General features: G+C 41.4%; 1 protein-coding gene across 1 annotated transcript; it reads right to left on the reverse strand.

Annotated features, from left to right (window-relative positions):
- Positions 1 to 129,045: 129,045 nt before the first annotated feature.
- LOC148028191 (protein translation factor SUI1 homolog 2-like) lies at positions 129,046 to 133,490 on the reverse strand. The gene is made up of 3 exons (XM_087689969.1): positions 133,247 to 133,490; positions 132,560 to 132,843; positions 129,046 to 132,418 (listed from the first exon to the last, which is right to left on the reverse strand). The coding sequence occupies exons 1-3, from the start codon at positions 133,281 to 133,283 to the stop codon at positions 132,374 to 132,376; spliced, it is 366 nt and encodes a 121-aa protein (XP_087546095.1). The 5' UTR covers positions 133,284 to 133,490; the 3' UTR covers positions 129,046 to 132,373.
- Between the last annotated feature and the right edge of the window lie 154,868 nt (positions 133,491 to 288,358).

The raw sequence follows: 288,358 nt of genomic DNA on the forward strand, positions 1-288,358 counted from the left end.
GGTGTAATATAAAGGGGTTATTTATATATTGTAGGAATTGATCCAAACTAAATATTAGGTTTGAAATCGAATATAAAGTTTGATCTAGACCATCTCCACTATAGATTGAATTGAAAAGTGATATGTTTTATTTAGAAAATTTTCACAAATAAGGATATTTATAAATAGGCCTTGAACACATGTGATACAGAGGATATACATGTAGTAGCTTTCCTAAGTGAAAATTTCACATTGGATAGTGTGTAGTGCATATCAAGGAAAAACCGATCATGGTAGAGGGGAGAATGATAGCAATCTAATGATCCAATTGCTATCTTGGTGGTATATGATTATAATAGCATATGAATCTCAACTCTCGCAAAAGAGAGCAAATGAAAGTGCTGATGAATCGACTGCAGACATGATGGAATCATGTCTTATCACTAAAAGAGTGCATTATGAAGCCTGAAGTGCTAAAAAAAACCATGCCATGTGGCTAGAAACAAGGCTTCAAAAAGGCAGTAAATGGATTCAAAGAGAGCTAAGATAGTAAGATGAACCATGTGTTTAGTGTGAATGCAATTCATAGTTTAAGAGAGAAAGAGAGAGTGCTCATCTATGAGAATGAGTCTTAAAGTTTAGGGTTATATAAAAAAAGGTTTTACTTTCTATTTTATTCATTGAGTTCTCATATCTCTTTGCAAGAAAGATGGCTAGGCCTAAGATATTTGCAAATAAGCTTTCGATCAGAGCCCCATATTGTATTCAATCCCTTGGAGCATCTACTAGCTCAAATGCACCCCCTTCCCAACCTAACCTAGCTTCCTCAAGCTACCATCACAAGGGTCCTCCTTAGGATCCCCACAAGAAACACAAGTGGAAGCCAGGTATAGTGGCCCTGAGAGAAATTAGGAGGTATCAACGCTCTTTTGATCTCATCATTCTGAAGGTGATTTTCTCGAGACTTGTTCACTAGATTGTGCAAGACCTCTACCCACAAAAAGCAGGAGGTAGTCTTTCGCACAAGGTCAGGATAGACCTGATCGCTTCATAAAAGAATGTCTTCAGGCTCTATAGTGTATTGCATAGGCCTTTTTAGTTGACTTGATGATTGATGTTCAACGTTGTGCAATACATGCGAAGCGCATCACTATAACTCCCGAGGACTTCCAACTTGTAAGCAATCTTCAAGTAGTGAAGGATGCATTCATTCCAATGGAATGATCACAGTTTGTAATGTTATCTTTTTTGGCATAGTGTTCTTATTGTGCATTGGGCATATGACTATGTCCCAGTGCAAAACTGTTATGAATTAAATTTTTACTCTTGTCCTTCGCTCTCACCTTTGACTGTGTATATTCAATGTATTTTCAACTCTTACTTACAATTTTTGCTAGGACTTTCAATTTCAATAGAAAAAACATGCAAGTTTTTATCATTTCTTATTGCAAAGTTTACTCCTAATGCCTCTGTATAGTCTATGTAATGCAAAGTTTCTAAGGGCAAGTACCATTCAATCCTGTTTGGATGAAGAAAAGAGGAACCACAAAAAAACCAGCAACAGTCAGGCAACTTCAAATTCTTGTAAACAAGTATTGGTTCATACAGTTCTCACTAAATGTTCTTTCTGTAAGAAAAAAGGACATCTTGTAAACAACTGCTGGAAGAAGTATCCCAAGAAGATGAAATATAACAAATGCAAGAAGATAGGGCATATAACAAGTAAATGCCCCAACACTCCTGAAATACCCAAAGAATTGGTGGCCAACTATGTCTCCAATTCATCTGAAGATCGACTGTTTTGACTATTTAAATCATCTACCCAAAACAACCTTGTAAGCCTGATTTATAAAGGCATCCCAAAAAGGGGGGATCTTTTACATGTCTTGTAATCCAATTCCACCTTGGCATTGAGGGGGGGTGTTAGAAGATGGGCATAGAAACCCACTATAAGCAAGGGAGTATAAGGGCAGATGGGTGTGAATAGCCCTAGGGGCAGGGGAAACCCTAACCCTAGCTGGCAAAGGGCTATATAAATAGCCTATGGGTCACTATCATTTGTGAGAGAGTGTACCCAAGTTGTACTCTAAGCAACTTAGTAGGCAATATTTCATTCTTGTACTTTGAGCTCTTCTCTCCCTCTTGTGCACACATTCTACTGCTGCAAACTATGATTCTCAACAATTCTTTCCACTGGACAAGGTATTATCTCAAGGTTCTGGATCTCAAATGCCTCTCCCTAACATCTAAGATCTTGTCAGGTCGTAGCTCAAGGACTTCTTGCCTAGGCATTACAACTTGTTGATCATCAAGCACATGACTAGGGTTAGGTAGATACTTCTTCAGTAGGCTAATATGGAATACATTATGAACTTTTAGGTTCTCATGGAGTTGAAGTCTGTGAGCATTAGGCCTTAGGCACTTGAGAATCTTATAGGGTCCACAATACCTTGGACTTAGCTTTTTGCATTCACCTAAGGATAGGGAACTCTTCTTTAGACGTACACGAATGAAGACCATGTCACCTTCAATGAAGGATCTATCTTGACGTTTCAAATCCGCGTAAGCCATCTGTTTATCCTTGGTAGCTTGGATGTCCTATCTTATTGTCTTGATTTGGTCATCCATATCTTCTAGCATCTGCTTTGAGGCTTCAACTCTCAAGGTTGGATCATGGCATGCCTCTTCTCTAGCTAGCTCAAGAATTGGGTTGTTTGGCATGGATACCTTTGTGGCTAAAGATCTAGCTATTGATGGATTTTTCAAGATTAGAGAATTCAGGAATGCCTTTCGATTGAGTGCATTGGCAACTACATTCTCCTTTCCAGGCTGGTATTTGATTTCAAAATCATATTCCTCCAGCACTTCAATCCATCGGCATTGCCTCATGTTGAGCTCATTTTGGGTAAGGATCCATTTAAGACTTTTATGATCTATCACTAAGGTAAACTTGTTACCCAGCAAGTAGTGTCTCCAAAGCTTGAGAGCATGGATGACAACTAACAGCTCCAAATCATGGGTAGCATAATTCCTCTCATGGCTCTTCAATTTCCTTGAAGAGTATGCTACAGGATGACCTTCTTGCATAAGCACACATCCTAAGGAAAGTGTGCTAGCATCAGTTATCACTTCAAACTCCTCACTAAGGTCCAGAAGTTTCAGGATAAGTAATGATACCAAGCTTTGCTTTAGTTTGATAAAGATGGATTGTTCAGCAGCAGTTGACCATACAATTAATGTTTGCTTCTTCAGTAGATTTGTCAGAGGCGCTGTAATTAAAGCATAGTTTTTTATAAAGACCCTGTACCATCCTGTCAATCCAAGAAAACTACGTATTTCTTTTACAGTTGTTGCTATTGGCCACTCCAGAACGTCTCTGACCTTGGCCGGATCCACTAAGATTCCTTCCGCTGATACAATGAATCCCAGATATTAAATCTGTCACTTGAAGAATGCACACTTCTTCTTTTTGGCATAAATCTTGTGTGCCTCATTGTTTGCTTCCATAGATGGGCCTTCTTCATCACACAGCTCCTTGTTGGCAACACTAGAGGTTCTTCCTCTAGTCATGACGACGGCTCCTTGGCCAGGACGGTTCCTTGGAGCGGTCCTTGACATCGTCCTCCATTAAGCTTGGGACACTGCCTTTTGAAATGACCAAGCTTGTTGCAATGGAAGCAACAGAGATTACGGCCATTACCTTGGGTAGGAACAAAATTATTGACATTGTTGGTCCTAGCTTTCTTCCTTTGTCCCTCATTTTTTCCTTGCACTCTCTTTGCCTGGAACCTATACACTCCTTTGTTCTGATCCTTGTAAGACCAAGTCTTGTTATTTCTTGGCTTGGTCTGCACCTCCTGTATTATGGGTGTAGCTCGAATAAGTGCATCATGAAGGTCTGTTGGGCACATTGATTCGAGGCGGGTGTTTACAGGTGGCTTTAATCCAGCACAAAAATTTGACACCTGTTGTGTCATATCCATTTGTGGCGCATACTTCAAAAGAGAGACAAGCTTTGAATAGTATGCATCAAGAGATAGACCAAGCTGCTTGAGTTCATAGAACTCATTCATCTTCTGCGTGCGGTAGGCAAGTGGTAGATATCTTCCTCGCACAACTCTTTTTAGCTTCTCCCAAGTAGCTGACCCTTCCGAGATCCCTTGGTCTCTGCACCATTGCTTCCACCAAAGTCTTGTTTTGCCGGTAAGCTTCAACTTGGCACGAGCATTGCTTGGTTGGCGGGTGCAGTACTACTACTTCGAAGTAATCCTCTATGGATTCGATCCAGATCTCGACATTAGATTGGACAGTCCTTCCCTTGCCATCAAATTCTAATGGCTTGATTTTCTTGAGAAGAAACTTCTTCTCCTGAATCACGGCCGTACTTGGTGTAGGGGTCGGACTTGGAATCTACACTTGAGGTTATGCCTAGGCATTGAAATTCTTTACATTAAAACTTGCTAAGCATTTTACATATTACATTAACATGCCCAGTTCAGCTTTTAGCCAAGTGACCAAATCGCTTAACTTCTTTATCAATACTCACAGTCAAGGCAATAATTGATAAAAAAGTCTATTCATTCATATGGGTTAGCCTTTTCGAGTACAATTATTCTAGAGCAAGCTGATACATTAATTCGGGGAGAATAAGATTGTATTACATTGAGCTACAGGAACTGAGTAATAGTATGGATTGGGGTCATGGATTTTCAGGAATCGATAAGTCATTGGAAGATTAGGGTATCTGTTCCTTTGATACCCATTCTTCTCATAACGTCCCAACACCTTGATTCTGTCGGCAGGGATTACTCGAGTCACTTTCTCGTACACATACTTGTTCTGTGTTAAACCTTTCGACCGCCGACATGTAGGGTTGCGTTTGCGTGAGCCTCAACAAAGATGAACAGCTTCACGATCTTTAAGTCCTACAACCACTTGATTCTCTTTAAGTTGGTTCAAAGGTACGCAAATCGGTGGGCGGCTATGTAATAAATTCTTGAATCACCTGTCCATCTTTGTTCCACATATAGGGGTGAAGGATTGTAGATGCGGTCTAGGATATTCATCATATCGATCCTCCATCGATAATCCGAAGCACGCATCGCAGTCATAAACATAACCTGGAACACCAAGAACTTGTTCCATGCTTCACGACTGTGAAAATTAGCATCGATAAGTAAGTAAGGAAATGTTCTTAACAGCAACATTTGCTCTACTTCTCCTCATTAACTTTTCTTGTAAATATTAGCTCCTCGTTGGTTCACTCTGATACCAACTATAACGTGTCCACCTGTTTACTTGTAGGACACGTCTTAGCAGCCCATTGGGAAGAGAGTCCAGAAAGCGCCGCCTGGCACTCCCACAGAATGTTAAGGGGTTTGCGATCTAGGTCCTCTCGATTCTGCCATGAAACGGAAGCATTCCAGTCATTCCCACTTAGGATCGACCTGAATCAGGGTTTCCCTAGTTGTCAAATTCCTAGAACAGTAGCTAGCGTTGAACCCCAGGAGAACTACTTTACGCAGAAATGCCAGGGTTGAAGCGGACTCATGCTGCACTTGGTTCAAGGATAATGGAAAACAAGAGGGATGCAAAGCTCGACCTCTCTGCCCATAAGGCATAGTCCCATTCCGTTCCCCTAAAATAGCACAAATCGGGACTCTAGCTTCCTAGATTCTAAGTCATCGTTACCTTGTTGTCAACTTCTTTGAGAAAAGTTTCCGGCCAATCGGGACCACCCTTCCGTAGGACGGACCCATGGTCACATCAACTGCACTTTCCTCGAGGTTGCTTTAGTTGTCTAATTACCTACAACATTTAGTTTGACATGCAAAAAAAGCTTCCTTAGTTAACCAATTAATCATCGGTTCCTTTGTGTAACTTAAGCACTGACATAGAAAAACAATGTCAAACAAGTTCCTTTTCAACAATTGATCTTATTTATCAGTCTTTGCAATACATCATAATAATCCAGCCCAAAGGCTAATCCATAATCTGCCCGAAAGAAATCCATAATCCACCCGAAGGCTAATCCAACAATCCTCAGGGATTACTAATCCAAGTTTCCATCCATAGACTAGTATACGGGCCTCGAGATCCAATCCCGAGTCACGCCGGCCTCTTGTGCAGGACTCGGAGGCAAGGGATTTATGGCCAAAGCCCCCCTGGCACCCAAGCATCCTCCTTCTCCAAGTACCACCCATGAGGAGACCTCTCGCGACGACGGGTTTGGTCCACATACTCAGTGCCGCTAACAACCCCCTTGGTTAGGGTCAGATAGCCAGTCGGGGGTAACTGATGCTGCCTCTCCCTCCAGGCCTTCAACCTAAAGCATCAATTTTTTTTCCATACTTAGTTCATTGAGCAAAGAAGTACAAAAAGTGCTCCTAATTGTACAAACACAATCAATCCAGTGGTCGTTTGTTTGGCCAACTGCTAGGGTGTGAATCCTCTTCTTCGAATGGATCCAGCATTCGATCTAGGATCAATTGCGACTTGGCAAGATCCCCAAGGGTTTCGTTGCTTGTTTACCCTTTTATCCTTGGGTTAGGGTTTATACCTTGTTAACCCAATCAACAAATACCTTAGGTTCTTTAACCAAGATAGTAGATCTTGGCGACTTTGTCGCTCTAACTTGATTTGTCAATTGCTTGCTAGGCAATTCATAGTTACCCTAACTTGGCAAATGTGTCTCACAGAAGGTGATGTAGCAGGATGACTATTCATCCTCTTACAAATTATCTTGTACTTAGAACCTACCAACCCTTGTTTTAAAGAGTGGGAAATCTATCTTGTGACTTAAACACAAAGCCATACGACATTGCAACTTGTTGTACGAGACAAGCGTTGCACCTAACTTGTGGGATCATTTCTCCCATCAAATGAGATTCCTTGGTCAAGAAATACGTTTGGTGAGGATGTAGGGTTTGGGATGTCTTCTTGACCCAACCCAACCCTAACCATACTAGGTTGACAACGTTTGGCCTTAGGGTTTCTAATTTCAAATGGAAGTCTAGTATTTGGCCATTGATTCCTTGGGTAAAAACCCTAGATCGTTCTTGCATAGGCATTCAGCTAACCCTAGCATTCTATGAATGTGGGTAGGATCTTTGGGATTGGAAATCTTGACTTGGCATCGCAAGTGTGATACTAGGCAGAATTTTTAACGTACTGAACCTTACCTAGCACTTTGAAGTGTTCATGCATGACGAATGTCATAAGACTAATGTTGACTTAATCCGTTCTACGTTACTTAATCTAACTTAAAATGCAAGCATCCTTGCATGCAACAGGCAAGTTCATGGTTTCCTTTTCATGCAATGCAATTCTTTGGACAACATTCAATGGCGTCTAAGATTAACTTTTATGCAAATCACATCCATGGATTTAAATCATAAATGCAACATGCGACAAGCTCTATCCTTCTTAGCACGATCCCTCTCTAATTTAAGCATCATACATTCAAGGGGATTGCAACTACCCTTGTTGATAGGAGTGCAAGCAATTTCAATTAATCAGCAAGCACTAAACATTGTAAATTGAATGGATGAGTGCATTTAAATTTTTCTAAAAACCATCGTGCTTAAACACATTCCTTTTATGCAAGAAATACAATTGGAACCTGGGTATGAGGACTCTCAGTGATGTCCATGTGTAAACTTGGGTTGGAGGCTCCCGCGTGTGCACCTTGCGTCTTTTGTTTGGGGGCCATCAATGACGTAGACTCTTGACTCCGCAAACATGTCCTTGCCTTTTTGCGATCTCCAATCTTCCTCTAGCCTTTGGAAAATCAGTCTCAAAACCTGCCTACTACCCCTCCCTTGCGCATAAATTATCTTTACAAGGTGTGGTTATAAAAATCCAGGGAAGGCCGCATGTACAAGGCTTATGAAAGCCTTGTTAGAAGCTTCTAAAGAAGCTTCCAAGAAGCTTTTGTTTCTTAACAGAATGACATGGAGGGGGGGATGGAAATGATTGGGGAGGAGGGGCGAAGGCGAAGATTGAGGGAGATGAAGATGATGATTATGGTGCTAACGGTAATGGCAGGTAGAGGTGAGGCGGGCTGGCGCAGCAGCATGCGATGATGGCGGATCCTGGCGGCAGCAGCCGTGACGTGGCGGCAACAAAATGGTGTCTTCTCATGGCAGTAAGGGCACACGATTCCTTCCTTCCCTCATGCTTGAGAAGGGGGGGGGGGAAGCCTCCCACGTGGTTGGCTTGCATGCTTCCTCTCTTCCCCATGCTCTCTAGATAACACAAGGTTTCCTCCATACCCCCTCTCCCTGCCATGCATCGACTGGGGGGAGGGGGTTAATAATAATAAAATTTCCAAAAAATTGACCATTATCCATTTACATTTTCCCCGAGAAGGGTGTTCTTGTCCGGCCTTGTGGTCTTCAAGCCGCGGCCTCTTATGCACCATACGGGCAGAATTTATTAACGCACGAGGGTGGAGCATTTAGCCCAAGGTTCTTCTAGTCGCGGGGAGATTATTTTAAGATGCTCTTGCATGGGGCCTGTAGTGGTCAAAATTCATTAATATTTCGTGCCAAAATATTACAATTAACATAATCTAATTGAATTATATCAATGTGGAGTATTGCACTTGTAATTGTGCATAGGCCATAATGTGACTCGTATCCGTACGTATTACTACTTTTGATGTGTGCATGCGTTTAAAAAAAAATAAGAGTCGTGTGTTTCAAGAAACAAAACAAAAACAACTTTACTCAATTATTTGAATTCAGCACACTCATTAGGTGGCCAAGAGCCCTTTTTTTTTGGAAAAAAAATGCCTATAGACCCTTAGCCCGAAGTTTGACATCTAGAGCAACCGATATATCTGGAATGTTGGTGAGAGTGGTTACAAGAGTAGGAAACACCTATTTTACAGCTTTTAGGAGAATAGCAATAGCATCTTCTTCAAGTATTGGAGCTTGTACAAAAGAAAGCTGTGCCATAAGTCCCTTCATATGAGAAATGAATTTTCCCAAATCTTCTCCTGAATGATATTCCAAGCTAAAGAATTCAATTTTAAGGAAGATTTTAGTATTCTTGCCAGTGGCTCCATAGAGCTTTTCAAGCTCATCCCATTTTTCTTTAGCAATGTTTAGTTGATCAACATGATGAATCAGGGATTCATCTAAGTGTAGCATTATGATTGCTTGAGCACGTTGGTCATCCTCTATATCAATCATATTTGCAGAGTTTACAACTCTACTACCTTGAATAAGAGGCCAATACCCTCTCTCCATCATTTTGTATTTTATAAGTACCTGCCATGGGTGGAAATCCTTACCATCAAACTTTCAAATTTGAGGACGGACATCAACATATGTTGTGGTCATTGGGAAGGTCTTACCACTTGTTAGGACAAGGGCAGTGTCTAGTCCCTTACAAACCTTTCACTAAATGCGGAAGCAAATTAGACAAAATGAAGTCAAATTTGCAATGAAGAGAAGGGCTGAAAATCATATAAGTGTAATATTTCAAAGTATGACTTTGGTGGTCCTTTCTTATGTGCAAGCTTCTTCTGTGGTTTAATAGTCTTTTAGGTTTTAATGAAGTAAACCTAGACTGGACTTCAGGCTCCTCCTTGTGATACGACTTAGTGGATGAAACTTGTGTTGGAAACGGTTTGTCTATGATCTCAATGCTTGTTGATTTGCTGATGATTCCGAGGAGAGTATGATGACACTCATGCTATTGATTTCACTAACCAATGTACTTGAGACAATGTTACTTACGGTATGCAATACACTTCTTGTGCATAATGGTCTATGTGTTCATTTTACACATAACCTTACAACATTATATGAAGAGGAATAAAAAACTCACTGGGTTTTAGTGAATGCCCAGCAAGCTATTCAACTGATGATTTATGATTAGTGTTAAGAAAACACTATTGTCAAGCTTAGTGAAGTGCTTGATTGGAACCCGATTGGAAGTCGGCTTCCCGATGCTTGGTGATGTCCGTTGAGTATGCCCAAGAGCTTTAGACTCTGGAATAGGATTCAAAGACTCTGCTTCAGTGATTAGAATCGCTGTTAATGAAGCTCAGAGTGTAAAAATGCCAAAATGTTAAGCTTGGAGCTTGTTGGCTATGGCTGCCAAAAAAGACACAGTTAGGGTTTGGCTTGTAGCAGCCAATAGAAGAAGAATTTCTCAAAGCCCTCTTAGCTGAGGATAGCCCACTTGGGGGGCTATCAAACCCCTATGGTAGTGGCTGAGACTGCACTGCTTGCTATCCACGCCAGGTCAGGAAAAGCCACGTTGTCAGAAACTGTGCCGTTTTTGGGATCTTGACAATGTTGGCCTCACACATTGACAATGTCAGTGTTTGAACTGACGAGGAGCTGCGTCTTGATGTGAGGAAAAGATTTCCAGAAGAAAGCTCAGGCTAATCTGGCCTCCTTTGTCCTCCTCAAGTCCTCCAATGGAGGTAGGTTGCAGGCAGCTATGGAGGAAAGAAGGATAGGATGAGGAAAATGACAGCTCATGTGCACTTAGTGATGATAGATGCTGAGGGAAGCTGAGGAGATCAGAGATAGCTCTGATACCATGTTGAGAATCAAAGTTTGCAGTAGTAGAATGTGTGCATAAGAGGGAGAGAAGAGCTCAAAGGACAAGAATGAAATCTTGCTTACTAAGTTGCTTAGAGTACAACTTGGGTACACTCTCTCACAAATGATAGTGACCCATAGGCTGTTTATATAGCCCTTTGCCAGCTAGGGTTAGGGTTTCCCCTGCCCCTAGGGCTATTCACACCCATCTGCCCTTATACTCCCTTGCTTATAGGGGGTTTCTATGCCCATCTTCTAACAAGAATATCCCGAAGAGGATGCCACTTGGATGGATGAAAGTACTCTCAACCAACAATACCCCTAGTTCTTCTCGAGATGAGGACACCCTGATTCCTCTAATAGGGAGATAATGTAATATTTCCACACAAAATATTAATGAATTTTGATCACTACACGCCCCATTCAAGAGCAGCTTAAAATAATCTCCCTGCGACTAGAAGAACCGTGGGCTAAATGCTCCACCCTCGCGTGTTAATAAACTCCGCCCATATGGTGCATAAGAGGCCGTGGCTTGAAGACCACAAGGCCGCACGAAAACACCCTTGTCGGGGAAAATGTGTCAATTTTGTGCACTTTTTATTATTATTAACCCCCTCCCGCCAACCGATGCATGGCAACGAGAGGGAGTATGGAGGAAACCTTGTGTTATGTGGAGAGCATGGGGGAGAGAGGAAGCATGCAAGCCAACCACGTGGGAGGATATCTCCCTCCCTTATCCTATAAGACCCCCCCCCCCCTCTCAAGCATGAGGGAAGGAAGGAATCATGTGCCCCTGCTGCCATGAGAAGACTTTGTTTTGTTGCCACTACGTCACGAGTGCTGCCGCCAGGATTTGCCATCATCGCCTGCTGCGCCAGGCTGCCTCACCTCTATGTGCCATTACCATCAGCACCATAATCATCATCTTCATCTCCCTCAATCGTCGCCTTCACCCCTCCTCCCCCCAATCATTTCCACCCCCCCTCCACATCGTTCTATTAAGAAACAGAAGCTTCTTGGAAGCTTCTTTAGAAGCTTCTAACAAGGCTTTCATAAACCTTGTACACGCAGCCTTCCCCGGGTTTTTTCAACCACGCCTTGTAAAGATAATTTTTGCAGAAGGGAGGGGTAATATGCGGGTTTTGAGACTGATTTGCCAAAGGCTAGATGAAGTTCGGAGATCGCAAAAAGGCAAGGACAAGTTTGCGTAGTCAAGAGTCTATAACATCAATGGCCCCCAAACAAAAGACGCAAGGTGCACATGCGGGAGCCTCCAACCCAAGTTTACACATTGACATCGCTGCAAGTCCTCATGCCTAGGTCCCAATTGTATTTCTTGCATGAAAGGAATGCATTTAAGCACGATGGTTTTTAGAAAAATTTAAATGCACACATCCATTCGATTTATAATGTTTAGTGCATGCCGATTAATTGAAATTGCTTGCACTCACGTCAACAAGGGTAGTTGCAATCCCCTTGAATGTATGATGCTTAAATTAGAGAGGGATCATGCTAAGAAGGATAGAGCTTATCGATGTTGCATTTATGATTTAAATCCATGGACATGATTTGCATAAAAGTTAATCTTAGATGCCATTGAATGTTGTCAAAAGAATTGCATTGCATGAAAAGGAAACCATGAACTTGCCTGTTGCATGCAAGGATGCTTGCATTTTAAGTCGGATTAAGTGCCGTAGAATAGATTAAGTCAACATTAGTCTTATGACATTCCTCATGTATGAAATTTTTTAATGGTTTAGGAAAGGATGCATTTCATGTTAAAGCCTGACATCAATTGCATTAAATGAAAGGTTTATAGGCATAGTTTCTTAATGTAAATCTATGTAGGTTTTATGTGAGTTATCCCCCAAGTTGTCAATCATTATGATTTTAGCAAGGAAAAGAAATGGTCATTGCAAACCCTATAGTTGCATAGAAGGAAAAGTCTATGATTCACATATTTACATGGAATGTTGTATCTTGAATTTATTTGTTTGTATCTCTTAGGAAAAATATTTGCATGTCTTCTAAGCAAACATCATTCTCGTCGCAAGACAATTAGATCTTTTAGGTAAATTTCTTGTAATGGCATAACCCTCAAGGAATTCGTAAAAGCATAACTAGTTGGTACAATGAACACTTCAAAGTGCTAGGTAGGGTTTAGTACGTTAAAAATTCTACCTAGTATCGCACTTGGGATGCCAAGTCAAGATTTCCAATCCCAAAGATCCTACCCACATTCATAGAATGCTAGGGTTAGTTGAACACCTATGCAAGAACGATCTAGGGTTTTTACCCTACGAATCAATGGCCAAATACTAGACTTCCATTTGAAATTAGAAACCTTAGGGCCAAATGTTGTCGGCCTAGTATGCCTAGTATGGTTAGGTCAAGAAGACATCCCAAACCCTACATCCTCACCAAACCTATTTCTTGACCAAGGAACGTCGTTTGATGGGAGAAATGATCCCACAAGTTAGGTGCGACACTTGTCTCCTACAACAAGTTGCAACATCACATGGCTTTGTGTTTAAGTCACAAGATAGATTTGCCACTCTTTAAAACAAGGGTTGGTAGGTTTTAAGTACAATATAATTTACAAGAGGATGAGTAGTCATCCTACTACATCACCTTCTGTGAGACTGAGTTGCCAAGTTAGGGTAACTATGAATTGTCTAGCAGCAGGCAATTGACAAATCAAGTTGGAGCGACAAAGTCACCAGGATCTACTATCTTAGTTAAAGAACCTAAGGTATTTGTTGATTAGGTTAACAAGGTATAAAACCTAACCCAAGGATAAAAGGGTAAACAAGCAATGAAACCCTTGGGGATCTTACCAAGTCGCAATTGATCCTAGATCGAATGCTGGATGCACTCGAAGAAGAGGATTCACACCTTAGCAGTTGGCCAAACAAACGACCACTGGATTGATTGTGTTTGTATAGTCAGGAGCACTATTTGTACTTCTTTTCTCAATGAACTAAAGATGGAAAAAATATAATGCTTCATGTTGAAGGCGTGGAGGGAGAGGTAGCATCAGTTACCCCCAACTGTCTGCCTAACCCTAACCAAGGGGGTTGTTAGCCACGCTAGGTACATGGACTGAACCCGCCATGAAAGGTTTCTCCGTGGGTGCTACTTGGAGTAGGAGGACGCTTGGGTGCCAAGGGGGGCTCTGGCCATAAATCCCTTTCCTCCGGGTCCTGCACAAGAGGCTGACCTGACTCGGGATTGGATCTCGAGGCCCGCATACTAGTCTATGGGCGAAAACTTGGATTAGTAATCCTTGAGGATTGCTGGATTAGCCTTCGGGCAGATTATGGATTGCCTTCGGGTAGATTATGGATTAGCCTTCGGGCTGGATTATTATGATGTATTCCAAAGACTGATAATTAAGACCAATTGTTGAAAAGGAACTTGTTTTACATTGTTTGTATATGTCAGTCTTAAGTTACGCAAAGGAACCACATTGGTTAATTAAGGAAGCTGTTTTTGCATGTTAGACAACTAAAGAAACCCCGAGGAAAGTGCAGTGGATGTGACCATGGGTCCGTCCTATGAAAGGTTGGTCCTGATTGGCCAGGATCTTTTCTCAAAGAAGTTGACGACAAGGTAATGATAACTTAGAATCTAGGAAGCTAGAGTCCCGATTTGTGCTGTTTTAGGGGAACAGAATGGGACTATGCCTTATGGGCAGAGAGGTGGAGCTTTGTATCCCTCTCGTTCCCCATTCTCCTTGAACCAAGTGCAGCATAAATCCGCTTCGACCTTGATGTTTCTGCATAAAGTAGTTTGCCTAGGGTTCGATGCTAGCTACCATTCTAGGAATTTGACCACTAGGAAAACCCTGATTCAGGTCGGTCCTAAGTGGGAACCTCCGGAATGCTTCCGCTTCGTGGCAGACTCGGGAGGACCTAGATTGCAAACCCCATGACATTCTGTGGGAGGGGCTGGCGACGCTTTCCAAACTCTCTTCCTGATGGGCTGCTAAGACATGTCCTATAAGTAAACATGTGGACACGTTACATTAACGTATGCAAATGCATCATTCACATACCACACATTTATTCAATAAATACTTATTTATAGGGACAAAGTAAAATACCTTATATTCATCAAGAAAATTACATGTAATGGTTGATAGTGATGGAAGATACAAAAATCCAATGGCCAACAAGAACTCTCATTCGTTCCTTGGCTTTTTCATCGGTGGAGAGGAGAGGTCAACTTCTGATGAAAATATAAGTTCTTTCTTCACTTCAAAAATGAAATGCTCCCCCTTCAGCTCTTTCTCCAGGGGAAGTGGATCTGACACTTTAGCAAGGTCACCTAATGTTGCAAGCACACACATTGCTCCACCAGGTGTTTGGTCAAACAAGTAAAGAAGCTTTGACCGCTTGATTAGCACCACCTTCTCCAAGCTAGATGTCATAGGTATCGCTTGAAAAGGTTCAAACTTGGTCAAAGCTTGAATTATCATGATTGTTTTGTTGCCCTCATGGTGAGTACTTCCTATGGAAGACCACTAAGTCTACAACAAGATTACCAATGTGCTCCTTTAGAGCTGAATCCTTTCATTGATAAGCTCTTGCTTGCCTTGATGCAAACTCATCTATATAGAGTATGTTCTGAATAACAAAGTCAAATCAAAAAATATATTTAGCAACTAGCCTGGAGTTATCAAAAAGCAACAAAACTTGATGGTAGGGCACATCGGGTCCCTTAGAGTCCACCAGTGAGATCTTGGCAAAAAATTATGCCTACAACTGCCTTGTTGGAAGGCTAGCATCTCAGGCTACTTTTTGAGTCTAGTGGTGAGATCTTGGCCAAAAATGATGCATGTAGCTACCATGTTCAAAGTTTGGTGTCTTGGGGCTAGGGTTGGACTCCAGGAGACACAATGTACCCTACCGTTAAGTTTTGTTACATAAAAGTATATGGTAGTTAGAAATCTCACCTTCTCCAAATCATCTTGTATCTTCACTTCCTTGTGTGTCAGCAAGGCACCTCTTTAGGCAGAGAGATCTACAAACTCCTTGGTAGGAAGCTAGGGCCTTGATCCAAATAGATCATACTGTAGTGCTTTAAATCCAACATCTAGCACAAGATAATATTCTTCAGTCGAGGTAATATACTCATGTGCTGCTATGATAACACTCATTGTATCTAAGCTTGTGCCATCATATCTTCTAATCCCTGCTATTGTTGGATGCACATCCATGTAATCATAATCGATCACGTCTTCCATCGAATCCTTGACTAGGATGGAAAACAACTCTTCTTTCTTCATTTCCAAGTAGTGCAGCACATCTAATAGAAGCAAATATTGTCCATTATCTACTTCAATGGGTGTCAAGGAGGTAAAGTTGGGTTTGTTGACTTGTGATTGTTCCAAAGAAGATGGCACCATGAGAGCCAACCCTTGCGTTTCCACCACACCCAATGTTTCTCTTCAACATTTATGAGCTCTTCAATCACCTCTTCTCCAGTGTATGTGATAACAACAACGTTGGAGTTGTATCTTCATCGATCTAGTCCTCTAGGGGTGTTTACAATGCAAGGAGGTAAATTGCCAATGTGCAATCACACTCCACAAGATCCAAAGGTGATGTACCTGGTGCACTACCCATGGAAACAATGCATACTTTGTGCAAAGGATCCACGTGGGCCAGACACCTACCTATTCACCACTTTTTGGTGATTCTTCCCTCCTTGAAATACCATGAGCTATTCGAGAGGAATGCAAGTCATGTCAGATCCAACGACGTAAGGCTCACAAAGTCTTCCAAAACCTAAAGGGGGGATCTGGCAATGAGAGCACGCTTTCAAGGTTGAAGTTCTTAGAGAAAACCTGAAATATCTCATCACCCTAGCTCACAAAGATAGTCTCGTGGATCCACTCGTCAAAGTGTGTGCGAGCATCCATCATAGTGTCAAGATTGTGGGAGAGAAGGAAGGAGTCTCGCTTGAAGCTTTCTTGCTTGCACAATGGGGGAAGACACACAAGGGTGGAGGCTGAAAACAGTTTTCCTCTTCTTAGTTGTGTAAGCCAAAAGAACTCAAGTACAAAGAAAAATAGAAGAACCCTCTATATGGGTCTCAAACCAAACTCAACTAACTAAGGTGGCATACTAACTGAGCCACGAACTAGAGTAGATAAGGATAGCTGTCGTCTAGCTATTATTCATGGGCGGTGTACCAACCGCATCTACAACTGACAAGTCGGTGACATAAAAACACAACGGTCACCCTGGCGTATCACGAGTGGAGCTCGATATCTCAACACTCCCCCTCGAGCTCAATCCCAATTCCTGCACACCAAGTAGGTCTCTGAACTTGCGCAGCTTCTCTCCGCCCAATGCCTTCGTAAATATGTCAGCTACCTGATCCTCTGTGCTGACATAAACTAGATCAATAAGACCTAGTAAAACTTTCTCTCGCACATAGTGATAATGCACCTCAATGTGCTTTGTTCTAGCATGATAGACTGGGTTATTTGCCAAGTGTATACTACTCATGTTGTCACAATAAATGACAACTGGTCCATCTGTAGACTGATGCATATCATAAAGTAGCTTATGCAACCAAGCTACCTCACATGCAGCCATTGCTGCACCCTTGTACTCAGCCTCTGTGCTCGACAAGGCAACTGTAGGCTGTTTCTTACTACTCCAAGTGACTGCAGCACTCCCAAAAGAGAACACATATCCACTGGTAGATCGTCTATCAGAAATACTACCAGCCCAATCAGCATCAGTATATCCATGCAACTGTATCTGAACCCCAGTCTCATAAAATAGTCCATACTGCAATGTGGACTTTACATACCTGAGTATGCGTCTAGCCGCATCCAAATGTGGTTTCCTTGGAGCCTGCATAAACTGACTTACCAATCCAACAGCATAGCTCAAATCTGGCCTGGTAATAGTCATATAAATCAAACTTCCTACTATGCGTCTGTACATAGTAGGGTCTTCTAGAAGCTCACCTGCATCTGTGCTCAGCTTCACATTTTGCTCCAAAGGAACTGAAATAGGCTTACAGCCTGTCATCCCATATTTGGACAGCATGTCCAATCCATACTGCCTCTGCAAGAGCTGTATCCCACTTGGTGATCTAATCACCTCAATGCCCAAGAAATAACGCAGCTCTCCAAAAACCTTCATCTCAAACTTCTGCTTCAATAGCATTTTCACATGAAGGATATCTTCAACACTGTCACCTGTCATAATCAAATCATCAACATAAATGACAAGTAGCATAATACCTTTCTCTGTTTTTCTCACATAAAGTGAGAAATCTGCCTTGGAAATCTGAAAGCCAATAGTGACAAGATACTGTCCTATCTTGTCAGACCATGCTCTAGGTGCTTGCTTCAAGCCATACAAGGCTTTCTTCAACCTGCAAACAAACTCAGGATGAACAGCATGCACATAACCTGGTGGCTGCTCCATATAGACCTCTTCTTGCAAATCACCATGCAAGAAGGCATTCTTTACATCCATCTGATGTAAAGACCATCCCTTTGATGCAGCCATAGCAATGACTACTCTTACAGTTGCCATCCTTGCAACTGGACTGAATGTTTCTTCATAGTCAATGCCATATGTTTGTGCATACCCCTTGACTACTAATCTTGCCTTGTATCTGTTCACAGAACCATCTGCATTGTGCTTCACCTTATAAACCCACTTACAGCCAATTGCATTCTTACCTTTAGGCAAAGGTACTAACTCCCATGTAGCATTTTCTTCCAAGGCATCCATTTCTTCATCCATGGCTTTCTCCCATTTTTCTTTTCCCATGGCTTGCTCAAAAGATGTGGGTTCTGGTTCCTGTATCACTTTGACCATATATGCATAGTGAATGGCTGTAAATCCATCATATTTCAGCCTATCCACAGGATACCTAGCTCTCGTAGACCTGCGCAAAGTAGGTTCACTCCCAGGTGCTCTCAAAACATCCCTGGTCTTCCTTACTCTAGGTGTAACAATAGAAGGAATACCCAAGTCATCATCAATGCTCTGTTCTGAGCCACTGGATTCACCATCCACATAAGAGTGACCTGCATTCACATCAAACATGGGCTGGTCAACCTTCTCTTTTCCTTTTCGTGATACCTGCATACCACTATCTGCATTGCTTTGAGAAGATTCTCCTGATCTCAATCTGCCTGTCCACGGCGAAGAATGTGAACCACTGCTAGAGGACGCTCCAGGTCCACTAATATTTTGTGACTGCTGCTGTGAAATCTGTGCAGCATTACCATTTTGTGCATCTACATCATCAATCACATTTAGTGGTTTATACCAGCTACTCATCTCATCAAAAACAACATCTCTGCTCATTGTAAACTTACGAGTAGAAGGGTTATAGCATCTATACCCTTTTTGCTGCAGAGAGTAACCAATAAAGATGCACTTCTCAGATTTTGGATCCAACTTGGATCTCAACTCATCTGGCACATGTACATAGGCAATGCAACCAAAAATTTTCAAATGAGAAATATCTGGTTTCCTACCAGTATACCTCTCCTCTGGAGTCATTCCATGTATTGCTGCATTGGGAGTCCTATTCATTATGTAAACTGCTGTAGCAACTGCTTCAGCCCAATAAAAATCTGGCAAGTCTTTTTCATTAAGCATGGCACGAGATACCTCTCCAATATGCCTGTTTTTCCTTTCTGCAATTCCATTTTGTTGTGGGGTATAACTGCATGAATATTGCTGCTTTATGCCATGCTCTTGTAGGAACTTTGCAAACTCATTTGAGAGGTACTCGCCCCCTCCATCTGATCTTAGGCATTTTATTTGCAGACCTGTTTCTTTTTCAGCCATAGCTTTAAGGGTTTTGAAATGCCCAAAAACTTCACTTTTCTTTTTCATAAAATACACCCAAACTTTTCTGCTATAGTCATCAATAAAAGTGACAAAATAATGACAGCCTCCAAGAGATGCAGCTTTAGTAGTCCACACATCAGAGTGGATTAATTCCAATGGCTTCTCACTCTCTTGAACATGTCTAGGAAATGGTTTCCTTTCCTGTTTTCCAAACTGACAGGCTTCACATACATTATGCATTTCTGCAACCTTGAATTTTGGCAATCCTGCAACAATATTTTGGGCCTGCATTGATTTAAGTCGCTGTACATTAACATGACCAATGCGTTTATGCCAGATATCAATATCTGCAACTACACCGGTCCCATATGCAAACATTGCTGCACTCAATTCAGACATGTCTGCATCCAATGTAAACATTCTGCCCTTCTTCTTTCCTTTTGCTATCAAGCGACCTTTATTTTTCATATCCTCAACAAAGCATCTATGAGGATTAAATCTGACCTGCAAGCCCTGTTCAACCATTTGACCAACAGAAACCAGATTCTTGGTGATATTCGGGACATGAAATACATCAGATAGGTATTTCTTTTTCCCATCCTGCATAGACAAGGGAATTTTTCCAATATGCACAATAGGATGTGCAGTATCATCACCAGTCTCCACAAATCCTGGTTTTTCCATTTTCCTTGCATCCTCCATCCATTCTGCATGACCTGTCATGTGGTTTGATGCACCTGAGTCAACATACCATACATCATTGCTTTCTTCTGCACTTGTCACAGAATTGTTCATGTGCTGCACCATGAACAAATGCTCATTTCTGTCATCACCCTGTCTACTAGAAGATGCATAATTTCCTTGTTGCAGTTTTCCATTCATGATGTCATTCTGCTTTTTATAGCAGTCTTTAGCCATATGATCCATTTTACCACAGTAGTAGCATTCAACATTACTGTTTGCATTTTGACCTCTTTGCCATCCACCACGACCTCTTTGGCTCCCCCTGCCTCTAGAGTTACCACGTCCTCCTCCATAGGACTGGTTTTCTTGAGTTTGCTGCATATTCTGATTTCTGCCACGGCCTCCAAATCGGCCTCCTCTACCTCTGCCTCTACCTCTTCCAGCATTTGAGTAGAAGACAGCTTCTTTTGAAGTTCCTCCTGAAGAAGATGCACCACCATTTCTCTGTTCCTCAGAAATTAGAAGAGCAATCAACTCCTCAAAATCAGGAAATCTTTCACGAACTGAAATGGATGTCCGAAACTGTGCATAATCCTTTCCTAGACCATTCAAGGTCACGGAAACTAAATCATCATCTTCCACTGGCGACCCAATGGAAGCAAGTGCATCTGCAATCTTCTTCACCTTCATGTGGTAGTCGTTGATGCTCATACTTTCTCTTTGCACATTATGCAACTCTTGCTTGAGCTGCATTTTCCTGGCTTGCGTATTTGTGTTGTACATTTTTCACAAAGTATCCCATGCCTCCTTTGGCGTACTTGCATCCTGAATATGCACAATCATAGAGTCTGAAATACTGATAGACAGCCAATATATAACTTTCCTGGCTCTCTCATGCCATGTTTTGAATGCCTGCATTTGCTGTTGATTGGGAACATCAAGAAGAACTGGTTCTTCTTCATTTCTTGCAACAAATTCCCAATATCCTTTTCCCATAAGGAAATTTGTCATTCTAAACTTCCATGCTTGGAAGTTGTTCTTGTCAAGCTTTTCAGTGACAATCTGTGAAAGAGAATCAGATGCCATTACAGAAGACTGAAAAAAATTCTGTCACTGCAAAAACCACAGCTTCACCCTCACACGGGAAAATCTGCAAAACTGGCGAAAGTGGTATTTGACCACACAGTCACTTCCTAGTGACAATTTTGCATCAACAGGCAACATGGATGATTCTGTAATTCCCAATGTCTCTGCGCACAAGCATACAATGCAATTTTTACAGTAACTTTTCACCGACCTGTAGAACAGTGGCTGCCCTGCATAAAATTGGGCCTTTTCCTGAGTGCGTGCAGAAAACTTCCGCCTCCAAAACAGGCCCCGAAATGGCCTCAAAGCATATACTACCCTCTTGCTTCACCGCGAAGGGCGTCTCAACCTGAGACAATGCACTCCTGCACTTTCCGGCTGTGCTACCTGCAGAGATCTGCTCCCAAACAGAAAATGAAAGCAACACTGCTCCTCTTACCAGAACACCGCGAGCTTGGCTTGCTTTCTTGAGCTCCTTACCACGAACAAGGCTCTGATACCATGTCAAGATTGTGGGAGAGAAGGAAGGAGTCTCGCTTGAAGCTTTCTTGCTTGCACAATGGGGGAAGACACACAAGGGTGGAGGCTGAAAACAGTTTTCCTCTTCTTAGTTGTGTAAGCCAAAAGAACTCAAGTACAAAGAAAAATAGAAGAACCCTCTATATGGGTCTCAAACCAAACTCAACTAACTAAGGTGGCATACTAACTGAGCCACGAACTAGAGTAGATAAGGATAGCTGTCGTCTAGCTATTATTCATGGGCGGTGTACCAACCGCATCTACAACTGACAAGTCGGTGACATAAATACACAACGGTCACCCTGGCGTATCACGAGTGGAGCTCGATATCTCAACACATAGTAGGTAGGAGGGATGTGGTGGATATAAAGAGATGAAGAGAGAAAGTGTGAAATGAAACAATGAAACAAAAAATAAAATTAGTTCTACCTTGAAAAGCTTTGTTTTAAACCATTAAGAGTTGTTCACATATGATATTTAGTTATGGCTTTACTTACGTCTTTGTAAAGCTTACATGTATATGTAAATGTGTTGATGCGGAAAGTTTATAGCAAATAAATAATTTTACATAAATATCATAATTCTTAAATATTGCAAGTTTGCAAGTGATAATATTCTATTGGCCAAAAAGATCCAAAAATTTACAAGTGTTGGATATTACAACTTATGGTGTTGGGATTTTTAGGGAGACTCTACAATTTCTAAAATATGTGGAGCCACAGACATTCCACTACGTAACAATAACCTCAGCTCGGCATTAGAATAGAAGCTAATAGGTAGATTCTACATTAACATTGTAATTTCTTGGCGCATTATACTCAAGGGAAAATCATCTTCCATTTGAAACACTTGGGGCCTCACAAATGATACTAACATCCACAGCTGCACTTTCATGCATGTCTTGATCAAGGCACAACCATTTACCCTTGAACATCCTTCATCTATGATACTTGAACACTAGGTATAAAGTTTGTCATGTGACTAAGTACCTGTAATTGGAAATGAAAGTTAGCCAATCCATCCCAAAGTAAGATGATAGTCAACTAAGAGAGAAAAATTTTACTTGAAAGCCATGTCCCTTGTTGTGACTCGACACTCCACTGTGTCAAGACTGTGAGTCATTTCTTATGTCCAAGTTTTGTGTAATATTTTTGCAACGAAATATTAACGACTCTAGACCTTGTGCAAAAGCAATTCAAAGTAGCCTCCCGCAACAGAAAAACCTTGGGCTAAGTGCTCCTTCTTCATGCACTAATAAACTCCAGCCCGCATTGTGCATAAGAGACCGTGGCTAGAAACCGTAGCCCACGTGGGAACACCCTTCAAGAGACAAAAAAAAGATAATGGATTATTTGCAAAAAATTTTAAAAACTCCCTCCCCTTCAGCCGTCACATGGAGGGGAGAGGGAGTATGATTAGGTGTCAAGAGGGGCATGGGGAGGGGAAGCATGCTACCTGCCACTTGCGTGGCTACCCGCCCCCCCCCCCCTACACACCATATAAACCCCCCTCTCCGTGATGCTACCGTACACACCATATAAACCCCCCTCTCCGTGCTGTCACTATACACATCGCCCTACACACCATATAAACCCCCCCTACACACCATATAAACCCCCCTCCCAAGCTTGGAGGGGGATGGTCAATGTTGCCACCGTGAAGTAATGTTGCACACCACTAGAGAGCTGCTGCCATCATCACAGGCTACTGCGCCCCGTCGCCATCATCATCATCATCGTCGTCATCGTCATCGTTGTCATCTCCCTCATCATTATCTTCTCCATCATCATCTCCAATCATCACTCCCTCACACGTCATGTCCCTGTTTCTAGAAGCTTGGAAGCTTCTATTGAAGCTTCCCTAGGCCTAGTTCACATCGTGCCTCCTGGGTTTTTAATTCGTGTTCCCCAATCCCTAATTCTTGTGCCATGAGGGAGATCCCGAACTGAAGGAAATTTCAGAAATCGAAAAGGGGGACCAAGGGAGAGTTTGTTGAGCCAATATTTAATTCGTCAATGGCTTCCAAGAAAAACACAAGAGGAGCACACGTGGGAGCTTCCACCCAAAGTACGAGAGTGGACAATGCCCCGATATAATGAATTCCCAGGTTCCGAATAATATTCTCACATGGAAAGGATGCATTAAGCATGTTTTAACTCTCGTAGGGAAGTTTAAATGCATTGGGAAATTTATATACTTATTCAATCTACAAATTTTAGTTGCATGTCGAGTATTTGCAATTTCTTGCACTTCCGTGGTCAAGGGTAGTTGCAATTTTGAACGTATGATGCATAAGTAAAAAGATGGAATTGTGCAAAGGCATCCTTGTTGCATCGCGCAAAGGACATGGCATATAACACATAATGCACTTATGTAATAATTTCCTAGTTGTGACTCGTGTATAAGGTAATCGTAGATGCCCATTAAATGATTTTCGAGTAGTTGCAATGAATGGAAAAGATTTATGAACCTTGCAAATTGCCTGCGATGATAGTTACACTCTAGGCTGGGTTAAGTGCTAAAGGAAGGATTAAATCTATGATGGATTCATGGCATCTGATCATGAAAGAATGATACACCCATGCATGGAGTTCTTTTATCAAAGTTTGAAATTGGGAAAGGATGCATCTTCATTAAAATACTAAAGCTTGAATTCGATGCATAAAACGTAGGGTTTATAAGAGTTAGCTCTGAATGTCAATCATTATAGTGTAGGGAAAGGGGAAGAAAGATCACTGTAGATCCTTTAGTCAATCATTATAGTGTAGGGCAAGGGGAAGAAAGATCACTGTAGATCCTTTAGTCGCATAAAGGAAAAATGGTCTTTGGTCTTGAAATTACATGGAATGATACATCTCACTCATCTTGTAGTTATTTACACCTTTTAGAAAGTATTTGCATATATAAAGAGAAGTTCATCTTTAATCGTATGTTGGTTAGATCAACTAAGTAATTCACGTGTAATTGGGTAGCTTACATGAAATTCATAAAGGTATTATCAGTTAGCATATGATGGTCACCTCAATGTGCTAGATAGGGTTAAGCTATGTTAAAATTGTGCCTAGTATTTCACTTAGGATGCCGATCTAATATTTCTGATCCTAAAGGTCCTACCCACATTCTTGAAATTTTGGGATTGTCTAATTGCCTGTGCAAGAATGATCTAGGGTTCTCACCCTAAGGATCAGTTGACCAAATGCTAGACTCCCGCAATGAATTTAGGAACCCGAGGGCCAAAAGATTTATCAAGCCTAGTAAGGTTAGGGCTTTGGAATGAGTTAGTAGGACTCCCAAGCTTGACCAAAGGCATTCATGATCAAGGAATACTATGTGATTAGAAAAATATTCCCACAAGTCAGATACTGACACCTTTCTCGTGCTACAAGCTACAATGTCATACGATCTTGTGTCTAAATCACAAAATAGTATTGCTACACCTTAGACCGTCTGGAAAGTCCTAATTACAAGTCTAATTTTCTAGAAATTGAGTATTCATCCTGCTTCAATACTCTTCCTTGAAGACTGATTTGCCAAGCTAGGGAAACTACAAATCGCCAAGAAAGCAATTGAACAACCAAGTTAGGGCGACGAGGTTGCCCATGATTTATTGACCTTGATATAAGGAAACCTAAGGTATTGACAATTTGGGTCAACAGGGTATAAACCCTAACCCAAGGAAAGAGGGTAAATAAGCAACTAAGCATACGAAACCCTTGGGATCTTGCCAACTTGCGATTGATCCAAGATTGAATGCTGGAAGCGTTTGGGGAGAAGGAATCACACCTTAGCAATTGGTCATACAAATGACCACTGGAATATTCGTGATTGTACACTTAGGTGCACTGTTTGTACTTATTTTCTCAAGGAACTAGTTCAAGAAAAACAACTAATGCTTTAGGCTAAGAGCCTAGAGGGAGAGGCAATTTCAGTTACCTCTGATTGTTTGCTTGACCCTATCCAAGGGGGTTGTTAGCCATGCCGAGTATGCGAACCGAACCCACCACGAGAGGTCTCTCCGTGGGTGCTATTTGGAGGAGGAGGACGATTGGGAACCAGGGGAGGCTCTGGCCATAAATCCCTTGTCTTCGGATCGTGCACAAGAGGCCGACATGAGTCGAGATGGGATCTTAAGGCCCACATAATAGTCAATGGGTGAAACTTGGAATAGCTATCCATGAGGATTGCTAAAATAGCCTTCGGGCAGGTTATTTGATGTGTTCCAAAGACTGATAAAAAAAGATCAAATGTTGAAAAAGGAACTTTCTTTACATTTTTTTAATGTGTCAGCGCTTAAGTTACGTGAAGGAACCAGTAATTAATTTCGTTAATTAAGGAAGTTGTTTTTGCTTGTCAAACTAAATGTGGTAGGTAATTAGATAACTAAAGCAACCCGAGGAAAGTGCGGTGGACGTGACTTTGGGTCCATCCTACGGAAGGGTGGTCTCGGTTGGATGGGAACTTTTCTCAAAGGAAATTGACTTTGAGGTAACAATGACCTAGAAACTATAGAGCTAGAGTCCTGATTGATGTTGTTTTAGGGGAACGGAATGGGACTATGCCTTACCGGCAGAGAGGTCTAGCTTCACATCCCTCTCGTTTCCCATTCTCCTTGAACCAAGTGCAGTATAAATCCACTTCGACACTGATGTTTCTGCGCCAAGTAGTTCATATGGGGCTCGACACTAGCTACCTCCTAGGAACTTGACCATTAGGAAAACCCTGATTCAGGTCGATCCTAAGTGGAAACGATTACAATGCTTCCGCTTCGTGGCAGAATCAGGAAGACCTAGATTGCAAACCCCGTGACATTCCTTATGAGTGTGGGGTGATGCTTTCTAGACTCTCTTCCCGATGGGCTGCTAAGACATGTCCTTCAAGTGGATAGGGGGACACGTTACAGTTGGTATCAAAGCAAACCAACCAAATCTAATATTTATAAGGAAACTTAATGAGGGGAAGTAGAGCAATGTTGCCGATAAGAAAATTTCCTTACTTACCTATGGATTCTGGCCTGCAGAGTCACGAAGCATGGAACAAATTCTTGGTGTTCCAGATTATGTTTATGATTGCAATGCGTGCTTCGGATTATCAACAGAGGCTAGGCATAATGAATATTCTAGACCGTATCTACAATCCTTCACCCCTGTACGTGGAAGGGAGATGGACAGGCGAATCAAGAATATATTACATAACGGCCCACCGACTTGCGTACCTTCAGACCAACTTGAAGAGAGTCAAGTGGATGGAGGATTTAAATATCATGAAGTTGTTCACCTTTGTTGAAGCTCACGCAAACGCAACCCTACATGTCAGTGGTCTAAAGGTCAAGTAGAACAAGTACGTGTATGAGGAAGTGTCTCGAATAATCCCTGTCGACAGAAATCAAGGTGCTGGGATGTTATGATAGAAAGAGGTATCAAAGGAAGGGATACCCCAAGCTTCCTATGACCTATCGATTCCTGAAAATCCATGACCCCACTCCATATTATTACTCAGTCCCCGTAGATGAATGTAACACAATCTTATTTTCCCCAGACTGATGTATCAGCTTATTCTACCTTCCCAAAATAAATGTACTCAAAAGGGCTATGCCCACATGAATGAATAAGATTTTTATCACTTTCTCTCATGGTTGTAAGTGTTGGTAAGGGAGTTAAGTGATTAGATCACTTGGTTAAAAGCTAAACTAGGCATATTAATATAATGTGAGAAATATTTAGTAAGTTTTTAACGTAAAGAATCTTATTGCCCAGGCGCAACCTCAAGTGCAGATTCCTAATCCGACCCCTGCACTAAGTACAGCTGTAATTCAAGATAAGAAGTTCCTCTCAAACAAATCAAGCCACTTGAATTTGATGGTAAGGGAAGGACCATCCAAACTAATGCCGAGTTCTGGATCGAATCCATGGAATATTATTTCGAGGCAGCAGGAACTGCATCTACTAACCAAGCTATGCTCGTCAAACTGAAGCTTACCGGTGAAGCAATAATTTGGTGGAAACAATGGTGTAGAGACCAAGGGATCTCGAAAGGGTCAGTTACCTGAGAGAAGCTTTAAAAAAGCTGTGCGAGGGAGATATCTACCACCTACCTACCGCACACAAAAGATGAACGAGTTCTATGAATTAAAGAAGCTTAGACTATCCCTGGATGCATACTATTCAAAGTTCATCTCTCTCTTAAAATACGTGCCACAAATGGATATGACACAACATGTGTCAAAGTTTTGTGCTGGGTTAGATCCACCCAGTAACACCTACTTGGAATCAATGCACCCAACAGACCTTCAAGATGCACTCATTCGAACTGCACCAATAATACAGGAGGTGCAGACCAAGCCAAGGAATAACAGGACTTGGGCTTACAAGGATCAGAATAAGGGAACGTATAAGTCTCAGGCTAAGAGAGTGCAGGGCCAAAATCACGCACAAAGGAAGAAAGCTAGGGCCAACACTGTCAATAACTTCAATCATACACAAGGTAATGGCCACAATCTCCATTGCTTCCATTGCAACAAGCCTGGTCACTTTAAAAGGCAGTGTCCCAAGCTTAGCAAAGGACAACGTCAAGGACCATCCCAAGGAGTCATCCATGGCCAAGGAGCCACTGTCATGGCCAGAGGGAGAACCTCCAGTGTTGCCAACAAGAAGCTAGATGATGAAGAAGATCCGTCCATGGAAGTTGACATTGGGAGGGCAACGGTTCATGCCGCTCTTCACAAGAAAGGCCCAAATCACCAATTCTCGCTGATTCAAACTCCATCGGACTATCAAGGTAAAAGCTTCAAAACCTTGATTGATTGTGGCAGTACACATTCATTTATTTCACCAGTCTGTGCAAGAAGATTAGGAATAGCCACAAAAGATGCACCTACCTTACTTGTGGAATTAGCAAATGGTCTTGAGGTCTCTTGTACTAGGCAAACTGCTAAGGTGAAATTCCTACTAGGCGGAAAGCCGACTTCGGTCAGATTCAGGGTAATGAACCTAGGTGGCCATGAATGTTTGCTCAGTATGGATTGTTGTCTAATACCTAATGACGCCCACATCCACTGTGGAAAGGACCAAGTCTCCTTTTGAAATTCTGAAGAGGAACTAGTTACAACTCAAGGAGAGGTTGGTAAGCCAAAAATTTTAGGTGGCAAAGGCAACACGGATCATAAAAGGAGTTAGAAAGGGGCTACTTGTCTATTTTATTAAACCAAATAAGCTAGATCAGAATCAAGAATCTAGGGAAGAACCTTCGTGGTTAAAGGAATACGTAGATGTATTTCCTGGAGAGCTAACAGAACTTCCTCCTCAAAGGAAAGTTGATCATGAGATCAAGCTAGCGCCAGGAGCTGCACCAATCGCAAAGAGATCATATAGGATGTCCATCCTAGAAGCGATTGAGCTGAAGAAGCAACTCAAGCAACTGTTAGACCAAGGCTACATCCATCCTAGCAGTTCGCTATGGGGAGCTCCATTCCTGTTCCAGAAAAAGAAAGATGGAACGCTTCGGCTATGCATTGATTACAGAGGGTTGAATCAATCAACCATTAAAAACAAATATCCCATTCCAAGAATAGATTAACTTCTTGACCATCTTCAAGGTGTGAAGATCTTCTCTAAGATAGATCTCATGTCTGGATATTATCAGATAAGGATCAAGGAAAAAGATATCCCGAAGACTACATGCAGCACAAGGTATGGACACTTTGAATTCCTGGTCATGTCATTCGGGCTGACAAATGCTCCTGCTACCTTCAACAGGTTAATGCAAGATATCTTTAGGCCCTTTCTTGATGACTTTGTACTCATCTTCTTTGATGATACCCTAGTTTACTCTAAGCACAAAAAAGTTCATGAACCCTAGCTTCCCATTTTCCTTGAAACAATGAGGGCACACAAGCCTTATGCTAAGAAGAAGAAGTGTGCATTTTTCAAGCGACAGATTGAATATCAGGGATTCATTGTATCAGCGGAAGGAATTTCAGTGGATCCAGCCAAGGTCAGAGACATTCTCGAATGGCCAATATCTACTTTTGTCAAGAAATACGTAGTTTTATTGGATTGATAGGATGGTACAGGGTCTTTATAAAAAACTATGCTTTCATTGCAACACCTCTGACTGATCTACTAAGAAGCAAGTATCAATTGTATGGTCACCTGCTAAACAGACCAGCTTTGACAAACTAAAGCAAAGCTTGGTATCACCATCCATCCTAAAACTTCCTGATCTTAGTAAGAAGTTTGAAGTGATAACCGGTGCTAGCGCACTTGTCTTAGGATGTGTGCTCATGCAAGAAGGTCATCCCGTAGTATACTCTTCAAGGAAACTGAAGAGCCATGAAAGGAATTATGCTACCCACAATCTGGAACTATTGGCTATCATCCATGTGCTCAAACTTTGGAGACACTACTTGTTGGGTAACAAATTTACCTTAGTGACGGACCACAAGAGTCTTAAATGGATTTTTACCCAAAATGAGCTCAACATGAGGCAACGCCGATGGATTGAAGTGCTGGAAGAATATGATTTTGAAATCAAATACCGGCTTAGAAAGGAGAATGTAGTTGCCGATGCACTTAGTCGCAAGGCATTTCTAAATTCTTTGATTTTGCAAGATCCATCAATAGCAAGATCTCTAGCCACAAAGGTATCCATGCCAAACAACCCAATTCTTGAGCTAGCTAGAGAAGAGGCATGCCATGACCCAACCTATCGGAAATTGCTAAGGGAGATCCCCATCAAAGATCAAGACCAGAAGCTACAAACTAAGTATCAAGAATTCTCTATCAATAGTGGACTTGTCTACTATAGGATGAGATTATGTATCCCAGCAAGCCAGTCACTCAAGCAGAAGATGGGAAGCCCATGACTCCCCTTTCTCAGGACATCTTAGCTATGCGAAGACCCTTAGTGCGCTCAGGAAGAGCTATTATTGGGATAGGCTCAACGGTGAGGTTCTCAAATATGTCACGGAATGTTTATCTTGTCAACGCATTAAGGCCGAACATGTCAAAATGCCAGGAAAATTCCAACCACTTGACATTCCCCAAATGAAATGGGAATTCATTAGTATGGACTTTGTTGTTGGCCTGCCCCAAGTTCAGGGAGGATACAACTCATTTATGGTTGTGGTAGATATGTTCACCAAGGTTGCACATCTTATCCCTGTTAAGACAAACTATACAGCCTCAGACATCGCAAGGTTATTCATCAAGGAGATTTTCAAACTACATGGGTTACCCAGAAGAATCATTAGTGATCATGACTCTCTCTTCACCTCACACTTCCGGAGGGCTATCTTCGAGGCCATTGGGACTCAACTCTGTTTGAGTACAGCTTATCATCCCCAAACTAATGGTCAAACAGAACGAGTCAACCAAGTCATTGAAGATATGCCTAGGGCACACTGCTGTTGCGAACCCAAAATGTGGATTTAATATTCACCACTGGTTGAGTTTGCATACAATGCTTCTTATCAACAAAGCATTCAGATGACCCCTTTTAAAGCATTGTATGGGCATGATTGTCAAAGTCCTTTGAGTTTTCCGGATCCAATCTTGAGGGTTGAAGCTTCAAAGTAGACGCTGGAAGACATGGATGACCAAATCAAATCAATAAGATAGGACATCCAAGCTACAAAGGAGAGACAGAAGGCCTGCGTAGACTTGAAACGTCAAGATAGATCCTTCGTTGAAGGTGATATGGTCTTCTTTCGCATACGTCCAAAGAAGAGTTCCCTATCCTTGGGTGAATGCAAAAAGATAAGTCCAAGGTATTGTGGACACTACAAGACTATCAAGTGCCTAGGGCCTAGTGCTTACAGACTTCAACTCCCTGAAAACCTAAAAGTTCATAATGTATTCCATATCAGCCTATTAAAAAAGTATGTACCTAACCCTAGTCATGTGCTTGATGATCAACAAGTTGTAATGCCGAGCCAAGGAGTCCTTGAGCTACAGCCTGACAGGATCTTAGATGTTAGGCAGAAGCACTTGAGATCGAGGACCTTGAGAGAATACCTCATCCAATGGAAATATTACCCAGAAGAGGATGCCACTTGGATGGATGAAAGTACTCTCAACTAACAATACCCCCAAATTTTCTCGAGATGAGGACATCTCGATTCCTCTAAGGGGGAGAGAATGTAATATTTTTGCAACCAAATATTAAAAACTCTAGACCTCGTACAAAAACAGTTCAAAGTAGTCTCCCGCAACGAAAAAACCTTGGGCTAAGTGCTCCTTCTTCGTGCACTAATAAACTCCAGCCTGCGTTGTGCATAAGAGACCGTGGCTAAAAACCATAGCCCACACGGGAATACCCTTCAAGGGACAAAAAAAGATAATGGATTATTTGTAAATTTTTTAAAAAACTCCCTTCCCTTCAGCCATTGCATGGCGGGGAGAGGGAGTATGAGTAGGTGTTAAGAAGGGCATGGGGAAGGGAAGCATGCTACCTCTCACTTGTGTGGCTACCCCCCCTACACACCATATAAACCCCCTCCCAAGCTTGGAGGGGGATGGTCTGTGCTGCCGCCGTGAAGTGCTACTGCATGCCGCCAGAGAGTTGCCACCATCATCACAGGCTGCTGCGCCCCATCACCATCATCATCATCATCGTCGTCGTCGTCGTCTTCGTCGTCGTCGTCATCGTCATCGTCGTCGTTATCTCCCTCATCGTTATCTTCTCCATCATCATCTCCAATCATCACTCCCTCACTCGTCATCTCCCTGTTTCTAGAAGCTTGGAAGCTTCTATTGAAGCTTCCCTAGGCCTTGTTCACACGTGCCTCCCGGGTTTTTAATCTGTGTTTCCAAAGGCCTAATTCTCATGCCACGAGGGAGATCTTGAACTGAAGGCAATTTCAGAATTCGAAAAGCGGGACCAAGGGAGAGTTTTCTGAGCCGACATTTAATTCATCAGTGGCTTCCAATCAAATGAAGAGAGGAGCGCACATCGGAGCTTCCACCCAAAGTACGAGTGTGGACAACGCCTCGATAATGAATTCCCAGGTTTCGAATAATATTCCTGCATGGAAAGGATGCATTAAGAATGTTTTAACTCTCGTAGGGAATTTTAAATGTATTGGGAAATTTATATACTCATTCGATCTACAAAGTTTAGTTGCATGTCATGTATTTGCAATTGCTTGCACTTCTGTGGTCAAGGATAGTTGCAATTCTAAACGTATGATGCATAAGTAAAAAGATGAAATTATGCAAAGGCATCCTTGTTGCATCGCGCAAAGGACATGGCATATAACACATAATGCACTTATGTAATAATTTCCTAGTTGTGACACGTGTATAAGGTAACCGTAGATGCTAATTAAATCATTTTTTGAGTAGTTGCAATGCATGGAAAATATTTATGAACCTTGCAAATTGCCTGTGATGATAGTTACACTCTAGGCTGGGTTAAGTGCTAAAGGAAGGATTAAATCTATGATGGATTCATGGCATCTGATCATGAAAGAATAATACACCTGTGCATGGAGTTCTTTTATCAAAGTTTGAATTTGCAAAAGGATGCATCTTCATTAAAATACTAAAGCTTGAATGTATAATTGGTTTAAGGGTTATTGCATATGTGTGTAATGTTTTTTGATAGATTGAAGTAGATTTGGTTTTATTTACAAGGTTTTGTTGTTTTCCATTTAGGTTTTGATATCTTTTGTGAGCTTCTGTATGTCTCTGTAAATGGTTTGTATGCTTCCACATGTGTTTGGTTGAATGGATTCTTAGATGAAAGTTTTCTCTTACCTTGAAGAGAGTACAATAAAAGCTCAAGTTAGCTAGTTTAATTGAAGAAGTAGTAGTTGAAGACTAAAATTGAAGACTAGGAGTAACAACGTCCTGCCTGTACTATGAAGAGTCATCATAGTGGCTCTAGCGACCTTTCGAATCAACCATACCTATTGGAGGCATATACATGACATTATATATGTGAGAGAGAGATTCATTCTATTGTATTCTATTATATGTGTGAGAGAAATAACCACTTCTATACCAGAAACATTATATGTGGGAGTGAGATTGTGAGATATTGAGATGAAGATCATGGATTGTTATGAAAGAGATGAAATAATTATATGTGATGACATTCATTTGCCACTAAGTTGGATTTATAGTCTATCAAAATTTCTCCTCCAAATACACTTAGAGTGGGATTTTGATATGCCTTTGTGATCATGCTATATACCATTTGGGTCATGCAAAAGGGATTTTGTTCTGATTTTGGATAGGGTTCCACAATTATTGCTGATTTGCCTTTGAAAAAACTATCTAAGGTCATTTCTAATGTGGTTGACCATCATTGGAGGTATTGTCTACCACCATTGTTGGGTTGGAATACCATATTGGGGCATTGTAGACACCTATAGGTAAAGGTAGGGTACAATCATTCGGACTAGATTAGTAGGCTAGTATACTATTCTTGGCATTGAGAAAGGTGGAACTCCTCTTCCTTGATTCATGGACAATGGCGTCTACTTCATCACATAGTCTAGCACCTTCGATTGCAATCTACAAATTCACTTGTGTTCTTAATTCTATGAATTTTGGAGCTTCCCCTTGTAGTACTCTAAGAAAGACTCCCTTTTAAATTCCATCATCAAAAATATGGTCAAGCTATGTGTTCAATATAGACTCCATCCTTGAGACATAAGCTTCAATTCCTTCTCTAAGGAACTAAGTTAAATTCATGAATTCTTCTCTCATTCTCTCTTTTATGCTGTTATGTTTGAACTTGGTGAGGAAAGCTTGCTTCAGCTCATCCCATGTGCCAAAAGTGCATATCACTTATCTTTTATACCATTGAGATGCTGCACCCTTGAAAGCAATGGAGACTATAAGCTTTGCTACACATGTCACTATAAGCTTTGCTACATGAAGATCAGGGTCTTCATTGTATTCTCCCTTAGAAATTCGCAATGGAACATTGAATGGCCTACCATCAACATTTCTAGCACCTATCTGGCTAGGAAGGGCACCTTTATTTGGTTGTGCCATTAGGACTTCTATAACCAGTGGTGCAAGGATGTCAAAGGATTCTTCTCTTACTTGTTCTTTCTCTATGCTAGCCTTCACTTTCTACCTTCTTACCTACCTTTGGAAACACACAAATACTTGTTTCTTTATTGACTCATTCATTAGAGTGTTGGCTCCACCTCGCTTTTTAGTGCTCTAGAAGAGGGAACATAGGGTTTTCTTCTTACTTTAGTCAAGTTTGGATGACTCTCTTGCTTACATTTATTTCACCTATTCTTTTTTGTACTCTTTGAATTTAGTCTTCATACCACAACAAAGGGGGAGGAATTTGTCTTTGAAGGTCTCAAAGTTTATTTGTTTTCTGAGGATAGCCATCATGCCATTATTCTAATAATACTAGATTCTCAAGGTTTCACTTGTATATGCCATGAAGAAGACATGATCCATGAACTTCCAATGGGTTGCTAATTGAGCATACAAAATGTTATCAATGCACTAAGCATCCTATGTATCTTGTTGTTGTACATCCATGAATAGATTCCAAATTTTCTTCTTCTTGTTATGATGGACTTCCATCGACCATTTGATTTTTTGTCTACTAAGTCTTCAATGAAGGCCAAGTCCCTCATTCCCAACCATTCTTCTTGTTTGTGTTTTTTTAGTTCTGCTCAAAACAATTGGATATAATGATGCATGTTTTTATAGCTTTCAAATATAATGAAAATAGACTATTAATAAGGCTTTCATCACAATGGCATTGTGTTTTCTCTGTTGAGACATGAATTACTTGTAGAAAGTGGCTTTAGAAATAAACTTATTCAATTGTTTTGGGGTCTTTTTTTTTTTACAATCCTCTATTGACTTCTTCGCTTTCCAATTGTGCAGTCTCTTTGAGAGCGGATTTTTGATGCCGAGAACTACTCAAAAATAGCCAAAAATTACGAATATCAAGGGAAAAATATTCAACGTCGAAGGCGGCAGATCTAGCTGGGACGATTTTAAGCGTCAAGTGCTTTAAAGGCGCCCAAGCGACACTTGTTGATTTTTTATAATTTTTTAGATTGCTGTGCGGGTTCTCAGGAGTTGCCAGGCAATGTGGGATGTCAAGTTGGACGCCCAAGATTTTTCAGAGCTCGAATCGGAGCCAGGACGGGGAAATGGCCACAAAATGGTCAAGATATGAAAAGGTGGACACTTGGGAGGCCAAAATTGGGCACGCCTTTTGAGTTTGGACCCCCCCTCTAAAATTTTATGCACCTTATGAAGCAAAAAACATGGAGAGAGAATCGAGGAAGAAGGCGCCATCATCTTCACGCCGAAATTTGCACCCTCTCTCATGATGGGAGAGTTGGTAGGTTACAAACAACCCATCCAACTGATCATAGCCCCGATCTTCTCCTTTCTTGCCGGTCTTATCGCCTGTCTTCGCCCATCCAATGGTGGCCTGAATGAGAAGAACCAGATCTAGTCTTTCTCTCTCCTCCCTCTCTCTCCCCTAAGGGACTCTTCTTGTGTGCAAGAGGAAAATGAAGAATGGTGAAGGAAAGCTTGTCCGGATGAGACCAGATTGCTTTCGAATCAATGAAGACATGAAGATTGCTGATTTTGAAGATGCTGGACATTGAATGAGGGCTGGCCCACAGTCCCGCACCAAAACCGAGATCCCGAGACACAAAGCCTAAGCGGTAATTCAAATTTTATGAAGAAAAAATGAGTTGTTATGCTATTTGGATGATGAAATATTGTTCCCATGGGTTGATTATGCATTATGTTGTTTTTTGCTATGAGTTTGATCAGTTTATGCTCTGAAAATCAGAGAATCATAAGTGATATAGCTGGAATTAGTGTTATAAAATCCGTAAAACATGCATTTAAGGGGTAAAATGGGATATTTTTGCAAAATAAAGGGGAAATATGAGACATAATGCCAATAAAACCTGAAATTTTGCTGTCAAGAAACCTAAGGGCCACAGCCCACAATGAATTCTAGTTTCTAGTCATTTTTTATTGAATAAAATAGAGGAAGAATACCCAAAAATGTAAAAAATGGGTTTTAAATGGGAGAAAATTAGGAAATGATAAAAGGAAAATTCCAAAAAATTACATAAGTGTTTGTGCAATGTATAATGAAGGTAGAGCATGAGGTTGGCCTCGATTTACCCTCGTTTCTATGTTTATGTCCATGTTTATCGCTTTCTCTATAAAGAAATACACATAAAATGACTCTTACACCTATCAACGATTGCAAAACATTAAACGGTAGGGTGAAAGGGGATTTTGAACGTCAAAGTACAATCTTAAATCTGATTTATGTGTTGCATCATGCCTATAGGCCGTTGTTTTAAAATAAAGGAAAAGGTAGCATGAGCGTAAGGCTCGGTGTCTCTCCTCGTTTCAATACATAAATGTTAGCATGGAAATTATGAAAAGATTGGTTTCTCACGGTACGCAATGCTGATTTTCTTTTTGTTTGTGCACTAAACCATTCACATTATGCACTAAGCATGGTTCATGGTATCAAAGGAAAATCTCCTGGACTGCATAGCAATTGTTTTCTTAGGACTTTGACCCACGATTGAGAGTGTGAGGTTATCCCTTATCGTAGGATAGAGGGTGGGTTTCCTAAGGGACGATTAAGTGAGGAAACATGGTATATCTCCTGGAAATACGAGAAATATGAAAGAGAGGAGTTTGTGTTCATTTGTGTTATATGTTTAGCAGCGCATCAAGGGGCCAATCCCTGTGATGTAGGAGAGTTGCAGTGGGGCCGTGATGTTTCTGCCGAGAGGTTGCCTCCATATGTGTGTGATCGTGGCATTGCCAACATGTATGGGTTCCCCCTCTGAGGAGTTTGAGAAACATTGGACTATAAACTTTAAATATATAAATTAAGATTTAGGAAAGTTTGTCCTTTAGCATTAGATTGACGCTCTTGGTCTGCGAGACCGTGAGGGTGTTTGTGTGTCATGAGCATGAGGTCCGGCTAGTGCCATAGCTAGTGCCTGCCCATTTCATATCCCATCAGTGGTGCGTCTACCGGGAGTTGCCTATAAGTGGCGGTTTTCGAATCTAGGGTTTCAAGGGACCCTAAATTATCCATAAAATGGGGTTTGTTCAAGGATGGAAAAACTTGACTTTCCCCATACAAAGCTTACTGATGGACTTGGTTAGTTATGTAGAGCATGAGTCCTCTACAGAAGATAATTTATGTGATGAAAAGAGTAGCCCATTAGTGGTTACCCCATCCTTTAAAACGATGGCATGGGCCGAGGTTTGCCTTGGTGTGGTCTCGACCCAAGAGAAATCATGTTTAACCATCCATCAACCTAGAGAGCATGAAACAAGCATGTTGGAAACTATGGTAGTTGTGGCATCAACAAGTCATCATGCTAAAGCCATAATGCCATGGGAAAGTGCGGATATACGATGGAATATGCTTGTGGTTGAAACATCCCGTGTAATGAGCCACCATGACGACATAGTAGGCATCACAAGGATGTTAGAAGCCCTAGCTGTCAAGGGAAAACCGTTGCTTAAAAGGCATGGTTCCCAAGTCTTAAGAAGTAGTAATGATGAATCTGCTTTAGATAAGGACCAAAAGCTCTTATATAAACCCGTTATGGACTTTCCTTTTAAAGGGAAAGGTATGAAAGACCCTCTAAGAGGGGATCAAAATGACATGCTGAAACTTATAGGACTCCCTAGACTACTCAGTGAGTTGGCAGAAAGGGATGTCAATGAGGGTATTAACCCCCCTACACCGGAAAGGGTGGGGATGGAAGAGGTTAAAGATCTTAAGAGGCTGGACGCATATCATGATGAATATGAAGATTTTAATGACCCAGTGTTGATCCCAAAGGAGAGGACTAAATGCCCTCCTCTTTATAGGGATCTCCAAGTGTTTTATGGGTTGCCAAATGAGGATCCGATGATTCATTTAAGAGAATATGACCTAACTTGTATTGCAAGTGGATTCGACGATATACATCGGATGCTTGTATTCCCAAGTACCCTAAAGGGAGAGGCAAGGAAATGGTACTGGAGCCTCCCAAGAGGGTCGATCAAAGCATTTGAGGAGTCTTCTGATAGATTTCTAGATGAGTATGAAAAGCAGCTCCCTATGATTCAGGTCTTAGGGCAGCTTATGCAGTTTAGGCAGGAGTCTTATCTTTCTGTTAAAGAGTATGCTAGAGCCTTTGATAGTACTCTTAGGCTTTGGCCAAGAAGAGCCAGTGCACTACCAGATGATGTGCTATGTGAGCTCTTTCTGAATGGCTTAGTGATTAATACGCAAATCCAAGTGGAACTGCGGAATCCTAAGTCGTTAAGGGAAGCAAAAATGCATGCCATTGATTATGAAGGTCATATTCAGAGATGTTGGGAAAACTTTTGGAGTTTTCCCTGCTCAGTACAAGTGCATCCTAGCTTCCAACCATTTCTGCAAGAAGACAGCTCACTTGGTGATACCAAGGCAGCCTATGAGGGGAACCTTGGTGGCCAAAATCTCAAAGCAGAAAATGGCCATCCTATGCGTAGTAATGACATGCCTATCAGTAAAAGGTTCCAAGCCATGTAAGTCCCATTAAGGCTTGCAACACTTCCACAAGAGGTAGTTGTGATGGCAACATGGATAAAACCAATGGGCCTATGAGTGTTGATAAGCATTATGTGTGTGGTTCTAGTTCTGTTGCTAGAAAGGCTCTTGAGAGACCTTTGGTGTCAGAATCATGCTTCCGAGTGGATGTTGTTCCCTTCAGTGAAAGCATGGTTCTTATGGGAAAAATTTTGCAGTATGGACGTAAAAACGTAAAGGCATCTTTTGTAAAGAGGATGCAAAATGCTAAAAGTCCACCTGTGCTTCACAAAGGTCATAAGGATGTGAGGCCAATTGGCCATAGGGATAAGTTTGCATTAAGTTCGTTAGACCAATGTAGCAAATTGAGGGAATGCAAGAATATTAAGGGAAATGTGAGATGGGTTTGGAGACCCAAAATCTCCAAAAGTGTGGTAGGAGTGTCGGATGCAAGGCCAAGGATCCCATCCGTATATATTTTGTCGAACCCCCAAGAGGATAAGACTAGATATACATTTGACAATATACACTGCCTTGGGATACACCCATGTGATGTGCCTAGGCTTGAAGCTCTACCTAGTTTGGGTCGTAGCACGAATTTATGTGAAAACCCAAATAGGGGAGGTTCGAATGAGTATAAAGCTATGATTCTTTCTCCCAAAGGAGCCACTCAGTTGCTTGAACGACCAGTTTATTCAGATGACAATAAATGTGGGACATGCAAGCCCACTGAGGCCCTTCATTCAACTCATAGTGCCCAAGAAGGGATTGGCCTTATTGATGAGTTGTTTGTGGAAAGGCTTGGACTTGTAGCTCTACAAAAAAAACCTAAGATCAAAAAATACAAGATCAAGCTTTTAGCCAACTTGCATGAGTAGCATGGGGCTAGTCGACCTATGATATGCTATCCTCGGCACCCTGGGTAGTCTGATAGGGTGTGATGTATATGCCAAGGACATCAGCATTACATGGACTAAAATGACCTATCTAGTTTTAAGCTAGGAAGGCTAGCTGCTTTGGATATTACGTCTAGATTTCGTTAGCCCAAGAGGGCCGATTAGTTTTTTGTAGTGAAGTGTTTTATTTCATTAGGCCAAGAGGGCCAGTTGTCTGTTTAGTATAGGTGCGGTTAATAGTTTCTTGTTTTAGTTCTGTGCTAGACAGGTTTGAAGAAGAGCTTGGAAGGAGCCTTTTGTTGCGCGGAAGCTTCTTGTGGCCCTATCCAGGTGCCATTTCTCCTTTATGAGTACTATTATTTTCTGCTATATGTGTATGTGTACTTGTTCAGGGATTTTTCTTTTCTTATTGGGGACCGGAGTCCAAGGCATGAAGTCCCGAGGTTTAGGTTAAGTATGTTTGAGGGAGGACTGAGTAGTCGTTGCCTCCTGTAAAGACATTGCCAAGCATTGAGACACCTGTTTTAGAAGGGCATCTGAGTGACCCTGCTCTGCTAGCCCAGCCGTTCTAGGAGTTCTTGTTAGTTGTGAGGCAGTTAGAGAAGCTGCTAGAGGGAAAATAATGATGATAGAGGAAAAGGAACCCTGAATATCCTAAAAGAAAATAACTATCTACAAAGGTGTGTAAAAAGGGGTTCTAACCCTTATAAAAATAGAAAAGAAAAGAAACAAAAATTTATGAGCAGTTGATCATCGCCTTGCGAAGGCCTGGTAGGTTCCTGGGGACGAGTCAGACTCGAGGCCGATGCCTTGTCTTCCTAGGGGTGGCATCTTGCTGGAAAAGAATAAAGTAAGGAAGGTTGGAGCGAAAATAAAAGTGAGTAGCAAAAAAGGATTAAGTGTCGCCTTGTGAGGGCTTGGTAGGTTCTTGGGTATCGAGATAGGTCCTGAGGCCGATGCCCTGTTCTCCTTGGGTCACTACGCTCAGCTCCCTCCTTATTACATGCCCGAGTATGACAAATAAAAACCTAAAAGAAGAAATGTGCTATAAGAAAGTGCTTCTTGATCAGGCTATAGGAGTCCTCACCTAGTAGGAGCTCCTGGTTGTGTTGTCCTTAGTTAGGTAGGTAGTTCAGACCACCACCTAGAGCAACCTCTTTGATAGTTCTTTTTAGTTTGGCCGTGTTGCAGCAGTTGCTTAGTGACTAGCTTCGAACCTTCTATCAGATTATGCTAGGCCTACTCCTTGTGGATGTCATGCCTTGGTTTTGTCAGGGGGTAGGGTGAGCATTGTGCTGTGTTTTAGTATGTATCTATTTTGTATCAGTTTGATACTTCCTTTGGTTCTTTTGTGCAGATCTGTTGTGGGATTCGACAAGCTGAGTTGCCCTATCCCGTGGTTGCCAATGAGAGCGGAGTTTTGATGTCGAGAAGTGCTCAAAAATAGCCAAAAATTATGAATATCAAGGGAAAAATATTCAATGTCGAAGGCGGCAGCTCTAGCTGGGACGATTTTAAGCGTCAAGTGCTTTAAAGGCGCCCGAGCGACACTTGTTGATTTTTGATAATTTTTTAGACTGTTGTGCGTATTTTCAGGAGTTGCCAGGTAGTGTGGGATGTCAAGCTGGACGCCCAGGAGTTTTCAAAGCTCGAATCGAAGCCAGGACGGGGAAATGGCCATAAAATGGTCAAGATATGAAAATGTGGACACTTGGGAGGCCAAAATTGGGCATGCCTTTCGAGTTTGGACCCCCCCTCTAAAATTTTATGCACCTTATGAAGCAAAAAACGTGGAGAGAGAATGGAGGAAGAAGGCGCCATCATCTTCACGCCGAAATTTGTGCCCTCTCTCGTGATGGGGGAGTTGGCAGGTTACAAACAACCCATCCAACTGATCTTCTCCTTTCTTGCCAGTCTTATCACCTGTCTTCGCCCATCCAATGGTGACCTGAATGAGAAGAACCAAATCTAGTCTTTCTCTGTCCTCCCTCTCTCTCCCCTAAGGGACTCTTCTTGTGTGCAAGAGGAAAATGAAGAATGGTGAAGGAAAGCTTGTCTGGATGAGACCGGATTGCTTTCGGATCAATGAAGACATGAAGATTGCTGATTTTGAAGATGCTGGACATTGAATGAGGGCTGACCCGTAGTCCCGCACCAAACCGAGATCCCGAGACACAAAGCCTAAGCGGTAATTCAAATTTTATGAAGAAAAAATGAGTTTTTATGCTATTTGGACAATGAAATATTGTTCCCATGGGTTGATTATGTATTATGTTGTTTTTTGTTATGATTTTGATCAGTTTATGCTCTAAAAATCACAGAATCATAAGTGATATGGCTGGAATTAGTGTTATAAAACCTGTAAAACACACATTTAAGGGGTAAAATGGGATATTTTTGCAAAATAAAGGGAAAATATGAGACATAATGCCAATAAAACCTAAAATTTTGTTGTGAAGAAACCTAAGGGCCACAACCCACAATGAATTCTAGTTTCTAGTCATTTTTTATTGAATAAAATAGAGGAAAAATACCAAAAATGGTGAAAATAGATTTTAAATGGGAGAAAATTAGGAAACGATAAAAGGAAAATTCCAAAAAATTACATAAGTGTTTGTGCAATGTATAATGAAGGTAGAGCATGAGGTTGGCCTCGGTTTACCCTCGTTTCTATGTTTAGATCCGTGTTTATCGCTTTCTCTATAAAGAAATACACATAAAATGACTCTTACACCTATCAACGATTGCAAAACATTAAACAGTAGGGTGAAAGGGGAGTTTGAACGTCAAAGTACAATCTTAAATCTGATTTATGTGTTGCATCATGCCTATAGGCCGTTGTTTTAATATAAAGGAAAAGGCAGCATGAGTGTAAGGCTCAGTGTCTCTCCTCATTTCAATACATAAAAGTTCGCATGGAAATCATGAAAAGATTGGTTTCGCACGGTACACAATGCTGATTTTCTTTTTGTTTGTTCACTAAACCATTCACATTATGCACTATGCATGGTTCATGGTATCAAAGGAAAATCTCCTGGACTGCATAGCAATTGTTTTCTTAGGACTTTGATCCACAATTGAGAGTGTGAGGTTATCCTTTACCGTAGGATAGAGGGTGGGTTTCCTAAGGGACTGTTAAGTGAGGAAATATGGTATATCTCCTGGAAATATGAGAAATATGAAAGAGAGGAGTTTGTGTTCGTTTGTGTTATATGTTTAGCAGCGCATCAAGGGGCCAATCCCAGTGATGTAGGAGAGCTGCAGTAGGGCCGCAGTGTTTCTACCGAGAGGTTGCCTCCATATGTGTGTGATCGTGGCATTGCCAACGTGTATGGGTTATCTCTTTGAGAAGTTTAAGGGAAACGTTGGACTATAAACTATAAACATATGAATTAAGCTTTAGGGAAGTTTGTCCTTTAGCATTAGATTGACACTCCTGGTCCGCAAGGCCGTGAAGGTGTTTGTGTGTCATGAGCATGAGGTCCGGCTAGTGCCATAGCTAGTGCCGGCCCATTTCAAGTCCCATCACTCTTCTATTTTTTAGTCTCTTTGGGCGCTTTATTGATGGTAGTTTTTCCTAGTTACATACCAAAACATTGAGTTCCAAAGAGAAAACCAAAAATATGGGTAAATAATTGATGCCACGAGGCATATTCCATGGTGGATTCTGTAAGACTATGGTGGATTTCGTGAGATTTTGCAGTGGATTTCATAAAACTATATTTATTTGCCGGGGTTGATGGTACACAAGGTGGATTCCTTGTTCGAGAAGTTGACGAGGACGCTTGTCATTTTTGGGCATCATGTTAATTTAAAGTGCACGTGGGTGACTCACAGTAGGTGATTCCACAAAATACATATTTAAATTAATAGATGTTTATGAGTTTAGAGTGCATTCGTATTAAATTAAGGTTAGGACAAAGTTCCAACCTATTTATTTATTCTGTAGCTGAAGATTGCTAGGTATTAACTTTTTTAGGTTTAATTTAATTACTTTCTAACAATTGTGAATGCTTCAGTTGATGTGTAGAGCAGGTGGCAGTGGCATTGGGGAAGCACTGGGTGATAGCGTGTATTCAAATTATCTAGAAGGAATTATCATTTTTTATGGGCGCGCGTCTTATCTCTAAAGGCGTGGCACTAATATTTATTTAGGTGCACTTATTTATTGAAGTGCTTGATAAATATTTATTATTTTGTATGTACATGGGCGCACGGTTTGAATACTTTATTATTGGACATTGTATTTGGGCATAGCCCTAACTCTTGGGTTGCCCAACCGTTTTATTCTTTATTTGGACAAAAGCAACACAAAAGCTAAAGCATGCTTATTTGTAAAATTGGGCTATTTTTTAGCTTTGAGATAAATAAATTTATAAATACATGCCTTGTGAAGTGCTCACACAAGCCATAGGGGGAGACTGTACCCAATTGGTCTTTTTGCCTCATGTCGTGCAAGTCTATCCTCTTGTTTTTTTAAAAGCTTAAAGTAGAGTTCTTAGTTCTTGGGGACCTTCCGGTGCTCACTACGTACACATTCAGCATCTGATTTGCGCACCAATAATTACAAGAAAGTCTATCTTATCTCACCAAGAAGCATGATATTCATAACTTTATGGAACTAGAAAAAGAAAACAACAAGAACAACAACAAGATCTTTACATAGCATCATATATAGTATCTCCCACAGATTTATCCTCACTTCAACACATCATATCTTTATAGGATGATGATGGACTGCTTCTTTGCTATCTTCATGCATTTGTTATCAGACAGTATCATTGTTCTGGGTGGTTGTCTCTAACATTAGGGGAGATTTGAACTCAAGTTTGGAGCTTGTAAGAAATTCCATCTTAGCACCACAGAGAGAGGTCATCCTAAAATCATTAAAAATAGCATAAATTTTAATTTAATTAAAATTTTCTATTTTAATCAAAATACATGACTTAAGACGAAGCTTTTAAGCTATCAATTACCATTCGTTAAGATTCTAAAGGTTAGTACCTGGAAAATAGATTAGCTAATGCTCTAAACTTGATGCCTCGTATCTAGATTTGTTTGAAATAATGGCACACTTCCTTTTTATCAAGACTTGAGCCAAAATATGATGCCAAGGCTTGAGCTATCTTTTGACATGTTACATTTGAGACATTTATGTCAAGAATTGCGTGGTGGGGAGACTTGCTCAAGATGCTGCGCCGAACACACAGAGAATGCACAAGGAGAATTGCTCAAGATGCTGCACCGAACACACAGAGAATGCACAAGGAGAAGCTCACTCAAGAGACAAGAAGAGAGATGGAGGCAAAAACGTTTTCTTGCTGGTTTCTTCTTCTTCTTCCACACTCTTTACAATGTACACAAAGTATAGATAAGGTACAACATAAAGGAAAGTGGCCTACTAAGTCAAACAATGCATAACTGACTACATTAGTCGACTGGCGCTATAACTATGCCAGCTGTAAATAGGTGTAACAACCTGAATATAATAAGTAATGAGTCAGTGGCCATATGTGAGTCATAATGACCACCGACGTGCTAAGTGTGGACGTGTGGACCCATCTAACCAGGTGGTCCATCATCAATGTCCGCATGTGTTGAGTTTGTCATCTCAACACTCCCCCTCAAGCTCAATTGCATCTCTGCAACTCCAAGTAAGCTTCGAAACTTTTGAAGCTTCTATGTACCCAATGCCTTCATGAAGATGTCAGCTATCTGATCCTGTGTGCTGACATACACTAAGTCAATCTCACCTGCTAGTACCTTCTCTCTCACAAAGTGGTAGTGTACCTCAATATGTTTTGTCCTGGCATGGAACATAGGGTTCCTAGCCAACTGTATACTGCTCACATTGTCACAATAGATGACAATTGGACCTTCCACCTACACGTCCAAATCAGCCATTAACTTTTGTAGCCATACTACCTCACATGCTGCAACAATAGCACCTCTATACTCAACTTCTGTACTCGACAAAGCAACTGTAGATTGCTTTTTGCTGCTCCAAGCAATTGCTGCACTACCAAGAGAGAACATGTATCCGCCGCTGGTAGATCTTCTATCAGACATACTACCAGCCCAATCTGCATCTATGTATCCAAACACCTGTACATCTGTACTTGCCTCATAGAAAAGTCCATAATGTAATGTGGACTTCACATATCTCAATATGCGTCTGACTGCATCCAAATGTGGCTTTCTAGGTACTTGCATAAACTGACTCACAAGACCAACAGTGTAGCTCAAGTCTTGCCTTGTAATGGTCATGTAGATCAAACTCCCCACTATCCTCTTGAACATAGTAGGGTATTCTATCTCATCCCCAACATGAGCACTCAACTTTACATTCTGCTCCAACAATACTGAAAGTGGTTTGCATGCTGTCATACCATACTTGGACAACATATCCAAGCCATACTGTCTTTGGGACAGCCATATACCATCATCACATCTCATCACCTCAATGGCGAGGAAGTACCTTAGCTCACCTAAATCCTTCATCTCAAACTTCTTCTTCAAAAAATCCTTGACTTCAACAATCCCACTATCACTATTACCTGTAATAATCAAGTCATCCACATAGATGACTATGATGACCAAACCTGCATCTCCCTTTCTCACATAAAGTGAGTGATCAACATCAGAAACATAAAAGCCAATATTGACAAGATACTCTCTGATCTTGTCAGACCATGCTCTAGGTGCTTGCTTGAGCCCATAGAGCACCTTCTTCAACCTGCACACATACGTGGGATGCTATAAATATTCATAACCTGCTGACTGATCCATATACACTTCTTCCTGCAAATCACCATGCAAGAAGACATTCTTCACATCCATTTGTCGCAACCTCCAACCTTTGGCTGCTACCAAAGCAATCACAAATCTGACAGTTGCCATTCTAGCAATTGGATTGAAGGTTTCATCATAATCTATGCCATATGTCTGGGCATAGCCTTTTGCAACCAGCCTAGCTTTGTACCTACTAATAGAACCATTTTCATTGTGCTTAATCTTATAAACCCACTTACATCCAATAGCTTTCTTGCCCTTGGGCAATGATACTAGATCCCAAGTCTTATTGGTCTCTAATGCAGCCATCTCCTCATCCATTCCTGCATCCCAATGAGCATGACCAACAGCCTCCTCAAAACATGTGGGCTCAACATCCTCAACTAGTTTCACCATATAAGCATAATGGTGAGATGCATAACCTTCAAAGCCAAATCTTTTAACAAGGTATTTGACCCTGCTAGATCTGCGTACCATCGGATCACTCAATGGAACCTTTACATTATTATGAGCTCTCTATACACCTGGTGTCTTGACAGAAGGAATACCAAGCTCATAATCTAAGCTCTCTGAGCCACTGGAGTCTCCATCAAGAACTGCATCAATGCCATCAGGCACTTTATTCTTTCCTTTGTCTTTACCTGTAGTGCTACTAGATGCACCTGAAGATGTAGAGGACTACCAGATGATGTCTCTGGTCCACTAAGAGTCTGTGATTCTTGCTTTTCAGCCTGCACATGAGTGTCATGATCATCATCATCCAATGCATCACCACTAGATGCATACCAACTGCTCATTTCATCAAAGATGACATCCCTACTCACTTTGAACTTACATGTGACAGGGTTATAACAGCGATACCCTTTCTGCTCTAAAGAGTATCCAATAAAGACATACTTTTTAGCCTTTGGATCTAGTTTCTTCCACAACTCATCTGGCACATGAACATACGCAATGCAGCCAAAAACTTTCAAGTGTGATACATCAGGCTTCTTGCCAGTAAAACATTCTTCAGGAGTCATACCATGAATTGCAGTTGTGGGAGTTCTGTTCATAATATAAACAGTAGTATAAACAACCTCAAACCAGAAATACTTAGGCATATTCTTTTCAGCCATCAAGGTGCGTGCAACTTCTGCAATATGCCTATTTCTCATTTCTGCAACCCCATTTTGCTGTGGGGTATACCTGCATGTGAACTATCTCTTTATCCCATGAGACCTCAGAAAATCACTGAACTCATTCGAGAGGTACTCTCCCCCTCCATCTGACCTCAAAAACTTTACTTTCAAGCTTGTTTCTCTTTCAACTGCAGCCTTGAAAGTTCTAAAGTGCTCAAACACTTCACTCTTTTCCTTCATAAAATATACCCACAGCTTTCTAGAATAATCATCAATGAATGTGACAAAGTATGAATTGTCTCCAAGAGATACATTTTGTGAAGGCCCCCAAATGTCGGTATGCACAACATCAAGGATATTTCTGCTTACATCTCTGTCATGTGAAAAGGGTTGTCTTGCCTGCTTACCAAACTGACATGCTTCGCATACCTTATGAAATTCTGGAACTCTAAATGTAGGTAAACCTGTAACCAACCCTTTGGATTGCATTAATTTTAGCCTTTGTACATTTGCATGTCCAATGCGTTTGTGCCAAATTTCAATATCTGCAACAACATCTTTTCCTTTAGCATGCATAGCAGCATTCATAGTAGGAATTCTAGCATCCAGAGACCAACTCTACTTCCCTTTGCTACCAACCTGCATTTGTCATTGAAGTCTTCTACAAAGCAGCCCTTTGCATTAAATCTGACTTACAGCCCTTGCTCTACCATTTGACCGACTGACACCAAGTTCTTTGTAATAGATGGCACATGTAATACATCTGAAAGACTCTTTGTCTTACCATCATGCAAGGACAAGGGAACTTTTCCAATGTGTGAAATTGAGTGGCATGAATCATCACCTGTCTCCACATAACCTGCATTTTGCAAATCCTGCATCTCTCCAAACCATTCGACATGGCTGGTCATATGATTGGATGCACTTGAATCAACATACCAAACATCATCATGTGTTCCCTTTCCTATAATAGCATTCAGCATACGTTGCATAACAAACAGACGTTCATTTTTGTCTCCATTCTATCGTGAAGACGATGCATAGTTTCCTTGCTGCAACTTACCATTGCGAATATCATCTTTCTTAGCATAACATTGGGCTCCAATATGACCTGTTTTGCCACAATAGTGACATACAATACCAGAGTTGTTAGAACCTCTATTCTGCCATCCTCCTCTTCCTCTAAAGCTCCCCCTGCCTCTAAAGTTACCACGACCTCCTGAAACCTGCATATCGCCAAATTGCTGATTCAATTTGTTTTGCTGGTTGTCACTAGCACGTCCTATACCACGGCCTCTTGAAGAGAACCTACCACGTCCCCTTCCTAAACTGGAGTAGAAATCTTGGACATGTTCACTACTTCTTTCAGATGTCTCACTCTGCATGTTGATCTCTTTAGTGATCATAAGGGAGACCAACTCATCGAAATCTGGAAATGGCTTTCTGACATATACGGAAGTTATAAAAGACTTCCAAGCCTTTTCATTGTTAAGTCCACCCAAGGTAGACGACACCAAATCATCATCATCGGGCATTGCATCAATCACTGCCAATGCATCTGCAATGCTCCTTACCTTCAGTGCATACTCATTGATAGAAATCTTCCCTTTCTTCAATGTATTCAACTCTTGCTTGAGTTGAATCTTTCGTGCCTTTGTATTTACGGAAAACATACTTTCAAGTATGGTCCAAGCTACATATGAATTCTCTGCATTTTTAATATGTCCCAGTATATTATTATCAATTGCTGCAGATAGCCAATACATGACATTCTTGTCTTTTGCATGTAAAATATTACACGGCGCAGCGAACAGAATCTGAGAAAGAGATAGAGAGTACACAACAGATAAGAGGAGAATCAGTAAATTCTTTAACTCCAAACAACTGATACAAAGATGGCTCTGTCCACCCGTGCGCTTCCACTGAGTGAAGCTTAGATGGCGATCTAGACAGAAGATAGGTGAAGAGCTTAAGGCTAGCTGGAACAACAACTCTGACTGGGTGAAAGATGAGTGTAAGATGGCTGCGAAGGGGTTTAGCTTTTATAGCCCGCGAAGGTCGTTAGGTCGGCCTGCTGACCGACCTACCATATGAGCCTCCACTAGTCGGCCAGGGAATATTCCAGGGAATATTCCCTTTACCATCGGGCCGGGGGCGCTGCCCCCGGACCCCCGCCAGGGGGGCCGCTGGCCCCCCTGGGACCCCCCAGCCAGGGGCCGCTTCCGCGGCCCCCGGACCCCACAATAGGGGCCCCTTTTAACTCCCTTACTACGCAACTCAATGCAATGTGCCTCGAGTTGCTACCAGCTTAACCACTCTGTCTAACCCAAAGATTAGACCCACAATGGTCACCTTTTTGCCATCCGGTCACATACACCTCATCTGATATACAAGTCAGGACTCCACCAATGTCCGGGCTCACACTTGGCTTCTCCTCATAATGGGGGCCTTACAACTTTGAGCACCATGGATCATTGGTAGTACCTAATGAGGGTGGGGCATTGATCATATCTAACACCCCCCCTCAATGTCCACCCATAGGTGAACTATCTCCTCGGCCCAATGCCGAGTCTCTGAAGATGAACTTGAAGCAGATCCTTCGTAAGTGCTTTGGTGAAGATATCTGCTCCATTCTCCTCTGTTGGACAGTAGATCAATTCCACTATCCCATCCTCCATCAAATCACGCACATAGTGATACTGGATCTCTATATGTTTGGTGCGTGCATGAAACACTGGATTTTTGGCAATGGCGATGCAACTCTGATTGTCACATCTCAGCACAGTTGGTTCTTCATCCTGCACTCCCATATGCCATAGAATCCTTCTCAACCATACGGCCTCACATGCAGCAAAACAAGCTGCCTTGTACTCTGCTTCGGTAGAAGACAATGCCACTGTTGGTTGCTTCTTACTAATCCAAGAGAAAATTCCTGAACCCAAAGAGAAACAATAACCAGAAACTGACTTCCTGGAATCAATGTCTCCTGCCCAATCTGAGTCACAGTTCCCCACAAGAGAAGTTCCGAAACTGTATGTGATACCATAGTCAAGAGTTTTCTTCAAGTATCTGAGCACCCGCATCCCAGCCTTCCAATGACTCTCATGAGGTTTGTTTGAGAACCTGCTCAAAACACCAACAGCAAAACTGATATCTGGTCTGGTGTTACACAAGTAGATTAGACTGCCGACCAACCTCCTATACCTCCCAATGTCTGCTAGTGCTGATGTATCCTCAACGGATAACTTTACATTCACCTCCATAGGTGTAGCTATCTCCTTGCACTCGGTCATGCCAAATGCCTTCAAGATCTCCCATGCATACTTCTTCTGAGAGATGAAGATCTTTCCTGGCTCTTGCCAGACTTCAATCCCCAAACAATAGTGCAGCAAGCCCAAGTCTGTCATCTCAAACTCAAAACTCAAAGCCTTTCGAGTTTGGTTGATCATATCTTCATAGTCACCTGTAATAAGAAGGTCGTCCACATATAGGACAATCACTACAGACTTTTTACCATCCCTGTAAACATACAAGTTAGCATCTGAGGCACATCTTTTGAAGTTTAGGTTTAAAAAGAACCTATCTATCCGCTGGTACCATGCTCTGGGGGCTTGTTTCAGCCCATACAATGCCTTCTTCAGTTTACACACTTTGTTCTCAGAATGGGGGGCCTCAAACCCTGGTGGCTGAGCCACGTACACCTCCTCCTTGAGGTCACCATTTAAGAACGCTGACTTAACATCCATTTGGTACACTGGCCACTTCTTGTGGGCAGCCACTGCAAGTACCGTGCGAATAGTGGTCATTCTGGCAGTTGGGGCAAATGACTCTTGAAAATCAAACCCTTCAACTTGTGAAAATCCTTGGGCAACCAGTCTAGCTTTGTACTTTTCTAAGGTACCATCAGCCTTGTACTTTACCTTCCAGATCCACTTGGTGCCAATAATCTTCCGCTTTGCTGGCCGATCCACTAGCACCCAAGTGTCATTCTTCATTATGCTGTCATACTCCGCCTGCATAGCAGCCTTCCATGATGGATCTGCAAGTGCTTCTTCTAAGTCAGTTGGCTCCTTTACTTCTCTCATAATCTCAACCATCAAGGCCATGTTGACTATGTGAGCAGAAGCCCTCCTTTGCTCCTCTATTCTCTGAGACCTCCTTGGTCCGTCTGCCTTCTCCTCAACAGATGCAGGCATAGGATTATTGTGGTCATAGAGCTGCTTCACCCAGCGCGGCAATGGCTTTTCCGGTGGGGTGATGTCAGGTTGGTGAACTTTTTCCTCATCATCTGAAGATGATGCTTCCTCCTCCTTAAGGATAGGGATAGCTCTCGGGACAGGTTCATAGTGGACTACTTCTTCGCTTGATGATAAAGTGGAAGACCTTGCCTTCTCCTCCTCCACTGTATGCGGCTCCTCCTTGAACACCACATCACGGCTCGCGATGATCTTCTTTGCCTCTTGGTCATATAACTTGTAAGCCTTCTGCTCATCACTATAACCCAAGAAGATACATTTTCTGCTTTTTGGTTGTAACTTGTTTCTCTTCTCATCTGGAACATGTGCATAACATTCACATCCAAAAATTCTGAAATGTGAAACAGATGGTTTCTTACCAGTGTAAGCCTCATGAGGTGTTTTTCCCTTGAGAGCCTTTGTGTAGCTCCGATTTAGAATGTAGACTGCAGTATTAACAGCTTCAGCCCAAAAATGGTTAGGCAATCCCTTGCCCTTTAGCATGCATCTTGCCATCTCCACAATGGTACGATTCCTGCGTTCCACAACACCATTCTGCTGAGGTGTGTGAGGCGTCGTCAATTGACGCTTGATCCCTTTGCTCTTGCAAAAGCCTTCAAACTCCTTTGAGTTGAACTCACCACCACCATCTGTTCTAAATTTCTTCACACTTTTCCCTGTTTCATTCTCAACAAGTATTAGCCATTCTTTAAACTTACCAAAAGCTTGAGCCTTATCACGAAGGAAGTACACCCACATCTTCCTACTGTAGTCGTCGACAATCAACATAAAATAAGAAGATCCCCCCAAGGCCTGTGTAGGCATCTTACCACACAAGTCAGCATGCACCAACTCTAGAGGAGCATGTGCTCTATTCTTGCTTTCTTGTGGAAATGCCTTTCTCTGTTGCTTGCCCATCATACAAGCTTCACATGGTTCCTTCAATTCAGTTATTGTAGGTAGGTGAGCAACCATACCTTGCTTTTGCATCTCCTTCAATACTGCAAATCCGATGTGTCCAAACCTTTCATGCCAAAGCTTACTTGTGCCCACTCCAGCGGTGGCTGTAAGAGCACTTAGCTCATACAGGTTGTTCCTCCTTTCTCCTTTGCCAACAATTGTGCCAGCACTATCAATAATTTCTGCACCTGTCTTCTTGAACCTCACTTCATGACCAAGATCAGTTATGGCAGCAACTGATAAGAGATTTCTTCTGATTTCGGGAACATACAACACATTTGAAAGCTTTTTGACTTCACCATTTGCAGCAACAAAAGAAATAGTACCTGTGCCCGCAGCAGGGCATTTAGCATCATTTCCAACCGTCACAGTGATGGATTCTTGTAGAGGCTGCATAGAACTGTATAGACCTTTCTTGTTGGTCATGTGACGGGAGGCCCCACTATCCAACACCCAAGAGTCAGTGGTAGATTCTTCTTGCGCCGAGGAGCACACTTCCTCAATGGTCGCCATGAATAATTCCAACTCTGCTTCAGCCGTATTGGCTGTCTCTTTCCCTTTAGTTTTAAGGGTACCATTCTTTTCATCTGCCTTCTTGACACGACAATCTGCAATTGCATGTCCTTTCTTCTTACAGTAGAAGCACTCTCCTTGAAACCTCTTCTTGCCGCCCTTTTTCTTTTTGTCACCATCATTTTTGGTGGAGGAAACACCTTTGCCTTTTGCATTGGCAGAGAATGCAGCATCTCCATTGTTGCTTCCTTCTCGGGCCTTCAGCCTCAACTCCTCCTCCATTAATAATGCACAAAACTCCTCAAAAGTCAAAGCTTGAGGTCTCACCTGAGTATTAAGGGCAGTTACTAGTCCATCAAACTTTTGTGGACAAATCCGAAGACACCTCCGAGCTAGCTCTTCGCTAGTCTTTTGTATCCCAGCGCCAGCCATCTGGTCGCGCAGATTCTTAATCCGAGTGATGAATGCTTCAACCGTCTCTCCTTCAGCAAACTTCTCCGCTGCTAGTTGATTCTCCAAGTTTTGAATCCTTGTTTGGTTTCGTGTTTCATACTGACTCCTTAGTACATTCCAAGCCTCTGACGCTTTGGTTGTATGCTGAATCAGAGTCAAAACACTGTCAGAACAGCTTGTAACTAAGGCACACAATGCATCTGCATTCCTTCGTTTCCAAGCTCGTAGAAGATCTGCATTCGGAGGAATCATCACACTAGGATTTGATGGGTCGGGGGTAGGCTGTGGTTCTGCGTCAGTCCCCAGCACAGTCTCCAGAAGCTCATAAGAATCAAGGATAGTTGTAATTTTGAACTTCCACAAGGTGTAGTTTGTACCATCTAACTTGCCTTCGCTGAAGGTTGGTGGACGAATCCTCAGTGTTTGAATAGCCGGTACAGCAGCACCACCTCCTGCACCGCTTCCTGATGCGCCAGAATTGCTTCCCGGAGTCGACATCGTTTCTCTTTGCTGTTGAAGCCTTTGCCTCTTGCACGCTCTCCGATCTCTAGAGCCCCCTGGGCTCTGATACCATGTAAAATATTACACGGCGCAGCGAACAGAATCTGAGAAAGAGATAGAGAGTACACAACAGATAAGAGGAGAATCAGTAAATTCTTTAACTCCAAACAACTGATACAAAGATGGCTCTGTCCACCCGTGCGCTTCCACTGAGTGAAGCTTAGATGGCGATCTAGACAGAAGATAGGTGAAGAGCTTAAGGCTAGCTGGAACAACAACTCTGACTGGGTGAAAGATGAGTGTAAGATGGCTGCGAAGGGGTTTAGCTTTTATAGCCCGCGAAGGTCGTTAGGTCGGCCTGCTGACCGACCTACCATATGAGCCTCCACTAGTCGGCCAGGGAATATTCCAGGGAATATTCCCTTTACCATCGGGCCGGGGGCGCTGCCCCCGGACCCCCGCCAGGGGGGCCGCTGGCCCCCCTGGGACCCCCCAGCCAGGGGCCGCTTCCGCGGCCCCCGGACCCCACAATAGGGGCCCCTTTTAACTCCCTTACTACGCAACTCAATGCAATGTGCCTCGAGTTGCTACCAGCTTAACCACTCTGTCTAACCCAAAGATTAGACCCACAATGGTCACCTTTTTGCCATCCGGTCACATACACCTCATCTGATATACAAGTCAGGACTCCACCAATGTCCGGGCTCACACTTGGCTTCTCCTCATAATGGGGGCCTTACAACTTTGAGCACCATGGATCATTGGTAGTACCTAATGAGGGTGGGGCATTGATCATATCTAACATTGCATTCCATTCCTTCCGTGCCTTTGTCTCTTCTATAGTTGGAGGATCACTCACCTTCGACTCCTTTTCTTCACGTGAAACAAACTCGTAGAGGCCTTTTCCAATAAGGAAGTTCGTGACACGGAACTTCCATGAAGGGTAGTTGTTCTTGTCGAGCTTCTCAATGATGGGGCTTCCATTGTTCTCTGCCATTATCACAAAACTAATACCAAATAGCAAGCAAGTCTTCTACAACCCTCGACCTATAGTGCACAGCAATACACCAAACAGTCTTTTTCACTATCTGCTCAACAATGCATGCAATCTGCAACCTGTTTGCAGATAAACCTTATATTTCTTCCTGCAAACACCTTAATAATTACAGATTCGCAATCTATAACTTGCGCACCCACTTTCGGTCAAAACAGTCGAAATCACAATGTATCCTGAAATTGCTATCTGCAACCTTGCGGCTCTAAAACGGGGCCTGAAACAGCCTCAAATGCCTAAAATAACTGCGGGCTTTATCCGCAAAATACACAGCACTCTTCGGGCATATCAATTTCTCACTGCAATCTGAGATTTTTGCTCTGCCCTGCTTCCGGTGCATCCACAGGCACTATCCAAGAGAAAGAGTGGAAGGATGGGAGAGCTTCTTACCCATGGCTTGCTTGCTCGAACCTTGCTTCTTCTCCTTTACTTCAGCCTTCAAAATAAGCCTCTCTCAGTGGCGCGGCTATGATACCATGTCAAGAATCGCGTGGTGGGGAGACTTGTTCAAGATGCTGCGCCGAACACACAGAGAATGCACAAGGAGAAGCTCACTCAAGAGACAAGAAGAGAGATGGAGGCAAAAACGTTTTCTTGCTGGTTTCTTCTTCTTCTTCCACACTCTTTACAATGTACACAAAGTATAGATAAGGTACAACATAAAGAAAAGTGGCTGACTAAGTCAAACAATGCATAATCGACTACATTAGTCGATTGGCGCTATAACTATGCCAGCTGTAAATAGGTGTAACAACCTAAATATAATAAGTAATGAGTCAGTGGCCATGTGTGAGTCATAATGACCACCGACGTGCTAAGTGTGGACGTGTGGACCCATCTAACCAAGCGGTCCATCATCAATGTCCGCATGTGTTGACCTTGTCATCTCAACAACTTACATTTATAGTATTTTCATTTCTTTAAAAGACAGATAATATTGATAAGCTAGTGAGGATGGCTCCAACTAAGTCAATAAAATAAAGAGAGATGGATGGGGGCTAATCATCATCAAAGAGGTATAAGAGAGATATGTATCACCTCCATGAAAAGCTTAATATATACAAATGTTTGAGGAGATAATTAGATCTATATTAGAGAAGCATAGGTGAAATGTACCTTATCTCCATAATGATCTTGATCATGAGTATGAATCCTTAAGTAAGAAAAATAAATTATGAATCTATAATGTAACAAAAAACTTTGAGATATGTAGGATAGGAAGGTGAAATAGGGTGGTATAAAGAAGAGGACACATGTAACGAAGTAAGATATTTTCCAAATATCTTTTGATGCATGTTATTTCTATATCTCAAATCATTTTCATCAAGCTATCTTTTGACATGTTACCTTTGAGACATTCTCATTTGCAACATTTTTGTTTCTTTGAAGCAATTGCTTGTGAGGATGGCTCTGACTGAGTCAACTACATAGAGAGAGATGGATGGGGCCTAATCATCAATCATCAAAGAGGTACAAGAGAGATGTGTATCACCTCCACAGAAATCTTAATATATACAAATGTTTGAGGAGATGATCGGATCTATATTAGAGAGGCATAGGTGAGATGCACATTATCTTCATAATGATCTTGAACATAAGTATGAATCCTTAAGCAAGAAAAATAAATCTTACATTTTGTCTTTTTCTTATAAAGAAATGTTAGGATTCTATAATGTAACAAAAATCTTTGAGACATACATGATATGAAGCTAGAATCTCGGGGGGTCCACCTCTATAAGAAATCATCTTTATAATGTGTGTTCAAATGATATTAAGAAGAAAGACCCTTTCTTTACATACTATAAGGCCTTAAAATGACCCATTTTACTTTACTAAACTTACAGATTTCTTTCAAATTATAATTTGAAAATCCATTTTATAAATATAATCCTATAAGTTTTACTAAATATAATATCCTTTTTTTTGAACTCACGTGGTTTCTTACATGTTCTATAAGGTGGACTCCCCGGGGCTGGAATAGGGTGGTATAAAGAAGAGGATACATGTAATGAAGAATATCTTTTGATGCTCATTAATTCTATATCCCAAATTTTTTTCATTTGGTTGACTAAAATTCACCATGGAGTTTTGAGAACATGTCTATTTATTCAATCAAAAAACATCCAACACATGTATTAGAATGATATTGACTCTATCAAACTAACAAATCCTTTGAGGCATAAATATTATTTGTTTGAGTTTTTCTTGTACAAAAGGTTTAGTGGTATGTATTGAATTCTTTGATAGCACAACAAATACAATTATATCCCTTGGTTTGCAAATGAACATAATAGTATATCAATCCTGGGGAGTCCATCTTATAGAACATGTAAGATACCACGTGAGTTCAAAAGAAAGGGTATACTTATTATGTTGACTTACAGTTTTCTAAAAACAGAAGGGTGCTATAAATGTTCTAAATGTATATTCACATTATGGGTATTTTTATTTGAAAATTCTCAAAGGCGCAGTGAGGGGGCAATTGGGGGGGGGAGGGAGGGATGTGCTTGAGATGTGTCTATTTGAGGGTCTCGAATAAAAGCCATGTCTCCTTTACCACCACTTTCTCTCTTGGTATACAAAGTGTTGATTTATTTTCAAATCACTAGTGTGTTTGCTTGGGATCTCCGTACTTCATAAGGAGCCTATGCCTCTTTCAACATCCACTATTAGCTATTAGTTTATATCTTTCTCATTCAAATGAAAAGCATATGGTCTATAAGAAAAAAAATAATGCTTTCTCTTTCTAAACTCCTCAATGTCAACCTCAAATAGCATTGCACCTTCCCTCCACAAAAAGACAAAAGATAATGCTATGCCTAAGAAATCCTAATATATCATTTTGTTGATATATACCTCATTTTTACCAATGGGTGGGTGCTTTCTCCTCTGATCACCTATTATCCACTACATGCTAAGACCACTTGCTTCAACCTATGAGGACACATCCTCCTCCGTGATCTCTCTTCAAGGATCAAATTGAAGATCAAGACCCAATATCTTCTTCATAGCTAGACTTGGGAGCCTAAGTACAATTGCATCTCAACTTCCCCCTCAAGTCTTTGGGTCCTTGCTTTATCTTTTGATATTATGCAGACGTGGAATATCAAAAGTATGCTTTAGATATGAACTTTATGCTCAACCAGAATTTTTAGAAGAATACAATATTTGAAAAGAAAAGTATTCATCAAACACTCTTATGTTAGGCCACCAAATATGGATTCAATGAAAAAAATTGGCTAGCTTGATGGTGCACGTCATGAGTCCCATGAATGGTACAAAAGACATGGGGTTCATTGACGGATTTTATCTTAAAGCACTCCTCTCGCCCCTAATAATGAAAAAAGGGAATAATCTTCACTCTATCATGTGTTCCAAACTCTTTGAATGGATTAGATTAGAAGCCCACTTTAATTTTGTAGAGGTTAATTCATTTGCAATGGGAAGAGAGGGAGAGTGTATATGTATGTAATTTTGTGAAAATGTATTATTTTGTGAAAGTAGAGTTAGAGATATATATATATATATATATATATATATATATATATAGAGAGAGAGAGAGAGAGAGAGAGAGAGAGAGAGAGAGAATGAATATATGGCAAGCATGGCATAGAGAGAGGGTCTGCACATTCATAGTAGGTCTATCTTCCCTCAAGCCAATGTGGTAGAAAGGATATGAGTTATCATCATCATCATCATCCATCGGATCATCATTCTTACTAGCAACATTTCTTCAAGTATTAGTAGAGAGTTGGCATTGCAATCCATAGCTCCCCTTTGAATTCAATCAAATCTCAAGAAGGAAAAGGTGGAGTCATTATGGATGCAATACTTCAAAGATCCGATGTAGTGGTGGGGATTGAGACAATTGCAACAACAAGGTAGCTTGCTCCAATATATCTAATTACAACACATTCAACCTTTGCATTTGATTATGACGTATTCAACCTCTACAAAACATGAAATCTTATGAGCTCTCATAGAAACATGGCTTTTTCTTTCACCGCACTACAACCCTAAGCCAATGCAAGGTCTCCATATTTCAAGCACGAAGGGATAGGAAAGGCCTTGTGGTTGGATTGTTGATACAATCCAACCTAAGATTTTGAAGAGCTCAAAAAAACTGCATCAATGCTAACAGTTGAATTGAGCAAAGCAAAGCCTCAAGAGGAGAAAGGATCTCCTTTCTAGAGGAAAGTGCTCATGTTGTGGGAATTTTGAAGGCTTGTGCAAAGAAAAATGATATATTCAAGGGCAAAAGTCTACATGAGCACATTCGCAAACGAGGGTTTCTTGAAAGAAGCCCCTATATTGTAAGCACTTTAATAACTATGTATGCTAAATGTGGGGCTCTTACAAAAGCACAACAAGTGCTTGATGAGGGTACTATTCATGACATATTCTCTTGGACTACACTGATTGCAAGACATGCACAAAATGGCCACGACAATAAAGCTCTAAAATGCTTTGATGAGATGAGGCACAAATGCCATTTTCTTGATTCAATCACCCTTTACATGTGCATTGAAAACCTATAATAGCATAACAACACTCGATAATGGAAAATGAATTCATGATGATATTTTTAGATTAATGCTATTGGAGAAATATGTTGTAGTTGACAATTCTTTGGTGAACATGTGCTAGTGTGCCACATTGGGAAAGCACAAGGAGTGTTGGATGAGCTCCCCACCCAAGATGTAGTCACTTGGAACACACTAATTGCAAGATATGCACAACATGGGCAAGGCAAAGAAGCAATGAAATGTTTTGATAAGATGTGATACGAGCGACACTCCCCCATTGCAGATAGCCTCCTTATTTGTGCCTTGAACATAGGAGCACTTGGCAAGGGAGAACAAATTTGTGATGAGATCACTAGGGTAAGGGGGGCCGATAAAATGATGGTCCCCCAATTTAGTGAACAATCTATTGTTGCACAACAATGCCAATTCAAGGACATTATCACTTGTTTTTTCCCTGAAACTAATGATGTGTTATTCATAGATTGGAATAATGGACTTGTCAAACTGTCGCTACAATGGTGTTGATTCGTTTTTTTTGCAAGCTCACTATAGCCACAATTCTCTAGGTATTTTTTGATACATGGAAATGCAAAGAGATGCAATCTCTACGTGAGCTACTCATTAGCTTCATTCAAAATGATAATGGAGAGAAACTTTTGACCTTACAAAGCCATGGAAACAAGCAAAACTCATAAGGCCGATGGATTCGAAGAGATCAAAAGGGGGGCTGGTAGTTGTCATTAAATGGCCCCTTTACCCTAGACTCGGGTGGTTGGGGAGAAATGCTATGCATGAGAATGCTTTGTTGGTGGTCCCAACTCTCTCTCCACAATAACTCACCCACTCTTCCTCTCTCTCTCTCTCTCTCTCTCTCTCTCTCTCTCAAATCATTAAATTACAAATAGTAATCTACTCTCCCTCTTTACCCCCCACGTTTGCTCTCTCTCTCTCCCCCATCCTTGTCTCATGCAATAGGTTTTGTGTCTCATGCACCAAGTTTTGTGATGGTATCATGGTGGCATTTGCTAAGTAGAAATGACCCAAGAGTCTCTTGTCTCATGCATTTGGTGTCATGGCGGCATAGCGACATCTGCATCTCATTAAAAGACGGGGCATCCTTAAATAAAACAGAATATCCCCTGGTTAATGGCACATCCCCTGGTTAAAATGGCATGTCCCCCAACTTAATGACACATCCCCTGGTAAAAATGGCACGTCCCCTGACTAATGATGCATCTCTGATTTAGTGCATGTGTTGGTCCCATGCTAGTGAACTGCGCATCTCCTGTAGGAATCATGGCGCATCTCCTAACTAATGGGTCATCTACTAATGCATTTTCACTACTCCTACTACTCATGGATGATTTCTGTTATTCGTGGATGATGGCTCCTTGCTCTTGTTGTTGGTGGATGACTGTTCATGGATGATGGATCCCTCCTCCAACTATTTCTGGACTCCCTGCTCCTGATATTTGTGGATGATGGCTCCCTGCTCCCCAAGTTTCTCATGGACCTACTAACGAACTCTTGGGAACCTTTGTGTGGACTAAGGTTTGTCTCTCACTCTCTCTTGCTCGTTTTGTACACGTAGGTGTGTGTGTGTGTGTGTATGTATGTGCATATGTGTCTGTGTTTGTATGTTTAATACCTATGTAGACCTCAAATGGATGTTGAATCCATGTCAGCATTACATGTTTAGTTCTTAACCATTTCATACTTTTACTTTAAAGACCATATTTCACTGACCAAGATGATTGCAATACTCTTACATGCAAAAGCCTATTTTTTAAAGACATGCTTTGAAATTGAAGCGCAGCTTGTAATTGAGAATGAGTGAAAAGGCATAGACGTAGATAGATTTAGATATAAATGTACTATTTTGTCTTCTTATTCACCTCCTTTTTCGTTCCATGTTCATGGCTAGTTCTCCCTTTTTCACTTATGTAGTACTTCTACTTCGACACAATGTACAGATCATAGCTCTTGTTCACATGGGATTCTTCCTAGTAGGTGGTCAATTTTTGGAAAGTTATCCTATCACATATGTTAATTTTGAAAGGTGAGAAGGATCGAAGCTTGCACGCGAGCTATGGCAGGAGAGCAAGAGCAAGAAAGAGAGAGACAAGAAATGGGAACTCCAACAGTCACAATGTGTGACCGGGCCTTCCTTTATTCAAATAGTCACTAAAAGAATAAAGAATAAAGTGACGTGACGGGCGCCCGCCACCTGCAGTGTGCAGTGGCGGGTACTGTCAGTGTAGTAATACACAGGGTGGCACGGCGGAGGCGCCTTTACCCCCAACAACCTCCCACTTAAAGGCGAATCTGCCCTAGTGAGAGAGAAAAGAAAAAGAAAAGATAGTACAAATGTACATAGGTACAAGGGATGAGGAAAGGCGACATCTCATCCAACGCCCATCAACCTCCTGAGGAAGGCAAAGCGCTCAGTAGTGAGGCTCTTCGTGAGCAGATCTGCAGGATTCTTGTCAGTGGAGATCTTGACAAGGTCAACAGACCTGTCCTCCACGACACCACGTATGTAGTGATACCTCACCTCAATGTGTTTTGTCTTCGCATGGAAGACCGGATTCTTAGCCAACTGAATGGCACTCATAGAATCCGAATGCAGTGTAGGTGTAGCATCAATCCCAAGGTCAACAACTAGACGGCCTAACCATATGGCCTCCTTGCAAGCCTCAATGGCTGCAACATACTCGGCCTCAGTGGTAGACAAAGCCGTACACTTCTGAACCCTGGACATCCAAGAGACAGCCCCTCCAGCATAGGTGAATACATAGCCACAAGTGGACTTCCTACTATCTACATGTCCTGCATAATTCGAGTCAGTGTACCCCACGACCCCTGTATCCTGGCTGCCATAGCAAATACACATATCTGCTGTGCCCTTCAGATACCTCATGATACCCTTCACGGCATCCCAATGTCTGCTGCCAGGTGTAGCCATATAGCGTGCCACAACACCAACTGCATGCGCAATATCTGGACGAGTGGCTATCATGGCATACATCAAACTGCCCACGGCTGAAGCATAAGGGATCTTGGCCATCTTAGCCCTCTGCTCATCTGTCTGCGGACAATCGACCTGTGATACCTTCACATAAGAAGGTAATGGACAGCCAATAGGCTTTACGTCGTGCATGCGGAAGCGCTCAAGGACTTTATGAATGTACTCCCGCTGTGAGAGATACAAAAGTCCCTGATGCCTATCGCGCTTAATGCGCATCCCAAGTATATGTGAGGCCTGTCCCAAATCCTTCATCTCAAAGCTCTTCTTCAGCTGAGATTTAAGAGCATCTAGCTCATCATGAGCTTTCCCTACTATCAGCATATCATCAACATAGAGTACCAAGATAAGCAAACTGCCATCACGGGCTTTCTTCGTGTAAAGACACGGATCCATAGCACTCCTGCTGTAGCCCTGTGACTGCATAAAGGCATCAAACTTATGATACCATTCTCTAGGTGCCTGCTTCAAGCCATACAAGCTCTTCTTCAACTTGCACACTAGGTGCTCCCTGCCAGGTTCTGCAAAGCCCTTAGGCTGATCCATATAGATCTCATCATGCAAGTCCCCATGTAGAAAAGCCGTCTTGACATCCATCTGATATAGATCTAAGTCAAGCTGTGCAACCAAAGCCAAGACTAAGCGTAGGGTGGTCATCTTAACCACAGGAGAGAAGACCTCATCAAAGTCCACACCATGTTCCTGCTTAAAACCCTTTGCTACCAATCTAGCCTTGTATGCCGGCTTGGGGTGTCCAGGGGTACTTTTCAGCTTGAACACCCACTTGCATGGCAAAGCCTTCTTGCCCTTAGGAAAGGCAACCAAATCCCAAGTCTCATTCTTATGCAGGGAGTCTATCTCAGACTGCATAGCCCTCTCCCAGGAGTGACTGTCACCCCTGCGCATAGCCTCATCATAAGTGAAAGGCTCTCCTGCATCTGTAACCAAAACATAATGCATAGAGGGCTGAAATCTGTCAGGTGGACGTCTGTCTCTAGTAGACCGTCTCACCGCAGGCTCTGCTACCTGTCTAACTGCCTGTCCAACACCCTGGCCCTGTGGAGGAACTGCTGCAGGCGGTACTACTGGCTGTGCTGGAGCTCTAGGCTCCTCCTGAAAGATCACTCTGCAGATCTCAACCACCTTCTCAGGCTGCCTGTGCATCTTGTCTTCATGGAAGACGACATCATGGCTGCGTACTATTTTCCGCGCCTGCGGATCCCATAGGCGATAGCCCATCTCTCCTGACTCACCATAGCCAAGGAATATGCATTTAATGCTCTTTGGATCCAATTTACTCCTCTTGTCCTTGGGCACATGGCAGAATGCCTCACATCCAAAGACACGGAGATGCGCATAAGAGGGTGGCTTACCAGCCCAAACTTCCTCTCCAACCTGGAAATCCAATCCACTGGAAGGCGATCGGTTTATGACATGCACTGCCGTACTAACTGCCTCAGCCCAAAAGCTCTGTGGTAGGCCTGCATGGCTAAGCATAGAGCGGACACGCTCCTGAATAGTCCTGTTCATGCGCTCAGCCAAACCATTCTGGGCGGGGGTGTAAGGGGCGGTCAACTGACGCTTAATACTCTTGTCATCACAAAACTGCTCAAAAGCACGTGAGACATATTCTCCCCCATTGTCAGTCCTAAGGCATTTTAGCCTATACTCAGTCTGGTTCTCAACAAGAGCAAGCCAACGTTGAAAGACTGCCAAGACATCGGACTTTTGCTTTATGGGATAAGCCCACACTTTCCTAGAAAAATCATCAATGAAGGTAACAAAGTACTTCGCGCCACCCATAGACATACACGGCATGGGCCCACAAACATCTGAATGCACCAAAGCCAAGGGCTCACTCATGCATGGCCTACCCGATTTCTTATGCGTAGACCTATTCTACTTACCATAAAGACAATGATCACACAAGTCAAAACGTGCATAGTCCAAAGGCGGAAGATACTGCAAACCAAATAACATTTTCATTCCCTTCAAAGACATATGCCCCAAACGGGCATGCCAAAGTGATACATGTGGGATAGAGCCCACTGCCAAAACATGGTCTACAGAAGACCCAGATACAACAAGAGGATAGAGGCTACCAGCCTTGGCGCCTCTAGCAAGCACAAGTCTGCCTTTGGTAATCTTCCAAGCAGAATCCCCAAAATAGACATGAAACCCTGCATCATCCAACTGTCCTGCAGACATAAGACTGCGCGTAAGCGCAGGTACATGACGTACATCCCTGAGCAAAAAAGAACTGCCGGTGGAAAACTGCAACTGAATATCTCCACAGCCCACAATATCAAGAGACCTGTCATCTCCAAGTCTGACTGATCCAGATACAGTACGGTAAGAGTGAAACCACTCACGGTAAGGCGTCACATGGAAGGACGCACCTGAATCCAATAACCAGCACTGTGCATACATACTAGGTGTCTCAGTCAAGTGTGAAGCATCAGAAGAACTAGCTGCAAGTATAAACTCATCACCACCATCGGACTCCTCAGTCTGCGTGACATTAATTTCCTCAATCTTGACGCTGGACTTCGCAGGTACTATGCTGCGATCAGAGGACTTCTCCTGCACTTTATCTTTCCCCTTATCCTTGCACTTCTCATTGCGCAACTCATGACACTGTGGTCTAATATGGCCCTTTTTCCCACAATGATGACAAGTGACATTTGCATTGCGCCCACGCGACTTACTACGCGACTTGCCACCACGAGATTTAGACCGACCCTTCTGCGAGTCACGGCCTCGGCCATTACCACGGTCATACCTGTCATTCCTTCCTCTAACTGTCAAAGCATGACTACCACGAGAGGCATCCAAGTTTTTGCGATTCACCTCTTCCTGAAGAAGAGCACTCTCAATATCTGCCAATTTTAGAGTAGCACTAGAGGCACAAAGAGCAGTACGGAAAACATCCCATGACTCATTCAGAGTCCCAAGCAAGAAAAGAGGAGTTACTTCCTCTCCAAAGGTGATATCCTGCGAAGTCAAGTTCTTCAGTATAGCATGGAACTGGCTTAAGTGAGCAGACATAGTCGCATTATCCTTCATGCGCAGATCCATAAGCTGCTTCAACCAGTACATCTGACTTGCCGGACTTTTCTTATCATAAAGATTCTTGATCTTATTCCATAGATCCCATGCACTCTGTGCTTCCTCAAATACATTATAATGTACCTGTTCAGTGAGAGACATTACAATCGTGGACTTGCATAGCTCATCAAGTTCAAGCCAGTCGTCAATGTCCATAGTTTCAGGCTACTCCCCACTCAACCGAAGTGGCTTAATCTGAGATTTCTGCACCAAGACCTGCCAAATTTGACTCTTCCAGTAAGAGTAGTTGGTAGCATCCAACTTTGTAATGTTAAAGATGGCACTATCATGCGAAGATGACGCCATTATGCAGGCTGGAAATGCCCAAACAGTCCAAAACTGCTTGTTGTTTTACTGCAGAAACTGCCCAAAAATGACCAAAACGGGGTCCAAAGGGTGAGCAAAGTGTGCCAAAAGTTGCTGCCCACTTAGTACTAGGTGCGGTACACCAAATCAGGATATTTCAACATGAAAAGTACACCTCAGTCCACCAATAATTGCTTGCTGTAATAAATTGCAGGTATGCAGTCTAGAGAGCAAACTGTCCCAAAATAGGATCCAATGTCAAGCAAACAATGCTAGGTCCAAAGACGGCATGAAACAGACATAAGCAAGGCCAATGACAGTGAAAAGAACATGAGCTCAACACCGAAGCATGTCAAAATAACATCTGCCAATGAAAGGCACACCCCCAGACACTCTAGGCAAAGTGTTCCTGTAACTGCCAAAACCCGACACAAATAGGTGTCTGCTCAAAGAGAAAGATCCAAATATGAGACTCGGCTCATAAGCATCCTGTGAACCAAGAGTACATCAATGCATATCCATAAAGATCGGAGTATGATCCCAAAGTCTCAATGCGTATGTAGCTGCTCAAGACATAAACTGCTCCAAATACATGTAAGTGCTCCAATAGCATGCAACTGTCAAAGGTCAAGCAAGCATGTAAAGTGCTCCCACTGGCACAAAAGGCGTACAAAGCAAGCTCAGAAGCTCAAACAACCCAAGAGAAAGCACCAATGATAAGTGACCATGTCAATGCATCAAGCGCATCCAAGAGAGCATGACATACATGAAGCACCGGTCGTATTAACCATGAAGCAATACATAAGCCCAAATAAGCTCTCGGTCGACTCAATGACATCCAAATAGCAACCAAGATCAGTGATCAAGTAAGCCAGGAATGCTCAAATACATCCAAATCCAAGCTCCAAATGTCGGTATGGCATACACGAACCAAATAGCATATGTCACGAACCAAAGCATGTAATGCAAAAGCCTAACTGTCAAGCAGAGACATGAGGCATAGGCGGTCCACGAGCATGCCAAGTCGGTCCAAATGCGAGTGAAGACGGAGCTAATGCGAAGCTCAAAAGCATCCCATAATCTCATACATATGCTCCAAGCCGTCCCCAAATGTCAGAGACATCATGCCAAAGCTCAAAGCATACACCCGATATCGGTAGGTAAGTGCCAAAGCCTGTAAAGTACCTTCAGCCCACTGTTATTCCAGCATGTATTTACTATTCTAAACAGTAGATTTCAGCCCCGAATTCAAGCCAAAATCATGGTCAAACCAAATGCATACATCCCCAATACATCCGGGTAGGAAGTAGACCGCATACGGGCATCAAACAAGGTAACCGGAGTAGAGTATAAGCATCAAATGCCAATGCCAAGTGTGGCTGCCCTGTTTCCAGCACTGTATAACAGTAAATAACAGTCCCAAATCAGCCAATATTTCAAGCCAAAATCATGGCATAATCATGTGCATACATTCCCAAGGCACTAGGCATCATGTAGACCGCATATGGGCATCAAATAGCACAACCGGAATGGAGTATAAGCAACAAATGCTAATGCCAATGGTGCTGGCCTGTTTTCAGCCTGTTATGACAGTTTATGACAGTCCCAAATCTGAAGAGATCAGCCCCGAATGATCAAGACCAATGCCCAAAGCTTGAATGACATCAAACATGAAGTCTATAGCCCTCTTGATCAAGGTAGAGAGCAAGAAGCAATGGCCAAGTGTGGAGCTGAAGTAGATGAGTGCTCACAGCCTGAAAAAAAATGATGCAATCTTCCCTGTTGGTGCTGAACTTGCTGCTGCTCCACATGGGCTGAAAAGGGGGTAATGGGGGGCTCAATGATGGCCCAAGGTAGGCACATACCAAGCCATGAACGCCCAATGCAAAGGGGAGGGAAGATATGAGCTATGGAGCTCAAGAAAAGTGGCTGCCCTTTGTTCCTACCCTATTTCAATCTGAGAATACACTCAAATGCCTGCAAATGCTGAAGCAATACCTCAAGGGCAAGGCCCTGATGAAGCTCAAGAAGGCCAGGATGGAGCTCGGGAAGTCGGGGAGAGTCGGGAGCTCAAGAGGTCAGCTATGGCTGCCGGGATGGAGACCCAATGCGTGAAGTGAGTCGATGCGAAGGTCAGGAAGCACCGAGTCGAGCTCGAGCAAGAGAATGCCAAGCTCTGATACGAGTTGAAAGGTGAGAAGGATCGAAGCTTGCACGCGAGCTATGGCGGGAGAGCAAGAGCAAGAAAGAGAGAGACAAGAAATGGGAACTCCAACAGTCACAATGTGTGACCGAGCCTTCCTTTATTCAAACTGTCACTAAAAGAATAAAGAATAAAGTGACGTGACGGGCGCCCGCCACCTGCAGTGTGCAGTGGCGGGTACTGTGAGTGTAGTAATACACAGGGCGGCACGGCGGAGGCGCCTTTACCCCCAACAAATTTGTGAGACAACTGCAATCTATGTGTCCCCTATATCCTAAGAAGTGTATTTATATCATAGGGAGTACCCAAATTGAAGGAGGATTAAACAATGTACATAGGGAGACCCTTCTACATTGATGCTTGTTGAAATTACTTCAAGTATGCATCTAGTTTCTTTACGAGAGCTTGAATATACATGATAAGGCTAGTTTCTTAGTGATTGGCTGGTCCAAAACATTGTTGGACTACTTGTTTACACTCTCTATGTATGCAAGTAGGACAATAAATAAATTTTCATTGTTGCTCTAAATGTTTTCTATTTTGGGGGGTTGTAGGATAGGTGTCACGAGGATGGGTTTGTTGCAATTGAACTTGAGGCAAGAATGTAGGTAATCAAAATCACTTGCACTATGCACCTACACTTTAGATTTCATGTGATCACACCACATACTCCCTTGCACTAGCTAGCTAAAATGATTTTGACCATGCCATGCCATGCAATTGTGGGTTAGTTCCTTGAAGGGTTGGTTAGTACATGGTGAGTTGGCATCGGGAAAATGTGATCTCTATGTATTTTGAGTTGGCAATGTAAGTGGGTAACAAACACCATCAATGCTTGTGTGTTTTGTAGTAGAATGTGATGTGTTTGTAGCAGCACTAAGTGGGCCATGTGTTTATTCTAAAGCAATGTAAAATGGACCTCTTTTTACTTTGTAGTGTTGGTTTCTTGATAGAGAATGATTGTCACTAGCAGTGCAAAGTGAGTAGCAAGATTATATGTGATTGTGGGTTATTGCCTTGTAGGGTTGGTTAGCACCTTTTGAGATAATAACAAGAAATGTGATGGCTATGTGTTTAGGATGGCCAATGTAAGTGGATAATAAACAATGTAAATGATTGTGTGTTTGTAATGGGTTATGTGTTTGTAGTAGCATTGTGTGCCATGTATTCATTCCAAAGCAATGTACATTGTATTTCTTTTTAGCTTGTAAATTTGGTGGCTTGGTAGAAAATGATTGTTAGTGGCAACATTGGCAGAAAATGATTGGTAGAAAAGGATTGTGAGTTGGTAACACATGACATTGCATGTTAAGCACTCTTGGTTTGGGAAAAATAATTGAAGACCATGTGAGACAAAACAAGAGCATTAAAATATTACATAATGCATTGAAGCCCATGTGAAACAAAGCAATAACATTTTAAAATCATTACATTAGCAAGCATTTTAGCAATAAGCATTACATTGGTGAGCTCAATCTAGCAATTGAATAAAAATGCAAATGTGTGTGTTTTTCTCTTACATGTGACCTAGACAATCTGAGGCTTGCACTTTTCGCTTTGTGTCACTATCCTACCTGGCACAAAAAGGCACACGGCTTTCCCTATGCATGCATTGTGCATGGTGCTTGGGTCCCATGCCCTCCTAGCTTGGCACCAAAGAGGCACCATGATTAGTGTAGTCATTCACCAACCTAAACAATTTGAGGCTTGGGCTTTTTGCTTTGTGTGAGTGTCAGGCTAGGCCTTGCTTGGCACACAAACATACAAGGTTTTCCTTATTCCTAGGCACTGCGCATGGTGTCCGGGTCCCACGTCCTCCTGGCTTGGCACCAACGATGCACCATGATTAGTGTAGTCTTGCACCTAACCTAAACAATTTGAGGCTTGTAATTTTTGCTTTGTGTCAGTGTCCCAGGCCTCGCTTGGCACACAAAGATACAAGGCTTTCCTTATGCATGCACTATGCATGGTGTTTGGGTCCCACGTCCTCGTGGCATGGCACCAACGGGGCACCACGATTAGTGTAGTCATTAACCTGACCTAAACAATTCGAGACTTGCACTTTTTGCTTTGTTTCCGTGTCCCATGCCTCACTTAGCACACAAAGACACAAGGCTTTCCTTATGTGTGCACTGTGCATGGTGTTTGGGTTCCACGTCCTTGGGGCTTGGCACCAATAGGGCACCATGATTAGTGCAGTCATTAACTTGAACTAAACAATTTGAGGCTTGCACTTTTTTCTTTGTATCGGTGTCCCAGGCTTCGCTTGGCACATAAAGACACAAGGCTTTCCTTATGCCTGCACTGTGCATGGTTTTTGGGTCCCACATCCTCGTGGCTTAGCACAAATGAGGCACCATGATTAGTGCAATCATTAGCCTAAACTAAAAAATTTGAGGCTTGTACTTTTTTCTTTGTATCAGTGTCCTAGGCTTCACTTGGCACATAAAGACACAAGGCTTTCCTTATGCCTGCACTGTGCATGGTGTTTGGGTCCCACGTCCTCGTGGCTTGGCAACAACGGGGCACCATGGTTAGTGCAATCACTAACCTGACCTAAACAATTTGAGTCTTCCACTTTTTGCCTTGTATCGGTGTCCCAGGCCTCACTTGGCACACAATGACACAAGGCTTTCCTTATGCCTACACTATGCATGGTGTTTGGGATAGGTTTACTTGTGGCTTGGCACAAAAGGGAACCATGATTAGTGCAGTCCTGCACCTAACATAAGCGGATTGGAAACCTTATGGAAACTTGAAACAATAGTAAATCTAGTTTTAGGGGAGTGTAATGGTGAGAAATTACACAAATGAGATTACTTTTATGCTTAAATACGAGTTGCCGAAAGCAAATGTGATAGAAGTGTTAATTGGGCAATTTCTTGTGGCAGAAAAAGATGCGCTTGCGTACGTGCAAAGTCTCGCATCCACTCCAAAGATAGGATTTGAAGCACAAGATCTCCATATTCTTTGTGCTCATATGCCCAATGTATACAATGACATATCTAAGTGAAAATGAGATAGCCCAAGGAGAAGAATTGGGAAGAGGTACATATGGTACAATATTCAAAGTGAAAATTATAGGTGTAGTTGGGTTTGATCCTAGTAGAATCTATGCTAGAAAGTGTTATATAAAGGGAAGAATTATAGAAGGCAAGCAAAGCATCACAGGGAGATCATAATGCAGATTAGACACCAAGTAATGGTGTGTGTCATTGTAGCCACTGTTGCTGAAGAGCCCTTGTGGACAATTACACCGTACTTCAATGGAGGTAGCCTTGGGGGCTTCATGACCCAAGTCCCTTCATCGCATGGACGATTCATAAGATTTTTTCTTCCGTGCAGAGGAAAGAGAATGCATGATGAAGATAGTCAATTAGCAAGTGATCAAATATGACGAATCACTATATTTTTCAAATGTGTTTATCTGTTATGCATGCTTTAATTTTGGGAATGTGTCGGCTACACAAAGGGAGGTGGATGTACATAGATTTACATCTAAGAAATATTCTTTTGGATTTTTTGTCGTGTGGGAATAATAGATTGGGGCAAGGCTTTGGACTTCTCAGAGCAACAAAGGGAATTTTCAAAGCCACCTAGAGAGTGTCATGATGATGATGAAACATATGCAAGAAAATTGAATCACTGCAAAGTGGATCATGCAAGAAGGGAATGGCTAGTCCGTGAGTTAGAAGATATAGCATTGAAAGGATGTTATACACCCATGTCAGATGTTTATGCATTGTGATGGGTGCTAAGGGAGATTTGTCAATTCTATAATGATGCCTTAGACTACTTTGACTTAACAAAAGCTATCACTCCCTCCTTTCAAAAGATAAGACACTTGTCTCAATTTTTTGAAGAAAAAGTGATGAATACAGATCTAACAAGCATGGTTTCCTTTGAAGAGATGAAAGAGCTTGTTTGCAAGCATCTTGGCATGAATAGGGAGTTGGCCACGCAACCCTTTGAGGAGATGGAGCCAACTTCCACATGAGTAATTTGTGGCACTATGTAAATGATTATACAGTACTGGTTTTATTGGCCTCACTTCACACTATCTTAGGGCATCTCTTTTCTATTGTTCTTTTTTTGTTGAGCAATGGAATCTCTTTCATAGAGGCATGTATCATTTTGACATGGCTTTAATATGGTGAATTATATCTTGTTTCTAGATAACCTATGAATTTATCATTGGATGTCTATTGTAAATGTGAAATAAAAAATTAAAGTACATTTGTTATAGTGAGAAAGAAGTAGTGCTTGTACCAAGTAGTGGAACCACAAATAATATTTATGTTACATGGTACAATTACTTGTTATGCATGTACTCTTATATAATACAGTCATTTGTGAGTTTTTTCCTTGGTATGAGTGCATGTTTCCTACCCCTAAGAAGCTATTGATTAATAACATCTATTTTTCTATCATGTACCTAGATACAAGGCGGTCAACAACTCATGGCTTCAAAGACTTGCATGAAGGTTTTTGAGCATAAATCTAGTGAGAAAGTGCTTTTGGGGTATGTTCAAGTTGTAATTGATTCCACATACGATGCAATATGACAAGAGATAATACGGGATGGGCTTATTTGTGGTTTGTTTATATTTATCATTGAAAATGAAGATGAAAATAGTGGATGTTACACAATAAACCCAATACAAGAAGAACATTGGCATGTAGAAAATGTCAAATTTATCACTATATGGAGGGATTCAATCATAGTAGACGAGACTGGAGGTGAGGTTCGGCCCAAAAGCAGATATGCAAGGACTTGAGTGATACTGTAGAAGTTACAGGCTTCAAAGCTAGCAATAAAGCTATGCACAATCTAGTTGATAACCCAAAGCAAGCTATAAATAAGCTTAAGTCTAGCACATTGCTTTTAAAGTCTACACTTAAAAGTTGGCTAGCCCAATGTGAGAGTACCCAAAAGAAGTTGAGGGAGCTCAATCCACCAAGAGATGATAAGTTTGAGCTTACCATGGAAGATCTCAATAGTGGATCCTTAGTTCGAGTATGGTGTAATATTCCCGCCCGAAATATTACCAAACTTGACTTCCCGCACGTCGCGAAAACCCTGTGCAAGGTTATCTTCCGCATTGTAATTGTCGGCAATTTAATCCGTAACCCGCACGCATAAAAACGAGACCTCCGCATTGGCAAATTGAGCCCGGGGGTTCAAATCCGCATAACTGCAAGAAAACACCGTCTTGGGAGGGGCAAAATGGATAATATTAATACAAAAATTTTTAATGTTTATCCCTTTCCCCCAGCCGATGCATGGTTGGGGGAGAGGGAGTGTGGGGAGGGATGGGCTAGGTGGAGTTGTGGGTTGCATGAGGAGGGGGCAAAGCCATGCAGAGGCCACGTAGGGAGCTTCTCTCCCCACCCCTTAAGCCCTATATAAACCCCCCCTTAGCCTTGGGGGGGGGGAAAAGAGGGAGTCGTCGTCGTGAGGGAGAGGAGAAAGAGATTGGAGGCTGCCATGGCCATCCCATGCCAGCAGGCTGCCGTGCTGTTGAGAGGAGGAGGAGCATCGTTGCTGCCATTAATCTGCCACCATTGGGATGAAGCCGCCATCGTAGTCATTGTAGGCCGTGGCCCCATGTTGCCACAACAAAGTCAACCATCTCCCTCTAATCGACGTCATCCTTTTTCTTTCTATTACCCCTCAATCATTTCCCTTGACTCACATGCTTCCTAAGGGGGAAGTAGAAGCTTCCCAGAGCTTCTTGGAATTATCCAAAAGGGGGCTTCCTTAAGGCCTGTCTCCGCGTGGCCACCCCGGGTGTTTAAAAGCCCCCATTCCCAAGAACCTTTCTCGTAGGAGCCCCATTTCCACAAACCAAGCTCCAACCCCACAAGGCCTCCCATAAGCCCAAATCCCGCAAGCCCGGTATTCTCAAGGATCCACACTTCAGAAGGGATCTCCTACGTATGAGGGAGAAGGGAAAGATTTTAAAGCTGCTTACCAAGGTGGAGGAAATTCACCGATCACGTAAGGGTAAAGGCAAACCGGAAGTACGTAATCACGCCTACGATGGCCCCTAAGAAGTCGCAAGGCGCGCCTACGGGAGGTTCTTCTCCTAACATTCACGTGGACATCTCCCCGAGCCCACAAGTCCAGGTTTTTTTTCGAGTTTACTCTCACATAAAGAAATGATTTAGGCATGCTTAATTTCATAAGAAAGAGTTCATTTTGCGCTTATCGTTAATGCATGTGGCAGCGATAATTATACTCTTGATAATTTATCTCTTTAAATGTTAGACAAGGTTGGTGGATGTCATGAAATTGGAATGTTGCATTTCTAGAATTGTCCATCTTAGGAGATTAGCTGCATGTTGCTAATTTTGGTGCATTTCCAAAAAAATGAGTCTAAACGCCTATTACTTAGGCAAAGGAATGAAATTGTTAAGTGCATTGGCCGTGAAGGAAAGGAGTATCTTGCATTTAGTCACAGATTCCCTTCGTTATGATTCGCACGAGGAAATTATTAACTTCCATTTCACAGCATGAAAATGAACTCTGATCTTGTAAGTTGCATGGAAAAAGCATGCTTGGAAATGGATTAAATCAATACTAGCCTTAGTGTCGCATGAACTTTATTTTTTTAAAAATATCTAGGGTCGCATGTTACAAATTTGCAAACTTCATTTCATCAAGTTGCATTTGGAAGAGATTGCATGGTTTATTAAAGCATGAAATTCTAAAAGCTTAGAAAAAGAATTGTGGGCATGATTCTTGAATGTAAGTCCTAGTAGGTTCAATGAAAGTTATTCTGCAAATTATCATGTGTTTTGATTTTAACAAGAAAGGTTAGGATTATTGTGAATCTAGTAATACAAAGTAGCAATGAATCACATGGTTATGTGAATTGTGACATGTTGCAACTAGTTTTCTCCTTTAGAACAAGTTAACATCTCTAGGAATGGTTCATCCTTGTCGCAAGACAAGTAGATCAAATGATCTAAATCACCTAACCCGCAAGGGATTCGTACAGCCATGGTTCAGTCGATACGATAAATATCCCAAGTGCTAACTAGGGTTAGCACATTAAGGATTCAGCCTAGTTTCGCACTTGTTGCCAAGTCGAAACCCTCAAACCATAGGTCCTACCCACATTCATAGAATGTTGGGTCAATTGGATGCTCATGCAAATAACGATCTAGGGTTTCGACCCTAAGGATAACTCATTCAAATGCTAAAACTTGGATTGAGTTGGAATCCCTAGGATCGTGTCGGCCTAGTGCAATTAGGATTGGGTTGGGTAAGAAGACACCCTAAACCTTGCTTCTTGTCTAATCATAATTCCTTGAATGGAAAATGCCGTTCAATGGGTGAAATGATTCCTTGGAATAGATGCGACATTTGTGCAACAAGTAGCAACGTCGCATGGTCTTGTGGTTTGAACACAAGAGAGTTCTACCATTCCTTGGAATGAGGTTGGCATGTTCTTGCGCAATTTTAACTTGCACGAGGATGAGTAGTCATCGTGTTACATTGCCTTTCTTGGGGAAAATTTGCCAAGTTAAGGAAAATTAGGTATTTTCTTGGAAGCAAATGAACAGTCAACAATTTGGAGTGACATGGTCGCCAGGATTTATTGTAATGTATGAAACCTAAGGTTTTGGTTAAGTTGGGTTAACATGGTATGGCCCCAACCCAAAGACGAAAGGGTGAACAAACAAACCCTTGAGGGATCTTACCAAGTTGCAATCGATCCCGGATCGAATGTTGGATGCATTCGGAGAGAAGGATTCGCTCCTTAGCAGTTGGCCAAAAATAGTCGACCACTGGAATTGATTGTGCTTGTATCACTTTAGGAGCATTGTTTGCATTGTTTGCTCAAGGAACTAAAGGATGGAAAGATATTTAATGCTTCAGGTTGAAGGTCTGAAGGGAGAGGTAGCCTCACTTACCCCCGACTGTCTGCTTGACCCTAACCAAGGGGGTTGTAGCCACACCGGGAATGTGGACCGAACCTGTTGTGTGAGGTCTCTACATTGAGTGCTTCTTGGAGTAGGAGGATGCTTGGGTGCCGGGGGGCTCTGGCCGTAAATCCCTTGCCTTCCGGGCCCTGCACAAGAGGCCAAAGTGACTCGGGATTGGATCTCGAGGCCCGCATACTAGTCTACCGGCGGAATCTTGGATTAGTAATCCCTGTGGATTGCTGGATAGCCTTCCGGTGGATTATGGATAGCCTTCGAGCAGATTATGGATTAGTCTGTGGGATGGACTTTATGGATGTATTCCAAAGATAAATAAGATAACCTGTTGAAAAGGAACTTGTTTGAGATTGTTTTTCTATGTCAAGTGCCAAGATTACGCGAAGGAACCAGTGTCTAACTAGCTAATTAATGAAGTTGATTGATGCATGTCCAACTAAATGTGGTAGGTAGTTAGACAACTAAAGCAACCTTGAGGAAAGTGCGGTGGATGTGGCCATGGGTCCATCCTACGGATGGGTGGTCTCGGTTGGCCGAGAACTTTTCTTAATCGAAATGGACAGCAATGAGCTCTTCTCGAAGGAAATGAACAACAAGGGGGCTAACCTAGGGTTTAGATTACTAGAATCCCAATTTATTCTGTTTTAGGGGAACGGAATGGCACTATGCCTTATGGGAAGAGAGGTTGAGCCTTGCATCCCTCTCGTTTCCCAATCTCCTTGAACCAAGTGCACTAGGAATCCGCTTCGTCCCTGGCATTTTTGCGTAAAGTAGTTCGCTTGGGGATTCGTCGCTAGCTATCGTTTAGGAAAGTGACCATTAGGGGAAACCCTGATTCAGGTCGGTCCTAAGTGGGAATGGCTTCCGCTACGTGGCAGATGCGGGAAGTCCTAGATCGCAAACCCCGTAACATTCTATGGGAGTGTCGGGTGGAGCTTTCTAGACTTTCTTTCGGATGGACTGCTAAGACATGTCCTGGAAGGGAACAGGTGGACCCGTTATAGTTGGTATCAGAGCGAACCAACGAAGGATCTATCTTTATAAGAAAACTTAATAAGAAGAAGTAAAGCAAATGTTGCTATTAAGAACATTTCCTTACTTACAATGCTGTCTTGTAGAATTATGAAGTATGGAACAGATTCTTAGTGTTCCAAGTCATGTTTATGACCGCGATGCATGCCTCAGATTATCAATGAAGGATCGATATGATGAACATCCTAGACTGTATTTATAATCCATCGCCTTTGTACGTGGAATGGAGATGGACGGGTGACTCAGGAATCTACTACATAGCTACCCATCGGTTTGCATACCTTCGAACCAACCTAAAGAGAATCAAGTGGTTGGAGGACCTGAAGATTGTGAAGTTGTTAATTTTTGTTGAGGCTCACGTAAACACAATTTTACATGTTGAAGGTTGGAGGGTCGAGCTGAACTCATGTGTGTATGAGGAGGTGACCCGCATAATCCCCGCCGACGGGATCAAGGTGTTGGGACGCTATGAGAAGAATGGGTACCAAAGGAAAGGATACCCTAATCTTCTGATGACTTATCAATTCTTGAAGATCCATGACCCAAATCCATATTATTATCTAGTTTCTGTAGCTAAATGTAACACAACATTATTCTCCCTGAACTAATGTACCAGTTTGCTCTACCATCCTAAGAAATATTGTACTCCGAAAGGGCTATGCCCATATGAATGAAATAAGACTTCTTTTTATCAATGATTGTCTTTCTATGAGTATTGATAAAAAGTTAAGTGGCTAGGTTTCTCGACTAAAAGCTGAATTGGGTATGAAATATAATGGTAACAATTAGTGAGTTGTTAACATTAAGAATCCTCTACCTAGGCACAACCCCAGGTATAGATTCCCAGTTCGACCCCTATATCAAGTATGGCTGTGATTCAGGAGAAGAAGTTTCTTCTGAAGCAAATCAAGCCACCAGAATTTGATGGGAAAGAAAGGATTGTCCAAGCTGATAATGAGATTTGGATAGAGTCCATGGAAGATTACTTTGAAGCGGCCGGTACTGCACCCATCAACCAGGCAATGCTCGTCAAGCTCAAGCTCATTGGCGAAGCCAAGCTTTGGTGAAAGCAATGGTGCAGGGATCAAGGGATCTCGAAAGGATCCATTACTTGGGAAAAGCTGAAAAAAGCTGTGCAAGGAAGATACTTACCACCTGCTTACCGCATGCAAAAAATGAATGAGTTCTATGAGCTAAAATAGCTGGGTCTGTCTCTTGACACATACTACTCAAAATTAATCTCACTTCTAAAGTATGCGCCACAAATGGATATGAAACAACAGGTGTCAAAATTTTGTGCCGGTTTAAACCCACCAGTGAATACCCGCCTTGAATCTATGCGCCCAACAGATCTATAGGATGCACTCATTCGAGTTGTGCTCATAATTCAGGAGGTGTAGGCTGGGCCAAGAAGTAACAAAAATTGGTCTTATAATGATTAGAACAGAGGAGCATATAGGCCCCAAGCCAAGAGAGTTCAAGGTCAAAACTGGGGACGAAGAAAGAAAGCAAGGACTAATAATGTCAATAACTTTGTCCCTACCCAAGGTAATGGCTGCAATCTCTGTTGTTTCCACTGCAACAAGCCCGGTCATTTCAAAAGCCAATGTCCCAAACTTGGCGGAGGACAACGTCAAGGACCTTTCCAAGGAGCTGCCCGTGGCCAAGGAGCCGCCACCCAAGGCAGGGGAAGAACCGCCTACGTTTCAAACAGGGAAATGTGGGAAGAAGAAGACCCGACCATAGAAGCGGACTTTGAAAGGGCAACAGTCCATGCTGCTCTTCACAAGAAAGGCCCGAATTGCTAGTTTTTGGTGATTCAGACACCATTGGACTATCAAGGTAAAGGATTCAAAACCTTGATTATGCCATAATTTAACATGTGTTTTGGTCTTAACAAGAAGAGTTAGGGATTGTGAATCTAGTAATATGTAGAGGCAATGAATCGCGTGGTTACGTGAATTGTAATGTAATGCAACTAGTTTTTCCCCTCTTTGATCAAGACAACATATTTAGGAATGGTTTGTCCTTGTCGTAAGACAAGTAAACTAGATTACCCAAAATACCTAAACCACAAAGGATTCTCTTAGGATGGTTAAATCGATACAATATACTCCAAGTGCTAACTAGGGTTTAGCACGTTAAGGACTTGACCTAGTCGCACTTATTGCCAAGTCAAAACTCTCATACCCTAAATTCCTACCCACATTCACGGAATGTAGGGACAATTGGACGTACTTGCAAGAAATGATCTAGGGTTTCTACCCTAAGGATCACTCGTTCAAAAGAAGAAACTCGAAATAAGTTGGAACCCCTAGGCCTAGTGTAATTGGGAATGGGTTGGATATGAAGACACCCTAAACCGTGCTTCTTATCTAATCATGATTTAGTGACCAGAAGACATCATTCGAGGGGTGAAATGATCCCATGGAAGAGATGCGGCACTTGTGCAACAAGTTGCAACGTCACATGATCTTGTGGGTCAATTAAAAGAGAATGACCAATTCCTCGGAATAAGATTGGCAGATTTTTGTGCAAGTTTAACTTGCAAGAGGATGAGTAGTCATCTTGTTATATCACCTTTCTTGGGAAAAGTTACCAAGATTAGGGAATTAGGTGTTTGCTTTGAATCAAAGGACCAATCAATAATTTGGAGCAACATATTCACCATGATTTACTATTTAATAAAATCAAATGTATTGGTTAAGTTAGGTTAATAGGGTACGGCCCTAATCTAAGGACATAAGGGTTAACAAACAAACCCTTGGGGATCTTGCCAAGTCGAAATTGATCCCGGATCGAATGTTGGATGCATTTGGAGAGAAGGATTCACTCCTTAGCAATTGGCCAAATAACGACCACTGGAAATGATTGTCTTTGTAACAGTTTAGAGAGCACTGTTTGCTTTGTTTACTCAAGGACCTAAAGGATGAAAATATATCTAATACTTCAAGTTGAAGGTCTGAAGGGAGAGGCAATCTCAGTTACCCCCAACTGTTTGCCCAACCCTAACCAAGGGGGTTGTTAGCTGCGCGGGCAACGTGGACCGAACCCGCCGTGTGAGGTCTCTCCATTGGGCCCTACTTGGAACGTGGACCGAACCCGGCATGTGAGGTCTCTCCATTGGGCCCTACTTGGAGTAGGAGGACGCTTGGGTGCCAGGGGAGGCTCTGGCCATAAATCCCTTGGCTTTCGGGCCCTACACAAGAGGCCAACGTGACTCGGGGTTGGATCTCAAGGCCCGCATACTAGTCTATGGGAGGAATCTTAGATGAATAGTCCCTGTGCGTTATGGATAGCCTTCAGGTGAATTATGGATAAGTGTGCGGGCTTGACTTTATGAATGTATTCCAAAGATAAATATGATAACCTGTTGAAAAGGAACTTGTTCGACACTGTTTTTCTATGTCAAGTGCTAAGATTATGTGAAGGAACCAGTATCTAATGGGATAATTAAGGAAGCTGATGCCTGTCCAACTAAATGTGGTAGGTAATTAGACAACTAAAACAACCTGAGGAAAGTGCGGTGGATGTGGTCATGGGTCCATCCTACGGATGGGTGGTCCCAGTTGGCCAAGAACTTTTCTCAATCATAATGGATAGTAAGGAGATATTCTGAAAGGAAATGAATAGCAAGGGCATTGACCTAGAGTCTAGGATATAATAACCCCGGTTTATGTTGTTTTAGGGAAACGAAACGGGACTATGCCTTATGGCAGAGAGGTCGAGCCTTGCATCCCTCTCGTTTCCCATTCTCCTTGAACCAAGTGCAGCGTGAATCCGCTTTGGCCCTGGCATTTCTGCGTAAAGTAGGTCAATTGGGGTTTGATGCTCGTTGCCGTTTAGAAAATGACCATTAGAGGAAACACTAATTCAGGTCGGTCCTAAGTGGAAACAGCCAGAATACTTCTACTACGTAGCAGACATGGGAAGTCCTAGATCGCAAACCCCGTAACATTCCATGGGAGTGCCGGGCGGAGCTTTCTAGACCTCCTTTTGGATGGATTGCTAATACTTGTCCTGAAGGAAACAGGTGGACAGGTTACATCCTTGTTGTCCATTTTGATTGAGAAAAGTTCCCGGCCAACCGGGACCACCCATCCGTAGAATGGACCCATGGCCACATCCACTGCACTTTCCTCAAGTTTGCTTTAGTTCTCTAATTACCTACCACATTTAGTTGGACATCTGGCAATGTTAGCCACACATGCTACCATAAACTTTGCTACATGAAGATCATGATCTTCATTGTACTCTCCCTTAAAAATGGGCAATGGGGCTACATTTGCTAGCTTGTCATCAATATTTCCAAGACATATTTGACTAGGAAGGGGACCTTGAGTCGCCATACTGGGGCTTGCATTCACGATTTATGCCACTAATGCTTTTAAGGTTTTATGTTAAAATGAACCATGCAGCCTTTCCCTAACTAAATCTCTGAATGAAATTATTTGTACGATGAGTGAGCATTATGCAACCTTTCTTAACTACTACGTAGTTAAATGAGATTTATGTCAATTGAAACTAGAGTTAGCCTACTTCATGCATTCCTTAGAATCTTTTCCATGCCTTGCAATTTCCTATGGTTGATAACGACTTTTTTTTGAATCATTACGAATAAGATTTGTCTAAAATTGCGACATGCTATTTAATATTTCCATGCATAATCAAAGGTGTACTACAATAACTTTAACCTTGTAATGGTAGTCATTAGTTGTTCTAGACTCGTTACTTTGCAATGCACAAAGGCAACTTGCTAAAAAAATGCATAGACACCTTATGTTCTTTTCGTTCATTCCATTGAAAGCACAAATGACCAATCTTCAATCGTGAGTTACTTCTAGTAAATTTAAAATAGCCAATGTATTTCAGTCGCATCTAACTGGGTGGATTTTACAAGCATAACTGCATCCTAGTTCCAAGAATTAACCATGCATAATTGCAATGCTTCTACGTAAATCACAAATAGAAAGAAAACCTGGACTTGTGGACTCAGTGAAATATCCACATGAATATTAGGAGATGATCCTCCTACAGGTGCACCTTGTGACTTTTTAGGGGCCATCGCGAATTCGGCTTCTGGTTTGCCTTCATGGATTTCGAACTTCTTGCCTTGGCTCGCAGTCTTATGATCTTGGGCCGTCTCCCTCGTACACGGAAATTCCCTTTGAAGTATGGCTCCTTGATAGAAGTACCGACTTGCGGAATTTGGCTTTGGAAGGCCTTAGGGTTCAGAGTTTGGACCTTCTTTCTTTGGTGAAAGGGTTGTTCAAAGAGTAGAGAAAGAGAAAGGAAAAAACTCCATATCCATGAGCCTTTAGGCTCCCAAGCTCATTTCTTCATATTCCATACACTCTACTGAAAAGCACACACGCTACAAGATAAAGTGACCTAGTGTAAATGTAGACTAGATTGACTAACTCTAGTCAAGTCACTAACTGACTACTAACCCGACTTATTTAATGTAGTCACATGTAGACAGCTGTACACACTAGCTGTCATAGATGTCGGTCTTAGATGAAGACACACTAATGGTGAGCTTGATTTCTAACACTCACCCTCAAGCTCAAAAAAAAAACTCAAATCATTTGCATCACTCCAAGTAGCTGTCTGAAGCGAATGAACTTATCTTTACCAAGTGATTTGGTAAAGATGTCTGCTACCTGGTCTTCAGTCTTCGCATGCTCCAAGTCAATCTGATCTGCTTAAACCATTTCCCTAATGAAATGATAGTGAACCTCAATGTGTTTTGATCTTGCATGATAAACATGATTGCTTGCTAACATAACACTGCTCAAATTGTCACAATACAGCTTGACTTTGCTGTCCAAGTGTACTCCCAAGTCATTCAACAACTTTTGTAACCACTTAGCTTCACACACTGCTAAGGCTGCACCACGATACTCTGCTTTCGTACTAGACAATGCAATTGTAGGCTGTTTCTTACTCTGCCAACTGATCATGCTACTACCCAATCCAAATGCATAGCCACTGGTTGACCTCCTGTCATATGTGCAACCAACCCAGTCAACATCAGTGTACCCCATCAAGTCAAGGGGTTTCCCATATGCATAAAATAGCCCATGATCTGTGGTACTCTTTATATATCTCAGAATTCTTCTGACTGCATCCAAGTGTGGTTTCCGAGGCTTCTGCATGAACTGACTGATCAGCCCCACAGCATAACTCAAGTCAGGACTAGTGATCGTGAGATAGATCAAGCTGCCTACCATCTGTCAGTACATAGTAACATTCTCAATCTTTGTCCCAACATCAATTTGCAGCTTGACATTCTGCTCCAAAGGCGTATCCATAGGCTTGCAATCAACCATACCATATTTATGTAACATGTCACGAGCATACTGCTTCTGTAGCAGCCATATGCCTTGAGGTGTAGAAACAACCTCAATCCCCAAAAAGTATTTCAACTCTCCAAGGTCCTTGACCTTAAACTCAACCTGTAAACATGTCTTTATTTCTGAAATTCCATTTTCATAATCTCCTGTAATGATTAAGTCATCAACATAGACAACTAGAAAAACATAGCCACTATCTATCTTCTTCGCAAATAGACTATGATTAGCATCTCCCAATCGGAAACCATGTTGCTGTAAATAACTGCTGATGCGAGCATTCCATGATCCGGGTGCTTGTTTCAACCCATATAATGCCTTTTTCAGCCGACATACATGTGCTGGAAATTCTGGATGTACGTAGCCTTCAGGCTGTTCCATGTAAACCTCTTCCTGTAATTCTTCATTGAGAAATGCATTCTTTACATCCATCTGCCATAGTTTCCAGCCTCTAGCTGCTGCCAAAGCAATCACAGTTCTAACTGTAGCCATCTTTGCTACAGGGCTGAAAGTCTCCTCATAATCAAGATCATACTGTTGCGCATACCCTTTTGCAACCAGCCTGGCCTTATATCTTTCCAATGATTCATCTGATTTACATTTTACCTTATACACCCACTTGCATCCAATAGGTGTTTTGCCCTCAGGCAACTGTACCAAATCCCATGTACAATTTTCAGCCAAAGCTGAATATTCCTCATCCATAGCAGCACACCTATTTTGAGTTCTTTTATAGTTTCAGATGTGAACTTGTGACCAGTGTTGGAAGGATCACGAAGACTTGGCTGATTGTTGCCCTATTAGCGAGCCCTTCACTTTCAGGAGGCAGTGGGACTGCCACATGTTTTACTTTCTTATCCATCATCTTGTATTTTGTCTCCACTTACACTTCAGCCTTGTTGAGTAAACCTAATCGACAAATTCTTGAATTGTTTGATAAAAATCCAATGTTCATACTTCTATGGACTGATTTTCAGTTTGATTTTTAGCATTAGTAGCCACATATATTTCAATCAATGTGTTAGTAGTGATCAATCCAAAAAAAAATGCTCGAAATATCTTTATTTTCAGTCATCATGTCATAAGTTTTCAACTCCCTTTTTACATGACATAAATATTTTCTTTCAGCTTTAGTCATAGCCGGAAGAGACTTATAACAACCCATATTATTGGTTGTACATACATACAAATTTACTAGAGACACAGTTTTTGTAACATAAGGAGGTTCAATATTTTTACATAATACACTACCGTAGCCTCCTTTTATAGTAGTGCGCAGCCCGAAAAACCTTGAATTCTCGGGCATTAGAAGGCACAAGATAATCACCCAATCGATCTATGTTTCGATGATGGTTAACACACAGTAAGAAATTGGATAGCTCGTTCATTATCCTTGCTTCGGATCTGAGCATAGGAAGAACCATCATCGAGAGCTTTTGTTTCCAAGTGGGCTTCAGAAATGTAAGGTTGCTTAAGAATGATAGGGTAACTACAAGAGTCTTGAACAAAAAAGTGAAAATTGTCTTTTATGTCTTCAATAGTTACATGCACATTAGGACATGCACCATATAACTCTCCAGAAGAGTTGTTTGCAGCTCTCATTTGCCATTCTAGATCAACATCTATGGGCCATCCACCACTTTCATAGAGACTCCTTGCCATGACATTTATCTCCATGCGCCATGGTCTAAGAGTGAAATACATGGTGTTTCTTCTTCTCCAATTTTAACGACTATCTCCTTTGTTGCTATTTCCTAATGCATACGAGAGTAGTGACAGCTTGGAATGAATTGAGCCTCTTCGTCCTCATGCATGTGCTGTAGACAACCTTCTTTTTGAGAGGTGGGTTGCCCAACTGGTTTGGACTAGCCGACCATTACATTTTCAGCTTTCACTTCTTTAATTTTTGCATTCATGCTTTCTTTATCTTCAGTTTCAATTGCTGCAATTTCTTTCAATGCTTCAAGATGAATTCCTTGTGAAGTCAGCTTCTCTTCATCCTGCACAAAAAATCGAAGAACTTGCAAAAAAACATGCACAGTTTCTTCAGCTTCATTCCCAACATATTGTCTTTTCCTTTTGATTACATTAATAATTACATCATGGAATTCAGGTTTGGCAATTCCAAGAATTTCATCTAAGGTGAATTCAATTTTGCTTCCTAGAATTTGTTCTTCTAGGACTTGTTTGAGATCGGTTGCAGATTCTAATGTCAGACTGCAATTTGTAGCCTGGCTGGTTGCCTTTCTTCTTTCCTTTGGTCTTCTTTGTTTGTGGTGCATCTTTCATCTCTTGATTTGGGATTATATTTTCAGCAAGATTTGTTTGTTGAGGTGTTATTCTAGTTACCCGTTTCGAAGGGCCAAAAGAGGAAGGCACTAGTTCATCTTCTTTTTTCTTCAATCAAGACCTCTTTATTATTGATGTCAGCCAAATGTGCAAAGGCCAAAAAAGAATCTATCGGTTCTTTCCAACCACTTATTCCTCGAATGCACTTACTGGCGTTAGCCAAATCTTCTTTGGCTACTTTACCACGTTCCAATTGATCTAGTGCATGCATCCATACTTTAGATTGCACATTAGCTTTACACGCTTTCAAACTTGATTTAGTTGGCTCAATTTGTAGCCCATAGGTAGCTGTATCAATTGCTACATAGGCATTCTTTATAGCTAAATCTTCTAATCTTTTCTTCATTCCACCATTGCCAAATTTTGGCTCCAATGGAAGATGAGTTTCAGCTGCATGAATTTTTCCGTCTTTCCAAAAGACGAGCTTTTGTGCTTCAGCCTCACGGAAGGCAGAACACTCCCTCTTGTCATGTTGTTGGCTGTTGCACTAAATACAATGCCTCTTAAAGCCTTCTCTCATGGGTCTTTGAATTAATGAACGCCCTTGGAAGACCATTCTTGGCTAGTCTGGCAAAATAATGGCTCCATGCATGTTGTGGTACACCAAAGAAGAGCATTTTTTCAACATATAAGGGAATAAAAACAGAGACATTTTGACCATTAAATTGTTTTAATTCTCACCCAACTTTCTCTAGGGCCTTGATAGCTATGGAATCAATCTTCTCTTCATCTTGCCTTTGTTGTTGTTGTTGTAACATTTGGATTTGTTGTTGCTGAGTCTACTCCACTATGTGCACCAATTGTTGTAGAGTATCTACTGAAGAATCCCCCATCTTGGAGTTCTCTTACACCGACCTTCACGTTAGGTTCACAAATGTCAGAAGGCATAGGGTTAAAGGTCACCACAGGGGTTTGGCACGAGAGGAATGTATGGGGTCTCAAGAGCTTAGACTTCGGAGATGGTAGAGATAGGAGAAGGGTTGAAGGTTTCAAGCCAAGTTCTTGAAGATAAAAGACAGCATGGTGAAGGTAGATTTAGGGAGAGGAGTAGACGGAAGAGAAGGGGCTCGAAGAAATTGAAGATGTAGAAGAATACTCCCAAAAACAATTAGAAAATATAGAAGAATACTAACAGAGATGAAGCCTGTCAGTTTCTTTCAGCATTATGAGAAAATATAAATCTAATAGACAAAAATGTATACAAAATAATACCTTCCTCTATGCTGCTCAGATCGCCAATATGATGCTTTCATTAGCTCCAAAAGGGGGGTTAAATAACAACACACTTGGCCAAAATTAAGCCAAATCACTCCTTCATCTCCCATTTTGGAGTGCTATTCACTGCTTGAAAATAGGGATCGCACGTCACCCGATTCCGTCAATCTCTCTTTTTACGTAAAATCCTCTCAAATTGGCTGAAAGCTACATGCTTTCTTTTACAGGTCTTCCTAATCTAGAAGCTATCTATAATTTTTATGGTTTTTTACAAGAGATAATATCTAGAATATCAAAATTTGACTAAAAAACTTGTCCAAAAAAATCTAATATTTTTAACCATGGATACTAACACTAATGCCTAAAGTGGCATTGGCTCTCTCAATCTAAAAGGAAGCCACACTCTAGATTTTTTTACACGATGTGCACGTAGCCGCATGACAGCGTGGTCTGATAAAATTTCTCACAACTGACCAGGTCCTATCTCATGATCAATAGCAACATCTGGACTAGGACCACAGCTAAAGAAGAGGTCCTCTTCATAAGCAAAATTTGCTAAGAAATCTGCAAACTAATTCCAAGATGGTGGAAGCAGCTGAAGAGATACTCTGTCAAATTCATCAAGTAGGGTCATAGCAGTTCGATAATACATGTGAAGGATAGGATTCCAGACTATATATGTCCCATTTAGTTAATTCACAATCACTTGGAAATCCCCTTTTACTAAAAACTACTGAATACCACATTTCTTGGCAATATTTAGTCCCATAATCAAGGCTTTATACTCTACGATGTTGTTAGTGAATCCTACACCAAGATTAACATCAAATTTCATTGTAACTCTGCGTCAAGGATATCACATAACTACTCCAATACTCCCTTTTTTATTAGGGCCTCAAGACGCTCCATCAAAGTATAACATGTACATCTACAATGGGTTTACACAGCCAACCATCAAGAACTCCCCTATTCATAGTTATGATAGTCAAAATTCAACATTTTTAGAGGATGAATTGATGGCTCCATCCCACCTTCTTCATTAAACTCAATAGGGATGCTTATCAAAATTTCTAAACGATGATGGCAGAAAACATTGATCTCCCACACAAAGGTACCATCTTCGTGCTCAATCACTTTGTATCCTTTCCTCCACCAGATAAGCTTCCCCTGATGATACCTTTGTTGTAGATATGGGTGCTCTAAATAAGGGATTAACGGTCCCATCAACCAATTTAAGCTCTCCTGCAAGTCTTAAATCAACCCAAGCATGGACCTGCAATGCATTTAGCGCATTAGCATATTTACAAATAATAAGTTTTAATATTATTAATATTAAACTTATTTTTAAATTCCACTCCCAGTAGATCAGCTAATAAAGTTGTAGACTTATTTTTACCTATCCTAACTATCTTGTAAGGGCCATCCCATGTAGGTTCAAACTTCCCTAGAAATAGCTCCCTATGCACATCATAATATAAAACTAACTATCATTTTTTAAAGGTATACTTATTTGCTTTTGGATCATGCAACTGCTACATCCAACATTTAGCTACCTCTTGGTGCAACAAACTCTGCACTTTAAACTCATCCAAGTGGACTATAGTTGTAAACCGCTGACGTGTTGCTAGGACCACACCGTGTAAAAAAATCTAGAGTGTGGCTTCCTTTTAGATTTAGAGACCCAAGCCCACTTTAGACGTTAGTGTTAGTATCCATGGTTAAAAATATTAGGATTTTTTGGACAAAGTTTTAGTCAATTTTTGATATTCTAGATATTATCTCTTGTAAAAACCCATAAAACTATAGATAACTTCTAGATTAGGATGACATGTTAAAGAAATCATGTAGCTTTCAGCCAATTTGAGAGGATTTTATGTAAAAAGAGAGATTGACGAAATCGTACGACGTGTGATCGTTGTTTTTAGGCAGTGAATACCACTCTGAAGTGGGAGATGAAGAAGGAGTGATCTAGCTGAATTTTGGCCAGGTGTCCTGGAATTTAACCCCCCTTTCAAAGCTAATGGAGGCATCAAATTGGCGATCTGAGTAGCATAGAGGAATGTATTATTTTGTACACGTTTTTGTCAATTAGAGTTATATTTTCTCATAACGTTGAAAGATACTGACAGGCTTCATCTCTATTAGTATTCTTCTATATTTTCTTAATGTTTTTTGGAGTATTCTTCTATATCTTCATTCTCTTTGATCCCCTTCCCTTTTGTCTACTCCTCTTCCTAAGTCTACCTTCACCCTGCTATCTCTGATCTTCAAGAACTTGACTTGAAACCTTCAATCCTTCTCTTATCTCTACCATCTCCAAAGTAAAAGCTCTTGAACCCCCATACATTCTTCTGTTGTCAAACCCTTGTTGTGACCTTCAACCCAACACGTTGTGGCATTAGTGAACCCGATATGAAGGTCGGTGTAAGAGAACTCCAAGATGGGGGGATTCTTCAAGAGATACTCTACAACAATTTGTGCGCATACTGTAGTAGACTTAGCAACAACAAATCCAAATGTTACAACAACAACAAAAAAGGAAAGGCAAAGGAAAGATTGATTCGACAACTATCAAGGCCCTAGAGGAAGTTGGGCGAGAATTAAAACAATTTAATGGTCAAAATGTCTCTGTTTTTATTCTCTTGTATGCTAAAAAAATGCTCTTCTTTGGTGTACCACAACATGCATGGAGTCTATATTTTTCCAGACTAGCCAAGCATGGTCTTCAATAGAGAATCCATGGTCTTCAAGAGAGAATCCATGGTATTTTTCAGCAAGATGCGAATTGGGTTGCATTCAAAAAATCCCTACGTAGAGAATTCTTCTTGAAAGACTCTGGTCTTATGACAAAGAAAAGTTTCACTAAATGGGTTGAAAAACCCAACAAAGGTTTATACAACAGCTCTATACCATGAGTTTGAAAGTAAATTTGGACAGTTTGATACTGAAGACCAACAAAGTATAGAAGGTCAGAAGATTGAATTATTCCTTAAGGCTGCAAATCCCATTCTATAAGAAAAGCTTACTGATTGGCTAGAAGATGCTACCTCTGAATCAGGAGTCAAGACTGCATGGACAGATGTTACTGATGCAATTAAGATGATTGCTCAAAGAGAGCGGATGTGACTAAGATTGGGCTCTACTTCAACTTTCAAAACTCCATTGATGGAGCTTGTTCCACCTTCAAAATCCCCTATTCCTTTGACTAATCAATGAACTCTTTCTTCTTTTGCTCCTTCTAAAACTGATGTAATGGATGAACTCTTTAAAAGCATGTGTGACCTTCCTCTGAATCTTACAAAAACTACTTCCAAGGTGGAGAAGCTGGATGTCAAAGTTGAAGAACGAGGACGATCATCAACTCAAAGACCCATGAGAGAAGGCTTTAAGAGGTTCTGTATTTGGTGTGACAACCAACAACATAACAAGAGGGAGTGTTTTGCCTTTCGTGAGGCTGAAGCACAGAAGTTCGTATTTTGAAAGACAAAAAAATTCATGCAGCTGAAACTGGTCTTCCATTGGAGCCAAATTTTGGCAATGGTGGAATGAAGAAAAGATTAGAAGATTTAGCTGTAATGAATGCCTATGCAGTAATATATGTAGGTACCTATGGGCTGCAAATTGAGCCAACTAAATCAAGTTTGAAAGCATGTTAAGCTAATGTACAAACTAAAGTATGGATGTAGACACTAGATCAAATGGAACGTGGTAAAGTAGCCAAAGAAGATTTGGCTAATGCCAGTTAGTGCATTCGAGGAATAACTAGTTGGAAAGAACTCGTAGATTATTTTTCCACCTTTGCACATTTGGCTGATGTCAATCATAAAGAAGTCTTGATTGAAGAAAAGAGAAGAAGAGAAGATGAATTGGTGCCTTCCTCTTCTGGCCCTCCAAAATGGGTAACTAGAAGAACATCTTAATAGCCAAAGCTTGCCAAAAATATAACCCCCGATCAAGAGATGGAAGATGCGCCATAAACAAAGAAGACAAAAGGAAAGAAAAAAGGCAAGTAGCTAGGCTACAAATTGCAATCTGACATAGAATCTGCAACCAATCTCAAATGAGTCCTAGAAGAACGAATTCTAGAAAGCAAAATTGAATTCATCTTAGGCAAAATTCTTGGAATTGCCAAAATTGAATTCCGTGATGTAATTATTAATGTAATCAAAAGGAAAAGACAATATGTTGGTGATGAAGTTGAAGAAACAGTGCATGTTTTTTTGCAAGTTCTTTGAGTTTTTGTGCAGGATGAAGAGAAGCTGACTTCACAAGGAATGCATCTTGAACCAGTTAAAGAATTAATTGCAGCAATTGAAGATGAAGATAAAGAAAGCATGAATGCAAAAATTAGAGAAGTGAAAGCTGAAAATGTAATGGTTGGCTAGTCCAAACCAGTTGGGCAGGCCACCTCTCAAAAAGAAAGCCATCTACAACACATGCATGAGGAGGAAGGGGCTCGATTCATCCCAAGCAGTCACTACTCTTGTACGCATTGGGCAAGAGCAACAACGGAGATAGTCATCGTCAAAATTGGTGAAAAAGAACACCATGTATTGCACTCTTAGACCATGGCTCGGAGATAAACATCATGGAAAGGAGTCTCTTTGAAAGTGGCAGATGGCCTATAGATCTTGATCCAGGATAGAAAATTAGAGCTGCAAACAACTCTTCTGGAGAGTTCTATGTTGCATGTCCTAATGTGCAAGTAACTATTGGACACATAAAAGACAATTTTTACTTTTTTGTTCAAGACTCCTGTAGTTACCCTATCATTCTTGGGCAACCTTACATTTCTGAAGCCCGCTTGGAAACAAAAGCTCTCGATGATGATTCTCCTATGCTCGAATCCAAGCAAGGATAATGAACGAGCTATCCAATTTCTTACTATATGTGTTAACCATCATCGAAACAGAGATTGATTGCATGATTATCATGTGCCTTCTAGTGCCTGAGAATTCAAGGGTTTTCGGGCTGCACTGCTATAAAAGGAGGCTATGGTAGTGTGTCATGTAAAAAGATTGAACCTCCTTATGCTATAGAGACTGTGTCTCTAGCAAATTTGCATGTATGTACAGCCAGTAGTATGGGTTGTTATAAGTCTCTTCTTCTATCCATGACTAAAGCTGAAAGAAAATACTTATGTCATGTAAAAATGGAGCGTAGGCTTTTTTTTTGACTAATTACTACTGACACATTGGCTGAAATATATGCAACTGCTCATACAAAAAATCAGGTTGAAAATCAATCCATAGAAGTATGTACATTGGATTTTTATCAAATAATTCAAGAATTTGTTGAGCAGGAAGACATTTTTTTACTCAACAAGGTTGAAGCGCAAGTGGAGAAAAAATACAAGACGGTAGATAAGAAATTCAAGCTTGTCACACTGCCTCTTGAAAGTGAAGGGTTGCCTGATAGGGTAGCAAATCAGTCAACTCTTCGTGATTCTTCTAACATTGGTCACAAGTTCACATCTGAAAGTATAAAAAACTCAAAATAGGTGAAAATTCTTTCCTTTCGCTAGTTGAAAAACACTCTTTTATGCAAATGCTAATGATACATGGAAAAGCTTTTGCATTTCAGCCAAGTGAAATAGACTGTGTGGATCCAAATATTGTAGCTCCTATGGTCATTTTTACAGTTCTACGTGTACCTTGGAACCTCAAACATATTCTTGTTCCAAGGGCACATTTTCCCAAATTACTAGAACTTCTAAATGAAAAGATCAAAATGAAGATTTTGGAACCTTCTTCAGCACCTTACTCAAACTGATGGTTTACTATGCCTAAGAAAAATGGATCTTTACGATTCATTCAAGATCTAGAGCTTGTAAATTGTGTCACAATCCGAAATGTTTATTCGGGTCCAATTGTTGATGAGTTTTCTGAAGCTTTTGCAGGTAGAGCAATTTATTCTATGGGTGACCTATATTCAAGATATGACCAATTTCAGCTTTCATTAGAAAGCTGAGACCTCTTGGATTGGTCCGCATGTGCACTCTACCACAAGGTGCAACAAACTCTGTAGCCCATATGATGAATGCCATGCACAATGTCTTAACGGACTTTATTCCATAACTTCCTCTTCCATTTCTTGATGATTTAGAGTGCAATATTTGAGCACAATGAAGATCGGCCAATATTTGAGCACAATGAAGAAGAAGGAGACTTGGACTGATGAGGAGTTCAAGCATATCAAGAGGAAAGATTATGGTTTTTTTCTTAAGGAAGGACATCTATGGAAGCATGCAAAGAAGAAGAAAGGAGCACCTGACTAACAAAAGGTTGCAACAACATATAATGAAGGGATTTCATGAAAGCTTGTGGGCAGGACATAGAGACATATGGGAAACCTTTATTAAAGTCAAAGAAAAATATTGGTGGCAAAACATATATCGGGACATAGCACATTTTGTTGAAACATGTTATGTGTGTCAGATGTATTCTATGGTCAAGTATCGAGATGGGTTAACCATACCTACAGGAATATGGAATATGTAGTATTTAGTGTTTGGAAGAGAGGATCTAACCAATCAAGTTGAGGAAAAGCATTAACAACCAAATCCACTCAAGCTGTTTTCCATTTTTTTCTTGAAGAAGTGTTTTGTAGATATGGTTGTGTGGGTAAAGTAATTGTAGATAGAGGAGAGTTGGATGCTGATGAGGCACGCAATTTCTTTGCTCAATTGGGTATTAAGTTGGATTTAACATCAACCTACAACACTAAAGGCAATGGGAAAAGTGAGAGAGGGCACCAACCTATTCTCAAAGCTCTAGCAAAGTCTTGTAGAGAAAAGATCAAAGAATGGCCTAAAATGCTACCTTTTGCATTATACACTGACTGGGACTACTCATAGTATAATGACTAGCTATATGCCAGTTGAACTTATGTATGGACAACAACCAATTATGCGAATTGAAGAATCTATTCTCACATGGAGTTTTCTACCTTGGGAGGAAAGCATTAGTAGAGAACAGATGTTGACTTTGCGCATATGGTAGCTAGAAAGAAGGCTAGAAGATGTTCAAGCAGCTATTGGAAAGCTAAAGACAGTAAGACTAAAGAACAAAAGAAGATTTGATAAGCGACATCGACTTCAGCCAAGAAAATGATTGGGTGCTTGTCTATGACAGCAGCCTAGACAATCAATATAGTGCTTCTAGGAAGATGGTAAAGCATTGGTTTGTTGGCCCATATCTGGTAAAGGTTGTTCATGGCAATGCCACATATTCATTGGTTGAATTAGATGGAACAAGCATGAAGATACCTATAGCTGGAAAAAGAATCAAGCTCTTCAAATGAAGAGAAAGTTCAACATATGAGCTAGAAGAATTGAATATAATTCAAGAGCATGAAGACATAGAGGAAGAAGAAGAGGCAGAAGATGAAGACATTGACATGGTAGAAGATACTTCTTCTAACACTGCAAATCCGTAAGACTTTGGCACATGCCAGAGGATGTGCAGGTTAGGAGGGGGTGGATGTCATGTCACTACATGCACATTGTGTAAAAAAATCCAAAGTGTCACTTCCTTTTAGATTTTGAGAGTTAATGCCACTTATTAGTGTTAGTGTCCATGGTTCAAAATATTAGATTTTTTCGGACAAGTTTTTAGTCAATTTTTGATATTCTAGATATTATCTCTTGTAAAAATCTATAAAACTATAGACAACTTCTAGACTAGGATGACATGTAAAAGAAAGCATGTAGCTTTCAGCCAATTTGAGAGGATTTTATGTAAAAAGAGAGATTGACGAAATCAGGTGACACACGATTATTGTTTTTAGGCAATGAACATCACTCTAAAGTGGGAGATGAAGAAGGAGTGATCTGGCTCAGGTGTCCTAGCATTTAACTCCCCTTTCAAAGCTAATGGATACATCAAATTGGTGATCTGAGCAACATGGAGGAAGGTATTATTTTGTACACGTTTTTGTCTATTAGAGTTATATTTTCTCATAATGCTGAAAGAAATTGACATGCTTCATCTCTATTAGTATTCTTCTATATTTTGTAATTCTTTTTGGGAGTATGCTTCTACATCTTCAATCTCTTTGAACCCCTTCTCTTTTGCCTACTCCTTTCCCTAAATCTACCTTCACCTTGCTATATCTTATCTTCAAGAACTTGACTTGAAACCTTCAACCCTTCTCTTATCTCCACCATCTCTGGAGTAAAAGCTCTTGAACCCCCATACATTCTTCTCTTGCCGAACCCCTATGGTGACCTTCAACCCTACGTGCTGTGACACCGCTCGAATGGGGCATCTTCATCACCCAAAGAATGATTGATTGCAAATCTTATGCTCAGCAACTCAATTTCTAAGGGCAAGTCACACTCCTCCCCATAAACTAATTTAAATGTGGTGTGGCGAGGGGATCTTTTAAACATTGTGTTATATGCCCAAACCGCCACATATAATTTTGTATCCCAGTCCCGTTTCTTTTCGGATACTATTTTGGATAGGATATCCACAAGTTGCTTTTTAGTACTTTCAACTTGTCCATTGGCTTGTGGATTATATGGGGTCGTCTTGTTATGCTTGATCTTCCATGCTTCAGTCAGGATTTTAATTACCTTGTTCAAAAAATGGGTTGCACGGTCCGATACTATTTGCTTTGGCAGACCAAAACGGCAAATAATCTGCTTAAGTAGGAAACTAACAGTCTCTTTTGCATTGTCTTGCCTCATCGCCCGTTCTTCTGACCACTTTGTAAAGTAATCAGTGGGATACTATAATGTATCTCTGATGAGTAGTAGATGACAGAATACTAGGACCCACAAAGCCAATGCCCTACTTCTCAAATGGAAGGATATCCATAATAGGCATAAATGGTCACTTCCTATTCTCTCAATTGTGATGTCTTTGACATGTATTACATCTCTTAACTTTGTCAAATGAATCTTGGAAGATGGACGGCCAGCAATATCTAGCTCTTAAAGCCTTCTAGTGTAGCCGTCAACTGCCTAGTAAAGTGCACTCCACAAGCAAAGTCATGGCACTTCTCCAAGATAAATGGAACCTTGTCAGCCATCACACATCGAGGATAGATATCATCAACACCTTGCCGATATAGTGTTCCTGTGATCAAGGAAAATTTTCATGCCTACTGTTTAATTTTCCTCTTCTCAAATTTGGATAGAGTAGCTCCAGTCTCTCCCATAGATAAATAGTGCATTATAGTAGCATACCAGGAGGGAATAGACACTATATCGATCTTAAACAATGTTTCCATGTCACTTCCTTCAATCAAGAACTCTTTTGACTCTCCGAAATCCACAAGACATTCTACAATGCCCTGTAGCTTCGGTGGCTTGCTCTTGATCTCGTAATCAAACTCCTACAAAGTGATTAACCACTTTGCTAAACGATCTGGTGGCTGTAGCTTGTTCAGCAACAATCGAAGCCCTTCTTCCTTCGTATAAAAACCACCTTCTCATAAATAATGTAATGCCTGAACTTTTTGGTTGCAAATACCATCGCAAGGCACAACTTCTCCATATAGATATAGTTAATTTTCGATATGCCCAATTTTCGACTAGCAAAGGCTATCTGATGGTACCACTTTTCCTCACAAATTTGGGATAAGCACAAATTGATACTATACATGGCGGGCTCCTGCAATTATATAGAACATTTTGCCCCTTTTAGATGCTTTTAAAACAGGTGCTTTGGCAAGCTCATGCTTCACATTGTCCAAAGATACTTTTAAGCATCACTCCATGCAAATTGATAGTTAAAGGACAATAGGTTCGTCAATGGCAATGTTCTTTTTGCTAGGGCATTGATAAACCTCCGATAATACCCTACTGATGATAGAAAGCTATGTACTTCCTTTGGAGTATGTGGCAGACCCATGGCGACTATGACCTTGATCTTTTCAGGGTCAATCTCAATCCCCACTAAACTCACCACAAGGTCTAACAATAGCCCATAAGGCACTCCAAAGATGCACTTTCGTGGGTTGAGAGCTATGCAAAATTGTCTACAATGCTCAAAACGCTTCTGCAAAAATAATCACCTTTCTCTTGTACTGGCTGCCCCCAGATCATCAATGAATACTTTCAACTCCTCTCAGGAGATGTCACCAAAGGTATTGTCAGCTCTTCTTTGCCACGAACCAAGTGAATTACATAAACCAAATGCCATCACATGGTATGCAAAGGTACCGAAGACAGTAATAAATGTTGTTTTAAGCTTGTCTTGCTCAACAATCGCCATTTGGTTATACCCCACAAAGAAATCCATGAACGAATATATTTCCCTACCTGCTAATTGATAAAAAATTTGGTCAATAAAGGGCAATGGGTTGTAGTCTTTAACAATCTTCTTATTCAACTCTCTAAAGTCTACACAAAGCTACATTTGATTATTATTCTTCTTTCCAATCACAATTGATGAATACCATTCAGTATGCTGAACAGCGAAGATCAAACCCGCTTTTTTCAACTTCAGAAGCTCATCAAACAACCCATCCCTTAAGTCAAAAGGCATGCGCCTTACTTTATGATGTACATGTCGGATGCTTTCCTTTACATGAATAGTATGCACAGACAGACTAGGGGGAATGCTCCTAAATTCATCATAGCTCTAAGCAAAGATGTCATGGAACTCCTGAATCAGGGACACATAGTCCTCTCTCTCTTTTGAGCTGATCATGGAATCTAATTTAATTGGCCACGAATCATTAGTCGTACCAAGGTCCAACTCAATAATGTCTGTGTCTCTTATTCGATCTTGAGGCTCTATCGGCTCATTCAATGTTATCTAATAAATTTCCTCTGTAGTGGACTCTTCTTTAGATCCATCACTTGATGAAGTCTCACTACTAGATGGATCATCTATTGTTTCTAGTTCAGTAGAGGATAAAGGAGCTCTCTAACTTTGAGGAGACTTACGGTAAGCATCCACTATTACACAATTGGCACCTCTACCTAGAATCACTCAACCAATGGGTATATCGAGTTGACATTATATTCGTAAGATCCATGGCCTACCTAGCAAAACTCGATAGCTATGACGTCCTGCAAACCTTATCACCCTAAAGTCCAGATAGCATTCCACGTTTGCAATAGTAACGTGGACTTTAGTGATGCAACCTTTTGGTTATCTTAGACTATCATACGCCATCCTAAGAAGTGTGGAGCCATCTTTTTGAATTTCGAGACCTAGCCTCTCCATTAAGTTTGAACTCATGATATTGAGAGAGGGTCCAGTTTCCACAATGGCATGCTCTACTAATATTCCATCCACGTATGCTGAAACCCTAGGACAATGCTTTCTAGTATGATCGAACTAATCTTCTCCCACTTGTGATATGCCCAAAGGTTTTACAATAAACCCAAAATGCAGGATTTTCTTGAATTCCTTGCATACTCTTGGAGAAATTTTAATCAATTGCAAGAGATTCAAGTCTGGTATAACTTCACAAAGAAAACTTGCTAGATCAAAGTATTGGTAGTTAGCCAAAGTTCTCTTTTTGCGCCAAACCATTCTCTCCCTTGGTCTTTGGACTGGCTTTGGTGCCTCTTTTTTCACTTTTTCCTTCTTTCTTGGCAATCCTTTATCCTTCTCGGGATCAACTTTACTATCAACAGGCCTTAGAGGTCCGCCTTCCATATCAAGATTCAAAACTTGCTTTCCCCTAGCATCTTGTTTAGCGTTCCCCTCGACACATTTTACAGTTCCTTTATCACCCTCTTTATTCTTCTGACCTCTTGTTACAATTCATAGATTAGAAGTTTCAGCATCATTGACACATATAGCCTCAATAGGACTAGCTTCAGTGCCATGAGGCAACTCCTTTAAATTAGCATTTGCTCATTGTAGTATTTGTCTTGGTCCCTCATCTTGCTGGAGATTGTTCCCTTGTGCACGATGGTTAACTGGACTTGGAAGTTTAACCCTTGTTGGAGAGAACTAATCGTACTTCAACATGTAGGAGCTAAGTGGCCAAACTTTATGCAAATATCGCATTTGAAATTCAGATAATTCCTAGGAAAATCTTGGCTACCACACCACTTACAGCTGAATCTTGAGAAGGCACCCTCTTCAGGGTGTCGACTCCCTATTAAATTCTGCTACTTCTTAGGAAAATTAACATCCACAGCTATTTATCCATATTACTCAGAAATAATATTGGTGTAGTACTTCATCATGTCTTTAACTTCTCCAAGAACATTAGAGGCACTCGACTCATAGCCGCAATCATATGGCTATCGTCCCATTGGCCTAACCACTTGATTAGGAATTGGCAGCTAACCTACTAGGACAACATTAGGATTCATTATTTGGCCTCCACCATTTAGTGGGTCCGCGTCTGACTAGGCATAGGCATATCATACTACTAGAAGGAGCTAGTAACATAGGCAAATTTGGCATGATACCACCTCTTCCATTCGCATTTGACATGGGATCAACTTGCCATTCCAATTTACCCTTGTTGCGTAAGCCGCTTGCAAGTGTGACTCTACTCCTTCTTGGGTAATAGCAATGTCAATGTTGGCCAAAGAAACACTGCTAAGCTGCACCTAGATATTGAAATCTAATTCATGTAGGAAATATTGCAACTGTGTAGCTGGTGGAATGGGGTTATAAGTATTAAGTTGCGAAGAACTTGCTTTAGCTTCTTGGCATAGGCTTGAACATTCTCATTTGGCTCTTGGTACGTTACATTCAAGACACACAACCAATACTATTCACCCCTCTCAGGAGCAAACTCTCTACGAAAGGCAGTGAAGAATTGGTTAGTGCTAGTTATGGTTCCGGCCTCTAGACCGTGATACCATGCTACTACCCTTCCTTTTAATGTCATATTGAAGAATATCACTAGGTGTCCTTCATCTTGGATTCGATACTTCAACATGAGTGTTTGAAACTCCTTAATATGGAGTTCTCCATCTTCTTTTGCTAACCCATGAAAGATGGAAAAAGTGCTCCTAATGTTGGTAAATCTGGTGTCCCTGCTGGAATTGTGATGGGTTGTGCCATGGCTACAATTGGATTGACAACAAGAGTTTGTGTAGGTAGCACTACACCCCCACTTGAAGTGGGTTGATTGACTGGAAGTGGGGAAGTACTAGGACTTCCGCTTGTACTCAAAGGGCTACTTATGTCACTTAGGTTATTAAAACCACTACCGCCTATGCGTAACACGGGCTAGGAGAATAATGCCTTAAAATCTTAAACCGCCATCTAGCCATCTCAGCACATTCCGCTTTTTGTATTTCGACTTGATGGTTATTGTTAGAGGACATAAACCAACTATTTGGTCCCTAGAAACCTTAGATTTGGCACCACCAATTATTGGTGGCTCTCGAAAAACACACCATTGATCGGACCTAAAATGGGCCGGCACTGGCTATGGCACTAGGCAGACCTCATGCATAGAACAGACAACCCCACCACACAGCCTCACGGGCCAGGAGCGTCTGAGCCTCACTCTATACTAATTGATTCTATGTTTTTATTGAGTCATAGTTCAATATTCACCATCTCTTCTCCTCAAGGGGAGATGCTTGAACATATAGGCATAGTGCCTCATAACACAAACATAAGGAAGCATTGATCAGCTGATTGCTGCAGCTCCACTGCGACTCTCCTACACCTCGGGGATTGGCCCCAAGATGCATCGCTTCAATGTAAAGTACACACGAGACAAGCTCTACTCTCTCATTTTGAACGTATTCCAAGAGATACCATGTGTCCTTACCAAATAATTCCAAAAAAACTCGATTGACTAGCCTATGGATTAGGTTGTCCCTCACACTCTCAAGCGTAGGTTATCATAACAAAAAACATATGCTATGCATCCAGTTCTTCATATTATGATACCATGGTTGATATGCACATGCAAAAGTGGATGATCCTAATGTACACAAACATAATTTGCAATCAGAAATGTGTCATGCACAACCAGGCTATCCAATGCTCATTCAGTAACTCGTTGCGGTGATGCTACTATCCTCTTAATTAAAATACAATGAAGCCTATTTCATGATATGCATTAGCAAAATAAAAATAATCAACACCCAAATCGCATCATTCAAACACCCCACTCCCTACGTTTAGGTATTGCTTCCGTTGCATAGGTGTAGAGGTTCATTTTGTCATGTTTTGATGTAGAAAATTTGATAAATCACAAACATTAACACAAAGATAGGGAAAACTAAGGACCTCATGCTTCACCACTACCATACATTCAAAAACACTCATTATATATATTTTAATTTTTATGAAGCATATTTCTATTTTTCTCCTATTTTTCCTTTTTTTAGTATTTATTTGAAAATCATCACTATTATTTTTTTATTTTCTCATGTCAACCATTTTAACATATTGAAATTCAATTTTATTTTCCATTTTCCCCCATAGGAACACATTTCACCCACCCAAAACTTCAAAACCATCATTTTACCCTTTAAAAACCACATTTCAAGTTTTCAAGATTTAAAAGAGCATGTAAATCATTATGAAATAAGAATTTTCTGATTTACAGCAATTAAACATAATGCAAACAACACTCACACAAATTTTCATCGCATAAGAACACCATTTGCATCATAAAATGTCATAAAAGCTTCATTTCCTTCATAAAAAATAGTCATACCATGTTTTTATGAAACACGAGATGCATTTAACGACTGCGTGACCATTAGATGCAGCCTCCATTGCTCTCAATTCCATGCTACACATCAATCTTGAACATCTCCATTAATCTCCATCATAATTTGCTTCAATCTCCTTCTCGATTCTTCCTTCAAGATAGTACACAAGAACATCTTCTTAGAGGGGAGAGAGAGGGAGGAGAGAGAAACACTAAAACCCAGTTTTTCCAATTCTCCACCATATTCTGCAAGATTGCAGCCATCATGTTCCTCTCAGGGAATAGATCAGCAATCTCCCCTTCTCTCTCCAAACTGGTTTGAATTGGAGAGGCATCAAGAAAAAATAAGGAGGCGCATTGATGCTTCCCTCTGTTTGAGAGTTTTTGCATTAGTTTCAAAGTTTTTATTAAGCCTAAGGTTTAAAACATTAAAATAACTCATTCATCTTTTTGTGTTCACAATGTCCCATAAGTGGATTTTTCAATTTTGAAGGCCCAAACGAACTCCAATTTGCAATCTGACTGAACAACCGGCTTCATGGCATAAAACTCCATGAACCTAGCCTCTCCCACGCATTTTATGGCTTTCCGATTCGATAGCTGCTTTATAATATCAAACCTTGTGCACGGATTAAATGGGGGGTCAAACGACCTCCGATTGACGAACCGAGACTTGTGTTGGATTCTTGATGTCAAAATGTATCTAGGAAAATCTAGCTCAACCATCCGCCTCCATTTGATTTTTCATAAAAATTGGCTCATTGACTCGTCCTAGCCATGTTTTTTCCCTTTAAAACGAGCTCAAACCGCTTCTAGATCAGCTTAAAGTCGACTCCTAAAATGCAGCTCTCAAACCTCCTTAGGTGACATCTTTAGGATGGGCCCGTCTTGCATTATGCAGAACCTCGTTGTTGGGTGACTTTTTTTCTTCATATCTTGGCCGCTCGATATCCATTTTGAGTATTTTTTGACCCTAAATAGGGATTTTGGCCCATTTTGGATGTAATGAAACCATTGGTTTTGCCAAATTTTACACTTAAAATGTCAACTTGAGAGGACTGTCATAACATGAGAGGCTTCCCTACCAATTTTCATTAGGTGCATTGTGTGTGGCAATTTTGGGTTATTCCAAATGTAACAACATGACCCATTTTACCAATATGTCAACCCACAAGGAGTGGCACAATGCAAGGGTGGCCCCCACCAAAATTGATAGATAACCCTCTCACATTATGCCAATCCTGTTGGGTATCTTTTCCATTTTCTCATATCTTAGTGTCTTGTTAACCATTTTGAGCATTTTTTAATGCCAAATTTATATATAACTAGAATGGTCCAAAATCCTAGTGGGGTATTAAAATTTTCTCAAAATGAACACTAGCAAACCAATCTATAAAGAAGCCATGTGGTAGTAACCCACACAACCTAATAAGGCCTTTCCAAATATAATGGTGAACTCCCCCTTGCATTGTTTTGGCAATAGACCATCACAATGTGAGGAGGAAAGCACTTAAAAATTTAAGGGTACCTCTCACATTCTGTGGGTCCATGCTTTCATTGGACCTACACAACGTGAGGAAGGGTGACTTGAAACCTCGGGTAAGTTACTTGTGAATATATGTGTGCATCACTTGGGTTCAAAAGAAGGTATATTTAAGATAACATTTCCATACACTTTTTACATACAAAAGGGTGTAATATAAAGGAGTTTTTTAAAAATTGAATAAAAAAGGGATATATCTTATTCAAGAGAAGCTCACAGATAAGGATATTTATAAAAAGGCCTTGAACACAGGCGATGTAGAGTATATACATATAGTAACTTCCCCCATCTTGAAACTCTCAAAGTCCCCCCTCTTTGCATTGTGCGGTCCTAGGGCACCTCATGCATTAAGTGGGTCCATGCTCATATGATCCGCACAATGCAAGGGCAGGTGACTTGAAAATATCAAGTCCCCCCTCGCATTGTGCAATCCAAGTGCCCCCCTCGTTCATGATGGACCCACCACACCATGCAAGGAGGGGTGACTTGAAAATCTCAAATCCCTCCCCTTACATTATCCAGTCCTAGCCCACCCACGCCCTCCCCCTCTAATAGCCTGAATGATCCATTTTCATAATATGCTAGACCAAGGCTACCCTCACAATGTGTTGTTCCTCTTTCATACCTTCATTGTTTCTTTATATCTTTGCATATTTATTTGTATCTTGGGTATGTTTCTTATTTCTTTTAACAAGTGTGAGAAAGAAAGGGTGGATAATTTATATACAATTGTTCATACATATTTGTAGATGGATCTTATTGAGATGGAGGAAACTATCTCAATAATCTAGGAGTCTATTTCATTTCTTCTATCAAGTGATATAGTAGCATAACCATCCATTAAGTGTCTTGCTATAGAATGATGATAGATTCCTATTATGAGATCAACCTTTATACTAAGGTAGATTTTGAGATGATTTAGTGTAAGTTGAATATTTGTCATATGGGGAGACAATGGGGAGATCACAAGATCCTTTGAATCCATCCATCAAGGTTGAGGAACAAACTATTCTAACATGGAATGATGTTTTTCTTATACTTAAGAAGAATCAAAATGTTTTGGTATGATAAATTGTATTGTGATTTTGATATCCATGGTGCAATTAATTGTAAATGTTTTAGTATCCATAAAGCTTATGAGATCTTTAGAAGAGTTTAAGGTACAATTAATTGTGTCAACAAATGCTACAACTTATGGTATGTGATGATAGCTTTATTGAATATGAAATTGACAAATAGAAGGGAGTTTTAAGTACAAATATTCCATTTGCACGATATATTAAGAATGTTTAATTACTACATTAGATTTGGGTCATGATTTCCTCATTGCTTGTCTCTTTATGTATTGCATTATTTTGTTTTCTATTGTCTTTGTGGAGCAATCCTTTTATATGCTTATTAATATAATTCCTTTAGGATATTAGCTTTCTGCATTCCATTGCATCTCATATGGCTAAGTATTATCAATGGGCTTGATACCATGGTTTCTCCATCCATTTAGTTTATTGAATTGATATCCCAGGGAGTCCACCTAATTGGGTTAACCCTCTATATATTAATGTGCATTCAAATGGTATTTTAAAACACGTTTTTAAAAAACTTGCACCATTTTATACACCCCTTTTGTGAATTTTGAAGGTAATATTTATATTCCTTTTGTAAATCTAAATTTTGAGATGAGGTTCATTTTTATAACCCCTTCTATACAATTAAAAAAAAACACAATGCCACACTACTCTACGTCAAAATTTTTCATGATAATCTAAGTTGACCAAACATCATATCAATATTTTAAATGTTGTTAGAAGTTGATAGAGATGAACAACCAAACATTTATAGCTACCCACCCACATAAGGAAACAAAAAACCCCAAAAACCAAAGCTCATAATATAATAGAGACTTGAGAATTTGCACAAAGGAACATGAGACCCTCATTACAATTTCCTTATTCTTCCATTGATACACACATAAACACTAGAGTGTGCAATCTTGTACACATTTACAACCCTATACAAGAGCCATCTACTAGAGGGCAAACTTCTCTTCGGGAACCATGCACAACAACCATAGATAACCATGGCCTAAATCATGGGTGCAAGAGCCAAGATAAGATACAAGGTAATGACCTTGAGTAGTAGATAGAATAAAATATACAAGGGACATATTTTAGACTAGCTCAAGACAAGAAATGATATCAATTGCACCTCTAGGGAGATTTGGAGGGGCTCTCATGTGAGTAAAAGTTTCTATATTTGAAAAGGTGAATACATCACATATAAGAAACACCCATTACATGGATTTTCTAGAACCATGGATCTAGTTTGACAACATAAAACGTAAATTTTCCTTTCAAGACCAAGACCATGGCTTGAGATCAAATTTTAAAGAAGTTCATGATAATGTGAGAGCCTCAACTTTATGAAAGGGTCTCTAGAAACCAACAGATTTCCCAACTTTAGGCATAGCATCATCTCAACCTTCACCATAGAAACAAGTGATAAAATAAAACATAAAGAATCCATATGAATTTTCAAGATATGCCCAATAAAATATTGTGATTGTAACCTCCAATCCATACTTGTGGTTCTTCCGTGTGGTTGAAGACCCCATCTCTAGTGTACCTGCCCATGTCAAAGGGCCCAAAAATATCTACTTTTTCAAAGGTTTCATAAGAATCCTAATAGATATGAAAGAGAGGAGGTCTAGTCTAATGATCAAGAAAGGAGGATAGAAATGCATCACATCATGTTGGTGGCCTATTAGCATACCCCACAATCAATCAAATGATGCATTTCTACATATTAGATCATTGTTTTGCCATAGAAGTCCTTCACATGGCAACACGATGCTACATTCATGCAAGGACCCCATATCACCATTAAGCTATCAATTCTCCCATACTCATCTCATCCAACTTAGCTAGCAAGCCAAAGGGATAATCTCACTATTTACATGCAAAGTATGATTTGATTCATCTCAAATCCCTGCCTCCATCTTACATAGCTAGATAGTTCCTTTTTCCCCCCATACATCCCTTATCAAGGATTAAACTTAAAAATTTTTAAATTCCACACCCCCATTCACACAAGGATTTATATACATAATACATAAACCCATAATAGTCAATATATAGCCTCCTCCCTCCCCTCCCAATAGATACAACTTCATAACATATGTAGATCGCATTGCATTCACCATGCTGAAACTATGTTTTTTTGAGTTTTCTTTGATTCTTCTCTTCAAAAATGTTCCTATGCACCCAAGGTCTCATTGCATCACTAGAAAATAAATTGAAGATTTCATCATCTCTCCAAATCTTGTTCTTGATGGTAGGACATTTTAACATAAAAACGAACACAAGAATTGACACCACATGCTAACAAGTCATACAAGCATTCTAAATTTTCATATTCTAACTTTAAAAAACTTGATACTTTACAATATGTGCAAGAATCCTTTCTCTACTTTGCAAAAAGATGTTACAACGTTTTACAATAGCACTATGACATAAAGCTATATGTGAAAATCTCCAAGATCCACATGTCCAAAGTATATCCCTTACATTTGGACTCTATAGTATAGGAAGATCTATATATATGTACTATATAAAAGAAGCGAACATAAGTATATTGTCTCCCATTTCTTTCATCGCTATTTATCTCCATGCATAATGTTGTCAGAGAATCCCAAAAGATCAAAATGCGAAAAAATTGTTCTGAAAGCAAGACAAACGCAAATCTCTTGTGTGAAGCACTCATCAACATCACATAAAAGTATGTAGCATAACTAAAATCAAAAGAAGACTAGACAATACAAACACTATATACAATATAGTTTGTCCATGATGTAATCCCAATACATCACCTTAATACTTTAGCAACAAAAGCATACTTCAATCAACCTAGTACCTTACCACAAGACTAGTTCAAAGAGCTCTCAAAATACCCTTTGGTAGCAACACTTCAACTGTAAAGATATGTCCTAGGCTTGTGAGGTGCTAGCTTGAAGATCCATTTCCTATAGGAAAAAGGACTATAAAAAGTGTAACAAGATTATTTAGAAAGAAAATACAAAGCTTGTTCCAAATTGAAATCACTTACTTTTAGCACGCACATGATTACTCAACACACTTGAGAAAGTCATTAAATAACTTATAATCATTCTCATCTTTCTTTCATTTGATGGATTTTATGCTAGATTTGTGAATGGGATCACTTACTCTATGGAAATCATGTTCAGGTCTGTTAAGTCATATGTGAACATACGTGATCCTTTCACCCTCTAGTACCAACCAAGCTCAACTTCTATGCCTTGAGGTTGATTTGTCAAATCAAAGCCTCATTTACAATCCACATATCTACCTCCTAATTTTTTCCTTATCTTCTGGACCCTACCAAGGTACAATGTGCTACGAGACCCATCCATTTTATTCAAGTTTGTGACTTTTCCATCTCTCTTTGGATGCTTACAACTTCCTTGATCTTTTCTATCATATACAAAATATACTACACAATTATTACCTATCCCAAAGAAATTCACATTGCTTGATGATTGTGATTTTAGTTTAGGGTCAAAATAGACACCTTGCCTCACTCTTGTCAATCGAGCCTTTGACAAAGTCCAACTCCCATTCAATTGAGTGACCTACATAGTCTTGAAAATATACTTTCCATCAACTTCCACCGTTGGGTTGATCTTCTGACTTTCTATAACGATACTTGAGCCATGAACCTCATCTAAGAGCCTGTCAATTTCATGTCGAATCTCACTAAGAGCAATGATGTCATCATCCCGATCTGAATTCTCTAATTGTCCTTCATCACTAGTTGGTTGTCCAAAGTCATCACATTCATTAACCTCCCCCATTTCATTGTCTATCTTTGACCACATAGAATTTGTATCCTCCCAAGGCTCTGACCACCACTTTAAGTTATCTACCTTGCTGGGTTTCAATCCCAATGAATGACACAACCTTTGTGCTTGTTGCAAGCCCTCTTTCAATGCATCTACTAGTATTTCATCTGAAGCCACACATTCATAGTTACCTAGATCTACCATTGAAATATTTCTTGTATATTCGAACACTTCCATATATGCTCTTGCTTCTTGTGAGCCCTTGAGAAGATTAGACCATTTGAACTACATTCATGCATGATGATATTATTCAAACTACTGACACTATGAAAAAGGTCTTCGAAGTCAAAGGTTCTTTCTTGTCCCACCATACCATTAATTTTACTAAAATAAATTTTAGCTACATCTCATCCAGTGAGATGTAATGGACACTTGAGATCCAGAAAAAGTTTACGAAACATATTTATGAGAAGCACAACAAAATGGCATGAAAGTTGAATATTTGTGTAGGTCTTCTTACTTATGAGGTTTGTCTTCAAATTTTACATGGCATGTTGATGTAGCCACGGCCTCCAAATCTTGAAGAAGAAATTAACCTTGGCTGCCATCACCACACGCTCCCTCAAGTTCAGATTTGGCGACAAGAAAATATCAATGTAATCAGCCACAATATGCAAATATGCCATAGTTCCTTGTATGCTTCTCTCTCTCCTCTATAATTGCCTCATACAATGTTGCACCTGTCAGCTCTTGCGATCCTTTGGGCAGCCGCCCAATTCTAGCAGTCATCTCTTTGTGTATCTCCATCTCGTAGCTTGTGTTGATATCGATGGAAAATGAGGTGTAGACCATTGTAACATGATTGAGTGTAATCCAAGCATTACCAATTGCAAGTGGTCAAGTAGGGCTATCAAGTGGACCAACAATCTTTTTTCCATAGTATATCCACCTCAAAAATATTTCTTGGTCTTCCTCGAGCATTTACTGAAACTACTTGGTTGGTGGATGATGTTTTGGATACAGCCATGATGTGAGACTAAATTGACTTTACATGCTCTGTAAGGAGTGTTTGCAAGTTTGGTCTTCGAGGACACAAGTGCAGTACTTACATACAACTCTTACTCTTCCTTTGCCCTTATAGTCGTGCAAGGTTGCCTCAACAAGCTCAAAATTAGATCCTACATGATTTCAAGATGGAAGTCACAAAGCTAATGTCCAAAGGGATTAGGGATCAGCTATAAAATGATTGCACATGCCATCGTTAAACGAAACTAAATTATAGTTCTTTCTTAAACTAGCGACTGCTACATATTAAAAAAATAGTTTACTCAAGGTCTCATTTTTTAGAAAAAAGTGACTTGCCTTCATGAGTGCTATTGAAAATATTCATCTCCTCTACAACAACTAAAATCATCATCATGTCATCTTCATTGCTTTCTTCTTATTAGAAATCTTCTTAGATGTGCTTGATTCTCCAATACATGGGTTCTCATGAAATTGGAAAGGCATGAGTAGGAGGATTGCATGTTTCTTATTACTGATCTATAAGGAGATCCACATTCATGGCACCATATGTAACGTGTCCACCTGTTTCCTTCCAGGACATGTCTTAGCAATCCATCAAAAAGAGAGTCTAGAAAGCTCCACCCGGCACTTGCATGGAATGTTATGGGGTTTGTGATCTAGGACTTCCTGCATCTGCCATGTAGAGGAAGTATTCTGGCCGTTCCCACTTAGGACTGACTTGAATCAGGGTTTCCCCTAATGGTCATTTTCCTAAACGGCAGCTAGCGACGAGCCCCCAAGCGAACTACTTTACGCAAAAACGCCAGGGACGAAGTGGATTCATGCTTCACTTGATTCAAGAAGAATGTGAAACAAGAGGGATGCAAGGCTCAACCTCTCTGCCCATAGGCATAGTCCCATTCCGTTCCCCTAAAATAGCATAAATCGGGATTCTACTAACCTAAACCCTAGGTCAGCAACCTTGATGTTCATTTCCTTTGACAAGAGCTCCTTTGTAATATTCCTGTTTGAATAAAAATATTACTAGATGAACCTCCCACGCACCATAAACTCGTGAAAAGATTATCACTAGTGCAGGCAGTTGATCGATAACCATACGCGAGAAATGGAGTACTCCGCATCGGTAAACCGCGACTGAGGTTCAAAACTGCATCATCTGCAGGGAAACATCCTCTTGAGAGAAGGTTAAGAGGATAATGATGAAATTAATTTCAATTTTTTTAATTTCTTTAAAACTATTCCTTCTCTCCCAGCCGATGTATGGCTGGAGGAGAGGGAGTGTGGGGAGATGGGCTAGTAGGGCTGCATTTGGAGGGGAGGAGGGAAGATGGCCATGCAAGGGGCCACGTGGGGGTAGGTCCCCTCTCCCCCCTTGGACTATAAGAACCCCCTTTGTGGAGGGGGGTTAGAAAAGAAGGGTGGAAGGAGGAAGAGACTAGTCACTGTGCTGCGTCGTGAGGAGGAGAAGGAGCCACCAGCTGAGATGTACGCCGCCGCCTTCTTCAAGTCGCTAGCCATGGAGGCGTCGCCTTCACTATGCCAACGGACGGCTGCTGCTGTTGATGCCATTTGCTGTCGTGAAGCTCACGGCCGCCATCAAACCCTCCAGGTCATCTGTCTCCATGTCACTATGTAGCTGTCAGAAGCTGTTAGATGCTTCTAAGGGGGCTTCTCTAAGCCCCCTTCCCATTAGTTCCTCAATAAGCCATCCCGGGCTTTGAAGAAAAGGAAGCTACAAAGGCCCTTCCCACTAGATTTAACACCAATCATCTTTACCCCCCCCCGAGCTTCGAAGAGGAAGCCTATAAGGCCTTCCTACCAAATCTCCCACAAGGCCTAGGTTCGGTTCTTTGTAAATAAGAAGAGGGGTTTCTCTAAGCCCCTTCCCACTCGATTTCCCCCATAAGCCATCCCTATTTTTTCCCCCGGGTCTTGTAGAGAAGAAGAGGATTTCCCTAAACCCCCTTTCCACAAGATCTTTAACCCCCGGGATTTTGAAGAGAATAAGTATAAATCCCTTCCCACCAATCACCCAAAAGCCCCCGAGGCTCAGGATTTAAAGTCCCCATTCCTACAAGGCCCCATAAAATCATTTCTAGCTTGGAATTTCAAGGAGAAGAATAACTCTCAGGCTTCCGTTTCCACAAGGTCCATCACAAGAACCCTTGTTAGAAATCAAGCTCACCGTCAGTGTGTCTTCATCTAAAACCGACATCTATGACAGCTAGTGTGTACAGCTGTCTACATGTGACTACATTAAATAAGTCGGGTTAGTAGTCAGTTAGTGACCTGACTAGAGTTAGTTAGTCTAGTCTACATTTACACTAGGTCACTTTATCTTGTAGCGTGTGTGCTTTTCAGTAGAGTGTATGGAATATGAAGAAATGAGCTTGGGAGCCTGAAGGCTCATGGATATGGAGTTTTTCCCTTTCTCTTTCTCTACTCTTTGAACATGGTATCAGAGCCTTACTTGGTGGACCTCCTGGAGCAAGAGGGAGTGCAGATGGTCTACAGTTGAAGACTTCTGCCATTTTTCTCAAACAGGCTGAATGCCATTGAAAGCTGAAGGTATGCACTGAGTGATTACATACTCTATGGGTCAAGCTGCAGGTTGTGACTTGTTTAGAGCCTTGTGGAGGCTGTATTGAGCACTAGTGTGTGCTCCATGAGCATCAAACTCAGCAAATAGAGCTGTTGGAGCAGAGGACAGATCTATGTGAACTGCACTTCTTTCATGCTCTCAGTTGTTGGGCTGCATCTCATCAAATGCTAGTGCGTTTGGTCATCAAATGCTTGATTATGACAGGTATGAAGTGTTTTAAGATGGCAAGAGGCAAATGCTTGACCTTAAGCTCTGACATGAGCTGAAATCAGAGTGGGCAGATCTAGAAAAAAGGGAAGCACTGCTGTATACACAGTATACATTGTATATGCAACACATTGAAGAGCTTTGGAAACTCTTTGACAAGCCTAGAAGCACTCTTGGAGCATAAATATATGCTGGAGATCATATGTAATTGTTGTGATCCATTGCAAGCTGATTTTTGTAATTGAAATACTCAGATCTGGAGCATTTCAGATAGGCTGTCATTGAATATGGACAGCAAGCATTAGTTCCTTACTGAAGTATAGTGTGATATTTGGTGACATCTATGAGATGTATGTTCTGACATGTGTATGTCAAAATGTTTATGGGTTGAGAAAAGCATTAAGTGCTACTGAATGCTGAAATTTTTGGAGCTGAAGCAAATACAATCTTGTCTTGTTGGCTGAGTACAAGTTGCAGAAGTAATGTATGACTTTTCTCATTAGAGACAGATAGTCTATGGTCACTACATAGTCATGCATTGACCTTGTCATACTGGAGCAAATGTATGACTTGGATTGAGGACACTTTGAAGTGGTTTGGAGCTTGTTATACTGAATTCTAGTTGACTGCAACCTGTAACTGAACTTGTTGACACTTGTATGTGTTGGTTATGCACTGTTATGTGCCTTTATGCTCATGTCTTGACTGCCAAATGTACTAGCAGCTACCTGGGAGATTTTGGAACATGTATAACATGATTACCACTCAGTTTTGGACTTGAAATTGCTACTAGTTACTCATAGTTTACAGTTTTCAGACTGCATGTATGTACCCTGGCAGTGAGGTTACAGAAGCTTAAGCTAAAGCAAACACATAGCTTATGTATTGACAATTATATCTACAGTTGAGACCACTTGTTTGTGGGTTGTTTTGGGGTGTCAGTGGGCTGAAATACCCTGGTTTTTTTCTACAATTTAGTGTAGAAAACTGTCATAAACTGTTACGGATTGAACTTAGTCAGTCATACTTATTGGACTGCAAGGAGTCAGGCATTTGATAGACAGTCTATTGTATCATGGCTAATGCACATGGGACTGACAATATCACTCAGATAGTTGGAGAGAAGTTGGATAATAAGAACTTTACATTATGGAAATTCAGAATGAAAAACTTTCTGGTTGGCAGAGGTTATTGGGATTTATGTACAGGAGATGAAGTTGCTCCTAGGTTGCCTGCACACAATCCAACAAATGAACAGAAAAGAGCCTACAGGCTATGGAATGAAAGAGCATGCAAGGTGCTGCATTGGTTTTCCTTATGTATATCTGATGCTATGGTAATTCAAATCACTGGATGTGAGACTCCGAAGGATGCTTGGGACATACTGATGAAAAATTATGGAACCATGACACATGCAGGAAAGATCCAGTTGAAACAGCAGTTCAACAACATGTCTAGGAATGGCAAGAGCATCTAGACGTATACCACGGAGATTAAGACCATAGCTGATCAACTTGCTACTATTGGCTCAAGTGTATCAGAAGATGATATGATTGCTGTTGCTTTGAATGTCTTAGGCAAAGAGTACAAAGCTTTTGACACTTCCATTTCTGTCAGAGAAGAGCCCCCTAGCTGGGAAGAGCTAGTTGCTTTGTTGCTGCATGAGGAAGTCAAACTTGGTTTGAATACAGGTTCTAGTGCATCTCAGAGTAGAGACAGTGTGTTGTACTCTAGCCAGCGTGGCAGAGGATCTAGAGATCGTGGTTCATTTCGAGGTCGTGGTGACACTCGTAATACTTATGGACAATAACAGCAGCAGAGTAATTGGCATGGTGCAAATACACAAGGCCAGCGTGGATTTGGTGGGTTTAGAGGCAGGGGGAGATGACCTCGAGGTAGAGGTGGTGGTTCTGGTTCATGGCAGTCATCTAATCAGTCCAACAGGGACAAGGACTGCCATTATTGTGGCCGGTATGGGCATATTGCAAAGGATTGTTACAAGAAGCAAGGAGATATGAAGGCAAAGGGCAGACAACATGGACACTATGCATCTTCCAGTGGTGCTCATGATGAGTCAGTTGATAGACTCTTTGCCATGCAGCATGTGTCTAAAAATGCATCGAGACATGATAGAGATGACAGATGGTACATTGACTCTGGAGCATCAAACCACATGACCCCACATGGAGAGTGGTTTGATGAGATGGTTGCAGGTACACATGGTTATGTATGTACTGGGGATGACACCCAACATGACATAAAGCATAAAGGGATTGTTCCTCTTATGATGCCTGATGGCAAGAAGAAAGGCATGCATGATGTATTACATGTACCAACCATAACAAAGAATCTGTTGTCTGTGGGTCAAATGGCATAACAGAATTTGCAAGTGAGGTTCAAGAAAGATGGGTGTTTCATTGAGGAGTATGGAAATGGATGCAAGTTAATTGCCAAGGGCAGAAGGGATGGCAGGATGTTTACATTGGATGCGACCATTCCGGGACTCAAGGTAGCCATGTTTGCACATGATGAGAGTGCCATTCGGGATGTAGAGATTTGGCACAAGTGGATTGGACATGTCAATGTACAAAAACTGAAATCTATGCAGAAAAAAGAAGTAGTACTTGGATTACCTAAATTCAAGTATAATGATTTTGGTCATGTATGCCCTACATGTCAGTTTGGGAAGCAGGCACGGTTTTCTTTCATGAGATATGTAAAAAACACCACTAGGCCTTTACAGTTTGGTACACTTTGATGTCTGGGGTCCTTCACATAATGCTTCTTTTGGCGGTGCACAATATTATGTCTCATTTATTGATGATTTCAACAGGTACACTTAGCTTTATATCTTGAAACATAAGGATGATGTGTTTGATGCATTCAAAGACTTCAAAAAACATGCTGAAAATGAATTGGGCTGTTACATATCATGTTTGAGATCAGATGGAGGAGGTGAATATGTCTTAAAATACTTTGACAGGTATCTTGCTAAAGATGGGATCAGAAGACAACTCACATGCAATTATACACCGCAGCAAAACGGTGTTGCAGAGAGGAAAAACAGGGTTTTGATGGAGTCAGCTAGAGCTATACTGAATGAAAAATGTCTGCCAAATGGTTATTGGGCTGAAGCAGTGGTGAGTGCTGTATATGTGCTGAATCGAACCCCTACAGCAGGGATTCATGATGTCACTCCGTATGAACAGTTATATGGTCATAAACATGATATTTCACACTTGAAGGTATTTGGTAGCATTGCATATGTGTATATACTGGATGAGAAGAGGAAGAAATTGGATCCTAAGGCAGTGAAAAGTGTGTTTATTGGTTATGCACAGGAACGAAAAGCATATAAGTGTTATGTACCTTCTACACATGAGACACTCATAAGCAGAGATGTAGTATTTGATGAGTTAGCATCTTGGTATGGGAATCCTGTTGCAGTGCCTACTGATGGCTCACCCAGTATGAGTCATACTAAAAATGCTCCTGCAGAGAGTACTTCCATGACTGGTCAGGCAGGTGATTCTTTCCTTTCGCCGATTGAAAAACGCTCTATTATGCAAATGCTAATGAAACATGGAAAAGATTTTGCATTTTAGCCAAGTGAAATAGGCTATGTGGATGCAAATATTGTGGCTCCTTTGGTCATCTTTACAATTCCACATGTACCTTAGAACCTCAAACCTATTTCTGTTCCAAGGGCCCATATGTGGTAAAGGTAGTTCATGACAATGCCACATATTCGTTGGCTGAATTCGATGGAACAAGCATGAAGATACCCATAGCTGGAAAAAAAATCAAGCTCTTTAAATGAAGAGAAAGTTCAACATATGAACTAGAGGACTTGAATATAATTCAAGAGCATCAAAACATAAAGGAAGAAGAAGAGGCAGAAGATGGACATTTACATGGTAGAAGATACTTCTTCTGACACTGCAAATCCATAAGACTTTGGCACATGCTAGAGGATGTGCAAGTTAGGAGGGGTGGATATCATGCTACTACATGCGCACCGTGTAAAAAAATCTAGAGTGTGGCTTCCTTTTCGATTTGGAGAGCCAATGCCACTTTAGGCATTTGTGTTAGTGTCCATGGTTCAAAATATTAGACTTTTTTGGACAAGTTTTTTAGTCAATTTTTGATATTCTAAATATTGTCTATTGTAAAAATCCATAAAAGCTATAGACAACTTCTAGATTAGAAAGACATGTAAAAGAAAGCATGTAGCTTTCACCCAATTTTAGAGGATTTTATGTAAAAAGAGAGATTGATGAAATTGCGAGATGTGCGATTGTTGTTTTCAGACAGTGAACAACACTTTGAAGTGGGAGATGAAGAAGGATTGATCTAGCTGAATTTCGGGCACGTGTCTTGGTATTTAACCCCCCTTTCGAAGCTAAGAAAAGCATCAAATTGGCAATCTGAGCAGCATAGAGGAATGTATTATTTTGTACACGTTTTTTTCTTTTGGAGTTATATTTTCTCATAATGCTGAAAGAAATTGACTGGCTTCATCTCTGTTAGTATTCTTCTATATTTTTTAATTCTTTTTGGGAGTATTCTTCTACATCTTCAATTTCTTCAAACCCTCCCTAAATCTACCTTCACCCTGCTATCTCTTATCTTCAAGAACTTGGCTTGAAACCTTCAACCCTTCTCTTATCTCTACCATCTCTAGAGTCTAAGCTCTTGAACCCCCAAACATTCTTCTCTTCCCAAACCCATGAGGTGACCTTCAACCCTACGCGCTGTGACAACATGTTATATGGCAGGCAATGGTTGATACAGGTATTGCAAAGAGTGGTCGAGACCCATCTGCCACTATTATCTTGGACCCATAGGTTGATCAAACGACATGTTATGCATATGCCTCTTGCTATATATGCAGGAGGGATGGGTCACAACTTGATGCATTTAGTTTAGGGCTAAGAGCCCTATTTTTTCCCTTGGAATGGAGCATATTTTCATATATTTGTCTTCTTCCAAGGAGGGATCTATATGAGCTGGTTTGCTTGATTTCTTTAGGCCAATAGGACAAGTTTCTTTCATGTTTTAATGATTGATTTCTTTAGGCCAAGAGGGCCAGTTAGTGTTTAGTAAAATGTGCTAGTTCTTTAGGCCAAGAGGGCCCTATGTCTGTTTGGTGCATGTACATTTAATGGTTTGTTGTTTTAGTAATTGCATCATACAGGTTGATGAAGTCACCGGAGGGAGCGTTTGTTGCAGAGGAGCTTCTTGTCGCCATTTCAAGTGGTTTCGTCCGCTTTCCAATTCTTTTTCCCTTAAGCAAATAATGATACATGTGTATGTAAGGGTGCTTCCTTTTTGTTTACCGGCAATCAAGGCATAAAGTCCCAAGTTTAGGTTATGTATGTTTGGGGGAGGTCTGAGTAGTCATTGCCTCCTGTACTGGCATTGTCACGCACTGAAAGACTTGTTTTAGACGGGAGTTCTAGTGACCCTGTTATGCTGACCTGCTAGGTAGCTATTCTAGGAGGTCATGTTAGTGTGGGACAGTTAGAGAAGCCTACTAAAAATAACCAAAAGGAAAAAAACCCTAAATATCTGAAAGAAAATCTATGAATATACAAAGGTATGTAAAAAGAGTTCTAACCCTTATAAAAATAGAGAAGAAATAAAAATCTTTGAGCAGTTGTTTATCGCCTTGCGAAGGCCTAGTAAGTTCATGGGGACGCGGGGCCGATGCCTTGTCTTCTTAGGGGTGGCAACTAGCTTAAAAGCAAAGCAAATAAAAAAAGGTTGGAGCAAAAATAAAATTGAGCATTAGAAATGGATTAAGTGTCGCCTCACGAGGGCTTGGTAGGTTCTTGGGTACCGAGATAGGACCTGAGGCCGATGCCTTTTGTTCTGCTTGGTCACTACGCTCAGCTCCCTCCTTTTTACACGCCCATGTATGGAAAACTAAAGAAAGATATGCCAAAACATGATAATGCTTTTTGATGAGGCTATAGGAGTCCTTGCTTCGTAAGAGCTCCTAGTTGAGTTGTCCTTAGTTAGGTACGTAGTTCAGACCACCACTTAGAATGACCTCTTTGATAGTTCTATTTAGCTTGGTCATGTTGGAGCAACAGGTTAGTGACTAGCCTTGGGCTTTCTATCAGATTATGCTAGGCCTACTCATCGTGGATTTCATGCCTTGGTTTTGTCAAGGGGTAGGGTGAGAGCTCTGATGTGTTTTATTGTGTATCTATTTTATATCAGCTTGATGCTCTTTGTGGTTGTGTTGATGTGCAGATCTATTCGTGGGGTTCAACAAGCTGACTCGCCCTATTCCCATGGTCGCCAATGAGAGCTGCATTTTAGAAAGCAACTTTAAGTCGATCTAGAAGCGGTTCAAGCTCATTTTAAAGCAGAAACATGGCTTGGACGAGGTAACAAGACAATTTTCATGAAAAATCAAACGGAGGTGGATGGTTGAGCTAGATTTTTCCTAGATGCATTGGGACATCAAGAATCCCACGTAAGTCTCCGTTCGTCAATCGGAGGTCGTTTGACCCCCCATTTAATCCCTACAAGGTTTGGTATTATAAAACAACTACTAGATTGGGAAGCCGTAAAGTGTGTGGGAGAGGCTAGCTTGATGGAGTTCGACGTCACAAAGTCGCCTGTCCAGTCCGATTGCAAATCGGAGTTCGTTTGGGCCTTCAAATTTGAAAAATCCACTTGCAAGACATTGTGAACACAAAAAGATGAGCAAGTTATTTTAATTTTTTAAACCTTAGGCTTAATACAAGCCTTGGAACTAATGCAAAAGCTATCAAAAAGAGAGAAGCGTCAATGCGCCTCCTCATTTTTGCTCGATACCTCTCCGATTCAAACTAGTTTGGAGAGAGAATGGGAGCTTGCTGATCTACTCCCTGAGAGGAACATGATGGCTGCAATCTTGTAGAATATGGTGGAGAATCGGAAAAATTGGTTTTTAGTCTTTATCTCTTCTTCCTCTCTCTCCCCTTTAAGGGGGTGTTCATGTGTACTATCTTGAAGGAAAAATCGCGAAGGAGATTGAAGTAAATGATGATGGAGATTAATGGAGATGTTGAAGCTTGATGTGCAGCATGGAATTGAGAGCAATGGAGGCTCTATCCACTGGTGACGCAGTAGTTAAGTGCATCTCGGGTTTCATAAAAACATAGTATGACTATTTTTAATGAAGGAAATGAAGCTTTTTTGACATTTTATAATGGAAATGATGCTCTTATACTATGAAAATTTGTGTGAGTGCCATTTGCATTATGTTTAATTGTTGTACATTAGAAAATTTTGATTTCATAATGATTTACATGTGCTATTTAAATCCCGCAAACCCGAAATGCGATTTTTAAAGGGTAAAATGATGCCTTTGTCGTTTCGGGTGGGTAAAATGTGTTCCTATGGGAAAAAATGAAAAATAAAATTGAATTTCAATATGTTGGAATGGTTAACATGAGAAAATTAAAAAAAATAGTGATAATTTTCAAATAAATACTAAAAAATAAGAAAAAATAAGAGAAAAATAGAAATATGCTTCATAAAAATAAGGAAAAATATAATGAGTGTGAATGTATGGTAGTAGCAGAGCATGAGGTTTAGCCTTAGTTTGCCCTACCTTCTTGTCAAAGTTCATGATTTATCACTTTTCCTATATCAAAATATGACAAAATGAACCCTTACACATGCAATGGAAGCAATATCTAAACATAGGGAGTGGGGTGTTTGAATGATGCGATTTGGGTGTTGATTATTTTTTATTTTGCTGATGCATATCGTGATATAGGGTTCATTGTATTTTAAGTAAGAGGATAGTAGCTTGAGCGTTGTCTCAGTGCTATCCTTACATCGCTGCAACAAGTTAGTGAATGAGCATTGGAAAGCCTGGTTGTGCATGACAGGTTTCTGATTGCAAACTATGTTTGAGCACATTAGGATCATCCACTTTAGCATATGCATATCAACCACGGTAGTCAAATATGAAGAATTGGATGCATAGCACATATTTTCTATTGTGATGACCTACACTTGAGAGTGTGAGGGATAACCTAATCTGTAGGCTAGTCAATCGAATTTTTTGGGAACTATTTGGTAAGGACACATGGTATCTCTTGGAATGCATTCAAAATGAAGTAGTGGAGCTTGTCTTGTGTGTACTTTATGTTGAAGCGATGCATCTGAGCGCCAATCCCTAAGATGTAGGAGAGTTGCCGTGGAGCCGTGGCAATCAGCCAAGAGGTGCTGCCTTATGTTTGTGCTATAAAGCACTATGCCTATATGTTATGGCATCTCCCTTTGAGGAGAAGAGATGGTGACCCTTGGAGTATGACTCAATACAAATGTAGAATCGATTAGTATAGAGTGAGGCTCAGATGCTTTCGGCTTGTGAGGCCAGGTGGTGGTAGGGTTGTCTGTTGTGTGCATGAGGTCTAGCTAGTGCCATAGCTAGTGCCGGCCCTTTTTAGGTCCCATCAATGTTCCACACAACATGAGGGGGACAAAACACAAGGGGCAAGGGGGGGTGGTTGGAGGAAGGACTCATATTGTGTGAAGCCTCCTTGGGCGACATTTTTTTAATTCATATATTGGCCTCTCGATATCCATTTTGAGTGTTTTTAAAAAAATACTAGATGAGGGTTTTGGGCCATTCCAAATGTAATGGCACCATTTGGTTTTGGCCAAGTTTTCACCCGAAATGTCAACTCCTCGAGAGGATTGGTATAATGTGAAGGGGTTCTCCACTAATTTTCATTGGAAGCTTTCCTCTCGTTTGGGCCATCTTGGGTGACACTTCTATTTCTTCATAACTTGGTCTCCCTTGTCTATTCTGAGCACTTTTTGATACAAATGAAAACATTAAATGAAAAGTAGGAGTGAGAAGAGCAAATAAAATGCAAAATTTTAGGACGAGAGACACTTCATTTAATACTTGAGGGTTTTAAAAAAAGATAGAGGTACTAAAATGGAAGGAGAGTACTTTGATGTAATATTTAAGAATTGCAGGAAAAATGATAGGATGAATGGAAGGGTTTATAAGACTTTAAAAAAATGTTGTTATCTAGCCTTTTAAATTGTTTGGGAGCCCCTTTATTTCTATGCCTCAACGAATCTTCCCCCAAAAATACCAAATTATTTAACGATAGGAATTTCTAAGAATGAGATAAGATATTGCACAAATAAAAATTCTCAATTTAGAAATAACAATAGCTTTGTCCTTATTAGTTGAGAGACTCTCTCTCTAAAACTAAAAGCCCCAAAATGTGAGTCCAAATCTCCCCTAATTGTAATTGTTGATGGCCTTCACTAGGTCAGCACTCTAGCAATGTCTCTTGGTTTGAAACTTGGGTTCTAGAAAAAACAATATGTTGCAATTAGAAGCTCCCCTTGATCGTGACAACACATCCATGCACTAGAAATGTTGCTACAATTTCCAACTATTGTTAGGTGGATAGCTCAAAAAACATGGGTTGAAGGTGATGTGCTAGTATAGTTGATGAAGGGTCAAAATGTCAGAGATGATGAAGCAAAAGACATGATGCATGAGTAAGTAAGATAGTCCACTTGACAACAGGAAATACTAGTAGGGTACCAATTCAATAGCAAGTGAAGATGATAGAGACCTAGAACTTCAATCCCCACAGCCCTAATTCTAGTAACACACATGTCAAGTAATCTTCTATTATGATTCACTTCATATCCTCACATCATATGCAAAACATAATCCTTCTTCCTCTTCCTTTCCAACATGCCTTTTCATAGGTTGTTGTCCCTCCTTTTTTTTCTAGGTTGTTGGTCCTTCATCTTTACACCAATACACTTGGTATATGCTATGTAGCATGTGAAACAGTTCCTTGATTGATTGGTTTTGCTGAAAAATACCGAAGTCAATGCGTGTGGTCCTTATATCAACCTCCTTAAACATATGGGCTTTCTTCTTCTTCTTCCTTCTTTCCCTCCTTTGCATCCTTGTCACCCTTCCTATTTTGACATTTTCTTCACAACCCATCATGCACTACTCACCATAAAGACCTCATTGAAGGGCTAAGCCTCTCCCCATGTGTTTTCTTTCCCACATAAAGATCTCATTGAAAGGCTAAGCCTCTCCCCATGTGTTTGCTTTTCCACAAAGTGTGTCCATCCAAAAACCTAGGCAAAAGGACGAAAGAAAATTATGCTCCAGGGCATGGTTTTCTTACTTCTCCACTCCCTTGGAGCACAAGCTTAATCCTTAGACAATTGCTTGCAAGGTAATGTCATTTCAAGTAGTACATAGACTTTCAATAATCTCTTATTACCCACTATTGACATCGATGGAGTTACCTATAACACTTGGCCTCCACCACCTCTTAAGGCCAATATTGATGATGAAAAGAGTGCCATAAATTAGCAGACTCAGTCTTTTGCACATGATATCCACATCAAATTTTTATTTCTTATGCTACTTTTTATGATAAATAAACCACTTCTCTAATGTTCTTAATGCATCCCATTAGGTGGAGCTTTCACATGGTGAATGATAATTGACCCCTAATTAGCATGACAACTACCTTTTTCTTCCCTTTTTATCACTATGTTCATCTCTCTCTCTCTCTCTCTCTCTCTCTCTCTCTCTCTCTTTCTCTATTCCCCTCCCTCTCAACTTTTTATGTCTCACAATAGAAATTATGGGGATAGTTTTGACATTTTTTTGCTATAGTAAGATGTCTCTATTAGCATTGCTATATTAGCTATATAGAAATGTATATGGTGATGATAATAATGATGGCAAAAGAAAACTTGTCTACTTTCTCTCACTATACTCTTAATCCCTTGTAGTAAGCTTGTTGGAGTTGTGGTGGACTTGGTCATGTACCTTCATGACATCCTCAAAGGTAGGAACCACCAAGGCATAATGAGACTAACCAAATGTACATTGAATATTGAATCACCTACACATATTTTAATTGCCTATATCCTAAAGGGAATGGGATTGATCAAAAGTGTATTGAATGATGAATAATATTTATTTATCTCAATTTTAGTTTCTTATCCCAGTTGCCTATATCCTAAATAGAAGGAGGAGTCCACTTCGTTCTCAAAGAATTCATGTGGACCTCGTCGAACGTTGCCCCAACTCATTCCAATACCACATTGAACCATTGTATATCGAATATGATCATTGAGAAGCTACGGTAATCCACTGAGATAACATTTTGCAAGTTCCCAAAATACTCCGTCTCATCTTTAATGTTGTTTGGATCCGTGGCCCACCATCGTCTCTATTGCTTCAAACTTTGCCATGACACCACAATATGTTGTGGAGTGCATTTTTTCAATGCACTCAATGCAGAAATGTGTCTCGTGTGACCATGCGGTATTGTATATTTTGTACTGTGCATTGAAATGGCTAGATTAGTTGTCGCATATAAAATCTAGATACAATAGCTTATAAAACATGCTATCACCTTTGGACTACATCCCCTCGAGAATTCCCACTCCTCATTGTAGAGACCTCTACCCCTTTGTGAGAAGCTATGATCAAAGCTCCATGTCACCATCCCATAGACATAAACCGCAGCATCTCCTCTATGCCCTGAGGATATCAAATCGGTCGATGATGGGTATTGTATAAAAAATATGATTGTGCTTCTTCTTGATCTTTCCTGGTCTGCTCGTACCTAACAAGCCACTTCTTCATGGATGCATGATGCAATATACAAAAACGATTCACTTTCTCCTCCCTTGATGCATCCATCATTTTTTCTATCCCATTTTCAACAACCAAATCTCTGATAGTCTATCATTCTCCTTTAGCAACCATAGCATACTATTGTTTGAATCCATCATTGGTAGCAACTATGAAATATGCACTAACACCTCTGACACCAGCCTTTAGCCATGCTACCTGACCCGAGCTCATTGTCGCATAGAGTCCTTTACGATTTTCATGAAGCACTCCAAGAAGAACATCCATCATGTACGGACGTGTCTTGCAATCTCCACTTCATCTACAAGATGAACGAAGATGTAAGATTGTATCATGAGCATGCTAGTGGGCAGGTACTTCTCAAAGAAACATGCAATTTCCACCACTCCTTGCCTTGTGGATGCAATAGAGGATGTCTTGATCTTCTTTTGTGAGATCCATTGCACTGAATTCAACAACCTATAAATCGCCTCTTGCGTATTTTTTATGTAAGGCATCTTGCGATTACGATCTGTAGTAAAAATTGCCACAAAAAAAGAAGCATTATCTCATACCATACATGGGATTTTATCTCATACCATACATGGGATTTTAGCCCTAACAAAATGTAGATTTGAGGAAACACATCATACCCATTGGGGTGTGGCTAGACCTAATAACATGCTTCACAATACACTTTTCTTTAGTGTATAGGACCCAAGGAGTGCAATTTCATGAGTAAGTTGTAGATTTCATTGTTTTATGATAAGTTTTGGTTGGAAATGATTGTATTTGGTTGTTGCCAATGCGTTGATTTATCAGCCATGTTGAAGTAATCAAGAAAAATCAATCGTATAATAATTTTATGCTAAACATGCAAAACCCACAACTTTGTGGTTTAAGGAAAATTGTGTGATTTTGGGGTTTTGTCATGCGTATAGTGTTCCAATGGGTTGAAATATGATAAGAAAATCATTCTCGATAAAATCAATCAATCTAAACTAGTAAATTAATTATTGTTTATAATTATCTATAAATAAATAGAAAAAAATCATAAAAAAGAAAAAAGAAAATTTTTAGCTCCAAAAAATAAGAAAAAATAAGATTTATGTTTGTGAATGTATGGTAGAGCTGAAGCATGAGATTTAGCCTCACCTCAGCCCTATCTCTATGTTAAAGAGGTAGTCCAAGAAACCATCGATGCTTGACTATGTGCCAAAGTACCTCCATCTTGCCTCTTCTTTCAAATCCATTCGTGCCCTTGCAATATCTCTCTTTCTTGTGATGTGGTCCCATAATAAGTTGCCCACATGCTTGAAATATGCATGGGATCTAGAAAATGGTTGATTTGTAAGTGGGTCTAGTAGAAAAACTTGTAGAAAACTAAGAACCATCAAATTCCATTTGGATGTGATTTCGTATGAATCATTTTCAGCTCATATCGGCTTTGGGCATTCATTCATGCTGGAGATCATCCAAGAAAACCTTCCGTAAGTTCATGACCCGATGGCAAGAAAGCGGTGTGTTCTTAATATACCATCTTCTTCATGGTTCGTGACCTTTGGGAATGTGACAATATGCATGATAACCTGTAGTAACCAGATCTATCCTAACATCCCTATTTAGTCAAAAAAAATGTGAACAAGCTATGGTAGATATCATCAATGATAATGGAAGCCTACTTACCAAAGCACTCCCCGAATCCTAGAAAGTCATGTATGGTCCACATGAGAATGGCTCATATATTGGCAGACCAGCGACTATCGCGCTTGCTCATGTCTTTCACAACCACCCCCTCCTTCCACAAAATCTTGAGTTGATCAACTAATGGACGTAGATAGATGTCCATATTCTTGACTTTATAGCACCCATGAATGAGCAAGCTAAGAATCAATTGTCCTTTCTTCATAGAAAGTCATGGTGGGATGTTGTAGTTAACAAGGACTAGAGGCCACACACTGCAAGAAGTTGAGAGGAGACCAAATGGGTTCAAGCCATCCATAGCAAGACCGAGCTGAAGACTACTTGGCTCTCGTGATGAAAAGCCTAGAAAAGTGGAGTCAATGTGATTCCATACATGTGAATCAGCTGATATTCATTGGACTCTATCTGTGCATCTATTCTATGCATGTCACATTGTCAAGCTTGCTATGCCTGACGTACAAAATATGTGACATATTCACGGAACAAGTGAAAAGTTTCTAAGAACTTTTAGAGGGATGTTGTTCCCTTACAAGTCTTGTTGATACATGTGAGAACCACACTTTGGACATGTCTCCATAGTCACGTAGTCTCCTCGAAATAGCATGCAATTGTTGATATATGCATGGATACTATTGTAGTCTATGCCAAGCTTTCATAATACCAATTGCACATCATTACGAGACTCAAGCAGCATGTTTTTAGGTGGTAATATATGATACTTTAGCAACCTGAAAAAAAATCATAAAATACCTTGAAAAAGTACAAGTGTTTTTTATAATGGAGTCAAAAAGATCAATGGAGTGTATGTAGAATGCACCTGAATAACTTGCTCGCACTCGCATCACTCCACTCGTATTTTGTGTGCACACTTAGGAGCACAAGAAACGTCTTCAGATGAGATACTTAGCACCTATCATATAATGGTATGGACGCTTCCTCTCTCAGTGGATTAGATGACTCGGCATCCATGGACATCAATGCATTGTTCACTGCCTCCATCTCAGGCTCCAAGGTTAGAGGAAGGTTCGAAAGGCTGACTATCTTCTCTCTTATCGAGTGTGTAGACTGAATCCTGCCTTCCAATCGGTATTCTCTCATTGTTCCTATTTTTCTCTCTTCTTCTCTCTCGCTCTCTATTTGTTGTTTTCTCTATCTCTCTTTTTCTTCCTCTTTCCATCCCTTTTTCTCCCCTTCTCTTTCTAGCTCTCTCTTCTTTTTTTCACCCTCCTTTCTCTCTTTACCTCACCCTTTTATCCACCTCTCTCTTTACTCTCAATTTCTTAATCTCTCCCCCCTCTCTTTCTTTCTCTATTTCTCTTTCTTTGTTTCCTCTCTCTTTGTTTCTCTCCATCCCCTTGTTGTTTCTCTCACTCATTCTCCTCTCTCCCTCCCTTTCTCTCTCTCTTTCTCTCTTTCTTTGTTACCTTTTCTCTATTTTCTCTCTCTCATTCCTTGTTCTTTTTCTTTCCATCTTCTTTCTCTCTCTGTTCCTCTCTTTCTCTCTCAATGCATTTCATTACAAAGAAAAACAAACAAAAGAAAAGAAGAAAACACAAGAACAAAGCAAGAAGAGGCAATGTACCTACCGCAAAGGCCTGAGGATGGATTCTTCGTCTCCTCTTCGCAACGTCCCTTCTTTCTCCGCTATGCACTTCTTCTTCTTCTTTAGATATGGTGGAGATGTCGATGAGAAGCTCTCCTCTCTCTTTCCCTCTTCTTCTCCCTCTCCATTTACCTCTCAAAGCCACAATCTCTTCTCTCTCTTTCCCTCTTCCTCTCCCTCTCCATCTCCCTCTCAAAGCCACAATCTCTCTCACTCTCTCTTGAAACTGTTTGTAGCAAATGCCATGCTCGGGTTTTTAGCACTTTTTTTTCTTAGAATTGCATCGCTTATAGCATTTTATTTTAGTGATGCTAATAGCGATGCCTCTATTTTTGTTGCAAATGGCAGTAGCTATTTGTCCGTTCCCTTGTAGTGTACTAGCAAGGCAATCATAATTTTAGTCCCTCTAAGTCTCTTTGCAATTCAAATGACCAAGAATGAGGATGCTATCCCAATTTCCATCAATGCCATTATACGAATTAAAAAAAGAAAATGGAGAAAAGCATTATTGGACCAAAAATTGCCAATGGATTAATGGTAGAGAAGGAGAGTGACAACAAAAAAAGAGAAGCATGCAAAGATCAAATTAAAGAATAAATTGCTAATCGCACTCTAAGGAATGACCACCATTTCAAGTGCAAAGAGTACCTCTAGTGCACCCCACATCGAAAATGTGGTTAGCGATTACCATGATCTAGACAACAGTTAGCCTTAATTGATAAATTAGATCATTAGATTAAGAAGATCCAAGAGGAGTTACCAAACTAAAAAAACAATAGAGGGCATGAATATATCTAATTTATCTAGTGTACGCCATTGTTAATCTACATTTTTCTCACACTTTTTAAAAAATTATAATTGAGTCAAACATTTTGTTAAAACCTCAAGATGAATCTATGCATTTATCACCACAAAGTTTGAGGCATACATAATTCCAATTCCATGACATTGAACCTAGTATCATTGCGAATTTGGCCTCCACTACCATGATAAACCCCTTAAGAACCTATTGAAAGGGATTCTAATGATTTGGAGGAACTTAATGAGATAGATTAATGGACATGAAGCAATTGAATCAACCAATCAAAATCCTCTACAAAAGAGAGTACCCATCCTACCTAGTACACCAACCTTAAGATCCCTATGTGTAAACACATTCTACAAAGGAGACATGTCAAAAGACGTGGATCTAGAGCATGGCAGAGGCTATGGTGGATGGAAGATGAAGAACAAACTCATGATGACATAGAAAAGTAGAGACAAAATGTTATACAAGTGAATGATGTTCCAAGATGGTATCTTGGACTCATAAACACAATCTTGTGTAGGACTGACAAAGACAAGACACTTAACTAAAAGTAAAAAGCATCATGACATAGTATTCATTCCATATGAAAAGTGGTAGTCAAGTATAATGCTTTATAGTTGTTGGATGGTAGTAGTTTTCCCTTTCTGTGTATATGGGATTCAGTCTGCCTGGATGTCCTAAGCCTAGAACTGCATCATACAAAGAGGCTACAATAGGTGTGATTGCAAATATCTCAACACCCCTCCTCAATCACAACTAGAAAGTACAAACTGTGTAGAGGCTTTAGTGAAAGCAACACCTGCAAAGTGTGGGCACACCATAAACATGGCAAAAGACCAAGCGATGTCGCAAAAAAGGCTAAGTGTGGGTACCACAAACATGATAGTCATCTAGAGGCTATAACAGGGGCCTCACAAAGTGTACAGAGGCTGTAGTACAAGGTTACATGAGGAGTTTACAAGCTTATGTCAGAAGCATTAGGGCTAGGCATTACAAGGCTAAAAAAGTCTAGTAAAAAATTGGGTCAAGGACCACTAGCGGGCCCTTTCAATTTTCATAATTTCTATTAACATAGATCTTCAATTCATTGTAGGTCTTATCGTCGGTGTAGTCCATCTTGCTCTTTTTGATCCTGTACTTGTACTTCACTTTGCTCTTTTGGTCTTCAGAGTCTTCATGATTTTTTTGCTTATTCTTCTTATTCTTTTTCTCTTTGATATTTTGGTCCTCTTTATCTTGGTCTTCTTTGCTTGCATTAGTCTTCATGTCCCCCTTAAGCAAAGATATCATTATCTTTGAGGAAATAGAAATGACTGCAAACTTTTGCACTTTCATGTCTTCAAGGTCTTCAAATGGGTACATTGATGGCATTTGGATATAGGCAACTCCATGTCTTCCTGTAGGTAGAGTAACATCTTCAACATAGTACAAGCAAATAACAAGAGTAGTTGTGTTACCCTTGATAGCATGTGTCCATATGAAAAACTTCATTTTGGTGATTGAGTATTAGCTTCAAATTTGAGATAAATCAGTAGTGAGTTGATTCTTGAATGTGATAACAAGCACAAGTGATGTGGCTGTGTCAAATCCCATTATGTAGTATCAAAATATATTATGGTTTTAAAGATGATGATTCTTGTTGCTTGATGTTTGATATTACCCCTTCAACTTGAAACCCCTCCTTGATGGTAAATCAATTAAATATTTGTTGGAAGACTGAGTGTTGTAGCAGATCTTGAATGGTAGGAGCTCTACTTGACTTAAAAGAGTGAGGAATTGAAGAGCTTGAGACTTGTAGTAGCAATAATGTTGTCCCGTTGAGCTTTGATTTCTTCAAATCTTCCAAAGCTTGATGATTGGTACCCACTACATTGACCTTAAGATTCCTAGGTGTAAGCACATTCTAGGAAGGAGCAAAGCTTCATCCGATCCTTTGATAATGTTTGGATAGATGTTGCTAATAATGCATGGAAAATGTTCATTTCTAGCATTACTGTTGACACATGAAAGAAGAGTTGTATAATGGTATGGAGTGCAACTCTCTCTTTTAGGCTTAATATAAGACTTTGGAGATTCGTTGGATATAGTGAATTTTATAGGCCTCTCCTATGTGCCCCCTTTTGTGTGAAAATTTGAGGAATCCATGAAGCATGTTTTGTGGGATATAGAGAAGTGTGTAAATGCTAGAATCTATTTATGAAGGTTGTGAAAGTTGTTCGACTTGATTACCAACTTAGTTGGAGGCAAGTTTTGCTTTGTGATAAAGAGACTCGAATTGGAATCTTGTATGATTAGGATTATATTTAGAGCTATACTTTGTAGGGCTATATGGATTGTGTAGAAATGCTGTTCTCTTTGGCCATGTGAACTGCAAAGTTGGGTGTAGGATTTTAAAAACCCCGTGTTCCTTCAAAAAAAAATTCATTGTTTAACATTTTGGGAAGAATGACCAACTTTTTTAAGAGTGGTGAAGAAAATACTTGTAAAACTAACCTCAGCTTAGATGTTGTGATTACTTATGTATACTACTCTTTAACAATTTTTTAAAAAGAACATTTTATGTGCATGTAGTTGGTCTCCTTCCTTTCACGAGGCAAGTGAGGGAAGGTATCCCAAGAAATTTGCTTGTCAATGTTTTTGCAGTTGTATGTATATTCAATTGCAACATCTCAGGTTGATCAATCAACTAACACATTAATCCCTTGAGAGCATACATCAATGCCATGGCAATGAGCTCTCTCCACAATGCCTTTCCATCTTCCATGCAAAAAATCTTTATAGAAGGTGACAATTTTAATCTTCACTTTCAACCAAACACATCCCATCTCTCGTTTTTGACCTCCATTTGCTTCCAGTTCAAGCAAAGCCTTTTGTAACATATGCTTTCAATAGCTCAAGTGTTACTCACATGATTGTTTCAATATCAAGCTTCATGAGCTTGTAGCCACGAAATACTTAGGAGATGCAGAGACAAATAGAGGAAATGAGTCATTGAAAGCCATGTTGCCTACCCTCAATTTAGAAGCGCAATAGATTCATATTATCATATGCTAATAAAGTATTCATCTAACTCAAAGTCACTAAACCTTCTATACGACACATTATTGCAAGACCTAACAGTATTGTTCTAACTGAATGGTGAAAGCCCTCGCACGAGAGACAGGGCTTCTAGAAAGAGCAACTAGGTAAGCACCTTAGTGACATGACCACTAAATCTGGGTTTAACCAAGGGCTCCCCGGTTACCGTGGGAAGATCCTATGTTTCCAATTCATCTAATCGATGTCTATTTGTGGATTGGTCCATGGGGTTCTTGTTCAAGTGATTCTGGGAGTGGGTTAGAATGACATGTATGCCTAAACACGGTTTGTGAATGTCATTTTTCCTAGTTCCTCATCTGCGGAGGCTATGAGAGAGTGTCTAGCAGAGTAGACATCAAACACGCATGTATGTGGCATCGTATCACAATAAACTTACTACATACCGCCCTCCATATGTGGATCCAGTTTAAAAACGTTTGAATGCCCTAGTTTACGTTATCGCCCTAGTTTATGAACGGGTCCTGGCGTAAGCTCAACACGATCGTTTTGCCCTAGTTTACGTTTTTGTCCTAGTTTATGAACCAAGCAAGAGATCGACGAAACCTGGTAGTAACGTCACGTTAAACATTCCAGTAGTAGGACGGGGGGTGGAAACCATAGCAGTATACTCTAACAACCCGTTTATGATCGATAATTGGTGAATTGTACAGTTCAACCGGCCTGAAGCGGCCACTGCAGATGATGATGGTGGAAACTTCAGAATTGTGGCGTAGTTTTCCTAACATATTTCGCTGACGAATAACAGCTCTGCTGCATACCCCGAGTTGTAACTATGAACACTGAAATGCGGTAGAACTCCTCGTATCCACCCCATCCACCATACATCGCCTTCACGATCAAAGATATCAGAAACCGTGAATTTTGATCCGGTCTTTCTTCACAAGGCCAGCCTGAAACAGCCAAGTCCAAAGGGAGAATCAGTAACAGCAGATGTTCTTTGAGACGAGAAGGGGAGCTGGACGAGAAGCAGATGCCATTTTCGAGAAGTTTACCAGAATGATGAGTAAAAGCATGACGGAAATACGTAGTACCTGTACAAGGAAGTTAGAGACGTTCTTGCGCTGGTCGCCTTGAAGCTGGATCACCTGGCCAAGCTCGGGATCGTTTACCACAGTCCCGTTGCAGCAGAACTCCTTCTTGAAATCCTTCAGTATCCTGTGGTAGTTGTATTGCTTCTCTAGGCCTTGCACCGTGGTCAAGCGCTTCCTGCCATTCCTTTGCTGCACCCTCACATGGACCGAATGATGCCCTTTCAGTCCAGGAGATGTTACAGTACCAGAAGTTATATTATTCAGATCAACCTCCCTGAAAGGATCTGTACAGACGTGAAATCAGAAGCAGTCAGAGGCAGCCATGTCCTGACCTTCTCCACAGGCACATACACGTACTCAAAGGTCAAGGCTCACCTTACACATGTACATGCCACTTAAGCACAAGATCTGAAATGAGAGAGTCCAAGAGACAGATAGGAGGGAAACTATCCTTACCTGCCGCGGAAAAACAAGGAAACCACACGAGCTAACTTCCATTTGACAGAATCCCCCACAGGATTAACAATCTGACTAATTAAAGCCCTAACCGCCACGTCCTTGCAAGAGAGAGTGCAGGACGAAGCCTTGCACGAAAGGCAAAGGACATACAGAACACCTCGGACATGGCAAATGCTTTAGACACATAAAGTGATTAGAAAATAGGGAAGGTGGAAGAGAGCAACTTACCGAAGGCGCTGGGGATGTGAATGTCGAGTGCAGACATTAAAGTCTTTCTTTTTGTGGATGAGGAGCTTCGAAGTGTAGCCTGCGAGACGAAGCTGAGAGAGGGAGAGGTTGATCAACGGCGGGGGCGCAGAGAGAGGTAGCGAGAGAGCGCGCGGGGGGACGGAGACGAGTATCGCAGATGAGATGGCGAACTTGCTTGCTTGTGCTTTTTATGGACCTTGTTAACACTCTCAACACAAACCAACAGCACCGTCTATTCTTTCTGGTAGAAGGAGTCGTTGATGCCGCTGCTTCTTGGGTTGACTCGAGTCTCGCTAAGCGCTCCTTTGACGCTTTCCTGAAGACACGTATTCGTTTTACTACGGGCCCTACAGAAGACGGATTCGCCTTATCTTAGCGCTCAAGTGAGGTGTAAATATTATAATAACAAAAACTTGTTGTTTATGTCAATATGTGATGGGAATCTCACAATCATATAGAGAAGACACACAACTATTCAAATACACAATTCTACATGCATATATTTTGGTTATCACTTTCTCCCCCGTTATCACTCTCTCCCCCACGTTGATTTAAATGACATGATTGTACTTTTGACTTGAGAGAGAGAGAGAGAGAGAGAGAGCCACCTCTGAGTCGTCAATATATATAAGACTAGATTATATCCTCATGAGTCCTTTGAGACCTAGCAACATGAGTCATATTTACATCTATCTTTAATATTCTTAGGATCCACCCCAGTCGTTTAAGATGCATTAATTTAAGATACATTTAAGCTATACTTCACATGTGATTTTCCAACTTTTGTGGCACTAAGGTAGCATCTATAAGAATGTGTTTGCATGTATGCATGCATGTGTCCATGGCATACAAGAGAGTAAGAGTGATAGAGCAACTTTTGATTGAACTACTTAGCCACAATCTCTCTCTCTCTCTCTCTCTCTCTCTCTCTCTCTCTCTCTCTTTGCACCTTTTAGCAACTAATGGCATTATTCTTGAAGTCTCATAATGATAACAAGGTATGGAGGGATTGTACTTGTATATGGGCTCCTTTTTGTCTACACCATACCATACAATCACCTTCACACTTATGCCTTCTCTTCTTGGATATGAGCTATTTGTCTATGTCCTCGTGACCAAAATTTCACTACAAGATACAGGCATCATACCAAAGCGATACAAATGTTCATTTAAAAATTTGCCTCGTCATTTCGAAAAGCGTCGATATAAGTCTCTCTACAAGCTCCTCATAGAGAGCGTTGCTACCAATTAGCATCCCTTTTGCGATACTGATTGTGTCACAGTGACGCTCTACGACGATGATAGTGACATTAATAGCAACACGTGTAGTAAATCAGTGACGCAAATAACGATGGTTATAGAGGAAAAAGAAATTTGTAGCAAGGCAACACCCATAGCACCATGTGCTGTATAATATTCTGCAAAGAAATTACATATTCGATATGCAATCATTGTCAAGATGGATTCAAAAACTACTTAAAAATATAAGATTATAACTCATAAAATAAGTATAAGACTAGTGATAACAACTCATGACATTACATGGAACCATGGAGAGGAGAGTCAAAATAAACATAAAATTTTATTTGTAAATATTGTAAAGTGTGATTTTATACAACGGATGATAAGTACATCCAAGAAATGCTACATGGGAGAGGCTTGCAAACATATTAGAGGACCAAAAAAGAAGATGATGTGCACTCACTACAAGGGAATGGGGCATTAGCGACGGCCATTTGCGACGCAAAAAAACGGTGTCGCTAAAAGTGTTGCTAAAAGCGTCGCTATTTGCATCGCTATTAGCGTCGCTAATTCTATTAGCGACGCAAATAGCAACGCATATAGCGATGCAAATAGCGAGGCATATAGCGACGCCGGTCTGAGGAAAAAGTTTTGAAAACCCCAGCGTAACATTTGCCGAGAAAACATTTGCGAGAAAGAATGAAAGAGAGAGTGAGAGAGCTTAAAGCTTTGAGAGGGAGAGAGAGAGAGAGAGGAAGAGGGAGAGAGAGAGAGAGAGAGAGGGAGGGAGCTCATCACCATTGTCATCGCCGCTGCTGCTATACACGAAGAAAAAAGAGAAGTGTGCAAGGGAGAAGGGAGGGAAGCTGCAAAGACAAGGTACAAAGGATTTCATCTTTAGGCCTTTGAGGTAGGTACATTGCCTCTTCTTGCTTTATTTTTGTGTTCTCCTGTTTTCTTTTTTTGTTTTTCTTTGCAAAGAGATACATGGAAAGAGAGAGAGAGAGAGAGGAAGGGAGGGAGAAGAATGAAGGGAGAGGAAGAGAGAAAGAGGGAGAGAAAGGAAACAAAGAGAAATGAGAGATGAAGGGAGGGAGAGAGGATGAGTGAGAGAAACAACGAGAGAGAGAGGGGGAGAGAAACAAAGAGAGAGAAAACAAAGAAAGGGAAATAGAGAGAGAAATAGAGGGGGAGAGAAATAGAGAGAGGGAGAGGGAAGGAAGAGAGGAGGAGATAGAAAAGAAGGCTGGGTAAAGAGAAGAAGGAGAGTGAAAAGAAGAGAGTGAGAGGGAGAAAGAGAGATAGAGAGAAAAAATAGAAAGCAAGAGAGAGGGAGAGAGATATATGAAAACAATGAGAAAATGAGAGAGAAGGTTAATAAAGAAAAGTAAAGGGAGAGGGGGGGAGAGAGATAAAGAGAGGTGGGGTGACATTTCTTTCAATATCTTTGTTTCTTAAGCTTTTTATTTTCTATCTTTGATTGTCTTTGCAATGAGATGAGTTAAGTGAGAGTGAGGAGGGAAGGAGGGAGAGAAATAGAGAGAAGAAGGGAGGGGAAGGAAGAGATAGATGGACAGAAATAAAAAACGAGAGAGAGAGAGGGGCTTCACAAAAAAGTGTCAAAACCCGAGTATGGCATTTTATAGGTTTGTAAACAAGCGAGAGAGAGAGAGAGAGAGAGAGAGAGAGAGAGAGAGAGAGAGAGAGAGAGAGAGAGGTCACCGCCACTGCCGCCATCCACAAAGAGGGAGCAAACAAGTGTAAAGGAGGAGGAAGGAACTCTCGAAGGAGAAAAAAATGAGAGAAGTACGAAGGGATTCTTCTTCAAGCTTTGAGGTAAGTGCATTATCTCTTCTCTCTTTGTTTTTATCTTTTCTTTGCTCCTCTCTTTCTTTTTGTTGATGAAGAGTGTATAGAGAGAAGAAGTGAGAGAGATCAACGTGCACAAGGGAGATTGAGAGAGAGAGAGGTCGCTACCACCGCCAATCCACCACAAAAAAAGAGGGGACAACTACAAAGAAGAAGGAGGGAACCCGTGAAGGAGAAGAAGAAGAAGAAGAAGGAGAGAAGCACGAAAGGATTCTTCTTCAAGCTTTGAGGTAAGTGTATTATCTATTCTCTCTTTGTTTTTCTCTTTTCTTTACTTCTCTCTTTCTTTTTGTTGATGAAGATTGTATAGAGAGAAGGAGTGAGAGAGATCAACATGTGCAAGGGAGATTGAGAGAGAGAGAGAGAGAGAGAGGTCGTTGCCACTGCTAATTCACCACAAAAGGAGAGGGGACAACTGCAAAGAAGAAGGAGGGAACACGTGAAGGAGAAGAATAAGAAGGAGAGAAGCGTGAAAGGATTCTTCTTCAAGCTTTGAGGTAAGTGCATTATCTCTTCTCTCTTTATTTTTCTCTTTTCTTTACTTCTCTCTTTCTTTTTGTTGATGAAGAGTGTATAGGGAGAAGAAGTAAGAGAGATCAATGTGTACAAGGGAGATTGAGAGAGAGAGAGAGAGGTCTCTGCCATCGCCAACCCACCACAAAAAGAGAGGGGACAACTGTAAAGAAGAAGGAGAGAACCCGTGAGAGAGAAGCGTGAAAATGGCTATACATTCAGAAGTTCAAGGATGAGGTACTTGATGTCTTTAAGAAAATGGATTTATAAAGAGAAATGCAAGTCAGATAGTTTGTTGGAAATGTATAAAGCTCAGCTCATTGCAAAGGGATATGCATAGCAATACGGCCTAGATTATGAGGAGACTTTCAGGTAGGTTGCCAAGATGGAAATGGTGAGAATAGTCATTGCATTAGCGGCTTCTAAGGGCTCAAAGTTATGAAAAATGGATGTCAAAAATGCATTCCTAAATGGTGACTTGTTTGTAGAGGTATATATGGAGTAGCGTGAGGGTTATCTGTACACAACTTGAGGTGTATATGGATGCTAGCTAGCAACCTCATCTATCATGCTAGATCCAAACACATAGAGATTCATTACAATTCCATTAGAGAAATGGTACTTGTATGACAGATTGATCTACTTCATGTGAAGACAGAAGACCGGGTAGCCGATATCTTTACCAAATCACTTGATAAAGAGAAATTCATTCGTTTCAGGGATCTACTTGGAGTACAGCTCAAGAAATGGAGTTTGAGAAGGGGGAGGATAAGCTTGATTCTTTTGATCTTAAAACACCTCCATCCATTGAGTTTGAGGGTGAAGACAAGAAATAAAAGATAGAAGATGACTTAGACATAGGTAAAAATAAAAAGGAAGAAGTAGAGCTTAGAGACACTACCACTCCCTATATAAGTATTTCTCGCTCCAACACTATGGTATAACTCTTATAGATGGAATAAGATGGAGCGAAATACATTTTTGAATTAATTATATCTAGCTTTTGCAATCAAAGGATTCAGTTTTTTTTTTTTGAAAATCAGATACACAATTTTTAGACATTAGGTGTAGGTGACATTGGCAAATGAATTATGCAAGAATATTTAGTGCATATAGCTAGAAGGGTGGCAGGGTTGCATGCCCTACCACCTATTTCCCCCCCCCTCTGTAACCGTCGCTATTTGCATCGGAAATTTACTCTGCAATCATCACTATTTGCATCGCTATTAGCGTCGCTAATTGGGTTAGCGACGAATTGATCGTGTCACTAATAGCGATGCGAATAGCGATGACGGGGGTAATTTTTTCCATGAATAATTTCGTCGCTTTAAACGTCGCTATTGGGTCTATATGTTGTAGTGGCTCCATGAAACCAAGTGCATGCTACAAATCCTTGCCATCTGAAAGCTCATCTCAATGCAAAGGAGCATCGAACTGACTCTGCAAAATAAATAACCAGACATTAGTCCACTATACATAATGCATCATTAAAAAACTAATGACTATCGACAAGAAAAAGGATTGACTTATTGCACCGATGTGCGTATACAATCTATCGATAAGTGTAGTGAGACCGTGTCTCTCTATATATCGAGTCTCAAAACCTATGGAATTGTAGTTTGTGATGGAGTGCTACAAAGAAAATAGAATAGTATAGTTAGAAACACAATTAGTGTTAGTGCAAGTGATATTCCAAATAAGAAAGTGAGAAGAAAAATAAGTCTTCTGGATGTCACTCCCCAAATGATGCACGACCCCTACCTCCAATCGTGCCCCTGCTGGCTCCCACTACTACTACCTTCATCCTGGATAATCTGCAGCCTCTTCCTTTAGTCTCTACCAATCCTCTACATCTAGCTACTCAAGCTTTGAGGTGTCACTCTTGATTGCCTTTCATGCATCAGATTGTTTGTGTGACATGTATGTACACATACACTCTATGATCCACCGAGTAGAAAAGATCTTTGCCATTGTAGGTACTAGAAACTCCTCATGCAAAGATGCCGCTACATAGTCCTTGCTCCCCTTAGGTATATTCTTGCAATGGTCTAGAATGTTGTGCTAAATATTTGTTGGCACAACTTCCTCATTCAAGATATCACCCTCCTCCCCTCATCATTCATGATTACACTGTCTATCCTTTCATCATCTCTATGAGGTATTCGTACACTACTAGGGTATGTTTTAAGGTGTGTCCTCTACCACCTATAACCACACTCGTGGCCATAACTAGGAGATCCATGCATATTTGGCAAACCTGTGGGGGGTAGTATCTCTTGGAGTAGCACCCATAGGGGTGCCACCTGTGGATAATTGAGTGAAACCTAGAGTCACGAGAATAGATGTCTCTATAGGTGTGACAAATCCTCGAGGTGACAAGTATCCACTAGATTGATGAGATGGATACAATGCATCAGTGCCTCCACAACACCCATATAAGTCACCCTCTATAGAATTGATATGAGAGCGAGGAGTAGCAACCCTCTCTAGAATTGATCGTTGGCTCATAGCATCCACATCTCCACAACACCCCCCAAAACCACTTCCTTCATCTAGGGCCATTTTAGAGCATCGACCTCATCTACTAGAAATCAAAGCATTAGAGTGTGGTGAAGTAGACATCACAAAATGAACTAATGATGTCCGTGATAGCCTTTGGTCCATCATATCTCTAAATTGGGCCATCCGATCTGGAGATATATATGTAAAAATCTCTTGCAACTCCTCATTGATCATCCCTCTACTCATCCTACTCTCTCTGGGTATCGTTAGAGGTAACTTGCATAGACTGAAAATGATATTAGCATTATAAATATAAAGATTTAGATGAAGCACGATAATACAACTCTAAAAAAAAAGATGCTAATTAAGATTCATATACTAAACTACCCTTAAAAGCGAATTGAGCAAATAGATGCAAATATGACTCGGTATATGGCCCTATGTCAATCTCTTGGCATAGCTTGACATACACTTGAAGGTCTATAGATAAGTCACCATAGAAAGAGGAGTCTACTTCAATGCAAAACAAAAAAGGTGTCTGGTCACACACCAAGTGTGCTGGGAGCAATCAGATCAAAGAGTAGAAGGAACATAGATTTATGGACTAATGGCATATTGTATCCTATGGACCTATAACAAGAAGGACCCCTTCATTCTCTTCATGTTCCTTGTTTGTGAGATTTTTTGGAGATAGGCATCAAGGGCTTCTAGCATAAAGAATGTCGATTTATGGAATGATGGCATGTTTTATCCTATGGACCTATGACAAGAAGGACCCCTCCATTCTCTTCGTGTTCCTCATTTTTGTGAGGGTTTCTGGAGATAGGCATCAAGGGCTTCTAGCATATATTTAGAATCTAGTAGGCCATTCAAGCATTTTGAAGCTAGAGAACCAATGATTACACCAGGAAATAGATACGATGATACACAAAAATTTCTTGGCCTCCTATCTCTTTGTCTATGTTACATGTGCCTATCTCCTTTGCATGCTCCAACCCCTCTTCACCCTTCACCATCCATAATATGGACCCCTTCAACTACATACTCTCCTTGTCTATGTTGGGAACATTTCTTTCATCATATACTCACGCACTCCAAGGGGTTGATGGCATAACATACCACCATCAAAGTTATCAGGGATTTAGATAGGAGATTACTTATTCAATATCACATATAAGAGTGAATCAACATTTGTCATTGTTTCATGTCATGGAAAAATTAAAAAAATAGGTAATGTACATGTTCACAATGACCCGATAGGACAAACATGTTGTGTAGGTTCGTCCATCTTTTCTTAGAATCTATTTCTAGATACCTAGATGGACCTTGCCGAACGGTTTCCCTAGCTCCTTCCAATACCCCTTTAAACCACTGAATGTTGAATATGATCATGGAGAAGCTATGGTAATCCATTGAGATAACATTTTGCAAGTTTCCAAAATACTCCATCTCATCTACCATGGTATTTGTATTCGTGGCCCATTGTTTTCTCTCTTGCTTGAACTTTGCCATGACACCACAATCCATTATGGAGTGCATTTTGTCGATGCGCTCAACATAGAAATGTTTCCCGTGCGACACTGCCACACTATAGATTTTGTATTGTATACTAAAATAGTTAGATTATTTATTACATATAAAATCTAAATAGGATAGCAAATAAAGTATGTGGTCGCCTTTGGACTACATTCCCTTGATAATTTCCACTTCTCCGGAGAGACCTCTACCCCTTTATAAGAGTCTATAATCAAAGCTCCATGTAACCATTGTATAGACATAAATCATGACATCTCCTCCATGCCCTTAGGATATTGAATCAATTGATGGCATGTACTGTGCCGAAATTCCAATTGCGCTTCTTCTTGGTCTTCTCTGGCATGCTCATACTTAACAAGCCACTTCTCCATGGATGCATGATGCAACATGAAAAACTGATTCACTTTCTCCTCCATATCCTCAACAAAGCATCCATGAGGATTAAATCTGACCTACAAGCCTTGCTCAACCATTTGACCAACAAAAACCAGATTCTTAGTGATATTCGAGACATGAAATACATCTGATAGGTATTTCTTTTTCCCATCCTGCATAGACAAAGGAATTTTTCCAATCTGCACAATAGAATGTGCAGTATCATCACCAGTCTCCACAAATCCTAGTTTTTCCATTATCCTTGCATCCTGCATCCATTCTACATGACCTTTCATGTGGTTTGACGGCAGTATCCATTCTTTTTTCTACTTTATTTGAAACCATATCTCCGGTCATACTATTATCATCCTTCAGTGGCCATAGCATATTGTTGTCTGAATCCACCATTAGTAGCCACTTTGAAATATAGACTAATGCCTTCGACACTAGCAAACCTTTAATCATGCTATCTTCTGGCCAAGCTTGTTGTTACACAAAGCCCTTCAGTATTTTCATGAAGCATTCCAAGAAGAGCATCCATTGTGTATGGACAGGTCCCACAATCTCCACTTCATCTATGAGATGTACTAGGAGGTGAGTTTGTATCGTAAGCATGCTCATGGGCAAGTAATTCTCAAAGAGATAGATTGTGTCGCTCCCCACCTTGTAGATTCCATAGAGGATATCTTAATCTCCTTCTGTGAGATCCATTGCACTAAATTCAATAACTTGTAAATTGCCTCTTGTATTTCTGGAGTGGGGCACCTTACGATTGCAATCGGTAGTATAAAATTGTCACAAATGGAAAATAATTATGAACAAAAGGTTAGATACTAAATAGCAAAATGTTGAGGCTACTTGCAACCAAGATCAAGACAAACTTGACATATCTTATACCAATTATAAGATTTTAGCCTTGATAACTAGTTGTCTTTAGAGAAAATAGACCTTAAAGGATGCATCATACTCGTTGGGGTGTAGATAGACTTGATAATTTACTTCATGATGCACTCTTCTTTAGTGGACAAGACCCAAGGAGCGTGAGGTAGTTGCAAGTGACCATTAATGTTTGATTGTAGAAAAAGTGCCTCCATCTTGCCTATCTCCTTCAAATCCATTAGTGCCCCTTGAGTGTCTCTCTTTCTTGTGATATGGTCCCATATAAGCTGTCCACACTCTTGAAAATATGCATGGGATTCAATAAATGGTTGATTTGTAAGTGGGTCCAATATGGTGACTCATAGAAAACAGAGAATCATTGCATTTTGCTTGGATGTGACTCCTTGTGGACCATTTTTAACTCGTACATTTTCTCGCTTTCTTTGTTACATTTCCTCTTTTTCTCTCTCTTAATCTCTCTTCCCCTTTCTTCTTCTTCTGCCTCTCTTCCTATCTCTCTTTTAATGCATCTCATTACAAAGAAAAACAAAAAAAGAAAGGAAGAAAATATAAAAACAAAGCAAAAAGAGGCAATGTACCTACCACAAAGACTCGAGGATGAATTCTTTTCCGCCTCCTCTTTGCAATGTTCCTTTTTTCTACCTTGCACGCTTCTTCATCTTATTCATGTACAATGGCACTTGTAATGAGGAGCTCTCCTCTCTCCTTCCATCTTCCTCTCCCTTTCCCTCTCAAGGTGACAAACTCTCTTGCTCTCTCTTTCGCTCTCCCTCGAAAATGTTTGGTGCAAATGCCACACTTGAACTTTTGGCCCTTTTTCTTCTCAAACCAACATCACTATTTGTGTCGCAATTAGTATCGCTAAGCATTGCTATTAGCATCATAGTTAGCATTACTATTTCTATTGCAAATAACATTGCTAATGGATTTTAGTGATGCTAATAGCGACGCTATTTGCGACACAAATATAGCGATGTAAATAGTGGCACCACTATTTTGCATCGTAAATTGCTGTCACTATGTTCCCATTCCCTTATAGGGTTTCTATCACCAATGCGAGCTTTCATGACTTTGAAAAGTATGGAAAAGATTCTATAGATTGCATCATGTATATATACATGAAATAATGTTGTGAATCTATTTTTATATGGTAATGTAAAATTTTCAGATATGTAAATGATAGTATGCCTATTGCACCATTGTAGCATCTATATAATGCAAGGTGTGCCACATAGCATGTAGCTTTTCGACTTTTGGAGTGAACAAAAATGCTCATGTTGTATTATGCTATGTGTAGCTCCTCATCATAATGAGATGCAAGTAAAGCAAGTTTAAGTTGTAGGGCACTTGCTCAATTTTGCAGCAATTGAAGATACACCATTAATTGTAGAATAGGACTTATTTTTTTGGGCGAGAAAAGGGAAGCAACCACATACTTCCCTTACAAAATGGAAAAGTGAGGGAGGTATAGCCTCGTGAGCTTTGCAATGATTCCAACCCATGAAGCATGCTTAGCATAGTAAAGAATGAGAAACATAATTAATATTTCTTTTGGAAACGTCTGCTCATGTCATTCTCTATCTATTTTCCTTTCTCATGCACATCCTATTTTTAATTTCATGAAAGCTCTCTCAACCACATATCTCGTACCTATCTATATCTCTCAAGCAAGAGATGAGATAGTACATAAACAATGCGAGTCATCAATTGTGAGGGCACTTGCACTAGCATCCCCTCACCATCGATACATATTGCTATCAATATATGAAAATGCATGATTGAGCAAAGAGGAGAGAGCTTGTATGTATAGGCATAAAAAAATACCAAACATGCATGATATTAGAGAGCTAAATAAAAAATAGTAGTTAGGTCAACTTGCATAAAATAAACAAAACCACATCTCCCTCTCTTTCCCCATCTCTATCTCCCTTTCCTCCATCATTGTTTGAGTGGTTCAAGGGCCATAGAGTGCCTTAGAAGATGGGGAGGTTGATTCTATCCAAGATGATAGTATTATGGGTAATTTATCCAACAAGTTTGGATTTGAGAATGGATATGATACTTATGTCTCCAAGTGGAAGAATGCTTGAAGGTAGACAATGGATATGGAAACATCTAAAACTATCTTAATGAGAGTAAAGAGAAGACATGGGGGTAAGAGAGGACCACAAACCTAGAAGTTTTCTAGTTGTAAATATGTTAAAAGTGTGTATATTGTTACCTTCTTGTTAATGTTGGTTGTGATAATTATGCATTTTTGAATTTCTTACAAATCTAGTTTCATGGGCTCAAGAAGGAAAAGTAAGTTCAAAGCTAAGGGGGGTTTTGAATGTGTGTAACCTTTTAAAGGAAGTTTAAGATGAGAAACATAGCACATCATTTTGTTCATCTAGGGTTTTCTTTTTGGAGGTTCTAGTTGATAAGATCACATCTTAGCAAAAGATGGGTGGATGGTACTTTCAAAATGGGCTCTGATATCTCATGTCTTTGGAGCACTATGGGCTAGTTTTTTGTATAGTTGATCATTCTAGTTACATGTAAGGGGTGTGACCATTGGGGTTCCACTTTGGTTTACAACGAAGTAATGAAAAGGTAAATGGATTTGCCTATGGAAGTAATTGATAGAAATCTCATGATTATATTTGAAAGATGATTTGAAGTATTTGGAGCCTCAATAGTTTCAAATATACTATTAGTGATGCTATTAGCTTCTTTCTATCTCTCATCCAATAGTTTTTTCCCTTTAAGAGTCATATTGATAGCTTGAGAAATATCTTTTACTCTCAGAGAAAAAAAAAACGAGTGAAACATGAGAGTGAAACCCGAGCATGGAATTTTTTCGCAAAGAGTTTGAGAGAGAGTGAAAGAGATCGTGGCTTTGGTAGGTAGAGGGAGAGGAAGAGAGAAAGAGAGCTTCTCACCATTGCCATTGCCACCATCGTTGCTCACAAAGAAGAGGAGAAAGTGAGCGAAGAAGAAAGAAGAGGGGACGTTGTGAAGAGGAGACGAAGAATCCATCCTCGGGACTTTGTAGTGAGTACATTGCCCCCTCTTGGTTTGTTCTTATTCTTTCTTGTTTTATTTTGTCTGTTTTTCTTGAGAATGAGGTGCATTGAGGAAGAAAGTGAGGAAATGAGAGAGGTAGAAGAAGAAAGGAAAAGGAAGAGAGAACCATAGAGAGAGAGAGAGAGAGAGAATAAACATGAAAGATAACAAAGAGAGAGAGAGAGAGAGAGAGAGAGAGGAGGAAGAGAGGAGAATGAGTGGGAAAACATGAGGCAGTGGAGAGAAACAAAGAGAGGGTTTGTCATGCAGAGGAGACGAAGAATCCATCCTCCTCTTGGTTTTTTTTTTTGTTCTTTCTTTTGTTCTTTTTTTCTTGAGAACGAGGTGCATTGAGGAAGAAAGAGAGGAAATGAGAGAGGGAGAAGAAGAATTGAAAAGGAAGAGAGAATGAGAGAGAGAGAATAAACATGAAAGATAACAAAGAGAGAGAGAGAGAGAAGAATGAGAGAGAAAACATGAGGGGATGAAGAGAAACAAAGAGAGGGGCAATAAAGAAAGAGAGAGAGATAAAGAAAGATCAAAGAAGGGGTAGAGAACATAAAACGAAGAGGGCAAAGAAAGGTAGATAAATTGTGTTAGGTTAGTTAGAAAAATAAAGCTACTATTCGAGGGGGGTGAAGGGGGTGTTTAAATTTCCCATGGATTTTTTATACAAGAGAGTGGTCTTGGTTAGCCAAGAGAATTCCATTAAAATTTTGAAATGCTAGATTAGGTAAAGTTAAGAATGATCAAATGTCAACTATCCTAGTGTATCATCCTAGATCCAAATCAATGTTATTTTAGGGGGGTTGATTTGAGACTATACCTTATTAATAAAATGGTTGATGCATATTACTCCCCTCATTTCTCACTCTCTTTAAACCAATGCAATGTTGTACTTAAGTTTGAGAGATGATAGCAAAGTAGTTATCTTAAGCTAATATTAGATAACCATGGTAGGAGACTATAGTCATGATTAAGGCTTGCTTTAGGTTAATCCTTGTGGGGTTTTGTGCACACCTTAGATTGACTTTATGATATTTTTACATTACCAAAGGTTTTGGATATGGAATGACATATATTACTTTATCAATGCCAATCATCTTCCCTATATTAGAATCAAGATTAAGTAGATATACTGGATAGAAAATCTAAAAGTTGTTTAATATTTATTTTGAAGGAATCTATGGTTAACCATATTATTAATGCGTCTAATTTCCATGTATCTAAAGTTATTATGTGTTCTAAAACAAGGTGTTTTAGTTGAGGTTAATTTTATTAAGCTACAAGAGAAGAAACCCCTTCTCAAACAAATTAAAAAAAGGAAAAGAGAATAAGAACAAAAACCAATTGTTTTTCGTAACGTAGACAAAATGGAAACCCCTTCTCAAACAAATTAAAAAAAGAAAAAAAGAAAAAGAACAAAAACCAATTGTTTTTCGTAACGTAGACAAAATGGAAAACGATGATGGTTGTGATGTTCAAGATCGCAAGTCGTATCTTAATCAGCATAGCATGTGCCCTTGCTCTCAATGCAAGCTGGAAATTCGATGAAAGCATCAGTTGTCTATAGAACATGTATGATGCTTCCAAATAGAGATCACTAATCACAGAATCTTAGACTTCGAGCAAACGGTAAGAAAAATGTGTATCAATCATGCCTTATATTTGCAAACTAATTGAATATCATATACAAAAATATTAGACATGACCGTAAAATTGATACAGCGAGGTCATGTCTTATCCCAAGGAGAAATGCACCTATTGCGACCGGTTAGAAGATTTCGTGGGCATGCGATGGATAGTGCCCGAGCCAATCCACCACTTGGAAGGCATGACCTAGTCTATACCGTCAATACTAGAGGAGACAGGTAGCCTGACGGTACCAGAGGAGACAAGTAGCCTTTTAGACTTTCCTACAAACTTGGAGCCTGAGATGGAGGCAATGATTGATGCATTGATGACCATGGATGTAGAGATATTTGAGTCACTAAGAGAGGAATCATCCATACCATTATATGATGGGTGCCAGGTATCTCGCCTAAAGATATTACTTACACTCCTAAGTGTACAAGCAAAACATGAGTGAAGCGATGCAAGTGTTGGAATAGGTCTGATTACCTCAAGTTTTCATGCATGTCCATTGTATGAGCCACACTTAGACTCCCGAGGGCCACGAACCATGAAGAAGATGGTATATTAAGGACATGTTGATTTTTTTACCGAGGGTCATGAACTAACGGAAGGTTTTCTTAGACGACCTCTAGCACGAATGGACACCCAAAACTCGTACGAGTTGAAAATGGTCCACACGAAGTTGCATCCAAATGGAATGTGATGGTTCTCGATTTTCTACGAGTTGTCGTATTGGAACCACTTACAAATTAATCACTTGTTAGATCCCGTGCATATTTTCAAGAATGTGGGCATCTTACTATGGGATCACATCACATGAAAGAGAGACACTCCAAGGGCAAAAATTGATTTAAAGGAGGTAGGCAAGATGGAGGCGCTTTGGCCACAATTGAGTGGTGATGGTTGCTTGCAACTACCTCACACTCCTTGGGCTTTTCTAAAGAAGAGTGCATTGTGAAACAAATTATTAGGTCTATCCACTCTCTGATAAGTATGATGCATTCTCCCAGATCCGTATTTTCTAAAGACAATCAACTATCAAGGCTAAAATCCCATGATTGGCATAAGATATATGAGGTTTATACTATGAATGGATTGTAAGTGGCCTGTGTATTTTGCTATTTGAAGTGTAGTTGTTGCTTGTAATGCTTCTTTATTTGTGGTAGTTTGTTTTACCAATCCTGATCGCACGATGCCTTACTCTAGAAATACGTGGGGCAATTTACAGGTTATCAAATTTAGTGCAATGGATCTCATAGAACGAGATCAAAACATCCTCTATTGAATTTGCAAGGCTCATTGGAGCCGATCTCTCTCTTTGAGAAGTACTTGCCCACCAATTAGTACAATGGATCTCACAGAATAAGATCAAGACATTCTCTATTGAATCTGTAAGGCAGGGAGCGGTGGTGACGGTTTGTCTCTTTGAGAACTACTTGCCTACCACCATGCTCATCATATAAACCCACCTCATGGTGCATCTTATAGATGAAGTTGTAGATGAAGTGGAGATTGCTAGACCTATCCATACGTGATGGATATTCTTCTTGGAGTGCTTCATGAAAACCTTGAAAGGCTTTGTGTGACAATGAGCTCAGCCAGAAGGTAGGATGGCTAAAGGTTGGTTAGTATCTAATGCATTAGTGCATATTTCACAGTGGCTACCAACACTGGATTCAGATAAAGTATGCTATGGTCACTGAAGAATAATGATAGACTGATTGAAGATGTGTTGGTTGGAAATGGGAGAGAAAAAATGATGGATTTTGCAATGGAGGATAAAGTGAATTGTTTTTGTATGTTGCACCGTGTCTCCATGGAGACGTGGCATGTTTTATGAAATCTTAGCATGGACTACAACAACATCCATGCATGCGTCAATGATTGTGTGTTGTTCCGAGGAAAGTAAGGGACTATGGAGTCATGTCCAAAGTGTGGTGCTCATAGGTACCGACAGGAGTTGCAAGGGCAAACCATCCCTCACAAAGTTCTTAGACACTTTCCACTTATCCCCCGTATACCTCACATATTTCTACATAGGGATGGGGAGCTTGACAACGTGTCATTTCTAGAATATATCTATAGATGGAGTCTAACAAATATCCGTAGATTCACACACATGGAGCCACATTGGCTCTACCTTTCTAGGCTTTGCATGAGAGCCAAAAAATCTTCGGCTTGGTCTTGCTATGGATGGCATAAACCCATTCGGTATCTGCTCAATCTCTTATAGTGTGTGGCCTATAGTCGTTACCTACAAGATCCCGCCATGGATTTTTACGAACAAAGGACACCTAATCCTTAGCTTACTCATTCTTGGCCGCTACAAAGTCAAGAGTATGGACATCTATCTCCATCCATTAGTTGATGAGCTTAATATTTTGTGGGATAAGAGGTCACTATGGAAGATATGAGCAAGTGCGATGGTTGAAAATCCGTGAATATATGAGCCATTCTCATGTGGATCATGCGTGACTTTTCGGGATTCGGTAAGTAGGCTTATGTCCTCGTTGGTCATATCTATCATAGCTCGTTCAAGTTTATGTTCACTAAATAGGGGTGTTGGGACAAGTCTGGTTACCTCAAGTTATCATGTGTGTCCATTGTGCGGGCCATAGTTAAACTTGTGAAGGTCATAAACTATGAAGAAGATGCTATATCAAGGACATGCCTCTTTCTTGCCAGAGGGTCATAAACTAAGGGAAGGTTTTCTTGGACAACGTCTAGCATGAATGAATGCCCAAAGTTGGTACAAGTTGAAAATGGTCCACACGAAGTCACATCCAAACTGAATGTGATAGTTCTCGATTTTCTATGAGTTGTTGTATTGGACCCACTTACAAATCAACCATGGATCCCGTGCATACTTTCAAGAATGTGAGTAGCTTACTATGGGACCACATCACAAGAAAGACACAGTGTGCAAGGGAAGCAATGGATTTGAAAGAGATAAGTACGATGGAGATGGTTTGGCCATAGTTGAGTGCTGGTGGTCACCTGCAACTAGCTTGCACTCCTTGGGCTTTGTCCACTAAAGAAGAGCGCATTGTGAAGAAACTTATGAGGTCTATCTACACTCCGATAGGTATGATACATTCTCTTAGATCCGTTTTTTAAAAAGATATTCAACTATCAAGGCTTGTAATATTCCCGTTTGAAAAATATTGCTAGTCCGACTTTCCACACCCCGAGTGAAACTCAGGCAAAGGTTAATTCCAGCATTGGAGTTACTGGCAGTGCAATCTATAAACCATACGCGAGGAATCATGACCTCTGCGTTGGCAAATTGGGACCGAGGTTCAAAACCCGCATAGCCATAGGGAAACATCCTCTTGGGAGGAGGTTAAGAGGATAATGTTGGGATAAAAATTCAAATTTTTATTTTATATTTATTATTCCTTCTCCCCCAGCCGATGCATGGCTCTAGAGGAGAGGGAGTGTGGGGGGATGGGCCAGCAGGGTTGCTTGAGGACGTGGGGGAAGAGGGCCATGCAACAGCCCATGTGGGGGGAGGGTCCATTCTCCCCCAGACTACAAAACCTCCTTTGGGGGGGACTTGGGAAGGATGGTTGGAAGAGGGAAGAAGCTGCATAAGTCGCAAGGAAGAAAAGGAAGGGAGAAGCTGTAGAAATCCGTGCGTGGAGGAGGAAGAAGCTGCCGCCATGCTGGAGGGAGCCGCTAGCTGAGAGAACGCCGCCGCGTAAGGCCTGATAGCCACCACCATTCCTAAAAAAAGGCGCCATGAAGCCCTCCAAGTCACCGTCTCCACGCCGCCACGTGCTGCTAGAAGCTGTTAGAAGCTTCTTAGAAGCTTCTAAGGGGACTTCTCTAAGCCCCCCTTCCCATTGCATCCACTACAAGCCATTTCCTAGCCCCGCTTTTAAAGCCCCCTTTCCATTGGATCTCCATAAATCCATATTACCCCCGGGATTTAAAGCCCCCTTCACATTGCATCCATCTCAAGCCCATTCCCTTGCCGGGTTTAAAGGTCCCTTCCCATCGAACCCTCCAAAAGTCAAAATTTCCCCCCCAACCTTCAAAGAGGAAGCCTATAAGGCCTTCCTACAAAATCCCTCGCAAGCCCTCAACACCTCGGGGGTCTTGTAGAGAAGAAGAGGATTTCCTTAAACCCCCTTTTCCACAAGATCTTTTCCCCGTGATTTTGAAGAAAATAAGTGTAAAGCCCTTCCCACCAATCATCCACAAGCCCCTAGGCTTGGGATTTAAAGTTCCCTTTTCCGCAAGGCCCACAAAAACATTCCTAGCTAGAATTTCAAGGAGAAGAATCTCTCAAGCCTCTGTTTCCACAAGGGCCTTCACAAGAACCCTAAGGCCTTCCAAAGCCAAATTCCGCAAGTCGGTACTTCGGTCAAGGAAGTCGTACCTCAAAGGGAATTGCGCGTATGAGGGAGACGGGCCAAGATCATAAGACTACGAGCCAAGGCAAGAAGTTCGAAATCCATAAAGGCAAACCAGAGGTCGAATTCACAATGGCCCCTAAAAAGTCACAAGGCGCAACCGCAGGAGGATCATCTCCTAATACTCATGTGGACATTTCATTGAACCCACAAGTCCACGTTGTCTTCCTACTTTTGATTTAGTCGAAGTATTGCAATTATGCATGGTTAATTCATGGAATTAGGATGCACTTATGCTTGTCAAATCCACCTAGTTTGATGCGATTGAAATTCATTGGCTATTTTAAAGAGGTAACTCACGATTGGAGCTTATTCATTTCTATTTTTCAATGGGATGAACAAAAAAGAACACAATATGTCTATGCATTGTTAGAAAGTTACCTTTGTGCATTGCAAAGTAACAAATCTAGAACAACTAATGACTACCATTACAAAGTCAAAATTATTATAGTACACCATTGATTATGCATGGAAAGATTAAATTGCATGTCGCATATTTTAGACAAATCTTCTTCGTAATGATTCATTAAAAAGTCATTATCAACCATAGGAAATTACAAAGCGTGGAAAGATTCTAAAGTTGCATGAAGTAGGTTAACTCTAGCTTCAATTGGCATAAATAACATTTAACTGCGTAGTAGTTAGGAAAGGTTACATAATGCCCATTCATCGTACGAATAAATTCATTTAGAAACGTAGTTGGGGAAAGGCTACATGGTTTGTTTTAACATAAAACCCTAAAAGCTTAGTGGCATGAATCATGAATGCATGTCCTAGTAGGATCAATGGAAATTATGCCGTAACTTAACATGCACTTTGATCTTAACAAGAAAAGTTAGGGTTTGTAAATCTAATCATACATAGAGGCAATGAATGGTGTGCTTACGAGAATGGTATCATAATGCAACTAGTTTTTCCCCTTTTAGATCAAGACAACCTCTTTAGGAATGGCTCCTCCTTGTCATAAGACAAGTAAATTGGTTTACTCAAAACACCTAAACCACAAAGGATTCATTTAGGATGGTTAAATCGATACAATATACTCCAAGTGCTAACTAGGGTTTAGCACGTTAAGGACTTGACCTAATCGCACTTATTACCAAGTCGAAACTCTCATATCCTAAAGTCCTGCCCACATTCACAGAATGTGGGACAATTGACGTACTTGCAAGAAATGATGTAGGGTTTCTACCCTAAGGATCACTCGTTAAAAAGATGAAACTCGGATTGAGTTGGAACCCTAGGACCGAACGATGTCGGCCTAGTGCAATTGGGAATGGATTGGATATGAAGACACCCTAAACCTTGTTTCTTATCTAATCATGATTCCGTGAGTAGAAGATGCTGTTCGATGGGTGAGATAATCCCATGGATTAGATGCGACATTTGTGTAACAAGTTGCAACGTCGCATGATCTTGTTCTTTGATCACAAGAGAATGGCAAATTCCTCGGAATGCAATTGGCAGATTCTTGCGCAAGTTTGACTTGCAAGAGAATGAGTAGTCATCCTGTTATAAAGTTGCGAAGATAAGGGAATCAGGTATTTTCATGGAAGCAAAGGACCAAGTTAATAATTTGGAGCGACATGGTCGCCATGATTTATCATTAATAAAACCTAAGGTATTGGTTAAGTTAGGTTAATAGGGTACGTCCCTAGCCCAAGGACATAAGGGTTAATAAACAAACCCTTGGGGGATCTTGCCAAGTCGCGATTGATCCCGGATCGAATGCTAGATGCATTCAGAGAGAAGGATTCACTCCTTAGCAGTTGGCCAAATAAACGACCACTAGATATGATTATGCTTGTAACAGTTTAGAAAGCACTGTTTGCTTTGTTTGCTCAAGGAACTAAAGGATGAGAAGATATCTAATGCTTCAAGTTGAAGGCCTAAAGAGAGACACGACCTCAGTTACCCCTAATTGTCTGACTAATCCTAACCAAGGGGGTTGTTAGCCACGCTGGGAAGGTGGACTGAACCCGCCGTGTGAGGTCTCTCCGTTGAGCGCTACTTGGAGCAGGAGGATGCTTGGGTGCCAGGGGGGACTCTGGCCGTAAATCCCTTGCCTTCTGAGCCCTACAGAAGAGGCCAACGTGACTCGGGATTGGATCTCAAGGCCCGCATACTAGTCTACGAGTGGAATCTTGGATTAGTAATCCCTGTGGATTGCTGGATAGCCTTTGGGCAGATTATGGATAAGCCTATGGGCTGGACCTTATGAACGTATTCCAAAGATAAATATGATAACCTGTTGAAAAGGAACTTGTTTGACATTGCTTTTCTATGTCAAGTGCTAAGATTACATGAAGGAACCGGTGTCTAAGGGGATAATTAAGGAAGCTGCTTGATGCATGTCCAACTAAATGTGGTAGGTAATTAGACAACTAAATCAACTTGAGGAAAGTGCGGTGGATGTGGTGATGGGTCCGTCCTACGGATGGGTGGTCTCGGTTGGCCGAGAACTTTTCTCAATAATAATGGACGTCAAGGAGATCTTCTCAAAGGAAATGAATAGCAAGGGCGAAAACCTAGAGTCTAGGTTATAGTAATCCCGGTTTATACTGTTTTAGGGGAACCGAATGGGACTATGCCTTATAGCAGAGAGGTCGAGCCTTGCATCCCTCTCGTTTCCCATTCTCCTTGAACCAAGTGCAGCATAAATCCGCTTCGTCCCTGGCATTTCTGCGTAAAGTAGTTCACTTGGGGTTCGACGCTAGTTACCATTTAGGAGATGACCATTAGGGGAAACCCTGATTCAAGTCGGTCCTAAGTGGGAATGGCCAGAATACTTCTGCTACGAGGTAGATGCGGAAAGTCCTAGATCGCAAACCCCATAACATTCCATGGGAGTGCCTGACGAAGCTTTCTAGACCTCCTTTCCGATGGACTACTAAGACGTGTCTTGAAGGGAACAGGTGGACACGTTACAGTTGGTATCAGAGCGAACCAACGAAGGATTTGTTTTTATAAGAAATCTTAATAAGAAGAAGTAAAGCAAATGTTGCTGTTCAAAATATTTCCTTACTTTTGATGCTGTCTTGCAGAATTATGAAGCATGGAACAGGTTCTTAGTGTTGTGAGTCACGTTTTTGACCGCGATGCATTCCTCGGATTATATACCAAAAATCGATATGATGAACATCGTAGATCGTATTTATAATCCATTGCCTTTGTACGTGGAACGGATATGGATGGGTGACTCAGGAATCTACTATATAGCTGCCCACCAGTTTACATACCTTCGAACCAACCTAAAGAGGATCAAGTGGTTGGAGGACCTAAAGATCGTGAAGCTGTTCATTTTTGTGGAGGCTCACATGATCTCAACTTTACATATCGAAGGTGGGAGGGTTGAGCTGAACTCATATGTATACGAGGAAGTGACCCGCATAATTTCCACCGACAGGATCAAGGTGTTGGGACACTACGAGAAGAATGGTTACCAAAGGAAAGGATACCCTAATCTTCCGATGACTTACCGATTCCTGAAGATCCATGACCCGAAACCATACTATTATCCATTTCCCGTAGCTAAATGTAATACAACATTATTCTCCCTGAACTAAATGTAACAGTCGCTCTATCATCCCAGTAAATATTGTACTCCGAAAGGGCTATGCCCATACAAATAAAATAAGACTTCTTTTTATCAATGTCTGTCTTGGCTATGAGAATTGACAAAAAAGGTTAAGTGGCTAGATTTCTTGGTTGATAGTTGAATTGGGTATGAAATATAAATCATAACGATTAGCGAGTGATAACATTAAGAATCCTTTATCTAGGCACAATCCCAGGTACAGAAAAAGGACCTTGCCACAATGGCCGGTCATGTAAAAAAGGGATGGGTGCCCATGGGATTTTAGGGTTTGTATATAAAGTTCAAAAAGTGAATAAGAGATCATTCTTTGGCATGTGGCAAAAGGAGTCTTCTTCTTCTTCTCTCCTTCTCATCTTCTTGCTTGTGTGTGCTCTTGAGAGAGGGAGTGTGAGAGTGTGAGGGAGTGAGTGTGTGTGAGAGTGAGGGATCAAGAGGGTGAAGCTCTTCACCATCTCCTCTTCTTCTTTTTCTCCCCCTTCTCTCTCTTCTTGTGTGTGCGGCTATGGAGGATGGAGCTTGGAGGTGGAGGAGGCTTGAGGATGCTTGAGCTAGCATCTAGGATCATGGAGCTACTGGTGTGTGGAAGAGAGGAGGCAACTCATATCGGCGCTAAGGTAAGCTCACTACACCGGTAGGATCGATGGTGCATCGGCTAGGTGAGATAGCCATTAGAGCTCACTTGGAATGCTTGAAACAATAAGCGATCCGTGGGTCTTGGCGGTTGAGCGAAAGCTCCCACATTTTGGTTCCGCTGTTGGGACCAACGAATTCAAGCTTGAGCACTTGCGCACCTCATATCGAGCATCAAAGTAAGGGATTCATCCTCGAAACGAAGCTTGAGATAGGTAGGAAGTTGGGTGTTTTTGATATTCAAAACAAGTAAGTATTTTGGGTTATTTTGTTCGTTTGATGATTAGGAAACATGGAGAAATTAGTTTAGTATTTGGCTTTTGATTCGTATTGCATTTAGAGTAGGATATGATTAGGAAATCACACCGGAGAAGGGTAGGGTTTACTGTTGCAAAATAGGGCAAACAGGGCAAAAAATTGTATAAAAATGGCAAAAAGCTCACTTGCAATGCTTAAGAGTGGTAAGTGAGTGATTCGGGGCATCAACACCATACCCGAGAAAGGGTATAAGAGCCAAAAGGCCAAGGTAAAACTCATTTGCAATAGTTCAGTGTGAAAGATAGAGAGAGAGAGAGAGAGAGAGAGAGAGAGAAAGAGAGCTACCGACCGATTTGATTCGATCGCACCAACGACGAGCCTGTTACTCCATCCAGGTATATGAATCCCTTCTCTTACTTCCCTAGGTTGGATTTGGAAGGTTGTGCCTGATGTGATTGAGTGAAGCACGAGAAACGATCAAAATCGAGTTTTCGCTATTTATGTGCGCTGCGCTCGGCCCGTCCGAGTGACCTCTCTTGGACAATCTAAGTTAGGAGAGAGATGAGCACCCAATGATCTCCTAACCATACTAGTGACTACCCCTGTAACACTCAGTCTGGGAGATCTGCTTAGGCAGCACCCTACCCTATGGCAGGACCTTAAGCAGTGGGTTGAAGGGACACAAGAGCAGGTCATGACAGACCCTCATGACCATGAGGCAGAAATGCAAATACCAAGTTTGACATTGTACACTGTGCCTAAGTCCTTGCACGTCAATGCCTTTTGGGAAGGCTTCGAGATGCATGTAGTCTTGCCAGTTTTAGCCCTAAGCGACACAAGGAGGAAGGGAATCGTAGACATGGGAGCCGGGGTTAGTGTGCTTAGCCACACAGTGCTTCAGACTTGGGGAAACCCACCTGTTAAGACTGCTAGATTTAATGCCACACTAGCGAACTGTATGAGAGTTAAGCCATTTGGGGTGCTTAAGAATTGGCCAGTGAAGATCGCAGGTGTCTAGTTCTCCTATTAGGCTGCCCCTAGATGCGCAACGCTAGGGTTATCGAAAATTGGGGCAATGGCTTGATCTTCCTTGGCAATAGGATGGACACTATGAGAGTGGAGATGGACACTTGGAAGACTTCATCCTTCGACTTCGATGCCATCTCTGCTATGCTCAAGGGTAATGCTCAAGCCAAAAAGTCCTACAGGCCCTTGACCAGGTATATCCCATGCCCAGAGGACGAGCAGGATTGGATGCATGTCCTTGCTACAATCAACCTGCCGTTCTCTAATCACGAAGCATATGAGCAAGCCATCAAAATGATTGGCAAAGCTGATGACACACCCTCCGTGCCAGTCTACATGATGGCAGGAAGCCTTCAAGGGAAGCCGAAGCCCGTTAACTCCCACGTTCCAACCAAAAAAAGGGAACTCCGGGAGATACTAGAAAATCTATCGGACAAGCTAACTGGCAATCCAGCTGCAAATCTCAAACCACTCCAGGACCTCTTAAATGAATGCAAGTGGCAATGGATCAGAGTGCATGACTTAAACCTCATGTATAACTGGGCCCTGGTGCCTGACCAACGACCAAGGATAAGCCTAGTCCTGGGAGATGACGAGCAGTCTGATGAAGGAAATTCGAACGACAAATAGGAAGACTGCCAGTCCTTTAGTGATGAAAGTGAGGGTGAGGTAGATACTGTGGAATACGACACTAAAGGACAAGAAATAGAGCAAATATGAGCAGAGTCCAAGCCGCAGAGAAGGAGTATCTTCCGGAGAGAACGAGGAGTCATGAGCGTGGAATGTGACCGCACCTGGTTGGAATGTGTAGGAGCCGTAGACCTTGAGCAAGCGGGACTAGTCCAGCCAGGAATGACATCGGTATTGAGAACTCAATCACCATCTGAACTGCACCCACCAGGAGAAACCACCTCTTCTAGCGAAGGAGGGGGATTCGACTCTGAATCAGAGGTTAGCTCGGAGAGTGATCCAGAGATTCCTTTGCCGCCCACAACCAAACACACCAAGGGGGACCTACCGGTCCACTTGAGGTACATGTGATTGAGACAGGAGAAGGAAAAACAACCCAGGGAGGATCAAAGGGAAGAACAGCGGAAGCCGCAAGACCTCTCTAAATGATTCATGAAATTCAAAAAGGGGGATAGGGTGGTAGTGCTGTTAGGTACCAAACGTCAAGCACAAACAAGTGAACCAATCGAGGGACTAGCCAGGGTCAAGGAGGTGGACCTAGCCCAAGAGGGGGAACCACCCCGACCAGTCTTCATTGCTGATGATTTAACTAATGAAGAAGAAACGAGTCTTGTCGCTCTCTTGCGAGAGTACATAGACGTGTTTACCTGGTCCTTGGGAGAGCTTAAGGGGATAGACCCAAGTGTCATGACCCACAACATACCCATGACGCCGGACGCAATACCGGTCAAGCAACGACCGTACCCTATGAATCCCAAATATGCTCATGCTGTCAAGGAGGAGATTGATAAGCTAATGAGAGTAGGATTCATTTATGAAATTGAGCACACAGACTGGGTATCGCCCATAGTCATCGTAATGAAGAAAAATGGAAAAATCTGAGTGTGCGTCAATTACAAGAAGGTGAACGCTACCACCAAGAGGGACAACTATCTGTTGCCGTACACCGAGCACATGCTGGAGAGAGTGGTAGGCAAGGAAGCCTATAGTTTCTTGGATGGCTTCTCGGGGTACAACCAAGTGCAAGTGCATCCTGCTGACAGGCATAAGACTGCCTTCACAACTGAGTGGAGTGTCTTTGCTTACATAGTCATGCCCTTCGGGTTGACTAATGCCCCTGTCACTTTCCAACACCTCATGTGCACCATCTTTAAGGACATGCTTCGTAAGGAGTTAGAAGTCTTTGTCAACGACCTCTATGTCCACTCGACATGGGTCGAACACTTAGACAAACTCCGAGTAGTCTTTAAGTGGTGTCGTTTATACCGTCTCTCCTTAAACCCCTTAAAGTGCCAATTTTGGGTGAAGCATGGATGCATTCTAGGGCACGTGGTGTCAAATAATGGCATTGCCACTGACTTCTCGGAGGTCAGGGTCATTGTTGACCTTCCACCCCCGAGCAACTACAAAGGAGTCCAATGCTTCCTAGGCCATACTGGGTAATATTGGCGGTTTGTACTCAATTATCCGCTGATCGCCAGACCATTGTACAATCTGCTTATAGTCTTCGAATGGACCGAAGCATGCCAAAGCACATATGAAGAGTTGAAGAAGGCTCTAACCATAGCACCAATCCTATGAGCCCCTGATTGGACCATCACCTTCCATGTGCATATCGACGCTTCTGAGTTTGCTGTGGGGGCAGTGTTGTGCCAACCTGGCGAACACAATTTAGACTATCCAGTGAACTTTGCTAGCAGACAACTCACTGAGACCAAAATGAATTACTCAACAACGGAAAGAGAAGGACTAGCCATGGTATTTGCAATGAAGAAATTCTGACATTACCTCTTGGCCACACCCTTCACATTTTTTGTGGACAATCAAGCCTTGCTATATCTAGTAAACAAACCTTGTGCTATAGGATGCATAGCTCGATGGCTCCTTTTGCTTTTAGAGTTCAACTTCTCTGTAGTGGTACGGAAGGGAAAGCAACGTTACATGGCTGATCACATGTCGTGCGTCCCCATCGGAGAAGCTGCTGGACAAGGTGTTATAGATGAAGCCCATCTATTTAACCTCTCTAGCGAGAGGGACCTATTTAAGGCTGATCTAACACCGTATTGGGAAAATGACATAGTTCAAGTGCTTGAACATGGACTGCCCGCGACCGACTAATAGAGAAATCCCGGCTTAGGAGATTAATCCTTAAGACCCAGCCCTATCAGCTGATTGCAGGCCAACTCTACAGGCTGTGGCAAGACGGATTGTTGCGTAGATGCGTGTGCGAATATGAGGTGCACAATGTGCTCTCAGAAGCGCACGACGGCATTGCTGGAGGGCATTTTAGCGGAGACACGACAGCACGAAAAGTGTTGTAGTCTCAACTGTGGTGGCCCAAGATTTTCCGCGATGCGGCAGGATTCGTCAGCACTGTGACGAGTGCCAGCGGGGATGAAGATCCCAATTTGCAAAGATCGAATGAAATTAACCCCAATTATTGCTCGACAACCCTTCGAAAAATGGGGAATTGATTTCATTGGGCCCATCAGTCCTGCAGCACAGTATTCGCAGGCTAAGTACATCATTGTAGCCACGGATTACCCCATTAAGTGGGCAGAAGCGCGAGCCACAAGAAAAACGACACTTGAATGATGGCTAAGTTCTTATGGGAGCAAGTAATCTCACGATTTGGTTGCCCCATTGAACTGGTTAGTGACCAAGGCATGCACTTCATCAATGAAGTGATCTCACACCTCCTGTCCACCTTCCTCATCATCCATCGCAAATCCTCGTCGTACTACCCTCAGGCAAATGGCCAGGCCGAATCAACAAATAAGGTTCTCATCAATGTCCTAACCAAGGTCGTTTCTACTTCACACAGCGATTGGGACAACAAGTTGATGGTAGCTCTATGGGCTTACCGAACCGCCTATAAAACGACTGTCGGTCAAACCCCCTTTAGGCTGACATATGGGACAGAAGCGATTCTATTGATAGAGTTCTTCGTCCCTAGCCTGAGAATAGCGCTTTAAGAGCGATGGGAAGGGAAGGAGGCATGGACGCTGCGACTAGTTGAGCTCAAACGTCTCTCAGAGACTCATCTTCTTGCCACCCATGCATTGATTTGCGAAAAAGCCCGACGCAAGAGTTGGTTTGACAAGCACGTCAAGCAGTGCGAGTTTGAGCAGGGTGACTTAGTGCTCCTCTACTCAGTTCAAGGGCATAAGCAAAAGATGAAATTTAGAGGCCTTGGACCATTCAAGGTTTGTGCAATTAGTCAAACAGACAATGTCGAACTCGAGACCCTGAATGGTGAAGGAATAGGCTTCTTCAATGGTAGCCATGTCAAGAAGTACTACCCTCCTACGCATCCTTTGCATGAACCACCAATGTTAGAACCACATGTCAAGGTCCGAGTAGCCACAATCACTAAAATCGACGATGAGGACGAGGAAGCCATGGAACCCACATACCTTCGTATCATGGTCACAACCAAACAAATATGTGCTTTCATTGCCTTGATCGACGAGGGAGCAGACTTCAACGTCTTGACCTACGATCATTGGATGCAACTTGGCCAGCCACAACTTCAACCCACCACTACAAAATTAAGCCCATGTGGGGCTCATTCCTACGCACTACTCGGCAAATGCAAGGCAGCCGTTTCTATCGAGTCTGAGACTATTCCAATGCTTTTCTATGTGCTGCCAAATGCTGAAAACGCAGGCACAGAGTCACTATTGGGGCGCACCTTCAAAAAGCAGACCCATTGCAATGTCGACTATGCATTGCAGCGCATCCACCTAGCAATGGGCAACGTTCGCATTGTTATAGCCTTCAGCAAGGGCTGCGCGACCTCATCCCGGGCCACCCAGCCACCGATAGAAACACTCGTAGGCAGTTCTAAGGAGGGGGGTGGAATGCGGCCGCCACTCCCCGAGTCTCATCGCCCGCAATGTCAAGATTGTGGGAGAGAAGGAAAGAGTCTCACTTGTAGCTTTCTTGCTTGCACAATGGGGGAATACACACAAGGGTGGAGGCTGAAAACAGTTTTCCTCTTCTTAGTTGTGGAAGCCAAAAGAACTCTAGTACAAAGAAATAGAAGAGCCCTATATATGGGTCTCAAACCAAACTCAACTAACTAAGGTGGCATACTAATTGAGCCACAAACTAGAGTAGATAAGGATAGCTGTCATCTAGCTATTATTCATGAGCGGTGTACCAACCGCGTCTGCAACTGAGAAGTCGGTGACATAAATACACAACGGTCATCCTGGCGTATCACGAGTGGAGCTCGATATCTCAACACTCCCCCTCGAGCTCAATCCCAATTCCTGCACACCAAGCAGGTCTCTGAACTTGCGCAGCTTCTCTGCGCCCAATGCCTTCGTGAATATGTCAGCTACTTGATCCTCTGTGCTGACATAAACTAGATCAATAAGACCTAGTAAAACCCTCTCTCGCACATAGTGATAATGCACCTCAATGTGCTTTGTTCTAGCATGATAGACTGGGTTATTTGCCAAGTGTATACTACTCATGTTGTCACAATAAATGACAACTGGCCCATCTGTAGACTGATGCATATCATAAAGTAGCTTATGCAACCAAGCTACCTCACATGCAGCCATTGCTGCACCCCTGTACTCAGCCTCTGTGCTTGACAAGGCAACTATAGGCTGTTTCTTGCTGCTCCAAGTGACTGCAGCACTCCCAAAAGAGAACACATATCCACTGGTAGATCGTCTATCAGAAATACTACCAGCCCAATCAGCATCAGTGTATCCATGCAACTGTATCTGAACCCCAGTCTCATAAAATAGTCCATAGTGCAATGTGGACTTCACATACCTGAGTATGCGTCTAGCTGCATCCAAATGTGGTTTCCTTGGAGCCTGCATAAACTGACTTACCAATCCAACAGCATAGCTCAAATCTGGCCTGGTAATAGTCATATAAATCAAACTTCCTACTATGCGTCTGTACATAGTAGCGTCTTCTAGAAGCTCACCTGCATCTGTACTCAACTTCACATTCTGCTCCAAAGGAACTGAAATAGGCTTACAGCCTGTCATCCCATATTTGGACAACATGTCCAATCCATACTGCCTCTGCAAGAGCTGTATCCCACTTGGTGATCTAATCACCTCAATGCCCAAGAAAAAACGCAGCTCTCCCAAATCCTTCATCTCAAACTTCTACTTCAATAGCATTTTCACATGAAGTATATCTTCATCACTGTCACCTATCATAATCAAATCATCAACATAAATGACAAGTAGCATAATACCTTTCTCTATTTTTCTCACATAAAGTGAGAAATCTGCCTTGGAAATATGAAAGCCAATAGTGAAAAGATACTGTCCTATCTTGTCAGACCATGCTCTAGGTGCTTGCTTCAAACCATACAAGGCTTTCTTCAACCTGCAAACAAACTCAGGATGAACAGCATGCACATAACCTGGTGGCTGCTCCATATAGACCTCTTCTTGCAAATCACCATGCAAGAAGACATTCTTTACATCCATCTGATGTAAAGACCATCCCTTTGATGCAGCCATAGCAATGACTGCTCTTACGGTTGCCATCCTTGCAACTGGACTGAATGTATCTTCATAGTCAATGCCATATGTTTGTGCATACCCCTTGACTACTAATCTTGCCTTGTATCTGTTCACAGAACCATCTGCATTGTGCTTCGCCTTATAAACCCACTTACAGCCAATTGCATTTTTACCTTTAGGCAAAGGTACCAATTCCCATGTAGCACTTGCTTCCAAGGCATCCATTTCTTCATCCATGGCTTTCTCCCATTTTTCTTTTCCCATGGCTTCCTCAAAAGAAGTGGGTTCTGGTTCCTGTATTACTTTAACCATATATGCATAGTGAATGGTTGTAAATCCATCATATTTCAGCCTATCCACAGGATACCTAGCTCTCGTAGACCTGTGCAAAGTAGGTTCACTCCCAGGTACTCTCAAAACATCCCTGGTCTTCCTTACTCCAGGTGTAACAATAGAAGGAATACCCAACTCATCATCAATGCTTTGTTCTGAGCCACTGGATTCACCATCCACATAAGAGTGACCTGCATTCACATCAAACATGGACTGATCAACCTTCTCTTTTCCTTTTCGTGATACCTGCATACCACTATCTGCATTGCTTTGAGAAGATTCTCCTGATCTCAATCTGCCTGTCCATGGCAAAGAATGTGAACCACTGCTAGAGGACGCTCCAGGTCCACTAATATTTTGTGACTGCTGCTGTGAATTCTGTGCAGCATTACCATTTTGTGCATCTACATCATCAATCACATTTACTGGTTTATACCAGCTACTCATCTCATAAAAAACAACATCTCTGCTCACTGTAAACTTACGAGTAGAAGGGTTATAGCATCTATACCCTTTTTGCTACAGAGAGTAACCAATAAAGATGCACTTTTCAGCTTTTGGATCCAACTTGGATCTCAACTCATCTAGCACATGTACATAGGCAATGCAACCAAAAATTTTCAAATGAGAAATATCTGGTTTCCTACCAGTATACCTCTCCTCTAGAGTCATTCCATGTATTGCTGGAGTGGGAGTCCTGTTCATTATGTAGACTGTTGTAGCAACTGCTTCAGCCCAATAAAAATCTGGCAAGTCTTTTTCATTGAGCATGGCATGAGATACCTCTCCAATATGCCTGTTTTTCCTTTCTGCAATTCCATTTTGTTGTGGGGTATGACTGCATGAATATTGCTGCTTTATGCCATGCTCCTGCAGGAACCTTGCAAACTCATTTGAGAGGTACTCTCCCCCTCCATCTGACCTTAGGTATTTTATCTGCAGGCCTGTTTCTTTTTCAACCATAGCTTTAAGGGTTTTAAAATGCCCAAAAACTTCACTTTTCTTTTTCATAAAATACACCCAAACTTTTCTGCTATAGTCATCAATAAAATTGACAAAATAATGACAGCCTCCAAGAGATGCAGCTTTAGTAGTCCACACATCAGAGTGGATTAATTCCAATGGCTTCTTACTCTCTTGAACATGTATAGGAAATGGTTTCCTTGCCTGTTTTCCAAACTGGCAGGCTTCACATACCTTATGCATTTCTGCAACCTTGAATCTAGGCAATCCTGCAACAATATTTTGGGCCTGCATTGATTTAAGTCATTGTACATTAACATGACCAATGCGTTTATGCCAGATATCAATATCTGCAACTACACCGGTCCCATGTGCAAACATTGCTGCACTCAATTCAGGCATGTCTGCATCCAATGTAAACATTCTGCCCTTCTTCTTTCCTTTTGCTATCAAGCGACCTTTATTTTTCATATCCTCAACAAAGCATCCATGAGGATTAAATCTGACCTGCAAGCCCTGCTCAACCATTTGACCAATAGAAACCAGATTCTTGGTGATATTCGAAACATGAAATACATCTGACAGGTATTTCTTTTTCCCATCCTGCATAGACAAGGGAATTTTTCCAATCTGCACAATAGGATGTGCAGTATCATCACCAATTTCCACAAATCCTGGTTTTTCCATTTTCCTTGCATCCTCCATCCATTCTGCATGACCTGTCATGTGGTTTGATGCACCTGAGTCAACATACCATACATCGTTGCTTTCTTCTGCACTTGTCACAGAATTGTTCATGTGCTGCACCATAAACAAGTGCTCATTTCTGTCATCACCCTGTCTACTAGAAGATGCATAATTCCCTTGTTGCAGTTTTCCATTCATGATGTCATTCTGCTTTTTATAGCAGTCTTTAGCCATATGACCCATTTTACCACAGTAGTAGCATTCAACATTACTATTTGCATTTTGGCCTCTTTGCCGTCCACCACGACCTCTTTGGCTCCCCCTGCCTCTAGAGTTACCACGTCCTCCTCCATAGGACTGGTTTTCTTGAGTTTGCTGCATATTCTGATTTCTGCCACGACCTCCAAATCGGCCTCCTCTACCTCTGCCTCTACCTCTGCCTCTACCTCTTCCAGCATTTGAGTAGAAGACAGCTTCTTTTGAAGTTCCTCCTGAAGAAGATGCACCACCATTTCTCTGCTCCTCAGAAATTAGAGGAGCAATCAACTCCTCAAAATCAGGAAATCTTTCACGGACGGAAATGGATGTTCGGAACTGTGCATAATCCTTTCCTAGACCATTCAAGGTAACTGAAACTAAATCATCATCTTCCACTGGCGACCCAATGGAAGCAAGTGCATCTGCAATCTTCTTCACCTTCATGTGGTAGTCATTGATGCTCATACTTTCTCTTTGCACATTATGCAACTCTTGCTTGAGCTGCATTTTCCTAGCTTGCGTATTTGTGCTATACATTTTTGAGAAAGTATCCCATGCCTCCTTTGGCGTACTTGCATTCCTGAATATGCACAATCATAGAGTCTGAAATACTGATAGACAGCCAATACATAACTTTCCTGCCTCTCTTATGCCATGCTTTAAATGCCTGCATTTGCTGTTGATTGGGAACATCAGGAAGAACTGGTTCTTCTTCATTTCCTGCAACAAATTCCCAATATCCTTTTCCCATAAGGAAATTCGTCATTCTAAACTTCCATGCTTGGAAGTTGTTCTTGTCAAGCTTTTCAGTGACAATCTGTGAAAGAGAATCAGATCCCATTACAGAACACTGCAAAAAATTCTGTCACTGCAAAAAACACAGCTTCACCCTCACAAGGGCAAATCTGCAAAACTGGCGAAAGTGGTATTTGACCACACAGTCACTTCCTAGTGACGATTTTGCATAAACAGGAACCAAGGATGATTTTGTAACTCCCAATATCTCTGCACATAAGCATATGATGCAATTTCTGTGGTAACTTTTCACCGACCTGTAGAACAGTGGTCGCACAGCATAAAACTGGGCCTTTTCCTGAGTGCGTGCAGAAAACTTCCGCCTCCAAAACAGGCCCCGAAATGGCCTCAAATCAAAAAAACAAGGTCGCCGCATATACTGCCCTCTTGCTTCACCGCGAAGGGCGTCTCAACCTGAGACAATGCACTCCTGCACTTTCCGGCTGTGCTACCTGCAGAGATCTACTCCCAAAACAGAAAATGAAAGCAACACTGCTCCTCTTACCAGAACACCACGAGTTTGGCTTGCTTTTTTGAGCTCCTTACCACGAACAAGGCTCTGATACCATGTCAAGATTGTGGGAGAGAAGGAAGGAGTCTCACTTGTAGCTTTCTTGCTTGCACAATGGGGGAATACACACAAGGGTGGAGGCTGAAAACAGTTTTCCTCTTCTTAGTTGTGGAAGCCAAAAGAACTCTAGTACAAAGAAATAGAAGAACCCTATATATGGATCTCAAACCAAACTCAACTAACTAAGGTGGCATACTAACTGAGCCACAAACTAGAGTAGATAAGGATAGCTGTCATCTAGCTATTATTCATGAGCGGTGTACCAACCGCGTCTGCAACAACTGACAAGTCGGTGACATAAATACACAACGGTCACCCTGGCGTATCACGAGTGGAGCTCGATATCTCAACACGCAACCCATACCAGCCCAAGCTAAGACCCCACAATCCCGCCTCTAATGGGTGCTTAAACAACCGCAACAGCCGCCTAGGAGTCGACACTCCTACCCTCAGAAGACTAGAAACTCTAAACCTAGGAGGCCCAAACGTAGCCATAGGAATAGACGTGTAATCAGTCAGAGATGGGTCTCCAAGGCTCTCTTGTGTGCACAAGGCTACTATGAGGGCAATGCTTGGCTATGGATACCTAAGGCCCACGTGACCAGAGGCACCACTCGCACGCTAACCTCAAGCTTGATCATCCCAAAAACTGTAAGACCTCGAAACTACGAGCCGTAGAGCTTCCTCGATCTGCAACCATTGAGTCCATCCACGCGCGAACCAACGCGAATCACCCAAGCATGTCAGACCAATCAACAACTGCCAACTCGAGCATCATTACAAGCAGGACATGATCCGGGTTTCCAACTCCATCTTGAAAGCAACAGGCCATCACGCGAGGCCGCTGCTAACCTAGCTTCTGTCCCAGCGACCCAATCGCAAGCTCTTGAAGTCCTACCAAACCCCAACCACCCGCAAGCCTTAGCCCCTCTTATGAGAGGAATTCTTTCTCTCACTAGCAGAGCTAATTTAGCTGAGGAAACAGGGGATGATGTGGTGGATTGCATTAAACGACTGGACGCTACTTTTGTGTCACTAGCTCTGAGCTACGATTGCCTCGACTTAGGCCTATTGGATGTATCCTTCGCAGCCAAAGTTCAAATGATGCCTTGTTCTTGGGAAACATTTTAATTTGCATTTGCAAAAGCCCCTACCTCCACTGCTAAGTTGCTCAGTGGTGAGATCTCAAAAGAGCACGCAATCAAACAACGCCTCATCACGTCGTATGATCAATGAACCACCTCTGCCATCACTGACAAGAAGTGGCAAAGTTGTCAAAACTGGCTGAGACGAAATCCCAGTTCTTAAGGCATTGGTATGATCTTAGACTGCAATGGGAAGTCGAAGGATGCCGAGTAATGACCAATGTCGAGCAGCGACGTGCTATCAAGATGATAGAGTACGACCCCACATACATCGCGTCGACATCATATCGAGTGTTGACCATTCTGCGAGGCCATCCTATAAAAGAACACATCAAGGGATACCCCTACCTCGAGCGCCTATTAACTAAAGAAGAGTTACACATCGCTAGCCGAGTCAACTCGGGCAACTTCCTAACTGATGTTCTCACATACATCACTCAAGTGGGGATTAAACCCTCCAACTTGGACCGTGAAGCCCATTTGGAGTACAACCCCAATTTCTATACTTGGCTCCTTCACAAGTAGCCGTCCACACTGAAAGTCCTACACCTTCTAACCCTCATCCTAGGACAGATTCTTCTCAGACTAAAAGGGGAAGGGGTAAGGTGAATCAGATCAGAAGTAATAAAGCAAATCAAATCCATGAAGTATGTAGACGTGCATTGTGGAAAACGAATGGGGTAGGAAAGAGAACAAAAAAACTTTGAATTAAAAGGCAAAAAGTCAAAGTCTGAAAAGCGAACCTGCACTAGACTTTAATGAGTTCATTCAGAAGCATAAAGTTTTTTCTGTTTTAACGATTACTATGTCATTAACACTAATGAAAACTACGGTTATGACAGGAACAAAAGATGTCACAGCAAGATCGGGCCCACCGAATCCCCTTCACAGAGGAAGAGAGAACGCGGTACAACATCAACCTGGAGAACCATGCCTATAATCAGCTGAAATTCCGAACTATTCAAAATTTGGAAGAATTAGTGGCCAAGGAAGAGGCGGCCCGGAGCATCGTGGAAAGTTGCAACCTTAAAAAGTACCTGGAAATTTTCTCACGAGAACCTGAGCACACGAGCTGTGTGGAATCCCTCAGGATCTACAATCTCGACAGAGAGTGCGGCACTATCACAGTGGGGAGAGGACAAAATGCTAAGCAGGTGCTGGTCCATCCAACTCCCGGCCTTGGTGGAGAAGGCACTGGGGTTGGAACCGAAGGTGGAGAAGAAGCAAAAGAGGGACATGTATGCCATGCTAGGGATGAGGAAGGAGGAGGTGCTAATGAACGATGGCATCAGTATCCAAGACATCCCCAGCGTAGAGACTAGGCTATAAGTGAAGCTCGTACATGCGCTCTTCTCCAGCCAGTGCTATAATGCATTGATGCACAGGATCAACGTACCAATCTTGGAAAATGTAGCGGCCCAAACCCTACATGAAGTCGACTGGAACGACTACGTGCGCAAGACTATCGATCAGGCAGCTCGAGCTCTAGCATTAGGAAGCCTACCACAGCAGGAGGAGAATCACCAATGTCAAAGGCTGCAGAAAGAAAAAGGGCTTCCTCCAAAGCCTCATTCATTGCATATGGGGGCATTTTAACGGCGCTCATCCAGGAGGCCGTAAAGGAAGCAGAAGAGGGGCAAGGAGAAACACCCGACCGCCCCATCAACACCAGGACAGGTCTAGCGATAGGACAGAGAAAAAGGAAGAAGGGGAAGAGAAGAAGAGCAAAAAGCAAGTTAAGGAGACTAAAAAAAAGCAGCGCAGAAGAAGAAGAAACAGGATGAAGGCCGTAGAAAGGAGAGGGAGGACTTGGAGAAAGCGAAACAACAATCCCTTAAGGAGGCAGAGGAGAGAGAAAGGAAGAAGAAGCAGGAAGAAGAAGAGATAATGGAACAAGTAAGGCAGGCTAAAGAGGCATCCAAGCGAGAAGCCGAAAGGAGAAGAAAAGAAGAGCAGGAGGAAAAAGAAAAACTAGAGGAAGAATGCAAAAAGACCGAGGAGGAAAGGAAAAGAAGAGTCGCGGAGGAGGACGAGGAGTTAAGAAGAAAGGAGGAGGAGGACCTGGCAGAAGCTACCTGCTGGTCCATCAAGCAGCAGTGCAGGGCACATGACCCAGAAGCCTGGAATCAGCCCACGGAAGAGAGGCCTAGCTCCAGCATGCAAGCCGCAGAACCCGCGCCCCCCACAGCTCCAGAAGGAAAAGGCAAAGCACCCCTGCATCCCATCCCCACCCTCATGGCGCCCCCCATTGAACCAACTACGCCCACCCCTAGCATTCCCACCAGCTTGGAAGTGTCCAACCTGGTGGCCTGGATGCAATACTTCATCAGCAAGGAAATTGTAATATCCCGCGTTAATAAAAATGAATTAGTTAATGGAAATTTTTTATTCCCCCCTTATCCCTCCAGCCGACTGATGAGCTGGAGGGGGAGGGGAATAGAAGGAGCTACTAAGCTCCTTGGTGGATCCTTTGGAGGGAGGGAGGACATGCGTGTCTACATGCAAGGAGGGAAGATCCCCCTCCCCTCCATTATTTAATCGAGGGGGGGTAGGCTGAAGGAAGGAGGACAGTCTGCTGTTGCTGCGAAGGAGAGGCTGAAGCCGCTGAAGAATGAAGAAGACAACACTACCATGAATGGGAGGGCTGTCGTAGAGCCAGTCGAGGCACCGCCCAAACCATTGTAGTTGTTGCTACGGTCTGGTCCCCCTGCCCACAATGCCATCAGCAGCAGCTGAGAAGGAAAGACCGTCAATGCTGCCCCCTAGTCCCAACCCCTGCCCTTCTGTCTATCCGCCACTGCTAATACTTTGTTGAAACGGCCATCTAGCAATCGCCTTCATTGCCTGGGAGTTATTCCCCCCCCCCCCCCTCGTAACCTTATGGAAGCATAGAAGCTTCCAAAAGGGAGGGGGCTTCTTAAGCCCCCTTCCTATGCCTCATCAAATCCCCTCCCCCGGGTTTTAATCCCCCCCCTAAGTCCCTTGTTTCCCCCCAATTATCCTTAGAAGGCCTTAAGAGGTCTTTAAGCCTTTCTAATCCCCATAAGGCCCTTGTTTTTACCCTCCGGGTTTCAAAAATTCCCTTAGCCCTCCCCATGGTTTTTGGAACCACACACCCCCTAGGTTTTTTTTTTTCCCCTTTTCCCTTAAGCCCCTCCCTTGGCTTTGGGAACCTACCCCCGTGTTTTATTCCCCTAAACCCTTTTTTCACCCCCTTATAACCCTTTTTAACCCTTCTTCAACCCCCTCATAACTCTCATTTTCCCACAACTCCCTAAGCTTTCTTCCTAATCCCCCGTATCCCCATTATTATTCCCCCCCCCCCCCCCCGAACCTAACTATCATCATGGCCTCGGATGGTACCCAGTAAGGGAAAAATAGCCATGAGATAAAAGATAGGGAGGGAAAGAGAAGGGAGTGAAAAGAAGGAGTGAAGGAGGAAGAGTGGGAAAAAAAGACAAAAGAAAGGGAAAGAAGGAGAAGACGGTGGAATTCCAGAAGATAGAGGAAAAGGCTATCTCACATTCGATCTACGATGCTAGCGAAGAAAGTCCAAGGTGTAGCTGCGGCAGGGTCATCCCCCGGTATCCATGTGGATATCTCACCTCAAAGCCAGGTTTTTTTCTTCTTGGCGTTAATTCGGTTTTAAGTCGATCATGCAAAGGAAAAATGTTAAGGATAGGATATATTTGTTCGAGTTATTGGTAATGAAGGAGTTTAGCTTAGGAATGACAATGTATAGAACTTAGCTTTCTTCAAATTGCATCAAGCATTATAAATTACGATGAAGATTATCCATTTACTATAGTAATATATTTTAGTTAAATCCTAAGGTGTAGAAATTATATCTTGCACCATTAGTCTTATTCCTTTCGCAACGATTCATGGTAAATGGCTAAATTCAAGAAATGTTTCTTTCGATGCTTAAATTACGAGGGAGTTATCTTTGCTAGTTGCACATATTAGCAAGGAAATTGTTGTTATTTAGCATGAGTTCATCTTTAAAGAAAACGGAAGTTAAAAGTTAGGAATTAACAAGTATAAAAATTAGATATACGAACTCATTTGGAAAGAAAATGTAATGGGGAATTGCTAAATGACACTCTATTAGTACTTTTCCCTTGCTATTTGAGGACTTGGGAACTAATAAAGTGTGTATACACCAATTTCAGAGCTAGGCCTTTTTGTCCCAAGGAGTATTGTCGCTCTTCGTATCACCTTGGTATCAGGCTATATGCCAAATTAAACTGTATTGATTGGGAGAGTAAATTGTCACAAGGATAGTAAAACCATAACAAGACGATTAATATTACCTTCCAAAAGATAACTGAACCAATCTAAACATAGAAACATTCATACCCTAAACACTTGACTACTTTCCTTACCGTAGGGACAATAAATTCATAAAGATATGAAACTAGGGTTTGTCCCTAAGGTTCTTAAAAGAAGAAACCCTAGGCGTGACATACGTTAGCTTAAAGAATCTAAACAGATTATTCTATCGCAGGACTTGTGCAACATATATGAAATCATTTAGTCTTGTTATTGATTCACAAGGAAAAAAGGGAAAAACCCTCATCAAGGACGGCAGATCCCTATGCAAGTTATCTTGCAAAAAGACGTATTTTTTTATCCTTCTAAATAAAGAGAGTTGTAAACCAGAAACTAGCACATCTAAGGCACTTTAGGGATTAACCAAATTGGGTATGCCCTACACCAGAGTGTAAGAGATCTTGCCAAGTTACAAGACACCTTGGGAACGAGTGCTGGTACACTCGAAAAGGAAAGAACACTTCCTTAGCAGTTTGTCAAACAACTCGGTTGATTAACGGAAATGTTTGTGCTTGCTAGAGATTTTAGAGCTCTGTTTGAAATATAAATTACAAATTAAATGAGTACCTATACTTCAGGTTAAAGGCCTGAAGCGAGAGGCAGCTTCAGTTACCCCCGACTGCCTGCCTAACCCTAACCAAGGGGGTTGTTGACCGCGCCGGGAACGTGGACCGAACCCGCCACGAGAGGTCTCTCTGTTGAGTTCTACTTGGAGCAGGAGGATGCTTGGGTGCCACGGGGGGCTTTGGCCGTAAATCCCTCGCCTTTCGGGTCCTGCACAAGAGGCTAACGTGACTCGGGATTGGATCTCGAGGCCCGCATACTAGTTGACGGCGGGCGAAAGCTTGGAATAGTGATCCCTGGAGATTACTGGTTAGCCTTCGGGCAGATTATGGACAAGCCTACGGGCGGAACTCCTTGTATTTCAAAGATAAAATGATGAAATGTTAAAAGAAATTGCTTGATGTTGTTTTCTATGTCATGTGATAAGATTACGTGAAGGAACCAGTGCTTAACAAGGTTAATTAAAGAAGCTGATTGTTATGTCAAATTAATGTGTTAGATAATTACATAACTAAAACAAACCGAGGAAAGTGGGGAGGATGGGCCATGGGTCCGTCCTACGGTTGGGTGGTCCCGGTTAGCCAGGAACTTTTCTCAAAAATCTCGAAGAACAGCAGAATGATCATCATCATCAAAACGAATAACGCGAACGATGACCTAAAGTTACGTCTTACCCGATTTACGCTGTTTTAGGGGAGCAGAATGGGACTATGCCTTATGGCAGAGAGGTTGAGCTTTGCATCCCTCTCGTTTCCCATTCTCCTTGAACCAAGTGCAGCGTGAATCTGCTTCGGACCTGGCATTTCTGTATAAAGTAGTTCGCTTGGGTCTGACGCTAGTTGCTGTTAGCTGATGACCCATCAGGAAAACCCTAATTCCGGTCAATCCTAAGTGGGAATGGCCAGGATACTTCTGCTACGTGGCAGACGCGGAAAGACCTAGATCGTAAGACCCGTAACATTCCACCGGAGTACCGGGCGGAGCTTTCTAGACATCCTTTCCGATGGACTGCTAAGACATGTCTTGGATGATACTAGGGGACACGTTACAGAAATGGCCCAAGGGAAAAGCACAGAGACGATGACCACGGGACCAAAAAAGGCCATCTGCAGATGCTGAATCAAGATAGGATCAAAAGTGCCCGCGCATGGAGGCCTCAACCACCCCACCCACACAACAATGGCGCCACCAGCCAGTTACGACGACTACGTTGCTGAGCTGATCTCCCAACTAGAGAGAGTGAAGGAGGAGAAAAGGATGGCTGTGGCTGAGTTGATGGCTGAAAAAGAGTCAGTGACGGCTTTCCAATTGGGAAAAACCCGCATCATCGTCATGCAACAATGCCAAATCTTCAAACTCAAGCAAGAGTTTAAGACCAAAGAAAATAAGGAAGAGAGTTACAAGCAGCGGGGCGGAGGACGAGAACCAGGAACTCATGCAGATGCAACGGGAGTACAAACTCCTCTTGATGCAATATAAGGAACTGGAGTCAAAGACCGGCACCATTGAGCAGATGATGGGGAAGTTGAATGCCAAGGAAGAGGAGAGGAGCCAAGAGAGGGAGCAACAACGAAAGAATATCGAGTTTATCTCCAATCAGCTATGTCTCGGGAAGACAGAACAAGACAACATGAGCAAAGAGCTCAGGGCCTAGGAGTAGAAGCTCGTAACCCTAGCTCAAAAGCAGGGGGAGAGCATGGAGGAAATGAGCAAAAGGGCCGAGGAATGGGCTACACAGAACGAGGCACGGGTGAAGGCTTTGGCGCGGTGCCTCGCCTTGGCGAAGAAGGAAAAAATCTTGGCGAAAAGAAAAGCGGGAGCCATCCAGACAGCCTTCACTGCCCAACAACAGGCCTTCCTCAATACGTTGCTAGATACAACTCAACCAGAGGGAGCGGAGCTGTTGGAGGTGGTAAAGAAGAAATTAAGCATCGCACGTAGAGCTCTGCACACGGGGTTGCAGATGCCATCCCAACCTGCAGAGGTAAGGCTGGGCCTAGAGGAGCAACGGAAGTATCTACTACTGGCTGGCCTAACTCCCCAGGAGGCAAATGCCCTCAGCTTTTCTCATGCAATTCCATGCCGAACTAGTGGTCTGGGAATGACAAGAACTGGAAAAGGACCCTTTCTCCTTCAGTTTCCTTATGCCTAATAGTCTGAGAAGGATCCTGCCGATCAAGGCGATGGAGGAGGTGATAGTGGGGCTGACAGCCGACTAGGCCAAAGATGGTTGGAGGACAAGGCAAGAATCCCCACCTTGTGGGGCATAGAAGAGGCCGAATTGTGGCAAGACAAGATATACGAGGTGCCACACACAGTGAGGGGCTACGATTGCCAACTCCTTTGGAGGAGGCGAATATGTAATATCAACATACTCGCCTGGATGGCTTTTTGTAACACCCTACCCCATGAGCGAAACGACCCCACGTTTATGGTGTATCTCGGTAGGGTAGGTGTGGATTTTGTCGCCACCCTCCATGGGAGTCACGACTTCCCCGTTATCTACAGTGCCAATGCCACTTCCTTTGAAAATGCTCTACTTTTTTATCTAGGAAGCCTGCCCGCCTCCATGACGCGTTTTCTTGCCGAGTTCTCCTCTTGCCTAGATCCCACATTCATAACCACCTGTAATTACCTTAGGCTCCTTAAACTCCTACTTAAGCAAGATCCGGCACCGCAAGAAAGCAGCTTGCCTCCCCTCTTTTTTCATCCTAACGCTATCGATAGTTGTGCCATGACCCGCTTAATGATGAGGGCTAGCCTTCTACCTTCATTTTGCCTAGTGCTCCTACAAGATATGAGTGACAGCCAATTCACTAGGTGCAACCACCCCTTCCTATCCACCACCTCTCTCCATGTCCGCATGAACTTGAAAGGGTACATGCATAGCCATCAATTTTTATCCCCCCCTCATTCTGATGGCAAGAGCTAGCCTTGGCTGTCTTGCTCCTCATGTAATACTATCCTGCCATGTTAATTTTTAAAAAAAAAAGATCATTGCACCTAGGGGTCCTTAAGTTAGGCATGTCCAATGACCTCGGTTGGCTGGCTCTGCTCCTAACCCCCTAGCCCTTTTTGATTCCCTACATCACGCTTAGGGCACATCAATGGCAGGACACACCTAGGGAAGTAACACTCCCCTATGGTTCAACCTGTCACCCTAAGCCACTAGCACCACTCCCCCTTGGCACAAATGGGATCCTCAAGTGTGGGACATCACCCGGGTCTGCCTGCGGTTAGACCCACTTCCCCATTTCACTAGCATGGGCACACCGCACCAACACGCTCACGACAACACCCCCTAGGTAGAGCACTGCACCTTCTTCTTTAGGTACACCACTTTTGCCCAACCACCAACTTCGGATGCCCTCGTTCACCCATGCAATCCACTGAGTTGCTCCAACGACCATCATTCTTGAGTTTCCACAAACCCCTGAGTCTACATGTGGCCCTTAACCTTACACCCATGCCAAAAGTGCCATGGGACTAGCACCCGTCTAGGAGGGGGGCAATGCTAAACCCAAGTCAAGATGGCAAAGCCAAGATGGCGAAAAATGGAGGAAAAGCAAAGGAAGATGAAGAAAAAGAGCGAAGACGTGCAAGCGGCCCCTAAAGATGGACCGGGCCAAAAAGCGCAACCATAAAAGAAAAGGCGCCTCAAAAAACTCGAAAAATCTTTGTAAAAGAGCGCCAGGCTCCCTCCTGTGCCCATTGTAAAATATTAGACAGGTGTAGGCTAGAGGCACGGGGCTAAAAGAGGAAAATGGAAAAAGGACCTTGCCACAATGGCCGATCATGTAAAAAAGGGATGGGTGCCCATGGGATTTTAGGGTTTGTATATAAAGTTCAAAAAGTGAATAAGAGATCATTCTTTGGTGTGTGGCAAAAGGAGTCTTCTTCTTCTTCTCTCCTTCTCATCCTCTTGCTTGTGTGTGCTCTTGAGAGAGGGAGTGTGAGAGTGTGAGGGAGTGAGTGTGTGTGAGAGTGAGGGATCAAAAGGGTGAAGCTCTTCACCATCTCCTCTTCTTCTTCTTCTCCCCCCTTCTCTCTCTTCTTGTGCGAGCTTGGAGGTGGAGGAGGCTTGAGGATGCTTGAGCTAGCATCTAGGATCGTGGAGCTACCGATGTGTGGAAGAGAGGAGGCAACATATATCGGTGCTAAGGTAAGCTCATTACACCCGTAGGATTGACGGCACGTCGGCTAGGTGAGAGATAGCCATTAGAGCTCGCTTGGAATGCTTGAAACAATAAGCGGTCCATGGGTCTTGGCGGTTGAGCAAAAGCTCCCACAAGAAGTTTCTTCTCAAGTAGATCAAGCCGCTAGAATTTGACGGGAAAGGTAGGACTATCCAAGTGGATGATGAGATTTGGATAGAGTCTATGGAAGATTACTTTGAAGTAGCCGGTACTGCACCCGCCAACCAGGCTATGCTTGCCAAGCTGAAGCTCACCGACGAAGCCAGGCTTTGTTGGAAGCAATGGTGCAGAGATCAAGGGATCTCGGAGGGATCCATTACCTAGGAAAAGCTGAAGAAAGCTATACAAGGAAGATACTTACCACCTACGTATCGCACGTAAAAAATGAATGAGTTCTACGAGCTGAAACAACTGGGACTCACTCTTGATGCATACTACTCAAAATTCGTTTCACTTTTGAAGTATGCACCACAGATGGACATGACATAGCACGTGTCGAAATTTTGTGCTAGTTTAAACCCACCAGTGAATATGCGCCTCGAATCTATGCGTCCAATAGATCTACAAGATGCACTCATTCGAGCTGTGCCCATAATTCAAGAGGTGCAAGATAGGCCAAGAAGTAACAAAAATTGGTCTTATAATGACCAGAACAGAGGAGCATATAGGCCCCAAGTGAAGAGAGTTTAAGGTCAAAACCGGGGACAAAGAAAGAAAGCAAGGACTAATAATGTCAACAACTTTGTCCCTACCCAAAGTAATGGCCGAAATATTTGTTGTTTCCACTGCAACAAGCTCGGTCATTTCAATAGACAATGTCCCAAGCTTGGCGGAGGACATTATCAAGCATCTTTCCAAGGAACTGGCCATGGCCAGGGAGCTGCTACATGAGGCAGAGGAAGAATCGCCTATGTTGCGAACAGGGAAATGTGCGAAGAAGAAGACCTGACCATGGAAGCAAAGGTTGAAAGGGCAACAATCCATGCTGCCCTTCACAAGAAAGGCTCAAATCGCCAGTTTTCGGTGATTTAGACACCATCGTACTATCAAGGTAAAGGTTTCAAAACTTTGATTGATTGTGGCAGTACACATTCCTTTATCTCACCAGCTTGTGCAAGAAGATTAGGAATAGCCACAGTAGAAGCACCTACCTTGCTTGTGGAATTAGAAAATGGTCGTGAGGTCACTTGTACCAGGAAAGCTGCTAAGGTGGAATTTTCTGGGAGGAAAGACGACTTCGGTCAAATTCAGGATCATGAACCTAGGTATCCATGAGTGTTTACTCGGAATGGATTGGCTTAAACCAAAGGATGCCCACATTCATTATGGAAAGGGCCAAGTTTCCTTTCAAATATCTGAAGGGGAATTGGTCACAACTCAACGTGAGGCGGCTGGAAAGCCGAAAATTCAATTAGCAAAGCATCTCGGATTATAAAGGGAGTTAGAAAGGGACTGCCTGCCCACTTGATTAAGCTCAATAAGTTAGATCAGAAGTAGAAGTCTAGTGAAGAACCTTCATGGCTAAAGGAGTATGCAGATGTATTTCCTAAAGAGCTATCAGAACTCGCGCCTCAAAGAGAAGTGGATCATGAGATAAAGCTAGTGCCAGGAGTTGTGCCAATTTCAAAGAGACCTTATAGGATGTCCATCCTGGAAGCAATTGAGCTGAAGGAGCAACTCAAGCAACTGCTAGATCAGGGCTAATCCATCCTAGCAGTTCACCATGGGGAGCTCCAATACTATTCCATAAAAAGAAAGATGGAACGCTTCGACTGTGTATTGATTACAGAGGGTTGAATCAATCAACTGTTAAGAACAAGTACCCTATTCCTAGAATACATGAGCTTCTTGATCGTCTTTAGGGTGCGAAGATCTTCTCCAAGATTGATCTCAGGTCTGGTTACTATCAAATAAGGATCAAGGAAAAAGATATTCCAAAGACGGCCCTCAACACAAGATATGGACACTTTGAGTTCCTAGTTATGTCATTCGGGCTCAGAATGCGCCTGCCACCTTGAACAGGTTAATGCAGGATATCTTTAGGCAATATCTTGATGACTTTGTACTCGTCTTCTTCGATGACAGTTTAGTGTATTCTAAATAAGAAGAAGATCATGAACCCCATCTTCGCATTGTCCTTGAGATAATGAGGGCACACAAGCTTTATGCTAAGATGAAGAAGTGTGTGTCCTTCAAGCGTTAGATTGAATATTTGGGATTCATCGTATCAGTGGAAGGAATCTCAGTGGATCCAGCCAAAGTCAGAGATGTTTTAGAATGGGCAACACCAACAACTGTCAAAGAGATACATAGTTTTCTTGGATTGAGAGGATGGTATAGGGTCTTCATAAAAAACTATGCTTTGATTGCAGCACCTCTGACGGATTTATTGAAAAAGCAAACATCCATTGCATGGTCAGCTCTGCCGAACAATCTAGCTTTGATAGATTAAAGCAAAGTTTGGTATCAGCACCTATACTGAATCTTTCGGACCTCAATAAGGAGTTCGAAGTAGTAACTGATGCTAGCACGCTTGCCTTAGGATGTGTGCTCATGCAAGAAGGTCATCCTGTAGCATACTCTTCAAGGAAACTGAAGAGCTATGAGAATAATTATGCTACCCATGATCTAGAATTGTTAGTTGTCATCCATGCTCTAAAGCTTTGGAGACACTACCTGTTGGGTAACAAATTTACTCTAGTGACGGATCATAAAAGCCTCAAGTGGATCTTTACCCAGAACGAGCTCAACATGAGGCAATGTCAGTGGATTGAAGTGCTGGAGGAGTATGATTTTGAAATCAAATATTGACCGAAAAAGGAGAATGTAGTTGTCCACGCTCTCAATCGCAAGGCATTCCTTAATTCTCTAATCTTGCAAAATCCATCAACAGCTAGATCTCTAGCCAGAAAGGTATCCATGCCAAACAACCCAATACTTGAGCTAGCTAGAGAAGAAGCATGCCATGATCCAACCTATCAAAAGATGCTAAGGGAGATCCCTATCAAGGACCAAGACCAAAAGCTACAGGCTAAGTATCATGAATTCTCTATCAGTAGTGGACTTCTCTACTATCGAACGAGATTATGCATACTGACAAGCCAGTCACTTAAGCAGAAGATACTATGGGAAGCTCATGATTCCCCTTTCTCAGGACATCCTGGCTATGCCAAGACTCTCAATGCAGTTAGGAAGAGCTACTATTGGGAGAGGCTTAAAGGTGACATTCTCAAATATGTCACTGAGTGTTTGTCTTGTCAACGTATCAAAGCCGAACATGCCAAAATTCCTGGAAAGTTGCAACCGCTTGAAATTCCCCAAATGAAATGGGAATTCATCAGTATGGACTTTGTTGTTGGCCTACCCCAAGTTCAGGGAGGATACAATTCCATCATGGTTGTGGTTGACATGCTTACCAAGGTTGCACACCTTATTCCTTTCAATACAAACTATAAAGCCTCAAACATAGCAAGGTTGTTTATCAAAGAGATATTCAAGCTACATGGGCCCAGAAGAATCATTAGTGATTGTGATTCTCTCTTCACATTACACTTCTGGAGAGCTATCTTTGAAGCCATTGGGACTCAACTTTGTTTTAGTACAGCTTACCATCCCCAAACTGATGGCCAAACGGAGCGAGTCAATCAAGTCATTGAGGATATGCTAAGGGCACACTGTTTCCATGAACCAAAAAGGTGGATTCAATACTTGCCCTTGGTTGAGTTTGCCTACAATGCTTCTTACCAACAAAGCATTCAGATGACCCCTTTTCAAGCTTTGTATGGGCATGACTGTCAAAGTCCCCTAAACTTCTCAGATCAAACCTTGAGGGTTGAAGCTTCAAGGTAGATGCTGGAAGAGATGGATGACTAAATGAAGTCAATAAGACAGGACATCCAAGCCGCTAAGGATAGACAAAAGGCATACACAGATTTGAAGCGTCAAGATAGAACCTTTGAGGAAGGAGACATGGTCTTCATTTGAGTACGCCCAAAGAAGAGTTCCCTATCCTTAGGAGATTCTAAGAAGCTAAGTCCAAGGTATTGTGGACCATACAAGATCCTCAAGTGCCTAGGACCTAATGCTTATAGACTGTAACTCCCTGAGAACCTAAAGGTTTGTAATGTATTCCATATCAGCCTATTGAAGAAGGATGTACCTAATCCTTACCATGTACTTGATGACCAACAAGTTGTAATGCCTAGCCAAGGAGTCCTTGAGCTATGGCCTAATAGGATCTTAGATGTTAGGGAGAGACAACTGAGATTCAGAACCTTGAGAGAATGCCTCGTCTAGCAGAGAGATTATCTCGAGGAGGATGCCAGTTGGATGGATGAAAGCACTCTCAACCAACAATATCCCGAGTTCATCTTGAGATGAGGACATCTCGATTCCTCCAAGGGGGAGAGAATGTAATATTCCCGTTTGAAAAATATTACTAGTCCGACTTTCCACAACCTGCGTGAAACTCAGGCAAAGGTTAATTCTGGCATTGGAGTTACCGACAGTGCAATCTATAAACCGTACACGAGGAATCATGACCTCCGCATTGGCAAATCAGGACCGAGGTTCAAAACCCGCATAGCCACGGGGAAACATCCTCTTGGGAGGAGGTTAAGAGGATAATGTTGGGATAAAAATTCAAATTTTTATTTTATATTTATTATTCCTTCTCCCCCAGCCGATGCACGGCTAGAGGAGAGGGAGTGTGGGGGGATGGGCCAACAGGGTTGCTTGAGGACGTGGGGAAAGAGGGCCATGCAACAGGCCACGTGGGGGGGAGGTCCTCTCTCCCCCAGACTATAAAACCCCCTTTGGGGGGGACTTGGGAAGGATGGTTGGAAGAGGGAAGAAGCTGCAGAAGTCGCAAAGAAGAAAAGGAAGAGAGAAGCTGCAGAAATCCGTGCGTGGAGGAAGGAGTTACCACCGTGCTGGAGGGAGCTGCCAGCTAAGAGAACGCTGCCCCTTGAGGCCTGATAGCCGCCACCATTCCTTAAAAAAAAAACCATCAAGCCCTCCCATTCACCGTCTCCACACCGCCATGTGCTTCTAGAAGCTGTTAGAAGCTTCTTAAAAGCTTCTAAGGGGGCTTCTCTAAGCCCCCCTTCCCATTGCATCACTACAAGCCATTTCCTAGCCTCGGTTTTAAAGCCCCCTTCCCATTGGATCTCCATAAATCCATATTACCCCCGTGATTTAAAGCCCCCTTCACATTGCATCCATCTCAAGCCCATTCCCTTGCCGGGTTTAAAGGTCCCTTCCCATTGAACCCTCCAAAAGCCAATTTTTCCCCCTCGAGCTTCGAAGAGGAAGCCTATAAGGCCTTCCTACAAAATCCCTCGCAAGCCCTCAATGCCTTCGGTCTTGTAGAGAAGAAGAGGGTTTCCTTAAACCCCCTTTTCCCCAAGATATTTTCCCCGGTATTTTGAAGAAAATAAGTGTAAAGCCCTTCTCGCCAATCATCCACAAACCCCTAGGCTTGGGATTTAAAGTTCCCTTTTCCGCAAGGCCCACAAAACCATTCCTAGACGGAATTTCAAGGAGAAGAATCTCTCAAGCCTCCATTTCCGCAAGGCCCACAAAACCATTCCTAGATGGAATTTCAAGGAGAAGAATCTCTCAAGCCTCCATTTCCGCAAGGGCCTTCACAAGAACCCTAAGGCCTTCCAAAGCCAAATTCCGCAAGTCGATACTTCGGTCAAGGAAGCCGTACCTCAAAGGGAATTGTGTGTACGAGGGAGATGGGCCAAGATCGTAAGACTGCGAGCCAAGGCAAGAAGTTCGAAATCCACGAAGGCAAACCAGAGGTCAAATTCACGATGGCCCCTAAAAAGTCACAAGTCGCAACCGCAGGAGGATCATCTCCTAATATTCATGTGGATATTTCATCGTACCCACAAGTCCAGGTTTTCTTCCTATTTTTGATTTACGTCAAAGTATTGCAATTATGCATGGTTAATTCATGGAATTAAGATTCACTTATGCTTGTCAAATCGACCTAGTTTGATGCGATTGAAATTCATTGGCTATTTTAAAGAGGTAACTCACGATTGAAGATTAGTCATTTGTATTTTTCAATGGAATGAACAAAAAAGAACATAAGATGTCTATGCATTGTTAGCAAGTTACCTTTGTGCATTGCAAAGTAACAAATCTAGAACAACTAATGACTACCATTACAAAGTCGAAATTATTATAGTACACCATTGATTATGCATGGAAAGATTAAATCACCTATCGCATATTTTAGACAAATCTTCTTCGTAATGATTCATTAAAAAGTCATTATCAACCATAGGAAACTAAAAAGCATGGAAAGATTCTAAAGTTGCATGAAGTAGGTTAACTCTAGCTTCAATTGGCATAAATATCATTTATCTGCATAGTAGTTAGGAAAGGTTGCATAATGCACATTCGTCGTACGAATAAATTCATTCAGAAACATAGTTAGGGAAAGGATGCATGGTTCGTTTTAACATAAAACCCTTAAAGCTTAGTGGCATGAATCATGAATGCATGTCCTATTAGGATCAATGGAAATTATGCCGTAACTTAACATGCGCTTTGATCTTAACAAGAAAAGTTAGGGTTTGTAAATCTAATCATACGTAGAGGCAATGAATCGTGTGCTTACGAGAATGATATCATAATGCAACTAGTTTTTCCCCTTTTAGATCAAGACAACCTCTTTAGGAATGGCTTGTCCTTGTCGTAAGACAAGTAAATTGGTTTACCCAAAACACCTAAACCGCAAAGGATTCATTTAGGATGGCTAAATCGATACAATATACTCCAAGTGCTAACTAGGGTTTAGCATGTTAAGGACTTGACCTAGTCGCACTTATTACCAAGTTGAAACTCTCATACCCTAAAGTCCTGCCCACATTCACGGAATGTGGGGACAATTGGACATACTTGCAAGAAATGATCTAGGGTTTCTACCCTAAGGATCACTCATTAAAAAGATGAAACTCGGATTGAGTTGGAACCCTAGGACCGAACGATGTCGGCCTAGTGCAATTGGGAATGGATTGGATATGAAGATACCCTAAACCGTGTTTCTTATCTAATCCTGATTCTGTGACCAGAAGACGCCATTCAATGGGTGAGATAATCCCATGGATTAGATGCGACACTTGTGCAACAAGTTGCAACATTGCATGATCTTGTAGTTTGATCACAAGAGAATGGCAAATTCCTCGGAATGGGATTGGCAGATTCTTGCGCAAGTTTAACTTGCAAGAGGGTGAGTAGTCATCCTGTTATAAAGTTGCCAAGATAATGGAATCAGGTATTTGCTTGGAAGCAAAGGACCAAGTTAATAATTTGGAGCGACATGGTCGCCATGATTTACTGTTAATAAAACCTAAGATATTGGTTAAGTTGGGTTAATAGGGTACAGCCCTAACACAAGGACATAAGGGTTAATAAACAAACTCTTGGGGATCTTGCCAAGTCACAATTGATCCTGAATCGAATGCTGGATGCATTGGGAGAGAAGGATTCACTCCTTAGCAATTGGCCAAATAGACGACCACTGAATATGATTGTGCTTGTAACAGTTTAGAAAGCAATGTTTGCTTTGTTTGCTCAAGGAACTAAAGGATGAAAATATATCTAATGCTTCACGTTGAAGGCCTCAAGGGAGAGGCAGCCTGAGTTACCCCCGACTGTTTGTTTGACCCTAACCAAGGGGGTTGTTAGCCGTGCCGGGAAGGTGGACCAAACCCGCCGTGTGAGGTCTCTCCATTTAGCGCTACTTGGAGCAGGAGGACGCTTGGGTGCCAGGGGGCTCTGGCCGTAAATCCCTTGCCTTCCGGGCCCTACACAAGAGGCCAACATGACTTGGGATTGGATCTTGAGGCCCACATACTAGTCTACGGGCGGAATCTTGGATTAGTAATCCCTGTGGATTGGTGGATAGCCTTCGAGAGGATTATGAATAAGCCTGCGGGCTGGACCTTATGAATGTATTCCAAAGATAAATATGATAACCTGTTGAAAAGAAACTTGTTTGACATTGCTTTTCTATGTCAAGTGCTAAGATTACGTGAAGGAACTGGTGCCTAATGGGCTAATTAAGAAAGCTGCATGATGCATGTCCAACTAAATGTGGTAGGTAATTAGATAACTAAATCAACTTGAGGAAAGTGCGGTGGATGTGGCCATGGGTCCGTCCTACGGATGGGTGGTCCTAGTTGGCTTGGACCTTTACTCAATCATAATGAACAACAATGAGATCTTCTTAAAGGAAATGAATAGCAAGGGCGTTGACCTAGAGTCTAGGTTATGATAAACCCGATTTATGCTGTTTTAGGAAAACGGAATGGGACTATGCCTAATGGTAGAGAGGTCAAGCCTTGCATCCCTCTCATTTCCCATTCTCCTTGAACAAAGTGCAGCATGAATCTGCTTCGTCCCTGGCATTTCTGCGTAAAGTATTTCGCTTGGGGTTCGACACTAGTTGCCATTTAGGAAATGACCATCAGGGGAAACCTTGATTCAGGGGAAACTCTAAAAGGCTTAGTGAAACAATGAGCTCAACCGGAAGGTAGTATGTCTGAAGGTTGGTTGGTGTGTAAGAGACATTAGTACAGATTTCACAATGGCTACCAAGTGTGGATACAAACAAAAATATGCAATGGTTATTGAAGGACGATGATAGATTGTCTGGTGATGTGGTGGTTGAAAATGGGGTAGAAAAAAGGATGGATGCTGTAATACAGGAGAAGTGAATCATTTTTATATGTTGCACCATGCATCCATAGAGACATGGCTTACTAGGTATGAGCAAGCTAGGAAATATCAGAAAGAAGTGAGATCAGAATTTCAACACAATACGCGCCATCAATCGATTTGATATCCCGAGGGCATGGAAGAGATGTCACGGTTTATGTCTATGCAATGGTTACATGGATACATCACATGCGTTCAAAGCTTATTTATAAATATCCTTATCTATAGATTTTTTCTAAATAAAGCATAATCATTTTCTATTCAATCTATAAATAACCCATTTATATTACACCCTTCTATATGTAAAACTATATAAAAATGATATTTTAAAATACCTTATTTTAGACCCACGTGATGCACATATATATTCATGTGTAACGTACCTGGGCATGAAGCTTTGAATGCAGCCTCTCGTGAAGGGATGGAGGTCTCTATTAAGAAGTGGAAATTCTCAAGGGGATATAGTCCAAAGGTGACCACTTATTTTATAAGCAATCTTATCTAGATTTTATATATGACAATTAATCTAAATGTTTCAATGGACAATATAAAATATATAGTGTGGCATGATCGCACGGGCAACATTTCCGCATCGAGCACATTGACAAAATACACTCCATAATAGATTGTGGTGTCATGGCAACATTCAAGCAAGAGAGTCAATGACAAGCTAGAGATCCAAACATCATTATAGATGAGATGGAGTATTTTGGGAGCTTGCAAAGTGTTATCTCAGTGGATTAAGTGTATGAACTATTTTTTTAAATTCTATTACGATATAGATATGTCACAAATGTTGAATCTCTCTTGTATGTGATTTTGAATATGTAATTTTCAATTGAAACCCTTGATAACCTCGATGGTGGTATGTTGTGCCTTTAGATCCCTGAAGTATGAGAGTGTATGATGAAAGTAATGTTCTCAACATAGATGAGGACAATATGCAAATGGAGGGGTCGATATTGCAATGGGTGAAGATCAAAGATGGCATGGAGTTGTGCTAGAAGATTGGCATGGGACCATTGTGGATTCAAGTACACTTTGACAACCATTGTACACCTTACTGTAACCCTTTTGTGTTGCCCAAATACAACACATAGTGCTATATGTGGCAAGGCAACTTACTGGTAGTGCACAGATCGAATGTTGTATGCGCGCGTAGTGAGCATCGGAAGGTCCCCAAGAACAAAAGAACTCTATTTTTGCACAAAAAACAAGAGAGAAGGCTTGCAAGACTTGAAGCAAAAGACTAATTGGGTACAATCTTCTCCCATGCCTTGTATGAGGGCTCCATTCATCTCCAAGCTCAAAAATAGCCCTATTTACAACTAGCATGCTTTAGTTTTTGTGTTTGCTTTTGTCCCACTAAAGAATTAAAGCTTTTTGGGCACCAAAAGAGTCAAATGGTGCCCAAATACAATGTCCAATACAAATATTTAAATCTGCGTCCATGCACATATAAAATAATAAATAAATATCAAGCGCTTCAATAAATAAGTGCATAAAAATAAATATTGGTGCCACGCCTAAGATGCGCGCCTATCAAAAATGATAATTTCTTCTAAATAACTTGAATACACGCTATGGCCCAGTGCTTCCCAACGCCAGCGCTGCCTACTCTACACATCAACTGAAGCATTCACAATTGTTAGAAAAAAATAAAATTAAACCGACAAAAGTGAATACCTAGCACTCTTCAGCTACAAAATAAATAAATTGGTTAGAACTCAATCCTAACCTTAATTTATTACGAGTGCGCACTTTAAACTCATAAACATCTATTAATTTAAATATGTGTTTTGCGAAATCCCCCGCTACGAAATCACCCACTTGCACATTAAATTAACAAGATGTCCAAAAAGGACAGGCGTCCCCATCGAATTTTTTGCACAAGGGATCCACCTTGTGTATGAGCCCCGGCAGTAAATAAAATTTTACGAAATCCACCGCAAAACCTCATTGAATCTACCGTGGAATATGCCTCCTAGCATCTCAATTGCGATCAGCTCAATGTGGAGCCAACAATGAGGAGTAAGCACTTAGGTCTCGAGCATCCGTTGGGCCTCTTCAACAAGATGATTTTTAAACTTAACCAAATATCTAGAATATCTACGGCCAGTTCTAGTGGTCATAAAATCAGTATCTAGAATACTTTCAGGCTCAAGGATTTCAGTTTCTTCTTTTAGCAAAGGAGGATTTTCATAAACAGGTTGTACAGGTAATTGGCCTCTAAATGGTCGTAATAAACTGATATGAAAAGTGTTGTGGATTTTCTAGTGTTGTGGTAATTCTATTTTAAATGCATTGTCATTGATTTTGTGAATGATCTTGAAAGGTCCATAAAATCTAGAAGCTAACTTTACAATAGGGTGTTTGTCAAGACTTTGTAATCTTTGCTTTTCAATTCGTAACCAGACATAATCATTAACTTTGAAACTCATAGCCTTTCTTTTCTTGTTGGCTTTTTTTGTGTATAATTGCTGGGCTTTGGCAATCATATCTTTACCTTCATAAAAAATAGTAGCATGCATGTTAGCAATATCATCAGTAGCTTGAACTTTGTTTGACAATGATGTAACATGTGTAGGTAATCTATATCCATAAATAATTTCAAATAGTGCTTTCTATGTAGTTGTATGTGGTGTGTTATTGTATGCAAACTGAAGTAAATATAAATGTGTATCCCATGTTTGTGGTTTTGAAATTGTGTATACAAGCAAAAGATCTAAAATGGTACTGTTAGTAGCTTCTGTTTGCCCATTTGTTTCAAGATGAAATGTAGATGAAAAATCAATCTTTGTTCCTAAATTAGCAAACAAAGTAATCCAAATATTATTGCAAAATCTAGAATCACGGTCAGAAATAATAACTTTTGGCAAACCATGATTAGTGAAAATAGTTTTCAAGAACAATTGAGCATCTTGAGATGCAGTTAACGTTTTCTTGCATGAAATGAAATATGCTTGTTTGCTAAACCTATCGACAATAGTTCAAATCATGTCATGATTAGCTTTAGTATTAGGCAAACCAGTGATAAAAACCATTGAGATATGTTCCCATGGTCGTTCCGGAATTGGTAAAGGCATTAATAAACCATATTGTTTACCATGATGTTGTTTAACTCTTTGGCAAATTAAGCATTCAGATACAAAGTTAGATACATCAGATTCCATGTGTGGCCAATACAAATCTTCAATCAATGTACATAAAGTAGAAATAATTCCTCTATGGCCTTGGTATGGGGGATAATTGTTAGAAATGCGGGATCTAGAGCATGACATAACCGGAAGCTATGGAGGATGGAAGGAGAAGTGTAGACTCATGATGGAATGGACACTGTTTGTTACACAAGTGAATTAGGTTCCAAGATTGAGACTTGGACTCATAAACACAATCTTGTGTATGTGGACAATGACATTGACACTCTACTGAAATGAAAAGAGTACTATCATTGCATTAAGAAAGGAAGCAAGTACAATGCTTTATAGGAAAGTAGGAAACTGCAGTAGGCACTATTGTGCATATGGGATAAGTTACCCTGCATATCCTTGACCCTGAGATTCCATACAAAGAGGCTGTTTGAGTGTGATTGCTGATTCTCAACACCCCTCCTCAATCACAACTAGGAAAGGCACAAAGTGTGTAGAGGCTGTAATGAGAACCACCTGCAAAGTGTGGGTATACCACAGACAAGGGAAAACACCAGAGGCTGTTGCAGAAAAAGCTAAGTGTGGGTACCATAAACATGGTGGACATCCAGAGGCTGTAACAGGGGCCTCACAAAGTGTACAGGGACTGTAATGCCAAGTTACATAAGGAGTTTACAAAGCTTATGGCAGGAAGCATTAGGGTAAGGAAAATACAAGGCTATTAAAACAATCTATCAGAATTATGAGAGTACAAGGACTGATGAGTCTTGTCCTTCCGATCCTGGTGATCTTCATCTTCTTCTTCCTTTGCTTCATTTTCTTCTTCTTCTTTGACTGCGACTAGATAGGCCTTTTGGGATCTCTTTCTTGCGTGGCAGAACTTCTCGGTGTGTCCGGTCCTTTTGCAGAAGTCACAAAAGAGCTGATCTTTCTTGCCTTTGTACCTGTTGCCAACATATAATGCATGCTCATCTCTAGAGGTACTTGGTTCTTCTTTAGTTTTTAGCTTCTTTTCTTCTTCTAACAGTGATGCCTGGATATCAACAAGTTCAGGATTTGGCATGTTGATTAAAGTTGTTGATACGTTATTATATTCAGGAGGCAAGCTCTTAAGTAGAACACCGATGCAAACATCTTCATCCATTTTAATGTTGATTTCTGCAAGTTGGGTTAGGAGTCCTTCCATGTAATTAAGATGTGTGGCAAGTGATGTGATGGACTTCATTTCAAGCCTGAAGAATTCAATTAGGAGACCATACTTTGATGATTTAGATTGTGCACCGAACAGGGTGTCAAGTCTTTTCCATGTATCCTGTGAGGTCTCACAGTTATCCACGTGATGGATATAACTGTCATCTAGCTCCAATTTGATAATGGCCTGAGCTCTGTCATCATTCTTTTGCCAAGTAGTTGCAAGGTCCACGTCCCGCGGTTTCTTCTCTTTGCCATTTGTGATGGCCCAGAGACCCTTCTTCATCAGGATGAGCTTGATGCGGGTTTGCCAAGTGTGGAATCCGACTCCTTTGAATCGAGCATTTGGCGAGTCTTTGCCCATGTTAGATTTACGGGAACAGTAGCAAATCAACTTCAGACTTTATTAGATTTGAGCAACAGAAGAATTGATTGAGAGACACAAGTGCTAAAAAGCACTAACTGAGTGTCAATGAATACCAAATCTGCAAAAGTCTTTTTCTCCAAGTGATCTTCCCCTTCTTGATTTGATGCTGATGTCTTCAGATCTGAGTGACAGTACTTTAACGAACTTCAGAGAGTATTGCTCAGTGATTAAAATCACTGTTGATAACTTCAGTGAGAGAAACAGTGAAAAATGTCAAGATTTTGAAGCTTTTGGCTATGGTGGAATTAGGGTTTCTGAGACAGGGGCCTGGTTTTTTTGCTTATTGCAGGAGCTACAGTGCATCATTTTCAAAACTTTTTACATATCTAGGAAGCTTATGTCATGGGCTACCAAAGCCCCATGGAGATTGTGCAGATCGTGGTCAGTATGAGGCGCGCAGGTGCCGCGAACAGATTTGGCGCAGATCTGGACAGCGTGGTCGAATTTCTGCAATGCTGGAGCCAGGGAACATCAATGTCATTGATTGTTGTGCCAAGATGAAACGCCTTGAGCAGAGGAACAACTCTCCAGAAGAAATCGTGGGCTGAAATGGCCTGGTTGAAGAGTTATGAAAGCTCCAAGCAAGGTAGGTCCTGTCTAGCTATGGCAGACACAGAACAGAGATTGGGGATTTTCACAATGCTGAGCTCCAGATGGTCCAATGTCCTAGATTGATGTGATACAGGGAAGCTTTATGAGTTGGGGAATACTTTTCCAGAAGGAAGCTCCAAGAGATTTGACCTGTGGAGTGAGATATAAGCAGTTCAATCTGACAGGGTGCTGCTGGCTATGGCTGCCATGGAAGCTTCAGTGAGAGTAGAGTTGAGAAAAGAAGTCATACACTGACACTGAGCTGGATGGAGGTTCAGAAGAATCAAGAGAGGCTGGAGAAGCAATGCCATGCCCAACTGGGCTTTGATACCATGTTAGAAATGCGGGATCTAGAGCATGACATAACCGGAAGCTATGGAGGATGGAAGGAGAAGTGTAGACTCATGATGGAATGGACACTGTTTGTTACACAAGTGAATTAGGTTCCAAGATTGAGACTTGGACTCATAAACACAATCTTGTGTATGTGGACAATGACATTGACACTCTACTGAAATGAAAAGAGTACTATCATTGCATTAAGAAAGGAAGCAAGTACAATGCTTTATGGGAAAGTAGGAAACTGCAGTAGGCACTATTGTGCATATGGGATAAGTTACCCTGCATATCCTTGACCCTGAGATTCCATACAAAGAGGCTGTTTGAGTGTGATTGCTGATTCTCAACAATAATGAATTTCATCAAAACAAATGATCGAAATGAAACAATTACACAATCTTTTTTCATAGGACATAAATCCATCAAAGTAAGACAATGAATCAATGGGAATCCAGTTATTTGCAACTAATTTATTCCAATCAGCTTGAAAAGTAGAGTCTTAGTCATAAGTATCTTTCATAGGGAGAAGAGAGTCAAAAAATATCATAGAAATATTATGAATAGTCAGTCTTCTACTTAAAGTATTGGCAATAACATTCTCTTTTTTGGGTTGATATTGTATGATTGGATGAAAACTTTGAATAAAAGCAGCCCATTTAATGTGTCGGTCAGATATTTGTGGTTGACTAAGGAGATGTTTAATGCTTTGTTGATCTATTTTGATCATGAATTCAAATCCCATTAAACAGTATTTCCATTGACGTAAAGATTGTACTATAGCAATTCCTTATCATAAGTAGAATACTTAAGTTTAGAGGGTTTAAGTTTGCAGCTAGAGTAGGCTATGGGATGAGAATCTTGCATAAGGACTACTCTTATTCCAGATCCACTAGCATTAGTAACTACTAAGAAAAATGGTCTATTGAAGTCAAGTAATTGCAGTACAGGAGCATGAGTTAAAGCATTTCAGTAAATCAAAGGACTTTTGTTGATTTTCAGACCAATGATACACAATGCCTTTCTTTAATAGTTTTGTCAAAGGTAATGCAAGCAATGAAAAATTTCTCACAAATATTCTGTAAAAGCTACCAAGACCTAAGAAAGAATGTAATTCGTGCGTATTTTTAGGTATCGGCCACTTCAAAATTGCTTCTATCTTTTTAGGGTCAACTTTAATACCTTCAGATGAAACAATATGTCCTAGGTATTCAATTTTTGTTTGGAAAAATTCACTCTTCTTGGATTAGCATATAATTGATTCTCTTTTAATAATTTGAAAATCAAATATAAATGTTCATAATGCTCATTCTCATTCCTACTGAAAACCAATATGTCATCAAAGAAAACAATGACACAATGCTGATGCTTCAAAAATATGCGATTCATCATAGGACTGAATGTGGCTCGTGCATTAGGTAAACCAAAAGGCATAACAAAGAATTCATAGTGTCCAAATTGTGTTCTAAATGCAGTTTTGAATATATTAGATGTGTTCAATCTTACTTGATAGTATCCAGATTTAAGATCTATCTTGCTAAATATTGCAGATCCTTGTAGTTTGTCCATAAGATCATCTACCCTAGGATTCGGATATCTATTCTTAATAGTGATATTATTTAGGGCATGATAATCAATGCACATGCGATATGTATTGTTTTTCTTCTTTACTAATAAGACAGGTGCACCAAATGAAGAACTACTAGGTATAATGAGTCCTCGGGCCAAGAATTCTTCAACTTGGGCTTGAATTCTTTCTATTCAATTTGGTTATGTCTATATGGTGCTTTACATGGTGGTTGTGATCCAGGGATTAGGTCTATCTTGTGATCTTCAGGACATATAGGTGGTAATCCAGGTGGTAAGTCAGCAACAAAAGAATCTTGAAATTGTGACAGAAATTGTGCATGCCTAGGATGCATTTGATTTTCTTTAGCTTTGATTTCATTCACCCATATTAAATAGGATTTGCTACCTTTTCATAATGTACGTTGAGCCTGACTATGACTAAGCAATGAAAAATTATCAAAAGTGCACATACCATGCAATGTGATTTGTTTTCCATTAGAATGAATCTTCATTCAATGCGTGGAATAATCTATATCGAGATCGTACTGATAATGCCAAGGGATTCCTAAGATAATGTCACTAGATTGCAAAGGCACAACTAAGAAAATTCTACGTTCAACATAATCACCAATTTTAATTTCTAAGTCATACACTTCTTGTGTTCCATTGTATCTAGTGCCTAAGAATGCAGCCTTGATGCAGTAATGCGTAGAAATAAAATGTAAATTTAATTCTTTGACCAATTTTGCATAAATAAAGTTGTGTGTGCTCCCATCATCATGTAAAAAAATCTTTTCTTTACCATGCACAAGACATTTCATTGTTAATAAAGAATGGGGTTTTGGCATACCTGGTAAAGTATCTCAAGTAGTACCGATATCGTCATCGTCTTCCATGAAATCTGGCATTTCTTCATGTTCTTCATCTTTTTTGCTCCCAAACAATTGATATGAATAGTTGGCTTTTTGGTTTGACAATTCGCCACTAGATGTCCAGGTTGATGACATTTGTAACAGACTATGGGTTTGGCTTTGGATACATTATTGGTAATAGTAGGAAGTTTAGGAATGTTGGGATTTGGCTGGAGAGATGGCTTAGGGTTTGGATTTGTATTTGATGGTAAAGCAAGTGATCGTGTCCAAGATTTACAGAATGAAGATGGAAGGAAACAACTTTGATTGAATCTTTGAAAATTTGAATTGAATTGTTTTGAACCAAAGTTACCATTAGTTTGAAATTATTGTGGTCACTTCTCTCATCCTCAAATTTTGTCTTCAGTGTCATGGGCCAAGGAAATTGCATCTTCGAGAGTTGTTGGCTTGAACATGTTGACTTCTGCGTAAATTTGTCGAAGTAAGCCAGACATAAACTTGCATTTATGGGTTGCCTCAGGTACATCTTCAAGCATTCGCAGTTGCAATAAAGTATTCCAAAAATCCTCGATATATTGTGAAATAGGCTCACGATCCCTCTGTTTTTGCAGAAGATCCCATTGTTTGATTGCTTTTTTGTGGAATTGGGGTGGAAGGAAATTCTGCAAAAAATTCTTTTGCAAAGTCTCCCAAGTAGTAGGACAATCAATGCTCTTGCGGACAACAATCCACCATAGGGATGCTCTGTCCACTAGATGATTAGTGACACACTTAATTTTGTCTTTCTTAGCATACTGTTCGTCATGGAAATAATCATCAAATTGACTGATAAAAGCAAGTACAACCTTTCTATTGCGTGACGACCCATTGAAAGTACGAAATTTGAAATTTATTTTACTTATCTTTGTTTCTTTTCGAATAGATTGCACTTCAAGTGTTGCATTGATCGTACATCCTATAAGATCTTCAGATTGCGGTCCATCTTGGTTAGTGGTAGATTGTTGCAGATTGGCCAATTGAGCTTGCAAGGTTTGACATGCTCTTCGTTCCTCTTAAAGCTGCATCATAATCAAATCCAATTTTTGCTCCATCGTTGGTTCGGGTAGGTCACCTTCAGCCATAAAATCTTCCATGGTTTGATCAGACATCCTGCAAAATTCCAAAAGACCTCACACACTCGAAATCTTGTTAGCGAGATGAGAGTAGCTCAAAGTCGGGTTTACAATGCTTATTTCTCTTTTTTCTTTTATGGCTTTTTGTAGTATTTTTTCTTTGCGGATGCAGAATTTTATATTACGGTCATCTTCCAAGAGGATATTCGTGTATGCAGACTGCGTGTTCCAAACTGTTTGCTGGAATCTGGCTCTATCAGTCCACATGTGTGAATAGGGGCTTGTAGAGGGTTGAAGACAAGTTCGTGTTTAAGCTGGTGGGAACTGCCGCTATGGAAGAGAGTTGAAATTGAAACTTGAAACTTTGGAAAGCTTGGGATTTTGAAGCTTTAGGATTATGAGAGAGGAGTTTTGAGCCCGGGATGTGCCTAAAATTTGCCAAAAAATCAGAAATTTAGGGGAAATATATTCAACATCAAAGGTGATGGCTCCAGCTTGGACGATTTTAAGCAACAGGTGAAAGACGGCTTTTAAAAGGCGCTTGAGCGATACTTGGGGATTTTTGATAATTTTTCAGACTACCGTGGGGGATGTCTGGAGTTGGCAGTCAATGCGGGATGTCAAGTCAGACGCCTAGGATTTTTCAAAGCTTGAATCTAATGCCGGACGGGAAAATGGCCACAAATGGTCAAGATTTGAAAGGGTGGCCAAACTTTGGACCAAAAGGGGTGGTGCCGTTTGGGAACCTTGACCCACCCCCCCAAAAATTTATGCATCTTTGATGAAAAATCATGGAGAGAGAAGATGAAGAAAACGTGAGGATATGGCGCCATCAGGCGACCGAAAATTGTGCCTTCTCTCCATGGATGTTGATTTCCTAGTTGTGAAGACCCTATACAACTGATCTTGGGGCTGATGTTCTCCTCCTTTGCTGGTCTTATCGCTCGTCTTCGCTCAAGGAATGATGGACTGAATGAAGAGAACCAGATCTAGTCTTTCTCTCTCCTCCCTCTCTCTCTTCCCAATGGGCTGTTCATGTGTGCCATCTTGATGAAGGAATCTGGGGTGGAGAATGAAGGAAGTGATGAAGAAGATTGATGGAGATGCTGAAGATTGAAGTAAATCATTGGATTGAGAGCAATGCAGGCTCCATCTTCTGATTATGCAATCATTCAAGGTGTCTCGGGTTACGTGAAAATATAGTATGACTATTTTTATGAAGAAAATGAAGGATTTTTTATAGTTTATGATGATAATTATGTTCTTATTGGATGAAAATTTGTGTGAGTGCTGTTTACATTATGAGTAATTCCTGTTCATCAGAAAATCTTGGTTTTGCAATGATTTACATGCTTTATTTAATTCTCGTAAACCCGAAATGCGGGGTTTAAGTGGTGAAATGCTAGTTTTTCCGTTTCGGGTGGGGGTAAAGTGTTCCCATGGGGGGAATATGAAAGATAAATTGATTGTTAATATACTGAAGTGAGTGAGATAAGAAAAACCAAAAAAATCCTATTTTATTAATAAATAAACCAAAAAATCAAAAAAATGAGTGGAAAAATAGAATAACGACTTGGAAAAATTAGGAAAAATATAATAATTATTTGTGTATGTGTGGCAGTGATAAAGCATTAAGTTTGGCCTCAGTTTTCCCTATCTCTTTGTCAAAGTTAGTGATTTATCGCTTTCTATACATCAGAAAATCACGAAATGAACCTCTACACCTATGCAACAAAGCAATACCTAAACGTAGGGGGTTGGGAGGTTTGAATGGTGTGATTTGCATACTGATTGTTGCTAATTTTCTGATGCATTTCATGGCATAGAGTTTCATGGTATGTTAATTAAGAGGATAGTAGCATGAGTTGTCTCGGTGCTATCTTTTCATCGCTGCAACGGGTTAGTGAATAATGCATTATAAAGCCTGATTGTGCACAAGAGCACGTTGCTGATATGATGTTTGAGCACTTTAAAAATAATTCACTTTGCATGTGCATGATCATGGTATCAAAGAATAAAAACCATGGATGCATAGTACTTGTTTTCAATAACAATGACCCACATTGAGTGTGGCAAGGCATCCTAAGTTGTAAGATAGACGTTGGTTCTTGGGGGATTATTTAGTGAGGAAACATGGTATATCTCCTGGATTTGAAATGAAAGAGTGAAGCGTGTTCATTTGTTTTATATGTTGAGTAGCGCATCAAGGGGCTAATCCCTGCGATGTAGGAGAGCTGCAGTGGGGCCATGGTGTTTCAACTGAGAGGTTTCCTCCCATGTATGTGATTATCATGGTATTTATTGGCAATGTGTAAGGGTTCCCCCTCTGAGGAGTTTATAGAAAGGGAAACGTTGGACTACAAAACTATAAAACTATAAACGCATAGATTAGGCTTTAGGGTAGTTTTTCCTTTAGTAGCAGATAGATGCTCCTGGTCAGCGAGGCCGTGAGGGTGTGTTTGTCTGTCATGAGCATGAGGTCCGGCTAGTGCCATAGCGAGTGCCCGGCCCATTTCAGGTCCCATCAATGGTGTGTTTGCCAAGAGCTGCCAACAAGTGGTGGTTCTCGAATCTAGGGTTTTTAGGGACCAAAAAGTTGGTTTATGTCCTCCGACAAGGACCGTCAAGCTGAAATACAAAAAGCAGAACGTGCTGAGAGGGCTAGACGGCGATTGGAGATTGTAAGTCGTTATTCTCCTCAAAGATGCGGGTTTAGTACCTAAAGGTAATTTACCATTTATAAATGGAAGTCAGGGGATATAGGAGAGGAAGTATGGTTCAAAATGTACCTTTATTGCTAGCTCCTCTCAGTGTGACTATGCCTATGGCTAGTCAGTTGGCTCCACCAAATGTTAGAGGCCAAGCTTTGAGCCCTAATGTTGTTCCTGTGAGTCAACAATCAATGCCCAATCAAATTGTTAGGCCCATGGAATGACGGATAGACGATTAAGGCTATGAGTCGAGTGCCTCTAATGTCCTTGGCAAAGTTAAGGATATGATGAAGCACTACACTGACATGATTTCTGAACAATATCGGCAAATAGCTATTGACGTCAATTTCTTGAAGAAGCAGCTGAATCTGATAGGGAGTCGATGCCCTGAAGAGGGTGGACCCTCAAGATTCAGCTGTAAGTGGTGTGGCAGACAACATTTCCCTAGAAATTGTCCAAATGTTAAATGTGATATTTGTGGGAAATCAGGCCACTTAGCCGCTACATGTTGGAGTAAGATTAGTTCCCTCCAACAAGGGAGTAAAGAGTGAGGTCCAGTTAATCATAGAGCGCAAGGTAATAACCTCTAGCAAAATGATGGACCAAGACAAATATTGCAAAGGGGAAAGACCACTATAGAGGAGTTGCCAAAAGGCAATGGAGTTAGCCTTATCGAGGCCGTACGCGTCAATGAACTGGTCGAGGGAAACCCTAAGCAAGGGGATAAGGGGACGCAAGTACTGAATCCTAGCGTGGAAGGTGGACCTCTAAGGCTTGTTGATAGAAAAGTCGATCCTAAGAAGGATGAGGAAGTGCCAAGAAAGAAGGCAAGAGCTAAAAAAGAAGCACCAAAGTCGGTCCCGAGACCAAAAGAAAGAATGGTGTGGCGAGAAAAGAGAGCTTTGGCTACCTATCATGATTTTGATTTAGCAAGTTCTCTTTGCGAATTCAAACTAGATGTAAACCTCTTACAGTTGATTAAATTATCTCCAGGAGTATGCAAGGAATTCAAGAAGATCCTGCGTATTGGGTATATTTTAGAACCTTTGGGCATAGCACGAGTAGGGGAAGATTGGTTTGATCATGCTGAAAAGAATTGCCCTAGGTTCCAGCATACTTGGATGGAATATTAGTAGAGCATGCTATTGTAGATACTGGGTCCTCCGTCAATATCATGAGTTCAGAGTTGATTGAGAGGTTGAATCTAGGTATCCAAAAAGATAGCTCCACCCTTCTTAGAATGGCTGATGATAGTCTAAGGAAACCAGAAGGTTGCATTACTGAAGTCCATGTTACAGTTGCAAGTGTAGAATGCTTCTTGGAATTTAGGGTGATAAGATTTGCAAGACGTCCTAGCTATCGAGTCTTGCTATGTAGGCCTTGAATTTTACAAACAGACTGTCAAGTTGATATACCCGCTGGTCGAGTGGTTCTAGGTAGAGGTGCTAATCGAGTAATAGTCGATGCTTACCCTGAGTCTCCTCAAAGTGAGAGAGCTCATTTATCCTCTATTGAATTAGAAACAACAGATGATCCATCTGGCAGTGAGACATCATCCACTGATGAATCTAGAGAGGGGTCCACTACAGAGGATATTTATCAGATAACTCTAAATGAGCCAATAGAGCCGCAAGATAGGATAAGAGACACGGATGTGATTGAGTTGGCCACAAGATAGGATAAGAGACGCAGATGTGATTGAGTTGGACCTTGGCACACCGAATGATTCGTGGCCAATTAAATTAGGTTCCATGCTCAACTCAATAGAAAGGGAGGACTATGTGTTCTTGATTCAAGAATTCCGCGACATCTTTCTTCGAGTTATAATGAGTTGAGAGGCATTCCTCCCAGCCTGGCTGTTCATACTATTCCTGTAAAAGAAGGCAGTCGTCTTGTGCGTCAGAAAAGAAAGGCGTATGCCTTTTGAATTGAGGGACGGACTGCTTGAGTAGTTACAAAAGTTACAGAAAGCTGGTTTAATCTTCCCTGTATAGCACACAGAATGGTGTTCACCAGTTGTTATCAGGAAGAAGAAAAACAACCAGATCCGACTATGTGTAGATTTCAGAGAGCTGAATAAGCAGACGGTTAAGGATTACTACCCCTTGCCATTTATTGACCAGATTTTGGATCAATTAGTAGATAGGGAAATATATTCGTTTATGGATTGCTTTGCAGGATACAACCAGATGGCAATTGCAGAAGAGGACAAGTTGAAAATAAATTTCATTACTGTCTTTGGTACTTTTGCATACCATGTGATGGCCTTTGATTTGTGCAATGCACCTGGATCATGGCAACGAACAGCAGACAAGACCTTTGGTGACATCTCCCTAGATGAGTTGAAAGTGTTTATCGATGACCTAGGGGCAGCCATTGTAAGGGAAAGGATGTTGATTATCTTGAGATAGTGCTTTGAGCACTGTAGACAATTTTGTATCGCTCTTAACCCACGAAAGTGTGTCTTTGGAGTGCCTTATGGGCTATTGCTAGGGCATGTGGTCAGTTCAGTAGAGATCGCAACTGACCCTGAAAAGATCAAGGTTATAGTCACTATGAGTCCACCACACACTCTGAAAGAGGTGCATAGCTTTCTGTCATTGATAGGGTACTATTGGAGGTTTATAAATGCCTTGGCAAAAAGGATGTTGCTATTAACAAACTTATTATCCTTTAGCTGTCAATTTGTATGGAGCGACCCTTGTAAGGTAGCTTTCGAGGATGTGAAACAGGAGTTAGTAAAAGCACCAGTTTTAAAATCACCTAAAAGAGGCGAAGTATTTTACATATTTTCAGCAGCCAACGTGCATAGTATTAGCTGTTGTTGTTTAGTCCAAATCTGGGAGGAAAAGTGGTATCATCTGATAGCTTTTGCTAGTCGGAAATTGGGCATATTAGAAATTAACTAGACCTACATGGAGAAGTTGTGCCTTGCGATGGTCTTTGCGACTAAAAAATTCAGGAACTACATCCTCTATGAGAAGGCAGTATTTTATAAAAAGGCGGAAGGGCTTAGATTGCTTATGAACAAGCTGCAACCGCTTGATCATTTGGCAAAGTGGTTAATCACTTTGCAGGAGTTCGATTATGAGATTAAGAGTAAGCCATCGAGGTTGCAGGGGATTGTGAAATGCCTTAGGAAGTGATGAAGAAGATTGTTGGAGATGCTAAAGATTGAAGTACAACATTGGATTGAGAGAAATGGAGGCTCCATCTGCTGATTATGCAATCATTCAAGGCGTCTCGGGTTACGTGAAAACACGGTATGACCATTTTTATGAAGAAAATGAAGGATTTTTAATAGTTTATGATGATAATTATGTTCTTATTGGATAAAAATTTGTGTGAGTGTTGTTTGCATTATGAGTAATTGTTGTTCATCAGAAAATCTTGGTTTTGCAATGATTTACATGCTTTATTTAATTCTCGTAAACCCAAAATGCGAGGTTTAAGTGGTGAAATGCTAGTTTTTCTGTTTCGGGTGGAGGTAAAGTGTTCCCATGGGGAGAATATGAAAGATAAATTGATTGTTAACATGCTAAAGTGAGTGGGATAAGAAAAACTAGAAAATGGCCTATTTTATTAATAAATAAATCAAGAAAATGGGAAAAATGAGTGGAAAAATAGAAATACGACTTGGAAAAATAAGAAAAAATATAATAATTATTTGTGGATATGTGGTAGTGGTAAAGCATGAGGTTTGGCCTCAATTTGCCCTATCTCTCTATCAAAGTTAGTGATTTATCACTTTCTATACATAAAAAAATCACAAAATGAACCTCTACACCTATGCAACAAAGCAATATCTAAACGTAGGGGGTTGGGAGGTTTGAATGGTGTGATTTGTGTACCGATTTTTGACGATTTTCTGATACATTTCATGGCATAGAGTTTCGTGGTATGTTAATTAAGAGAATAGTAGCACGAGTTGTCTCGGTGCTATCTTTTCATCGCTGCAACGGGTTAGTGAATAATGCATTATAAAGCCTGATTGTGCACAAGAGCACATTGCTCATTTAAAAATGATGTTTGAGCACTTTAAAAATCATTCACTTTGCATGTGCATGATCATGGTATCAATGAATAAAAATCTTGGATGCATAGCACTTGTTTTCAATAACAATGACCCACGTTGAGTGTGGCAAGGCATCTTAAGTTGTAGGATAGACGTTGGTTCTTGGGGGATTATTTAGTGAGGAAACATTGTATATCTCCTGGATTTGAAATAAAAGAGTGGAGTGTGTTCTTTTGTTTTATATGTTGAGCATTGTATCAAGGGGCTAATCCCTGCATAGGAGAGCTGCAGTGGGGCCACGGTGTTTCAACCGAGAGGTTGCCTCCCATGTATGTGATTATCGTGGTATTTATTGCCAATGCGTAAGGGTTCTCCCTCTAAGGAGTTTATAGAAAGGGAAACATTGGACTACAAAACTATAAAACTATAAACGCATAGATTAGGCTTTAGGGTAGTTTGTCCTTTAGCAGCAGATAGACACTCTTGGTCCGCGAGGCCGTGAGGGTGTGTTTGTCTGTCATGAGCATGAGGTCCGGCTAGTGCCATAGCCAGTGATGGCCCATTTTAGGTCCCATTAGATTATAAAGCTTATTGAAGTTTTGTATATTGTGAGGATAAAAGGACGTCGACGGCAGTTTCGACGACGTGTAGTACATACTGCCGCCGACGAAAAAATTATGGGCCTTAAGCTTTATAAAAGCTTTTTATGAAGCTTAATAAGCTTGCTAATCCAAACTTAATGATGAATTGCTTATCTGCTGTGAGAGAAAAAAATGTATTGTTGAAGAAGCTTCCCACGTGGTCCTCTACCTGTAGAGGCTGGCGGTCCTTCGCGATCCAAGTGTGTAGCAGGGGGTTCTTGATTGCTAGGAACATGGTGGTATTGACAAATTGCCATGAGACTTGACTGTAGAGCTCAATCGTTCTAGGAGCTCCACCTTCGCACGATATGGTAAGCGATTGAAAGCTCTGGATCTCAGCTTCACTCTGATATCACTAATGCACAGATCGGATGCTGTATGCGCACGTAGTGAGCAGTGAAAGGTCCCCGAGAACAAAAGAACTCTACTTTTGCACAAAAAACAAGAAAGAAGACTTGCACAACTTGAAGTAAAAGACAAATTGGGTACAACCTCCCCCCATGCCTTATTGTATGAGCGCTCCACAAAGCATGTATTTGATATATTATTTATCTCCAAGCTCAAAAATAGCCCAATTTACAATTAGCATGCTTTAGCTTTTGTGTTTGCTTTTGTCCTACTAAAGAATTAAAGCTATTGGACGTCCAAAGAGTCGGGCGTGTTGAGATATCGAGCTCCACTCGTGATACGCCAGGGTGACCGTTGTGTATTTATGTCACCGACTTGTCAGTTGCAGACGCGGTTGGTACACCGCCCATGAATAATAGCTACATGATAGCTATCCTTATCTACTCTAGTTCGTGGCTCATTTAGTATGCCACCTTAGTTAGTTGAGTTTGGTTTGAGACCCATATATAGGGTTCTTCTATTTCTTTGTACTTGAGTTCTTTTGGCTTACACAACTAAGAAGAGGAAAACTATTTTCAGCCTCCACCCTTGTGTGTCTTCCCCCATTGTGCAAGCAAGAAAGCTTCAAGCGAGACTCCTTCCTTCTCTCCCACAATCTTGACATGGTATCAGAGCCTTGTTCGTGGTAAGGAGCTCAAGAAAGCAAGCCAAGCTCGCGGTGTTCTGGTAGGAGGAGCAGTGTTGCTTTCATTTTCTGTTTTGGGAGCAGATCTCTGTAGGTAGCACAGCTGGAAAGTGCAGGAGTGCATTGTCTCGGGTTGAGACGCCCTTCGCGGTGAAGCAAGAGGCCATTTCGGGGCCTCTTTTGGAGGCGGAAGTTTTCTGCATGCACTCAGGAAAAGGCCCAGTTTTATGCTGTGCAGCCACTGTTCTACAGGTCGGTGAATAGTTACCATAAAAATTGCATCGTATGCTTGTGCGCAGAGACATTGGGAGTTACAGAAGCATCCCTGTTGCCTGTTGATGCAAAATCATCACTAGGAAGTGACTGTGTGGTCAAATACCACTTTCGCCAGTTTTGCAGATTTTCCCTTGTGAGGGTGAAGCTGTGGTTCTTGCAATGACACAATTTTTTGCAGTCTTCTGTAATGGCATCTGATTCTCTTTCACAGGTTGTCAGTGAAAAGCTTGACAAGAACAACTTCCAAGCATGGAAGTTTAGAATGACGAATTTCCTTATGGGAAAAGGATATTGGGAATTTGTTGCAGGAAATGAAGAAGAATCAGTTCTTCCTGATGTTCCCAATCAACAGCAAATGCAGGCATTTAAAGCATGGCATGAGAGAGCTAGGAAAGTTATGTATTGGCTGTCTATCAGCATTTCAGACTCTATGATTGTGCATATTCAGGATGCAAGTACGCCAAAGGAGGCATGGGATAATTTGTCAAAAATGTATAGCACAAATACGCAAGCCAGGAAAATGCAGCTCAAGCAAGAGTTGCACAATGTGCAAAGAGAAAATATGAGCATCAACGACTACCACATGAAGGTGAAGAAGATTGCAGATGCAGTTGCTTCCATTGGGTCACCAGTGGAAGATGATGATTTAGTTTCTGTGACCTTGAATGGTCTAGGAAAGGATTATGCACAGTTTCGGACATCCATTTCAGTTCGTGAAAGATTTCCTGATTTTGAGGAGTTGATTGCTCTTCTAATTTCTGAGGAACAGAGAAATGGTGGTGCATCTTCTTCAGGAGGAACTTCAAAAGAAGCTGTCTTCTACTCAAATACTGGAAGAGGTAGAGGCACAGGTAGAGGAGGCCGATATGGAGGCCGTGGTAGAAATCAGAATATGCAGCAAACTCAAGAAAACGAGTCCTATGGAGGAGGACGTGGTAACTCTAGAGGCAGGGGGAGCCAAAGAGGTCGTGGTGGATGGCAAAGAGGCCAAAATGCAAACAGTAATGTTGAATGCTACTACTGTGGTAAAATGGGTCATATGGCTAAAGACTGCTATAAAAAGCAGAATGACATCATGAATGGAAAACTGTAACAAGGAAATTATGCATCTTCTAGTAGACAGGGTGATGACAGAAATGAGCACTTGTTTATGGTGCAGCACATGAACAATTCTGTGACAAGTGCAGAAGAAAGCAATGATGTATGGTATGTTGACTCAGGTGCATCAAACCACATGACAGGTCATGCAGAATGGATGGAGGATGCAAGAAAAATGGAAAAACCAGGATTTGTGGAGACTGGTGATGATACTGCACATCTTATTGTGCAGATTGGAAAAATTCCCTTGTCTATGCAGGATGGGAAAAAGAAATACCTGTCCGATGTATTTCATGTCCAGAATATCACCAAGAATCTGGTTTCGGTTGGTCAAATGGTTGAGCAGGGCTTGCAGGTCAGATTTAATCCTCATGGATGCTTTGTTGAGGATATGAAAAATAAAGGTCGCTTGATAGCAAAAGGAAAGAAGAAGGGCAGAATGTTTACATTGGATGTAGACATGTTTGAATTGAGTGTAGCAATGTTTGCACATGGGACCGGTGTAGTTGCAGATATTGATATCTGGCATAAATGCATTGGTCATGTTAATGTAGAGCGACTTAAATCAATGCAGGCCCAAAATATTGTTGCAGGTTTGCCGAAATTCAAGGTTGCAGAAATGCATAAGGTATGTGAAGCCTATCAATTTGGAAAACAGGCAAGGAAACCATTTCCTAGACATGTTCAAGAGAGTAAGAAGCCATTGGAATTAATCCACTCTGATGTGTGGACAACTAAAGCTGCATCTCTTGGAGGCTGTCATTATTTTGTCAGTTTTATTGATGACTATAGTAGAAAAGTTTGGGTGTATTTTATGAAAAAGAAAAGTGAAGTTTTTGGGCATTTCAAAACTCTTAAAGCGATGGTTGAAAAAGAAACAGGCCTGCAGATAAAATGCCTAAGGTCAGATGGAGGGGGAGAGTACCTCTCAAATGAGTTTGCAAGGTTCCTGCAGGAGCATGGCATAAAGCAGCAATATTCATGCAGTCATACCCCACAACAAAATGGAATTGCAGAAAAGAAAAACAGGCATATTGGAGAGGTATCTCGTGCCATGCTCAATGAAAAAGACTTGCCAGATTTTTATTGGGCTGAAGCAGTTGCTACAGCAGTCTACATAATGAACAGGACTCCCACTACAGCAATACATGGAATGACTCCAGAGGAGAGGTATACTGGTAGGAAACCAGATATTTCTCATTTGAAAATTTTTTGTTGCATTGCCTATGTACATGTGCCAGATGAGCTGAGATCCAAGTTGGATCCAAAAGCTGAGAAGTGCATCTTTATTGGTTACTCTCTACAGCAAAAAGGGTGTAGATGCTATAACCCTTCTACTCGTAAGTTTACAAAGAGCAGAGATGTTGTTTTTGATGAGATGAGTAGCTGGTATAAACCAGTAAATGTGATTGATGATATAGATGCAAAAAATGGTAATGCTGCACAGAATTCACAGCAGTAGTCACAAAATATTAGTGGACCTGGAGCGTCCTCTAGCAGTGGTTCACATTCTTCGCCATGGACAGGCAGATTGAGATCAGGAGAATCTTCTCAAAGCAATGCAAATAGTGGTATGCAGGTATCACGAAAAGGAAAAGAGAAGGTTGATCAGCCCATGTTTGATGTGAATGCAGGTCACTCTTATGTGGATGGTGAATCCAGTGGCTCAGAACAGAGCATTGATGATGAGTTGGGTATTCCTTCTATTGTTACACCTGGAGTAAGGAAGACCAGGGATGTTTTGAGAGCACCTGGGAGTGAACCTACTTTGTGCAGGTCTACGAGAGCTAGGTATCCTGTGGATAGGCTGAAATATGATGGATTTACAGCCATTCACTATGCATATATGGTTAAAGTGATACAGGAACCAGAACCCATTTCTTTTGAGGAAGCCATGGGAAAAGAAAAATGGGAGAAAGCCATGGATGAAGAAATGGATGCCTTGGAAGAAAATGCTACATGGGAATTGGTACCTTTGCCTAAAGGTAAAAATGCAATTGGCTGTAAGTGGGTCTATAAGGTGAAGCACAATGCAGATGGTTCTGTGAATAGATACAAGGCAAGATTAGTAGTCAAGGGGTATGCACAAACATATGGCATTGACTATGAAGAAACATTCAGTCCGGTTGCAAGGATGGCAACCGTAAGAGCAGTCATTGCTATGGCTGCATCAAAGGGATGGTCTTTACATCAGATGGATGTAAAGAATGCCTTCTTGCATGGTGATTTGCAAGAAGAGGTCTATATGGAGCAGCCACCAGGTTATGTGCATGCTATTCATCCTGAGTTTGTTTGCAGGTTGAAGAAAGCCTTGTATGGCTTGAAGCAAGCACCTAGAGCATGGTCTGACAAGATAGGACAGTATCTTGTCACTATTGGCTTTCAGATTTCCAAGGCAGATTTCTCACTTTATGTGAGAAAAACAGAGAAAGGTATTATGCTACTTGTCATTTATGTTGATGATTTGATTATGACAGGTGACAGTGATGAAGATATCCTTCATGTGAAAATGCTATTGAAGCAGAAGTTTGAGATGAAGGATTTGGGAGAGCTGCGTTATTTCTTGGCCATTGAGGTGATTAGATCACCAAGTGGGATACAGCTCTTGCAGAGGCAGTATGGATTGGACATGCTGTCCAAATATGGGATGACAGGCTGTAAGCCTATTTCAGTTCCTTTGGAGCAGAATGTGAAGCTGAGCACAGATGCAGGTGAGCTTCTAGAAGACCCTACTATGTACAGACGCATAGTAGGAAGTTTGATTTATATGACTATTACCAGGCTAGATTTGAGCTATGCTGTTGGATTGGTAAGTCAGTTTATGCAGGCTCCAAGGAAACGACATTTGGATGCGGCTAGACGCATACTCACGTATGTGAAGTCCACATTGCAGTATGGACTATTTTATGAGACTGGGGTTCAGATACAGTTGCATGGATACACTGATGCTGATTGGGCTGGTAGTATTTCTGATAGACGATCTACCAATGGATATGTGTTCTCTTTTGGGAGTGCTGCAGTCACTTGGAGCAGCAAGAAACAGCCTACAATTGCCTTGTCGAGCACAGAGGCTGAGTACAGGGGTGCAACAATGGCTGCATGTGAGGTAGCTTGGTTGCATAAGCTACTTTATGATATGCATCAGTCTACAGATGGACCAGTTGTCATTTATTGTGACAACATGAGTAGTATACACTTGGCAAATAACCCAGTCTATCATGCTAGAACAAAGCACATTGAGGTGCGTTATCACTATGTGCGAGAGAGGGTTTTACTAGGTCTTATTGATCTAGTTTATGTCAGCACAGAGGATCATGTAGCTGACATATTCACAAAGGCATTGGGCGCAGAGAAGCTGCGCAAGTTTAGAGACCTGCTTGGTGTGCAGGAATTGGGATTGAGCTTGAGGGGGAGTGTTGAGATATCGAGCTCCACTCGTGATACGCCAGGGTGACCGTTGTGTATTTATATCACCGACTTGTCAGTTGCAGACGCGGTTGGTACACCGCCCATGAATAATAGCTACATGATAGCTATCCTTATCTACTCTAGTTCGTGGCTTAGTTAGTATGCCACCTTAGTTAGTTGAGTTTGGTTTGAGACCCATATATAGGGTTCTTCTATTTCTTTGTACTTGAGTTCTTTTGGCTTACACAACTAAGAAGAGGAAAACTATTTTCAGCCTCCACCCTTGTGTGTCTTCCCCCACTGTGCAAGCAAGAAAGCTTCAAGCGAGACTCCTTCCTTCTCTCTCACAATCTTGACAGGGCGGTGCCCAAATACAATGTCCAATACAAATATTTAAATCGTACATCCATGCACATACAAAATAATAAACAAATATCAAGTGTTTCAATAAATAAGCACGCCAAAATAAACATTGGCACCACACCTAAGATGCGCGACCATAAACAATGATAATTTCTTCTAAATAACTTGAATACACGCTATCGCCCGGTGCTTCCTAATGCCACTGCTACCTACTCTACACATCAACTGAAGCATTTGCAATTGTTAGATAATAATAAAATTAAACCAACAAAATTGAATACCTAGCAATCTTCAGCTACAAAATAAATAAATTGGTTAGAACTCAATCCTAACCTTAATTTATTACAAGTGCACACTCTAAACTCATAAACGTCTATTAATTTAAATCTATATTTTGCGGAATTCCCTGCTATGGAATCTCCCACTTGCACATTAAATTAACAAGATGCCTGAAAAGGACAGGTGACCCCTTCGACTTTTCGCACAAGGAATCCACCTTGTGTATGAGCCCCAGCAATACATAAAATTTTACAGAATCCACCGCAAAACCTCACGAAATCCACCGTGGAATACGCCTCCTGGTATCAACTGCCCTCCCACAAATTTTTTTTCTCTGTAACCATCACTATTAGTATGGAAAATTTACTACACATGTTGCTATTAGTGTCATAGTTTGCATCGCAAAACGTCACTATTTACATTGCTATTTGTGTCGCATTTTAGTGATGCGGATATCAATGGTTCTATGGTGTCACTAATATCGATGTGTTTAGCGACGACGGGGGAAGTTTTTATGGTGAACATTTTCGTCATTTTGAACATCGGTATGAGGCATGTATCTTGTTGTGACAATAAGATAATGAGTAGGTTTGGTGTAATGTGTGGAGAAATGTAGAGTTGTAGCTAAAGATTGCGGTACATGATGAGAGGATATTGTACCAAAGCTAGACAAATGTGACGGAGAAGCTGTGTATTTGACTAGAGGTTGGTTGCTCTTTGTGTCTTTATATGGTTGTTTTGGAACCAATAGCTTCTTTGATATTGTCATTCTCTCTCTCTCTCTCTCTCTCTCTCTCTCTCTCTCTCTCTCTCTCTCTCTCTGCCTATCACTATAAGCATGCTCAACATTGTTTTCATTCCTAGATACATTATGTATGAAAGCTATAATTAGCAGGAGATATTCTTTATACACACGATTAAATTTGACAAATGAGAAATGGTTTAAAGTTACTAGTAATGTACTTACCAATAAGGATGATGTAACACATCTCCAAGACAATTGTATGATCTTTGAGTTGTTTAATAGATTTGGAGCCCGGTCAAGAAAAATGCATTTTCATCTAATCTTGTGAGCTTTACGACCTCTTGCTCTAAATAAATGAGTTCTCATCTCATCTTATGGTAGTTTTCTAATAAAGAAGGCTCATCTATGTTGCTAGAATTGAGAGTAATCTGAAATGTTTTTGAGCTTTTGTGGTAGACCTTGCAAGGAAGTTATCCATACCTCCTATCTTCTAAAGCTAAAACTATTAGGCAGTTTAAGTGCCATTGTGGAAGTTTTGTGCCATTTCTCTAAATGATATAGTAATTGAAGAGATATGCAAAACATGAAACTTTTTCATGAACCTCAAGGGGGTTCCCTATATGTATATAATCTACATCACATGCATTGAAGGTCTATTCATAAATATCCTTATCTGTGAGTTTTCATTAAATAAAACACAACACTTTTTTGTTCAATCTATAAATAACCCCTTTACACCCTTCTAAATATAAAAGCATATGAAAATGGTATTTTGAAAATAACTTATTACGAATCCACATGATGCACACATATATTCATGAGTGACCTCCCTAAGCTATGAACCCAAAATAAACAAAAAAAGGGGACAATGCTCTAGCACATTCATGTGTACAACACACACACCAAGATTTTTAAAGGATGTACCATTACATAAACTAGTAAATTTTCCTTTTCTTTTTTCATTCACACAGATATGCGTAAACATAGATTTTGAAAGGGTATACCATTACGTAAATTAGTGAGTTTTTCTTTTCGTTTGTCTTCACAACTTGATGCTTCATAACCAAATTTCATAGGACCTAATCTAGTCAGATTGTGGTTTGAGAAGTTGCAACATAAGCAATGTAAAGCAAGGTGGATAAAGAATGGCTTCAAAGTGTATGATATCATGGAGAAATTCAAGATAAACTTGATTTGTAGAACAAAATCCTCAACCTGATATTGAGCTCCATTTGAACATTAGTACTATCACAATTATTGAACTCTACTTTATAGCAATTGACATTGATTTGAAGAAAGGTTTGCACATTACATTTCTAATGTATTTTGATTATCTAGAGAGAGAGAGTGTCTCTGTGTGTGTCTGTGTGTGTTTGTTAATTTAGTAAATTTATTACATTTGAAAGCATTGAATGGGCTCAGCTATGAGCCTATCTTAAGTTTTACATAAGCATGAAAATATTCAAGTGTGATAAAAGAAAGATAACATGCATTCACATGCATATTGAATCCTCCACATGCAAAGAAATGAAGGATGGAAATCATGCACATGTGTGTGTATCTTGCATTTAAAAGCATTATGCTCTACAAAGATCAAGCCTCTCTTCTAAGTTGTACATTTGTCAATTCATATAAAATGTGTCTCTCTTGTAATCCATACCATGTGCATGCACGACTTTTATAAATATATGTACACACAAATGCATGATTATCGAGATATCAAACATAAACCATGCATGAGAATATGAATATACGAATATGCGGAAATAGATTTGACAAGTTTGTGTCTTAATAGTTTTGTATGTTTCTTATGCCACCATAGTAAAATCTCCATACCTACTACATCACACTACAAGTTCTATAGATCCTCCCCTTTGCATTGCAAAACTATGTTTGGTGCAAATAGTGGCTACAAGGAAAGTTTATCCCATCATTGCCTATACATGAAAAAGTGTATTCTAGATGGAAAAAATGCAAGAGGAGATTGAGATATAAGCTACACAAGTAACTCTCCTATACTTGGCAACACAAGTTGAGGCAAAACACACTAGCATAACATGCTAGCAACATTTGTTAATTTAGCTTGGTTATATAAACATACCTATTTTCTGTGATTCATAAAATATTATTTTGTTTTGTTATATAGACACTTATTTTAATTTTTTGGCTTTATATATATTTATCTAGTGAAATTAGAAACCCAAGTTTATATCCAAAACTCCCTACATGGTAATTAGAAAAAAGTCATATATTTACTAGGTAAGAGTCATTTTACAAGTAGAGCCTCATTCTTATGTAGGAAAATTAAAAACCTAGTTTAAATATGGAAATTACACAATATACGGAACATGAATAAGGAAGAGTCTTCTTGGCATTTAGCAAGCAACTAGAAAAAAACATTCAAACCTAGGTTCCTTATGACAAGCAAGATCATACTGCTATTTCTGACCTTTTCGATCATGAATTAACCATTTTCCATGCTTCTTGATTCACAAAACATGCACTGGAGTACTATATGGATATTATTATGTGCTCTTTCAATTGATATATCTTGACCACATTACAATCATGGTGCTCAAATATGCTTGCAATCAACAACAACTTGGAAAATTGAGACTCATCTTACATGATTCTATCCATTCTATATCTTTTATGTTATTCAAGGTGATCCCTTTAGGAATGGAATTTTACATATTTTACATGCAGTTGAAGTAGACATTCCAGGAGAAATAAAAAACTAAATGTTTAATTCATGGTCTAGTTCTCTTTCTAGAAGATCAAGAAGTGATGATATTGGTAGTACGTGTTTCGACCACTAATGATCTAGTTTCAAATCTTGATTTAGGTTAGAAGATCACTCTAATGACCATGTTTGTTTGGGTTCATGGTGTAGCTCTAAATCTTGAAGGTTAGATTGATGCATTAGGAAAATGTAATGACAACAAGAAAAATGATTACTTAGTTTTCAAAAAGCATTGCTATGGAAAATGTAATATTCATAAGTCAATGAGAAGACAGCTGCACACCAAACTTGTTTGGAGATGATGGATGGATACCAATAAAAGACTCAACATGCACAAGTTCTTTAAACAAAACCCTAATGTGCATGCCTTATTGGCAATATTTTGGCTAAGGCTATGATCTCCTTGTGATGATGTGCACATTATGCATGGGGTGAGTGCAATGTTTTTCTCATTGTCATGTGTCTACACCTTTGCTTGCAATATTTTGTTGAATATGCAAGCCATGCTTTAAAGCGAGATAGCACTTATAATAGGATAAACAATAATATCTTCCTCCATCTACATACACAAACACAACAAAATAATTAAATGCTCAACAAATAAGAAAACAAAATTAAATATACCAAATATTAAAATGAGGACCTACGAACAAAAAACTTGAAACATGACCAAATAAAACTTTAGTGCTACCTCCACTCAAGTTGTTCTCACCAAATGGTTCCAGGTGAGCTTAAGAATAGTTTTAGGTTGACTACTCAAGTTTACTTCTTGAGGTATGAAGTGAGCCTTTAGCACTTACTTTGGAAGTGAGCGTATTAGATGTGTTGGCATAATCTCTTTTGCCTCTATCTACCACTTTGAAAACACTCCTTAAGGTGTCCAAACAAGTGAGTTGAGTTGAGCTTCCCATCAGTGAAGACTTGGTTACTCCTTCTCAAAAGAAATGGCCCTTGTGACATGTCAAGGTGTAGGGAGTTTCTTTCATGAAGCTTTTAACCATGAAATGTCCTCTTACATGACTACGCTCTCTCTTTGTTTTTCTCTACCTCCTCGTGTTTTCTCATTCATTCTCCTCTCTCCCTCCCTCCCTCCCTCCCTCCCTCCCTCCCTCCCTCCCTCTCTCTCTCTCTCTCTCTATTTCTTTATTATGTTTCATGTTTATTCCCTCTCTTTCTTGTTCTTTCTTCCTTTTCCATTCTACTTATCCCTCTCTCATTTCCTCTCTTTCTCCCTCAATGCACCTCATTCTCAACAAAAACAAACAAAAGAAAAGGAGAAAGAACAAGCACAACGCAAGAGGGAGCAATGTACTCACCACAAAGGCTCGAAGATGGATTCTTCGTCTCCTCTTCGTGACGGCTCCTCTTCCCTCTTCGTACACTTCCTCCCTCTTCTTTGCAAATGGTGGTGCAGCAATGGTAGCTGAGAGAAGATCTCCTTCCTTCTCTTTCTCTCTATCTCATTTTTGACATCCATTTGCCATAAATTAACTTACTGCAAGTTGTGTCGTACTAGGGCACCAATTATGCGAAGGCACATATAATCTCGAGGAGGTAGAGCATTAGATATTGACCAATAGCTATTGATCAAATCAAAAGTGTGCTATTGAAACTAGCTTGGAGCAGGCCCATGAGGCCTTGATGAAGGATGAGTGGGATTGGCACATTGGAAGGCACTGTTACAAAGAGTAGTAGTAGTGACTTTCATTGAAAGGAGATCATAAATAATCATGGGAATGTAAAGCATTGTTTGAGCGGGTTGCAACTTTGAGAGTGAGACTAAGAGTAGATATGGCATACATCTACAGAAAAAAGTGCTACACTATCATCAATATTGATAATGTGGCCATTTGGATGAGGCATCCAGTATGGGATAAGATCTTGCAAATTATTGTAACATTCAAAGTCACACTTGAAGTTTGGTTCCTGGTGGTGAAGTTGCGAGGGAGACTTCTTCGAAGAATTGCTTGGAAGCATTGATGCGGGCTAGAAAGTAAAAAGGAGAGGGGGAACTTCTAACTCATGGAAGGGAAGGGCAGCTACAATGGCTTTATGATCCTATGTGGGGGAAATTTCTCAGGGGTTGCAAGTCCAGTTGGAGGGTACCAAGGTGTATATATTCATACATTGTTGTCATGGATAGTAAGCATAACAACTTACCAGTGTGACGGATGGAATAGTGAAGAGCAAGGGGCAGCCATCATATCATAGGGTGAAAAATCGAACAAGCAAGGCAATGTGTTTCTTTTCTTGTAGAGAGCCATTAGATTAGATTCCATAAGAGGAGGAACATTGAGAGGTGCATAATCAGTAGCCACTTAGGGGAGTAATAGAATACCATGTTCAACAGCGTTGTCTAGCTAATCAACAAAGAGTGTTTTCACTCTCTTTTTTTGAAAGATATCCTATGGTTTGAATATAAGTCTTGATAATGCCTCCAAATTCATTTTCAATTAAGGAGCTTCTACAATAAGGAATAAGTGGACTAAATAGTTCATGTGTGAGATTTTCAAAAAATTTTAACACAACATGATACATGGGTTGCATGTGAAGCATGTGAGATAGAATAAAATCCCTCATGAGGCGCAATGTTGATCTATATAGGGATGGTTTGAGGAAAACATGAATGAGTTAAAGTGAAACCTAAAAATTTAGAGAAAAATGTTCACTAATATAAGTTGTAGGAAAAGTTCCTTCTAGTGGTTAAATGGAAAACTTGAAGTTTCCTTTTGGATATGAGTATTTCCTATAATAAAGATACCCATCCAAAGAATTGCAATCATTTGAGGGTTAGTCCCAAATCTTGTGTTGAGAGTATAAGGGGAAATTTACTTCATGCTAAAATATGAATAAGCTTAGAGAATATATAAGGTGAAAATTTTTAGGGAATAGCTAGGGAGCCAAATGAGATGTATGTGTGTGTGTGCGAGAGATATGTAATCCAAAGAAACCTAAGTTAAAAATGTAACCTTGGTGTAAGTGTTGTTTTATTAGTAATTAAGAATGAAGAGGGATTAATTAATGCTCAAAGAGTTAGGTTTCATTGTGAGTAGAAACCATAAGGGGATTATGTAGAAGAATTATTTCATACACCCATGTCTCAAGAAGAAAGACTCTATCTAGATGAGAGATCCTTGATATTTATGCCTTGAGTTATGTATGGTTTTTGGGTAATGTATGCCCTAGGGCTAGGTGTTTAGAGAATAGCTTGGTTTGAAATTCATACTTATGGAACCAAGAGATTGTTTTATTAAGAAAGTAGGTGATGAAAGACAATGTGAGAAGATATTTTTGTGTTGGGTTGATGTTTTGACCTAGAGGGCTACAAATTATTATTTTTTGGAATTTATACTTATGAAACTAAGAGATTGTTTTATTAAGAAAGCATGCCATGAAAGAATATGTGAGAATATATTTTTGTATTGGTTTGGGTATTTTGACCTAGAGGGTAGATCCAAGTGAGAGAGTTCTAAGTGACCTAGTCACCAGCATTATCATGCTTGAGAGAGACAACTCCATGTAAAGAGTTTTTGTTGAAATTTGTATTGGCCAATTCCATCCTATCCCATGTGTTTAGAGTTTATTAAACATATGAGAGCACTTCGGTAAGAGATCAATACTAATTGTTGTAGATTGAAAATATTTAATAGAAATGTTTGAAATGTCTCCAAATGTAGAGTTTGGAAATGTAATGATAATGCAACATAGGCACTCTTCATGCCTTACTTTAAGGCTCTTGTGTTCACAACACTCAAAAGCTAGTACATTGTCTTGATACTCATCTTGTATGTGACATTGCCATCTAAATGAGCTCGGCTGCTCATTTTGACACCTATCTACCATCATTTCCTTGTGGAAGGTCCTCTCTCATTGGAGAATAGCTGTGTAACGTGTCCCTTGGTACCATCCAGGACACGTCTTAGCAGTCCATCAGAAAGGATGTCTAGAAAACTCCGCCCGGGCACTCCCAAGGAATGTTACGGGTTTCGTGATCTAGGTCTTCCCGTGTCTGCCACGTAGAGGAAGTATCCTGGCCGTTTCCCACTTAGGATCCGACCGGAATTAGGGTTTTCTTGTTTGGTCATTAACTAACAACAACTAGAGTCAGACCCGAGCGAACTACTTTACACAGAAACGCCAGGTCCGAAGCGGATTCACGCTGCACTTGGTTCAAGGAGAATGGGAAACGAGAGGGATGCAAAGCTCAACCTCTCTGCCATAAGGCATAGTCCCATTCTGTTCCCCTAAAACAGCGTAAATCGGGTAAGACGTAACTCTAGGTCATCGTTATTCTTTTTGATGATGATGATCATTCCGCTGCTCTTCGAGATTTTTGAGAAAAGTTCCCGGCTAACCGGGACTACCCAACCGTAGGACGGACCCATGGCCCATCCTCCGCACTTTCCTCGGTTTGTTTTAGTTATGTAATTATCTAACATATTAATTTGACATATAACAGCGAGCTTCTTTAATTAATCCCTTTAAGCACTGGTTCTTTCACGTAATCTTATCACGTGACATAGAAAAACAATATCAAGCAAGTTCTTTTAACATTTCATCATTTTATCTTTGAAATACAAGGAGTTCCGCCCATAGGCTTGTCCATAATCTGCCCAAAGGCTGTCCAGTAATCTTCAGGGATCACTATTCCAAGCTTCCGCTCGTCAACTAGTATGCGGGCCTCGAGATCCAATCCCGAGTCACGTTAGCCTCTTGTGCAGGACCCGAAAGGCGAGGGATTTACGGCCAGAGCCCCCCCTGGCACCCAAGAGTCCTCCTGCTCCAAGTAGAACTCAACAGAGAGACCTCTCGCGGTGGGTTCGGTCCACGTTCCCGACGCGGTCAACAACCCCCTTGGTTAGGGTCAGGCAGACAGTCGGGGGTAACTGAAGCTGCCTCTCCCTTCAGGCCTTTAACCTAAAGTATAGGTACTCATTTAATTTGTAATTCATAATTCAAACAGAGCTCTAAAATCTCTAGCAAGCACAAACATTTCTGTTAATCAACTGAGTTGTTTGGCAAACTGCTAAGGAAGTGTTCTTTCCTTTTGAGTGTAACAACACTCGTTCCCAAGGTGTCTTGTAAATTGGCAAGATCTTTTACATTCCGGTGTAGGGCATACCCAATTTGGTTAACCCTAAGTGCCTTAGATATGCTAGTTTCCGATTTACAACTCTCCTTATTTAGAAGGATATCCAAAAATACGTCTTTTTGCAAGATAACTTGCGTAGGGATTTGCCGTCCTTAATGAGGGTTTTTTACCCTTTTTCCTTGTGAATCAATCACAAGAATAAATGATTTCATACTTATTGCGCAAGTCCTGCGATGGAATAATCTGTTTAGATTCTTTAAGCTGACGTATGTCAGGCCTAGGGTTTCTTCTTTTAAGAACCTTAGGGACAAACCCTAGTTCCTTATCTTTACGAATTGATTGTCCCTACATTAAGGAAAGTAGTCAAGTGTTTAGGGTATGAATGTTTCTATGTTTAGATTGGTTCAGTTATCTTTTGGAATGTAATATTAATCGTCCTGTCACGGTTTTGCTATCTTTGTGACAATTTACTTCCCAGTCAATACAGTTTAATTTAACTTCCGTTTTCCTTAAAGATGAGCTCATGCCAACTAACAACACTTGCCTTGCTAAGATGTGCAAATATTCAAGATAACTTCCTAGTAATTTGAGCATCAAAAGAAACCTTTCATGAATTTAACCATTTACAACGATTTGTTGCGAAATGAATAAGACTAATGGTGCAAGATATAATTTCTACACCTTAGGAATATATTACTATAGTAAATGGTTAATCTTGCTCGTAATTTATAATGCTTGATGCAATTTGAAGAAAGCTAAGTTCTATACATTGTCATTCATAAGCTAAACTCCTTCGTTACAAATAACTCGAATATCCTATCATTAACAAATTTTCTTTGCATGATCGACTTAAAACCGAATTAACGCCAAGAAGAAAAACCTGGCTTTGAGGTGAGATATCCACATGGATACCGGGGGATGACCCTCCCGCAGCTACACCTTGGACTTTCTTCGGCAGCATCGTAGTTCGAATGTGAGATAGCCTTTTCCTCTTTCTTCTGGGATTCCACCGTCTTCTCCTTCCTTCCCTTTCTTTTGTCTTTTTCCCACTCTTCCTCCTTCACTCCTTCTTTTCACTCCCTTTACTTTCCCTCCCTATCTTTTATTTCACGGCTATTTTTCCCTTACGGGATACCATCCGAGGCCATGATGATGGTTTGGATTTTTAGGGTCAGGGGGGGGAAAAATAATAATGGGGATACGGGGGATTAGGAAGAAAGCTTAGAGAGTTGTGGGAAAATGAGAGTTATGAGGGGGGTTGAAGAAGGGTTAAAAGGGTTATAAGGGGGTGAAAAAGGTCTTAGGGGAATTAAAATCGAGGGTAGGTTCCCAAAGTCTAAGGGAGGGGCTTAAGGGGAAAAGGGAATTTAAAAATCCTAGGGGGGTTTAAAACCAGGGGGAAAAGGGAAAAAAAAGGACTTTAGAGGGATTAAACCCGGGGGGCGGGGGGGGGAACAAAGGGGGTTTAGGGGGGAATTAAACTCGGGGGGGGGGGGAAGAACAAGGGGGCTTAGGGAGGATTAAACCCAGGGGGGGGAGAAATAAGGGGTTTTGAAGGTTAAACATGGGGGAGGGGGTATAGCATGCACTTATAAGAGCTTATGGAAGCCCACAAGAAGGGGGGCTTCCTAAGGGGGCTTTAGAAGCTTCCCAAGAAGCTTCTAAAGTCTTCTGGGCTTGTGATTTTGACACGTGGAGGAAGAAGATGGTTTGGCGATGCTAGTTGGCGGCCAAAATTTTTTTTCCCTCTCGCTTCACGGCAGTCTTCGACCTGTCAAGTCGGCTTTGGATGTTAGCGGAGGCGCAGCAGATCCCAGCCTTCGGCTCCTCACCTCCACGGCCTCTCGAAATATAATCTTCATGACTCACCTTCAACCTTGCAGCTCCTCTCCTCCACACAGCACTACACGACTTTCTCCCTCCCTCTAAGCAATGGCATCACCTAACGGCACAGCAGCGGTAGCAGCCCTTTTTCTCTATCCCCTTCCTTCCTCAGGTCCATTATTTAAATAGTGGAGGGGAGGGGGATCTTCCCTCCCCTGCGTGTCGACACGCATGTCCCCCCTCCCTCCATAAGGCTCCAATAAGGAGCTTAATAGCTCCTACTATTTCCCTCCCCCTCCAGCTCATCAGTCGGCTGGAGGGATAAGGGGGGGAATTTAAAAAAAATTATTTATCCAAAATCGTTTCTTATGCAGAATATTACATTCTCTCCCCCTTGGAGGAATCGAGATGTCCTCATCTCGAGATAAACTTGGGATATTGATGGTTGAGAGAGCTTTCATCTATCCAAGTGGCATCCTCTTCGGGATAATCTTTCCACTGGACAAGGCATTCTTTCAAGGTTCTAGATCTTAACTGTCTTTCCCTAACATCTAAGATCCTTTCCGGCCTTAGTTCAAGGACTCCTTGATTAGGCATTACAATTTGTTGGTCATCAAGTACATGATTAGGGTTGGGTACATATTTTTTCAATAGGCTGATATGGAATACATTATGAACCTTTAGGTTCTCAGGGAGTTGCAATCTATAAGCATTGGGTCCTAGGCATTTGAGGATTTTATATGGCCCACAATACCTTGGACTTAGCTTCTTGCATTCTCCTAGGGATAGAGAACTCTTTTTAGGGTGTAGACGAATGAAGACCATGTCTCCTTCTTTGAAGACTCTATCTTGACGTTTCAAATCTGCGTATGCCTTTTGCCTATCCTTGGCCGCTTGTATGTCTTGTCTTATTGATCTAATTTGATCATCCATGTCCTCCAACATTTGTCTTGAAGCTTCAACTCTTAGGGTTGGATTAGAAAAGTTTAGGGGACTTCGACAATCATGACCATACAATGCCTGGAAAGGGGTCGTTTGAATGCTCTGCTGGTAAGAAGCATTGTAGGCAAATTCAACTAATGGCAAGTATTGAATCCACCTCTTCGGCTCTCGACAGCAGTATGCCCTAAGTATATCCTCAATGATTTGATTTACTCGCTCTGTTTGGCCATCCGTTTGGGGATGGTAGGCGGTGCTAAAACAGAGTTGAGTCCCAATAGCTTCAAAGATAGCTCTCCAGAAGTGTGATGTGAAGAGAGAATCTCAATCGCTAATGATTCTTCTAGGTAACCCATGTAGCTTGAATATCTCCTTAATAAACAATCTTGCAATGTCGGAGGCTTTATAGTTTGTCTTTACTGGAATCAGGTGTGCAACCTTGGTAAGCATGTCAACCACAACCATAATGGAATTGTATCCTCCTTGGACTTGGGGTAAGCCCACAACAAAATCCATACTCATGAATTCCCATTTCATTTGGGGAATGTCAAGCGGTTGCAGTTTCCCTGGCATCATGACATGTTCGGCTTTGATACATTGGCAAGACAAACACTCAGTGATATACTTGAGAATGTCACCTTTAAGCCTCTCCCAATGGTAGCTCTTCCTAACTGCATTAAGAGTTTTAGCATAGCCAGGATGTCCTGCGAAAGGAGAATCATGATATCTTCTGCTTAAGTGACTGGCTTGCTCGTATACACAGCCTTGTTCTGTAGTAGACAAGTCCATTATCAATGGAAAATTCCTGATACTTAGCTTGCAACTTCTGATTCTGCCCCTTGGTAGATATTTCCTTTATCATTGTTTGGTAGGCCAAATCATGGCATGCTTCCTCTTTAGCTAGTTCAAGTATAGGGTTGTTTGGCATAGATACCTTTGTAGCCACAGATCTGGCCGTTGATGGATTCTGCAAGATTAGGGAATTTAGGAATGCCTTGCGACTGAGTGCATCGGCAACTACATTCTCTTTCCTTGGTCAGTACTTGATTTCAAAATCATATTCCTCCAATATTTCAATCCACCGACGTTGCCTCATGTTGAGCTCGTTCTGGGTAAAAATCCATTTGAGACTCTTATGATCGGTTACTAGAGTAAACTTGTTACCCAACAGGTAGTGTATCCAAAGCTTTAGAGCATGGATGATAGCTAGTAATTCCAGATCATGCGTGGCATAATTCTTTTCATGACTCTTCAATTTCCTTGAAGAGTATGCTACTGGATGACCTTCCTGCATAAGTACACACCCCAAGGCAAGAATTCTAGAATCAGTTACTACCTCGAACTCCTTATTGAGGTCATGAAGTTTTAGAATAGGTGTTGATACCAAACTTTGCTTCAATTTGTCGAAGCTATTTTGTTCGGAAGTTGACCATGTAATGGAAGTCTGCTTCTTTAGTAAGTCTGTAAGAGGTGCTGCAATCAAAGCATAGTTTTTGATGAAGACCCTATACCATCCTGTTAATCCAAGAAAGCTACGTATCTCTTTGATGGATACTAGTATTGGCCATTCAAGCACATCTCTAACTTTGGCTGGGTCTACTGATATTCCTTCTGATGATACTATGAATCCCAGATATTCAATCTGACGCTTGAAGAATGCACACTTCTTCATTTTTGCATACAGCTTATGAGACCTCATTGTCTCAAGGACAATCCGAAGTTGAGGTTGATAATCTTCTTCCTGTTTGGAATAGACTAAAGTGTCATCCAAGAAGACAAGCACGAAATCATCAAGATATGGTCTAAAAATATCCTGCATTAATATATTGAAGGTGGCAGGTGCATTTGTAAGCCCGAATGACATAACCAGGAACTCAAAGTGCCCATATCTTGTATTGAAGGCCGTTTTTGGAATATCTTCCTCCTTGATCCTTATCTGATAGTAACCTGACCTGAGATCAATCTTGGAGAAGATCTTTGCACCTTGAAGACGATCAAGAAGCTCATCTATTCTAGGAATAGGATACTTGTTCTTGACTGTTGATTGATTCAACCCTCGGTAATCAATACATAGTCGAAGTGTCCCATCTTTCTTTTTCTGGAATAGTACTGGAGCTCCCCACGGTGAGTTGCTAGGCCGGATGTAACCCTGATCCAACAGTTGCTTGAGCTGTTCCTTCAACTCAATTGCTTCAGGTATGGACATTCTATAAGGTCTCTTTGCAATTGGTGCAGCTCCAGGCACTAGCCTAATCTCATGATCTACTTCTCTTGGAGGCGGAAGTTCAATCAATTCCTCAGGGAATAAGTCAGCGTATTCCTTTAGCCAAGAAGGTCCTTCATGAGACTCTTGCTTTTGATCTAACTTGTTGAGTTTGATCAGGTAAATGGGTAATCCTTTTCTGACTCCTTTTATGATCCGAGATACTTTGGCTAATTGGATTCTTGGCACTCCTGCCTCACCTTGAGTTGTGACAAATTCCCTTTCAAAGTTTCGAAAGGAAACTTGACCCTTTCCACAATGAATGTGGGCGTCATTAGGCTTAAGCCAATCCATCCCGAGTAGACACTCATGGATACCTAAATTCATGACTCTGAATTTGACTAAAGACTTCTTTCCTCCCAGAAAGAATTCCACCTTAGCAGTTTGCCTGGTACAAGTTACCTCGCGACTGTTTGCCAATTCCACAAGCAGGGTAGGTGCTTCTATTGTGGCTATTCCTAATCTTTTTGCACATGCTAGTGAGATAAAGGAATGTGTACTGCCACAATCAATCAAGGTTTTGAAACCTTTACCTTGATAGTTCGACGGTGTCTGAATCACCGAGAACTGGCGATTCAGCCCTTTCTTGTGTAAAGCGGCATGGACTGTTGCTCTTTCGAATTCTGCTTCCATAGTCGGATCTTCCTCTTCTTCTTCTTCGCATCTTTGCCTATTGGCAATGAAAGCGGTTATTCCTCTTCCACGAGTGGCGGCTCCTTGACCACGGCCTACACCTTGGAAAGGCGTTTGACGATGTCCTCTGCTGAGCTTGGGACATTGCCTCTTGAAGTGACTGGGTTTGTTGTAGTGGAAACATCGGAGGTTTCGGCCATTACTTTGAGTAGGAACAAAGTTGTTGACGTTATTTGTCCTTGCTTTCTTCCTTTGTCCCTGATTGTGACCTTGAACTCTCTTCATTTGAGGTCTGAATGCTCCTCTGTTCGAGTCACTATAGGACCAAGTTTTGTTACCCCTTGGCCCAGCTTGCACCTCCTGAATTATAGGCGCCGCTCGAATGAGTGCATCTTGAAGATCTGATGGACGCATAGATTCGAGATGGGTATTTACGGGTGGATTTAAGCCCACGCAAAATTTGGACACCTGCTGCGTCATGTCCATCTGTGGCGCATACTTTAAAAGTGAGACGAATTTAGAGTAGTATGCGTCAAGAGTGAGTCCTAGCTGTTTTAGCTTGTAGAACTCATTCATTTTCTATGTACGATATGCAGGTGGCAAATATCTCCCTTGCATGGCTTTCTTTAACTTCTCCCAGGTAACGGACCCCTCTGAAGTCCCTTGATCCCTGCACCATTGTTTCCACCAAAGTCTAGCTTCGCCGGTGAGTTTTAACTTGGCGAGCATGGCCTGATTGGTAAGTGCAGTACCAACTGCTTCAAAGTAATCCTCCATAGATTCAATCCAAAATTCAGCATCAGACTGGACGAATCTGCCTCTCCCATCAAACTCGGGTGGCTTTATCTACTTGAGGAGGAACTTCTTCTCCTGGGTCACAGCAGTACTTGATGTAGGGGGCGAATTTGGAACCTGTACCTAGGGTTGTGCCTGGATAAAAGTTTTCTTAACGTTATTATATGATAATTGATGTTAGCTCAGCTATCTCATAAATAATGAAGCTACTTAACTTTTTAACAACTCTGATGCACAGCCAGATATTGATAAAAGAAGTCTTTATTTGTATTTACATGGGCGTAGCCTTATACAATGTTTCGTGTGTTGATAATCCAATCATTACATTCAGTTTGGGGAGAACAACGTTGTATTACATTTGTCTACAGGAACTGTGTAATAGTAGGGTTTTGGGTCATGGATTTTTAGGAATCGATAATTCATTGGAAGTTCAGGATACCCTTTCCGTTGGAATCCATACTTCTTATGGCGGCCCAACACTTTAATTCTGTCGGCTGGGATTACACGGGTTACTTCCTTATATACATATGAGTTCATTTCAACCCTCCGACCTTGAATATGTAAAGTCGAATTTACGTGAGCTTCCACAAAAACGAACAACTTCAGGACTTTCAAGTCTTCCAACCACTTGATCCTCTTTAGGTTGGTCTGTAGATAAGCAAACTGGTGGGCGGCTATATAGTAGATTCCTGAAGACCCCATCCATCTTCATTCTATGTATAAAGGTGATGGATTATAAATCTGCTCTAGGATATTCATCATCCCAATTCTTTGTCTATAAAGCGGAGAATGCATTGCAAACATAAACATGACCCGAAACACCAAAAACATGTTCCACGCTTCATAGTTCTGCAAGACAGCATTGAAGATGAGGAAATGTTTGGACAGCAATAATTTCTTTACTTCATTTTATTGAGATCTCATAAAAACAATTCCGTTGTTGATCAGCTCCGATACCAACTTGTAATGTGTCCCCGGTATCAACCAGGACATGTCTTAGCAGTCCCTCGGAAAGGATGTCTAGAAAACTCTGCCCGGAACTCCCAAGGAATGTTACGGGTCTTGTGATCTAGGTCTTCCCACGTCTGCCACGTAGCGGAAGTATCCTGGCCGTTTCCCACTTAGGATCGACCGAAATTAGGGTTTCCTTGTTTGGTCATTAACTAACAGCAACTAGCGTCAGACCCGAGCGAACTACTTTACGCAGAAACGCCAAGTCCGAAGCAGATTCACCCTACACTTGGTTCAAGGAGAATGGGAAACGAGAGGGATGCAAAGCTCAACCTCTCTGCCATAAGGCATAGTCCCATTCCATTCCCCTAAAACAGTGTAAATCGGGTAAGACGTAACTCTAGGTCATCGTTATTCTTTTTGATGATGATGATCATTCTGCTGTTCTTCGAGATTTTTGAGAAAAGTTCCCGGCTAACCGGGACCACCCAACCGTAGGATGGACCCATGGCCCATCCTTCGCACTTTCCTCGGTTTGTTTTAGTTATGTAATTATCTAACACATTAGTTTGACATATAATAGTCAGCTTCTTTAATTAATCCCTTTAAGCACTGGTTCTTTCACGTAATCTTATCACGTGACATAGAAAAACAATATCAAGCAAGTTCTTTTAACATTTCATCATTTTATCTTTGAAATACAAGGAGTTCCGCCCGTAGGCTTGTCCATAATCTGCCCGAAGTCTATCCAGTAATCTCTAGGGATCACTATTCCAAGCTTCCGCCCGTCAACTAGTATGCGGGCCTCGAGATCCAATCCTGAGTCACGTTAGCTTCTTGTGCAAGACCTGGAAGGCGAGGGATTTACGGCCAGAGCCCCCCCGGCACCCAAGCGTCCTCCTGCTCCAAGTAGAACTCAACGGAGAGACCTCTCGCGGCGAGTTCGGTCCACGTTCCTAGCGCGGTCAGCAACCCCCTTGGTTAGGGTCAGGCAGGTAGTCGGGGGTAACTGAAGCTACCTCTCCCTTCAGGCCTTTACCCTGAAGTATAGGTACTCATTTAATTTGTAATTCATAATTCAAACAGAGCTCTAAAATCTCTAGCAAGCACAAACATTTCTGTTAATTAACTGAGTTGTTTGGCAAACTGCTAAGGAAGTGTTCTTTCCTTTTGAGTGTAACAGCACTCGTTCCCAAGGTGTCTTGTAAATTGGCAAGATCTTTTACATTCCGGTGTAGGGCATACCCAATTTGGTTAACCCTAAGTGCCTTAGATATGCTAGTTTCCGATTTACAACTCTCCTTATTTAGAAGGATATCCAAAAATATGTCTTTTTGCAAGATAACTTGCGTAGGGATCTGCCGTCCTTGATGAGGGTTTTTTACCATTTTTCCTTGTGAATCAATCACAAGACTAAATGATTTCATACTTGTTGTGCAAGTCCTGCGATGGAATAATCTGTTTAGATTCTTTAAGCTGACGTATGTCAGGCCTAGGGTTTCTTCTTTTAAGAACCTTAGGGACAAACCCTAGTTCCTTATCTTTACGAATTGATTGTCCCTATAGTAAGGAAAGTAGTCAAGTGTTTAGGGTATGAATGTTTCTATGTTTAGATTGGTTCAGTTATCTTTTTGAAGGTAATATTAATCGTCTTGTCATGGTTTTGCTATCCTTGTGACAATTTACTTCCCAGTCAATACAGTTTAATTTAACTTCCGTTTTCCTTAAAGATGAGCTCATGCCAACTAACAACACTTGCCTTGCTAAGATGTGCAAATATTCAAGATAACTTCCTAGTAATTTGAGCATCGAAAGAAACCTTTCATGAATTTAACCATTTACAATGATTTGTTGCGAAAGGAATAAGACTAATGGTGCAAGATATAATTTCTACACCTTAGGAATATATTACTATAGTAAATGGTTAATCTTTCTCGTAATTTATAATGCTTGATGCAATTTGAAGAAAGCTAAGTTCTATACATTGTCATTCATAAGCTAAACTCCTTCGTTACAAATAACTCGAATATCCTATCCTTAACAATTTTTCTTTGCATGATCGACTTAAAACCGAATTAACGCCACGAAGAAAAACCTGGCTTTGAGGTGAGATATCCACATGGATACCGGGGGATGACCCTCCCGCAGCTACACCTTGGACTTTCTTCGGCGGCATTGTAGTTCGAATGTGAGATAGCCTTTTCCTCTTTCTTCTGGGATTCCACCGTCTTCTCCTTCCTTCCCTTTCTTTTGTCTTTTTCCCACTCTTCCTCCTTCACTCCTTCTTTTCACTCCCTTTACTTTCCCTCCCTAACTTTTATTTCACGGCTATTTTTCCCTTACGGGATACCATCCGAGGCCATGATGATGGTTTGGATTTTTAGGGTCAGGGGGGGGAAAATAATAATGGGGATACGGGGGATTAGGAAGAAAGCTTAGAGAGTTGTGGGAAAATGAGAGTTATGAGGGGGGTTGAAGAAGGGTTAAAAGGGTTATAAGGGGGTGAAAAAGGTCTTGGGGGAATTAAAACCGAGGGTAGGTTCCCAAAGTCTAAGGGAGGGGCTTAAGGGGAAAAGGGAATTTAAAAATCCTAGGGGGGTTTAAAACCAGGGGGAAAAGGGAAAAAAAAGGACTTTAGAGGGATTAAACCCGGGGGTGGGGGGGGGGGGAAACAAAGGGGGTTTAGGGAGGAATTAAACTCGCGGGGGGGAAAGAACAATGGGACTTAGGGAGGATTAAACCTAGGGGGGGGAGAAATAACGGGTATTGAAGGTTAAACATGGGGGAGGGGGTATAGCATGCACTTATAAGAGCTTATGGAAGCCCACAAGAAGGGGGGCTTCCTAAGGGGGCTTTAGAAGCTTCCCAAGAAGCTTCTAAAGTCTTCTGGGCTCGTGATTTTGACACGTGGAGGAAGAAGATGGTTTGGCGATGCTAGTTGGTAGCCAATTTTTTTTTTCCTCTCGCTTCACGGCGGTCTTCGACCTATCAAGTCGGCTTCGGATGTTGGCGGAGGCGCAGTAGATCCAGCATTCGGCTCCTCACCTCCACGGCCTCTCGAAATCTAATCTTCACGACTCACCTTCAACCTTGCAGCTCTTCTCCTCCACACAGCACTACACGACTTTCTCCCTCCCTCTAAGCAATGGCATCACCTAACGGCACAGCGGCGGCAGCAGCCCCTTTTTTTTTCTCTATGCCCTTCCTTCCTCAAGTCCGTTATTTAAATAGTGGAGGGGAGGGGAATCTTCCCTCCCCTGCATGTCGACACGCATGTCCCCCCTCCCTCCATAAGGCTCCAACAAGGAGCTTAATAGCTCCTACTATTTCCCTCCCCCTCCAGCTCGTCAGTCGGCTGGAGGGATAAGGGGGGGAATAATTTTTTAAAAAAAAATCCAAAATCGTTTCTTACGCGGAATATTACAAGCTGTACATGGTTAATGAGATGGAAACTTTACAATTATTCATATAGATTCAAGTCCCTTCTTTAATATATTCTAATTTACTGTCCTATTGTAGTTTTTTGGTGAAAAATACGAGATAAACTATGTTGTTTTCCTACCATTAACAAGAATTACGAAGTGGATTTAAAATTTTGAAATGGTTTTACATTTGGATTGAACTTTTTAAAGGCTCGTCTTCTTCTACTAGATATGATCTAACACCATCAACATTAAGGTGATTACACAAGGAAGTGATTACACGTGCTTGCCACTTTGAGTATTTAGGACTCACTTGGAGAATCATCCCTAGGGGAATTCACTATATGTATGCCCTCTCTATCACATGCATTCAAGGCCTATTTGTAAATATCCTTATTTGTGAATTTTCCCTTAATAAAGCATAACCCTTTTCTATTCAATCTGTAAGTAACCCCTTTTTACAAGACCCTTCTATATATGTAAAAATTTGTAAAACCGGTACTTTAAAAATCCCTTATATTGAACCCACATGATACATATATATATTTATGACTAAACACCCTAGGAATCATCCCAAGTACTATTATATTGTGTTCATAACTATTTAAATTACCATTATCAAGTTTTTATACTTGAGAGAGGAAGAAGATGATAATCTAGGAGAAAGAGAGTAAATAAGAGGAATAAAGAGCATGGTGCATAGAGTAAGAAGGGAGAGAGAGAGAGAGAGAGAGAGAGAGAGAGAGATGGTTACTCATTTATGAGGCGTTGATCATTTTATATAGACCAACCTAATTATTATTATTTCATTTAGCTCACCAATATCATGCATATTTGGTATTATTTTATGCCTATACATTGAAGATGCCTCCTCTTCAAGTGGTCATTCAATTTTGTATATGCATAGTAGGTATCAATGGGATGAGAGGGTGTCAATGGTGCAAGTGCCCATACAACCGATGACTAACCTTGTTTCTATATTATCTCATGTCTTGGTTGAGAGATATGCTTCAGAGATAGAGACTAGTATGAGAGATGTACTTGAGAGAGTTTTCACGAAACAAAAACATGTGTACAAGAAAGGAAGGAACATAGAGAACAACACGAGCAAGCCATTCAGAAAGTGGTATTAATTTGTTTTCTCTTTCTTTGCTATGAATATAGTCAAGTCCTTGGACCTCATGCATCTAGGTCATCAAAAGTGACTACATCTAAGAGACGATAACCCTAAGAAAACTAGGATCTCACCTTAATTAGCCTACAAAATCACTCACGAGTGGTTGGATCATCAAAAAGAGAGTTCACACATTGTGTAGTGTTGTAAAAATTGTGATTGAATGCTTGTTTGCATATGTCATAATTGAATTGGAAGTTTGAGCACCATCATCATGAAGGTACTTGCATTTATATTGAATCACATTGATTATGGAAAACAAAAGCCTTGTTGTGCATGGTGCACACCTACATACACTTGCAAGTTAGTAAAATTGCAACTTTCTAACAAAGGAACATAAGATACATAAATAAATAAATCAAAAAAATAAATCACAAAATACATAAAGAAATTTGAGAAATAGAGAGACCAAATATTGACTGACTCTAGAAACCCCTAAGAAAATACACTATGAAAAACGGACCTTATCACAAAAAATATTCTGAAGCTTACACACCATGCAACACAGACCACATCACTAAATGAGCCTTACTAGCAAACAATGACAAATTAGGCAACAAGATTTTTAGCACCTAGCATATGACACATCGAACATATGAAAAATTTGGAGAGCGAGAGATGTATTTCTTAGAAGCCATCACTTCCTTGCCTAAACTAATCACTTATTAAGACCCATAGTCATGCAAGAGGGGGTAGAGAAAAACAAAGAGAGGGGGAGAGAGGGAGGGAAAGAGGAGAATGAGTGAGAAAAAGTAAGGGGGTGGATAGAAACAAAGAGAGAGGCAACAAAGAAAGAGAGAGAGAGTGAGAGAAAGATAGGAAATGAGAGAGGGAGAAGAGGAAAGGAAAAGGTAGAGAGAACGAGAGAGAGAAACATTCTCGTGTGGACCATGCATGAATTTTCAGGACTCGGGGAGTGCTCAAGTAAGTAGGTTTCCGTTCTCATTGGTCATATGTTGGAACATGTCTAGTTACCACACGTTCTCATGCATGTCCATTGTGTGGGCTAGAGTTAGACTCCCAAAGGTCACAAACAATGAAGAAGATGGTATATCAAGGACACGTGACTTTCTTGCTGGAGGGTCATGAACTGAGGGAAGGTTTTCTTGGATGACCTCCAATACGAATAAATGCCCAAAGATGGTATGAGTTGAAAATAATCCACATAGAGTCGCATCCAAACTGAATGTGACGGTTCTCAGTTTTCTAGGAGTTGCCATATTCCACTTACAAATCAACCACTTATTGGATCCAATGCATATTTTCAAGAATGTGGCAAACTTAGTATGGGACCACATCACAGAAAAGAGAGACACTCCAGCGGCACGAATGGATTTGAAGGAGGTAGGCAAGATGCAAGCACTTTGTCCAAAGTCGAGTGTGCTGATGGTCACTTCCAACTACCTCGTCCTCCTTGGCTTTTGTTCACTAAATAAGAGAGCATTGTGAAGAAAATTATCAAGTCTATCCACACTCTGATGGGTATGATGTGTTCTCTTAGATCCACAATTTCTTAAGACAACCAACTAACAAGCCTAAAATCCCACGATTAGCATAAGATATGTCAGGTTTGTACTACGAATAGATTGTAAGTGACCCAGAATTTTGTTATTTGGAGTATAGTTGTTGTTTGTAATGCTTCTTCATTTACCGATCGCGATCAGAGGATGCCTTACTCTAGAAATACATAGGGTGATTTACAGGCTGCCAAATTTAGTGAAATTTTCACAAAAGGAGAACAAGATATCCTATATTGAATCTACATGGCAAGGAGCAGTGGAGGCAGTGTGTGTCTTTGAGAAGTACCTACCCTCCAGCATGCTCACGATAGAAACCCACCTCCTGGTGCATCTTGTAGATGAAGTGGAGATTGTTGGATGTGTCCATATGTGATGGATGTTCTTCTTGGAGCACTTCATGAAGACCCTAAAAGGCTTTGTTGACAACGAGCTTAGCCAGAAGGTAGCATGGTTGAAGGTTGGTTGGTGTGTCTGAGGCGTTAGTGCATATTTCACAGTGGCTACTAATGATGGATTTAGACAACACTATGCTATGGTCCCTGAAGGATGATGATAGACTCTGACTGGAGATGTGATGGTTGGAAATGGGGTAGAAAAAATGATGGATGCTACAATGGAGGAGAAAGGGAATCATTTTTGTATGTTGCACAATGCCTCCATGGATACGTGGATCGCTAGGTATGAGCAAGCCAGGAACTAATGGGGAAGAAGCGCGATCCGAATGTCAATGTAGTACATGCCACGGACCAATTCAATATCCCAAGGGCATGGAGGAGATACCATGGTTTATGTCTATGCGATGATTGCATGGAGCTTTGATCGCAGTCTCTCCCGAAGGGGTAGAGGTCTCTACTGAGGAGTGGAAATTCTCAAGGGGATATAGTCCAAAGGTGACCACATGTTTTATAAGCTGTCATATCTAGATTTTATATGTGACATCTAATTAACTGTTTCAATGTACAATACAAAATATATAGTGTGGCATGGTCACGTGGACGACATTTTCATGTGGAGCATATCGATAAAATATGCTCGGAACGGATTGTGGTGTTATGGCCAGGTGTTATGGTCAAGTTTGAGCAAGAGAGCCGACATTGAGCCACAGATCCAAACACTGTTATAAAAGAGATTGAGTATTTTGGGAACTTGCAAAGTATTATCACAGTGGATTACTATAGCTTCTCCATGATCCTATTCGATGTGCAATGGTTCAAAGTGGTACTGGAAGGAGATGGGGCAACTGTTCGATGAGGTCCATCTAGACTTCTCAAAATATATTCTGTCAAAAGATGGATGGATTTTCACGACACGTTTGTATTGCTGGTCCATTGCGAATATGTGTACGAATTCATGTTTTTAAAACTTTTATTGCGACATGGAATATGTCAAAATGTTAAATCTCTCTTGTATGTGATTTTCAATAGGTAATTTTCTATCCAAACCCCCGACAACCTCAATGGTGGTACGTTGTATCTTGAGCTCCCTGAAGTGCGAGAGTATATGATGAAAGCATTGTTTCCAGCATAGACGAGGACTGTATGCAGATAGATGGGTTGATATTGCAAGGGACGGAGGCCACTGAAAGCTTGGAGCATGTAGAGGAGGCACAATTAGGTAACAATGATGGAAAGACAGGAGGATAATAACTCTTTGAGAACGAGGTGGACTCATCCTTTTGTGGTAACATTTCTATTGACCTTCTAGTGTATACAGAGTTGTCTCAAGAGATTGACATGGGACCATAGGCTATGTCATACTTGTAGTATTCAATATTTTATGTATCAGTCTAGTTGTGGATTCAAGTACACTTTGCCTTCATTTTGACGACCATTGTACACCTTATTGTAACCCTTTCGTATATCCCAAATACAACACATAGTGCTATATGTGGCAAGGCAGCTTGTTGCCCTCCCATAATTTCTTTTATCTCTGTAACCATCACTATTAGCATCGCAAATTTACTATACACATCGCTATTAGTGTTGTAGTTTTTGTCGCAAAACATCACTATTTGCATTGCTATTTGTGTCACATTTTAGCGACGTGGATATCGATGGTTCTATGGCATCACTAATAGGTTTGGTGTAATGTGTGGAGAAATGTAGAGCTATAGCTAAAGATTGTAGTGCATGATGAGAGACTATTGTACCAAAGCAAGATAGGTGTGAGAGAGAAGGTGTGTGTTTGACTGGAGGTTGGTTGCTCTTTGTGTCTTTATATGTTTGTTTTCGGAACCAATAGCTTCTTTAATATTGTCATTCTCTCTCTCTGTGTCTCTCTCTTTGTGCCTATCATTATAATCATGCTCGACATTATTTTCATTCCTAGATACATTATGTATGAAAGCTATTGTTAGTAGGAGATATTCTTTGTATACACGATTAATTTTGACAATGAGAAATGGCTTAAAGTTACTAATAATGTACTTACCAATAAGGATGATGTAACACATCTCCAAGACAATTGTATGATCTTTGAGTGCTTTAATAGATTTGGAGCGCGGTCAAGCAAAATGACTTTTCATCTCATCTTGTGAGGTGTACAACCTCTAGCTCTAAATAAATGAGTTCTCATCTCATCTTATGGTAGTTTTCTAAAAGAGAAGGCTCATCTATGTTGCTAGAATTGAGAGTAATCTGAAATGTTTTTAAGCTCTTGTGGTAGACCTTGCAAGGAAGCTATCCAGACCTCCTATCTTCTAAAGCTAAAACTATTAGTCAATTTAAGTGCCATTGTGGAAGTTTTGTGCCATTTCTCTAAATGATATAGTAGTTGAAGAGATATGCAAAACAAGAAACGTTTTTATGAACCTGAAGGGGATTCCCTATATGTATATAATCTACATCACATGCATTCAAGGTCTATTTATAAATATCCTTATCTGTGAGTTTTCCTTAAATAAAACACAACCCTTTTCTGTTCAATCTATAAATAACCCCTTTACACCCTTCTAAATACAATGTATAAAATCGTATTTTAAAAATAATTTATTACGAACCCACATGATGCACACATATATTCATGAGTGACATCCCTAAGCTATGAACCCAAAACAAACAAAAAAAGGGGACAATGCTCTAGCACATTCATGTGTACCCTTATCCCTTTAGAAGTTTCTAGTCAATAGAACACAACACAGACACAAAGATTTTTAAAGGATATACCATTACATAAACTAGTAAGTTTTCCTTTTCTTTTTGCCTTCACACAGACATGCATAAACATGGATTTTTAAATGGTATACCATTACATAAATTAGTGAGTTTTTCTTTCCTTTTGTCTTCACAACTTGATGTTTCATAAGAAATATTCATAGGACCTAGTCTACTCAGATTGTGGTTTGAGAAGTTGTAACATAAGCATTGTAAAGCAAGGTGGATAAAGAATGGCTTCAAAGTGTATGATAGCATGGAGAAATTCAAGACAAAACTTGATTTGTAGAACAAAATCCTCAACCTGATATTGAGCTCCATTTGAACATGAGTACTATCACAATTACTGAAGTCTACTTGATAGCAATTGACATTCATTTAAAGAAAGGTTTGCACATTACATTTCTAATGTATTTTGATTATATATATAAAGGGGAGGTCATTTTCCATTGTAGTAGTTGAATAATAAAGGGACAATTATCTCCTCAAGTCTTGTCATCTATTTCCTTCACCACGATGGGCTAGACCTACAAATATTTTAAAGAAAGGCAATTGCAGTGTCACAACTATATTTAAAATAGTGGTGTGTTACCTCAAAGTAGTGGTAGTGGGATTTAAGGAAGTAGCCTATAGAGGGGGAGTTGCAAAGAAGAATTATCATCTAAGAGAACACACTACAAGGGAAGGGGGCAATAGCAACGTCGACTTCCAACGCAAATTAGCGGTGTCACTTGTATCGCAAATGTGACACAAATAGCAATAGTACTTAGACAAAAAAAAACACGGCGGAAACCCGAGCGTGGCATTTTGTGAAAGAGTTTGAAAAAGAGAGAGTGAAAGAGAAAGGGATAGGGAGAGAAAGAGAAGGAAGGAGAGCTTCTCTCCACTTCCGCTGCAGCGCCACCATTCACAAAGAAGAGGAGGAAGTGTATGAAGGGGGAAGAGGAGCCATTGCGAAGAGGAGACGAAGAATCCATCGTTGAGTCTTTGCGGTGAGTACATTGCTTCCTCTTGTGTTGTGCTTGTTCTTTCTTCTTTTCTTTCGTTTGTTTTTGTATAGAATGAGGTGCATTGAGGGAGAAAGAGAGGAACTGAAAGAGGGATAAGAAGAAAGAGGGATAAGAAGAAAGGAAAAGGAAAAAAGAATGAGAAAGAGAAGGAACAAACATGAAACATAATAGCGAAAAAGAGAGAGAGAGAGAGAGAGGGAGGGAGAGAGGGAGGGAGAGAGGAGAATGAATGAGAAAACACGAGGGGGTAGAGAAAAGCAAAGAGAGAGTGTAGTCATGCAAGAGGATATTTCATGGTTAAAAGCTTGGTGAAAGAAACTCCCTACACCTGGACATGTCACGAGGGCCATTGCACTTGAGAAGGAGTAACCAAGTCTTCACTAATGGGAAGATCAACTCAACTCACTTGTTTGGACACCTTTAGGAGTGTTTTTAAAGTGCTAGATAGAGGCAAAAGAGATTATGCCAACACGTCTAATACGCTCAATTCGAAATTAAAAGCTAAAGGCTCACTTCATACCTCGAGAAGTGAATTTGACTAGTCAACCTAATACTATTCTTAAGCTCACCTGGAACCATTTGGTGAGAACAACTTGAGTGGAGGTAGCACTAAAGTTTTATTTGGTCATGTTTCAAGTTTTTTGTTCATAGATCCTCATTTTAATATTTGGTATATTTAATTTTGTTTTCTTATTTGTTGAACTTTTACTTATTTTTTTGTGTTTGTGTATGTAGATGGAGGAAGATATTATTTTTTATCCTATTATAAGTGCTATCTCGCTTTATAGCATGGCTTGCATATTCAACAAAATATTACAAGCAAAGGTGCAGACACATGACAAGGAGAAAAACATTGCACTCACCCCATGCATAATGCGCACATCATCATAAGGAAATCATATCCTTAGCAAAAATATTGCCAATAAGGCATGCACATTAGGGTTTTGTTTAAAGAACTTGTGCATGTTGAGTCTTTTATTGGTATCCATCCATCATCTCCAAACAAGTTTGGTGTGTAGGTGTCTTCTCATTGACTTATGAATATTACATTTTCCATAGCAATGCTTTTTGAAAACTAAGTAATCATTTTTCTTGTTGTCATTACATTTTCCTAATGCTTCAATCTAACCTTCAAGATTTAGAGCTACACCATAAACCCAAAACAACATGATCATTAGAGTGATCTTCTAACCTAAATCAAGATCTGAAACTAGATCATTAGTGGTTGAAACACGTACTACCAATATCATCACTTCTTGGTCTTCTAGAAAAAAAACTAGACCATGAATTAAACCTTTAGTTTTTTATTTCTCCTGGAATTTCTACTTCAACTGCATGTAAAATATGTAAAATTCCATTCCTAAAAGGATCACCTTGAATAACATAAAAGAGATAGAATGGATAGAATCATGTAAGATGAGTGTCAATTTTCCAGGTTGTTGTTGATTGCAAGCATATTTGAGCACCATGATTGTAATGTGGTCAAGATATATCAATTGAAAGAGCACATAATAATATCCATATAGTACTCCAGTGCATGTTTTGTGAATCAAGAAGCATGGAAAATGGTTAATTCATGAGCGAAAAGGTAAAAAATAGCAGTATGATCTTGCTTGTCAAAATGAACCTAGGTTTGAATGTTTTTTTCTAGTTGCTTGCTAAATGCCAAGAAGACTCTTCCTTCTTCATGTTTCGTATATTGTGTATGGGACTGTTTTGGTAATCCTTGGTTAGAGAAGGAATTTAGACACAATACTAGATACTAAAAAGACTCACATCTAGTAAATGAATGGATTTTTCTACTTAGCAAGTAGGAATTTCCATATTTATACTAGGTTTTTAATTTTCCTACATAAAAATGAGGCTATAGCTTGTAAAATGACTCTTACCTAGTAAATATATGAATTTTTTCTAATTACCATGTAGGGAGTTTTGGATATAAACGGGTTTCTAATTTCACTAGATAAATATACATAAAGCCAAAAAAGTAAAATAAGTGTCTATATAACAAAGCAAACTAATATTTTATGAATCATAGAAAATATTTATGTTTATATAACCAAGCTAAATTAACACATATTGCAAACATGTTATGCTAGTGTGTTGTGCCTCAACTTGTGTTGCCAAGTATAGGAGAATTAATTGTGTAGCTTATATCTCAATCTCCTCTTGCATGTTTTCCATCTAGAATACACTTTTTCATGTATAGGCAATGATGGGATAAGCTTTCCTTGTAGCCACTATTTGCACCAAACATAGTTTTGCAATGCAAAGGGGAGGATCTATACAAATTGTAGTGTGATGTAGTAGGTATGGAGATTTTACTATGGTGGCATAAGAAAAATAAAAAACTATTAAGACACAAACTTGTCAAATCTATTTCTGCATATCGATATATTCATATTCTCATGCATGGTTTATGTTTAATATCTCGATAATCATGCATTTTCCTGTACATATATTTATAAAAGTTGTGCATGCACATGTATTACAAGAGAGATACATTTTATATGAATTGACAAATGCACAACTTAGAAGAGAGGCTTGATCTTTGTAGAGCATAAAACTTTTAAATTCAAGATACACACACATGTGCATGATTTCGATCCTTCATTTCTTTGCATGTAGAGGATTCAATATGCATGTGCATGCATGTTATCTTTCTTTTATCACACTTGAACGTATTCATGCTTGTGTAAAACTTAAGATAGGCTCATAGTTGAGCCCATTCAATGCTATCAAATGTAATAGATTTACTAAATTAACTCTCTCTCTCTCTCTCTTATATATATATATATATATATATAAAATCAAAATACATTAGAAATGTAATGTGCAAACCTTTATTTAAATCAATGTCAATTGCTATCAAGTAGACTTCAGTAATTGTGATAGTACTCATGTTCAAATGGAGCTCAATATCAGGTTGAGGATTTTGTTCTACAAATCAAGTTTTATCTTGAATTTCTCCAAGCTATCATACACTTTAAAGCCATTCTTTATCCACCTTGCTTTACAATGCTTATGTTACAACTTCTCAAACCACAATCTGAGTAGATTAGGTCCTATGAATTTTTGTTATGAAGCATCAAGTGGTGAAAACAAAAGCAAAGAAAAACTCACTAATTTATGTAATGGTATACCCTTTAAAAATCCAGGTTTATGCATGTTTGTGTGAAGGCAAAAATAAAAGGAAAACTTACTAGTTTATGTAATGATATACCCTTTAAAAATATTTGTGTGTGTGTTGTGTTCTATTGACTAAAAACTTCTAAAGGGATAAGGGTACACATGAATGTGCTAGAGCATTGTCCCCTTTTTTTGTTTGTTTTGGGTTCATAGGTTAGGGATGTCACTCATGAATATATGTTGCATCATGTGGGTTCGTAATAAGTTATTTTTAAAGTACGATTTTATACATTTTTATATTTAAAAGGGTGTAAAGGAGTTATTTATAGATTGAATAGAAAAGGGTTGTGTTTTATTTAAGGAAAACTCACAGATAAGGATATTTATAAATAGACCTTGAATGCATGTGATGTAGACTATATACATATAGGGAATCCCCTTCAGGCTCATAAAAAAGTTTCATGTTTTACATATCTCTTCAACTACTATATAATTTAGAGAAATGGCACAAAACTTCCACAATGGCACTTAAATTGACTAATAGTTTTAGCTTTAGAAGATAGGAGGTCTGGATAACTTCCTTGCAAGGTCTACCACAAGAGCTTAAAAACATTTCAGATTACTCTCAATTCTAGCAACATAAATGAGCCTTCTTTTTTAGGAAACTACCATAAGATGAGATGAGAACTCATTTATTTAGAGCTAGAGGTTGTACGGCTCACAAGATGAGATGAAAAGTCATTTTTCTTGACCGCGCTCCAAATCTATTAAAGCACTCAAAGATCATACAATTGTCTTGGAGATGTGTTACATCATCCTTATTGGTAAGTACATTATTAGTACCTTTAAACCATTTCTCATTGTCAAAATTAATCGTGTGTACAAAGTCTCTTACTAACTATAACTTTCATACATAATGTATCTAGGATTGAAAACAATGTCGAGCATGATTATAGTGATAGGCACAAAGAGAGAGAGAGAGAGAGAGAGAGAGAGAGAGAGAGAGAGAGAGAGAGAGAGAGAGAGAGAGAATGACAATATCAAGAAAGCTATTGGTTCCAAAACAACCATATAAAGACACAAAGAGCAACCAACCTCTAGTCAAACACACACCTTCTCTCTCACATCTGTCTTGCTTTGGTACAATAGCCTCTCATCATGTACCACAATCTTTAGCTATAGCTCTACATTTCTCCACACATTACACCAAACCTACTCATTATCTTATTGTCACTAAAAGAGACATGCCTCAAAATGATGTTCAAAATGACGAAAATGTTCACCAGAGAAATTTCCCTCATTGTCGCTAAACACGTCAATATTAGTGATGCCATAGAACCATCGATATCCACGCCACTAAAATGTGACACAAATAGCAATGCAAATAGCGACGTTTTGTGACACAAAATAGGACACTAATAGTGATGTGTGTAGTAAATTTGCGATGCTAATACTAATGGTTACAGAGAAAAAAGAAATTATGGCAAGGCAACAAGCTGCCTTGCCACATATAGCACTATGTGTTGTATATGGGCTATATGAAAGGGTTACAATAAGGTGTACAATGGTCGTCAAAATGAAGGAAAAGTGTACTTGAATCCATAACTAGACTGATACATAAAATACTGAATACTACAAGTATGACGTAGCCTATGGTCCCATGTCAATCTCTTGAGACAATTGTGTATACACTAGAAGGTTGATAGAAAGGTTACCACAAAAGGATGAGTCCATCTCATTCTCAAAGAGTTCTTGGCCTTCTATCTTTCCATCATTGTTACCCAATTCTGCCTCATCTACATGCTCCAAGCTTTTAGCGGCCTCTGTCCCTTGCAATATCAACCCCTCTATCTGCATACAGTCCTCATCTATGTTGGAAACAATGCTTTCATCATATACTCTCGCACTTCAGGGAGGTGAAGGTACAACATATCACCATCGAGGTTGTCGGGGGTTTGGCTAGAAAATTACCTATTGAAAATCACATACAAGAGAGATTTAACATTTTTGACATATACCATGTCGCAATAAAAGTTTTAAAAACATGAATTCATACACATGGACTGGCAATACAAACTTGTCATGCAAATCTATCCATCTTTTGTCAGAATCTATTTTGAGAAATCCAGATGGACCTCGTCGAATAGTTGCCCTGTCTCCTTCCAGTACCACTTTGAACCATTGCACATCGAATAGGATCATGGAGAAGCTATAGTAATCCACCATGATAAGACTTTGCAAGTTTCCAAAATACTCAATCTCTTCTATAACAGTGTTTGGATCCGTGGCTCAATGTCGGCTCTCTTACTCAAACTTTGCCATAACACCACAATCCGTTCCGAGCATATTTTGTCGATACACTCCACGCGAAAATGTCGTCAGTGTGACCATGTCACACTATATATTTTGTACTATACATTGAAACAGTGAATTAGATGTCGCATATAAAATCTAGATACGACAACTTATAAAACATGTGGTCACCTTTGGACTATATCCCCTCAAGAATTTTCACTCCTAGTGGTAGTGGGGGTGGGCCACTCTTGGACACATTGCACATTTTTAGGATCAGCTTGGATGCCTTTTTTGCTAACGATGTGTCCTAAGTACTCACCTTTTGTTTGCATAAAGACACACTTGCTTTCTTTGGCAAAGAGGCAGTGCTCTCTTAGTACATCAAAAATCTGCCTGACATGCTTCAAGTGCTCATGCATTGACTTGTTATAAATGAGTATATCATCAAAGAATATCAACACAAACTGGAAAAGCCATGGTTGCAATATCTTGTTCATTAAGATCTGAAATGTGGCAGGTGCATTTCTGAGCCCAAATGGCATGACAAGGAAATGGTACAAGCCACGGTCAGTCCAAAAGACTGTTTTGACTTCATCACCCGCCCTCATTCTGATTTGGTGGTAATCGGATCGCAAATCAATCTTAGTGAAGTAGCATGCACCCTTGAGTTCATCAAGCAAGCCATCAATTCGAGGGATGGGGTATCTATTTTTTACGGTGATCTTATTGAGATCACGATAGTCAATGCACAACCGAAAAGATCCGTCCTTTTTCTTAACCAATAGGACCGGGGAGGCATAAGGGGAAGAGCTAAGCTCTATGAATCCCATCTCAGTGAGCTCCTTGACTTGCTTTGCTACTTCCTCTCTCTCACATTTAGAGAGTCTATATGGGGGTTTATTGATGGGCTTGGCATGGGGCTCCAAGTCAATCGGGTGATCCACCAATCTTTTAGGGGGAAGGGTAGTGGGAGGCTGAAATTGGTCCTCATATTCAGCCAAAAGTGCTTTTAGTGCTGTATTTTGCTTCCCCAAGATGTGTTGATCATCATTATCCTTATGCAAATGCAAGACAAAGATTTGGGAGCATTTCTTGAATTCCTTTTTGAGTTGTCTTGATGTTATAAGCTGAAAATCTGCATTTTCTTTGATTCCCTCCAAGTGTACAAGCTGCCCATGCATTACAAACTCCATATAGAGCTGAGAGAAGTCCATAGAGATTTTTCCCAACTGCTAAAGTCAATCACATCCCAATACAACATCCACGAGGCCCATATCAAGGGTAATCAAGTCCACCTTTGCTGTGTAATTTTCAGCCAGCATGAGAGACACTTGTGTGCATACATGGGAGCTCACTTCCTCATTTCCATTGGCCACTTGAACCCAAAGGGGTTGCTGTAATTCAGTGGGAACACATGTTAAATAGCTAAGAGTTCATTTATTTACAAAGATGTGTGTGCTGCCACTATCTATGAGGATGTATACACTCTTGCCATCAATGTTACCATGCACCCGTAAGGTGTTCAGACTCCTAGAGCTGGTCCATGCATCCATGGAGATTGAGCAGGCTGATATAGCGGTGAATGAGGGGTGCCAAGGGTCATTCCCAAGCATGTCATCAATGGGGTAGCCACCGGGGTCAAAAGGGAACCCGTCTGGTGAGTCGTAAAACTGATCGGGATCAATATCCTCCTCATATTCAGCATTTTCAACAAGTGTCATTATTTGAGATCTGTCATGCGTGTCCTCTTCCAGCTTGTCACCGTCTTCTAGCACATACATGCTATTAAACTTGACAGTGGCATTCTTAAAGGGGCATTTGAATGCATGATCAGTCGTGTACTTATCCCCGCATTTGAAACACAAGCCTTTGGCTTTTCTATCCTTGACAACTTCAGGAGGAATGAATTTTTGACTGTTGGGACCTGGCCTTATTTTCAGCATACTTTGAGTCACTTTTGGAGGGTGGTGCTATCCCAAAACTGCCATATTTCCTTTCAGCATTAAAAGTGGGGTAAATAGGAATTTTGGGGCTGCCATTCCCTGCATTATTGCTGTGATAATTATTAGCATATGGGGGTTGCCTAACAGGGTATCTTTTATGTCCTGCAATGGGATGCATGCTCTCATTGCGGCGGTACTTTCAACCATAGCGAACAGGGTGGCTGCAAACAGGGTGGCTGGCTTTTGAGACATTACATCAACTGAGAGATGCGAATCCAGCCCATAAATGTATTTATGCAATTTGGCCTCATCACTAACTGCCTCAACATACATGGATAGGTTCATAAACTGGTTAGTGTACTCCCTCACGGTGAGATTTCGCTAATCAAACTGATACCATTGCCTAGCCAAGCATTATTTTTCCACCGGGGAGACAAAAACTTGGATCATATGCATCTTGAACTCTTCCCAATCACGAAACTACTGGTTTTCCTGTTGAACAGATCTCCACCATGTGTGGGCAAAACCTTCCAAGTGAAGGGAGGAAAAAATTATCTTTGCTTCATCAGTATGGGGGTAGATGAGAAAATAGGCTTCCAATTTAGAGGTCCATTCCTCTAGTTCAGCTGGGGATGAGGATTGCCCATTGAATTTTGTAAACACAATCTTGTCACGCAGCTCATTTGGGCCTGGTTTCCCATGAATGCCATGTGCTACATGCTGCCCATACATGTCTTGCTGTCCAAAATTCCCATGGGGTCCATGTTGCCCGTGCATTACATAAGGACCTAATTGCCCATTAGGACCTACTGTCCAAAATATCCATGCTGCCCATTACCATATACATGCTGCCCATTGCCATAGGCACATAGCCCATGCACTTCGTGCATTCCATGCTGCCCAAGGTTTGCATTGAAGCCATTCCCTTGAGTGTGCAAGTAGCTTCTGTTTACGGGGGAATTGGGGTGCCAATGATGGGCTGGAAGGATTCGTAACGAGGGAGGGAAAGAGGGGCTCATCATGTCGAGTGGAGGGCTCACCCGTCTCATAAGTGCTATGGGGAATGCCATGGGTTGTTGAGATATAGAGCTCCACTCGTGATATGCCAGGGTGACCGTTGTGCATTTATGTCACCGACGTGTCAGTTGCAGATGCGGTTGGTACACCGCCCATGAATAATAGCTAGACGACAACTATCCTTATCTACTCTAGTTCGTGGCTCAGTTAGTATGCCACCTTAGTTAGTTGTCTTTGGTTTGAGACCCATATATAGGGTTCTTCTATTTCTTTGTATGAGATTTCCTTTGGCTTACACAACTAAGAAGAGGAAAACTGTTTTCAGCCTCCACCCTTGTGTGTATTCCCCCATTGTCCAAGCAAGAAAGCTTCAAGTGAGACTCCTTCCTTCTCTCCCACAATCTTGACATGTTATCAGAGCCTTGTTCGTGGTAAGGAGCTCAAGAAAGCAAGCCAAGATCGCGGTGTTCTGGTAAGAGGAGCAGTGTTGCTTTCATTTTCTGTTTTGGGAGCAGATCTCTGCAGGTAGCACAACCGAAAAGTGCAAGAGTGCATTGTCTCAGGTTGAGACGCGCTTCGTGGTGAAGCAAGAGGGCAGTATATGCTGAGGGAGCCTGTTTTTTTGATTTGAGGCCATTTCGGGGCCTGTTTTGGAGGTGGAAGTTTTCTGCACGCACTCAGGAAAAGGCCCAGTTTTATGCTGTGCAGCCACTGTTCTACACGTTGTGAAAAGTTACTATAGAAATTGCATCGTATGCTTGTGCCCAGAGACATTCGGAGTTACAGAATTATCCCTGTTGCCTGTTGGTCGTCACTAGGAAGTGACTGTGTGGTCAAATACCACTTTCACCAGTTTTGCAGATTTTCCCTTGTGAGGATGGCTATGTTTTTTGTAGTGACAGAATTTTCTGCAATGTTCTGTAATGGCATCTGATTCTCTTTCACAGATTGTCACTGAAAAGCTTGACAAGAACAACTTCCAAGCATGGAAGTTTAGAATGACGAATTTCCTTATGGGAAAAGGATATTGGGAATTTGTTGCAGGAAATGAAGAAGAACCAGTTCTTCCTGATGTTCCCAATCAACAGCAAATGCAGGCATTTAAAGCATGGCATGAGAGAGCTAGGAAAGTTATGTACTGGCTGTCTATCAGTATTTTAGACTCTATGATTGTGCATATTCAAGATGCAAGTACGCCAAAGGAAGCATGGGATACTTTGTCAAAAATGTATAGCACAAATACGCAAGCCAGAAAAATGCAGCTCAAGCAAGAGTTGCATAATGTGCAGAGAGAAAATATGAGCGTCAATGACTACCACATGAAGGTGAAGAAGATTGCAGATGCACTTGCTTCCATTGGGTCGCCAGTGGAAGATGATGATTTAGTTTCTGTGACCTTGAATGGTCTAGGAAAGGATTATGCACAGTTTCGGACATCCATTTCAGTTCGTGAAAGATTTCCTGACTTTGAGGAGTTGATTGCTCTTCTAATTTCTGAGGAGCAGAGAAATGGTGGTGCATCTTCTTCAGGAGGAACTTCAAAAGAAGCTGTCTTCTACTCAAATACTGGAAGAGGTAGAGGCAGAGGTAGAGGAGGCCAATTTGGAGGCCATGGTAGAAATCAGAATATGCAGCAAACTCAAGAAAACCAAACCTATGGAGGAGCACGTGGTAACTCTAGAGGCAGGGGGAGCCAAAGAGGTCCTGGTGGATGGCAAAGAGGCCAAAATGCAAACAATAATGTTGAATGCTACTACTCTGGTAAAATGGGTCATATGGCTAAAGACTGCTATAAAAAGTAGAATGACATCATGAATGGAAAACTGCAACAAGGGAATTATGCATCTTCTAGTAGACAGGGTGATGACAGAAATGAGCATTTGTTTATGGTACAGCACATGAACAATTCTATGACAAGTGCAGAAGAAAGCAATGATGTATGGTATGTTGACTCAGGTGCATCAAACCACATGACAGGTCATGCAGAATGGATGGAGGATGGAAGGAAAATGGAAAAACTAGGATTTGTGGAGACTGGTGATGATACTGCACATCCTATTGTGCAGATTGGAAAAATTCCTTTGTCTATGCAGGATGGGAAAAAGAAATACCTATCCCATGTATTTCATGTCCCGAATATCACCAAGAATCTGGTTTCTGTTGGTCAAATGGTTGAGCAGGGCTTGCAAGTCAGATTTAATCCTCATGGATGCTTTGTTGAGGATATGAAAAATAAAGGTCGCTTGATAGCAAAAGGAAAGAAGAAGGGCAGAATGTTTACCTTGGATGCACACATGTCTGAATTGAGTGCAGCAATGTTTGCACATGGGACCAGTGTAGTTGCAGATAATGATATCTGGCATAAACACATTGGTCATGTTAATGTACAGCGACTTAAATCAATGCAGGCCCAAAATATTGTTGCAGGATTGCCCAAATTCAAGGTTGCAGAAATGCATAAGGTATGTGAAGCCTGTCAGTTTGGAAAACAGGCAAGGAAACCATTTCCTAGACATGTTTAAGAGAGTGAGAAGCCATTGGAATTAATCCACTCTAATGTGTGGACTACTAAAGCTGCATCTCTTGGAGGTTGTCATTATTTTGTCACTTTTATTGATGACTATAGCAAAAAAGTTTGGGTGTATTTTATGAAAAAGAAAAGTGAAATTTTTGGGCATTTCAAAACTCTTAAAGCTATGGTTGAAAAAGAAACACGCCTGCAAATAAAATGCCTAAGGTCAGATGGAGGGGGAGAGTACCTCTCAAATGAGTTTGCAAGGTTCCTGCAGGAGCATGGCATAAAGCAGCAATATTCATGCAGTCATACCCCACAACAAAATGGAATTGCAGAAAGGAAAAATAGGCATATTGGAGAGGTATCTCGTGCCATGCTCAATGAAAAAGACTTGCCATATTTTTATTGGGCTGAAGCAGTTGCTACAGCAGTCTACATAATGAACAGGACTCCCACTGCAGCAATACATGGAATGACTCCAGAGGAGAGGTATACTGGTAGGAAACCAGATATTTCTCATTTGAAAATTTTTGGTTGCATTGCCTATGTACATGTGCCAGATGAGTTGAGATCCAAGTTGGATCCAAAAGCTGAGAAGTGCATCTTTATTGGTTACTCTCTGCAGCAAAAAGGGTATAGATGCTATAACCCTTCTACTCGTAAGTTTATAGTGAACAGAGATGTTGTTTTTTATGAGATGAGTAGCTGGTATAAACCAATAAATGTGATTGATGATGTAGATGCACAAAAGGGTAATGCTGCACAGAATTCACAGCAGCAGCCACAAAATATTAGTGGACCTAGAGCGTCCTCTAGCAGTGGTTCACATTCTTCGCCCTGGACAGGCAGATTGAGATCAGGAGAATCTTCTCAAAGCAATGAAGATAGTGGTATGCAGGTATCACAAAAAGGAAAAGAGAAGGTTGATCAGCCCATGTTTGATGTGAATGCAGGTCACTCTTATGTGGATGGTGAATCCAGTGGCTCAGAACAGAGCATTGATGATGAGTTGGGTATTCCTTTTATTGTTACACCTGGAGTAAGGAAGACCAGGGATGTTTTGAGAGCACCTGGGAGTGAACCTACTTTGCGCAGGTCTATGAGAGCTAGGTATCCTGTGGATAGGCTGAAATATGATGGATTTACAGCCATTCACTATGCATATATGGTCAAAGTGATACAGGAACCAGAACCCACTTCTTTTGAGTAAGCCATGGGAAAAGAAAAATGGGAGAAAGCCATGGATGAAGAAATGGACGCCTTGGAAGCACATGCTACATGGGAATTGGTACCTTTGCCTAAAGGTAAAAATGCAATTGGCTGTAAATGGGTTTATAAGGTGAAGCACAATGCAGATGGTTCTGTGAACAGATACAAGGCAAGATTAGTAGTCAAGGGGTATGCACAAACATATGGCATTGACTATGAAGAAACATTCAGTCCAGTTGCAAGGATGGCAACCGTAAGAGCAGTCATTGCTATGCTGCATCAAGGGGATGGTCTTTACATCGGATGGATGTAAAGAATGCCTTCTTACATGGTGATTTGCAAGAAGAGGTCTATATGGAGCAGCCACCAGGTTATGTGCATGTTGTTCATCTTGAGTTTGTTTGCAGGTTGAAGAAAGCCTTGTATGGCTTGAAGCAAGCACCTAGAGCATGGTCTGACAAGATAGGACAGTATCTTGTCACTATTGGATTTCAGATTTCCAAGGCAGATTTCTCACTTTATGTGAGAAAAACAGAGAAAGGTATTATGCTGCTTGTCATTTATGTTGATGATTTGATTATGACAGGTGACAGTGATGAAGATATTCTTCATGTGAAAATGCTATTGAAGCAGAAGTTTGAGATGAAGGATTTGGGAGAGCTGCGTTATTTATTGGGCATTGAGGTGATTAGATCACCAAGTGGGATACAGCTCTTGCAGAGGCAATATGGATTGGACATGCTGTCCAAATATGGGATGACAGGCTGCAAGCCTATTTCAATTCCTTTGGAGCAGAATGTGAAGCTGAGCGCAGATGCAGGTGAGATTATGGAAGACCCTACTATGTACAGACGCATAGTAGGAAGCTTGATTTATATGACTATTACCAGGCCAGATTTGAGCTATGCTGTTGGATTGGTAAGTCAGTTTATGTAGGCTCCAAGGAAACCACATTTGGATGCGGCTAGACGCATACTCAGGTATGTGAAGTCCACATTGCAGTATGGACTATTTTATGAGACTGGGGTTCATATTCAGTTGCATGGATACACTAATGCTGATTGGGCTGGTAGTATTTCTGATAGACGATCTACCAGTGGATATGTGTTCTCTTTTGGCAGTGCTGCAGTCACTTGGAGCAGCAAGAAATAGCCTACAGTTGCCTTGTCGAGCACAGAGGCTGAGTACAGGGGTGCAGCAATGGCTGCATGTGAGGTAGCTTGGTTGCATAAGCTACTTTATGATATGCATCAGCCTACAGATGGGCCAGTTGTCATTTATTGTGATAACATGAGTAGTATACACTTGGCAAATAGCCTAGTCTATCATGCTAGAACAAAGCACATTGAGGTGCATTATCACTATGTGCGGGAGAGGGTTTTACTAGGTCTTATTGATCTAGTTTATGTCAGCACAGAGGATCAGGTAGCTTACATATTCACGAAGGCATTGGGTGCAGAGAAGCTGCGCAAGTTCAGAGACCTGCTTGGTGTGCAGGAATTGGGATTGAGCTCGAGGGGGAGTGTTGAGATATCGAGCTCCACTCATGATATGCCACGGTGACCGTTGTGCATTTATGTCACCGACGTGTCAGTTGCAGATGCGGTTGGTACACCGCCCATGAATAATAGCTGGACGACAGCTATCCTTATCTACTCTAGTTCGTGGCTTAGTTAGTATGCCACCTTAGTTAGTTGTCTTTGGTTTGAGACCCATATATAGGGTTCTTCTATTTCTTTGTATGAGAGTTCCTTTGGCTTACACAACTAAGAAGAGGAAAACTGTTTTCAGCCTCTACCCTTGTGTGTATTCCCCCATTGTCCAAGCAAGAAAGCTTCAAGTGAGACTCCTTCCTTCTCTCCCACAATCTTGACATGGGTACCACAAAGTCCATGTGGGCTGCGCCCGGTCACCAAGGGGGGAGGGAGGCTAGCCTCACGGGGAGGGACATACTCCTTGAGTAGATCCGAGGGGGGGCAATGGCGGGGATGAGGGCACCCATGCGCTCTATGAGTAAGTCCATCTTGGCCATCATCTCAGAATGACACTAATCTTGGCGGGTTTCCATCTCCCTGTGGCATTGCTCCATCTCTCGATATCGTTCAGCATGACGGATCTCATGTTGGCATAGGGTTTGGTTGAGCAGAGACAAACATCTATCTCGGGGGCACCTTCTTCAAACAAGTCTTCATGATCCTCCTAGGCTGATCTAGGATTATTCATTGAGGCACGGGAGTCCCTTATTTCATGCTGAAATTCCTCCTGGGCCTTTGCTTTACCCTTGTGGCCTGCCATCCCAAGTGCAGTCTACCAGACCCCTTGTTATAGAAATGATGATAAATTGATCTAGGAAACTCCGATTGCCAAACTTTCTGATTCAAATGAAAGCCCTCGATCACCTCTAGGAGGCTATGTAAAAATATCTCCAATAATAGATGATTAGGGCTTTGCTATAATGAATTTTTGTGGACAGACTGTGTAGGACTGCTGCCTATCCCACAGTACCTCTGGGCACAAAACCGAGTGTATCTCCTAAACCATAGGGCTGAATGGGGAGATTTTTAGCTCAGATTGAAGGGGAAGATGACCTATTTGAATAAAGCTATAGAGCTCATGCTCAATCACACGAGAAGGCTTTGTTGTAATCAGTATTTGCGGGCTGACTGTGTAGGACTCCTGCCTATCCCACAGTACCTCTGAGCACCAAACTGAGTGTATCTCCCAAACTGTAGGGCAAAATGGGGAGGTTTTTAGCTCAGATCGAAGGGGAAGATGCCCTCTTCAAATCAAGCTATAGAGCTTCCGCTCAATTACACAAGAAGGCTTTGCTGTAATCAATTCTTTCAGGCTGTTTTTGTAGGACTGGCTATCTGTAATATCCTGCAAAGGCTCCCTCAAGGAGCATACTTTATCCCAATGGTGAGGGTCTTATCCCAGACATCCAGGGCCTCAATGGTGGCTCTCAATGCCCCATAAAGCCATACATTGTTTGCATCCATAGCTCATTGCTGAGGACAATTCCACACTGCATACCCTGCCCTTCTTGCATTGCATCCACCATACATTACCAAGCACTTCATGACATTACCAATGCATGTAGGGGTTTGTAGGCTCAAGTAATCAGGGTTCGGGCTCTTCCATTAAATGTACCTGCACCTGCAATAATTCTTTGGGCTCCGGATCACCGGGAGGTGGGCAAAGTTCCCCCCGGGCCGGGTTGTGCACCCCTTTAGGGTCTTTGATGGCAAGGGGGGTTCACCCCTCTTTTGTCTTGCCACCTCGCTTGGCATCGGGCTTTTCCTCACCCGGAATATACATGGCAGAGATTTATTAATTAAACAACCAGCATGAGATGCATTTTAGAAATCAAAATTTTGGCTTTTCATGAAGTGCATGGAATTGGAATGGGGAATAGGGATAGGGAGCTTACCGGTAGTGACTCATTGCCTACTCACCCTTATACAATGGATTTTTTTAAATCGCTTCTTGTCTCAGCCAATTCACAAGAAGCCAAACGGGTTATATGTAAGCAAAATATAATCACAACAAAGCTTCAGCATGAGTAAAATCCATTTCAGCACTATAAGATCAAAGGGAAATGACTGGGACAATTAATCAGCATGCATTCAAGGTCTGGGCCTCCTATTATCTACTTGGACTCATACATTCTCTCAAACAAATGGATGGGATTCAACAAGAGGCTTAAATGGAGAGAATGAGAGCCAAGAATCAGTTACCTTGAGTCTTTTGGAGAAGAAGGCAGCCACTAATGCCACCTCAGTCCTCCATGAGAGCTCCATTTGACCCCGAATGCTCCATGGCTTCAAAATGGGTATGCTCCGTCAAGAAAGAGTGAAATCAAGATTGGGGGAAGGATGGTTCAGGACCTCCCCATGAAGATTTCTTGTTGAAATTGAGGTCCTACTCCATAGCCATGGCTTCTCACAAGTGCATGCCTTCAAATCTTGCTTGTAATCTTCTTCCCATTCTTCTTGATGGCTAAAATCTTGAGCAGTGTTGAAGAGGGACTCCCGGGGACAAGGAGAGACCAAAATCTTCAGGATTGCTGAGCTTGATGCCAAGGTTCCATGGTTGCCATGGACTGCACCAGACCAGGGTTTCTTGAGTGCAAAAGGGGAGTCCAAGGGCTGAGGAAGATGTCTCTGATGCTGCCTAAGGGAGTTGCCAAGGGCCAGGGCTGAAGCCAAGGAGGGGAGGGCTGCCCTGTAGGCCAGGAAGCAACTCGTTTTTTGCGCCACAAATTTTGGGCTACTCCTGGGGGCCACAAGAAGGGACAGTGCAAGGTTGCTGCTGCTGAATGTGCTGCTCCAACTGAGAGAAAGACCTTGGTACCAGCCAATCTTGTTGAGGAAGCGGAGGGAGAGTAAGATTTCTGAGTTTCTTGTGCTGGAGCTTCCATGGCAGCTTGGGGAGAAGAGGAGAGAGAAGGTCTTCTTGAAAAGTAACTGAGTTTTTGGCCTTCTCTAACTGTGCTACCCTCCTTTTTGCCCAAAACCCTAACAAAACTTGCATGAAAATTAGTGACGACCTATCAAATTTGTTTGCTCGCCTCCAGATTTGTCCATGGTTCTTAGGAAAGCTCCAAGAAAGACTGCCACAGTCTTCAAGAGGGCTGACAGCCTGCCTGAGTACTCCTGTGTACCTGTGAAAGAGATGTAACTAGAGCTTTCTAACTGTGGGAAACTGTGAGAGCCCTAAATCTAAGGGGAAAGAGAAGGATCAAGGGCAAAGCTCTGATACCACTTGTAATGAAGGAGACCTAACTGTCCTAACTAAGGGAAAAGAGAGAGAGAGAAGGATTGTAGAAGAAGAGGGAGAGGAGAGCGAAAGGAAAGAAGAAGAGAGAGAAAGAGGAAGAGAGAAAGAAGAAGAGGAAGCCATGGAAGCTTGAGAAGGTGAAAAGAGAGTTTCTTGATAATTTCTGTCGTGCCTCAAAATACCCTCTTACACCTTATATACCATCAGGGTGACTGGTATGTTCCCATGCCATATTCCCGTGATCCCTGTTCATTACAGCCACTTTGAGTATTTAGGACTCACTTGGAGAATCATCCCTAGGGGAATTCACTATATGTGTGCCCTCTATATCACATGCATTCAAGGCCTATTTTTAAATATCCTTATTTGTGAAATTTCCCTTAATAAAGCATAACCCTTTTCTATTCAATCTGTAAGTAACCCATTTTTACAAGACCCTTCTATATATGTAAAAATTTGTAAAATCGGTACTTTAAAAATCCCTTGTATTGAACCCACATGATACATATATATATTTATGAAACACCCTAGGAAACATCCAAAGTACTATTATATTGTGTTCATAACTATTTAAATTACCATTATCAAGTTTTTATACTTGAGAGAGGAAGAAGACGATAATCTAGGAGAAAGAGAGTAAACAAGAGGAATAAAGAGCATGGTGCATAGAGTAAGAAGGGAGATTAAGAGGGGGGAGAGAGAGAGAGAGAGAGAGAGAGAAACAAAGAGAGAGGCAACAAAGAAAGAGAGAGTGTGTGAGAAAGATAGGAAACGAGGGAGGGAGAAGAAGAAAGGAAAAGGTAGAGAAAACGAGAGAGAGAGACATTCTCATCTGGCCATGTATGAATTTTCAGGATTTGGGGAGTGCTCAAGTAAGTAGGTTTCTGTTCTCGTTGGTCATATATATCATAGCTCATTTAAGTTTGTGTTCACTAAATAGAGGTATTGGAACAGGTCTAGTTACCACACATTCTCATGCATGTCCATTGTGTGGGCCAGAGTTAGACTCCCAAAGGTCACAAACAATGAAGAAGATGGTATATTAAGGACATGCGGCTTTCTTGCCCCGGAGGGTCATGAACTGAGGGAAGGTTTTCTTGGATGACCTCCAGTAGCAATCAATGCCCAAACATTGTACGAGTTGAAAATCATCCACACAGAGTCGTATCCAAACGGAATGTGACGGTTCTCAGTTTTCTAGGAGTTGCCATATTGGACCCACTTATAAATCAACCACTTGTTGGATCCAATGCATATTTTCAAGAATGTGGGAAACTTAGTATGGGACCACATCACAAAAAAGAGAGACACTCCAGGGGCACGAATAAATTTAAAGCAGGTAGGCAAGATGCAGGTGCTTTGTCCAGAGTTGAGCGTTGATGGTCACTTCCAACTACCTCGTCCTCCTTGGCTTTTGTTCACTAAAGAAGAGTGCATTGTGAAGAAAATTATCAAGTCTATTCGCACTCCAATGGGTATGATGCATTCTCTTAGATCCACAATTTCTAAAGACGACCAACTAACAAGGCTAAAATCGCATGATTAGCATAAGATATATCAAGTTTGTACTACGAATAGATTGTAAGTAACCTATGAATTTGTTATTTGGAGTATAGTCGTTTTTTGTAATGCTTCTTCATTTACCGATCGCGATCGTAGGATGCCTTACTCTAGAAATACGTGGGGCGATTTATAGGCTACCAAATTTAGTGAAATTTTCACAGAAGGAGAACAAGATATCCTCTATTGAATCTGCATGGTGAGGAGCACTGGAGAAAGTGTGTGTCTTTGAGAAGTACCTTCCCACTAGCATGCTCACGATAGAAACCCACCTCCTGGTGTATCTTGTAGACAAAGTGGACATTGTTGGATGTGTCCATACGTGATGGATGTTCTTCTTGGATCACTTCATGAAGACCTTGAAAGGCTTTGTCGACAACAAGCTCAGCTGAAGGTAGCATGGCTGAAGGTTGGTTCGTGATTGAGGCATTAGTGCATATTTCACAATGGCTACTAATAATGGATTGAGACAACACTATGCTATGGTCCCTGAAGGATGATGATAGAAGATGTAATGGGGTAGAAAAAAGGATGGATGCTGCAATGGAGGAGAAAGTGAATCATTTTTGTATGTTGCACAATGCCTCCATGGAGATGTGGCTCGCTAGGTATGAGCAAGCCAGGAAATAATTTCAATGTAGTATGTGCCACGGACTGATTAGATATCCAAAGGGCATGGAGGAGATCATCCCCAAATGGATGGGTAGACCGAAAGAGTCAATAAGTGGCTTGAAACTTATTTACGTCATTTTTGTCATGATGTGTAGAATTCTCGGGACGTATGGCTGCACTTGGCTGAATTTTCTTACAACAACTCCACTCATTCAAGCATTGGAGTCTCTCCCTTCGAAGCATTGTATGGTTATCGGGTGACCCTTCCTACCATGATCTTCAATGAAAAGCTCAACCCCTTGGGAAAAGAAGAGCTAGACCGCATGCAAGCTCTACTTCAACAATGCAAGGTAAAACTCAAAAGGGCTCAAGAGCACATGAAGCTCCATACTGATGCAAAAGGAAGACCCCTTGAATTTCAAGAGGGTGAAATGGTACTCCTCAAGGTTCCCAAGTCCCGTTATGCCACACTAAAGGACGGCTCTTGCAACAAGTTGGCACACCGTTACTATGGGCCCGACAAGATCATTAAGAAGGTTGGGAACTTGGCTTACTGCCTCCAACTCCCTCCCACCACTAAGATCCATGATGTCTTCCATGTTAGCCAATTGAAACCTTTCATTGGCACTCCCAACAATCATGTAGAGGAGCTCCCGCCCATAGATGAGGAGGGCCTTATTCAATACATTCCAGAAGCGGTCATTGGGCAACGTGAAAAGCAACTCTGCACCCATTCCATACATGAATACCTGATCAAATGGGAAGGCCTACCAATAGAGGAAGCCTCTTGGCACCCCACATCTATATTGGATGAATTTCCACACCTCAAGGAGGCTGTGTTGGCTAGCACTTCACCATGACCCCTGTTTTCGGCTGTAGTCTACATCTGGACAACCACCTGTTTTGTACCAGATTTGGACTTGGTCCACTCTCAGCCCCATCCTCCATACATGGGCTGAAGTATACCTTGAGAGCTCCATGCCGACACCTTACTTGCCTCGATCAGAGTTCCCTAGTGGAAGTTATGGTTGTTTTTCTCCAGCCATACCATATGGGATTGTACACATTGCCTTGCTTGTTTGATTTTTCACCCTGTGGTACGATGGCTGCATCTTTCTCTTCACTATTCCATCCATCACACTGGTAACTTGTTATGCTTGCTATCCATGCCAACAATGTATGAATATATGCACCTTTATACCCTCCAATTGGAGTGCAACCCCCAAGAACTTGCCCCCATAGAGGATCATAAAGCCATTGTAGCTGCCCTTCCCTTCCATGAGCTAGAAGTTCCCCCTCTCCTTTTTACTTTCTAGCCCGCACCAATGCTTCCAAGCAGTTCTTCGAAGAAGTCTTCCTCAAAACTTCACCACCAGGAAGCAAACTTCAAGTGTGACTTTGAATGCTATAATAATTTGCAAGATCTTATCCCATACTGGATGTCTCATCCAAATGGCCGCCTTATCAATATTGATGATAGTGTAGCACTTTTTGCTATAGATCTACGCCATACCTACTCTTAGTCTCACTGTCAAAGTTGCAACCGGCTCAAACAACACTTTACATTCCCATGATTCTTTATGATCTCCTTTCAACAAAAGTTACTACTACTACTCTTTCTAACAGTGCCTTCCAATGTGCCAATTTCATCCTTCATGAAAGCCTCATGGGCCTACTCCAAGCTAGTTTTAGTAGCACACTTCTAATTTGATCAATAGCTATTGCTCGATATCCGATGCCTACTCCTCGAGATTATATGTGCCTTCGCATAATTGGTGCCCTAATACGGCACAACTTGCAATAAGTTAATTTATGGAAGATGAATGTCAAAAATGAGAAAGAGAGAAAGAGAAGGAAGGAGAGCTTCTCTCAGCTACTGTTGTTTGTGGAAACTTTCACTCAACCGCCAAGACCCTCGGACCGCTTATTGTTTCAAGCGTTCCAAGCCGAGCACTAATGGCTACCTCTCACATAGCTGATGCGCCATCCATATCTACGGGTGTAGTGAGATTACCTCCATGCCGATCGAGTTCCCTCCTCTCTCGCGCACTCCGATAGCTCCACGATCGAATTGCAAGCTTCAAGCAAGCTCCATCCTCAAGCTCCACGCTCCAAGCTCCATTGCCGCGAGCAAGACAAGAGAAGAGAAGAGAAAAGAAGAAGAGAGGAGAAGATGGAGAGATTCTCCTTCCCGGTCCCTCACCCTCACACACTCACTCCCTCACACTCTCGGACTCCCTCTCTCAAGCACAAGCTCAAGCAAGCAAGAAGAAGAAGAAGAAGAAGAAGAAGAGAGCCACTTTTGGCCACACACAAGAATGAGCTTCTCCTTCACTTTTGCCCACACATAAGAATGAGGGTGAGGGACCCGGAAGGAGAAGATGGAGAGCTTCTCCTTCCTGGTCCCTCACCCGCACACACTCATTCCCTCACACTCTCACACTCCCTCTCTCAAGCACAAGCTCAAGCAAGCAAGAATAAGAAGAAGAAGAAGAAGAAGAAGAGGAGAGCCAATTTTGGCCACACACAAGAATGAGCTTCTCATTCACTTTTCAACTTTATACACAAAACCCTAAATCCCTTTTGGGCGGTCATCCCCTTATCCCCTTTTTTACATGGCTGGCCATGGCCTAGGCCCTTTTTCCCATTGTCTTTCTATCTTCCTAGCTTCCTTTCCACCGCCCGTCTACATTTACAAATTGCACGGATGAGAGTCCGGCAGTCCTTGAATTAAATCATGATGCGCTTGCGCTCTTTTACGAAAGTATTGACTTGCGCTTTTCCTTCCATGCCTTTCTCCCTTATTTAGGACTTTTCTCCTTGTGTGTCTTTGTCTTCCATTTCACTTTGCCTTGGCCTTTGTCTTCTGCTTTAGGTTTTCTAGATTTTCCACCTTTGTTCATTTGAGGGTCTCCTTGTGCGTCTTTGTCTTCCGTTTCACTTTGCCTTGGCCTTTGTCTTCTGCTTTAGCTTTTTTAAATTTTCCACCTTTGTTCATTTGAGGGTTAACATTAGCCCCCTCCTAGATGAGTGCCAGTCCCATGGCACTCACCATCGTAGTAGGTAGCAGGCTTTAGCATGCACTGAAGACGTGGGTGGTAAGGACGTCTATGGTTGCCATGGAGGAGTGTTGGTAGTGGTGGAGAGAAAGGTCGTTGGGGGCCTAGGTGGCTGGTGGTAGGGCTATTGGAGTTGGTGGTAGGGCTGTTCTTTATGGGGATTGCACTTATGGAGTACAAGTTGTAGTTTGTTTGGGGATTTTTCACATGATGATTCTTGGCAGGCTTGCAGGATGATAAAGGATAGGAATTTAGAGCTAAGTGTCAATGAAGAGCAAACGACACTTTCATTGGATTCTTCAATTACGTGCAATTGAAAACCTGTCCTAAGTGGTCTCTCCCTAGGGGTAGTGCTAGTCTCCTCTATCATGCATAAGACATAGTTTAATTAGTTTTGGAGACAGGTCAAACTCTAAGCAAGCTGAGAGTATTGTCCTACACTTGAGAACCCAAACTGTGTATATATTTTGGTGCAGATATTATGTGAGTACTCGTGCATACTTAGATATTACGTAGTTAGAAGACCGCGGGCTGGTTTCTCATATCGATGTGTGGATGAAGCAAAGTTGTCCATGTTGAGAAGAAGTACATGTGAAGGTGTATGTGACATCCTTTGCATTGTAACTGCACGATATAACATAATTGAACACAGGGACACTGCACTATTGGTATACCTAGTAGCTATTGGACGTGTGTGATGAGGACAGTGTACTTTTCATGGTCATTCGTGCAGTGCTTACCACAATTGATTGCAATGGTATTAAGGCAGAGTGCAAGAGGGAATCGTGTGAATGGGTCAGGGTGACAGGTATAACCATAGGCGAGACAAGCTCCCTAGGTATGTCTTGCCCTTGATGTGCCCTGAACTATTGTGGGTGATGCTAGGGGGCTAGGGGACTAGGGTCGGAGCCAGCCGACCAAGGTCACTAGATGCATCTAATTTGAGGACCGCTAGGTGCTGTGCTGTGATCGTGGGTGCTTCTTTTCATTCTTTTCTTTTCTTTTTCTTTTTTTTAAAAATGTTTCCTTTTTTGTTTCTTTTTCTTATTCTTTTTTTTCTTCCTTTTTTTGTTTTTTTTGTTTGACTTGCCTGAGTACAACCATTGCAATATATGAAAGCTATTAGCCTTTCAATGGGTTGGGAAATGTCAAGCTTCGAAGGCTCAGGAAATGGATATTACAATGATGATTGTGCCCTAGCCTGGTTGTTAGAGAAGCAGTTGTTGAGATGGGGAGATACACTTGAGATACTGTAAACCTCTTTCCGACATGCGATGTTGGTACAATTGAGGTAACAACCATTGTGAGCCCACTATGGAGCTTGACCCATAAAGAGAGCGTAGCCCATGACTATGCTTTGGGCCATGCAATGTGGGCGGTCGGCAAGGGTGATTTTTCACGTCGGCAGCGTGGCTTTGTCGCGGTTCTTTGTGAGGTTGGTGGTCTTGCAGTGACTTGGGCATTGAACATGTTCGCACGAAGACCTGTGTCATCCTACATCCACTTGTCACTTCATGAGAGTATATGCAAGTCGCATGCATCAAGTAATGAATAAATACAATCATGTCAAGATATTACTTTTTCAGAATCTTATGATGCTAACTGCAATGCCTATTCCAGTGCTTGTTAACAATGTGGCATATATTAGCGATAGGTAAGGGAAGTGTGTACAAGTGGGGAGCCTACCCAAAAAGTTATCACAGGATGGCCTTTGTTAAGTTGCTTGCATGTCATAAGAGCTACTCTATTTGCACAAGGCGGGGTGAGTTCGGGTGATCAGGCGACCGAGGATCTACTGGTGAGGGGCTCCTGCGAGGTTGGGCAGGGAAGATGTAGGCCGGGACTTGAATGGTGTAGTCTCTAGCCACAATCGTTTCCAAAATGCTTTTGAACAATGCATCGAATTCTTCCTTGTCTTGAGCTGCCCTTTCAGCTTTTGAGCACTTGGTGCCGGAGCGTCTGTTGGGGGCTTGCACAACTGGTGTTGCCATGCCTTGTGTTCTTCTTTGAGCTTCTATTCCCCTGGCCTGAGGATTCTTCGGCCTATGTCTGGGATGGTGTCACTTGGGACCTCATTTCTTTGCATACTTTTTGAGGCTAGGCACATAGCACACCGGTGGAGGAGCTTGTGCTGCATGTTCACTTTGACGGTGAAGAGCGTCTTTGCAAGCCAATTGCCCTAGGTGCTCCATGTCTTCCTCGTAGAAGGACCTGCAAAATGCAAACCAAGTATTAGGCCTTGCTACAAGATAAAACCATTCACATGGAAGGGATTATAGTGCGGGTTATCAAGCGCATATGACGAGAAGGGGAGGGGTGAGGCATGCAGTGTTTGTTGTAGAGGGATGGCCCCCATGATGATGTTCATTTATCCTCTAGCCATTAGCAAATCTTGGCTCATGCTAAGTTGTGCAGATTGGTGGTCATGGAGCGGGGCAAGGCTCATCCTCGAAAGGGTAGACCATAAAGGGGAAAGGTGTATAGGAAGGGATGGTGCCCTGTCCACACCCTCAGAGATGTTGGTCAGAGCTTCCTATGGTGGTGATGAGGGTTGCATGCCCCCCAGCTAGAGGCGGTAATGGTCAAATGACTTCTAAATGTGTGGTGAGAGGAGGACTTGAGGAGTCTAGCCTGTTGAACCCAACTCTTCTCCCTGCACTTGACTATCATTGCTTGTGTGTGTTGATATTCTCTATACATGGTCACAAAATTCATTGTTTATTTATGTACATATTTACAAATCCTTGTCACATCATGAGGATAAAAGCCAATTGTAGAAATCTGGATTCTACTAGAGCATGGCACACACATCTAGTACTCGTGGCAGTTTACTCAATACCGATAGATATTTTGCAACATCGAGTAGCATGGGACCTTGTTTGAGTCTATTGGCAACATGTAACTCCTCCTCCGTGAGTATCTTATCAGACAGAGAGTTCTCTTGGCTAGTTTTAGCTAAGTCTATACCCCAAATGGCAGTCAGCACTCGAAGGGAAGTTGGTGCCACATAGGTTGGGTCTCTTTGAGACTGCCATTTGGCCAATCGCTCCTCTGAGATTGGTTGTCATGATCTGGGCTCCTAGTTTGGCCATTGCAATGCGGTTTTCACATCAACGTTGTTCAAATTGACTTTGACCCTCTGATAGTCGTTTAAGTTGCTCTATCTCTAAGAGATTTGGTTGGTAGAGTACATCATTGAATGTGAAAATTAAGCGTAGTTCGTCGGCTTCCTTGTCAGAGATGAGTCACATGCATTCATACAAGAGCATGTTATAGTTCTCGTCAAGATGTTCTTGCTCTTCCCAGGATAAAGGAAATGGCAAGTATTCTTCAAGCTGCTCTTTAGGAAATGTGTCCATGTCTGCTAGAACATAGATACATGCGAACACTTTGAGCTTAGCATCCAACTCGGTTAAGCATTCTATGATACTTCTATGTTCAACGAGGGCTTGCTCGGTTGCTATCTCATGCAAGGTTCTAGGAGTTTGCCTGGGATTCTTTTTTGCCTGGGATTTAGCATAGCTGGGGGCTCAGGCCTAGATGAGCAAGTTTGGCCAATGCTAGGATTCCTTATGCTCTTGGGGTTTCCATGTTTCTCTTGAGGCTTCGTTATTGCATCACGGTTCTCCTTGGATGTGACTGGTATGAATTTGTCACCCTATTGTGATAGCGTTGCATCCACTCTTGATTGGTCAATGCGAGTTCTATTGTTGGTGGATAGAGTGTTGCAAGCAGCCGTTGATGGTAACGACTACTTTGATTTTTTAGAGCACACGGATGTGTCTGAGGTTTCATCGCTATTAGGAGAGGCATCAATTGGTGCAGTGGTGGGTGGACTCGATGCTTTATTCCTCACCACTCTAGTGCTCTTTGTCTCAATGTTCTTGGGGTCCACAACCACCTGCAACTGCTGTTGTTTTCGTTGTTTTCTCCTCTTTTTCCTGGTCAGTGTAGGTGTATCTCTCAATGACTCAAGACCTTGGACCAGGTCAACCATTGATGTGCTTGGGGCCTCAACATTCTCTTTCTCTAGCGTGTCCTTATGGGACATAGCCATGGCCTGCTGAATAGCCTCTCCAGTTTGTGAGGGCACAACTACCTCCCTTTTCACAGAGTCTAGCTCTTCATCCAATTCCCTTATGTTTAACTCCTCCAACCTAGGCTTTAGGCACTTTGCTGGAGTTGTCAAGGAAGTTGGCTGTGACACCTTCTCCACAGGTAAACTACTAAGGACACATTCCACAAGGGGCATTGTCATGGCCAATGGCTGTGACTGCTACTGATTGGAAGTAGTAGCGGTTAGTCCCCTGGGTTGGCTACCCTTGGTGGATTACGTTGTCAAGTCCCTAGGGCGATCAAAATTGGTCGTGTCTTTTGTTGCCCTTTGAGCATTCATTTGTGTAGATCGAGCATGAGTTGATCTAGTCACATTAGGTTGCTCAGGCATATCCTTGGGCTAAGAGCTACGGATGGTGTCATGTCCCACCTCTTGGACATTTGGAAGCTTAGATGGAGATAGAGATTGGGATTGAGCAGTTTCCTTTGAAAACTGCTATAGTGCTTCTTGTGTCCGCTTGGAAAAAGAGGGTGTAGGAGATCTAGGGCTCTTAGGTGGACTTGACACTAGCTGAATGATTTGCTCAAGGCTATTAGATGATTGTGCTATCCACTTTGTTTAGCAATCAGCCTTCTCACGAGCATCATTGTGCCTCTAGTGCTTATTATCCTCTTGGGAAGTCAAAATCTCCTTGAGCACTAATGGTCTTTGTGTTGAGATATCGAGCTCCACTCGTGATACACCAGGGTGACCGTTGTGCATTTATGTCACCGACTTGTCAGTTGCAGACGCGGTTGGTACACCGCTCATGAATAATAGCTACATGATAGCTATCCTTATCTACTCTAGTTCGTGGGTCAGTTAGTATGCCACCTTAGTTAGTTGAGTTTGGTTTGAGACCCATATAGAGGGTTCTTCTATTTTCTTTGTATTTTGAGTTCTTTTGGCTTACACAACTAAGAAGAGGAAAACTGTTTTCAGCCTCCACCCTTGTGTGTCTTCCCCCATTGTGCAAGCAAGAAAGCTTCAAGCGAGACTCCTTCCTTCTCTCCCACAATCGTGACATGGTATCAGAGCCTTGTTCGTGGTAAGGAGCTCAAGAAAGCAAGCCAAGCTCGCGGTGTTCTGGTTGAGACGCCCTTCGTGGTGAAGCAAGAGGGCAGTATATGCTGCGAGAGAGCTTTAGCTCTCGATGACCCTGTTTTTTTTATTTGAGGCCATTTCGGGTCCTGTTTTGGAGGCGGAAGTTTTCTGCACGCACTCAGGAAAAGGCTCAGTTTTATGCTGTTTAGCCACTGTTCTACAGGTCGGTGAAAAGTTACTGTAGAAATTGCATCGTATGCTTGTGCGCAGAGACATTGGGAGTTTCAGAATCATCCTTGGTTTCTGTTTATGCAAAATCGTCACTAGGAAGTGACTGTGTGGTCAAATACCACTTTCGCCAGTTTTGCAGATTTGCCCTTGTGAGGGTGAAGCTGAGTTTTTGCAGTGACAGAATTTTTCGCAGTGTTCTGTAATGGCATCTGATTCTCTTTCACAGATTGTAACTGAAAAGCTTGACAAGAACAACTTCCAAGCATGGAAGTTTAGAATGATGAATTTCCTTATGGAAAAAGGATATTGGGAATTTGTTGCAGGAAATGAAGAAGAACCAGTTCTTCCTGATGTTCCCAATCAACAGCAAATGCAGGCATTCAAAGCATGGCATGAGAGAGCCAGGAAAGTTATGTACTGGCTGTCTATCAGTATTTTAGACTCTATGATTGTGCATATTCAGGATGCAAGTACGCCAAAGGAGGCATGGGATACTCTGTCAAAAATGTATAGCACAAATACGCAAGCCAGGAAAATGCAGCTCAAGCAAGAGTTGCATAACGTGCAAAGAGAAAGTATGAGCATCAATGACTACCACATCAAGGTAAAGAAGATTGCAGATGCACTTGCTTCCATTGGGTTGCCAGTGGAAGATGATGATTTAGTTTCTGTGACCTTGAATGGTCTAGGAAAGGATTATGTGCAGTTTCGGACATCCATTTCCGTCCGTGAAAGATTTCCTGATTTTGAAGAGTTGATTGCTCTTCTAATTTCTGAGGAGCAGAGAAATGGTGGTGCATCTTCTTCAGGAGGAACTTCAAAAGAAGCTGTCTTCTACTCAAATGCTGGAAGAGGTAGAGGCAGAGGTAGAGGAGGCCGATTTGGAGGCCGTGGTAGAAATCAGAATATGCAGCAAACACAAGAAAACCAGTCCTATGGAGGAGGATGTGGTAACTCTAGAGGCAGGGGGAGCCAAAGAGGTCGTGGTGGATGGCAAAGAGGCCAAAATGCAAACAACAATGTTGAATGCTACTATTGTGGTAAAATGGGTCATATGGCTAAAGACTGCTATAAAAAGCAGAATGACATCATGAATGGAAAACTGCAACAAGGAAATTATGCATCTTCTAGTAGACAGGGTGATGACAGAAATGAGCATTTGTTTATGGTGCAGCACATGAACATCTGTGACAAATGCAGAAGAAAGCAACGATGTGTGGTATGTTGACTCAGGTGCATCAAACCACATGACAGGTCATGCAGAATGGATGGAGGATGCAAGGAAAATGGAAAAACCAGGATTTGTGGAGACTGGTGATGATACTGCACATCCGATTGTGCAGATTGGAAAATTTCCTTTGTCTATGCAGGATGGGAAAAAGAAATACCTGTCCGATGTATTTCATGTCCCGAATATCACCAAGAATCTGGTTTCTGTTGGTCAAATGGTTGAACAGGGCTTGCAAGTCAGATTTAATCCTCATGGATGCTTTGTTGAGGATATGAAAAATAAAGGTCGCTTGATAGCAAAAGGAAAGAAGAAGGGCATAATGTTTACATTGGATGCAGACATGCCTGAATTGAGTGCAGCAATGTTTGCACATGGGACCGGTGTAGTTGCAGATATTGATATCTGGCATAAACGCATTGGTCATGTTAATGTACAGCGACTTAAATCAATGCAGGCCCAAAACATTGTTGCAGGATTGCCTAAATTCAAGGTTGCAGAAATGCATAAGGTATGTGAAGCCTATCAGTTTGGAAAACATGCAAGGAAACCATTTCCTAGACATGTTCAAGAGAGTAAGAATCCATTGGAATTAATCCACTCTGATGTGTGGACTACTAAAGCTGCATCTCTTGGAGGCTGTCATTATTTTGTCAGTTTTATTGATGACTACAGTAGAAAAGTTTGGGTGTATTTTATGAAAAAGAAAAGTGAAGTTTTTGGGCATTTCAAAACTCTTAAAGCTATGGTTGAAAAAGAAACAGGCCTGCAAGTAAAATGCCTAAGGTCAGATGGAGGGGGAGAGGACCTCTCAAATGAGTTTGCAAGGTTCCTGCAGGAGCATGGCATAAAGCAGCAATATTCATGCAGTCATACCCCACAGCAAAATGGAATTGCAGAAAGAAAAAACAGGCATATTGGAGAGGTATCTCGTGCCATGCTTAATGAAAAAGACCTTCCAGATTTTTATTGGGCTGAAGCAGTTGCTACAGCAGTCTACATAATGAACAGGACTCCCACTGCAGCAATACGTGGAATGACTCCAGAGGAGAGGTATACTGGTAGGAAACCAGATATTTCTCATTTGAAAATTTTTGGTTGCATTGCCTATGTACATGTGCCAGATGAGTTGAGATCCAAGTTGGATCCAAAAGCTGAGAAGTACATCTTTATTGGTTACTCTCTGCAGCAAAAAGGGTATAGATGCTATAACCCTTCTACTCGTAAGTTTACAGTGAGTAGAGATGTTGTTTTTGATGAGATGAGTAGCTGGTATAAACCAGTAAATGTGATTGATGATGTAGATGCACAAAATGGTAATGCTGCACAGAATTCACAGGAGCAGTCACAAAATATTAGTGGACCTGGAGCGTCCTCTAGCAGTGGTTCACATTCTTCGCCATGGACAGGCAGATTGAGATCAGGAGAATCTTCTGAAGGCAGCGCAAATAGTGGTATGCAGGTATCACGAAAAGGAAAAGAGAAGGTAGATCAGCCCATGTTTGATGTGAGTGCAGGTCACTCTTATGTGGATGGTGAATCCAGTGGCTCAGAACAGAGCATTGATGATGAGTTGGGTATTCCTTCTATTGTTACACCTGGAGTAAGGAAGACCAGGGATGTTTTGAGAGCACCTGGGAGTGAACCCACTTTGCGCAGGTCTACCAGAGTTAGGTATCCTGTGGATAGGCTGAAATATGATGGATTTACAGCCATTCACTATGCATATATGGTCAAGGTGATACAAGAACCAGAACCCACTTCTTTTGAGCAAGCCATGGGAAAAGAAAAATGGGAGAAAGCCATGGATGAAGAAATGGATGCCTTGGAAGCAAATGCTACATGGGAATTGGTACCTTTGCGTAAAAGTAAGAATGCAATTGGCTGTAAGTGGGTTTATAAGGTGAAGCACAATGCAGATGGTTTTGTGAACAGATACAAGGCAAGATTAGTGGTCAAGGGGTATGCACAAACATATGGCATTGACTATGAAGAAACATTCAGTCCGATTGCAAGGATGGCAACCGTAAGAGCAGTCATTGCTATGGCTGCATCAAAGGGTTGGTCTTTACATCAGATGGATGTAAAGAATGCCTTCTTGCATGGTGATTTGCAAGAAGAGGTCTATATGGAGCAGCCACCAGGTTATGTGCATGCTGTTCATCCTGAGTTTGTTTGCAGGTTGAAGAAAGCCTTGTATGGCTTGAAGCAAGCACCTAGAGCATGGTCTGACAAGATAGGACAGTATCTTGTCACTATTGGCTTTCAGATTTCCAAGGCAGATTTCTCACTTTATGTGAGAAAAACAGAGAAAGGTATTATGCTACTTGTCATTTATGTTGATGATTTGATTATGACAGGTGACAGTGATGAAGATATCCTTCATGTGAAAATGCTATTGAAGCAGAAGTTTGAGATGAAGGATTTGGGAGAGCTGCGTTATTTCTTGGGCATTGAGGTGATTAGATCACCAAGTGGGATACAGCTCTTGCAGAGGCAGTATGGATTGGACATGCTGTCCAAATATGGGATGACAGGCTGTAAGCCTATTTCAGTTCCTTTGGAGCAGAATGTGAAGCTGAGCACAGATGCAGGTGAGCTTCTAGAAGACCCTACTATGTACAGGCGCATAGTAGGAAGTTTGATTTATATGACTATTACCAAGCCAGATTTGAGCTATGCTGTTGGATTGGTAAGTCAGTTTATGCAGGCTCCAAGGAAACTGCATTTGGATGCGGCTAGACGCATACTCAGGTATGTGAAGTCCACATTGCAGTATGGACTATTTTATGAGACTGGGGTTCAGATACAGTTGCATGGATACACTGATGTTGATTGGGCTGGTAGTATTTCTGATAGACGATCTACCAGTGGATATGTGTTCTCTTTTGGGAGTGCTGCAGTCACTTGGAGCAGCAAGAAGCAGCCTACAGTTGCCTTGTCGAGCACAGAGGTTGAGTACAGGGGTGCAGCAATGGCTGCATGTGAGGTAGCTTGGTTGCATAAGCTACTTTATGATATGCATCAGTCTACAGATGGGCCAGTTGTCATTTTTTGTGACAACATGAGTAGTATACACTTGGCAAATAACCCAGTCTATCATGCTAGAACAAAGCACATTGAGGTGCATTATCACTATGTGCGAGAGAGGGTTTTAGTAGGTCTTATTGATCTAGTTTATGTCAGCACAGAGGATCAGGTAGCTGAAATATTCACGAAGGCATTGGGTGCAGAGAAGCTGCGCAAGTTCAGAGACCTGATTGGTGTGCAGGAATTGGGATTGAGCTCGAGGGGGAGTGTTGAGATATCGAGCTCCACTCGTGATACGCCAGGGTGACCATTGTGCATTTATGTCACCGACTTGTCAGTTGCAGACGCGGTTGGTACACCGCCCATGAATAATAGCTACATGATAGCTATCCTTATCTACTCTAGTTCGTGGCTCAGTTAGTATGCCACCTTAGTTAGTTGAGTTTGGTTTGAGACCCATATAGAGGGTTCTTCTATTTTCTTTGTATTTTGAGTTCTTTTGGCTTACACAACTAAGAAGAGGAAAATTGTTTTCAGCCTCCACCCTTGTGTGTCTTCCCCCATTGTGCAAGCAAGAAAGCTTCAAGCGAGACTCCTTCCTTCTCTCCCACAATCGTGACACTTTGTGCACGCTCAATGGTTACATATGACCTATGCTTCTTAAGCATGCTAGGCCTTGGCTCTTTCTTTTGAATGCTCATGTATTGTTTCTTGTCTCGAGACCTGGAGTTTCTCTTAGGTTTCCTCCTATGCCTCGTTGCTTTTGGTGCAACCTGGCCTTCAGGTGGTTTACCAGGGGGTTTTGGTATCCAAATCCATTGGTTACCTGCGGAATACCCTTGAGCATGTAGCAATGCTTTGGATATCCATTGCGGTGTTGTGCTGACCCTCCATCGATGCCTTCGTCTATAAGGCTTGGGCTTCTTTTGGGGTCTTCTATGATATTTATAAGTCCAAAGCCCATCCTTGGCATTTTCTCTTGACCTTCTTGTTTCAGGCATGACCTTACTCTCTAGTTCTCGTTGTTTGACCTGTGATTGTATCATTTTTTCCAACAAGTCCTTGCTCTCGTTAGTAGGCTTGACTGTTATGTCAGCACCTTCCTTGCCTTTCCCTCGAGGTTTGAAGAGGTCACCCTTGCTAAAGGTTGTGACTATCCTCACACCCAGTAGCGTCAGGTGTATCCTCTGTGCTACATAGTCAACCTCACACTTGATCGCCCTTTTAAAGGGTCTTCCTAGGAGGGTTTCTTTCCCGCAGCTAGCACTATTTGGAGGAACATGAAATAGGATAGGCAAGCTTTCCGTTTCAATTATCGCAAGAATTTTGCACTTCCCTATGAGTGCTTGTGGGTGTCCCCCATAAGGGCTAAGAGTTGCACTAGTCGGTGTGAGTTCTGGTTGGCCTAGTAGGGTCCATGATTCATAGGTCAAGATATTAAAATCTGCTCCTTCATCAATCAGAGCATCGATAGTATGCTCTCTTTTCGTGGTGAGTTTGACCCTAAGATAAGTAGGTGGTACTATGTCTTCATCTTCCAGGTCTTGGCTTGTAAATTTAAGCCTTTTGACAGATGCCCTTGAGTCCCCAATTGCATGACCAGACATGGATTCTCCATCAATGTCTTGGGTCGTCTGTGCAGTGTTGCTCAAGGTACATCTCTCGTCAAGAGTGTCATGTCTAGTCATCTTGGTATTTGTAGCTTGCTGATGTTGCATTTTGCTCTGACTAGACATGGTTTGAACACAATGTCTTTGTGTTCTCATGGTGTGGCCTTTTTTCCCTTGATGGCTAGATCGGCCCATTGATGTTCTAGGGTCTCTGTTTTTCTATGTTCGGGTATGGGCTTTTGGTTTCTCTTTTGCAAGTGAGAATCCATGCTCGTGTAGAGCCATTACTACACTAAGGTCCAATTTGAAGGACCTGTCACAGCGCACACTTTATCTTCAACCTACTTGGGGGAGTGTTGAGATATCGAGCTCCACTCGTGATACGCCAGGGTGACCATTGTGCATTTATGTCACCGACTTGTCAGTTGCAGACGCGGTTGGTACACCGCCCATGAATAATAGCTACATGATAGCTATCCTTATCTACTCTAGTTCGTGGGTCAGTTAGTATGCCACCTTAGTTAGTTGAGTTTGGTTTGAGACCCATATAGAGGGTTCTTCTATTTTCTTTGTATTTTGAGTTCTTTTGGCTTACACAACTAAGAAGAGGAAAACTGTTTTCAGCCTCCACCCTTGTGTGTCTTCCCCCATTGTGCAAGCAAGAAAGCTTCAAGCGAGACTCCTTCCTTCTCTCCCACAATCGTGACATGGTATCAGAGCCTTGTTCGTGGTAAGGAGCTCAAGAAAGCAAGCCAAGCTCGCGGTGTTCTGGTTGAGACGCCCTTCGCGGTGAAGCAAGAGGGCAGTATATGCTGCGAGAGAGCTTTAGCTCTTGGTGACCCTGTTTTTTTTTATTTGAGGCCATTTCGGGTCCTGTTTTGGAGGCGGAAGTTTTCTGCACGCACTCAGGAAAAGGCTCAGTTTTATGCTGTTTAGCCACTGTTCTACAGGTCGGTGAAAAGTTACTATAGAAATTGCATCGTATGCTTGTGCGCAGAGACATTGGGAGTTTCAGAATCATCCTTGGTTTCTGTTTATGCAAAATCGTCACTAGGAAGTGACTGTGTGGTCAAATACCACTTTCGCCAGTTTTGCAGATTTGCCCTTGTGAGGGTGAAGCTGAGTTTTTGCAGTGACAGAATTTTTCGCAGTGTTCTGTAATGGCATCTGATTCTCTTTCACAGATTGTAATTGAAAAGCTTGACAAGAACAACTTCCAAGCATGGAAGTTTAGAATGACGAATTTCCTTATGGAAAAAGGATATTGGGAATTTGTTGCAGGAAATGAAGAAGAACCAGTTCTTCCTGATGTTCCCAATCAACAACAAATGCAGGCATTCAAAGCATGGCATGAGAGAGCCAGGAAAGTTATGTACTGGCTGTCTATCAGTATTTCAGACTCTATGATTGTGCATATTCAGGATGCAAGTACGCCAAAGGAGGCATGGGATACTCTGTCAAAAATGTATAGCACAAATACGCAAGCCAGGAAAATGCAGCTCAAGCAAGAGTTGCATAACGTGCAAAGAGAAAGTATGAGCATCAATGACTACCACATCAAGGTAAAGAAGATTGCAGATGCACTTGCTTCCATTGGGTTGCCAGTGGAAGATGATGATTTAGTTTTTGTGACCTTGAATGGTCTAGGAAAGGATTATGTGCAGTTTCAGACATCCATTTCCGTCCGTGAAAGATTTCCTGATTTTGAAGAGTTGATTGGTCTTCTAATTTCTGAGGAGCAGAGAAATGGTGGTGCATCTTCTTCAGGAGGAACTTCAAAAGAAGCTGTCTTCTACTCAAATGCTGGAAGAGGTAGAGGCAGAGGTAGAGGAGGCCGATTTGGAGGCCGTGGTAGAAATCAGAATATGCAGCAAACACAAGAAAACCAGTCCTATGGAGGAGGACGTGGTAACTCTAGAGGCAGGGGGAGCCAAAGAGGTCGTGGTGGATGGCAAAGAGGCCAAAATGCAAACAGCAATGTTGAATGCTACTATTGTGGTAAAATGGGTCATATGGCTAAAGACTGCTATAAAAAGCAGAATGACATCATGAATGGAAAACTGCAACAAGGAAATTATGCATCTTCTAGTAGACAGGGTGATGACAGAAATGAGCATTTGTTTATGGTGCAGCACATGAACAATTCTGTGAAAAATGCAGAAGAAAGCAACGATGTGTGGTATGTTGACTCAGGTGCATCAAACCACATGACAGGTCATGCAGAATGGATGGAGGATGCAAGGAAAATGGAAAAACTAGGATTTGTGGAGACTGGTGATGATACTGCACATCCGATTGTGCAGATTGGAAAATTTCCTTTGTCTATGCAGGATGGGAAAAAGAAATACCTGTCCGATGTATTTCATGTCCCGAATATCACCAAGAATCTGGTTTCTGTTGGTCAAATGGTTGAACAGGGCTTGCAAGTCAGATTTAATCCTCATGGATGCTTTGTTGAGGATATGAAAAATAAAGGTCGCTTGATAGCAAAAGGAAAGAAGAAGGGCATAATGTTTACATTGGATGCAGACATGCCTGAATTGAGTGCAGCAATGTTTGCACATGGGACCGGTGTAGTTGCAGATATTGATATCTGGCATAAACGCATTGGTCATGTTAATGTACAGCGACTTAAATCAATGCAGGCCCAAAACATTGTTGCAGGATTGCCTAAATTCAAGGTTGCAGAAATGCATAAGGTATGTGAAGCCTATCAGTTTGGAAAACATGCAAGGAAACCATTTCCTAGACATGTTCAAGAGAGTAAGAATCCATTGGAATTAATCCACTCTGATGTGTGGACTACTAAAGCTGCATCTCTTGGAGGCTGTCATTATTTTGTCAGTTTTATTGATGACTACAGTAGAAAAGTTTGGGTGTATTTTATGAAAAAGAAAAGTGAAGTTTTTGGGCATTTCAAAACTCTTAAAGCTATGGTTGAAAAAGAAACAGGCCTGCAAGTAAAATGCCTAAGGTCAGATGGAGGGGGAGAGGACCTCTCAAATGAGTTTGCAAGGTTCTTGCAGGAGCATGGCATAAAGCAGCAATATTCATGCAGTCATACCCCACAGCAAAATGGAATTGCAGAAAGAAAAAACAGGCATATTGGAGAGGTATCTCGTGCCATGCTTAATGAAAAAGACCTTCCAGATTTTTATTGGGCTGAAGCAGTTGCTACAGCAGTCTACATAATGAACAGGACTCCCACTGCAGCAATACATGGAATGACTCCAGAGGAGAGGTATACTGGTAGGAAACCAGATATTTCTCATTTGAAAATTTTTGGTTGCATTGCCTATGTACATGTGCCAGATGAGTTGAGATCCAAGTTGGATCCAAAAGCTGAGAAGTGCATCTTTATTGGTTACTCTCTGCAGCAAAAAGGGTATAGATGCTATAACCCTTCTACTCGTAAGTTTACAGTGAGTAGAGATGTTGTTTTTGATGAGATGAGTAGCTGGTATAAACCAGTAAATGTGATTGATGATGTAGATGCACAAAATGGTAATGCTGCACAGAATTCACAGCAGCAGTCACAAAATATTAGTGGACCTGGAGCGTCCTCTAGCAGTGGTTCACATTCTTCGCCATGGACAGGCAGATTGAGATCAGGAGAATCTTCTGAAGGCAGCGCAAATAGTGGTATGCAGGTATCACGAAAAGGAAAAGAGAAGGTAGATCAGCCCATGTTTGATGTGAGTGCAGGTCACTCTTATGTGGATGGTGAATCCAGTGGCTCAGAACAGAGCATTGATGATGAGTTGGGTATTCCTTCTATTGTTACACCTGGAGTAAGGAAGACCAGGGATGTTTTGAGAGCACCTGGGAGTGAACCCACTTTGCGCAGGTCTACCAGAGTTAGGTATCCTGTGGATAGGCTGAAATATGATGGATTTACAGCCATTCACTATGCATATATGGTCAAGGTGATACAAGAACCAGAACCCACTTCTTTTGAGCAAGCCATGGGAAAAGAAAAATGGGAGAAAGCCATGGATGAAGAAATGGATGCCTTGGAAGCAAATGCTACATGGGAATTGGTACCTTTGCGTAAAAGTAAGAATGCAATTGGCTGTAAGTGGGTTTATAAGGTGAAGCACAATGCAGATGGTTTTGTGAACAGATACAAGGCAAGATTAGTGGTCAAGGGGTATGCACAAACATATGGCATTGACTATGAAGAAACATTCAGTCCGGTTGCAAGGATGGCAACCGTAAGAGCAGTCATTGCTATGGCTGCATCAAAGGGTTGGTCTTTACATCAGATGGATGTAAAGAATGCCTTCTTGCATGGTGATTTGCAAGAAGAGGTCTATATGGAGCAGCCACCAGGTTATGTGCATGCTGTTCATCCTGAGTTTGTTTGCAGGTTGAAGAAAGCCTTGTATGGCTTGAAGCAAGCACCTAGAGCATGGTCTGACAAGATAGGACAGTATCTTGTCACTATTGGCTTTCAGATTTCCAAGGCAGATTTCTCACTTTATGTGAGAAAAACAGAGAAAGGTATTATGCTACTTGTCATTTATGTTGATGATTTGATTATGACAGGTGACAGTGATGAAGATATCCTTCATGTGAAAATGCTTTTGAAGCAGAAGTTTGAGATGAAGGATTTGGGAGAGCTGCGTTATTTCTTGGGCATTGAGGTGATTAGATCACCAAGTGGGATACAGCTCTTGCAGAGGCAGTATGGATTGGACATGCTGTCCAAATATGGGATGACAGGCTGTAAGCCTATTTCAGTTCCTTTGGAGCAGAATGTGAAGCTGAGCACAGATGCAGGTGAGCTTCTAGAAGACCCTACTATGTATAGGCGCATAGTAGGAAGTTTGATTTATATGACTATTACCAGGCCAGATTTGAGCTATGCTGTTGGATTGGTAAGTCAGTTTATGCAGGCTCCAAGGAAACTGCATTTGGATGCGGCTAGACGCATACTCAGGTATGTGAAGTCCACATTGCAGTATGGACTATTTTATGAGACTGGGGTTCAGATACAGTTGCATGGATACACTGATGCTGATTGGGCTGGTAGTATTTCTGATAGACGATCTACCAGTGGATATGTGTTCTCTTTTGGGAGTGCTACAGTCACTTGGAGCAGCAAGAAGCAGCCTACAGTTGCCTTGTCGAGCACAGAGGCTGAGTACAGGGGTGCAGCAATGGCTGCATGTGAGGTAGCTTGGTTGCATAAGCTACTTTATGATATGCATCAGTCTACAGATGGGCCAGTTGTCATTTTTTGTGACAACATGAGTAGTATACACTTGGCAAATAACCCAGTCTATCATGCTAGAACAAAGCACATTGAGGTGCATTATCACTATGTGCGAGAGAGGGTTTTAGTAGGTCTTATTGATCTAGTTTATGTCAGCACAGAGGATCAGGTAGCTGACATATTCACGAAGGCATTGGGTGCAGAGAAGCTGCGCAAGTTCAGAGACCTGATTGGTGTGCAGGAATTGGGATTGAGCTCGAGGGGGAGTGTTGAGATATCGAGCTCCACTCGTGATACGCCAGGGTGACCGTTGTGCATTTATGTCACCGACTTGTCAGTTGCAGACGCGGTTGGTACACCGCCCATGAATAATAGCTACATGATAGCTATCCTTATCTACTCTAGTTCGTGGCTCAGTTAGTATGCCACCTTAGTTAGTTGAGTTTGGTTTGAGACCCATATAGAGGGTTCTTCTATTTTCTTTGTATTTTGAGTTCTTTTGGCTTACACAACTAAGAAGAGGAAAATTGTTTTCAGCCTCCACCCTTGTGTGTCTTCCCCCATTGTGCAAGCAAGAAAGCTTCAAGCGAGACTCCTTCCTTCTCTCCCACAATCGTGACACTTTGTGCACGCTCAATGGTTACATATGACCTATGCTTCTTAAGCATGCTAGGCCTTGGCTCTTTCTTTCGAATGCTCATGTATTGTTTCTTGTCTCGAGACCTGGAGTTTCTCTTAGGTTTCCTCCTATGCCTCGTTGCTTTTGGTGCAACCTGGCCTTCAGGTGGTTTACCAGGGGGTTTTGGTATCCAAATCCATGGGTTACCTGCGGAATACCGTTGAGCATGTAGCAATGCTTTGGATATCCATTGCGGTGTTGTGCTGACCCTCCATCGATGCCTTCGTCTATAAGGCTTGGGCTTCTTTTGGGGTCTTGTATGATATTTATAAGTCCAAAGCCCATCCTTGGCATTTTCTCTTGACCTTCTTGTTTCAGGCATGACCTTACTCTCTAGTTCTCGTTGTTTGACCTGTGATTGTATCATTTTTTCCAACAAGTCCTTGCTCTCGTTAGTAGGCTTGACTGTTATGTCAGCACCTTCCTTGCCTTTCCCTCGAGGTTTGAAGAGGTCACCCTTGCTAAAGGTTGTGACTATCCTCACACCCAGTAGCGTCAGGTGTATCCTCTGTGCTACATAGTCAACCTCACACTTGATCGCCCTTTTAAAGGGTCTTCCTAGGAGGGTTTCTTTCCCGCAGCTAGCACTATTTGGAGGAACATGAAATAGGATAGGCAAGCTTTCCGTTTCAATTATCGCAAGAATTTTGCACTTCCCTATGAGTTCTTGTGGGTGTCCCCCATAAGGGCTAAGAGTTGCACTAGTCGGTGTGAGTTCTGGTTGGCCTAGTAGGGTCCATGATTCATAGGTCAAGATATTAAAATCTGCTCCTTCATCAATCAGAGCATCGATAGTATGCTCTCTTTTCGTGGTGAGTTTGACCCTAAGATAAGTAGGTGGTACTATGTCTTCATCTTCCAGGTCTTGGCTTGTAAATTTAAGCCTCTTGACAGATGCCCTTGAGTCCCCAATTGCATGACCAAACATGTATTCTCCATCAATGTCTTGGGTCGTCTGTGCAGTGTTGCTCAAGGTACATCTCTCGTCAAGAGTGTCATGTCTAGTCATCTTGGTATTTGTAGCCTGCTGATGTTGCATTTTGCTCTGACTAGACATGGTTTGAACACAATATCTTTGTGTTCTCATGGTGTGGCCTTTTTGCCCTTGATGGCTAGATCGGCCCATTGATGTTCTAGGGTCTCTGTTTTTCTATGTTCGGGTATGGGCTTTTGGTTTCTCTTTTGCAAGTGAGAATCCATGCTCGTGTAGAGCCATTACTACACTAAGGTCCAATTTGAAGGACCTGTCACAGCGCACACTTTATCTTCAACCTACTTGGGGGAGGTGCGGAGGAGCCCCCTTTGCGGGGGTCTGGGGGGGCAGTCCCCCCTGGCCCGCAAGGCCCTTACGGTAAACACCATGCGTGACTTGGAGGACCATTTATAGCCAAATTTTGAACTACTTGCTCAAAGTTTCAGCCCAATGATGAGCCTGTGACGTGCCTTTAGCTCTACGTAGCCTTTGGGGTCAATTTCGGGGTTTAGATGCGTCAAAATTTGTATTATAGACACCTGTCCGATTCTCAAATATCTGATTTTTAGGAGTCCGATTATCAGAGTCGGATGTCCAATTTTGGTTGGTCCGATCAGCCCAATGGTCCGATTTTGGTCATGTCCAATTTCTGGAATCGGACGTTTGATTTTGACAGGTGTTCGATTTTGAGTGGTCCAATTCTAGGAATCGGATCGGACAGGGTGGTCTGATTCTAGTAGTCAGACAGGGGTGGTCCAATTTTCAAGGTGGTCCGATTGTAGTAATCGGACGGGGGTGGTCCGATTCTAGTAGTTGGACGAGGGTGGTCCGATTCTAGTAGTCGGATGGGGGTGGTCCGATTTTCAAGGTGGTCTGATTTTCGGAGTAATGTGATTCTGGGACTGGTCCGATTCTAGGACTGGTCCGATTTTGGGAATCGGAGCAAAAGGGTGGTCTGATTTTCAGAGTCAGACAGTCCGATTCCAGAGATAGGGCAATCCTATTCTGGGACTCGGATGAACTGGTCCGATTGCATGGCCGACGGCCCACGAGTTGCACGCAACGCCTCTAGACTGACGTCTACTTCACCAAATCGTACCGTACCATCTAATTAGATGCAAAGCCAGAGAGGGAAATGCCTCACGTACCTGAAAATGCTGTGGCACTTGAATCGATCAGCACGTTGAGGATCTCCCCACAACTCTCTCTCTCTTCTCTCTCCCTGGCTCTCAAGCTCACTCTCTTCTCAAAGGGCAAGATGTCACATGTGGCCTTTCCTGGTTCCCTAGCCCTCTTATTGCCCCATCCCAGCCTATTGTGACCTTAGAGGTTAGTCCCTCATACTCTTCCAGCCAGCAATCCAAATCTTTGCCCCTATTTCAGTGTTTCAGCCTGTTATACAGCAACAGAAAACCCTATTGTTTCCTTCTTTTTTCCTATCCTAACCTTAACCTAATGCAACAAAAATCGAAACCAGAGATGGAGATGGATGGTCCTACTCTAATATTCAACAACAAATCAAAAACCTACTTGCTAAGGAGATCGAATGCCTCTTCAAACTCCCTCGCTTCCTACCTATCTACCTCAAGCACCAGTTCAGGGAAAACCCTACTTCAATGCTCGATTCGAAGTGCGCAAGCACTCAAGTCTTGAATCCGTTGGTCTCGGCAACGGAACCAAAATGTGGGAACTTTTGCTCAACCGCCAAGACCCTCAGATCGCTTATTGTTTCAAGCGTTCCAAGCCAAGCACTAATGGCTAGCTCTCACATAGCCGATACACCATCCATATCTACGGGTGTAGTGAGCTTACCTCCATGTTGATCGAGTTCCCTCCTCTCTCACGCACTTGGGTAGCTCCACAATCCAAGTGCAAGCTTCAAGCAAGCTCCATCCTCAAGCTACACGCTCCAAGCTCCATTTCTGCAAGCAAGACAAGAGAAGAGAAGAGAAGAGAAGAAGAGAGGAGAAGATGGAGAGCTTCTCCTTCCCGGTCCCTCACCCTCACACTCTCACATTCCCTCTCTCAAGCACAAGCTCAAGCAAGCAAGAACAAGAAGAACAAGTAGAAGAGGAGAGCCACTTTTGGCCACACACAAGAATGAGCTTCTCATTCACTTTTCAACTTTATATACAAAACCCTAAATCCCTTTTGGGCGGTCATCCCCTTATCCCCTTTTTTACATAGTGGACGTGGCCTAGGCCCTTTTTCCCATTGTCCTTCTATCTTCCTAGCTTCCTTTCCACCTCCCATCTACATTTACAAATTGCACAGGTGAGATCCCGGCGCTCCTTGAATTAAACCATGATGCACTTGCACTCTTTTACAAAAGTATTGACTTGTGCTTTTCCTTGCACGCCTTTCTCACTTATTTAGGACTTTTCTCCTTGTGCGTCTTTGTCTTTTGTTTCACTTTGCCTTGGCCTTTGTCTTTTGCTTTAGCTTTTCTGGATTTTCCACCTTTGTTCGTTTGAGGGTTAACACCATTGCTCCGCCATTCGCAAAGAAGAGGAGGAAGTGTACGAAGAGGGAAGAGGAGCCGTCGTCGCGAAGAGGAGACAAAGAATCCATCTTCGAACCTTTGCAGTGAGTACATTGCTCCCTCTTGCATTGTACTTGTTTTTTCTCCTTTTCTTTTGTTTTATTTTTTTGAGAATGAGGTGCATTGAGGGAGAAAGAGAGGAAATGAGAGAGGGAGAAGAAGAAAGGAAAAGGAAGAAAGAACAAGAAAGAGAGGGAATAAACATGAAACATAATAAAGAAATAGAGAAAGAGAGAGAGAGAGAGGGAGGGAGAGAGGGAGGGAGGGAGAGAGGAGAATGAATGAGAAAACATGAGGGGATAGAGAAAAACAAAGAAAGAGCGTAGTCATGCAAGAGGACATTTCATGGTTAAAAGCTTCGTGAAAGAAACTCCCTACAACTTGACATGTCACAAGGGCCATTGCACTTGAGAAGGAGTAACCAAGTGTTCACTAACAGGACGCTCAACTCAACTCACTTGTTTGGACACCTTTAGGAGTGTTTTCAAAGTGGTAAATAGAGGCAAAGATTGTCAAGATTGTGGGAGTTAAGGAAGGAGTCTCACTTGTAGCTTTCTTGCTTGCACAATGGGGGAATACATACAAAGCTGGAGGCTGAAAACAGTTTTCCTCTTCTTAGTTGTGTAAGCCAAAAAGAACTCTCATACAAAGAAATAGAAGAACCCTATATATGGGTCTCAAACCAAACTCAACTAACTAAGGTGGCATACTAACTGAGCCACGAACTAGAGTAGATAAGGATAGCTATCATCTAGCTATTATTCATGGGCGGTGTACCAACCGCATCTGCAACTGACAAGTCGGTGACATAAATGCACAACGGTCACCCTGGCATATCACGAGTGGAGATCGATATCTCAACACTCCCCCTCGAGCTCAATCCCAATTCCTGCACACCAAACATGTCTCTGAACTTGCGCAGCTTCTCTGTGCCCAATGCCTTCGTGAATATGTCAGCTACCTGATCCTCTATGCTGACATAAACTAGATCAATAAGACCTAGTAAAACCCTCTCCCGTACATAGTGATAATGCACCTCAATGTGCTTTGTTCTAGCATGATAGACTGGGTTATTTGCCAAGTGTATACTACTCATGTTGTCACAAAAAATGACAACTGGCCCATCTGTAGACTGATGCATATCATAAAGTAGCTTATGCAACCAAGCTACCTCAAATACAGCCATTGCTACGCCCCTGTACTCAGTCTCTGTGCTCGACAAGGTAACTGTAGGCTGTTTCTTGCTGCTCCAAGTGACTACAACACTCCCAAAAGAGAACACATATACACTGGTAGATCGTCTATCAGAAATACTACTAGCCCAATCAACATCAGTGTATCCATGCAACTGTATCTGAACCCCAGTCTCATAAAGTAGTCCATACTGCAATGTGGACTTCACATACCTGAGTATGCGTCTAGCCGCATCCAAATGCAGTTTCCTTGGAGCCTGCATAAACTGACTTACCAGTCCAACAATATAGCTCAAATCTGGCCTGGTAATAGTCATATAAATCAAGCTTCCTACTATGCGTCTGTACATAGTAGGTTCTTCCAGAAGCTCACCTGCATCTGCGCTCAGCTTCACATTCTGCTCCAAAGGAACTGAAATAGGCTTACAGCCTGTCATCCCATATTTGGATAGCATGTCCAATCCATACTACCTCTGCAAGAGCTGTATCCCACTTGGTGATCTTATCACCTCAATGCCAAAGAAATAACACAGCTCTCCCAAATCCTTCATCTCAAACTTCTGCTTCAATAGCATTTTCACATGAAGGATATCTTTATCACTATCACCTGTCATAATCAAATCATCAACATAAATGACAAGTAGCATAATATCTTTCTCTGTTTTTCTCACATAAAGTGAGAAATCTGCCTTGGAAATCTGAAAGCCAATAGTGACAAGATACTGTCCTATCTTGCAGACCATGCTCTAGGTGCTTGCTTCAAACCATACAAGGCTTTTTTATACCTGCAAACAAACTTAGGATGAACAGCATGCACATAACCTGGTGGCTGCTCTATATAGACCTCTTCTTGCAAATCACCATGCAAGAAGGCATTCTTTACATCCATCTGATATAAAGACCATCCCTTTGATGCAACCATAGCAATGACTGCTCTTACGGTTGCCATCCTTGCAACCGGACTGAATGTTTCTTCATAATCAATGCCATATCTTTGTGCATACCCCTTGACTACTAATCTTGCCTTGTATCTATTCACAGAACCATCTGCATTGTGCTTCACCTTATAAAGCCACTTACAACCAATTGCATTCTTACCTTTAGGCAAAGGTACCAATTCCCATGTAGCATTTTCGTCCAAGGCATCCATTTCTTCATCCATGGCTTTCTTCCATTTTTCTTTTCCCATGGCTTGCTCAAATGAAGTGGGTTTTGGTTCCTGTATCACTTTGACCATATATGCATAGTGAATGGCTGTAAATCCATCATATTTTAGCCTATCCACAGGATAGCTAGCTCTGGTAGACCTGCGCAAAGTAGGTTCACTCCCATGTGCTCTCAAAACATCCCTGGTCTTCCTTACTCCATGTGTAACAATAGAAGGAATACCCAACTCATCATCAATGCTCTGTTCTGAGCCACTGGATTCACCATCCACATAAGAGTAACCTCCATTCACATCAAACATGGGCTGATCTACCTTCTCTTTTCCTTTTCGTGATACATGCATACCACTATCTGCATTGCTTTGAAAAGATTCTCCAGATCTCAATCTGCCTGTCCATGGCGAAGAATATGAACCACTGCTAGAGGACGCTCCAGGTCCACTAATATCTTGTGACTGCTGCTGTGAATTCAGTGCAGCATTACCATTTTGTCAATCTACATTATCAATCACATTTACTGGTTTATACCAGCTACTCATCTCATCAAAAACAACATCTGTGCTCACTGTAAACTTACGAGTAGAAGGGTTATAGCATCTATATCCTTTTTGCTGCAGAGAGTAACCAATAAAGATGCACTTCTCAGCTTTTGGATCCAACTTGGATCTCAACTCATCTGGCACATGAACATAGGCAATGCAACCAAAAATCTTCAAATGAGAAATATCTGGTTTCCTACCAGTATATCTCTCCTCTGGAGTCATTCCATGTATTGCTGCAATGGTAGTCATGTTCATTATGTAGAGTGCTATAGCAACTGCTTCAGCCCAATAAAAATTTGGCAGGTCTTTTTCATTGAGCATGGCACGAGATACCTCTCCAATATGCCTGTTCTTTCTTTCTACAATTCTATTTTGCTATGGGGTATGACTGCATGAATATTGCTGCTTTATGCCATGCTCCTGCAAGAACCTTTCAAACTCATTTGAGAGGTACTCTCCCCCTCCATCTGACCTTAGGCATTTTATTTGCAGGCGTGTTTCTTTTTCAACCATAGCTTTAAGAGTTTTGAAATGCCCAAAAACTTCACTTTTCTTTTTCATAAAATACACCCAAACTTTTCTGCTATAGTCATCAATAAAAGTGACAAAATAATGACAGCCTCCAAGAGATGCAGCTTTAGTAGTCCACACATCAGAGTGGATTAATTCCAATTGCTTCTTACTCTCTTGAACATGTCTAGGAAATGGTTTCCTTGCCTGTTTTCCAAATTGGCACGCTTCACATACCTTATGCATTTCTGCAACCTTGAATTTAGGCAATCCTGCAACAATATTTTGGGCCTGCATTGATTTAAGTCATTGTACATTAACATGACCAATGCGTTTATGCCAGATATCAATATCTGCAACTACACCGGTCCCATGTGCAAACATTGCTGCACTCAATTCAGACATGTCTGCATCCAACGTAAACATTCTACCCTTCTTCTTTCCTTTTGCTATCAAGCGACCTTTATTTTTCATATCCTCAACAAAGCATCCATGAGGATTAAATCTGACCTGCAAGCCTTGCTCAACCATTTGACCAACAGAAACCAGATTCTTGGTGATATTCGGGACATGAAATACATACGACAGGTATTTCTTTTTCCCATCCTGCATAGACAAATGAATTTCTAATCTGCACAATAGGATGTGCAGTATCATCATCACTCTCCACAAATCCTGGTTTTTCCATTTTTCTTGCATCCTCCATCCATTCTGCATGACCTATCATGTGGTTTGATGCACCTGAGTCAACATACCATACATCGTTGCTTTCTTCTGCACTTGTCACAGAATTGTTCATGTGCTGCACCATAAACAAATGCTCATTTCTATCATCACCCTGTCTACTAGAAGATGCATAATTCCCTTGTTGCAGTTTTCCATTCATGATGTCATTCTGCTTTTTATAGCAGTCTTTAGCCATATGACCCATTTTACCACAGTAGTAGCATTCAACATTACTGTTTGCATTTTGGCCTCTTTGCCATCCACCACGACCTCTTTGGCTCCCCCTGCCTCTAGAGTTACCACGTCCTCCTCCATAGGACTGGTTTTCTTGAGTTTGCTGCATATTCTGATTTCTACCACGGCCTCGAGATCGGCCTCCTGTACCTCTGCCTCTACCTCTTTCAGCATTTGAGTAGAAGACAGCTTCTTTTGAGATTCCTCCTGAAGAAGATGCACCACCATTTCTCTGCTCCTCAGAAATTAGAAGAGCAATCAACTCCTCAAAATCAGGAAATCTTTCACGAACTGAAATGGATGTCCCAAACTATGCATAATCCTTTCCTAGACCATTCAAGGTCATAGAAACTAAATCATCATCTTCCACTGGCGACCCAATGGAAGCAAGTGCATCTGCAATCTTCTTCACCTTCATGTGGTAGCCATTGATGCTCATATTTTCTCTTTGTACATTATGCAACTCTTGCTTGAGCTGCATTTTCCTGGCTTGCGTATTTGTGCTATACATTTTTGACAAAGTATCCCATGCCTCCTTTGGCGTACTTGCATCCTGAATATGCACAATCATAGAGTCTGAAATACTGATAGACAGCCAGTACATAACTTTCCTGGCTCTCTCATGCCATGCTTTAAATGCCTGCATTTGCTATTGATTGGGAACATCAGGAAGAACTGGTTCTTCTTCATTTCCTGCAACAAATTTCCAATATCCTTTTTCCATAAGGAAATTCGTCATTCTAAACTTCCATGCTTGGAAGTTGTTCTTGTCAAGATTTTCAGTGACAATCTGTGAAAGAGAATCAGATGCCATTACAGAACACTACAAAAAAATTATGTCACTGCAAAGAACACAAGTTTAGAATCACAAGGGCTAATCTGCAAAACTGACGAAAGTGGTATTTAACCACACAATCACTTCCTAGTGATGATTTTACATCAACAGGCAACAAAGATGATTCTGTAACTCCCAATGTCTTTGCGCACAGGCATACGATGCAATTTTTACAGTAACTTTTCACCGACCTGTAGAACAGTGGCTGCACAGCATAAAACTGGGCATTTTCCTGAGTGCGTGCAGAAAACTTCCGCCTCCAAAACAGGCCCCGAAATGGCCTCAAATAAAAAAAACAGGGTCGTCGAGGGCTAAAGCCATTTACCCGCAACATATACTGCCCTCTTGCTTCACCGCAAAGGGCGTCTCAACCTGAGACAATGCACTCTTGCAATTTCCGGCTGTGCTACCTGTAGAGATCTGCTCCCAAAACAGAAAATGAAAGCAACACTGCTCCTCTTACCAGAACACCGCGAGCTTGGCTTGCTTTCTTGAGCTCCTTACCATGAACAAGGCTCTGATACCATGTCAAGATTGTGGGAGAGAAGTAAGGAGTCTCACTTGTAGCTTTCTTGCTTGCACAATGGGGGAATACACACAAAGGTGGAGGCTGAAAACAGTTTTCCTTTTCTTAGTTGTGTAAGCCAAAAATAACTCTCATACAAAGAAATAGAAGAACCCTATATATGGGTCGGTCTCAAACCAAACTCAACTAACTAAGGTGGCATACTAACTGAGCCACGAACTAGAGTAGATAAGGATAGCTATCATCTAGCTATTATTCATGGGCGGTGTATCAACCGCATCTGCAAACAATTGACAAGTCGGTGACATAAATGCACAACGGTCACCCTGGCATATGACGAGTGGAGCTTGATATCTCAACACTCCCCCTCGAGCTCAATGCCAATTCCTGCACACCAAGCAGGTCTCTGAACTTGCGCAGCTTCTCTATGCCCAATGCCTTTGTGAATATGTCAGCTACCTGATCCTCTGTGCTGACATAAACTAGATCAATAAGACCTACTAAAACCCTCTCCCGCACATAATGATAATGCACCTCAATGTGCTTTGTTCTAGCATGATAGACTGGGTTATTTTCCAAGTGTATACTACTCATGTTGTCACAATAAATGACAACTGGCCCATCTGTAGACTGATGCATATCATAAAGTAGCTTATGCAACCAAGCTACCTCACATGCAGCCATTGGTGCGCCCTTGTACTCAGCCTCTCTGCTCGACAAGGCAACTTCAAGCTGTTTCTTGCTGCTCCAAGTGACTGCAGCACTCCCAAAAGAGAACACATATCCACTGGTAGATTGTTTATCAGAAATACTACCAGCCCAATCAGCATCAGTGTATCCATGCAACTGTATCTGAACCCCAGTCTCATAAAGTAGTCCATACTGCAATGTGGACTTCACATACCTGAGTATACGTCTAGCAGCATCCAAATGCAGTTTCCTTGGAGCCTGCATAAACTGACTTACCAGTCCAACAACATAGCTCAAATCTGGCCTGGTAATAGTCATATAAATCAAGCTTCCTACTATGCGTCTGTACATAGTAGGTTCTTCCAGAAGCTCACCTGCATCTGCGCTCAGCTTCACATTCTGCTCCAAAGGAACTGAAATAGGCTTACAGCCTGTCATCCCATATTTGGACAGCTTGTCCAATCCATACTGCCTCTGCAAAAGCTATATCCCACTTGGTGATCTTATCACCTCAATGCCAAAGAAATAACACAGCTCTCCCAAATCCTTCATCTCAAACTTCTGCTTCAATAGCATTTTCACATGAAGGATATCTTTATCACTATCACCTGTCATAATCAAATCATCAACATAAATGACAAGTAGCATAATACCTTTCTCTGTTTCTCTCACATAAAGTGAGAAATCTGCCTTGGAAATCTGAAAGCCAATAGTGACAAGATACTGTCCTATCTTGCAGACCATGCTCTAGGTGCTTGCTTCAAACCATACAAGGCTTTCTTCAACCTGCAAACAAACTTAGGATGAACAGCATGCACATAACCTGGTGGCTACTCCATATAGACCTCTTCTTGCAAATCACCATGCAAGAAGGCATTCTTTACATCCATCTGATGTAAAGACCATCCCTTTGATGCAACCATAGCAATGACTGCTCTTACGGTTGCCATCCTTGCAACCGGATTGAATGTTTCTTCATAATCAATATCATATCTTTGTGCATACCCCTTGACTACTAATCTTGCCTTGTATCTGTTCACAGAACTATGTGCATTGTGCTTCACCTTATAAACCCACTTACAGCCAATTGCATTCTTACCTTTAGGCAAAGGTACCAACTCCCATGTAGCATTTGCTTCCAAGGCATCCATTTCTTCATCCATGGCTTTGTCCCATTTTTCTTTTCCCATGGCTTGCTCAAAAGAAGTGGGTTCTGGTTCCTGTATCACTTTGACCATATATGCATAGTGAATGGCTGTAAATCCATCATATTTCAGCCTATCCACAAGATACCTAGCTCTGGTAGACCTGCGCAAAGTAGGTTCACTCCCATGTGCTCTCAAAACATCCATGGTCTTCCTTACTGCAGGTGTAACAATAGAAGGAATACCCAACTCATCATCAATGCTCTGTTCTGAGCCACTGGATTCACCATCCACATAAGAGTGATCTGCATTCACATCAAACATGGGCTGATCTACCTTCTCTTTTCCTTTTCATGATACATGCATATCACTATCTGCATTGCTTTGAGAAGATTCTCCTTATCTCAATCTGCCTGTCCATGGCGAAGAATGTGAACCACTGCTAGAGGACGCTCCAGGTCCACTAATATCTTGTGACTGCTGCTATGAATTCTGTGCAGTATTACCATTTTGTCAATCTACATTATCAATCACATTTACTAGTTAATACCAGCTACTCATCTCATCAAAAACAACATCTGTGCTCACTGTAAACTTACGAGTAGAAGGGTTATAGCATCTATACCCTTTTTGCTGCAGAGAGTAACCAATAAAGATGCACTTCTCAGCTTTTGGATCCAACTTGGATCTCAACTCATCTGGCACATGAACATAAGCAATGCAACAAAAAATATTCAAATGAGAAATATCTGGTTTCCTACCAGTATACCTCTCCTCTGGAGTCATTCCATGTATTGTTGTAGTGGGATTCCTGTTCATTATGTAGATTGCTATAGCAACTGCTTCAGCCCAATAGAAATCTGGCAAGTCTTTTTCATTGAGCATGGCACGAGATACCTCTCCAATATGCCTGTTTTTCTTTCTGCAATTCCATTTTGCTGTGGGGTATGACTGCATGAATATTGCTGCTTTATGCCATGCTCCTGCAAGAACCTTGCAAACTCATTTGAGAGGTACTCTCCCCCTCCATCTGACCTTAGGCATTTTATTTGCAGGCGTGTTTCTTTTTCAGCCATAGCTTTAAGAGTTTTGAAATGCCCAAAAACTTCACTTTTCTTTTTCATTAAATACACCCAAACTTTTCTGCTATAGTCATCAATAAAAGTGACAAAATAATGACAGCCTCCAAGAGATGCAGCTTTAGTAGTCCACACATCAGAGTGGATTAATTTCAATGGCTTCTTACTCTCTTGAACATGTCTAGGAAATGGTTTCCTTGCCTGTTTTCCAAATTGGCACGCTTCACATACCTTATGCATTTCTGCAACCTTGAATTTAGGCAATCCTGCAACAATATTTTGGGCCTGCATTGATTTAAGTCGCTGTACATTAACATGACCAATGCGTTTATGCCAGATATCAATATCTGCAACTACACCGGTCCCATGTGCAAACATTGCTGCACTCAATTCAGACATGTCTGCATCCAACGTAAACATTCTGCCCTTCTTCTTTCCTTTTGCTATCAAGCGACCTTTATTTTTCATATGCTCAACAAAGCATCCATGAGGATTAAATCTGACCTGCAAGCCTTGCTCAACCATTTGACCAACAGAAACCAAATTCTTGGTGATATTCGGGACATGAAATACATCAGACAGGTATTTCTTTTTCCCATCCTGCATAGACAAAGGAATTTCTATAATCTGCACAATAGGATGTGCAGTATCATCACCACTCTCCACAAATCCTGGTTTTTCCATTTTCCTTGCATCCTCCATCCATTCTGCATGACCTGTCATGTGGTTTGATGCACCTGAGTTAACATACCATACATCATTGCTTTCTTCCGCACTTGTCACAGAATTGTTCATGTTCTACACCATAAACAAATGCTCATTTCTATCATCACCTTGTTTACTAGAAGATGCATAATTCCCTTGTTGCAGTTTTCCATTCATGATGTCATTCTACTTTTTATAGCAGTCTTTAGCCATATGACCCATTTTACCACAGTAGTAGCATTCAACATTACTGTTTGCATTTTGGCCTCTTTGCCATCCACCACGACCTCTTTGGCTCCCCCTGCCTCTAGAGTTACCACGTCCTCCTCCATAGGACTGGTTTTCTTGAGTTTGCTGCATATTTTGATTTCTACCACGGCCTCCAGATCGGCCTCCTCTACCTCTGCCTCTACCTCTTTCAGCATTTGAGTAGAAGATAGCTTCTTTTGAGGTTCCTCCTGAAGAAGATGTACCACCATTTCTCTGCTCCTCAGAAATTAGAAGAGCAATCAATTCCTCAAAATCAGGAAATCTTTCACGAACTGAAATGGATGTCCCAAACTGTGCATAATCCTTTCCTAGACCATTCAAGGTCACAGAAACTAAATCATCATCTTCCACTGGCGACCCAATGGAAGCAAGTGCATCTGCAATCTTCTTCACCTTCATGTGGTAGTCATTGATGCTCATATTTTCTCTTTGCACATTATGCAACTCTTGCTTGAGCTGCATTTTCCTGGCTTGCGTATTTGTGCTATACATTTTTGACAAAGTATCCCATGCCTCCTTTGGTGTACTTGCATCCTGAATATGCACAATCATAGAGTCTGAAATACTAATAGACAGCCAGTACATAACTTTCCTGGCTCTCTCATGCCATGCTTTAAATGCTTGCATTTGCTGTTGATTGGGAACATCAGGAAGAACTGGTTCTTCTTCATTTCCTGCAACAAATTCCCAATATCCTTTTCCCATAAGGAAATTCATCATTCTAAGCTTCCATGCTTGGAAGTTGTTCTTGTCAAGCTTTTCAGTGACAATCTGTGAAAGAGAATCAAACGCCATTACAGAACATTGCAAAAAAATTCTGTTACTACAAAGAACACAACTTTAGCATCACAAGGGCTAATCTGCAAAACTAACGAAAGTGGTATTTAACCACACAGTCACTTCCTAGTGACAATTTTGCATCAATAGGCAACAAGGATGATTCTGTAACTCCCAATGTCTTTGCACACAGGCATATGATGCAATTTTTATAGTAACTTTTCACCGACCAGTAGAACAGTGGCTGCACAGCATAAAACTGGGCC

This window comes from Lygodium microphyllum, chromosome 12 (assembly GCF_053477565.2).
Source record: "Lygodium microphyllum isolate KBCC chromosome 12, Lygodium_microphyllum_v1.1.10, whole genome shotgun sequence".
In the NCBI taxonomy this organism is placed as follows: domain Eukaryota; kingdom Viridiplantae; phylum Streptophyta; class Polypodiopsida; order Schizaeales; family Lygodiaceae; genus Lygodium; species Lygodium microphyllum.

Coding starts and splice junctions, on each gene's coding strand:
- LOC148028191 (XM_087689969.1), bottom strand. CDS start 133,283: ATGTCTGCACTCGACATTCACATCCCCAGCGCCTTCG. Junction 132,844..133,246: donor TCACATCCCCAGCGCCTTCG/GTAAGTTGCTCT, acceptor ACGTCTGTACAG/ATCCTTTCAGGGAGGTTGAT. Junction 132,419..132,559: donor TCTCTAACTTCCTTGTACAG/GTACTACGTATT, acceptor TGGCTGTTTCAG/GCTGGCCTTGTGAAGAAAGA.